At 54.2% G+C, this 239,559-nt stretch overlaps 8 protein-coding genes across 10 annotated transcripts; 4 read left to right on the top strand and 4 right to left on the bottom strand.

Moving 5' to 3' along the window:
* Positions 1–23,519: 23,519 nt before the first annotated feature.
* On the bottom strand, positions 23,520–73,877 carry SSH1 (slingshot protein phosphatase 1). The gene is made up of 15 exons (XM_054173121.1): positions 73,807–73,877; positions 67,372–67,412; positions 49,422–49,525; positions 46,581–46,645; positions 45,166–45,287; positions 41,534–41,602; positions 40,075–40,140; positions 37,020–37,214; positions 35,915–36,008; positions 32,934–33,062; positions 31,781–31,827; positions 29,535–29,681; positions 28,459–28,659; positions 25,854–26,487; positions 23,520–24,805 (listed from the first exon to the last, which is right to left on the bottom strand). Exons 1-15 carry the CDS (start codon positions 73,870–73,872, stop codon positions 23,525–23,527), a joined length of 3,261 nt encoding a protein of 1,086 aa, XP_054029096.1. The 5' UTR covers positions 73,873–73,877; the 3' UTR covers positions 23,520–23,524.
* A 3,384-nt stretch (positions 73,878–77,261) lies between these two features.
* DAO (D-amino acid oxidase) lies at positions 77,262–85,575 on the top strand. The gene is made up of 10 exons (XM_009909703.2): positions 77,262–77,458; positions 78,024–78,138; positions 79,291–79,367; positions 80,222–80,287; positions 80,973–81,027; positions 81,888–81,992; positions 82,545–82,627; positions 83,491–83,608; positions 84,074–84,172; positions 85,173–85,575. Exons 1-10 carry the CDS (start codon positions 77,265–77,267, stop codon positions 85,299–85,301), a joined length of 1,041 nt encoding a protein of 346 aa, XP_009908005.2. The 5' UTR covers positions 77,262–77,264; the 3' UTR covers positions 85,302–85,575.
* A 5,620-nt stretch (positions 85,576–91,195) lies between these two features.
* On the bottom strand, positions 91,196–124,003 carry SVOP (SV2 related protein). Its single transcript, XM_054173002.1, has 16 exons — positions 123,896–124,003; positions 117,891–118,051; positions 115,291–115,376; positions 112,062–112,160; positions 109,831–109,902; positions 108,465–108,589; positions 105,904–105,967; positions 103,537–103,662; positions 102,327–102,455; positions 100,209–100,282; positions 99,817–99,893; positions 97,427–97,534; positions 95,628–95,739; positions 93,997–94,078; positions 92,875–92,964; positions 91,196–91,750 (listed from the first exon to the last, which is right to left on the bottom strand). The coding sequence occupies exons 1-16, from the start codon at positions 123,928–123,930 to the stop codon at positions 91,541–91,543; spliced, it is 1,650 nt and encodes a 549-aa protein (XP_054028977.1). The 5' UTR covers positions 123,931–124,003; the 3' UTR covers positions 91,196–91,540.
* On the top strand, positions 123,875–143,706 carry USP30 (ubiquitin specific peptidase 30). Of its 3 annotated transcripts, none has more exons than XM_054173000.1 (13): positions 123,875–123,974; positions 128,836–128,945; positions 130,875–131,057; positions 131,718–131,821; positions 132,782–132,880; positions 133,610–133,652; positions 133,904–133,998; positions 136,576–136,635; positions 138,001–138,087; positions 139,358–139,438; positions 140,608–140,827; positions 142,512–142,620; positions 143,337–143,706. In XM_054173000.1, the coding sequence occupies exons 2-13, from the start codon at positions 128,846–128,848 to the stop codon at positions 143,587–143,589; spliced, it is 1,434 nt and encodes a 477-aa protein (XP_054028975.1). In that variant the 5' UTR covers positions 123,875–123,974; positions 128,836–128,845; the 3' UTR covers positions 143,590–143,706. The 3 variants fall into 3 exon arrangements, with proteins under 3 accessions (XP_054028975.1, XP_054028974.1, XP_054028976.1); XM_054172999.1 differs by lacking the exon at positions 123,875–123,974 and adding an exon at positions 128,493–128,571; XM_054173001.1 differs by lacking the exons at positions 123,875–123,974; positions 139,358–139,438 and adding an exon at positions 128,493–128,571.
* A 2,674-nt stretch (positions 143,707–146,380) lies between these two features.
* On the bottom strand, positions 146,381–153,108 carry ALKBH2 (alkB homolog 2, alpha-ketoglutarate dependent dioxygenase). Its single transcript, XM_009909706.2, has 3 exons — positions 152,892–153,108; positions 148,460–148,658; positions 146,381–146,987 (listed from the first exon to the last, which is right to left on the bottom strand). Exons 1-3 carry the CDS (start codon positions 153,106–153,108, stop codon positions 146,678–146,680), a joined length of 726 nt encoding a protein of 241 aa, XP_009908008.2. The 3' UTR covers positions 146,381–146,677.
* Positions 153,109–153,977: 869 nt separating this feature from the next.
* On the top strand, positions 153,978–158,748 carry UNG (uracil DNA glycosylase). The gene is made up of 6 exons (XM_009909707.2): positions 153,978–154,295; positions 154,962–155,057; positions 156,132–156,229; positions 156,684–156,772; positions 157,623–157,801; positions 158,437–158,748. The coding sequence occupies exons 1-6, from the start codon at positions 153,978–153,980 to the stop codon at positions 158,575–158,577; spliced, it is 921 nt and encodes a 306-aa protein (XP_009908009.2). The 3' UTR covers positions 158,578–158,748.
* Positions 158,749–160,202: 1,454 nt separating this feature from the next.
* On the top strand, positions 160,203–202,301 carry ACACB (acetyl-CoA carboxylase beta). Its single transcript, XM_054172880.1, has 53 exons — positions 160,203–160,282; positions 160,680–161,101; positions 166,162–166,294; positions 168,398–168,536; positions 169,830–169,939; positions 170,153–170,234; positions 170,790–170,888; positions 171,200–171,309; positions 171,560–171,670; positions 172,540–172,749; positions 174,071–174,241; positions 175,373–175,534; positions 175,761–175,924; positions 176,955–177,105; positions 177,188–177,291; positions 178,095–178,176; positions 178,652–178,797; positions 179,256–179,406; positions 179,547–179,681; positions 180,121–180,267; positions 180,385–180,573; positions 181,369–181,469; positions 181,556–181,644; positions 181,725–181,849; positions 182,892–183,005; positions 183,083–183,196; positions 184,091–184,180; positions 184,287–184,405; positions 185,306–185,443; positions 186,792–186,891; positions 186,984–187,091; positions 187,272–187,328; positions 188,104–188,145; positions 188,223–188,438; positions 188,544–188,699; positions 189,636–189,839; positions 190,714–190,869; positions 191,951–192,073; positions 192,282–192,551; positions 192,764–192,861; positions 193,265–193,385; positions 194,212–194,322; positions 195,304–195,447; positions 195,537–195,657; positions 196,816–196,912; positions 197,100–197,196; positions 197,695–197,830; positions 198,295–198,472; positions 198,884–198,996; positions 199,858–200,012; positions 200,858–201,028; positions 201,573–201,709; positions 201,839–202,301. The coding sequence occupies exons 2-53, from the start codon at positions 160,689–160,691 to the stop codon at positions 201,969–201,971; spliced, it is 7,143 nt and encodes a 2,380-aa protein (XP_054028855.1). The 5' UTR covers positions 160,203–160,282; positions 160,680–160,688; the 3' UTR covers positions 201,972–202,301.
* A 4,490-nt stretch (positions 202,302–206,791) lies between these two features.
* On the bottom strand, positions 206,792–229,753 carry FOXN4 (forkhead box N4). Its single transcript, XM_054173115.1, has 10 exons — positions 229,686–229,753; positions 229,023–229,108; positions 213,812–213,975; positions 213,178–213,293; positions 212,967–213,080; positions 212,134–212,261; positions 210,457–210,553; positions 210,156–210,363; positions 208,489–208,866; positions 206,792–207,368 (listed from the first exon to the last, which is right to left on the bottom strand). Exons 2-10 carry the CDS (start codon positions 229,103–229,105, stop codon positions 207,121–207,123), a joined length of 1,536 nt encoding a protein of 511 aa, XP_054029090.1. The 5' UTR covers positions 229,106–229,108; positions 229,686–229,753; the 3' UTR covers positions 206,792–207,120.
* Positions 229,754–239,559: the final 9,806 nt, after the last annotated feature.

Genomic DNA, 239,559 nt, shown 5'->3' with positions numbered 1-239,559 from the left:
GACTTGAGGAGAAGGACTTGGGGGTGCTGGTTGATGAAAAGCTCAAAGTGAGCTGGCAATGGGTGCTTGCAGCCCAGAAGGCAGCAGTGTGCCTGGCTGCAGCAAAAGCCCTGTGACCAGCAGGATGAGGGAGGGGATTCTCCCCATCTGCTCTGCTCTCATGAGACCCCACCTGGAGTGCTGCATCCAGTTCTGGTGCCCCAATCATCAGAAGGCCATCAGACAGTTGGAGAGGGGCCAGAGGAGGCCACAAAGATGATCAGGGGGCTGGAGCCCCTCCTCCATGGGGACAGGCTGCAAAAGCTGGGACCGCTCAGCCTGGAGAAGAAAAGGCTCCAGGGAGACCTTATAGTACCTGAAGGAGACTGCAGGAGAGCTGGGGAGGGACTTTTGACAAATGATTGGACAAAGGAGGTGGCTTTGAGCTGGAAGAGGGGAGATTTAGACTGGAGATTAGGAAGAAATTATTTAGAGTGAGGGCACTGAGAGTCTGGAACAGGTTGCCCAGGGAGGCTGTGGATGTCCCCTCCCTGGAGGTGTTCAGGGCCAGGTCGGATGGGGCCTTGAGCAACCTGGGCTAGTGGGAGGTATCCCTGGCCATGGCAGGGGGGGGGTTGGAGCTGTATGATCTTGAAGGTCCCTTCCAACCCAACCCATCCTCTGGTTCCATGATTCCTCCTCCCCCGTGAAACTGCGGCGGCACCGTGAGCTGCGCCCCGTTAGGGGAGAGCTGGCTGCTGAGGTGTGCAGAAAGCCTCCCAGGGATCCATTTGTCACCCCTGTGCTGGGGACTTCGCAGCTGGGGGAAGCACCAGACGCCACAGCAGCTACAGATGAACCAAACCAACCTTACCCAAGGCTTGTTAAGCTTTGACAGCGGTTGAACCACGCAGGCAGCAAAGCCTCTCTCCTGCGTGCTGAGCAGAGCCTTGCTAACAAAACCCTGCACCCAATGAGCAGAGCTGCAGTCCTCCATCCCCACCACCCACCAGGTCAATATTTCACTCCTGAAAGCCAGCCCAGCACACCTACTCCCTCAGACAGGCTCTTTAAAAGGCTACAGAGGAAGAAAATGGAAGCAGTTTGGGCAGGCTGAGAGGAGGCCTGCAGGTGCTCTGCACGCTGGTGGGTTTGTGATGGTGATTCATGGTTTCCACCTGGGTACATGCCTTGCTGAAGGTCACACAATGACTCAGGGAAAGAGCTGAGCTCCTTGACTGCCAGACCCATGGCCATTAATTTATTGAGAGTCTTGAATCTGGGTGTGTGGCTTAATATCAAGGGGAAAAAACCCAAACCCTAGCAATGCAAGCAGACAAAATGGTAGTTAAAAAATACAGGGACAGTTCCTTCTAGCTTAAAGCAGTGGGCGAGCCTGCAATGGTATTTAAGTCATGTACCAGGTGATGATTTACCCTGGAGTGAAAAACAAGGCTGAGGGCAGCAGTAGCCAACAGCTCAGACAAAAAAAAGCCCAAACAAACAAACAAGGAGGGTTTTCAGCACCCAAAGAAAAAGGGAGAGATGCACAAAGCACACAGTGTGAAACTGGTCCTGAGCAATCCAACTGAAACCTCAGTACCTGCACATCATGCTGGGTACCCTTGCAGCACAGATTGCTCAACATAGCATCACAGAAGGGTTTTGGTTGGAAGGGAGCTCAAAAATCTAGGTCCAACTGCCCTGCAGGGACACCTTCCACTAGACCAGGCTGCTCAAGGCCACATCCAACCTGGTCTTGAATACCTCCAGGGAAGTTTCATCCCTAACCTCCCTGTGCAACCTGTTCCAGTGTCCCACCACCCTCACTGGAAAGAATTGCTTCCTAATCTCCAGTCTAAATCTCCTCTCTTCCAGCTCAAAGCCATTGTCCCTCATCCTGTCACTACAAGGCCTTGTAAAAAGTCCCTCCCCAGCTCTCCTGCAGCCTCCTTCAGGTACTGGAATGCTGCTATAAGGTCTCCCTAGAGCCTTCTTTTCTCCAGGCTGAACAGCCCCAAGTCTCCCAGCCTGTCTCCATAGGAGAGGTGCCTCTGATCATCTTTCTGGCTCTCTCTGGACCTACTCCAACAGTTCCATTTTCTCCTTGTGTTGAGAGCACCAGAAATGGATATAGTGCTGGAAGAGTCACTCAGATGGACTGGGAACAAAACCATACCTCGATTTTTGCTACTGAAATACTTGAATTTTCTCTCATGCTTCCTTAACCTGTTGGTGGAAAAGCCCCAAGGATCACCTGGATCCTCACCTGGATGATGAAGCCATTTAGATCACAACACCTCATCATACAGCTGGATGATGACATGAATTTAGAGTCATAGGATCATAACATTGTCAGGGCTGGAAGGGGCCTCAAGGCTCAGCCAGTTCCAACCCCCCTGCCATGGGCAGGGACACCTCACACTACAGCAGGTTGCTCACAGCCACATCCAGCCTGGCCTTAAAACCCTTCAGGGTGGCCTCCACCACCTCCCTGGGCAACCTGTTCCAGTGTTTCACCACCCTCATAGGGAAGAACTTCTTCCTAACATCCAATCTGAATCCACCCATTTCTATTTTTGCTCCATTCCCCCCAGTCCTATCACTCCCTGCCACCCTCAAAAGTCCCTCACCAAATTTCAAGCTGAAGCCTTCCACAACTACCAGCTTTTTTTACACCAGCTTTTCAGCCCCACTGCAAACAGCAACCTTCATCACTTCAGCTGAACCTAATCATCTCAACAACCAGCCCTGAAATCACAGCTGGAGTGACACTAAACCCCAGCAGCTTGCCAAAATATGCCACCAATCCCCACTGGGATCAAGGAAAAGATCCTATTAGCATCATAGAATTGTTAGGCTTGGAAGGGACCTCAAGGATCAGCCAGTTCTAATCCCCCTGCCATGGGCAGGGACACCTCACACTACAGCAGGTTGCTCACAGCCACATCCAGCCTGGCTGCAAAAACCTCCAGGGTGGCCTCCACCACCTCCCTGGGCAACCTGTGCCAGTCTCTCACCACCCTCATGGGGAAGAACTTCTTCCTTACATCCAATGTGAATCTACCCATTGCTAGTTTTGTTCCATTCCCTACCTATCATCCAAATCATCCCAACAACCAGCCCTGAAATCACAGCAGGAGTGACACTAAACCCAGCAGCTTGCCAAAATATTCCACCAACCCCCACTGGGATCAAGGAAAATGTCCTATTACCACATCCTTCCAGCTAGGAGGACCCCCACAACAAACTCTCTGTCCTCTTTTAGCAATACCACCATGCCCAATCATTGCATTTGGCAGCCAGGACTCCCATTTGAGTCCAAACCACACCACACTGCTGTTACCTCACTCTTGCTGGGAAGAACTTCTTCCTAGCATCCAGCCTGAACCTCCCCTGGTGCAGCTTGAGACTGTGTCCTCTTGTTCTGGTGCTGGCTGCCTGGGAGAAGAGACCAACCCCCTCCTGGCTACAACCTCCCTTCAGGGAGTTGTACAGAGCAAGAAGGTCTCCCCTGAGCCTCCTCTTCTCCAGGCTAAGCAACCCCAGCTCCCTCAGCCTCTCCTCACAGGGCTGTGCTCCAGACCCCTCCCCAGCTTTGTTGCCCTTCTCTGGACACCTTCCAGCATCTCAACATCTTTCCTAAACTGAGGAGCCCAGAACTGGACACAGGACTCAAGGTGTGGCCTGACCAGTGCTGAGTACAGGGCAGAATGAGCTCCCTGCTCCTGCTGGCCACACTGTTCCTGATGCAGGCCAGGATGCCATTGGCCTTTTTGGCCACCTAGGCACACTGCTGGCTCATGTTCAACCTACTATCAACCACTATTCCCCAGGTCCCTTTCTGCCTGGCTGCTCTCAGCCACTCTGCCCCCAGCCTGTAGCACTGCCTGGGGTTGTTGTGGCCAATGTGTAGAACCTGGCACTTTGCTGTGTTCCATCTCATGATCTCAAAGGTCTTTTCCAACCTGGTTAATTCTATTCTATTCTATCCTACCCTATCCTATTCTATTCTATCCTATTCTATCCTATGCTATGCTATGCTATCCTATCCTATCCTTATTCCTATTCTATTCTATTCTATTCTATTCTATTCTATTCTATTCTATTCTATCCTACCCTATCCTATCCTACCCTATCCTATCCTATCCTTATTCCTATTCTATCCTATCCTATCCTATCCTATCCTATCCTATCCTATCCTATCCTATCCTATCCTATCCTATCCTTATTCCTATTCTATTCTATTCTATCCTACCCTATCCTATCCTACCCTATCCTTATTCCTATTCTATTCTATTCTATCCTACCCTATCCTATCCTTATTCCTATTCTATTCTATTCTATCCTACCCTACCCTATCCTATCCTATCCTACCCACCCCGCAGGTTTGAACCCTCTGCTACATCGCTGCCTGCTCACTGCAGACAGCCTCTCCCACAACAGCCTTTCTAGGGAAGCAGCACCCAGCCTGCAGGCTCCACCTCTGGAACTTATGTCAGCAGCTAAATTTAGCTTGCCTGCACATATGCATCGATTCCATCACTGCAATAAATCACCTGGCTGAAGCTCGCTGTGCCTTATAAGTAATACGTGAGCTTGCTGTGCCCCGCAGCCTTCCATGCCACTTAGAGAAGGGAAAGAAAGGACCAAACACCTGCAGCACCTCTCCCTAGGAGAAATTTTGGTGGCTTCTTCGGCCTCCAGGTGATTCTACAATCATAGAATCATTTTGGTTGGGAAAAAAAACCTCTAAGGTCATCAAGTCCAACCTCGAACCCAACGCCCCCACGGGCACTGAACCATGGCCCCAAATGCCATGCCCACATTTTACTTGAGCACCTCCAGGGATGCTGACTCCACCACCTCCAATCCCTGACCACTCTTGCAGCAAGGAATTTTATTCCTCCTCTCCAACCTCACCCTCCCCTGGCACAGTTTCAGGTCATTGCCTCTCCTTCTATCACCTGATGCTAGGGAGAAGAATCCAGCCCCCACCTCACTGCAACTTCCTTTCAGGGAGCTGTGGAGAGCAATGAGGTCTCCCCTCAGCCTTCTCTTCTCCTGATTAAACAACCCCAGTGCTCTCAGCTGATACTCACCAGAACTCTTCACCAGCTTTGTTACCTTCCTCTAGACCTGCTCCAGCCCCTCAATATCCTTCCTGGGGTGAGGGCCCCAAAACTGAAGGCAGTATTCAAGTTGTGGCCTCACCAGCACCAGTCCCCCAGTGCAGGGGGACAATCACTTCTCTGCTCCTACTGGCCACACCATTCCTGATCCAGCTCAGGATGCTGGTGGCCTTCTGGGCTCCCTGAGCACACTGCTGGCTCATCTTGAGCCGCTGTCAACCCGTGCTCCCAGGTCCTTTCCTGCTGGGCAGTTTCAAACCACTCTGCCCCAAACCTGGAGCATTCCTTGGGCTGTCAGGATCCAAGTGCGGGGCCTGGCTCTTGGCTTTGTTAAACCTCATCCCATCAACCTTGGCCCATGTATCCAGCCTGGCCAGACCCCTTTGCAGAGCCTTCCTGCCCTCCAGCAGGTCAACACTGCCACTCCTTTACACAACTCACCAGGGAGTCTCCGGGTGATCTCAGACGACGGCAACACAGTCATTCAGAGCCCTCGAGTCGCTTGAGGGATGAATTTGCCTCAAACATCTCCATTTGCCTAAATCCTCCTTGCTAAATATATGCTGAATGAAGGGAAAAAAGGGGCTTATGGAGGGCTTAGGGAGCTCAGCAACAGGAAGTCCTGTTATTGTGCAGCTTAACGGCTAAGTCACGCCAAATATGATGGACGTCGAGGCAGGGACCCAGGGAATGCTTCAGGGTGGAAGGGACTTTAAATGTCATCCAGTCGAAACACACACAGACACACAGACACCCCCCATCCTGCACTCAGCAGGGACATCTGCAACTAGAGCAGGTTGCTCAGAGCCCCAACAAACCTGACCTGCAATGGTTCTAAGGGTAGGGCATCAATCACCTCTCCAGTTCCATAGCGAAGACTTACAGCACAATGATCTAATGAACTTCCTTCTTCTCAACCCCTTGCTCCAAGTCTCCTTCCTGAGTGTAAAGCCCTGGCACAGCCCCACCAGCCCTGGATGTGCTTTCCTGTCCACTTGGGTACTTCCCAAGGGTGCCACCTGATAAAGGCTGAATCAGCTTTTCCTCCTGGTGAATCATCAGGGCTCAGAGAATCATGGCATGCTTTGGGTTGGAAGGCACCTTTAAAAGGCATTTATCCCAATCCCCCTGCAGTGAGCAGGGACATCTTCAACTAGAGCAGGTTGCCCAGAGCCCCAAATGACCTGACCTGCACTGGTTCTAGGGCATCTCCCACCTCTCTGGGCCACCTGGGACAAGATCTCACCACCCTCAGTGTAAAAATTCTTCCTTCTACTCTAAACCTCCCTCCTTTAGTTTCGTGTTTCAGGCCTGGAGTTTGCAGCTATCCAAGTTCCATAACTTCAGCAGGACATTTGCACCCTCTGCTTAGGCACCAGAACAAGAGGACACAGTCTCAAGCTGCAGCAGGGGAAGTTTAGGCTGGAGGAGAGGAGAAAGTTCTTCCCAGAAAGAGCAATTGGCCATTGGAATGTGCTGCCCAGGGAGGTGGTGGAGTCCCCATCCCTGGAGGTGTTCAAGAGGGGATTGGATGTGGCACTCGGTGCCATGGTTTAGTCATGAGGTGTTGGGTGCCAGGTTGGACTTCATGATCCCTGAGGCCTTTTCCAACCTTGTTGATTCTGTTTCTCTATTTCTTTCTTGAAGCCTTTTGATTTATTATGCTATTTTAAATAACCTTTACAGGAAGCATTAGTTCCTCCCCCCTGAAAGCTGCATATTTGAATGCATCTCCTTCCTCTCACGTGATTTAGGTGCAAGAACCTGGGGCCAGGTCGAGCTGCTCCCCCTGAGATCTCTGATGTGATCTTAGGTTTCACTTACCAACATTGGAATGTCACAAGGTGTTAATGGTGGGAAAGCCAAACTACTTGCTATTAAAAAGAGGGAAGGAGGGGAAGGAGGGGAAGGAGGGGAAGGAGGGGAAGGAGGGGAAGGAGGGGAAGGAGGGGAAGGAGGGGAAGGAGGGGAAGGAGGGGAAGGAGGGGAAGGAGGGGAAGGAGGGGAAGGAGGGGAAGGAGGGGAAGGAGGGGAAGGAGGGGAAGGAGGGGAAGGAGGGGAAGGAGGGGAAGGAGGGCCATTTTCTGTGCAGGGAAGATGATTAGATTTAGTCTTTCTGCCTCATTGTCTTGCTGTCTCTTGGCCACATACCACATGGTGAGGGCAGCTTTATTAGAGAGGAAATTTAGCCTGGAGATTAGGAAGAAATCCTTTAGAGTGAGAGTGGTGAGACACAGGAACAGGTTGCCCAGGCAGGTTGTGCATGCCTCCTCCCTCGAAGTGTTCAAAGCCAGGTTGGATGTGGCCTTGAGCAAGCTGATGGAAGGTGTCCCTGCTTTAGCATGGGGGTTGGAAACAGGTGGTCTTTAAGGTCCCTTCCAACCCAATCCATGATTAAACTGCTTCCAAACCTGTTTTTGAAGGGCAGTTTCTCTGAGCAGCAGTTGCCAGGACCAAACTGTCCCCCACAGCCACCACCTGACAGCTGATCACAGCTAATCAGTCCTGGCTCTTGGACAACATTATGTGTTCTACCCAGGGAAGCATTGCCCTGTGCTGCTCTGTTCCTCAGAGCCAGCAAAGTGTTTGTCTGGAGAGAAGGAGCAAGCAAAATCCCTTTGGTATGGCCTTATTCAATCCTTGACCAGAAAGGGGAGCTGTAGAATTATGGAACGCTGATAAAGAGAGCAACACCGTCCATCAGCTCCTGAGAACAGCAGCCAGGAGGGCAGCAGAGGGGCTCACAGAGCATGTGGGCAGGGAGGATGGAGGAAGATGTGGCTGAAAGCTTGGGGGTCAGGAGGCAGCACCCCCTTGGTTTTCCTCCCCCTTCTGCCCCATCTTGCTGTGTGACATTGAGAGGGTCCCTGCGCTGCTCCCAGCCCCACTCAGAGACTGGAGTCAGAGCACAACCTCCTTCCCCAAAGGGCAATGGCAACCCTGCTGCACTTGTGGTGACATCACTGGTGTGCTGCTGGGAGTGGGTGGAAGAGGCTGGAGATTGATGATAATGAACATTAGGTCGGGGTGGGTGTTAATTATTTATGCAATTGTAATTAATGATTTACAATACACTTCATCCAGCACACTCATTGCTGCACACACACACACACTTGGGCATCCTGGGGGCACCCAGACAGAGGTGGTATTCCTGCTAACATCCTTTCCCACCTCCTGGGCTGGCAGAGGGTAGAAGGAAAAAGGAAGAGGGGAAAAATAAAGGAAAAGGGGGGGGGGGAGGGGAGGGGAAGGAAGGAAAAGGAGGGGGGGAAAGGAAGGAAAAGGAGGGGGGGGGAAAGGAAGGAAAAGGAGGGGGGGGAAAGGAAGGAAAAGGAGGGGGGGGAAAGGAAGGAAAAGGAGGGGGGGGAAAGGAAGGAAAAGGGGGGGGGGGGAAGGAAGGAAATGAATAGGTGCTGCCCACAGCTGACACAGCCAAAGGCAATCTCTACACTAAATCCAAGCAAGTCTATTCCCTCAGGTGTTTCTCTTCTCCACCACTGTACAGGATAGGAACATATTGGGTTTTTTCCTTCCCCCTCTCCCCTCCCTTTTTTGTGATGCTGGGGAGGTGATCCCAGAGCCTCAGGAGAAGCTTGGGACCCCAAAGCAAACCGAAGCAATTCGCTGCAGCAGATGGGGTCGTCTCTGTTGCTACCTCCACTACGCCAGCTGATTGAGGAAGGAGAGGGAGACCAGAAAGTAGAACACCCCCCCAAAAAAAAAAAACAAAAAAAGAAAGGAAATCATGGGGAGGGGAAGCAAGCTGTATTTTATTTCCAACACAAATGTCCTGGGATGGACACTTCCTAGCCTTTGGCATTGCACAGCACCCCGGCAGGCAGCCTGCAAGGCGCTGGGAGCAGCAGCGCGGGGCTCGGCGCCGCGATTCCCGTCGCGCTCCACGTTACGCTCAGCCCCCAGCCTAGGGCTCCTCCTCATTAGCCAACCAGTTCTGAAGCCTTTTGCCATCTTGTTCTCTGTCTCTCCCTGCTGTCTAGGATCAAGGTTGGGCCAAAGGTGCTGAAAAAATCAGAGGTATAAGGAAGGAATCACACAGCGGTAAATGGAATCGTAGGAGTCACAGAATTGCTTGGGTTGGAAAAGACCTGGAGGAGGATGGAGTCCAGCCATCAACCTAAAGGCCACCATGGCCATCAAACCATGTCCCAGAGAGCCATGCCCACATGTTTCTTGGACTCCACCACTTCCCTGGGCAGCCTGTTCCAATCCCTGACCACTCTTCCAGCAAAGAAATTGTTCCTCATCTCCAGCCTAACCCTCCCCTGGCACGATTTCAGGCCATTTCCTCTCCTTCTGTCACCTGATGCTAGGGAGAAGAGACCAAGCCCCACCTGCCTCCAACCTCCTTTCAGGGAGTTGGAGAGAGCAATGAGGTCTCCCCTCAGCCTCCTCTTCATGGTTAGTGAGGCAGTGTGAGGTTTGGGAAGAGAGAGGTTCAGGAAGAGGTTAAACCCCTACAAGCAGACTGTGTCAGAGCAAGAATGAGTTCTTCACTGCAACATTTTCACTCTTCAGCACTAGAATAGATTGCCCTGAGCCTCCCTCCTTATTTCTCCCGAAGAACAGGTAGGGAAACATCAGTCAGGAGAGGTTTAACTGCAGCTGGTATTGCCTTAAGAGTGGAGCATGAGTTCTTGTAGTGCCTCCTCACCCCCATCCTCTGTAAGACCATCCATCTGCTCTTTATCTCCCCGCAGAGGATCCATGCCTCTGCTGCTGAGAGCATCCCTCTGGCTGATAAAAACATGTGTCAGCTGCACCATGGGGTCAGAGACATCCTGAGGAGGAGCAGCGAGGCTGTGGAGACCCAGATGCTCCGACAGCACCAGCAGTGGCACTGCTCCCTGCAGCCTGAGCCTGGCACAGAGGCTGCAGCGACAAGTCCTTCTCAGCCCTGTTTCCCTGCATGGTGAGAATGAGGAAGTGCCTTCCGAGAGAACCACAGCATTGTTTGGGTTGGAAAAGACCTTTAAGATCATCCACTCCAACCTTGATCTAAGTCTACAGCCTGTAGTCTGCTGTGGTCCCTCAGTACCACATCCCTGCCTCTCTGAAACACCTGCAGGGATGGGGATTCAACCACCTCCCTGGGCAGCCCGGGCCAGTGTTTGAGAGCCCTTTCACTGGAGTTTCTTCTAATGTCCAACCTAAACCCATCCTGGGGCAGCTTGAGGCTGTTTCATCCTGTCCTGTCACCTGTTCTTTGCGAGACGGGACTGACCCCCACCTGGCTCCAGCCTGCTTTCAGGGAGCTGTAGAGAGCAACGAGGTCTCCCCTCAGCCTCCTTTTCTCCAGGCTGAACAACCCCAATTGCCTCAGCTGCTGCCCCTCACCAGCCCTGCTCTCCAGACCCTTCATTGCCCTCCTCCGGACCCGCTCCAGCGCCTCAATGCCCTCCTCGGAGTGAGGGCATACCTCCTGAGAAGCGTTTAGATAACCCTCTGAGAGGAGCAGATCTCTTTTTGAGCACTGTAGGCTTTCTGTTGCTGCCGACACACGCACAATCTCCGCGGCAGCCTTCCTCTTCTGACTCCATCTGGTGACTTCTGCCACTGACAGGCAGCACGCCCCCAGCCTGGAGGGACAGTCACACCGGCTTGTAAGCAAGCACTCTCCTCGGTTCAAAGCTGGCACACATTTCCTCTGCCTTAACACATTTATTTTCCCTTATAAGGCAATCCACAATCACAGATTGCCAACAAACAGAGGATGCTGGGGCTGATACCTCCGTGCAGCATCCAACCTCTCAAACAAACTCTTTTTCCCCCCCTCCCTCTCTAACCTCTCCCTGTTTCTGCTGGTTTACCTAGCAAAACTGCAGCAAAATTGGGGTGTCTCTCTTGGTTTTTTAAGCTTCCAAAGTGATGTCCTTCTCCTGGAAGCTTCACTCAGTCAAGCAAGAAAAACACCTTAAGGGAAAGATTCTTTCTTCTTTTTACCTTTCTTTCTTTTTTTCCTCCCTTTCTATTTTCTTTCTTTATTTTCTTATCTTTCTTTCTTTTTTTATCTTTCTTTCCTTTTTTAACCTTTCTTTTTTTTAACTTCCTTTCTTCATTTCCCTTTTTTTTAAACGTTTTTCTTCCTTTTTAAACTCTTTTTAACCTTTTTTCCTTTCTTTTTTAAACTTTTTTCTTTTTTTTTAACCTTTCTTTCTTTTTTCACTTTTTCTTTCTTTTTTCTTTCTTTCTTTTTTCAAAACTCTTTTAAACCTTTCTTTTAAAAACTTTTTTCTTTCTTTTCTTATCTTTTTTTAACTTTTTTCTTTTTTATCTCTTTTTTAAACTTTCTTTTTTCTTTCTTTTTTTTAACTTCCATTTTTCTTTCTCTCTTTCATTCATTTTAACTCTTTTTTCTTTCTTTTTTTGAAAAACTTTTTTCTTTCTATCTTTCTTTTTTTTAACTGTTTTCTTTTTTTTTTAACTTCCATTTTTCTTTCTTTTTTTATCTTTAATTCTTTTCAACTCTTTTTAATTTCTTTTTTAAACTTTTTTCTTTCTTTTTTATCTTTCTTTCTTTTTTAACTCTGTTTTCTTTATTTAACTTCCATTTTTCTTTCTTTTGTCTTTTTTAACTTTCTTTTTTATTTCTTTTTAAACTCTTTTCTTTCTTTTTTTAACTCTATTTTTTCTTTCTTTCTTTTAAATCTTTTTTATTTCTTCTTTCTTTTTTAATATTTTTTTTTCTCTTTTTTTTTTAATCTTTCTTTTTCTTTCTTTTTTAAAACCCTTTTTTTCCCCCACTTTTTCTTTCTTTTTTCTTTCTTTCTTTTTTACATTTTTTTTTAATGCCATAACTAAAATAAAATGATCTTGGCTCACCCAGGGTTAGAAGACAGAGCCACATCATCCCACAGGGCAGTGGCAGAAGGCATCATATGGACACTTCTGCCCAGCATATAGAGGAGCTGGATATTGTGCTTGACAGAACCCCAGCATCGGGAGGCTTGGAAGGGACCACTGGAGATCATCAAGTCCAACCCCTCTACTTAAGCAGGGTCACATTGTGCTTATCTATGCCTTTTAAAAGGCAAGGAAAAGGTTTCTCACCAAAGAGTTGCACTGCACAAAGCAGTTCCAGCAGGTGGAACGTTCAACGTGAATCAGCTTCTGGTTGCCACCCCACACATGACACCACTAAACCTGCCCCGAGCACGTCCCACCTCTTCCTCAGCTCACACCAGCCAGGTATTCTCTGAAAAGCCTCACGACCACCACATTCCCACCTCCCTTCCCCACTCCTCCCTCAGCTGCAGGCTGCTCCAGATTCCCCCAGCCCCGCAGGGACAGCGCCAGAGGCTTCCCTGCTGCCCTCAGGTCCCAGCTCACCTTTCCTGGCCACGCCGGCCGATGCCGCTGCTGCTGCCGCCGCTGCCTTGCCCTCGGCAGCCTTGCTCTTCTCGAAGGTCTTCTTGGCGTCGGCAACTTTAAGCACTTTCTCATCCTCCTCCTGATTCTTCCTCCCCTTCCGCTCAGGCTCCTCCGAGCCCCCTCCTCCTGCAGTCCAGCCTCCAGCGAGCTGCTCCTCTCCTCCAGCTGCCCACTGCTCCTTGGCAGGCTTGGCCGCGCTGCTGTGGGGCTCCAGCAGCGCCTCTGTCATTGCCACCGTCTTGCTCATGCTCAAAGCCAGGCTCTCCTTGCTGTGGGACCGGACAGGAGGGGCTGGAGGGGTTTTCTTCGGGATGTATGAATCGAGCATCCCCACATCTGCTTCGCCTTCCAGCTGCTCCCTGCTCTCAAAGAGCTGGCTGCTGCTACTGCTCTGTCTCAAAAGCTTTTCCGTGTCCCTGGACGCGGGAGCATAATTTGCAGCCGCAGAGAACATCCTCTCGAGGCTCTTTGCTCCCTGCTTGCCTGGCTCCAGCTTCCTGGCCAGATCCTGCTCACTACCAGCCTGGCCATCCTGGCAGAGGTCCGGCACGCCGTCGGGCTGGGAGGCGAAGCTCAGCGCCTGTCTGAAGCTCTCAGCAGCCTTGCTGCTTTCCCTGGGGATGAAAGAAGCAGCTGCCGGTGCCTCCTGTTTGCACTGCAGGAGGTAATCCATGAGCAGTGCGTTCCGCTCGAAGCTGTCCGACCGGATGGGGACCTTGGGCTTGTGTCCCTCCGAGGGGCAGTTGAGGCTCAGCTTGGCCACTTGCCTGCTGTCTGCACTGCTTTCGGAGTCCGAGCGGCTCAGCTGCCTCCTCAGGACTCCTTGCAAGGAGTTGAGCCTGTGGAGGCTTGGGCTTGCCACCTGCCCATCCCCTGGGTAGTCTTCCTGGATCTCAGGTACCTTCTGCTCGGTCACTTCCCATTCCTCCTCCTCCTCCTCAGGTTCTGCTTCTGCCTCCTCCAGCAGGCGCCGGTACTCGCTCTCCTCCAGCCTGTACACCACGGGCTTCACCGTCCTGCCCGTGCCCGCTCGCCTGTGCCCCACCTCCAGCTCGTACACCTTTGGAGGGGCTTCTCCCTCCTCCCCTCTCCTGCACCCTCTTTTTGACACGGGGTGGTCTTCCAAGCACAGGTCCCCTGCCAGCCCTCTCTGCCTGCTGCCGCTCGTCTCTGACTTCTTGGCGGGAGCTTGCCCGTCGCTCCTGGGGTCGGCGAGGTCCCCCCTTCTCTCCAGCCTGCTCCCCAGGCCCTCCTGGGCACAATCCTCACAAGACCCTCCAGAGCCTCCTGGGGAAGAGGCACAGTCTCTGCCCCTCGCCTTCCTCGTGTCACCCCGTAAATATCCATAGTGCTGCCAGGCGGAGGCTTCCATGGCCGGCAGCTCGGTCACCCCAGTTCCTGGTCCAGAAGCTTCGGCAGTGGCCAGCCAAGATTTCTGCCCACCTTGGGTCTGGGCAGCCTTTCGGCACCGCCTTCTCCCTTCCTCGGCTACTGGGAGAGAGGGAGGCAGCCTGGAAGGCTGTGTGGCTGGGTCATGTGAACCGGCGCTGGGGAGCCTGGTGGCCAGCAGAGGTGAAGGTGCAGGCTGGCATGGTGGAGCCCATCCTCTGCGGCAGGGCAGGAGCCTCTCTCCCAGCACAGCAGCTGTCAGGCTCGGTGCTACGCTGCTTCCCTACCCAAATATATCCCACCTGAACAGCTCCCGAAGCACCTCCCAGCTTCTAATTTGCTGGCCCAGAGCTCTTCACGAGGCAGGACTTGCTGCCTGCCTCTTCAGGGGCTCTCCTCTTGTCCCCCCAGCTTGCTGCAGCAAGGACTCCCCGCGCTCCCCTGCCGCCGTCCTGCCTGGCTCCCCTCCGACCTCGCTGCTCCCAGAGGGGTTTACTGCCAGGTCATCATCTGCTGTGGCTGCTCAGGGCAGGATCGCCTCCCTCAGCTCCTCTGTGGGTTTCAGAGAGAGCTTGGAGAAGCCCCAGCCCCTGCCTCCCGCCCTGCCTCCCTGCCCTGCTCCCGACGGGCGCGGAGCGTCTGCCCCAAGCTCTCCTTCCTTGGAAGAGGCACTCGAGCCTTGGTCTGCGTCCCAGTGTTTCAGGGAGAGATGCTGGCTGCACACAGCAGAGATGGATGGGCTGGAATCAGCTGCAGGAACATGTTATTGCTAAGGGAGTTGCTGGGACAGAAGAAAAGACCATGGATAAACAGAGAAGCTCAACAGCAGCCTCAGAAAGAACTTTCCCTTTGGAGGCTCCAAACCATAGCTTAACAAAAATCCCTATTCATGCTCTGGGCATTTCTCTAAACAGCCCTTCTGAGCAGCAAGGTCCTCCCTTGGACAGCCCTCCTGCCAAACAGGCCCCTGTAAGCTCTCTGGAGGGAGCAGGCGAGCTGAGGGCTCTGATCCCTGTGTACACAGCCGAGATGCCTGGCATTGCAGGCAGCCACCACGGCTCCCACCCAGCAGCTCTTCCCCAGAGCTTTGCCTTTTATGGTGCAGGAGGTGATGGCTGCTCCAGCCCCAGCTGGGGAAGCACCCCGAGGAGGGATGCAGGAGAACACCTAGAAGGTGCCTAAAGGGACACCCTGATGGGGTTGAGTTACCCCAACATCATCCCTAAGAGCTTACAACCAGCCCCCTGTGACCTGCCCAGTGGTCCCATGCTCCAATGGGATGGGAAATCGTAGAATCATGGAGTTGTTAGGGTTGGAAAAGCCCTCTGAGATCATCCAGTCCAAGCATCAACCCAACCCCACCATGGCCATCAAACCATGCTCCAAAGGGCCATGCTCACATGTTTCTGGAACACCTCCAGGGCTGGGGACTCCACCACCTCCCTGGGCAGCCTGTTCCAATCCCTGACCACTCCTGCAGCAAAGAAACTTTTTCCTCATCTCCAACCTAACCCTCCCCTGGCACAATTTCAGGCCATTTCCTCTCCTTTTATCACCTGATACTAGGCAGAGGAGACCAACCTCCCATCTCCTCTCAGGAAGCTGTAGAGAGCAATGAGGTCTCCCTTCAGCCTCCTCTTCTCCACACTAAACCATCACAGCTCCCTCAGCTGCTCCTGGTGGAGCCTCATCCAGAGCCCCCAGAGACCCTGGCACAGCTGATGTGTTCACATGGGCTGCATGGATGATGTCTGGACCATGACACCACCACCTTATCCTTGTCCTCTGCTCTACAAGCTGGCTCAGGAGCGAGTTGCAGCTCCTATGCAGGGGAAGGAGCAAAGGACAAGGGTTAACCCAGTCCTTATCAGCCTGGGGGCCATCCAGGCCCCTTCACAGGGACAGTTTTTATCAGTGCAGGTTGCAGAGCTGCTCTGCAGAGAGACAAAACACTGTTTGGTGCCACTGGAAGGTTTAGATCCCTGCTGAGGCTGCCCAGAGCAGACACAACCTCTTCCAAGTGGGACAGGGACCGGGGTGACACCAGCAGCGGAGGGATCCCAAAGCACCCATCCCAATGGGCAGTGAGATGCTGCAGCAGGAGTCACTGAAACTTGTGGGAGTGATGAATGTTATGAGCCAGGTCACCTCAGACATGATACAGACAGCTTGGGGCTCTTCCCCTTGTGCCAGTCGTCCTTGGTCCCCTGTGCCAAAGCCAAGTTCTGGGTTTCATAGAGTCACAGAATGGTTTGGGCTGGAAGGGACCTTTCAAGCTCGTCCAGTCCAACCCCCTGCACTCAGCAGGGACATCTGCAACCACAGCAGGTTGCTCAGAGCCCCAGACAACCTGACCTGCAATGGTGCCAGGGATGGGGCATCAACCACCTCTCTGGGCACCCTGGGCCAGGCTTTCATCACCCTCAGCATGCAGAGAGACAAAATACTGTTTGGTGGCACTGGAAGGTTTAGATCCCTGCTGAGGCTGCCCCAGTGATCTGCTCTAAGATTCCTAGGTCTGCTCTAGGCCCCTGAGGAGACCTGCTCCTTCCTGACCACTGCTCAGTGCCACTGGCAGGATCCCCTACCAGGCAGATGAGACAAGGAGCTTGGCCAGACCTCATATCTTCCCACCACCCCAGGTGCCAACCAGGAGGGCACCCAGTGCCAGGCTCCCCCCACCCACAATCTGCCCACAGAGGCATCATGCTTAGGCTTCTCCTTTCACCAGTGAAGCTAAAAATAAACCCTCTTGATGGTCATCAGAGAGAACTTGTGTTGCTCCAGATGTTGCCTGGCTTTGCCATAGCAACATCACAACAGGATGTAACATTGGGCCACAACAAGAGCAGCTCCATGCAGAACCAACTTCCAATCATTACAGGAACACAAACCCTCCACCCTGAACTCACCAGCAGGCACTGGGCACCTCCTGCTCCTGCCTGCTGCTGCCTCTCTAAGGTGCAGCCTCTGGCAGCCACCTGAGGTGCAAACAGCTGTGGGGAGATCTCTGGGCAGCCAAGAGGAGCTTTGTCTTGTCAATCAAGCAAGGGAAGCACGAACTCAATGAACAGCAAACATCCAACCTCAAAAGGGTGTTGGCTGAGGGACCAGACTGTCCCAAGGACCTCAGAAGCTCCCTGGGACAGAGCTGTGGGGATCCCAGCTCAGGGCTGGGCAGAGTTAACCCTGGTGTATAAAAGCTGCACACACACCTCCATTCCTTCTTGACCATGTCTGAGTGACTCCTGGAAGGACCTGACACAAAGCCAGCCCCTCTGTGCTGGGGATCCTCAGCCCAGGGTCCCTCTTCTCGCTCAGGGCACTGGCAGATGCTGGTTCCACCTCCTGGTGCTGCAGCTCCCACAGCAGGCACCTGCCCCTGCAGCTCAGCAGCCTGCTCCTGCATCAGGGCAAGAGCCACGTTCCCCCCACAGATGCTCTCAGGCGTCAGAAGACCACCCGAAGCCTCACAAAGGCAGCCCGGGGCTGTGCCCTCCATCCTGCTGCAGGCTCTGGTTCCACCCGGTGGAGGCTGCCCCCGGGCAAAGCTCAGAGACCTGCTGGGGACACAAAGCAGCAGCCAGCGTGTGCCACATGGCTCCAGGGTGACCCCGGGCTGCAAAGTGCCAGGAAGATGTTCCTCAGCCCTTTGCTTTTCCGGGGCATAGTGCTGCCCCCTTCCCTCTCCAGAACCAAACCCAGCCTCTGCCGAGGCTGTGGGAGGATCGCAGTCACTTAACTCCCCGCTGTCAGCCTGCGGCTGGGGCTCTGTGACTGTGGGGAGCTGGCAGAACGCCACCGCCGAGCGCTGGCTCCCGCCCAGGCTGACCCAGCCAGGGGCTTGCAGCTCCTCGGGGCACCCAGGGCATCAGGACAGGCAGTAGGTCACCGCTTGCTGCGCTCCACTGACGGGTGGCAGCCGCCGGCCAAGTCAACCCCTCCAAAGAAAACCTTAAGCGGCAAAGATTTCTGGTGGGGGTTAAGGACTCCTGGAGGCCACCGAGCCGGCGTGCCACAGCCGGAGAGCATCCCCAGCCTGCTCTGTGCCGCCCTGCCAAGGTCAACACCAACATGTTCCCCGCCGGAGCAGCCCCGAGAGCAGGAACAATCCCAGGCAGCAGCAAGCAGGCTCCTCGCAGGGCAGGCACCCGGCACGGATGCTCTCTGTTTGCCTTTAAAGGCAAAGCTTGGTGAGTGCCCAGGCAGGGCCGGTCCCCACCTCGGCTGCGTGGTGGCAGGGCAGCAGGACCGGCTCCTGCAGCCCAGGATTGAGCTCCTCGTCATTCCCATCAGGAATGTGCTCTAGGGAGGAGGCTGTGGGGCGGGAATTCCCAAGCTCCCCCTCCAGCTGATCCCTTTCCGTGCTTTCACCTCCAGCTGCCAGCATCCGCCGGCTGCCGGGGAGCTGCAGCAGCGCCGGCAGCTTCTCCTTGAGCCTGGCCTGGGCTCTCCAAGCAGCAGCTCGGCAGAGAGGGACAGATTCCGCCTCCACTCCTGCCTCCAGGAACCCAGCACGTTCCTGTTTCATTGCCCTTTGCCCCCCAAAACCTCTAAGTGAGCCTGTGCCCCTCTCGGGGCTCTTCCTGCAGCATTCCCACCCAGCAAGGCAGCTGAACTACAGGATCAGAGTGAAAGGGGTTGGAAGGGACCTCTGGAGATCAGCCAGTCCAAGCCCTCTGCCAAGGCAGGGGCACCTGGAGATCACCACACAGGAACACATCCAGGTGGGTTTGGAATGTCTCCAGAGATGGAGGCTCCACCACCTCTCTGGGCAGCCTGCTCCAGGGCTCCCTCACCCTTAAATTCAAGAAGTTCCTCCTCCTGTTCAGATGGAACTTCTCATGTTCCACTTTGTGCCTGTCAGCCCTCGTCCTGGCCCTGGGCACCACAGATAAAAAGCCTGGTGCCATCCTCCTGCCACCCACCCTTGAAGTCTTGATCAGCACTGCTCAGATTCCCCCCCAGGCTGCTCCTCCCCAGCCTAGGAAGCCCCAAATCCCTCAAGCCTTTCCTCCTCAGAGAGATGCTCCAGTCCCCTCAGCATCTTTGCAGCCCAAGGCACAAAACCATCTCTGAGACCTGGCTTTCAGGGGTGGCAGAAAGCAGCCAGGACCCCACCCCCCCAAAAAAAAAAATCCAGAGGAGTAGAGCCAGGAGAAAAAGGAGCAGAAGACAGCAGGAGCCAGGTGACCACCACCAACCCCAACCAGGCTGATCCCTCCCCCTCTTCCAGAAAGCATTGCCAAGCTCATTTGTAAAAGGCAAAACCAAGCCCAAACTTTATTGTTCCTCTCACAAGAAGCACAGAAAATATACAGTACAGATTTTGTTCCACCTTTTCAACAGACCAAAGTAAAAACCAAACCAAACAAACAAAAAGAAAAGTGCTTGATGCATCCCCTCCCCTTCCCCCCCTCCCCCCCCAACTTGTGTACAGTACAAAAGGTCCTGGGGAGTCCAAAAGAAACCCAGAAGTAAGAACCACCACGAAACAGAGAAGGTTGGTAGCAAGGAGACAGCTCCACCTCACCCACCCCACCCTGCCTCCTCTCCAGCTCTCTGCTCACCAGGATGATCTTCACCCCTCCCCTCCCCAGGCTGGAAGCTCTTGGCAAGAGTGATGCCAGCACCAAGCCAAGCACAGAGGACAACCAGGAGGATGTGGCTATTGCTATCACACAGAGCAGCAGAGCCTGGGCTGGAAAGGAGGAGCCAGAGCTGTGCACTGGGGGCTCCCTGGCTGGAGGAGACGAGGCTTGGATGGACACCCAGCACGGCACAGCTGCAGGCTGTCTCCCCCAGCTGCACAGGTGAAGAGGGGGCACCAGGAGCTGCAGCTGGCATGGTGGAAACTCAACCCTTTGGTCTTGCCATGGAGAGAGCAGGGGGGAAGTGGTGAAGCGGTGCTGAGCTCAGCAGGGTGGTGTGCGGAGGTTTAACGGTCTCGCTGCCACCGGAAACACCAACAGCACCAAGAGAAGAGGAGAAGAGCCAAGAGGGGTGGGGGGTGGGGGTTGAACAGCCCAGCACAAGTAAAGGGTGTTTGTAAACTAGTAGTAAGGCACTGGGGTGTAAGGGAACAAGGACAGCACGCCGGGGGACAAGCATCTACCTGCTCATGCGACAGCGGAGCGGAGTCTGCCAGCGCCGGGGCTTTGGCTGCAGAACCCTTGGACATGGCACATGGCTGCTTCTGGCAGAACCTTGGCTTTGAGACCAACCCCCCTCTGAACCACACAGCAGGGCCCCAGGCTCCATGGGTGAGGGTTGGTCCAGAGAGAGCCGAGCCCAAGCGATGGAAGGGGAGGGCGGCCAGCGCCGCGATGCGCCCCAGGAGAGCAGGGGGTTGCGTGGCAGAGCTTGGCAGGCACCGAGGGAAGCAGGGAGGAAACATCTGGGTTGGCTTCTGCCAGCGAACAGAACCCTCCTGAAGCCGTCCAGATCCAGCCTGGGCTTCTTCCCCTGGCTGGGCAGCAAGGGGAAGAGTCTGCAGGGCTCAGGAAGGCGTCGGTGTAACGCAGAGCAGAGAGGAGTCCAACAAGGGGTCCTTGGGAGTGACCCTGATGGGTGGGCTGGGCTGGCATCAAGCCATGAGGTGGAGCTTTGCTGGGCAGGAGGCACTGAGGGGGTGCTCTGAGCCCTGTGGGCATCCATCCGCCCCAGGACCTCCTGTCTGCTCCCTCTCAATCAGAATTGGAGTGCAAGTGAGGACAGTAAAGGTGACACCACCACAGGGGCTTTATGGCAGTGGATGTGGCCACAGGTCACACTGAGGGTGGGGAGACACAGGCTGCCCAGAGGTGTGGTGGAGGCCCCATCCCTGCCCATTGGAAGTCAAAGCTGATGGGGCCCTGAGCAACCTGCTCCAGCTGGAGGTGTCCCTGTGCACTGCAAGGGGGGGTTGGACGAGATGACCTTGGAGGGTCCCTTCCAACCCAAGTGATGCTAGGATGAGGATTCTACACTGACATCAGGTCAGGGGTACTTCAGTCCCCCTCTGAACACAACCCAGCATGTTCTCAGCCCTACACAGCCAAGATCTGGACACATTTCCCATGTCTCCCCCATGCAGCAGCTTTTGCTCCAGTCCAGCTTTGGTGGGGAGCGTGCCTCTGAAGCTCAATACATCCAGCAAGTTGAAGACCTTAAGGAGGGACATCTAGCTCCTGTCTGCCAGTCCCTCCAGCTCCTCACACCTCACAGGAAGACTCCAGGGCTTATGCTTAAGGTTTAAAAAAAAAAAAGCCAAAAAAGGTAAATTCTGGATGTAGGACACCAAAACCCACAGCTCCCTTCCTCAGGGCAGTGCAGTTCTCATTACAGCCTCAGAGGAAGGTTTCTTGTGGCCCTGTTCTCCCACCCCCATCAGAAAGAGCTTCTAGGAATGGCTTTTGATGGAGATCCTCAACTACTGGAGAGCTCCAGCTCCCAGCCTGGCTGCTAAACCACCAAATCCACCCCCCTGCCATCACTGCCCCCTGGGGGCTGTTTGTTTTCCCCTCCAAGCCTGCTTCAAACTCTCACCCTGAAGGCAGGAGCAGCCAGATGAGACCTGGAGAGCACCAAGGTTTGGAGCATGTCCCTCTCAAGCCCTTCCCTCTGGACTCAGCCAAGCCTTGCACAGGTGCAGCTCTGTACCTGCTGGCTGCCCAGAAGGCTCTAAGAGAAGTTGTTTCCTACAGCACTGGTGAGCTGCTCCAGCACCTGCCCCAGCAGGAGGGCAAGAGGAGTGCACGGTGGCACAGGAAGGGACATAGCTCCTTGGCTGCACCCTGCTGAAGAGCACAGGCAGCCCTCAGCTTCCTCCCCGTGGGTCACAGCAGCTTTCCTCCACAAGATCTCACCCCCACCTTCAACACCCTTTGGATTGAGCCCATAACTCTCTCTGACTGCTCACCCCAAGCAGGATTTATGCCTCTGTCATGCTTGGCAGGAGGCTGGGGCAGCTCTACGAGAGCTGGGACACGTACACCCGGGCTCTCCTCGCTCTGGGGCCACCCAGCCTCCTGCCACCCACCATAAATAACCCCCTGGACTGTGCCAACAGCCTCCCAGGCTGCTGGCAACGGGAGGACACGAGAACCATTCTACCAAAACCAAGAGCAATGACCATTAGGGACACAGGTTCACCTAACACATGGGACACCAGGAGACCTGGCCCTCCTTGGCCTCCTCGGACCAGCAGCCCAACCAAGGTCTCCACCACAGGATCCACGACACCAACACAGCATCACACAAAGCTTCACTAGGGCCCACAGTCACTGGCCAGGCTCATCACAGAGCTGGGACATCACAAACCACAACAACAGCAGAAACACCCAAAGAACACCAAGGCCTCTCCACATGGCAGGGCCCGAGTGTCACTGCAGCACCGAAGCAGGGCTGTGACAATTCACCTGGCTCACACAACGAGGACAAACACCAGCAGGTCACAGAGCCAACACCGACACAGCTGGAGAGTAACCCCAAAGAAAGTGAGGCCTCTCCACATGAGAGGGCTTGGGTGCCACTCCAGCACCAGCATGGGATTGTGACAATTCACCTGGGTCACACAACGAGGACAAACCAGCAGGTCACAGAGCCAACACCGACACAGCTGGAGAGCCCCTCACTTCCCAGCAGACACCCAAAGAAAGCGAGGCCTCTCCACATGAGAGGGCTTGGGTGCCACTCCAGCACCAACATGGGACTGACACAATTCACCTGGGACACACAACGAGGACAAACACCAGCAGGTCACAGAGCCAACACCAAGACAGCTGAGACTCCTTCACCTGCCAGCTGGGTCACCTGGCATGGTACAGCCACTGAGTCTCCACAGGCCTTTACAGCTCAGGGAATACCTTCCCAAGTGGGCAGTGTTGGGGGAGAAAGCCTTTGGGCACCAACCAAGGAACCAAGATGGAAAGAGGAGCAGAGGTAGTGTTCATGTCACCACTGGAGCAGGCTGCCCAGAGCAGGTGTGGAGTCTCCTTCTCCAGAGAGCTTCCAAACCCAGCTGGCCATTGTGATGCTGGGCAAGCTGCTGTGGGTGCCCCTGCTTGAGCAGGAGGATTGGTCTGGATGGTCTCCAGAGCTCCCTTCCAACCCTCACCCCGTGCTGGGGTGGGACTGGAAGGATAATCCACAAGCACCCTGTTGGAAGCAGAGACTTGTGACTGGATCCTTGGGGTGCCTTCCCAGCTGGCATCCTGTTTGTTCTGTAACAGAAAGAGTCCTGCTGAAGGGTTTGGTTGAGTTTTGGGAAGAGCACATTTCAGCATCTGATGTCTGGACAGAGCAGCAGAGATCAACCTCTGCCCTGCTGTCACACACACACAGCCCCAGGTCACTGCTCCTTGGCAAAGCAGCATGGGAGAGAGCATCCTGCAGGACCACAGAGGCAAGTCACACCCAGGGACCTCTCCAAGCCGTGCAACACCTTTCTATTTGCCCTTGTGCCGGTCCCTGTGACCCACGAAGGGCTCATTTTTCCACCCCATTTGGAGTACAAGGAGGAGAAGAGGAGGTGGCACCAGAGGAGCTCCTGCAGCTCAGGTGAGGAAATGACAATGAAGAGACGCTGTAAAAAACAACCCCAACCAACCAACCCACCCCAAATCCAGCCCCTGCCCCCTCCCCCACAGAAGGCATCAACTTTTGCCCAGCCAAAGAGCATTCTTCCCGCTCCCCACAGCTGGCTTGGTGGTGGCCAGCTTGGGGCTGACCTCTGCGCTCCTCAGCAGGCTTTGTGGCTCACAGAGCATGGAAGACTCGCTGGACACGGCCTCCTTGGAGCCCGTGACGGTTGACACGTCCATGTCGCTGGACAGGTCCTCGGAGGACAAGTTTAGACAGCCCAGCTTGGCCAGGGAATTGGACCTCTTGAGAGGGGAGGACACAGTCAAGCCGGCCAGCCTCAACCTGGTCTCGATCTCCTGAGTCCTCTGCTTGACCAGGCCGGGCTTGCCCCGCACGCTGTGGATGCTGTCGCTGCTGGAGCTGCGCGTCAGGTTGGAGCTGCGGGAGGACGAGGGGGTGTAGCAGATGGTCTTCAGGAAGTCCTTGGTGAAGCTGCTGGTGTGCTCCAGGCGACAGCCGGCGGGGGTGGAGGTTTTGGGGGGGAGCCCCTCCAAGGCTCGTTTCGCCTCCAGCTTCTCCAGGTTGTTTTCCGCCCCCTCGGCCCTCGGCGGGGCCGGGCTCAGGAGAGGCACCAGGCCCGGGGGGCGCAGCAAGCCCGCGCTTTCCTCCGCGATGCTGGAGTCGACCCTGCCGAGGGGGCTGTCTCGGAGCAGCGGTGAGGCGTCCGAGGGCAGCCCCTTCAGCCTCTCCAGCTCTTTGGTGTGCTTGCGGACCAGGCCTGCCTTCTGCAGCTGCAGCAGGGACTCCTGGTGCTGCGTCAGGTAGCTGCTGGCGCTTGGCTTCTCCAGCTCCTTGAGGAACAGCAAGTGCTTCAGGTCCTTGGTGGCTTTGCTGTCTCTCCTAGCCAGGGACTCTTCTTTCACCGCCTCGGCGTGAAGGAGGCTCTTGTCACAGTGGGAGTTTCTCCTGGGCAGCAGAGCTCTGACCGGGCTTTGCGGTGCCTCTCTGCCCTTCTCCAGGAGGCTGCAGTGCTGATGAAGCGATTTGCAAGCCCCAGCCTCCAAAGCCCCAGGCCCTGCCGGCAGAGGAAGCGGAGCCTCGCTGGGTTTAGTCCTGATGGCCTCCTCGGGGTGTGCCTTGCTGGGCAGGTGGTCGGCCAGGCTGGAGCTGAGGTGGGAGAGGAGGGCTGGCTGAGTGCAGATGGTGGCGCTGCGCCGCCCGGCGCCGGGGTTCAGCTTCTCGCACTGCTCCCCAAAGGGGTCAGGGGACAAGCTGGCCGAGGAGTACATGCAGTCAGCACAGGACTGGTAGGGAGGTTTGACCTTGCTGAGGATCCCAAAGACGGCATCGTGCTGCAGAGAAGAAAACAGGCAGGGATAACTCGTGCGCACAACAGGCTGGCAGCCACAGCCTGGCCTGGGTGGGGAGGGACCTTTAAAGCTCATCTGGTCCAACCTCCCCTGCAGGGAGCGAGAGGCAGAGGCCACAAGACACTCTGCCAGCCGAGCAGGCCCAGCACAAGCATGGCTGGCAGATGGAGAGAAGCGATTCTGCCTGGCTGAGACCTCACCTCAGTACTGCATCCAGCTATGGGACCCCACACACAGGAGAAACATGGACCTGCTGGAGTGAGTCCAGAGAAGGCCATAAAGATGATCAGAGGGATGGAGCACCTCTGCTATGGGGACAGCCTGAGAGAGCTGGAGCTCTTCAGCCTGCAGAAGAGAAGGCTCCAGGGAGACCTTAGAGCTGCATTTCAGTATCTGAAGGGGACCTACAGGAAGGCTGGGGAAGGACTGTGGTAATGGGACAAGAAGCAATGGTTTGAAAACTGGAGTAGGGGAGATTTAGGTTGGACATTTGGAGGAAATTCTTCACGATGAGGATGCTGAAACACTGGAAGAGGTTGCCCAGGGACGTGGTTGAGGCCCCATCCCTGGAGACATTCAAGATTGGACTCGACGTAGCCCTGGGCAGCCTGCTCTACTTGGAGGTGTCCCTGCTGACCGCAGGGGGCTTGGAAAAGATAACCTTTTGAGGGTCCTTTCCAGCCCAATGCAACCTGTAACTCTGTGAAACAAAGCCCATTCCTACTGCTCTCCAGGCCCTGCAGCAGGAACCAAAGCCACAGGTGTTCTCAGAACCTTCCCTGAGGAATACCTACCGTGTCGAGCGATGGTCATGCAAGCAAGATGCCCCAAGCAGTTTAACAGGGCACTCACAGGGCTCTCCCTCTGGCAGCTAAATCCAAGCAAAGCCAGGCTCAGCACTTCGAAAAGGAAGCAGCTCATCATGGCTCTATCCAAGTCAAATGAAACTGTGCTACGAAGATGAGAAGAGCAGTTTCACTGGCAGCAGGCTCAGCCAGGCTAACCCCCTAGGCTCCGGCTCCATACGCACCTCGAAATCCTCCGGGCAGCTCCTCTTGCTGTTGTTGTTGTTGAGGTTCTCCCTGTTCAGCCTGCTCTCCTCCTTGTGCGCGGACAAGCGCCGCTTCCACTTCTCCGCCGGGTTCTCCTCCCTGCTGCTCTCCTCCCCTGCGTCCCTGGGGCCCAGCACCATCCTTCCCCTCCGGGGGCTGAAGTCCAGTTTCCTCTTCACCTCCTTCTCGGTGAAGCTGCCCAGCTCCACCAGCGGCTCCGCCGGCTCCAGGGCTCTGCCCACCTCCAGCAGCCTCCTCCCCTCGGGAGCTGCGGACGGAGCTTGCCCCACCAGCGAGGCGGCTCGCTCCGTCAGCGCGTCCCTCTCCAGCTCCTCCATGGGGAAGAAGCCCTCCCTGTCCCTGGGGACCTTGTTCTCCAGCAGGGTGTCCGAGAGGCGGCGGAAGCAGTACCCGAAGCCCCCCGGCCCCTCGGTGCCGGCGCGGTTGTCCAGGAACGCCGGCTGCGAGGGCGCGTCCAGCTCGGCCAGACGGTTCTCCAGGTCGATGTCCAAGCTCTCCAGCAAGAAGTCACCCGAGCCCGTGGGATCGTCTGTGGTTTGGGGTAGGTTGCTCTCTGCCTGCTGCTTCCACAGCTTGTTGTGGCGTTGCTTGCTGGGGAAAGGACAGAGACAAGGGAGAGCTGTGGAACTGCTGAACGTACTTGTGACAGGACGGGGGGGAAAGGATGAAGCTTGAGGAGGGCAGATTTAGACTGGAGATGAGGGAAAAAGTCTTTCCAGTGAGGGTGGGGAGACACTGGAACAGGTTGCCCAGACAGGCTGTGGATGCCCCTTCCCTGGAGGTGCTCAAGGACAGGTTGGACAGGGCCTTGAGCAGCCTGGGCTAGTGGAGGATGCCCCTGCCCACGGCAGGGGGGTTGGAACTAGATGATCTGTAAGGTCCTTTCTAACCCAAACCATTCATTGACTCTATGAACTGTAGGGTGCTTGGGCCCAGGAACATCCCTTCCTCCACCACCACTGGCTTAGGCCTCCCAGTCCCACCCAGACAAAACCAGATTTAACAACAGGATTTCTGAGCAGCCTCTGTCCCAGCAGACTCCCAGCAGTGTCCTGCACTGCAGCCGTCATGGGAAGAGCCCTCAGGAGGAGCCCATGAGGGCAGAAGGGCACAGAGGCCCCCAGCACAGCAAAACACAGACCCAACATCTCTGCAGGTTTCATGCAATCACAGAATCATTTTGCTTAGAGAAGACCTTCAAGATGGTCCAGTCCAAGCATTCTCAAGCTCTACCAAGTCTGCTGCTAAGCTGTGTCCCTCAGCACCACAGCTCTGCCTCTAACACACCTCCAGGGATGGAGGTTCAGCCACCTTTTGGGGGAGTCTGTCTTTGAGACTCCTGTCAGGAAGAAGTTTCTTCCAGTGTCCAACCTAATTAGGGATGGCACAGCTCCTGCAGAGCCAGAGTGAAAAGCTTCCCTCCTCTTCTCCTAGCAGAGCAGAGGCCAAGCAGAGCATACAGAAACCCTCATTAGCTACTACAGCCCTTGCAGAGACAAGGACTTGTGACTGGCATGGTCACCCCTACTGCAAAAGCTTGGCCCCCAATGCTGCCCAAGCTGGGTTCTGCCTCATAAAGCAGGAACAAAGCTCTGCTGCGCGGCGCTGGCCGGCTGCTGAGGAACGGGAACGTGCTTCCCAAGCATGAAGAAGTCCTAACTGAATTAAACCACAGCAGATTCCTCCAGAAGACAGCTAATTTCCATCTGGAGAGGCCTGGCACGGAAAAGCTTTGGAAAAACACACAATTAGCCCAGGCTCCTGTGTCTGCCTTCCTGAGGAGGAGCCTTCAGACCACGGCACCATGCGCGCTCCGACAGTGTCTGAGCACCACACGCCTGTGGTGCAGAACCACCTGCTCCTGACCCCAGGGAGACAGATCTTTCTGTGTCACAAAACCCATCAGTGCTTGCTTACAATCACAGAACTGTTTGGGTTGGAAAGCCCTTCAAGATCACCAAGTCCAACCATTCTCTAACTCTACCAAGCCTGGTGCTAAACCATAGAAACAGAGTTGTCAGGGTTGGAAGGGACCTCAAGGGTCAGCCAGTTCCAACCCCCCTGCCATGGCCAGGGACACCTCACACTAGAGCAGGTTGCTCACAGCCACATCCAGCCTGGCTGCAAAAACCTCCAGGGATGAGGCTTCCACCACCTCCCTGGGTGACCTGTGCCAGTGTCTCACCACAGCCACTCTGCCTCTTTGAAACCCCTCCAGGGGTGGGGATTCAACCACCTCCCCAGGGAGCCTGCTCCAGTCTTTGTGAACCCTTTGAGTGAAGAAGTCTCTTATATCCAACCTAAACCTGCCCTGCTGCATCTTGAGGACATTTCCTCTTACCATTTATTCCTTGGGAGAAGAGACCAACCCCCACCTGGCTCCAACCTCTTTTCAGGGACTTGCAGAGAGCCAGGAGGTCTCCCCTCAGCCTCCTCTTCCGCAGGCTGAACACCCCCAGCCGCTCCTCACCAGCCCTGTTCTCCAGACTCTCCACCAGCTTGGCCGCCTCTCTGTGAGCACCATCAGCTCCTGTCTTGGCTGCCAGTCACCCTTCCCCTCACCTGGCATCTAAAATGCCCTGGTACTCCAGCAGCTGCCTCATGAAGCCGGCGTTGGGCCGGGCGATGCTGCGCTTCTGCTTGACGTAGCTGTAGGCCTTCTCCAGGGACCAGCCGAACTCCTTCATGGCGTAGGCGATGACGGTGGAGGCCGAGCGGCTCACGCCCATCTTGCAGTGCACCAGGCACTTGGAGTGGTTCTTCCTGCAGAAGGACAGACAGGAGAAAGCCAGCTCATCTCTCTGGTGACGGTGCCTGCTGTCACCACGGGGCACAGCGGGAGGACGCTCGGTTCTCCTGACCGCCCTCGGGAGGCGAGCAACGGTTTGGGTTCGGTTGGCTGTGAGAAGAGTCTCTCTCCAGACAGCTTTGAGAGGTAGGGAAGCACAGCCTCAACCATGCTGCCACTTCAGAGGCCACCATGAAGCCACCTGCCTGTGGTTCCAGGAATAAGAGGAACAAGCTCAACACAACAGCCTAGCAGTGTCTGAGAGGCTTTGTCTCCATCTCCTCTCTGCAGAGACAGCTGGGGATGCTCCAGCACAGCTCTTTGTTGGACTGCTTCTAGACCTTCTTCAGAATCATAGAATCAATAAGGTTGGAAAAGACCTCAGAGATCATCCAGTCCAACCTGGCACCCAACACCTCCTGACTAACTAAACCATGGCACCAAGTGCCACATCCAATCCCCTCTTGAACACCTCCAGGGATGGGGACTCCAGCACCTCCCTGGGCAGCACATCCCAATGGCCAATCTCTCTTTGTGGGAAGAACTTTCTCCTCACCTCAAGCCTAAACCTCCCCTGGCACAGCTTGAGACTGCGTCCTCTTGTTCTGGTGCTGGGTGCCTGGGAGAAGAGACCAACCCCCACCCCACTGCAACCTCCTTTCAGGGAGCTGTAGAGAGCAATGAGGTCTGCCCTCAGCCTCCTCTTCTCCACACTAAACCACCCCAGCTCCCTCAGCTGCTCCTGCTAAGAGCTGCTCTGCAGAACACCCATGCTGGATGACATCCACAGGGGACAGTGTCAGCTGTGGTGTCTGCCCCCCCCCAGGCCATGTCTCCCAGCCCCACTCACTTGGCCTTGTTGATGAAGTGGTAGGCCTCGTTCCAGTGAGCCAGCAGGTCAGTTGTCTCCTCATCATACACTCGGATGTTGTGGTAGGCAAACAAGCCAGGGAAGAAATTGTCAATTTCCCTGGTGACATTCAGGATGTAGTCAATGCTGGGGAAGAGAAACAGAGCTCAAGTGCCTTGGTCATGAAAGAGACTCCAGTCTTGTTAAGAGATCTTACAGCAGCAGCTGTAAGATCTCATCAACAGCCCTAATCCCAACCCCCCTGGGGACACCCAGTGACACAGTTCACACCTGATCTCCATTCACCCATCTCTCACCACCAGCACATCCCATTCAAAGCCTCAAAAGGCCTTGGGCACAGGAAGGGGAAGTGGATTTTGCTCCACCTGCTGAGGCTTTGTAACCTCTCAGAAGCTCCTCCTGTGCTCCTCCCTCCAGTGTCCTCTCAGACACTGCTAGGCTGTTATGTTGAGCTTGTTCCTCTTACTCCTGGAACCACAGAGAGTTTTGCTTGGAAAAGACCTTACAGATCATCCAGGCCAACTGCTCTCTAACTCTACCAAGTCTGCTGCTAAACCATGTCCCTCAGCAACTAAACCATGCCCTTTCTAAACCTCTCCAGGGATGGGGTTTCAACCACCACTCTGGGCAGCCTGTTGCAGGTTGAGAACCCTTGCAGAGAAGTTGTTTCTCCTAATATCCAACCCAGAGGAGCAACTCAAAGCCATTTCCTCTCCACCTGATACTAGAGAGAAGGACCAACCCCCACTTGGCTCCAGCCTCCTTTCAGAGAGGTGCAGAGAGCCAGAAGGCCTCTCCTGAGTCTCCTTTTCTCCTCCCAGCTTCTGGGAGGCTGAGAGAAGAAAAGTCCATCAGCTGCCAGCAATGTTTGGGCAGGAGCTGGGGCCAGGAAACACAATTTTTCACCTGAAAGCTTCAGCTAAAGCCACTGCATTTCTCATTTCCAACCCAACAACATGACATGAGAAATGGTTATCTCCTGCTTCCTGCCAAGTGTTGCAGCAGGGATGACACTGCACCCGTGGAGAAGGAATGCCTGCACTGCTTTATTGCCTCCTGTCCCTCAGACAGGATCAAGGACAGGGGGATACTCATGTCAGAATTTGTCCACCTTGGGCTTGGAGATGCCTGCATGGCAAGATGCCTTCCCTGTAGACCTGCAGCATTACTGCTCTGCTTGAGCTCCCTGTTCAAAGATGTTCAGGCATCTGTTCCCAAGGACTCCAACTGAAACCCTTTTTCCTCACTCTGTTGAGCAACACTTTGCAGTTTCTCACACTGAGCTTGCTGTGTGCCTTGGACAAGCAGCAAATACTTACATGCCTCAGTCTTACTTGTCCAAAAAAAGTAGAAGCATGGAAGGAAATCAAACCAAGAAGTGGTGCAGTGATGAGAGCATGGTGAAAGGCAGCCCTGCAGCTGCCTGTGTGGGCAGGTGAGGTGGAGATGGCTCAACCCCAGGAAGTTCTGCTCCATTTAGACTCAAGGCCAAAGCTTAGGGCTGGAATATTTGCTCCTCTGCAGGCTGCACCTGACACAAGACCCATGGCCCTTTCATGCTCAGCTGCTACACACTGCAGGGGGTTTGGAGAACTTGGGTTGGAAAGGACCTTCCTGATGACCTAGTTCCAACCCTCCTGCTGTGGGCCACCTTCCACCAGACCAGCCTGCTCAAGGCCCCATCCAGCCTGGCCTTGAACACCTCCAGGGAACTTTCATCCATAACCTCCCTGAGCAACCTCTTCCAGTGTCTCCCCACCCTCAGTGGAAAGAATTTCTTCCTAAACTCCAGTCTCAATCTCTCCTCTTCCAGCTCAAAGCCATTGCCTCTCATCCTATCACTACAATCCCTTGTCAGAAGTCCCTCCCCAGCTCTCCTGTAGGTACTTCAGGTACTGGAAGGCTGCTCTAAGGTCTCCCAAGAGACTTCTCCAGGCTCAACAGCCCCAACTCTCTCAGCCTGTCCCCACAGGGGAGGTGCTCCAGCCCTCTGAACATCCTTCACAAACAGTAAGCTTTGTTACTTTCCCTTCTCATGTTATTGGCAGTAATGAGGTAAGAAAGATTTCTCCATCAGGAACCTGATGGTTAAGTTATCCACATGGCTGGGAATGGGCCCAAACTCAGTGTTACAGCCTGCAAACATCATACTAAGAGACCCAAATGTAAGTTGAAGGCAAGTAACTGGAGGCTTCACAGTCTAAGACTGAAGGTGCAGTACTCACCCCGAGCCCTGCAGCTCCTCAAGGTTGGAGGCATTCCACTCAGACCCCTGCAACAGCCACAAAACATTTCAGAGGAGCCCCAGAGCCTCCCCTTTTCCTGAGGCTCTGCAATCCTCCAGCCACAGCAAGCTCCTGAATCCTCAGGAGGATTCCTTAGCTGCCAACTGAAAGATTGGCAGCAGCCTCTGAAACAGGACTGTGGCCCCAGGGTAGCCAGGGCTGCAGCTCAGCACAGAGGTATCCTGCCATCAACAGGCAGGGGTCTCCTGAAGGAGAAGGAGGGGACAAGGACATCCTCACCTAAGGAGTTAGACCTAGGCCAGTGTGTGACTAAGCACATCCCAAATCACCACTCCTGGGCACTGTGGATTTTTAACCACAGTGATTGTGGTTAAAAATGGTCGTGGGGCATGGCTGGGATCAGAAGTGAGGCAGGTCCTGAAAGCTGTGGGGGTGGCCACATCTTGGACCACCCCAAGAGCTGCAAACCAGACTTTAAAAGGCTATAAAAAGCAGGTTTTGCCCTCAAAGATGAGCCCTTTCTCTAACTCTCTCCAGAAAGAGCCAAGCATAAAGGGGTACAAATGTGTTCATCTGAAGCAAGTCTTTGTTCCAGGTGGCAGTGCCTGGAGTACCATCTAGTGGCAAGAGATGAGACCAAGCACACCTCCTTCCTTGCTTCTGCACAAGCTGGAGCAGCCTGGCTCTTCACACAGCTCTGGCCATGCCTCCAGAACTTCTTGAGCTCCATGAGAAAAGGGCTGAGAGTGACCACAGCAATCAGAGTGGGAGAACAAAGGGCAGCAGCCACAGCCAGCCCCTTGGGTTGCCATAAATCTCCTCTGCTAGGAAGCGAGTGTGCAGAGAGAGCTTGGGCTGTGCCATGGCACGTCCTCAAACAGGAGCAACCTGCAAGGAAGGAGCCATTCAATGAAGTCCCAGAAACAAGGAGAGAGCTAGCAAATAAGAAGGGCTTCTCTAGTGAGGGCTTCTCCACCAACAAGCACCACAGGTCCTGGTACAACGTGGTTGTAGCTCCTGCTGCACCAGCCAGCCTGACACCAAACCCAGCCCCCTCCAAACCCCACTGACTTGTCAGGCCGAGCCCCTCTGAGCCTCCTGCTGCTGTGGAGCTCCTAAGGTGGCAGCTTACCAGATACAAATGATCAAAGATCAGAGAGGGTTTGTCCATCTGACCCAGGATGAGCAGCATCTCGTTGTCTATGAACTCCTTGAACTCCTTCAAGTTGCAGTTCATGTGTTTCTCCAGCTCGTTCCGGATCTGGGGAGCAGAAGCCAAAAGGGATGCCACCTAGAATGATGCCTGCTGGATGGAAACCCATCATTTCCTGGCACTCCTTTGCCACCACTCTGCTGCTGCACTTCATTAAAAACAGCAAGGGGAATTTGACCTTTTGGAGCCAAGGAACCTCATTCCCTGCCTGGCATTTCGCCAAGGGTCCCAGGCCCTCAAGCTGAGGAGCTGCAAACAAAGCTTCAGGCTTCTAGGTAGCCAAGTCCCAAGATACAAATCAAATCACATTATTTGGAGGCACCTGCTTCTTCAAAATAATCTGAGGGGGGGGAAAAGTAAGACCTGGAGAGGGGCCAGAAGGTCTTCCCTCAGCCTCCTGACTTGCTGGAGTGTGTCCAGAGAAGGGCAACAAAGTTGGTGAGGGGCTTGGAACACAAACCCTATGAGGAGAGGCTGAGGGAGCTGGCGTTGCTTAGCCTGGAGAAGAGGAGGCTCAGGGGAGACCTTCTTGCTCTCTACAACTACCTTAAGGGAGGTGGTAGCCAGGTGGGGGTTGGTCTCTTCTCCCAGGCAAGCAGCACCAGAACAAGAGGACACAGTCTCAGGCTGTGCCAGGGGAGGTTTAGGCTGGAGGTGAGGAGGAAGTTTTACACAGAGAGAGTGATTGCCCATTGGAATGTGCTGCCTGAGGAGGTGGTGGAGTCACCATCCCTGGAGGTGTTCAGGAGGAGACTTGATAGGCTGCTTGCTTGCATGGTTTAGTTGATTAGGTGGTGTTGGATGATAGGTTGGACACTATGATCTTGAAGGTCTCTTCCAACCTGGTCTGGTCTGGTCTATTCTATTCTCCTCCACTCCAAATCCCTGAAATGAGGTTGGAGCCAGGTGGGGTTGGTCTCTTCTAAGCAACAAGTGATAGGACAAGAAGAAACAGCCTGGAGTTCCCCCAGGGGAGGTTTAGGGTGGACATGAGGAACAATTTCTTCCCCAAAAAGGCAGGGGGGGGTGGGGAGTGAAAGGCATTAGAAGCAAACAGTGACTGATGGCAGCAGTGGTGGTGAACACAGATTTCCAGCACCCTCCCATTTTCAAACAGGAGACCTACAGCCCTCTCACTGCACCTCAGCTTCAGGAAGGTGCAAGACAAAGCAGCACAGCTCTGTTTAACCCAGCCTGGGAGATGGTTGCAGCAAGATCAAAGCACCTTGACTGCACCTGGAGTGCAGAACAAGCAGAGAGCCAGACTGAGCCCTCAGCTCACACCTACCACTTGAAACGCTGCTGTCACCTGAGAGTCTGCCTGCAGCCTCCAGGGCTCAGCTTGAGGAAGCAAAGCCCTGCATGGTAGCAGCCTCCCTTGAAACACAGACAACCCCCTCCAAAAGAACTATTTCTATCTGTTCTGAATTTTCCACCAGCCTGTGGGGTGGATCCAAACTTAGCTTCAGCCTTGACTTGTGATTTTCCATCCATAAGCTCACCAGTGAAATGTTCTTTGCAAGCCCCTCTGACATTTGCTGAGGAACACAGAAAACATAACCTTCAAATGCTGGTGCCTTTCTTCTTCAGCCTCTTAGCTCTGCACTGTCCATGAGCAAACAAAGATCAGGACACTCAACTAACACAGCCATGAGGCCTCAAAAGCCACCAAGCTGCAGAGCTTGTGAGTGCTGCTGCTTTGGCTTGTGCAGCTCACAGGCATGCAGTGAGAGGTTAAGTGGCTGCAAAGTCATTGTTTGGAGATGTCTACTTGTGCCCCAAACAAGGGTCATGCAGGCACCATCTCTGATGCCACTTGGCTGGCTAACAGCCAGGCACTAGCAGAGAAGACTTTGCTTGGAAGAGGACTTTCAGAACAAGGCCAACCCTTAACCCAGCACTGCCAGGGCACCACTAAACCATGGCCCTCAGCACCACAGAATCACCAAGGTTGGAAGAGACCTCAAAGATCAGCAAGTCCAACCTGGCACCACAGACCTCAGGGCTAAACCATGGCACCAAGTGCCACCTCAAATCCCCTCTTGAACACCTCCAGGGATGGGGACTCCGCCACCTCCCTGGGCAGCACTTTCCAATGGCTAACAACTCTCTCTGGGAAGAACTTTCTCCTCACCTCCAGCCTAAACTTCCCCTGGCACAGCTTGAGACTGTGTCCTCTTGTTCTGGTGCTGGGTGCCTGGGAGAAGAGACCAACCCCCTCCTGGCTACAACCTCCCTTCAGGTAGTTGTAGACAGCAATAAGGTCTTCCCTGAGCCTCCTCTTCTCCAGGCTAAACCATCCCAGCTCCCTCAGCCCCTTCTCACAGGGCTTGTGCTTGAGGCCTCTCACCAGCTTTGAAACCCCTCCAGGGATGGGGACTCCACCAGCACCCTGGGCAGCCTGGGACAGGCCTTGACAGCTTTCAAGGGGAAGAAATTATTCCTCATGTTCAATCTAAACCTCTCCTGGGGCAACTTGAGGACATCTCTTGTCCTATCACTCATTCCTTGTGAGAAGAGACTGACATCCACCTGGCTCCAGCCTCCTTTCAGGGAGCTGTAGGGAGCCAGGTCTCCCCTCAGCCTTTTTCTCCAGGCTGAACCACCCCAGTTCCCTCAGCTGCTTCTCACCAGCCCTGCTCTCCAGACCCATCTCCTATGCACTTGAAAATCAGATGCTCCTTCCTAAGCTCTTGAAGAACACACTCAGATGCTGGTACCAAGCCCAGTTTCCCCGCTGGGGAAAGCCAAGTTGCGAAGCCCTTATGGAACAAGCTGGAAATACACAGTCCAAACCCAGTGCCACCCAGTCATATGGTGCCTCTTCATCAGTGCAGCACCTTCTGGCAAGACAGCCTGGCAGGAAGGAGCAGCCAGCAGGGATTTTTTTCTATAGTTACCTCCTTAGAAGTCACATTTTCCAGGTCTTTGCTCATCATGATGCTCCGAAGCTTGGCTTTAATGAGCCTCTCCGTGCGCTCCCTTTCAGTTGGCCTGAGGAGAGGGAAGGAGAAGAGTCTCCAAGATGGCAAAAACTCACAGAGGAGAATAGAAACAACCAGGTTGGAAAAGACCTCAGAGATCATCAAGTGCAACCTATCACCCAACACCATCTCATCAACTAAGCCATGGCACCAAGCACCCCATCCAGGCTCTTCCTAAACACCTCCAGGGATGGGGACTCCACCACCTCCCTGGGCAGCACATCCCAATGGCCAATCTCTCTTTCTATGGAGAACTTCTTCCTGACATCCAGCCTGAACCTCCCCTGGTGCAGCTTGAGACTGTGTCCTCTTGTTCTGCTGCTGGGTGCCTGGGAGAAGAGACCAACCCCCACCTGGCTACAACCTCCCTTCAGGGAGTTGCAGACAGCAAGAAGGTCTCCCTTGAGCCTCCTCTTCTGCAGGCTAAGCAACCCCAGCTCCCTCAGCCTCTCCTCACAGGGCTGTGCTCCAGACCCCTCCCCAGCTTTGTTGCCCTTCTCTGGACACCTTCCAGCACCTCAACATCTTTCCTAAACTGAGGGGCCCAGAACTGGACACAGGACTCAAGGTGTGGCCTGACCAGTGCTGAGTACAGGGCAGAATGAGCTCCCTGCTCCTGCTGGCCACACTGTTCCTGATGCAGGCCAGGATGCCATTGGCCTTTTTGGCCACCTAGGCACACTGCTGGCTCATTTCAGCCTACTATCAACCACTACCCCCAGATCCCTTTCTGCCTGGCTGCTCTCCAGGCACTCTGCCCCCAGCCTGTAGCACTGCCTGGGGTTGTTGTGGCCAATGTGTAGAACCCAGCACTTAGATGTGTTGAATCTCAGGCCCTTGGAATAGAGAGGGGTGGTGGGAAAGACTTGGGACTTAAAAGCCATTCTGGGGAGATTAATGGGTGGCAAACATGGGAAGGCATTTATGGAAAGTAAAGAAAGGAAGCAGCAGAAGGAAGCAAAGGGAGAAGAGGGAATCCTGCTCAGGAGCCAACTTCTTCCCAAGCAAATTGAGAACCTACTTGTCAACAAAGAGGGCTGGAGAGTCGGGGCGGGTGGACTCCAGGTCCTGCATGGCATTCCACTCGTTGATGCAGCTCTGCTCAGAGCTGATGCAGCTTTCATAGTAGGTGGCCCAGACCAAAGCCATCCCCCCCGGGAAGTAGTTGTACCTCCTGGCCACTTCACAGGCTTTGTGGAGGATCTGCAGAGCAGACCTGGAACACAAAGTTGGGCAGATGTGAGCAGCAGGACCAGGGGAAAAAAAACCAACCAAACCCAAAGGGTTTCCCCCTTTGTTCAGGACCACAGAATATCCTCCTGGCCAACCATCAGCCCCAAGGCCACCACACCGTGTCCCACAGTGCCACGGCCACACCTTTCTTGCACACCTCCAGGGCTGGGGACTCCACCACCCCCCTGGGCAGCCTGCTCCAGTGCCTGACCACTCTTGCAGCAAAGAAATTGCTCCTCATCTCCAACCTACCCCTCCCCTGGCACAATTTCAGGCCACTTCCTCCCCTTCTCTCACCCGAGACTAGGGAGAAGAGACCAACCCCCACCTCTCTGCAACCTCCTTTCAGGGAGCTGCAGAGAGCAGGAAGGTCTCCCTTCAGCCTCCTCTTCTCCAGACTTGCTTTAGTTTGCTGCTGCATGGTTTGGGATTCCATTTTTGTTTTGTACCAGAGTTCACCCAGGGCACAAACTGCAACTTGGAGGCCTCCTAAAGGGCCACTCCAAGGCAGGGGCTGAAATCTCCTCCTGAGGAACAGGCAAGCAGAAGGCAAGAGGCACTCTGGGATCTAATCATTAGCTAATGAGCAAAGCCAGACCAAAGGAAAACAAAGACCATGGACAGTTTTCAAACCACCTTCAAGCAAGGAGTCAAATGCATATTTAGCAACATTCTTGGCCCCTGACACAGCTCCAGGGACAAGGCCCAGATTGGGTCATTTGTTTGTGCAGATTCTAGCATGACTTTTTCTTTCCTTCCCTCCTCAGTTTTAGTTTCTTTCCCCCCCCCCTCCTTTCCCCTTTTTATTCTCTTTTTTTTCCCCTCATTTGAAGGCTCTGCTCTGCTGCTGTCACTGTACTGAAAGCATTCACCACATCTGAGGCTGCCAACAGCAGGGGCTGAGTTCCAAACTGACAGGAACAAGACTTTTTCCTTTCTTTCACCAGACCATTCTGTGATTCCCCACATCTGCTGGAGCAGGCCATGAAGATGATCAGAGGGCTGAAGTAGCTCCCCTGTGGGGATAGACTGGGGGAGCTGGAGAAAGGAAGGCTCCAAGGAGTCCTTAGAGCAGCCTTCCAGTACCTGGAGATCTGGGGAGGGACTTGTTACAAGGGCTTGCAGTGACAGGACAAGGGGGGGTGGCTTTAACCTACAGGAGGGGAGGATTTAGACTTGAGATTAGGAAGAAAATCCTGACAGTGGGGCTGGGGAGACACTGGAACAGGCTGCCCAGGGATTCCCCCTCCCTGGAAGTGCTCAAGGCCAGGCTGGATGAGGCCTTGAGCAACCTGGGCTAGTGGGAGGTCTCCCTGCCCATAGCAGGGGGTTGGGATGATATGATCTTGAAGGTCCCTTCCAACCCAAACCATGCTGTGATCCTATGATCTGTATCCTTTCCTAGCAGATGCTGCAGGGACAAGGATCTCTGAGGCCCCAGCAGCAGCCAGCACAGTGCCCAAGCCCAAAGAGATGCATTTGTTCTGTGTGGGGCTGGGTAGCAGCCTCTTCAGGGAGGAATTTGCTGGCATGGCCACTGCTGATTCAGCCACCTCTGCTTCAGTGTTTTGGAATCCCTGCAGAAGGGAGGGGTGACAGGAGCTGAAAGGTGAACAGGCACCCAGGGCAGCATGGAAAGTTTCTGTAAGGCAGGAAGCCCAGCCTGGCCCCAGGCATGAGGCAGAGGACAGGGAATGCCATGAGACTGGAAACAGGTCCTGAGACTCCTCCTGCAGCCAGGCAGAGAAACATGCAGAGAGGAGACTCTCAGGAATTCACAGAAAGGTTTGGCCTGGAAGGGACCTTTCCATGTCACTGAGTCCAACCCCCTGCAGCCAAGAGGGACACCTGCAACTACAGCAGGTTGCTCAGAGCCCCAGACAACCTGACCTGGAGTGGTTCCAGGGATGAGGCAGCTACCACCTCTCTGGGCAACCTGGGACAGGCTCTCCCCAGTCTCAGGGTGAAAAAAAAGGTCTTCCTTATCTCTAGTCTAAATCTCCCTCTTTTAGTTCCAACAGGCCCTGCTCAAAGGTCAGTCCCCAGCTTTCTGCTCAGCCCCTTTAAGCACTGAAAGGCCACCAGAAGGTGCCCCTGGAGCTTCTCTTCTCCAGGCTGAACAACCCCAACTCTCTCAGCCTGGCCTCACAGCAGAGGGCTTCCAGCCCTCCCATCATTGCTGTGGCCTCCTCTAGCCCCAACTCCTCTAGCCCCAACTCCTCTAGCCCCAGTCTCTCCTGTGCTGAGGACTCCAAAGCTGGCCCCAGACTGCAGATGGGGTTTGAGCAGAGGACAGCAGAGGGGCAGAATCTCTTCTCTCCACCTGCTGCCCACACTGCTGGAGAACAGGCCAGGCCAGGCCAGGGCTGGGAGCACACAGTGCCAAGCTCATGTCCAGCTCTTCATCCCCAAGTCCTTCTCCACAGGGCTGCTCTCCAGCCCTTCATCCTCAGCCTGGATGGATACTGAGGATTGCCCTGACCCAGGCTGCAGGACCTTGCATTTGGCATTGCTGAACCTGATGAGGTTCACACAGACCCACTTCTCCAGGTGTCCAGGTCAAGCTGAAGCTTTGTTTTTCCTTTCATATTTATTCATCTCACTGCTGCCACTTGCCATACCCTGAAGAGCACATCTCTGCTCCAACCAGCAGCAGAAGACCCTGGGTTTGGATCAGTGTTCTCTCAATCCCTTTACAGCACAGCCACCTGCTGACCCAAGGAAGCAGCAGCTGATGAAACACCAATGATGGCAAAAGCTGGAGCACAGGCTGTGTGTCTGGGCTGGATTTAGTCCCAGAAATGCCAGCCTCTTTGCCAACTAAGCCAAGTAAGCACACATACCACATGGCTTGCACCGACACCGGCTTGAAGATGTGCATCCTCCCTGCCGTGCTCACGCTGAAGCCACTAAGAGAGAAGAGAAAAACCCAGTCAGAAAGGAATCAAAGAGCAGTTGAGGTTAGAAGAGACCTTTCCTAGATTCACAGCGTGGTTTGGGCTGGAAGAGACCTGAAAGAATATCTAGTTCCAACCCCCTCCAGCACTGGCAGGGACACTTCCCACTAGACCAGGTTGAGATCGTCGAGTCCAGCTTCTCACCTCGAGCTCACCACCCCACCACTACTGCTAAGCCACTACCACCAAACCATGTCCCTCAGCACCACATCCATGCATCAAACAGCTCCAGTGAGGGTGACCCCACCACCTCCCTGGGCAGCCTGTTCCACTCCCTTCTGGGAAGGCTCTTCCCCTGCATCGCCCCAAGCTGCGCTGCACACACGCCTGCTGCCAGGCAGCTGCAGGGGCACTGACAGACAGGAAGAACCAGGCCTGAGAATTGCTGCCACAAGTTTTCCAACATGCTCCCAAAAAAAGAATGGCAAGTGGGCAACCTTCCCAGCACAGGCTGCCAGGAAGGGGAGCTCCTCCACTGGGATTTCAGGGAACATGCAGTGGGTGTCACAGCTTCTGCCCAAGCAGTTTGAGGGCAGCAAGACAAAACTGCCACTGGCTGAATCAGCAGCCATGAATCCAAAAGTGGAGTTCCACTGGCAAGGCAAGGGACAAAAAGCATTCCTAGAGCAGCCCCCAAGCAGGCAAGGATAGAATAGAATAGAATTAAGCAGGTTGGAAGAGACCTTCAAGATCATTGAGTCCAACCTATCACCCAGCACCATCTAAGCAACTAAACCATGGCACCAAGTGCCTCATCCAGGCACTTCCTAAACACCACCAGGGATGGGGACTCCACCACCTCCCTGGGCAGCACATTCCAATGGCCAATCTCTCTCTCTGGGAAGAATTTCTTCCTAACATCCAGCCTGAACTTCCCCTGGCACAGCTTGAGACTGTGTCCTCTTGTTCTGGTGCTGGCTGCCTGGGAGAAGAGACCAACCCCCACCTGGCTACAACCTCCCTTCAGGGAGTTGCAGAGAGCAAGAAGGTCTCCCCTGAGCCTCCTCTTCTCCAGGCTAAGCAACCCCAGCTCCCTCAGCCTCTCCTCACAGGGCTGTGCTCCAGACCCCTCCCCAGCTTTGTTGCCCTTCTCTGGACACCTTCCAGCACCTCAACATCTTTCCTAAACTGAGGAGCCCAGAACTGGACACAGGACTCAAGGTGTGGCCTGACCAGTGCTGAGCACAGGGCAGAATGAGCTCCCTGCTCCTGCTGGCCACACTGTTCCTGCTGCAGGCCAGGATGCCATTGGCCTCCTTGGCCACCTGGGCACCCTGCTGGCTCATGTTCAGCCCACTATCAACCACTGCCCCCAGGCACCCAGCTTTTCCATGTGATTCCTTACCCATCACCATCCAGATGGATCTTGGTATCGCTCCACAGCCGAAGAACCATTCCTATGGTGCAGCTTTTACTGGAAGAGAGATTGTCAGACAGGATGTTAAATATAGGCCACAACCTGGTCCTGCCAACACCCTGAATTATTAATCCTCTTGAATTTTTCAAGGCCTCAAGTCCTGCTCTAGCAATTCCTACTCATATCTGAGGCCACAGCCATAACAGACAGGCAGGCTGGCAGCTGCAGCCTATGGGTCTGCTCTGATATTAGCACACTGATTGCTCCAGAGGGCTGGAGAAACATCACAGAAGCAAGAATTAAGTTCACCAGCTCTTCTCTCCCCCTCCAGAGCCTGCTAGAAAGCACTGGGGCACTCAGCCCATCATCTTTCCTGCTGTCTCACCCTCATCAGCTCAGCACGAGGCAGCTCCCAAGCAGGACACACAATCATAGAAGCATTCAGGTGGAAAAGACCTCTAGGATCATTGCAGCCAACCATGGACTGGTTTGGGCTGGAAGGGACCTTAAAGATCAGCCAGTTCCAACCCCCTGCCATGGGTAGGAACACCTCCTGCTAGACCAGGTTGCTCAAGCCCTCATCCAGTCTGCTTTTCAACACTTCCAGGCATGGAGCCTCCACAGCTTCTGAGCAACCTGTTCCAGTGACCCCACTACACCAAAGCAGATGCCAGCAATGTGGCTGCAGAGATCCAGCTCACTAAAGCAGGGCAGAACATGACCCTTGGTAGGTGGCAGAGCAGCCACTCACCCTTTCCAAAGAGGACCTGGTGGGGGGCCTTTCAAAGGACTCTCTTTAATTGTCACTTCATCCCTCTGACTGGTAGGAAGACAAAACCAGATTTAATGAGTTTACCTAACCCAAAAGAACATTTTCATTGCAGTCTGGCAAGAAAACTGTTCTGTAATGGGGCCAGAAACTCTCAACCAGTAAATAATTAAGCCACTGAGACAGTAAAGGGGATTGGGATGTGCCCAGCAACAGCCAGTTAGCAAAGATCTCAGGGTTTGGGCTGCTCCCTTTCAAGCCTTCAGCCACTTCTCTCTGTAAAGAACTTTCTCCCCACCTCCAGCCTAAACCTCCCCTGGCACAGCTTGAGACTGTGTCCTCTTGTTCTGGTGCTGGGTGCCTGGGAGAAGAGACCAACCCCCTCCTAGCTACAACCTCCCTGCAGGGAGTTGGAGAGAGCAAGAAGGTCTCCCCTGAGCCTCCTCTTCTCCAGGCTAAGCAACCCCAGCTCCCTCAGCCTCTCCTCACAGGGCTGTGCTCCAGACCCCTCCCCAGCTTTGTTGCCCTTCTCTGGACACCTTCCAGCACCTCAACATCTTTCCTACACTGAGGGCCCCAGAACTGGACACAGGACTCAAGGTGTGGCCTGAGCAGTGCTGAGCACAGGGCAGAATGAGCTCCCTGCTCCTGCTGGCCACACTGTTCCTGATGCAGGCCAGGATGCCCTTGGCCTTGGCCACCTGGGCACACTGCTGACTCATGTTCAGCCCACTATCAACCACTCCCCCCTCAGCCTCTCCCCACAGGGCTGTGCTCCAGACCTTTCCCCAGCCTCATTGTCCTTCTCTGGACACATTCAAGAGTCTCAAAGTCCTTCTCAAATTGAGGGGCCCAGAACTGGACACAGGACTGAAGGTGTGGCAGAGGTTCAAAGGATGTGGCAGGCCAGCCTGAACACACATGTGGGCACCATGGCCTTGAAGGCTTTGTGAGGAAAAAGGGCTTCCATTAAACACATGTGAAAGGAACCAAACCCTCAGAAGTGTCTGACCAGCCAAACTGTCAGCAGTCAGAACACTTCCAGCTCAGCAGTGCCATGTCAGCCCCATGGACTCACCCAAGGAAGCTGCTGATGCCAACTGCCTTCTTTATGCATGAGATTTATCCTTAATTAACAGCAAAAGTGGCTTTCAGGGGAGACAGGAGCAGAAGTGGCAGTTACAGTGAGGATGGATTTGTCCTAACTTTTCCATCTCTCCTCCTGTCTCACATCAAATAATCACCAGAAGCAAAGCAGTGGAATCATAAAATGGTTTGGATGGGAAGGGACTTCTGAAGGGAATGGAACAAACAATAGAAATGGATAGATTCAGATTGGATGTTAGGAGGAAGTTCTTGCCCATGAGGGTGGTGAGAGCCTGGCACAGGTTGCCCAGGGAGGTGGTGGAAGCCTCATCCCTGGAGGTGTTTGCAGCCAGGCTGGATGTGGCTGTGAGCAACCTGCTGTAGTGTGAGGTGTCCCTGCCCATGGCAGGGGGGTTGGAACTGGCTGATCCCTGAGGTCCCTTCCAACTGTAACCATTCTATAACTCTATTCCAACCCTTCTGCAGTCAGTGGAGGCCCCATCCAGAGAGACATTCAAGGTAAGGCTTCATGGAGCTCTGAGCAACCTGATCTAGTTAGGGATGACCCTGCTTATTGCGGGGGGGTTGGACTAGATGAACTCCAGAGGTCCCTTCCAATGCAGTGCATTCTGTGATTCCATCTTCAACTAGATCAGGTTGCTCAGGGCCCCAAACAACCTGGCCTGGAATAGTTCCAGGGAAGGTGGTCTCACATCTGTCTCAGCTTTTCATAGTATCAGTCAGGGTTGGAAGGGACCACGAGGATCATCTAGTTCCAACCCCCCTGCCATGGGCAGGGACACCCCACACTAGAGCAGGCTGGCCAGAGCCTCATCCAGCCTGGGCTTAAACACCTCCAGGGACCGGGCCTCAACCACCTCCCTGGACAACCCATTCCAGGGCTTCCCCACTTCTCATGGTGAAGAACTTCCTCCTCCCCTCCAGCCTGAATCTCCCCACCTCCAGCTTCATTCCATTCCCCCTAGGCCTATCACTACCCGAGATCCTGCAGTGCACAAGCTCCCCACTTCCACTTAGAACAGGAGAGTTGTCCAAAAAGAAACCAGAAAGTCCCAGTGGCTGTACCAGCACAACATGGCAGGCTGCTATCAGGGAGCAGAAACAGCCAGCTGGAAGCCTGACTCCAGCCCTGCCAAAGCAGCCCTGCCTCTCCAAGCCAAGAGCTTTTCTGCCTCGGTTTCCTCCCCTCGAGCTGGACTAACGTGAGAGGGGCTGTGATAACACAACATTTTATTTGCCTCCCCAGATACTATGTGCTCTTATCAGTCAGACAAAAGCCAACAGCTCATTCCTGACACATTTGTTTGTTGGTTTTGGAGGTGCTTTTGCAGCATTGTGTTGGGATGCTATCTGGCAGCCAAGCTCCCCTCCCTCACACCGGCTCCATTGCATCATACCAGCAACAAGCGTCAAGTCTGGTGGACAGACTAAGCTCCAGTTTTGCAGCTGTGTCTGCAGGAGCAGGTTGTAGGGAGCAGACAACAAGCTGCCCCAGATGAGGGAGATGCCACAGCCCTACAGCTGGCTCCCATGTGATGCCACTCCACTGACTGAAAGCTGCCTGGGAGCAGAGATCCTCCTCTCGCCCTCCTAGCCGAGGAGACTGCTCGAGCCGCGTCCTTCCTCTCGCTAGCATCCACAGCCAGATGGAAACCCAACTGCCTGAGGACAGCTTGGTGTTGAGAGGCTTTCCAAGAGAACCCTGTCTGCCTGGCTTCCAAGCCCAGCCTTGCCTTGGCCATACCTCTCCTTGCTGGAGAAATCCACCCCCAGCAGAATGTTCTCCTCGGTGTCCTGCCGCCCGCTGCTGTAGACCACCACCATGTAGCGCACTCGGTCCGTCCACACGCTCTCCAAACGGACAGCCTGGGGCAAAAGCAAAGGCATCAAAGCTCTGCAAGCCACCTTTGGGATCATCCTTCCCTTCCCCTGCTCTCTGAGGTTGAAGGGGTAATTGTGCCCAAGAGTTTTGTTCAGCTGCAGTGACACGGGGAGAGGAGGTCTGCCCTGCAGCGAGGCTCCTGACCAGGCAGGGAGATTAAGCCCAAGTTACCTGCCCCACTTCAGGGAGCTACTCCCAAATGCCAGCTGCAGGTCCTGTCCTGAAGAGGGTCAGCTAGACAGTTGGTAAAAGCCTTGGCCATGGGCTACCCTGAGGGGAGAGGAAGGCTCAGAGGATTCTTCACTCCCAGGCCTCCACTGAATTATGGTAGTGATGCTGGGGGGAATAACTGACTTCTCTGCATCGACTTTTAGAGCTGCTGCAGATGTCTTTAGAAGGATCCTAGAAGGGGTTGGGTTGCAAGGGACCTCAGAGGACATCTAGTTCCAACCCCTCTGCCATGGACAGGGACATGCCCAGTTCTGGGCCCCTCAATTTAAGGAGGGCATTGAGACTCTTGAAGGTGTCCAGAGAAGGGCAACAAAGCTGGGGAGGGGTTTGGAGCACAGCCCTGGGAGGAGAGGCTGAGGGAGCTGGGGTTGCTTAGCCTGGAGAAGAGGAGGCTCAGGGGAGACCACCTTGCTCTCTCCAACTCCCTGAAGGGAGGTTGTAGCCAGGTGGGGGTTGGTCTCTTCTCCCAGGCACCCAGCACCAGAACAAGAGGACACAGTCTCAAGCTGTGCCAGGGGAGGTTTAGGCTGGAGGCTAGGAAGAAATTCTTTCCAGCAAGAGAGACTGGCCATTGGGAGGTGCTGCCCAGGGAGGTGGTGGAGTCACCATCCCTGGAGGTGTTTAAGAAGAGCCTGGATGAGGTACTTGGTGCCATGGTTTAGTTGCTTAGCTGGTGTTGGGTGATAGGCTGGACTTGATGCTCTCAAAGGTCCTTTCCAACCTGGTTAAATTCTAATCTATTCAATTTCAAGACTGACTTCAGAGTGTCCCTTAGCACCAGCAAGCTCCTCTCTCTTCCCCTGTGCTGGTGTCTGCCAGCTGACTGGGAAATGAAGCGCAACAAAACCAACCCACTGCAGACAGAGCAATCTCCTGAACAAGGGCAAAAGGAGTGGACAGGAAACCACAGAAGAACTGGCAGCTGGCAAAGTTTAGCTGACTCTAAGGACCTAGGATTTGCCTGTGCTTCTCCTGAACCTCTACAGGCCTGGTTCAAACCCCTCCAACAGAAAGAGAGAGAGCCCCAGGCTGCATCTTTCCCCTACCAGCTTGATCCTGTCCTCGCAGCGAAGGAGGTTGATCATCACCTGGAGGTGCTGGGGCAAATCACCTGCAGAGAAAGCAAAAGAAATCATCAGCAAGGGTCTCCTGCTGCACTAAGAAAGGGCAGGGCTGTGACCCTTAGTGAAATGGGATGTTTCTCAGTTATCAAAATCATCATAAAGTCATCTAAAGCAGGCCAAATAACTTTGCTGTCCTGGAGGACACTAACAGAAGTGAGCTGCTTGGATGAGAGTCAGCTGGCTGTGAGACCTCAAGCACAGGGCATTTGGAAGCTACCAAATACACTGAGCCCACCCATGACTGGCAGAGGGGATGACACTCCTGTCAGAGCATCTCAGAGGAGGCAGAAAGATAACAGGCACTGAGGGCAGGCAGGCAGGGGGAGGGAGGGAGGGAGAGGCACTGAAGGGAGGGAGGGAGGGAGAGGCACTGAAGGGAGGGAGGGAGGGAGAGGCACTGAAGGGAGGGAGGGAGGGAGAGGCACTGAGGGGAGGGAGGGAGGGAGAGGCACTGAGGGGAGGGAGGGAGGGAGAGGCACTGAGGGGAGGGAGGGAGGGAGAGGCACTGAGGGGAGGGAGGGAGGGAGAGGCACTGAGGGGAGGGAGGGAGGGAGAGGCACTGAGGGGAGGGAGGGAGGGGAGGGAGGGAGGGAGGGAGAGGCACTGAAGGGAGGGAGGGAGGGAGAGGCACTGAAGGGAGGGAGGGAGGGAGGGAGAGGCACTGAAGGGAGGGAGGGAGGGAGAGGCACTGAGGGGAGGCACGGAGGGGAGGGAGGGAGAGACACTGAGGGGAGGCACTGAGGGGAGGAAGGAGAGGCACCGAGGGCTGGCAGGCAGGGAGGGAGGGAAGGAAGGAAGGAAGGAGAGGCACTGAGGGCCAGCAGGCAGGGAGGGAGGAAGGGAGAGGGAGAGGCACTGAGGGCCAACTGATTAAACAAAGGGGAAAGGAACAAAGGAGAGGCAAAAACCTTTGACTTGTGATAAAGGCAGACAAACCCCACAGACTGTGGAGGCTATGTCTGAGGGTGCATCCTCCTGAGGAGAAAGGGGGCTGCAGGAGGGACTGTTTTGGTGATGGATCCCTTCCACCCCAAAGTGCTGCTCTGCAACAGGTCCCTTAGGCTCCAGAGCAGGGAGCACATTTCTGCTCAGGGGAAGCAAGTGAAAGGAAGAAGGAATCTACAAGGAAATAAAGCCAGCTGCCATCTCATAGCTCAGTAATGTGCTCATAACTTTCCAAGGCAGATAACATTCCTTCTGTAGGCTGTCTGCTGGGTATATGAAATTGCTGACAATGACAGAAAGCCAAAGCCAAGCTTGGCATTCAAACACCCCCTTTGTGCTTGGGGTGTTTACTAAGCAGCAGACACACAGTACCACACTGTGCCTTTCCCACGTGCTCCTGCTCCCAATGATCTGACTTCTTCTTTCCCAGGAAGGGCTTATCCCAAACTGGCAAAGGCAGAAGGCACAAAAATCACTGGGGAGGTAGAATCTGCTTCCTTGAAGGCCCTTATCTGCTATCAGCCCTTCTGTATGTTCACTGTGCCCAGTTCTGGGCCCCTCAGTTTAAGAAGGACATTGAGACACTTGAAGGTGTCCAGAGAAGGACAACAGAGCTGGGGAGGGGTCTGGAGCACAGCCCTATGAGGAGGGGCTGAGGGAGCTGGGGTTGCTTAGCCTGGAGAAGAGGAGGCTCAGGGGAGACCTTCTTGCTCTCTACAACTCCCTAAGGGGAGGTTGTAGCCAGGTGGGGGTTGGTCTCTTCTCCCAGGCAAACAGCACCAGAACAAGAGGACACAGTCTCAAGCTGTGCCAGGGGAGGTTTCTGCTGGAGGTGAGGAGAGAGTTCTTCCCAGAAAGAGCTACTGACCATTGGGATGTGCTGCCCAGGGAGGTGGTGGAGTCCCCATCACTGGAGGTGTTTAGGGAGAGCCTGGATGAGGCACTTGGTGCCATGGTTTAGTTAGTCATGAGATGTTGGGTGATAGGTTGGACTGGATGATCTCTGAGGTCTTTTCCAACCTTACTGATTTTATGATTCAGTGATTCACCACAGGACTCTTCTCCACTTCTTCCCACCAGTTTGGCACACTGGAGGGGGCTGGAGGAAGGAGGAGAGTCTGTTCTTAAACCATGATCAACTTTCACAGGGCCAATTGCTAGGAGTTAACTGACAAGAGGGTTTTCCTGAAAGCAGGAGAGGGGACAGAAGGAGAACAGCCAAATCCTCACTTTTGTGTCCCTCATTAAACAAAACCAGCACCAGGTAGTGTCAAAAGACCCCATGCTGTCAGCTGGTACCAAGAGTCCCAAGCTTCAGGTTATGGGAACTGGGAGAGCAGCTGGAGAAGTGTCCCTGAGGTGCTACATCAGGATCTTGATAAGCACAGGTGAGGTGCTGGAGCCCTGTGACTCAGCACATCCCCTTTTCCTCCCCATAGGCCAAAGGGAAAGGCAGAGATCAAATCAGTGAAGCCCAAGTGCCATTTCTTCTGCTGCTGCTGCAGGAAACAGGGTCAGACACTCAGCACAGCCCTTCTGGCTCGGCAGGCTGCCCTGCCTGAAGGATGCCACCATGCCTGCAGAGAAGAAATCCCTGCTCCAGTAACAGCTGGGAGATAATGACCAAAAAAATTAACCCCTAATGAGCTGCCCCCATCCCAATCAAGGGGGCTGAGAACCTGCTTGTGTTCAGGCTGTGCCAAGCCCACAGGGACAATCAGAGGAGTCAGCCACCCACAGGTGCTGTCACCTTGTCTGCGTGCACAGGGCAAGCAGCAAAGCAAGAGAGGGATTTCAGGAGGGGATTTCAGCCACTACCTGCATGTTTGTGAGGATGCTGGAGACTTCTCTGGCCCTGGGAGCTGTTTCCTTGCTGCAAGAAGAGGGCTGCACCTTTCACCATGAAAAAGCTCTCGCTGAGGCTGGAAAACAAAGGAAAAGAAGAGGAAGTCAGCTGAAAGGAAACCTCAAAGCACGTGCTCAGGGCTGTGGGGCTGGAGAAGGAAGGGCTTCCCCTCACTGCAACACAGCAGGATTCTGCCATCAGGAGCTCTTTCCCCCAGCCTGATCCTGCCACTCACACAGCATGACTCCAGGCTTATTCACTGATTATTCCTGTGGCATTTTCCACCACCATCCCACGGCTTAGCCACTGCAGGAGGTAGTTGCCTGAGTTGTCACGGGCTGGAAATGACTTCTGTCATTTGCTGATCAATTAAGACCAGTGGAAGGTAGGACTTCTCACAGGCTTAGACCTGTGACATGGCTGAAGGTCAGCTTCTGAGTCAATCAGTTTCTACCCAGCTCTTGAGATGCCCTTGGAATGCAAAACCAAGAACACACAGCCCATAAACTGTCAGGAGCTGCAGAGGAAGGGGAGGGCAGATGAAGCCTGCACATCACAGGAGAAAAGGAAACCACACTGAAACCTCAGGGGAGCAAACAAGCAGCACAATAGCAAAGAGCTTTTGCTTGGCTCTGGCTGGATAGAGCCATCCTGGAAAACACTACAGATGAGAGGGCAGGTGGTGAGCTGAGCCAGACACACAAGGATATTTCCAGAGTCAAATGACACCACAGGCCCCAGCACACAACTAACAGAGGAGAACCAAACCAGCAGTTAGAGCAAGCACCAGCACAAACCTAATTACAAGGTACCAAAAAGCACTGGGATGAGAGGGGAGAAGTTAGCATTTCCCACCAGGCTGACAATCAGCAGCAGCTCAGCTACCTTTCAGTTGCCACAGCAACTGCTTACACTGCATTTCCCACTGCTCAGCCCATCACAAGAGACAGTCCCTGCTTCCAAAACCCCCTTGGCTGCCACCCCACACCTCCAAACACAGAGCCTCATGAATTACTCTCTGCCATCTACTACATACAAATGCTCCACGATGGGAGTGAGCTACACAGGAGTTAACTCATGCTGCAGCAAGTGATCCCACAGCAGTGAGGACCCCCAGCACTCACCTACCCTGTGCTTCAGAGTCATGGGATGGGTTGGGAAAGCCCCCTAAGATCATCCAGACCAACCATCAACCAACACCACCATGGCCATCAAACCATGGCCCACAGTGCCGTGCCCACACTTCTCCTGGAACACCTCCAGGGCTGGGGACTCCACCACCTCCCTGGGCAGCCTCTTCCCATCCCTGACCACTCCTGCAGCAAAGAAATTTCTCCTCATCTCCAACCCAAACCTCCCCTGGCACAACTTCAGGCCATTTCCTCTCCTTCCATCATCTGATAAGAGAGAGAAGAGAAGGCTGAGGTCTTTCCCTTTGGTAGATGTGAGCACTAATGCTCCATTGACCTTAGTGCTCTGGTGAGGACAGACTTGCATTTCAGAGAACCATTAGGTTTGGAAAGACCTCTGAGATCAAGCCCAGCTGTTAACTCAGCACTGCCAAGCCCACCATGTCCCTCAACACCACACACAGCTTTGAAACCCCTGCAGAGATGGGGACTCCACCACTTCCCTCCCTTCTCCGAGAGCACAGCCGAGGTTCCCGTGGCAAAGCTTCCTCAACTTTGCAACTGAAACTTCCAGGTGCAAAACTGCCAGGGAAAAAAAAAACCACCCCACACCAATAAACATCCTGATCAGGCTGAAATTTGAGAGTTTTCTTTTCTTTCAGCTGCTTTTAAAAGGTGAACTAAATGTTTTTTCCCCCCCCTGCATTCCAGGCTCCACAACAAGCTTTTAGTCCTTCCTCCCCCAGCGCTCCGGCACTCACCACGCACTCCACGAGCAAGCTGGGTCTGAGCAGGAGCCAGGCAGAGTTTGCTTCTGAGCCCCAAACACCAGCTCTGCCTGGTCACACAGGCAAAGATTCCTGCAAATGGGAAGCTGGTTCCCTCCATAAGGGAGCCAGGAAGAGCCTTGTTTCCTTTGCACACCAGGCAAGCGGAAAAAAAGGGGCCAGGAGTTACACAAAGCAGTGACACAAAGACAACCTATAGGATATTCAGCTGGACACCAGCTTCACTCACACACACACACACTCAGCTGCTTTTCCCCAGCAGGAGGAAGGGAATGGGGAGATAACACCCAAGGAGATAATTCCCAACTCCTCCTGGCCCAGGAAGCTGAGGAAAAAGACACAGAGCTGGTTTTTCCCCAGCAGGAGGAAGGGAATGGGGAAATAACACCCAAGGAGATAATTTCCAACCCCTCCTGGCCCAGGAAGCTGAGGAACAGTATTTTCTTTGGGAAAATAATCTCTAAGGAAGAGCTCTCTAAGGACATTCTGCTATCCCATAATAGAAAAGACTGGCTGGGGTGGCTACAGCTGGGGAAAAACCCCAACCTGGGAGAGAGACACAGCTGCTTCCCAAGGATCAGAAACTCACAGACTGCTTTGGGTGGGAAGAGACCTTTAAGATCATCAACTGTCAACCCAGCCCAGCCAGGTCACCACCAAACCAGGTCCCTCAGGCACCACATCTCCACAGCTTGTGACTCAGTCCCCAGGCCACATCTATGGAGGTGAAGGAAAGGGTTTGATCAGCCTCAGCCTCCCACCCAGTGAGCAGCACCTCAGTGACACAGGAGGGCAGAACATCCTCTGCTCTTCCACCCAAAGCCTCCACTTGACTGCTTCAGAGTTGGAGTTTGGTGGCTCCTCACCCTCATTAGCCCATTCACACTGTGACCATACTCACTGCTCTGAGGCTTCACCTTGCCTGATGTTGTTAAAGATCTCCTGACTGCAGGAGGGGAGAAGAAAGCAGAATGTTCCCCGCGGCAGGCAAGGGGAAAAGCAGCCCTGCAGGAGCGGAAAGCGATCGCAGAAGGACAGCCCGGGGAGTAAATGGTTTCTCATCTGACTGGAAATGAATCATGGAATCCAAGTGGTAGGGGTTGGAAGGGACCTCTGGAGATCAGCCAGTCCAACCTCCCCTTGCCAAGGCAGGGTCACCCAGAGAAGGTCACACAGGAACACACCCAGGTGGGTTTGGAATGTCTCCAGAGATGGAGACTCCGCCACCTCTCTGGGCAGCCTGCTCCAGGGCTCCAGCACCCTTACATTCAAGACATTCCTCCTCATGTTGGGATGGAACTTCTGATGTTCTAGTGTGTGCCCACCACCCCTTGTCCTGTCACTGGGCACCACTGAAAGAAGCCTGGTCCTGTCCTCCTGACACCCACCCTTGGAGTATTGCTCAGATCCCCCCTCAGGCAGCTCTTCTGCACCCTCTAAAGCACCAATTCTCTCAGCCTTTCCTCATCAGACAGATGTTCCAGTCCCCTCAGCAGCCCTGAGCCAGCAAGCAAAGCCAAGCAACCTGTTGAGAGCAGGATTTCCCTTCTCCTTTAATCGTTTGCTTCCTAACCTCCAGCCCCAACCTTCCAAAGCACAGCTTGTGGTGACCCCAACTGCTCCCACCCTCCCAGCCCCCATTTCTGCACAGAACCAGTGGGGTGCCATGCAGAGATCATAGAATCAATAAGGTTGGAAAAGACCTCAGAGATCATCCAGTCCAACCTGGCACCCAACACCTCCTGACTAACAACAACGGGGGCAGAGAAGGAAGGGGGCAGAGAAGGAAGGGGGCAGAGAAGGAAGGGGGCAGAGAAGGAAGGGGGCAGAGAAGGAAGGGGGCAGAGAAGGAAGGGGGCAGAGAAGGAAGGGGGCAGAGAAGGAAGGGGGCAGAGAAGGAAGGGGGCAGAGAAGGAAGGGGGCAGAGAAGGAAGGGGGAAGAGGCAAGGCACAAAATCCCAACTGCTTCTTTCAATCCTGCAGCTCCAGCCACCAACTGAGCTTCCAGCCTTCAAAGAACAGTAAAAAGGCATAAACAGATATAAAGCCTATCATTGCACAACAGCCCCCCCCCACTCTTGACCCTCAGCAGCAGTGCTGAACGCCCTAGCAAGCAGCATTTGTCAGCAGCAGGAGGAAAAGCAGGACCCAAGTGGCTCATACATACTAATCTGGACTGGGCTCCTTTGAACAGCAGCAGCACTGCGCCGGCCCGAGAGCCAGGCAGAAGTCGGTCAGTTCAAAAAGATTCATAACTGAGCAGCAAAGAGTCACAGAGGGGAAAACAAACAAACAAATCAATCACATCTTTCTCCCTTTTGTTCCTTTTTGGTTTCCCCTTGGTGTGTTTGGTTTGCTCCTGCCCCCAGCACAGCAGAGGAAGCTGCGGAGCGAGCGCGGCTGTCGATGCGACCCGGCACCCGGATGGCTTTCCAGAGCACTCTGTCTTCTCCTGAGATCCTGGCTTGCAAACCCACTTGTGCCTAACATATCCTGATGAAAGAGGGCCATTCAGGAGGAAGGGGGGGTGAGGGGGAGGGAAAATAAACCCCCAACCAGCTGAGGCTCGTCTAATCATCTCCCTCCTCCAGACTTTGTTTGTTTGCTTCCTTCTCGCATGCTCCGAAGGGACCTCAGCTCCGGTCAGCGGCTGCGGCTCCTGCTGGCTGGGACAGGAGCAGAGAGCAACCAGCACAGCACTGGCTGGTGGCTTCTTCACCACCAAAACGTGGCATGCCCTCACTGGGGTGGGTGTGACAGGCATGATGGCAGATGGAAGCCAGAGACTCACAGAACTGTTTGGCTTGGAAGAGATCTTTGAGATCCAGTCCGACCCTTAACCCAGCACTAAACCATGGCCCTCAGCACCACAGCTTTGAAACCCCCTCCTGGGATGGGGACTCCACCACTGCCCTGGGCAGCCTGGGACAGGCCTTGGCAACCCTTGTGGAGGAAGAAATTGTTCTTCATGACCAACCTAAACTTCCCTGAGGGCAACCTGAGGCCGTTTCCTCTGGCCTTATCACTTGTTCCATGGGAGAAGAGACCAACCCCCACCTGGCTCCAACCTCCTTTCAGGGGCTTGTGGAGAGCCAGGAGGTCTCCCTTTATCCTCCTTTTCTCCCAGGTCCCTCAGCTGCTCCTCATCACACCTGTTCCCCAGACTGGTTCTCCAGACTCTCCACCAGCTCTACTGCCCTCTGGACCCACTCCAGCCCCTCAATGTCCTTCTTGGAGGCAGGCTGCAGCTACCATGGTTTGATTTTCAGAGTTAGTGAGCTACTGCTGAACAGGGAAGTCTTTGAGGCAGGCTCTTCACTGGAGCCTTCTTACAGCCCCCTTGCTGAATTCTTTCTCCAGGCACAACCCATAATGACAGGCTGACCTCCCACCAGCATCACCAACCCAGCCAGGAGAAGCAGCAGCCTTCTGTTCACTCTTCACCTGGCATGCACCACAGAACCCACCCACTCCCTGGGTGTCTTTCCAGGAATCCTGACCACCACAGATCCTCTACAGGAGTCACTTCAAGCTCTCAAAGGCAGAGCCCACAAGTTTTGGGGGACCCTGCTCCTCCAGCAGAGCTGGAGACCAGTCCTGCTTCCACTCCACAACCTCAGCTTACCAAACTACTGCAACTAAGGCCCTAAAGGGAGGTAAAAACTGCTGCTTATGAGCTTCTGGCCAATGTCAGGGGGTGTGAGAAGGAAGGTACAGCCAGCTGTGGTACTAGGACATTAAGCAACATTAGGACATTAGCTGAGAGGTATTCTCTAGGGTAGTCCTGGAGCCCTGTTCTGGGCTCCCCACTTCAAGAGAGACAGGGACCTACTGGAAAGAGTCCAGTGGAGGCTCCAACATTAGGACATTAGCTGAGAGGTGTCCCTGGCCATGGCAGGGAGGTTGGAGAAGCTGATCTCTAAGGTCCCTTCCAACCTAAGCCATTCTGTGATTGACTTTCTGCACCCAAGGGCTGGCAAGGACAAGGTGCTCAATGGCCACCACGCTGCTGAGAGTGGGCTCCAATGTCTCTTGCTTCCCTTGCTCCATCCTGGAACTGGGGTTGTTCAGCCTGGAGAAGAAGAGGCTGAGAGGAGACCCCATTGCTCTCAAACTCCCTGACAGGAGGTTGCAGTGAGGTGGGGGTTGGTCTCTTCTCCCCAGTTATCTGGTGATAGAATGAGAGGAAATGGCCTGAAATTGTGCCAGGGGAGGGTTAGGTTGCAGTTGGGGAAGAATTTCTCTGCCTCAAGAGTGGTCAGGGATTGGAACAGGCTGCCTAGGGAGGTGATGGAGTCCCCACCCCTGGAGGTGCTCAAGAAATGCATGGCCACAGCACTTTGGGACGTGGTTCGATGGCCATGGTGGTGCTGGGTTGACATTTGGACTGGATGATCTTAGAGGTCTCTTCCAACAGAAACAATTCCATGATCTCTTGGCTCTGTGCTGCTGAACTCTCAAAGGAAGTCTCTCTTCCCCTTTGGGAAGGCTCCAGAAGAACGTGGCTGCAGCACACATCCATCACATCTCAAGCTGCCGAGGCAGACAATAGGCAGAGCTTTTCCAGTCGTTACAAAATGCCACCTCCTGGGCCCACAAATGCCAGCAAGTTAAAAATACTGCAGGCTTGGAAGAGGAGGCAGAGCTGCTGCTGTTGCTGGACAGCCAGAGCCAGCTGGAGGGCAGCTGCCACTTGCAGAATGATTTTTGTCCCCCCTCAGCTGCTCGCTCTGCCACTGCGGTGACTCAGGCTGCGGGGTGTCCCAGGAAGGAACCTTCGATGCCTCCAAGCCTCCTGGTTCCCAGCTGAATGGGAAATCTCACATAACACATCATCATCCTGTGAGACATCAGAAAACACTCTATAAATACATCTTATGGCTGCAGAACTCATCCCAAAATAAACAGCCATGCACAGAAGTTGGTAGAGAGAAACCACTTTCCCTGGGCGGACACAGCCAAGCCTGAGGTTGATCCAACAGCCTCCTGCTGGACCAAGAAAGAAATAACTAATAGCATCTAGCTGAAAGAGGCACAAAACAATCAGTGTTTGGTCTGGTTGGGTATCCCTGGAGTCCTGGAACTACTGGAGAGAGCCCAGTGGAGGCTCCAAAGATGCTGGGGGGGGCCTGGAGCATCTGTCAGGAGGAAAGGCTGAGAGCCCTGGGGCTGTGGAGCCTGGAGAACAGCAGCCCCAGAGGGGAGCTGATCAGTGCTCAGCAAGAGCTAAAGGGTGGGATAGATACTTAGGTATCAACAGGGACTGAAAGGATTCCTTGAGGTTTGTGACATCTGCTGCTGAAAACCAGACTGATGAGGTGCAGAACCACAGAATCACCAAGGCTGGAAGAGACCTCAAAGGTCATCGAGTCCAACCTGGCACCACAGACCTTGGGACGAAACCATGGCACCAAGTCCAATCCCCCCTTGAACACCTCCAGGAAGAAACAGGCCTCCCAAGCTCCACAAAATGAAACACTTCTTCCTTATCAGAGGGGCTGTGGAAGAGTGAAGAGAACTTATTTCCCCCCCTCCTCAGCCTTCTCAAGGGATTGAAGCAGGAACACAGCCCTGGAGAAGGGCCTGGTGCACCTCTCCGCCATGGTGCCACAGCAAGGGGACCCAGACAGTTCCCTTGGATGCTCCACAGCCCAGTAGCCCTTGGATGGACTTTAAGAGGCAGAGGGCTGTCAGAGAGCCACACTGAAACAGCAACACAAACTGAACTGGAAACATCAAATAAAAAGGAAGATGTGGGGAGGGAAAGAGCAGGAAGAGCAGGCAGCAGCTGCAGACTGACTGCTTGCTTTGGCTGGAGAGGAGGCACATCAGATAACACTTCCTGACCAAGAGAGAGGCCTCCAGAAGGGGTCTGAGTGACACAAAACAGAGCCAGGGGAAAAAAAAGGGACTTCAAAGCTACTTGCTTACATAGAATAATAGAATGTTTGGGGTTGGAAGAGACCTTTAAAGGTCATGCAGTCCCTGGGCATGCTACTGTACAACCTGAGAAGAAATGGGAGCTTCAGCATGCCTTAAATGAAAGGCCTTTGAGTCATAGACTGGTTTGGGTTGGAAGGGACCTTAAAGATCATCCAGTTCCAACTCCTGGCCATGGGCAGAGATACCTCCTACTAGAGCAGGTTGTTCAAGGCCCCATCCAACCTTGCTTTGAACACCTCCAGGGAGGGGGCATCCACATCCTCCCTGGGCAACCTGTTCCAGGGTCTCACTCACCTTGTAAGCAGTGAACCACAGCAAGGTCTGATGATCCTTCAGACCCCCTTGCTCAAGCAGCCACCACCATACCACGGCAAAGGAGTTGCTCGTGAGGGGGTCAGGCAGCAGCCCCTGCTGAAGGATGGGTCTTGCAATGCCTCACCAAGGGGACAAACGTGTCCCCACCTATTTCAGAGCTAAGCAAGATGCCCAGGCAGGCAGGAAGAGCCAGCAGGCTTTGCTCTCCTTGTTTCAGCAGCTCAGCAACAAAAGAGGAGTCAGAGCTCGCATTGTTCTGCTGAGAGGCGTGGGCCACATCCACAGCCCAGGAATGCTGAGAAGGGGTTGAGACACTGCAGGCCATTCACAGCAGCAGCAGATACAACTGCTGCTGCTGCAGCAGCACAAAGAGGAAAAAAGACAGAGCTGAAATCAATCATGAAGCCCACAAAAGCTAATTTCCCAACAGCAATAGACTGCTGATGATGTGCCTCCAGCTGCTCCTGCGCAGCGGCGACGCCATCGAGCAGCCGCTGGCTCCACTTTTGGGCAGTCACTCCAAGGAGGACATTGAGGGGCTGGAGAGGGTCCAGAGAAGGGCAAACAAAGGTGGGGAAGGGTCTGGAGAACAGGGCTGGGGAGGAGCAGCTGAAGGAAGTGGGAAGGAGGCTGAGGGGAGACCTCATCGCTCCCTTACAACTCCTGGCAAGGAGCTTGGAGCCAGGTGGAGGTTGCTGGGCTGCAGCAAGGGAAGTGTGGCCAGCAGGGCCAGGGAGGGGATTCTCCCCCTTTGCTCAGCTCTGCTGAGACCCCACCTGCAGTACTGCCTCCAGTTCTGGAGCCCCTAGTACAAGAGGGATCTGGAGGTGCTGGAAGGTGTCCAGAGAAGGGCCAGGAAGATGAGCAGAGGGCTGGAGCTGCTCTCCTGTGAGGACAGACTGAAGGAGTTGGGGCTGTTCAGTCTGGAGAAGAGAAGGCTCCCAGGTGACCTCATGGTGGCCTTCCAGTATCTGAAGGGGGCTACAAGAAGGCTGGGGAGGGACTGCTCAGGGAGTTAGAGGACTAGGGGGAATGGAATGAAGCTGGAGGTGGGGAGATTCAGGCTAGAGGTGAGGAGGAAGTTCTTCCCCATGAGAGTGGTGAAGCCCTGGAATGGGTTGTCCAGGGAGGTGGTTGAGGCCCCAGCCCTGGAGGTGTTTAAGCCCAGGCTGGATGAGGCTCTGGCCAGCCTGCTCTAGTGTGGGGTGTCCCTGCCCATGGCAGGGGGGTTGGAACTAGCTGATCCTTGTGGTCCCTTCCAACCCTGACTGATTCTATGATACTACTATGCTCTCCCAGGGAAGAAGTAATAGGATGAGAGGAAACAGCTTCAGGTTTAGGTAGGTTCTTCAGAGAAAAAAACTTCTTCCCTGAAAGGATTCTCAGACACTGGAACAGGGTCCCCAGGGAGGTGGTTGAATCCCCATGGCTGGAAGCATTTCAAAGAGGCAGAGGTGTGGTGCTGAGGGCCGTGGGTTAGCAGCAGCCTTGGGAGTGTTAGAGAGTGGCTGAATTGGATGACCTTGAAGGTCTTCTCCAACCAAAATGGTTCTGTGATTTCCCCAGCTCTACAAAGGGGTCAGCCATGAGTATTCCAACAGTTCTGAGGGCAGGGCATGACCCTTGGAGAAGCCACCCAAGAGAAAGGGCAGGGGGAGGGCAGCAAAGGAGCAGGCTCACTCCCCGCTCCAGCGGGCTGGTACAAAATCACTCGGCAGAACGGCTCCCAAACAGCCAGGGGAGAAACTGCCAGGAATCCCCAGCACTGGGATGGTGAAAAGCCAAATCAAATAAGAGATTGTTTCACAAGGAAGAAGAAATCCTTCCTGCTCATCCCATTAATGGCAGAGTTCAAAAAGGCAGGAGGCTGAGCACGGCATCGCCCAGCTCGGCGATGAGCTCCGCTGGAGTGCACACAGCAGCGCTGAGGTTCCCCCTGCAGCATGGTGTCAGCTGGGGGAGAGCTGCTGTCCCAGGCCACATCTCCCCTCAGCCTGCACCACTGCCTGTCCAGCTGCTATAAAGGAACCTTTCTGTCCCTCTTGGAGACAGGCAGTGTGCCCAGGTGGCCAAGGAGGCCCAGCCTGGCCCCACGGCAGAGGGCTTCCAGCCCTCTCAGCATTGCTGTGGCCTCCTCTGGCCCCACACCAAGAGGTCTGTGTGTCTCCTGTGCTGAGGACTCCAGAGCTGGGCCCAGCGCTGCAGGTGGGGTCTCAGCAGAGCAGAGGGGCAGAATGCCCTCCCTGCACCTGCTGCCCACACTTGCTGGGGATCAGCAACAACCACCTGGCCTTCCAGCCTCATGCACCCTATGCCCTGCAGCACCCTGGTTGGCCAAGGGAAGCCAGTGACTCCCAAATCACCAGATCCCTTTTGCCCCTGCACTAAAGCACCCTAGGTAACCCCTGCTCTTCCCAACAAGTCACTGTTTCCAGATGCTGTGGCTGCCAGAGCTGCTCTGTGACCACAGGTGGGGAGGAGGATAAGTCTGGGAGTGCTGGGGAGGTGTCCTGAAGCTGTGACCCAAACTAAAGGAGAGGAAGGATGATGCTGGCCCCCAGGCTTCTGCTTGGAGGGCACAAGGGAGGTGATTCTCCCCCTCTACTCTGCTCTGGAGAGACCCCACCTGGAGTACTGAATCCTGTTCTGGAGCCCCTATTACAAGAGGGATCTGGAGGTGCTGGAAGGTGTCCAGAGAAGGGCCATGAGGATGAGCAGAGGGCTGGAGCACCTCTCCTGTGAGGACAGACTGAGGGAGTTGGGGCTGTTCAGTCTGGAGAGGATAAGGCTCCAAGAAGACCTAATTGTAGCTTTGCAGTATCTGAAGGGGGCTACAAGAAAGCTGGGGAGGGACTTTTGAGGGTGTCAGGGAGGGATAGGACTGGGGGGAATGGAACAAAACTAGCAATGGGTAGATTCAGATTGGATGTCAGGAAGAAGTTCTTCCCCATGAGGGTGGTGAGAGCCTGGCACAGGTTGCCCAGGGAGGTGGTGGAAGCCTCATGCCTGGAGGTGTTTGCAGCCAGGCTGGATGTGGCTGTGAGCAACCTGCTGTAGTGTGAGGTGTCCCTGCCCATGGCAGGGGGGTTGGAACTGGCTGATCCCTGAGGTCCCTTCCAACCCTAACAGTTCTATGACCCTATGATCAAAGGCAGAGCCCCTTGCCTGCACTTGCAGGCACGAGCTGATCCTGCTCCCATCCTCCTCCCCAGCCGAGCTGCTGGCACATGGGGCTGATCCTCCTGCATTCCTCCTGTCAAGTCTTTGGTCTAATCCTTCCAACTATTTAATGAAGTCACCTCACTTCTCCCACTCAGAGGGGTCTCCAAGAGACAGCCCTGAGAAATGAGTGGAAGCGCTCCAAGGGTGCCGCTGGAATAGGAAGGTGAACAATAGTTGCAAGGATTAAGCAAGCAGCTTCCAAGGTCAGCCAGGACACAGACAACAGCAGAAGCAGCAGGACTGAGAGCTGGATGGGCACAGTGGTGGCACAGCAACCCAAAGCACAGCTCAGCTGCTGGGTTTCAGAGCCAGTCCATAAAAGGCAGCAGAGACCAGGGAGGCCTTGACACGTGAGTAACACGTGAAAATAAAGAGACATCCATCCAGATGAAACATGTCAGGCAAAAAGCAGAGAGAGAAAAAGGTCCAGCTCAGCCTCAACACCCCCTCCAGTGCTTGGTTACACAGCAGCCAGCCTTCCAGCTCCTCCAGGGTAGGAAGCCAGCACCCCACAGTGCACCTCAGCAACCAGGAGGCTGCCAGCCAGGGATAAAAGCTATGTTGGGAAAAACCTCAAGATCATCCTCCTTTTTCTCCCTCCTCTACTCCAAACCCATCTTTTACAAGCAGAATTGGGGTTGCAGAGGGAGGCAGACACCTGTAGTCCAAGATCTCCTGGGAGGGAGATGGCCACACATGAGCAGCTCCACAGGCAGTGGTCTCCGGAGGACTGACTGCCAGTGTTGGATGTGACCATCTGGATGGCAGACAGGGCAAACAAGCAACCTGGCAGCTCCCCAGAAGAATCTGACAGGGACATTTGTCCCATTCCCTGCATTTCTGGATGCCTTGGTCCCCCACACTAAGCCCCAGAGGTTTTCTGCCCAGCAGTGAGCAGCTCATTGCTGCAGATCCACCAGCAGCTGCCTTCACTTGCAGCAAGGATTCCTTCAAGAGCCAGGTGAGCTGGGGGGCTTGCTCCCTCTGCATTAATGTCCATGGGAGATTCTCCCAGACTTTGGTGAGCTCTGGATCATAATTCAGGCATCACTGTCTCTAAATCCAAGACCCAGAGTATGATCATCACAGAGTCCCAGCATGGTGGGGTTGGAAGGGACCTCTGCAGGTCACGACCAGTCCAATCCCCCTGCTCAAGCAGGAGCACCCACAGCAGCTTGCCCAGGAGCACAATGGCCAGCTGGGTTTGGAAGCTCTGCAGAGAAGGAAGACTCCACCACCTCTCTGGGCAGCCTGCCCCAGGGCTCCTGCAGCACCCTCACACCAAAGAGGTTTCTCCACATGTTTAGGTGGAACATTTACCTTAAGACCTGTCTGGATGGCAACTCAAACTTCCAGAGGGGAGAGGCAAGCTCTGCAGAGAAGAACCCTTCTGATCCTAGATAAACCTAAGCAGCAGATGCAGTGTGCATCCTAACCCATGCAAGGCTGGGCTTATTTTGCCTTTTGTGAGGTGCAGCAATGTGCTTCTGCATCAGAGATCCAGCTGCCCCAGAGCAATGAGCAAAGGTTTGGGAATAAAAACCTCACCACTGCCTTCCTCACGAGAGGAAGCCATGGCTTTGAAGGTGTCCTGACCAGTCCAGCATCTCCAGAACCCTCCTCAGAGCACTTGTCAAGGCTGACCACAGCTCTGATTTGTATGAGAAATCCCTGACTCACAGATCTTGGCAACTCATTATCAGAGATTAAGGTATTTATAAAATCAAGAGGCATTTGGAACCAAAACATTCCTCTGACCCAGCTCTACCACCTAAACAAACAGTAACCACATTGGCCCTCTGGAGGCAAAAAAAAGAATGAATTGGACCAGTACCTTTGATAACAGGGCCAGCTGGTCTGGCTTTAGCTTGTCATGCTGGTTTGGCTTTGGCTTTTAGCTTTTCATGGCAAGGAGGGGAAAAGGCGGGGGGGGGGGGCGGGCAGAGAGGAAAACCAGAAAGGAGGGAAAAGGAGGGGGAAAGGGGGGGGGGGGGAGAGGAAAACCAGAAAGGAGGGAAAAGGAGGGGAAAAGGGGGGGGGGAGAAGAAAACCAGAAAGGAGGGGAAAAGGGGGAGGGAGGGAGGAGAGGAAAACCAGAAAGGAGGGAAAAGGGGGGGGGGGAGGAGAGGAAAACCAGAAAGGAGGGAAAGGTGGGAGAAAAAAGGAGGAGGTTTCTGTGTAACTTCCAAAAGGATCTGATCACATCTTCAACCTGGCAGCTCTCCTGCTGCTGGCTCTGCCTCCAGCCAAGCCAGGCCCCGGTGCTGCTCAGCTCCTGGTGCTGCTCAGCTCCAGGCCAGCAGCAGTTTCCTGGAGAGGCCAGGTCTTCGCTCGGCGCAGGCTGCCTGGGCTCCCTGGCCTTTGAACGGCCCCACACAGCCCACCAGCAAACCTGGGAGGCCCTAATTAGATCTGCAGCAGCTTCCACTGCCACACCTACCGAGCCAGAAAGCTCCTGAGGGTCAGGAGCCTGTGAAATTTGCCTCCCCATTGTATGCAGCACGCTAGGGCAGGATGCTGCAGCCTTGCCAGGATGTGATTCAACGTCCTGTTTTGAAAGGTTCATCGAGTCGGCAGCTTCTGCCCCAAGATCTCCCACCGAAGAGCTGGGAGGCAATCAGCTCTGCACCCAGGAGGGCTTGTCAGGTGTGTGATGAGCTGCTGTCCTCACAAAGAAATGCTCAAGAAGGCTGTCCTGGTGTGCCCCCACCCCCTGCACTGAGCCAGTGCCGCAAAGCTGGGTGCAGGCCATGCACTCAGCGCCGCCTGCGGCACAACAGGTTGATTAAACCCCTACCAAATTAAAGATCAAGGTGTCAGTAAACAACCCTGGGTGCATTCAGATAGAATCATGGAATGGTGGGGAACTGATTGGAAAGGTTAATTTGCCACTAACAAACCTTCCCAGGTTAATGCAGGGAGGGGTGAAGGTTTTCCACCAGAAGGCTGAGTGCTTCCAGGAGGTGAGTTTGGATGGTGAGCTGGGGCAGGGTGGGCACAGCCCCTTCCCAGCCTGCAGGAGCAGCATCCAGCAGGCACTTGCTGCTCCAGGAGCACAGAATCCCAACTTGGAGGGGGTTGGAAGGGACCTCTGGAGATCAGCCAGTCCAACCCCCCAGCCAAGGCAGGGGCACCTAGAGAAGGTCACACAGGAACAGGTCCAGGGGGGTTTGGAATGACTCCAGAGATGGCGACTCCACCACCTCTCTGGGCAGCCTGCTCCAGACCTCCAGCACCCTTAAATTGAAGAAGTTCCTCCTCATGTTGGGATGGAACTTCTGATGTTCCAGTGTGTGTCTGTTAGCCCTCATGCTGTCACTGGGCACCACTGATAAAAGCCTGGTGCCATCCTCCTGACACCCACCCCTGAAGTATTGATCAGATTCCACCCCCCAGCCTGCTCTTCCCCAGCCTAGAAAGCCCAATTAGAATAGAATACAATCAACAAGGTTGGAAAAGACCTCAAAGATAATCAAGTCCAACCTGTCACCCAAGACCTCAATTCCCTCAGCCTTTCCTCATCAGAGAGATGTTCCAGTCCCCTCAGCATCCTTGCAGCCTTGTAACCTGCTCCTCCAAGAGAACAAGCAGACAGCTCACTGACCAGATCCCAGCACACAGTCTCCAATGGAAATCCAGGCATTTGGGGGAATGGATGACAATAATCTGCTCAGGATATGGCAGTTCTGCCATCAATGTGTAGCAGCACATCCATCCTGTCCAGATGAACAGTTTGAGCTGGCAGCTCAAGGTGAGGTCTGCTTCCAACATCCCTTCCTTCTAAGCACCAGGAGCTCGGAGGGCTGCAAAGGCAGGCTGGGGGCTGCTGACCCCAGCCCCCAGGGCATGTGTGACAAAGCACAGCTGTCCCCTCAGCTGCCCAGCAAGGCTAGAGCAGGATGGAAAGACCACAGACATCAGCACAGCCCGTGGGGTTTCTTTCAGGGAACTCAGCTCGCTGGAGAAGCAGCACCGAGGAGCTCAGCAATGAACTGAACAATTCTGCCACCCCATGGGCACTGGGTAAAGTCTCTGTGAAGGGACTGGGAGCAGCTGCCAGCCCTAAGGGCACAGGATCTGGGACAGGACCTACCCTGCTCCCCTGAGAGGAGCTTCATTTATCATCTCTGCTGTGTCCACAACATTTCCTTCAGTCCTTTCCCTTCAGCATCTCCCCGCCCTGAGCACAGCCAAGGCTCTGCACAGGAGCCACCCTCCTCTTGAGGTCTATCAAGTGATTTAATGGCCAGATTCTTATCCTGGAAGTCATCCATGCAAGAGCAGCCCCAAGAGACTGAAGGCCAGAGGAAGCTCTTGGGATCTCAGTATCTACAACCAGCACTGAAGCATTTTTCCAAGGCCAGTAGAAAATCATCACCCTTGAAGGCCACTTTCACCACATCCAGCCCCACAGCTGCTCTGGCCCAAGGTGGGATGCACCCCACAGACCCTCCTTATTCTTCCAGCATCTCAAAGCTAAACTGGTAAGGGTTTGCAGAAAGGCCAGACAGACCCAAGGGGGCCACAAACCAAACAACCTCCACCTCACCCCTCTGTACACTGTCAATGAGCTGACATGCAGTGAAAAGGGATGAAGCTCCAGAACCACAGCCCCAACAGCAGCAGCCCCAGCTCCTCTACTGCCTGGCCAGGTGGTGCAGAAAGCACCACAATTAAGGATGTGTTGGTCTCCAGGACTTCAGCAGCTCCTGCTTGAGCCCTGAGCTGTACAACAAACCCACAAGGAAGCTGGGAGCACAACCAGAACCCTGAGGTCTCCTTTAACCAGCACAAAAAAGCATTTTCCAGCAAACAAGCTCAGGACAGCTGTTACAGACTGCCAGCGAATGTCTGTTCACAGGAGACCACACAGCCACCAAACATGCAACATTTCTGGCCCTCTGCTTGCCACCCAGCTTCTCAGATGGGCTGCAGCAATGACATGCCTCCCCAGGACACAAAGCACAGAGTCACAGACTGCACCAGGTTGGAAGGGACCATCAAAGGTCATCTTCTCCAAATCCCCTGCAGTCAGCAGGGACATCTCCAACTAGAGCAGGCTGGCTCAGGGCCACTTCAAGTCTGATCTTGAATGTCTCCAGAGATGGAGCCTCAGCCACACTCCTGGGCAACCTGTTCCAGTGTTTCACCACTCTCATTGTGAAGAGCTTCCTCCTAGTCTCCAACCTAAATCTCTCCTGCTTGAGTCTCAAACCATTGTCCCTTGTCCTATCCCCACAGGCCCTTCTGAGCAGGCCCTCCCCAGCCTTCCTGTAGGTCCCCTTCAGATACTGAAATGCTGCTCTAAGGTCTCCCTGGAGCCTTCTCTTCTCCAGACTGAACACCTCCAACTCCCTCAGCCTGTCCCCATGGCAAATGCTCTCCAGCCCTCTTGATCACCTTCATGGCCTCCTCTGAACCTGCTCCCACAGTTCCAAGTTATCCTTGTGGTGAGGGCTCCACAGCTGGACAGAATACTGCAGGTGAGGTCTCACCAAAGCAGGGCAGAGAGGCAGAATCACTCTGCTCTGCCCTGCTGTGAACTGGCAAAGGCTGATGCTTTCCTGCTCTGTAAAGAAGCAACTTTGGTTTTCTGCTCTCTGATCTCACTCTCAGGGTAAAGATGGTTAATACTCTAGATGGTTCTGCTGCTTCTCAAACCACAGACTTCCAATCAGCTCCCCTCTGGCCTAGCCTCTGTCCATCAGACTGTGACAGCAAAGCCAGTAGGTCTCAAAGCATAGGTCAGCAAAGCCCCCAACCAAACTCCAAGCAACAGCATGAGCAGCTCTGCTTTTACCTGAACCCAGGGTAGTTAAAGTAGGGGGTAGTGACAAGGAGAAAGACTCAGGCTGCTGAGCCACACTTCATCTCACAGGCTCTGGTGCACAGGGTTAGAGGGCAGGAGCTGCCTGCAGCAGCTGGGTTTAGAGAGAACAATCCACATGATTCCTCAGAGCCCCAGCAGGCCAGGGTCCCACCAAACCAGCTTTAGCAGGCCTGCCTCTGATACCTGCACAAGAGCAGCCAAGAGAAGCCTTTCTCTTCTCCAGCAGGATCTCTCAGCCCTTTCCTCCCCTGTGCATGAAGAGCAGCTCTGCATCACCCAGATATCAAAGGAGTCAAATTCCTGATGGTTCATACCCAGGACTGAGCAGAGCTCTCCCCTCCTCACCCCAGGAGGGCGCCACTCTTCCCAGCCCAGAGCCCCAACCTCAGTGAGCAGCAGAGCTGGGACAACACTTCAGGGCTGTGGCCAGAGCTGAGCAGCAATTTTCCAGCTTCTCCCCAGCAGGAAAAGAAAAACCAGCACAACCCCCCTTTGGTTTTCCAGTTCATTACACCCTCGTCTCAAAGCTGAACTGATAAGGGAGAGCATGCCCAGCACTTAGCACTCTGCAGACCACACAGTCCCCTCCCAGGCAAGCTCAAGGCTGGAGCTGTGTGTGGGAACAGGGCTCAGGGCTGTGGCAGACAGTTAACAACAGTGGAAATGATGTCTGGAGCCAAACTGCTCTGCTTACCTCACGTTTAATTTACGTTCTTCATCGCTGCCAACCTCCAGCTGAGGGGAGAAAAGGACAGAGAGAGAAGTTACACTCTGGTTGTACCACCACTACCAGTTAAAAGCAATCCCCAGGCCTTCTCATAGCATCACATGGCTTTGAAGATCATCAAGCCTCTGCCAAAGCAGGCTCCCCCAGGGCAGCTCACACAGGAACACATCCGGATGGGTCTTGAAAGTCTCCAAAGGCGAAGACTCCACAACCTCTCTGGGCAGCCTGCTCCAGGGCTCCAGCACCCTCACTCCAAAGGTGGTTTTCCTCATGTTGAGGTACACCTTCCTGTGCTCCAGTTTGTATCCATTGTCCCTTGTCCTGTCTCAGTACATCACTGAAAAGAGCCTGGCTCCTTCCTCTTGCCCCCACCCTTCAGATTATCTGTAAGCACTGATCAGATCCCCTCTCAGGCTGCTCTTCTCCAGGCTAAACAGCCCCAGGTCTCTCAGCCTTTCCTCAGACAGATGTTCCAGTCCCTTCATCAGCCTCAAGGCCTCTGTTGGACTCTCTCTAGCATGTCCCTGTCCCTCTTGAACAGGAGAACCCAGAACTGGACCCAATACTGCAGATGTGGTCTCACTAGGGCAAAACAGAGGAGGAGAACCTCCCTTGACCTGCTAGCCACATTCTTCTTCATGCATCCCATCCCGGCAGTAACAAGGTTCAGGTGGCTGTTTTCCCCAGGGTTTCTCTTTCCAGTGCCAGGGATAAGTGACACTGCCCAGCCATGGATGCCATCAGCACCTGGTGCTGGGTGACAAAGGGGCTCAGGGGGGATTTGAAAGCTCTTAGGTCCTAATCCTGCAAGCTGGCCCCGGAGCGCAGGGCAGTTTGAAATCACCCAGAGGCACACACACACACACACACACATCACTCCCACCCTGCACACACCTGAGAGCAGGACCTGGCCTGCCCCTGATGGCTGCTAACTAAGAGCTGGCCACTCATTAATGCTGTGAAGCACCCACACACCAAAACTGCCCACCTGGGATTGTCTCAGCATCCAGCACCCAAAGCCCTGCCTGGCACTGCACACACTGGTACAACCCTCTCAGAGCTGCCAGCTCACCAAGGAGGCCACCTCCACCTGGATGCTGGCAGAAGAATCACAGAAGCACAGAATGGTTGGGGTTGGAAGGGAGCTCTGAACATCAGCAAGGCCAACCTCCTGCCAGAGCAGGGTCACCTGAAGCAGATCATGTAGGCACACCTAGAATCATAGAATTGTCAGGGCTGGAAGGGACCTCAAGGATCAGCCAGTTCCAAGCCCCTGCCATGGGCAGGGACACCTCACACTAGAGCAGGTTGCTCAGAGCCATATCCAGAGGGGTTTAGAAAGTCCCCATGCTCCAAAGCAAGGATGATGCCCAGGTGGTTGCCCAGCCATCAACAAGCCCTATGCCTGCTTCCTTGCTGATAAAACACACTGCTTGGAGGGCAGATGTGTGTTCAGCTGGCCACTTTGCCACCAGGCACTGGTGGAAAGGGTAGAGGAGATGAGGAACCTCCCTTTGCCCTGCTGGAGCACTTCATACACAGGTGGAAAGTCCCCCCCTGGAAGCAAATCTCTCCAGCAAAGTTCTCCCTTCCAGCCAACTCTCTTCAACTTCCCCATCACATCTGGATAAACTTCCACATTAAAATAAACCAGCCCAAAGCTGGGGCTAATTGCATCCAAAGTTGACCAAAGCCTCAAAGACAATTTTCTTCCTTTGGCCCTGCAGAAGCAGAGAGAAGATAAAGCTCTGGAGCATCCTCCCAGAGGACAAAGCTGGGGAGATGGTTTGGACCCGAGAAGTGAAGTGAGGACCTTTGAGATCACCCTGCAACAGGAAAGCCTTCAAGCTTCAACACACCAGAGCCTCACAAAGCCTTTAGGGAATGGTGCTCCAAAAGCTTTACTAGAAGATTGCTTCACATCCAGCCAGGTGACATCACCTGGAGCACTGTGTCCAGCTCTGGAGCTCCCAACACAGCTGTCAGAATGGGTCCAGACAGGGTCACAAACAGGAGAAGTGCAGCACCCCTCTGGTCATATCAAGACAGAATGAGAGTTGGGGTTCTTCAGCCCCCTGGAGAAAAGGCTTCAGGGAGACCCCAGAGCAGCCTTCCAGTGTTTGAAGAGGGCTGCTGGAGAGGGACCTTTATACCAAGATAGGGAGTGAGAGGGACAGGGTTCATGGCTTCAAACTGGAAGAAGCTCAATTTAGATTAGGAAGATCTTCCCTATGGTGATGTTGAAGTTGTGGAACAGGTTGCCCAGAGGAGCTGTGAAGGCTCCAAGCCTGGTAAGTGTTCAAAGCCAGGTTGGATGGGGCCTTGAGCAACCTGGTCTAGTATGAGGTGCCCATGCCCATGGCAGAGGGTTGGAACTAGATGATCTTTAAGGCCTCTTCTAACCCAAACCATTCTATGATTCCATGAAGTAAGGGCCACCATAAGGGTTCTCTGTTTCCAGGTGGCCTTGTAGGAGTTAAGAACCAGCAAACAGTTGCACATAAAACTTGAAGTTTTGTGCTTGAGTGGGACCTGGGTTGCTCCTTACATCCTCAAGTTCAGATTCAGGAGGCCAGAGGACACAGGACCTGCTCTGTTCACAACCTGAGAGAAGCAATGCCAGGAAAGAAAAACCCAACCAAACACAACAGGAGGGGCCAGATACCAGGAATCTCATCATTTGGAGGGGGAAGAGAGGCAGAAAGCCCATCCCAGAGGACTGCAGCTGATGGCCACGAACATACCACTGCTATTTTTAGTCTGTTTACACTGTGCAGCGGCTGCACAGAGCCAGCCTGGTCAAGGCAGCAGGCAGAGCTTCAGGAACACCCTGAGCCCCTCAAGCAGCAGATCCCCCCCAGCTCTGGGAAGGTCTGGCAGGTTTGGAAGGTCACCCTCGTGTTTGTTTGGGTCTGTCACGTAGCAACAAGGAGGAGAAAAACTTTCTTTCCCCTCTTTCCTCTTTAAACAAACATGAAAAGAGTCCTGAACGTTGTCAGCTGAGGCTGAGCCCTGCTGCAGGCTCATCTGCAGGGGCTGCCTGGGCTTTCAAGGTTGACTCTCCCTGCTATTTGGTGTTAAAAAGCTGCAGCAAAGCCAAAACAAGGCAGAAGCACTCGGGGTGGAAGACAGCAACAAGGTGGGAAGCCCTCCTGGAAGCAAACATGGCTATTGAGGTGACACAATCATGGAGTCACAGAACCATGAAGGTTGGAAGAGAACCTTGAGATCATCAAGTCCAGCTGTTAGCCCAGCACTGCCAGGGCACCACCAAACCATGCTCCTCAGCACCACAGCTCTGAAACCCCTCCAGGCATGGGGACTCCACCACTGCCCTGGGCAGCCTGGGCCAGGCCTTGACAACCCTCAAGGGGAACTAATTGTTCCTCATGGCCAACCTAAACCTCCCCTGGGGCAACTTGAAGCCATTTCCTCTGGTGTTATCACTTGTTCCTTGGGAGAAGAGACCAAGCCCCACCTGGCTCCAGCCTCCTTTCAGGGAGCTGGAGAGCACCAGAAGGTCTCCCCTCAGCCTCCTTTTCTCCAGGCTGAACCACCCCAGCTCCCTCATCAGCTGCCCCTTGTGAGACTTGTGCTCTAGATCCTTCAAAAGCTGGCCCTTAAATTTGAGGCACTCTCCTTCAAACAGAAGCTTGCTACCTGACTTCACCCTCCTTTCCAAGAGGAACATCTTCACACAGCCACACTTCCCTGACACCCTCTCTCCAGCTTCACTTCTGGACAAAATCCCAGCATTAAAGGAACTTAACTCCCTCAAGGTTGTCACCTGCCACGCTGACTGCTTCTGCTTTGCTTTGGTCTGAGCATCTTCTCCAAGCTGGCAGGTTTGAAGCTGCAACCACACACAGGGTGCCATGGACCTGCAGCTGCTCACCAGTACCATGGATCCCACCACAGCACAGACATCAGCACCAGGGCCAGGCTTTCACCAGCCACAGCCCAGGGACCGTGCTGAGTGTGGCTGAGCTGAAGAACCTGAGAGTGGAAGGGAGATGGCAGTGGAGCGAAGAAGTGCATGGAAGTTAGCAAGCCTCCTCCTAAGGACTGATGGCCTCTTGTAGGCAGCTGCATCCATGTTATGGATTCCTTTGGGCTCAGGAGTTCAGAGAGGCTGCAGCAGAGACCTCACAGTTAACAAGGACATATGGTCCTCATTTTCCAGCAAACAGACAAACCTTCTAATCACTATTCACTGAAGCTAAAAGCCCTGATTTCCCCTGCAAGAAGGAACCAGGAGCAAGCTGGCCCTTTCTGATGGGATCCTTCTGTGACATCAGCTCTGCAAAGATGAATTTGGACAAGGATGGTTGATGGTTTCATGGTGCTTCATCCCAGAAGGAACCACTCAAAACAAAAGGGGAGCTGGCATCCTCCTCTGGGAGCCCCAGGAGGTGGTGGCAGAAGGGCCCTGCCGTGGACAGCATCGTGGGACAAGCTGAGAGCAGCATTTCTGAGAGGAAAAGCAGAACTGTATGGTCACCCCCACTTCAGTAACCAACACACAGCTCCTACACAGCTGAACACAGGGAAGGGAGAGTCTTCCACCTGCACCAGTTAAATCCAGTCTAATTCCACTGCCTTCAACAGGGCTACCACTCACTTGCACCTCTGTGGATCAGGAGGCCACCAGACTCTGTCTAAACCAGAAGCCAACAAAATTTCCTTCTGAAAAACCCAACTCCTGCCCCCAAGTTCCTCACTGAGTCCCTGCAGCCTCAGGAGCCCAAACCACACAGCACAGCTCTAGAAGGGCCAGGGGAAGCCCCTGGGAGCCTCACAGCACTGTCCCCCCTCCTGCTTACCCCCCCTCAGACCAGCTAATCGGGGGAGTCACAGGGACCTGACAGGTGACAAATAGGATTGTTTACCTGGCAGGAGCGGGGACAGAGCGGAGCCAAGGGCAGCCAGCACCAAAGGGAAGAGGTGGGGAGGGCAAGGGGATGCAGAGGAACACCAGGCATGGCTTTGAGAGTCACAAAAGAGATGGGCTGGGGGGGAGGAAAGTGATACTCAGGGAGGAAGGAAAAGAAACTGGAAGGTGCAGCTGTGTTTGGATGGTGTGTGGGAGCTGTAGTGAGGGAAGACGGAAGCCCAAGGCCAGGTAGAGGCAGGAGAAGGGGCTGGGACACACCCGATGCCTGTCCTGCACATCCCTGGGAGGGCAGGGACGTGTGGAGCAGAGCACTGGGAAGGCAGTGGGGTCTGTGGCGTGGAGCAGCAGAGCTGGGAGAGGAGGTGAGGGCAGCAGCATGGTGCAGGCTGTGCTGCAATGAGGAGTGGCCACGGGCAGCACGGCACGGGGACATTGCATGGGGACATGGCACAGGAGTGGAGTGGGACGGGAGCTGGTCTGGTGGCTGCCTCAGGCAAGGGCTGGAACAAGCTCCCCGTGCGGCAGAAGCTGCAGCAGGCATGGGGAAAGGCAGTGCCACTGCAGCACAGGGACAGAGGGGTAGTGCAGGGGGACGAGCAGAGTATCCCTGGGGCACCAGGAAGGAGAACGTGGAGCGCAAGGGGCCAGCAGGCTCAGCTGCTCCACATAGACAGGCTCAGCTTGGTGCCAGGGGATTTCCCTGGCAGGGAAGAGGGGAGTGGGCTGCCCTGGGGTTCAGCTACCCCAAACTAACCCAGGTGTGGGCCAGAGTTGGGCACAGCCATAGGGAAGACAGGGCTGGGAGGAGGGGATGGTCGTCGGGGCAGAGTGGGCACATGGCTGGACGTCCTGGGCCTGACTCAGCTGGCAGCAGCACACAGCTGGGAGCTGAGGAAGAGTAGGGATGGGCTGCAAGGGGAAGGGGATGGGATGGCCAGGGGTGCTGTGAGACGTGGAGCTGGGGACAGGAAGGGTTGTCGTGGGTCAGGGGGCTGCAAAGAGACGGAGCCAGAGGATGGGTAGGTAATACGGGGGAGGTCAGGAGGGAGCGAGGGGATGAAGGCAGAGGGCAAATGGCTATGATGGGCCAAGGAACCACAAGGCTGGGGACTGTGAGGGGATGGAGCCAAGGCCTGGGATACAGGGGGTCCATGGGGGGCTGTGAAGGGATGAAGGCAGGGGGCGAGAAGCGATGGGACTGAGGACCGCCAGGGGCTGGGAGACGGCGTGGGGCGAGGAGGGCGGTGAGGAGCCAGGGGCTGGAGGCGGGTGAGGGAATGAAGGCAGGGGGCAAGCAGCTATGGGGCGCCAGGGAACCGCAGACCGCGGGGGGCCAGGGACCGCGGGGGGCTGCAGCAGGACGTGGCCCGAGGGAGCTGCCAGCAGCCGGGGCCGCGGCGCCGGGCAGGGCTCTCCGCGAAGCTCTGCGGGGCCTCATCCTGCCCCCTTCCCGTCCCCCTCCCCGCCAGCGGGGCCTGCTCTGCCCCCGCCATCCCGGCCCGGCTCACCTCGCTGGTGCTGGCCGAGGAGGCTGCGCTGGGGGTCGGCGACCGCTGCAGCGTGACCAGCGCCATGGTGGCGGCGGGGCCCGGTTACGGCGGCGGCTGCGGGCAGGGGCGGCCGCGGGAAGCCAAGCACCGGCCGCCGGCTCCGCCCCGCCTGCTGCGCAGCCGTCCCGGCCACGGGGAGGAGCGAGGAGGCGGCGGCGGCGGCCCCGGGGCGGTGCTTCCCCCGGGGAGCGCTGGGCGAGGCGAGGCGGAGAGCCTGCCCCACCGGCGATCCATCCCCGTGGCACGGAGGGGATCGCGATCTCCATCGTTCCCCCGCCGCCCTCCAAGCGTCAGTAGGCTGTGAGCATCCCCGCTGAAATGGCTTTGGGGTGCAGCAGGTGGGAGCATCCCTCAAAGCAGCCCGAAGAAAGTGCCAGGGGTCGGCGGGGCCAACAGCAGGAGGCAGAGGAGTAATGGGGTAATTGGCGTAAGAGGCTTTGCTGAGGGTATGCGAAGCCGGTAATAATTCAGGAGGTGGGTGGCTGCCTTTCCCCCCTGTCCCTGCCAAGGGGAGCTGTGCCCGAGGGGTGCGAGAGGGGCTTGGGTCACCCCTGCCCCAGGAGTTCCTCCTGGTCGTGTTCCTGGCAGGATGCCACCATGGGGCAGCACATGGGTGACCCTCGTCCTGCAGAGCATCCAAAGCGGGATCCTGATCGTCTCTTCCCTGAGGGTGGTGAGAGCCCAGCCCAGGTTGTGCAGAGAAGATGCCCCATTCCTGGACTGATCCCAGGGCAGGGCAGGTGGGGTTCTGAGCAACCTGCTCCAGCTGCAGATTATCAGAGAATCATGGAATCAATAAGGTTGGAAAAGACCTTCGAGATCATCCAGTCCAACCTGTCACCCAGCACCTCCTGACTACCAAACCACGGCACCAAGTGCCACATCCAATCCCCTCTTGAACACCTCCAGGGACAGTGACTCCACCATCTCCCTGGGCAGCACATCCCAATGGCTAACAACTCTCTCTGGGAAGAACTTTCTCCTCACCTCCAGCCTGAACTTCCCCTGGCACAGCTTGAGACTGTGTCCTCTTGTTCTGGTGCTGGGTGCCTGGGAGAAGAGACCAACCCCCACCTGGCTACAACCTCCCTTCAGGGAGTTGTAGACAGCAAGAAGGTCTCCCCTGAGCCTCCTCTTCTCCAGGCTAAGCAACCCCAGCTCCCTCAGCCTTTCCTCCCAGGGCTGTGCTCCAGACCCCTCCCCAGCCTCACTGCCCTTCTCTGGACACCTTCTCAATGAGGGGCCCAGAACTGGAGTTGGACTAAATGAGCAATAAAGTTCCTTTCCCACAGTCTGTGATTCTATGATGTTATGAACAATGCTTCAGCCCTGTGACACCCAGAGTCAACCCTCCCACGCCATCGCTGATGACCTCTCAGGGCACAGCACCCTTCCGCCCCGGGCACCATACCCCTGCCTGTGCCGCTCCACTGCCTTCCGTGGGACCCAATTCCCACTGCCTGTGCTGGGGAGCACTGTGTGGCTGAAACCCTGGGCTCAGCACTCAAAAGACATGCATGCAACCCACTTTTCCCAGATCCCACAGGAATCCAGTGCCTGGGGAGTCCCATCCCTGCGTCCCCACGTGCCAGGAGCCACCAGAACAGCCAGCAGTGACCATGGTGTCCTGCCAGTGATGGCATTTTGCCATGGACTGTGGTGACCCCGTTTGGTTTATTTTCCAGAGGAGTGATTCTGTGGCTGGCTGCCAGCAAGGACACAGGGTCTGGTACAGGGGACTCCACCTCCTTGGGTCCGGAGCAAAGACTTTGTCCCCGTTGGCTGGGGGGGGTGGACTGTGATCCCACTGCGCTTGGCACTTAGGCCTTGGACTGCTGGGCTGTAAACAAGCTTCCACGGGAGGGTGGCTCCTTTGAAGGCTCTGGAAAGCTGAGCAGCTGCTCCAGGGACCACATATTCTGCAGGTAAGCTGGTGAAAATCCTGTCTTTCTGTTACTTGTGGATCAGAGGGGTGGATACCCACCCGGGGGCAGCCCAAGGTGAGTCCCCGTGGCAGCAGGTGGAGGAGGTGGCCGTGGTTCTTGCCAGCCATGGCTTATACAACCTAAGCAGATGGGAAGCAGCATGGCTTTCCTGCTGCCATCAGGGCTTTGCCATCCCACTGATTCATTCCTCCATCCCAGCAAATGTCAGTCCCACCGTGGGCTTCCTTTCCAGCAGAGATGCTGAGCTTCACCTCGCACAAGTGAAAGTATGGGCTGGAATTTACTCATGCTGCCCAGAGCCAGTGCTACTGGCAGCTGAGCACCCAAGGATGTGACCCAGCCTGAGGTGTTCCACACCATTGTACCTCCAGCCCTTCCTCAAATCAGACCTTAGCTGCTCTCTGCCCAGACCACAGAGCTTTCTCCAGGCTACAAGGCAGGAAAGGGAAGAGCCAGGAGACCTAGGGGGGCTGCAGACCCTCTTTGCAAATAGTGGTTCCCCCGCTTGGTACTGGGAAGGCTTTGATGTGGTGGCACAGCCACCTTCATGTGCAGGCAGCCCCAAAGGCAAGAGCAGCGTGAGGAGCAATCCTTGAGGAGCCATCCTTGCCTTTATGGCACTTGACATTGATCCATCAGTTCCCACTGCTGGTTTTCACTCCCACCCCTTTGGTCTCCAGCCTGTGCCAGGGGCTGGAGAGAATTAGGAACGCCCCAGGGCAGGGCTGGACTGCTGGGCAGTGAGATGGTGGGAGATGGAGTGCATGGGTGATGGGTGAGTGCAACCACTTCTCACCAGCTGTTCCTCCTTGCCACACTGGGAAAGGAGAGGAGGATGCCAGTGGCTGTGCCACTCCACCATGCTCTGCACAGGGCACAGAGCAACCACAGCTCATTCTGCCAGGCAGAGGAGCACAGCCATGGGCAGCTGAGCTGCAGCTTTGCTGTTTGCCAGAGGTCACACCATGCCTACAGGGAGAGCCAGAGATGCTACCCCAAGCACAAGGGCTGAGAGCAATGAAGAGCCTGCCACCATGCTGAGCCACACATTCTCCACCCATGACTGCAGCACAGGGGTTGGAGAGGACTTGGGCAGCACACAAATGCACCAAGAGCAGCTCAGGCCCTTCCCTGCAGCCCAGCTCTGCTCCAGCAGGTTGGATACTGCAAGTGCTGATCATAGCCTAGAATCAGAGCATGGTGTGGGTTGGAAGGGGCCTTTAAAATCATCCAGTTCCACCCCCCTGCCACGGGCAGGGACACCTCCTACCAGCCCAGCTCGCTCAAAGCCTCATCCAACCTGGCTTTGAACAATGCCAGGCTTGGAGCCTCCACAACTGCTCTGTTCCAAGCGCCTCACCACCCTGACAATGAAAATCTTCCTTGCATCTAAAGCTCTGTGTCCCAGGGAGCCCTGGCTCGGCCCCCGCAGTGCCCCCTGCGCGTTCGTGCCCCGCAGGAGCCGGAGCCATGCGCGTGGCGGTGATCGGCGCCGGGGTGATCGGGCTCTCCACCGCCCTGTGCATCCACCAGCGCTGCCACAGCCTGCTGCCCTCCCTGCAGCTGGAGGTCTATGCAGATTGCTACACACCCAACACCACCAGCGATGGGGCAGCTGGCCTCTGGCAGCCCTACCTGAGTGACCAGGGCAACCTGCAGGAGACGTAAGTGAGGAGAGGGAAGCTGAGGCCACGGCCCCCTGGGAGTCCAGCCCTTAACCCAGCGCTGCCAGGGCACCACCAAACCATGGCCCTCAGCACCACAGCTCCACAGCTCTGAAACCCCACCACCACTGCCCTGGCCAGCCTGTTTTGTTCCCTCAAGGGGAACAAATTGTTCCTCGTGGCCAACCTAAACCTCCCCTGGGGCAACTTGAAGCCATTTCCTCTTGTCCTACCACTTGTTCCTTGGGAGAAGAAACCAAGCCCCACCTGGCTCCAACCTCCTTTCAGGGAGTTGTGGAGAGCCAGAAGGTCTCCCCTCAGCCTCCTTTTCTCCAGGCTGAACAACCCCAGCTCCCTCATCAGCTCCTCCTCCCCAGCCCTGTTCTCCAGCCCCTTCCCCAGCTTCATTGTCCTTGTCTGGACCTTCTCCAGCCCCTCTATGCCCTTCTTGGGGTGAGGTCCCCAAAACTGAACCCAGGATTCGAGGTGTGGCCTCACCCATGCTGGGTACAGGGGGACAATCCCTGCCCCGGTCCTGCTGACCACAGTGTTTCTCTCACTGCAGGCTGTGGAACAAGGAGACCTTTGACCACCTCCTGGGGCACCTGGGCTCCCCAGCAGCGAAGGACATGGGACTGTTCCTCATTTCTGGCTACAACCTGTTCACACAGCCAGTGCCGGTGAGGAGCAAGGGACAGGCAGGGCTGGGAAGGGCTCTGGCTCAGGGGCTGCCCAGGGGGTGAGCAGGGTTGTGCCTTTTTCCCCAGGAGATAATCCAAATGCTTCCAGTCCTTCCAAATTTGTCTTCACAGAATCACAGAAACATTCAGGTTGGAACAGACCCTCAGGAGCACCAAGCCCAACCATTAACCCTACTCTACAAGGCTCACCCCTAAACCGTAGCCCCAAGCACCACATCCAAACCACCTTTAAACACAGCCAGGCTTGGTGACTCCACCACCTCCCTGGGCAGCACATTCCAGGGCCTGACCACTCTTGCAGTCTAAGCCTGCCCAGTGGCAGCTTGAGGCCATTGCCTCTTGTTCCATCACTGATTAGCTGTGAGAAGAGACCAGCACCAGCCTCTCTACAGTGCCCTTTCGGGTAGTTGTAGAGAGCAAGGAGGTCTCTCCTCAGCCTCCTCTTCTCCAAACTAACCATCCCCAGCTCCTTCAGTCACTCTTCATCAGATTCATTCTCCAGGCCCTTCCCCAGCTTCCTTGCCCTCCTCTGCCCTGGCTCCAGCACCTCTCTTGTGAAGGTTTGCCTGGGACATGGTGTTTGGGTTTTCAATATTGGCACGAAATCAGGACTGAGCCCTCTGAGGGTGGGAGCTGGCAGTGCCAAGCCATCCATGGTGTGTGGGGTCTGTCCTTCTCCACAGCTTCTGGCCCACCATGGGGGGTTGCTTAGCCTGGAGAAGAGGAGGCTCAGGGGAGACCTTCTTGCTCTCTACAAGTACCAGAAGGGAGGTTGTAGCCAGGTAGGGGTTGGTCTCTTCTCCCCCACAAGCAGCACCAGAACAAGAGGACACAGTCTCAAGCTGTGCCAGGGGAGGTTCAGGCTGGATGTTAGGAAGAAGTTCTTCATAGAAAGAGAGATTGGCCATTGGAATGTGCTGCCCAGGGAGGTGGTGGAGTCACCATCACTGGAGGTGTTTAGGAAGAGGCTGGATGGGGTGCTTGGTGCCATGGTTTAGTTGATTAGATGGTGTTGGGTGAGAGGTTGGACTGGATGATCTCTGAGGTCTTTTCCAACCTGGTTAATTCTATTCCATTCCATTCCATTCCACTCCACTCCGGTTCATTAATGAGCTCAGATCTTTTTCCCAGGACCCATCTTGGAAGAACATTGTCCTGGGATTCAGGAACTTGACACCAAAAGAGCTTGAGCTCTTCCCTGGTTACAGGTATGCTGCACTCAGGGATATGTGTTCCCCCAGGCAGGATGGGTAATGCTGGGTGGTCCCAGACAGGTGGTCCCTGCTGAGGGGCAGTGAGGGTGAGAAACTGGGTGCAGAAGTGGCCTTGTTTTGTTACAGCCACCTGCCTTAAATTAAGGAGGAATCATCTCAAACAAGCCAAAAAAGCAGCAGCCCAGGGTATCTGAGGAGCCCAGAGCACAGGTCTGGGGAGGGAGAGCTGAAGGAGCTGGGGTTGCTCAGCCTGGAGGAAGGAAAACTAAAGGGAGACCTTCTGGCTCTCTACAACTCCCAGAAGGAGACTGGAGCCAGGTGGGGCTTGGTCTCTTCTCCCAAGGAAAGAGTGATAAGATCAGAGGAAATGGTCTCATGTTGCCCCAGGGGAGGTTTAGGTTTGCCATAAGGAATAATTTCTTCCCTCTTAGGGATGTCAAGGCCTGTCCCTGGCTGCCCAGGGCAGTGGTGGTGGAGTCCCCATCCCTGGAGGGGTTTCAAAGCTGTGGAGCTGAGGGCCATGGTTTGGTGGTGCCCTGGCAGTGCTGGGTTCATGGTTAGATTCCATGATCTTAAAGTCTCCTCCAACCACAGTGATTCTGTGATTGGAGACCATTCCAGCCCCTCTCTCACTTCACCAGACATTGTCCAGCTGGGGGAAGGAGACCAGCAGAAGATGCTTTATGTTGTAAACAGGGTGGTGGTGGAGGGGGGGACCCATGCAGTTGTGCAAGGGGGAACTGGGGTCTTGGAGCTGCAGTGGCCCTTGGAAGCTCCAGGGGAGGAGGAGGCTGCTTGTGTAAAGCTGCTGCAGGTCCTTATGGCTTTTTCTCCTCCTCTGCTTTCAGCTATGGATGGTTCAACACAGCCCTGATGCTGGAGGGCAGGAGCTATCTGCCATGGCTCACCAACAAGTGAGTGTGGAAGCTGCCAAGAGGCTGGGGCTGTGCTGGGGCAGGAGGGCTGCTGCTCCCTCTGACTTCTGTGGCCAGCAGGGCACGGGAGGCAGGGGTGGATTTTGATCCTGGACCCTTCTCTCCTGCCAGCCTGGTGGCTGAGATTAGGCAGCACTGTTTGATTCTAGACAGCCCACCCCACCTCCTCCTGCTTGGAAACACAACAGCCAAGGATGAGCTGAAGGAGAAGGGGAGGCAGGGATTGCATCCCTGGCACACAGGGAGAAGGGTCTGGAATTCCAGCACATTGCCCCAGTGGGGTAGCAACCTCCCTGCTGGGAGGCCCCTCAAAACCAGCTCCATTTTGCAGGATAAAAACTAAAGCAGGGGGATGCTGAGAGCTGAGCACTTGGTGGCTTTTAGCTGGGGGAGCATTTGGGGCTTGGTTTTGTTCTTAGCACTTCCAACATGGAGTGGGAGCCCTGTGCACAGCAGAAGACCTGGGATCTGATGCAGGACTGATGGCTTTCAGTAGCTCTGGGTCGTTAGGGATAGGAGTTAATGAGTGGAGACCAGGAGGAAGCCCTGGGAAGAGCAGGGTTGTTTATCAGGAGGAGCAGCAAGCCACACCTGCTCTGGGGCTCCATTACAGGCACTGATTGGAAAGGTTAATTTGCTTCTAATTTGAGCTCCTTCTTGCCAGGTTAATGCAGGGAGGGGTGAAGTTTTTCCACAAGAAGGTTGAGTCCTTCCAGGAGGTGAGTTTGGATGGTGAGCTGGGGCAGGGTGGGCACAGCCCCTTCCCAGCCTGCAGGAGCAGCATCCAGCAGGCACTTGCTGCTCCAGGAGCACAGAATCCCAACTTGGAGGGGGTTGGAAGGGACCTCTGGAGATCAGCTGGTCCAACCCCCCTGCCAAGGCAGGGGCACCTAGAGATGGTCACACAGGAACAGGTCCAGGGGGGTTTGGAATGTCTCCAGAGATGGAGGCTCCACCACCTCTCTGAGCAGCCTGCTCCAGAGCTCCAGCACCCTTAAATTGAAGAAGTTCCTCCTCATGTTGGGATGGAACTTCTGATGTTCCACTTTGTGCCTGTTACTCCTTGCTCTCCCCCTGGGCACCCACAGCAGCTTGCCCAGCATCACAGTGTCCAGCTGGGTTTGGAAGCTCTCCAGAGGAGACTCCACAACCTCTCTGGGCAGCCTGCTCCAGGCCTCCAGCACCCTCACAGCGAAGAATTATCTCCTCCTGTTCAGATGGAACCTCCTGGCTTCCAGTTTGTGTCTGATGGCCCTTGTCCTGTCCCAAGCACCACTGACAAGAGCCTGGCCCCATCCTCTTGCCCCCCACAGGTCCCTTAGCTCTTGCTGAGCATTGATCAGATCCCCTCTGGGGCTGCTCTTCTCCAGGCTCAACAGCCCCAGGGCTCTCAGCCTTTCCTCCTCACAGAGGTGCTCCAGGCCCCTCAGATCCAATGGAGGCTACAAAGATGCTGTCTCTGATGGATTATTCCCTACCAGGCTGTTGGAGCAGGTCCTTGGCTCTGATTCAGGGTTTTCATGCCCCCCTGGGCACGTTGCTGTGTGTGCTGCTCACCCCCATGTCTGTCCCTCATCAGATGTTTGCCCAGGGGGTGGATGTTGTGATAAACTGCACTGGGATGCGTGCTGGGCAGCTGCAGCCTGACCCAGAGCTCCAGCCTGGCCGTGGACAGATCATAAAGGTGAGGTGGGTGCAGGGCTTGTGACCTCCCTCTGCCTTCTGGAGGAGCCATCCATTAGCCACCTCATGAGAGAGGCCCTCTGGGCAAATCAGGGGCTTGTGAGCTGGATCCACACTGGGATCAGGTCCTTACTCCCAGGAAATGGTGCTCCTGTAAAACCCTTGTGTGGGACCAGAGCAGAGAACCTGGATCTGCTCCCTGGTTCAGCCATGGGGCTGCTCCAGGTCTCCAGCCCATTTCTTGGTTGAGTGAAGGAGGCCAGGGCCACAATGCTGACAGCAAAAGGACATCATATCCTTGGGAGAGGAGGAGGGGGAGGGTTTGGGGAGACAGGTTCATGCCAGGTAGGAGCTGCTCTGGTTGCCTTTCTGCCCTCACCTCTCCATCTTCCCATGGTGGCACCAGGGGGAAGGCAGCCCCGTGGTGCACCTAGAGCCTGAGCAGCAGGCAGGGCACCATGTGCAGACCCCACTCACCAACTGCTCATGTCCCTCCCCAAGCTGGGGACACTGCCCTCCAGCTCTCCCTCACCCTCCCCCCTTCATCTCCCAGGTCCTGGCCCCGTGGGTGAAGCATTTCATCATCACTCACAGCACACAGAGTGGCATCTACAACTCCCCATACATCATTCCAGGGTAGGTGGCAGTGGGTGGCACAGGGTCTGGTGGGTCTCAGTGGGGCTCTTCTCTTGGTGCTCCTCAAGTAGCAGCTCAGACATGATTCCTGCTGCCATCTGCCCTGATGCAGCAGCTCAGCCCTGAGTTTGTACCAAGCCTCCTGCACACCCTGGCATTCAACCCTTTGCTCTCTGTGCTTCTCAGGGAACAAGTGAGGGTTGGGCTTGGGGTTTTTTTTGCCCAGGCCATGAGGAACAATTAGTTCCCCTTGAGGGTTGTCAAGGCCTGGCCCAGGCTGCCCAGGGCAGTGGTGGATTCCCCATCCCTGGAGGGGTTTTGCAGCTGTGGTGCTGAGGGCCATGGTTTAGTGGCAGCCTGGCAGTGCTGGGTTCACAGCTGGACTCCAGATGATCTCAAAGGCCTTTCCTACCCAGTGGTTCTGTGATTCTATGACTTAAAAGGCTCCAGCAGGAACAACCACCCCCAGCTCCCCCCAACCTTAGCTTGTCTCATCCTCTGTCAACCCACAGGAGCTTGGGGCAGCAGCAGCACTCTGTTCCTCTGTGTTTCCCACTGCAGGCATCTTGTTGCTTCCAGTTCTTCCCCAGGCAGGCAGGAGCAGACCTGCTGGATGGAAGATGACCTTAGCTGCTGGGTTTGCCCAGACAAAGAACCTTTCCACGCTGAGGGTGTGCAGTGAAGGAGCTGCTCCTGAGCAGAGGTGCAGGCACTGCTCGTGGTGTGGGAGTTTCTCCAGCAGGGAGGTGTGACAGGCTCAGGATGCAGCAGGATCCTCACACATGTAGAGTCCTTCCAGTGGTGGCCCAGCAAGGCACAGCTGGGGACACTCACCACCATTTATCTCCTGGCTTCTGGTGCAGGAGTGAGTTCACAGTCTTGGGAGGGATCAATCAGCGTGGCAACTGGAGTGAAGAGAACACTGCCCAGGATCACAAAACCATCTGGGAGAGCTGCTGCAGGCTGCTGCCTGCTCTCCAGGTGGGTGACCCCAACCCAACCCCCACCCCTGAGAGGTGGAGAGGGAGGGACAGGCATGGAGAGCCCAGGTGCTTGGGCAGAGCTGAGGCCATGGGGCCAGGCACTGAGGGCAAATCACAACATCTGCATCTTTCACACAATCCCAGCATGGGGGGGTGGGAAGGGACCTCTGCAGATCATCCAGTCCAACCCCCTGCTCAAGCAGGGGCACCCACAGCAGCTTGCCCAGGAGCACAATGGCCAGGTGGGTTTGGAAGCTGTGCAGAGAAGGAGACTCCACAACCTCTCTGGGCAGCCTGCCCCAGTGCCCTGGCACCCTGAAACTGTCTTGCAGCCTCCTGGGAGGTGGGGCAGCAGCAGGGCTGGGGCAGCTTCTGTCTCCACCAGCCCTCACCTCATGGGTCCCTTGGGGCTGGGATGTTTTGGAGCAGCACCCTGCAAGTGCTGATCTGCTTCTCCTTTCAGGGAGCAAAGGTGGTGCAGGAGTGGAGTGGCTTGAGGCCAACACGGCCCCGGGTTCGCCTGGAGCGGGAGACCATCAGCCACGGGCATCTCCAGGCAGAGGTACCAGCTGACTGAGCTGCCAGCTCCTCTGCCCCAAGCTTGGAGAGTTCAGGGGCTCGTTGTGACCCTACACATGGCCTTCTGGAACCTGATCCCATTGACCCAGCCTGCCCAGATCATTCTGTAGGGCCTCCCTACCCTCCAGAAGCTCCCACCCAGGCTGGGTGGCCAGCGTCACGTTTCCCCTGGGCAGTGAGGGTTGAATTCCTCTTGCACTGCTAAGGATCATCTCAGAGAAAGGAGATCAGGACTGGCACCAGTTCCAGTGTGCCATCTGCTCTTGGACCCTCAGCACAGCACCTTTTCAGGTAGAACAGAACAGGACAGAATTAATCAGGTTGGAAAAGACCTTTGAGATCATCAAGTCCAACCTATCACCCAGCACCTCATGACAACTAAACCATGGCACCAAGCACCCCATCCAGGCTCTTCCTAAACACCTCCAGGGATGGGGACTCCACCACCTCCCTGGGCAGCACATTCCAATGGCCAATCTCTCTTTCTGGGAAGAACTTTGTCCTAACATCCAGTCTAAACCTCCCCTGGTGCAGCTTGAGACTGTGTCCTCTTGTTCTGGTGCTGGGTGCCTGGGAGAAGAGACCAACCCCCACCTGGCTACAACCTCCCTTCAGGGAGTTGCAGAGAGCAAGAAGGTCTCCCCTGAGCCTCCTCTTCTCCAGGCTAAGCAACCCCAGCTCCCTCAGCCTCTCCTCACAGGGCTGTGCTCCAGACCCCTCCCCAGCTTTGTTGCCCTTCTCTGGACACCTTCCAGCACCTCAACATCTTTCCTACACTGAGGGCCCCAGAGCTGGACACAGGACTCAAGGTGTGGCCTGAGCAGTGCTGAGCACAGGGCAGAATGAGCTCCCTGCTCCTGCTGGCCACACTGTTCCTGCTGCAGGCCAGGATGCCATTGGCCCTCTTGGCCACCTGGGCACCCTGCTGGCTCATGTTCAGCCTACTTTTGACATCAACCTTAATCCCTTCTCTTCCCCCACAGGTGATACACAACTATGGGCATGGAGGGTTTGGGATCACCATCCACTGGGGCTGTGCCATGGCAGCAGCCAGGCTCTTTGAGAGCATCCTGCAAGAGAAGCTGGCCAGGCCACACCAGTCCCACCTGTGAGCTGCCTGCTCAGCTGGCACCATTGGGACAGCAGCAGCTTAGAGACCCCAGCAGAAGGATGGGCAGAGCACAGTGCCACACCTGGGCCCTCCAACCCTCCCACCAGCTCCTGCACCGCCTCACAGACCTGCTGCAGTGGCTCCACAGGAGGATCAGAGGGCTGCAGCACCTCTGCTGGGTGCACAGGTTGGGAGAGTTGGGGTTAGTCAGCCTTGTGGAGGCTCCAGGGAGACCTCAGAGCAGCATTTCAGGGGGTACAGGATGGCTGGGGAGGGGCTGTTTAGGAGGGCCTGTGGGGATGGGACAAGGGGCAGTGGTTTGCAACTGAAGCAGAGGAGGTTTAGGTTGGACGCTGGGAGGAAGCTCTTCACAAGGAGAGTGGTGAAACTCTGGAACAGTTTGCCCAGGGATGTGGTGGAGGCCCCAGCCCTGGAGACATTCAAGACCAGACCTGAAGTGGCCCTGGGCAGCCTTGATCAAGTCGGAGGTGTCCCTGCTGACTGCAGGGGGCTTGGAGAATCACCAAGGTTGGAAGAGGCCTCAAAGCTCATCCAGGCCAACCTGTCACCACAGACCCCAGGACTAAACCATGGCTCCAAGTGCCACCTCCAATCCCCTCCTGAACACCTCCAGGGATGGGGACTCCACCACCTCCCTGGGCAGCCCTTTGAGGTCCCTTCCAGCCCAAAGCAAGCTGTGGCTCTGTGATCTGTGCCTCGTCTTGGGGTCGCTGCCTGTCCTGTGGCTGCCAGATGGAGGCTGCCTCTCCACCCTCACCTTGCACAACCTCCCTGAAGGAAGTGCTTGAAAATAAATCATTCTGCCCTGTGCTCAGCACTGCTTCAGCCTCACCTTGAGTCCTGTGTCCAGTTCTGGGGGCCCTCAGTGTAGGGAAGATGTTGAGCTGCTGGAAGGTGTCCAGAGAAGGGCAACAAAGCTGGGGAGGGGTCTGGAGCACAGCCCTGGGAGGAGAGGCTGAGGGAGCTGGGGTTGCTTAGCCTGGAGAAGAGGAGGCTCAGGGGAGACCTCATTGCCCTCTCCAACTCCCTGAAGGGAGGTTGTAGCCAGGTGGGGGTTGGTCTCTTCTCCCAGGCACCCAGCACCAGAACAAGAGGACACAGTCTCAAGCTGTGCCAGGGGAAGTTTAGGCTGGAGGTGAGAAGAAAGTTCTTCCCACGAAGAGTAATTGGCCACTGGAATGTGCTGCCCAGGGAGGTGGTGGAGTCCCCATCCCTGGAGGTGTTTAGGAAGAGCCTGGATGAGGCACTTGGTGCCATGGTTTAGTTGTCATGAGGTGCTGGGTGAGAGGTTGGACTTGAGGGTCTTTTCCAACCTGGTTAATTCTAATTCTTATTCTATCCTATTCTAGCCTAGCCTATTCTATTCCATTCTATTCTATTCCATTCTATTCTATTCCATTCTATTCTATTCTATTCCATTCTATTCTATCCTACTCTACTCTACTCTGCCTGCTCATCTGTGCCAAAGTGCACTTGTGGCTCAGGGCTCAGCCTGCAAAGGGCAGGCATTGCTCAGCTGCAATCTGGGCAGCCCTGCACTTCCTCTGTGCCTCGGGGCAGGATCTGAAACCCAGCCGGTGCCACCTGAGCTGGTCCCTGCCTGCTCCCACACCCAGCAGTGTAATTAGATTTGCAAGCCCCCCCCCCGTGCCAGGGAGGCCAAAGCTCCTTAGTAGGAAGCAGCTCTGCAGCTCCCAGGGAAGCTCTGGAAGCCTCAGGTCCACCAGCTTCTCCTCCCTGTCCTGCCAGGCCCCAGCAGGGCTCCACAGCACCTGCTTAGTGTATCTGGCCCCAGCCAGCTGCCTAAAATGGGCTTCCCAAAGGATGTTTTTAGCAACAAAAGCAACATGGCCCAGCCCTGTGTGTTTGCCAGGCTCTATATATAGCAGGCAGCATACACAGAATAGCTCTTCTCAGCCCTACAACTCCCCTGGGCCTCTCTCTTTCTCATGTCCTCCAGCCCCCAGGTCTGGCCTGAGCAGCAGCCAGGTTGTGACCCCCCCTAAGGAGTCTGGGGACAGTTCCCAAGGAAGGCAGGACTTTTGTGGGGTGTGCAGGGGTGCTTTGGGGCATCCAGTGCACTGTTCCAAGATGGAATTTGGTGGATTTTCCCATGCCATGGGTCCCTCCTGCTCTCAAACCCATCCCAGGCAGGGTCCTGAATCACAGAAGGGAAGGGGTTGGAAGGGTCCTCTGCAGATCGCCTCCAACCCCCCCTAGCAGAGCAGGAGCACCTGAAGCAGACCCCACAGAAGCATGTCCAGGTGGGCCTCGAAAGCCTCAAGAGATGGAGACTCCACCACCTCTCTGGGCAGCCTGCTCCAATGCTCTGCCACCCTCAAAGCAAAGAAGTTCCTTGCCATGTGGAAGCGTTGGAGAGCCTCCAGCCCAAGGGCAGGGGTTGTCCCCAGCCCAGCAGACAGTGCCTGGCTCCCTGTCCTCCCCAGCTGAGCCAACTGTGTCCTACTCATCTGTGCTGCAGCTTCTCCCTCCCTCTGACTCCATGGGCCAGAAATAGCTCCTGCAGCTGGGCTGGTGATGCACCAGGCAGCTGACCTAGCAAAGGGGAGAGGCTGGGGTGCTGCTGCTGCTGCTGAGCTTCTTGCCTCCTGAGCCCCTGGATTCAAAGCAGCCCCATGGCAAGTGTGCATTTCCTGGCCTCAGCCTGGCACCAGAGCCACTGCCTGGCCATGGACCCATCTCCTGGCACACTGCTCCAGTTTCACCAAGGCAAAGGGAAGCTGCTCTGTAGGAGGTGCTGGGCACAGTGCTGCTGGAAGGTGGCCTCTGCACAGGGCATCTGCTGCCCTGTGGGCACACAGGAGGCTGGGCTGACTTTCAGCAGTGCTGTGGAGGTTACTGTGGCAGCACAGCCCTGGCAGACCTTCCAGTGACCTCATTTTCCACTGCATGCTGTGTGAGTCTTGTGTTCTCCTTCCTGAGCAGACAGAAAGCTTTGCTGGGTGCACCTGCCAAGAGTCTGCCCTCTGCCCACAGCAGAGATGGCCTCTCTCACCAGAATTTCTCAGCAGCTACTGCCCTGTCCCCCTCCCTTCCTCTCCTCCTCTTGTGAAGGTGCAAGGGGGTTGTTTGCCTCCCCTGTGATGCCTGCAGTGCTGGCAGGGACACTGCATGGGCATCACAGGATCCCAGCATAGTGGGGGGCTGGAAGGGACCTCTGGAGATCATCCAGTCCAACCCCCCTGCTCAAGCAGGGCACCCACAGCAGCTTGCCCAGGAGCACAATGCCCAGGGAGGGTTGGAGGCTCTGCAGAGAAGGAGACTCCACAACCTCTCTGGGCAGCCTGCCCCAGGGCTCCAGCAGCCTCACACCAAAGTTGTTCTTCACAGAACCACCAAGGTTGGAAGAGACCTCAAAGCTCATCGAGTCCAACCTGGCACCACAGACCCCATGACTAAACCATGGCACCCAGTGCCACATCCAATCCCCTCTGGAACACCTCCAGGGATGGGGACTCCACCACCTCCCTGGGCAGCACATCCCCAGGGCCAACAACTCTCTCTGGGAAGAACTTTCTCCTCACCTCCAGCCTAAACCTCCCCTGGCACAGCTTGAGACTGTGTCCTCTTGTTCAGGTGCTGGGTGCCTGGGAGAAGAGACCAACCCCCTCCTGGCTACAACCTTCCTTCAGGGAGTTGTAGAGAGCAAGAAGGTCTCCCCTGAGCCTCCTCTTCTCCAGGCTAAAGACTTCCTAAAGAATTCTCCTGCCTATGGCTCCTGAGGCCAAGACAACAACTTGCTGAAGGCACCAGGAGCAGGGGCTGGTCTCTCTGGCTGTGATCCTGGGTGGCTCCAGTGTCTCAGTGCCCTCACTGTGAAGAATTTCTTCCTAATCTCCAGTCTCAATTGCCTCTCTGCCAGCTCAAAGCCATTGTCCCTCACCCTGTGACTCCAAGCCCTTGGGAAAAGTCCCCCTCTTGCCTTCCTGTAGCCCCCTTCAGGTACTGGAAGGCCTCAAATAGGAGAGGTCCTCTCTCCTTTACACTGCTGGAAATCCTACCCCACCTAACCAGTTTCAAAGGAGCTCACAGGAGGTTGATTGCTCTGATCTTGGAGCCTGCAGGAGCAGCTCTGCTCTGCCCTGCCACAGCCTCTCAGGACACAAACAGAAATGCTCCAATCTGTGACCTCCTTTGTGCTCTAATTGTGCTGATTTTCCTGAAGGCCACAGTTTGTGTGCCCAATAAAGCTAACCTTCAAATCCCTGGGGTGTGATGTTTCTTCTTTTCCTTTAGCTCTTGCTGAGCATTGATCAGGTCTCCTCTCAGGCTGCTCCTCTCCAGGCTCAACAGCCCCAGGGCTCTCAGCCTTTCCTCCTCACAGAGATGCTCCAGGCCCCTCAGCATCTTTGCAGCCTCCACTGGACTCTCTCCAGTAGTTTGCTGTCTCTCTTGAACCAGGGAGCCCAGAACTGGACCCAGGACTCCAGATGTGGCCTCAAGGGGGAAAGGTAGAGGCAGAGGAGAACCTCCAACTGTCCCAACTCCAGTTGTCCCAACTGAATGAAATGCAAAGAGCAATTAAAGCTCTTAGGAGGATGCAAAAACTCTTTAGCTGTTGGTATCTGAGGCTACTGATGATGTGAACATGAATTCTGTGACTTCCCTTGGTGCCCAAATGCACCAAACACACACACACAGAGCACAGCTTCATGGGCAGCTTTGGGTTGGATCATCCAGTTCCACCCCCCTGCCATGGGCAGGGACACCTTCCACTAGCCCAGCTTGCTCCAGGCCTCATCCAACCTGGCCTTGAACACCTCCCAAAAGCTGAACCCCAGCTGTGCTCACCTGCACTGCTCTCCAAGAGGGGCTCAGTGACCCACAGAGGAGAGGCCTGGCTCCCACAACACCTCCAGTGCTCCACTGTGCAAGGATCTACCCCTGTGCACGTGAGCCAGGTGACCCCACAGCCCACACATGCATTGCTCCACAGCCCAGGGAGGAGTCTCCAGTCCACTGCACCCACATGTGCTGCTGTGCTCCACAGCCTGGACTCCTGGAAAGCAGCTGAGACATGGGTGATACAGCTCCCAGCTGCCTGCTGCCTTTCCTGGCTGCACCTCCCTAGAGTCACTTGTGCAGAGGGACAGATTCCTGCCAAGGATGACAGACTCATCCTCACCTGAACTCTGCTACAGTCTCTGACAAGAGCAGGACCAGCACCCTGCAGGAGCAACATCTGAAGGAGTGAAGTTTCTCCTCTAAGGATGACTTTGGCTCTTCTTTGCCCATTCCTTGAGGTGCCAGCCTGTGTACAATCAGCAGCTGACTCCAGGAGGCCAGCCACAAGCTGCTCTTGCTGGGAGACACTTGAAAGCTGCTCCATCCAAACTGCTTCACACAGCTCTTCAGCCTGAGGCATTTTCCTCACAGCTTCTGGGCTACACCACCACGAAAACACTCAGCAAAATGAGCAGAAGCACCCCTGGACCCATGCAGCAAGCCACAGCGTGCACCTCCACACACAATGAGACACCAGGAGGGCTGAGGGAGTCCACACCAACCACTGACAGAAGAGAGAAGTCAATCCTGCTCCAAACCATCAGGGTTTACATTTCTTGGGTAAGGCTCCATCTCTCCTCCCTGACTCAAACCACCTGCCCTGGATGGGAGAATCACTCAGACAATCATTTCCAAGCAATCAGTGCCTGGTAAGTCTGAAGGAACAGAGCCCAGAAGCAGGTGGGCCTAGAGGAGCATGGGCTTGCTTTGCCATCACCACATCTTCTTGCTGCTGCTGGCTGGCTGGCTAAAAAGTGCAAGGCAGGCATCACCTAAGTGAGCAAAGCTAGCCTGGGGGGGTGTGGGATCCACCAAGTGCTATGCCAGGCACACAAATACACAGGAATGGCTGGGACCTGAGGCATCAGGAGAACACTGTTTTAATGAGAGCATTCAGTGAGCTTATTGGCTTGGCACGGGACACTGTAAGCTGAAGAGCTGACCATGCAAGCACGACAGGCTGAAGAGAAACCCTTCCTGCTGGGCTTCAGAATGCCCCCTGGATCAAATGCCCCTCAACACAGAAGTCACAAGTCTGGATGAGTGTGAGCAAAGAGCAGCAGAGACACCATTTGCTTAGGCTCAGCCCCAGAGCTCCTGCAGGGCGCCAGGGGATGCTGGCGGGGAGGCTACGGTCAGCTTCCTGGGCTTCGGGGCTGGAGGTGTGCTGAGGGACCTTGCTTGGAGCAGCCTTCATTCCTGTGAGCCAGAGTTTGACCTGGTGACCCCTGGGGGGGAATGAGATCCTCTCCCAACCATCTCCTGTCCCCATTCCTTGTGGCTGGATTCCTGCAGGCCACGACCTTTCGTTTCGATGGGCAAGAAGCAGGAAGCCACAGCAGCCAGCAGGCAGCAGCTGCTGTAAACCACCAGGGTCAGATAGACTGAGGATTCCAACATCACCTGCAGAGACAAGGCAGGAAACAACTCAGTGGCACCTCTGCTGTAAAAAAAAACACCTGATCCAGGGGCAGAAACTGAAGCAGCAGGACTGGGAAGCCTGTTAATGCTCCTCAGTGATGCCACAGGGAGCAAAACCTCACCAGAGCCTGGATTTCAGGGGCCACGAGGTGCTGCTGCCCTTTGGGATCAGACAGAAGCAAAGCCCAAAGTTTTCTACCCACTGCAGAGCCACCACAGCTTCTGACAGGCTCCTAAGTCCTGTCCACAGAGAGCCTGGCTCCCCCAAGCCTCCCTGGCTGCTTCTTTCCACATGTCCTGAGGGTTCGTAGCCCCTAGGAGCTCAGCCTGGGATCTCCAGGGAGCGGTGGCACTGCACCATGCACAGCAGCTCCCTGCCTCTCTCAGATCCCAGCTCCAGGTGTCCTTAGAATCATAGAATGTCTTAGGTGGGAAGGGAACTTTCAAGCTCATCCAGTCCAACCCCCTGCAGTCAGCAGGGATATCTGCAGCTAGAGCAGGTTGCTCACAGCCCCAAACAACCTGACCTGCAGTGGTGCCAGGGATGAGGCCTCTCCCACCTCTCTGGGTAACCTGGGCCAGGCTCTCACCACCCTCAGTGTCAAACATTTCTCCCTTCTCTCCACTCTGAATCTCCCTCTTTTAGTTTCAAACCATCCCCCCTTGCCCTGTCACACCAGCCCCTGCTCAAAAGCCTGTCCCCAGCTTATTCTGCTCAGCCCCTTTAAGCACTGAAAGGCCACCAGAAGGTCTCCCTGGAGCCTTCTCTTCTCCAGGCTGAACAACCCCAACTCTCTCAGCCAGGGCTCACAGCAGAGGGCTTCCAGCCCTCCCATCATTGCTGTGGCCTCCTCTGCCTCCACTCCAAGAGGTGCTGTCCTTACATCCAGCCAGCAGCCTGCTTCTTGGTTATTCACCTCCCACCATCTGGAGCAAGAGGTAAATTCAGAGACCAACCTGAACTCTCCTCAAGCAACAGGCAACAAACCCCTGCTGCCACACACTGTGGGCAGACTGCCCTTGGTTTGGCCTTTGCAGCAGAAAAAGCAGGCTCTGCCATCACCTTCCTGAGCCTTCAGCCTCAGGAGGAGGAGGAGGTTTCTTACCTGTGCAATGAAGGGGGTGATGAGGGCTCCCACTCTGGCCATTCCACTGCACGTTCCCAGCCCCAGAGCACGTGTGGCTGTGGGATACACCTGTGGACAAAGCATCAGCTCATTAACCCCCACTGGGAAGCTCTCTCTCCTCTCCAGTCTCCTAAAAAGGGCAGGGTCCTGCAGCTGGGTGGAGGCAACCCCAGGCACAAATGCAGGCTGGGCAGGGACTGGCTGGAAAGCAGCCCTGAGGAGAGAGACTTGGGGGTGCTGGGGGAGGAGAAGCTCAACAGGAGCTCTCAGTGTGCACTTGCAGCCCAGAAAGCCAATCAGAGCCTGGGCTGCAGCAAGGGAAGTGTGGCCAGCAGGGCCAGGGAGGGGATTCTCCCCCTCTGCTCAGCTCTGCTGAGACCCCACCTGGAGTGCTGCCTCCAGTTCTGGAGCCCCTATTACAAGAGGGATCTGGAGGTTCTTGGAGGTGTCCAGAGAAGGGCCAGGAGGATGAGCAGAGGGCTGGAGCTGCTCTGCTGTGAGGACAGACTGAAGGAGTTGGGGCTGTTCAGTCTGGAGAAGAGAAGGCTCCCAGGTGACCTCATTGTGGCCTTCCAGTATCTGAAGGGGGCTACAAGAAGGCTGGGGAGGGACTGCTCAGGATCTCAGGGAGTGATAGGACTGGGGGGAATGGAATGAAGCTGGAGGTGGGGAGATTCAGGCTGGAGGTGAGGAGGAAGTTCTTCCCCATGAGAGTGGTGAAGCCCTGGAATGGGTTGTCCAGGGAGGTGGTTGAGGCCCCGTCCCTGGAGGTGTTTAAGCCCAGGCTGGCTGAGGCTCTGCCAGCCTGATCTAGTGTGGGGTGTCCCTGCCCATGGCAGGGGGGTTGGAACCAGATGATCCTTGTGGTCCCTTCCAAGCCTGACTGATTCTATGATACTAAAAAAACCCATAAAACCCCATGGGAATTAACTTGTGGCACTACAGCCAAGTTCTGTCAGGGGATGACAATGAGATCAGCAGCTCCTGTCTGGGGTAAGGTCCCTTGTGAGGAGGTCATGAAAAACAACCCCACACAGTGACTTTCCCACCCTGTGCTCACTCCCCTTTAAAACACCCTCATGACAAAAGCAACCTCCTTACCTCTGGGGTGTAAACATAGGCAGCCTGAAATCCTCCTGAAATAAAAGCTCTTGCAATGAAGAGCAGCACAGTAAGAACATTCCTGTGAGGACAGAAAGGAGAGCAGTGGTGGGGATTAGTGCTCTGTACAATCTGCTTGCTTAACTTGGAGGCAAGGGCAATAAAGAGTGCTCAGTAGCTTAGAACCATTGCTTTGGTGCTGTTTCCTTCTGGGTGCTGTTGGCTTTTTGGTTGGTGTTCTGTTGGGTTTTGTTTAATGAACCCTTGGTATTTCTCCCCACCTGGCCTTTTCCTCTAACAAACAGAGCTGCAGTCCCCAAATCCCAGCAGTCTGCTAAGTGGATTCAGTCTGACTGGCCTGATGGAACAAGCAGAGAATGTCTAAGGTGCTCTAAGTGATAAAAGCTCCAGGTTATGAATGGTGCTGACCAAAAAAGACCCAACCATGGCAGAGGAGGAGGGAAGGAGAGGGCTGCTCTCCTGTGTCAAAGGCACAACCCCCCACCCAGCACCTGGAGCTTGGCAGCTTTGTGAGGCTCCTCCTTACAAAGTTCCTGTACCAGAAGGTTCTGTACCTAAAAAAGGTAGAAAAGGTTTGGATTCAGAGTCCTCCCCTGCCTCTTAGGTCACCTCTTTGTTCATCAGCCTCAAGGCTGGAGGTGAGGTGAAAGCTCTTCCCAGAAAGAGGAGTTGGCCATTGGGATGTGCTGCCCAGGGAGGTGGTGGAGTCCCCATCCCTGGAGGTGTTCAAGAGGGGACTGGATGTGGCACTTGGTGCCATGGTTTAGTTAGTCAGGAGGTGCTGGGTGCCAGGTTGGACTGGATGATCTCTGAGGTCTCTTCCAACCTTACTGATTCTATGATCTGTACATCTGTGTGGCCAGACACAGGCAGACTCTCAGAGCTCAGCTGGAGCTTTGGATTCCAGGGGAGGGCTGCCAGTTGAGATGTTCTTGGGGCAGTCTGCATGAAGGACAGAGACTGAACAATCCCAGAATGTGAACCCAGGTTCTTCTGCAAGCCAGCTGTGTGCAGCCTGGAGCTTGTCCCAGTCTGTGTCTACTGCTTCTGATGTAACTGTGCCATGGTCAAAGAATTAGCAGCTGTGGCACTTTGGGAGGTGGTCAAGGAGGTGTGGGGTACAAGGTTGGACTTGATGATCTTAGAGGGCTTGGCCAACCTTAATGATTCTATGATTAGAGCACCAAGAGCCCCTAGACCACTGAAGCAGCAGAATGGGAGGTAGAGCCTGGGCCTGGCTGTGGAGCACAGCCCTGGTAGAGTCAGCCAGGGGAAGTGGAGCTGATGACTGGCAGAGCAGCACGTGAACCAGCTCCCCAAGCTCAGGACATCAGATCTGACTTCCAAACTGCCCAGTGGTTACCTCCCACTCAGACATAAGCTCTTTCCCTTTTGCATTGCTCTGTCTGCAGGATTCTAGTGAAGGATTTCTCCCCTCAAGCCTCCTCTGGTTTCCTTCCCAACTGGTAGGCAAACCTCACACCATCCCTAACGCTTTCCCCACGACCGTCTCGCGGCTTTCCACCCCACCAGCTGCAGCTCTCCTGCCATACCCAGGAGAGGACTGGGGCTGCAGCAGCCACACCAGCTGCTCCCCACCTCTTCCTTACCTTCCAACGCAGAGAAAGAGCAGGAGACTGCAGAAGGAGAAGACAAGGAAGGAGAGGGCCATGGTTTTCTTGCGGCCTATCCGGTCAATAACCCACAGCGTCACTAACACACCTGCAGGGGGAGAGGAGTTGACTGCTGGGCTGAGGGGGAGGCTGCAGCAGCCAGCTTGCAGCACCAGGCTGGCTCCTCTGGAAGTGAAAGGTTGTTCTCTCACATCTCTGGCAGAGACATCAGGCAGGGGTTTGCCCTAGCCAGCGGTGCCAGATGAAAACAGAAGTTCTGTGTCCCGGCTGGGGAGGCTGAAGAGAAGCCAGCAGTGTGCTCGGGGGGCCAAGAAGGCCAGCAGCAGCCTGGCTTGGAGCAGCAATGGTGTGGCCAGCAGGACCAGAGCAAGGATTGTCCCCCTGCACTCAGCACTGGGGAGGCCACACCTTGAACCCTCAGTTCAGTTTTGGGGCCCTCACTCCAAGAAGGACACTGAGGGGCTGGAGCAGGTCCAGAGAAGGGCAACACAGCTGGGGAAGGGTCTGGAGAACAGGGCTGGGGAGGAGCAGCTGAGGGAGCTGGGGCTGTGCAGCCTGGAGAAGAGGAGGCTGAGGGGAGAGCTCATTGCTCTCTGCAACTCCCTGACAGGAGGTTGCAGTGAGGTGGGGGCTGGTCTCTTCTCCCTAGCATCAGGTGGTAGAAGGAGAGGAAATGGCCTGAAACTGTGCCAGGGGAGGGTGAGGTTGGAGATGAGGAGAAATGGCTTTGCTGCAGGAGTGGTCAGGGACTGGAACAGGCTGCCCAGGGAGGTGGTGGAGTCCCCAGCCCTGGAGGTGTTCAAGAACTGTGTGGCCATGGCACTGTGGGACATGGTTTAGTGGCCATGGTGGTGGTGGGTTGAAGGTTGGACTGGATGATCTTAGAGGGCTTTTCCAACCCAATTCTGTGGCAAGCAAGCTGGCCACAGTATCATTTCAGACAGATGAATGCTGAGAGATCATCTACACCTGCAGAAGCAATGGCTGCTTCACACCATGGTGCTTGCCCTGTGTCAGACTGATCATGGAAACCTGACTGGGGCTGGACACAGCTTCAGGAAGCAACTCCTCCACTGATTTGCTGGGCTCAGGATGCTTTACAAACAGTTCTGGAAAGTAATGTGTGCTTAAAAGTGACTCTGCCTCTGTGATTTAATTGGCTGCTCCTCCTCTGAATGCCTAATACAGTGCTTGGAAGGGATCCATGCTCAGATGGACTGTTACAGCTCCACAGAGCAATTACTGCAGATTTTAGCTGTGGTGCTGGTGATGCAGACACTCAGGAGAGCTACAGCTCCTGGGGGTGCTGCACATGGCAAGCAGTCCCAGAAAGGAGCTCCAGTGCTGCAGGAAACCCACTGGCACTGGGCCAGAGGGAAGAGCCCCTTTCATAGAATCTGTAAGGTTGGAAAAGGCCTTTAAGCTCATTGAGTCCAACCATAATTTCCTTGTGCCAGAGTCTGTTGCAACCACACCAAGCCCCTGGCAGTGAGGAACCAGTGACAGGATGAGGGGCAATGGCTTTGAGCTGGAAGAGGGGAGACTGGAGGTTAGGAAGAAATTCCTTCCAGTGAGGGTGGGGAGACACTGGAACAGGTTGCTCAGGGAGGTTGTGGCTGCCCCCTCCCTGGAGGTGTTCAAGGCCAGGTTGGATGAGGCCCTGAGCAACCTGGGCTGGTGGGAGGTGGCCCTGCCCACGGCAGGGGGGTTGGAACTGGATGATCTTGAAGGTCCCTTCCAACCCAGCCCATTCTGTGATTCTTACTGCCACTTACCAGGGAATTCTGACAGGGTTGTCCAGAGCAGATCAGTGTAGTCCTCCTCTGTCAGATACTCACAGGTCAGGCTGCATTTTGCTATGACTTCTTTCCTCCTACTGGATACTGTGGGGAGAAAGAGAGAGCAAAACCAACCACCCCACCCCAAGCATTTCATATCTTCTGAGCAATCTCTGCTCACCTTCCTTTACTCCTGCTCCACCTTTATCACTCTTACTGATGCAACTGATGGAAGGGAGGCACTGAAAAGACCCTGCCACACAGCAAATGTGTTCCACCTGCAAGACCCAGCTGCAACTGCACCCTTTCTCATCTTGTTTGTGGCAGGGGGACTGTGAGCCTGTGACTTATCTCTGGGACTTTCCTTCTCCCTATCAGAATGAAATCCCACCCTGCCTCATCAGCTCTGCAGGCTGAAGTTATTGCTCAGGCCAGGGATCAAGAAGAGAATGAACATCAATAATTCAGCTTCTCCCTCCCTCCCTAAGCTGGGATGCAAACACTTCAGCTGTACTTGGAGATGACTCAGTAATACCAGACCTTGGTAGAAGCAAACCTTTCTGAAGGGTGCATGCTCCTTGTTAGAGGCTAATTGGAATGACAGCCCTCAAACAGCAAACCCCCTGTGGGACCAGCTTGAGATCTGTCTTCTCCCAGTGCTACCCACCCTGATTCAATTATTCCCCAGCTGTCAGGCAGTGGTCACTAATGCCAAGTGTTGTGAATACAGCCATGCCTCCCCTGGGCAATCAATCATAGAATCAATAAGGTTGGAAAAGACCTCAGAGATCATCAAGTCCAACCTGGCACCCAACACCTCATGACTAACTAAACCATGGCACCAAGTGCCACATCCAATCCCCTCCTGAACACCTCCAGGGATGGGGACTCCACCACCTCCCTGGACAGCACATTCCAATGGCTAACAACTCTTTCTGGGAAGAACTTTCTCCTCACCTCCAGCCTAAACTTCCCCTGGCACAGCTTGAGACTGTGTCCTCTTGTTCTGGTGCTGGGTGCCTGGGAGAAGAGACCAACCCCCACCTGGCTACAACCTCCCTTCAGGGAGCTGTAGACAGCAAGAAGGTCTCCCCTGAGCCTCCTCTTCTCCAGGCTAAGCAACCCCAGCTCCCTCAGTCTCTCCTCACAGGGCCGTGCCCCAGACCTCTTCCCAGCCTCATTGCCCTTCTCTGGACATGGTCAAGTTTCTCAGTGTCCTTCTTAATTTAAGGGGCCCAGAACTGGACACAGGACTCAAGGTGTGGCCTAACCAGTGCTGAGCACAGGGCAGAATGAGCTCCCTGCTCCTGCTGGCCACACTGTTCCTGATCCAGGCCAGGATGCCATTGGCCTTCTTGGCCACCTGGGCACACTGCTGCCTCATGTTCAGCCTACTATCAACCAGCACCCCCAGGTCCCTTTCTGCCTGGCTGCTCTCAGCCACTCTGTCCCCAGCCTGTAGCTCTGCATGGGGTTGTTGTGGCCAAAGTGCAGCACCTGGCACTTGGACTTGTTGAATGCCATCCTGTTGGCCTCTGCCCATCTGTCCAGCCTGGCAAGGTCCCTCTGCAGAGCTCTCCTACCCTCTAACAGATCAACTCCTGCCCCCAGCTTGGTGTCACCTGCAAATTTACTGATGCTGGACTCAATCCCCTCCTCCAGATCATCAATAAAGATATTGGACAGGAAACTCTTCAAGCCTCTTCTTTTAGTGATCAAAGCCCTTTTGTTGGGGGTTTTTATTATACACAGATCTCCACCCAAAAGGGTGATGCTTTCCCACCATTATCTTTTTTTCCTCAGCAGGTCCTCACACCTTACACTGAGGGTGGTGAGAGCAGGTTGTCCAGAGAGGTGATGGGATGCCCCCATCCTTGGAACCATTCCAGGTCAGGTTGCTGGGGGCTCTGAGCAACCTGCTGCAGATGAAGCTGTCCCTGCTGCCTGCAGGGGGTTGGACTGGATGAGCTGCAAAAGTTCCTTCCCATCTAAAGCATCCTCTGATCTTGAGGAGCTGGGAGCTCCACAGCAGCAGTTCTCTCTGTCTCTGAGCTAATTGGGCCTGGAAGCTTCAATTTATTCCATCTTGCCCCCCACCCCCAGTAAGAACAGATACTTTTCCTAACAGGTCTCCCTTGAAGATTGTCTTGATGGTTTACACTTTGGGCTCAGAGACACTTGCAGGCTCTCTTTGCTTTGTGCAGGAGATGAGGAACACACCTGCACAGCTGGCAGAAAGGTTTCTAACCAGCAAGCCTCAACGTTCAAGCTGTCAGACTCAGCCCTTCCCCAAACCAAGAGCAGAAAGTGATTTCATAGAAGACATTCCACTACTTTAAAGCTATCCCAGCACTGATTTGGAAAGAAAAGATGGGAGTCATACTCACTGCTGCAGACATCTCCTGCTTGAAAGAATTCTGTAGTTAATAAAACTAACCCATAGTATGAAAAAGCATTGGAAAACCTGCAAGGAAGCAAATGAGAGAGGAAGCCTCAGCTGGTCAAAGCTATAGTAAACAACATGAATCAAACTGGAGCCTGCTGTGTGAAGACTCCCACTAAGTGCTGCCTCAAAGCTATTTCCTATCAGCACTCAGAAAATGAAGGGGCAATTAGATGCAGAGCGGCAGCAATCGGGTGGGTTAATAAATGTCAGGTCAATACAAGTCAGGGCTCTTCTGAGGGGGGAAAGCTGCTGTGTTTTAGTGATGCTGTCAAATGCCTCCATTAAAAACCATTTAGAAGCCTGCTGCCACTGAGCATTGATGTTTCCTCTTACCATATAAACCAGAGTAACAAGGTGGTCCATCTAAAATGGGGGGTAAAAAGGTCCCGCAGCTTGCCTCGGTCTGCCTGTGGAAAGCAAGAGGAATCAGATGGTCACAGCTCCTGGCCTGGAGGACACAGGCTGGCCAGGGTTCACAGACCCAATACGGTTGGGAAAGACCTCACAGATCATCAAGTCCAACCTGGCACCCCACACCTCATGACTAACTAAACCATGGCACCAAGTGCCACGTCCAATCCCCTCTTGAACACCTCCAGGGATGGGGACTCCACCACCTCCCTGGGCAGCACATTCCAAGGGCTAACAACTCTCTCTGGGAAGAACTTCCTCCTCACCTCCAGCCTAAATCTCCCCTGGCACAGCTTGAGCCTGTGTCCTCTTGTTCTGGTGCTGCTTGCCTGGGAGAAGAGATCAACCCCCACCTGGCTACAACCTCCCTTCAGGGAGTTGGAGAGAGCAAGAAGGTCTCCCCTGAGCCTCCTCTTCTCCAGGCTGAGCAACCCCAGCTCCCTCAGCCTCTCCTCACAGGGCTGTGCTCCAGACCCCTCCCCAGCCTCATTGCCCTTCTCTGGACACCTTCAAGAGTCTCAATGTCCTTCTTAAATTGAGTGGCCCAGAACTGGACAGAGGACTCAAGGTGTGGACTTGATGATCTTTGAGGTCTCTTCCAACCTTGGTGATTCTGTGTGGCTTAACCAGTGCTGAGCACAGGACAGAATGACTTCCCTGCTCCTGCTGGCCACACTGTTCCTGATGCAGGCCAGGATGCCATTGGGCAGGTGGGCACACTACTGGCTCATGCTCAGGGCTGTCAACCAGTACCCCCAGGTCCCTTTCTGCCTGGCTGCTCTCCAGCCACTAGTTAACACAACACACAGGACCAGCTGCTATAGCTCAGGTTTCAGATCTTCTACTTGTAGGAGCCACACTGGAGCTGGGATCCAAGTAAAGAACTCTCTAGGAGCACAATGACAACACAAGCAGTTCATGCATGGGGCACACTCCTCCTCCACAGGAAAGGTGAGGATCTGCCAGATCAAGGTGGGGCTGGAAAGAGGTAGAGCAGAACTTTGCCAGCTCACAGGTGGCACAGAAGTTGTGTGGCCCAAAGCCAGCTCCTGTACATGAGAGCAGCCCCTCAGGGCTTCTGATCTCAGGCACTGAGGAGCCAGAAGCAGCCCTCTTGCAAGCAGCCCCCTTTTAAACTGTGTGGTTCTCAGAGACAGAGGAGGGCTCAGCCCAAAGTCTTGTGGTTAAGGGAAAATACTTTCCCACCCCACCCTGAAAACAGAACCATCCCAAACTGGGACAGCCTTCCTGCACAGCCCAGCAAAGCTACTGCAGCTCAGCAGAAGGAGCTCAAGGCTGGAGCAGATGATAAAGGCTGCACCAGCTGATCCTTGGGGTCCCTTCCAGCCTGGGAAATCCTCACTGATGCAGGCCTTAGAAAATCAAAGCTCCAGCTCTGATTAGTCAGAGGCTGTCATTGCCAGCAGGCTCCTGCCTAGCTTTACCATCTTGCCCTTAGTCAAACCCCACAGGCCTCCCTCTGCTGGCCTTCCTTGCTGGCTAACTTTGTAACTTCCTTTCTCACCAAAGGCTGCCCTGTAAAGGCAGAGCTGCTTTAGGGGTTGACAGAGGTGCTGCAAAGCTGGTCAGACAAAGCTGACATGAGAAGAAATCCAATGCAATTCACATGGCAACGTGCAGCTCAGAACTGACAGCCTGAATGTCTCCCTGCACCCGGACGGAAGAGGAGCCTGCAGGTTTCCCACTCCGGAATAACTCAGGATTAGATTAAAGCTTCAGAACAGCTCCAGAGCCAAATTCCACCTTGTCTCACAAGATCTGGGAGATCTGAGCTCTTCAGTAGCCCCAAGGGTTGATTTAGGCTTAACAAAAGAGTCTCAGAGTGAGGTTAAGGAACATCAGTGCCCACTTGAAAGCTCCTTTTCACAGGCACCAAACTCTTCCCACCCGGGCTCACCTCCCCTTTGTTCAGGACTGGCTGGGGCATTCAACTCCAACTTGCCATTGATGATTGGCTTAGGAATGCAGCCCGGTTTCAGTGTATCCCACGTTATTAAGGTGCCTGCAACCTGCACCTACCTGTCTGGAAGTAATTAATTTCCCCAGAGGCATCGGGGCTCCGTTTTCCGTCGCTATCCTCTTTAAAGTGGCGATTGCCTTCTCCTGATTCCCAGATAACACATCATACCTGGCACTCTCTGGCAGCCACTGAGGGAGAAAAAGCAGATCACACACACCCCCAGGTCAAAACCACAGCAATAACCAAACTGGGGAGCTTCTCGGGGTGAGGGGGGCTTTGCAGTGGGGAGTCTCGGTGACTGCAGCAGACCACTCACACGGAGGGGCTCACAGGACGGTGTCAGACTCCTCACCAGGCTGTGAGGAACTGCAAAACCCCACCTGCACCACTGAATTCCAGTTTAAGCTCTTCCCCTTCTGTTACTTTGGGCATAGCCTTGAGAAATGGCAGGATTTCTGCAGGTTCTCTACATTAGATCCTCTCCAGAGGAGAGGCAAAGCACCCGAGGGAGATGACCAGATGCTCTCAGCAGGAGGGGATCTTCTCAGTGCTCAGCAACATCTACGGGGGGAGGGGGGGGAGAAGGGGCAAGAAGGGCCAAATTCTTTCCAGTGGTGCCCAGTGACAGGGCAAGTGGCAATGGGCACAAACTCTGGGACCCAGAAAGTTCAACCTGAACAGGAAGAGAAACTTCTTTGGTGTGAGGCTGCTGGAGCCCTGGAGCAGGCTGCCCAGAGAGGTTGTGGAGTCTCCTTCCCTGCAGAGATTCCAAACCTGTGTGGACATCGTGATGCTGGGCAAGCTGCTGTGGGTGCCCCTGCTTGGGCAGGGTGGGGGCTGGACTGGATGACCTCCAGAGCTCCCTTCCTACCCGCTACCAGCCTGGGATTCCGTGACAAAACGATTTCAAACCCTACAGAGCAGCCGGGGAAACAGCAGCAGCTTTTAATTAAACATTGATTCCACTGAGCTTAGCTGAAACAAAGTCATTAAACTGAGAGAGCTTTCCAGGCCTGATTTGGCTTCACAAAATTCCAGCCCACCATTGTCCTCCAGCAATTACAGTCACATAAACCCAGCTCTCACTGGAACCTTTCTCCCAGCACCCTGTTGAAACGACAGCGTTTGTGTCGCCGGGGGCAGATGCTTTAAAGGAGACAGCAACAGAGGGCTGAACGCTGTCACCCCTTTCCTCCAAGCAGGCTTCAGAATGAGGGAGGGGAGTGGCAGGTGGGTGGGACACAGGTTTGGCTTTGAAAGAATACCTACAAAGCACAGGACAGCGAAGAGCAAGAGCGGGAGGGCAGAAAGAATGAGCAGCCACCGCCAGCCGAGAGTGGGCATCACCACCACCGCCAGCAGGACTTCAAACACAGTCCCAATGGCCCAAAAGACCTGCCAAAGGGAAAAGAAAGAGTCACCAAAGGAGGCTGAAGGGTGCTCTTAAGGTCTTCTTGCTGCTCACATTCCCAGCTGTGCTCTCCAGGGGTGGCTGGAGAGAGACATTTCAGGTCTGCACCGCTGGATGGGCGCAGCCCAGGAGTCCGAAGGGGTTTGAAGGGTGGCAGCAGCTGACAGGTTCCTTGCTGCAATCCTAGCACTGACCCTAGGCACTTGTGTTCAACTGCAGGCAGCTCCTCATAGGGAACAGACTCATCACATGGTGTTTAAGCAAAATGGTAGAATCATAGAATCAACAAGGCTGGAAAAGACCTCAGAGATCATCCAGTCCAACCTGGCACCCAACACCTCATGGCTACTAAACCATGGCTCCAAGTGCCACATCCAATCCCCTCTTGAACACCTCCAGGGATGGGGGCTCCACCACCTCCCTGGGCAGCACATTCCAATGGCTAACAACTCTGAGAAGAACTTTCTCCTCACCTCCAGCCTAAACCTCCCCTGGCACAGCTTGACACTGTGTCCTCTTGTTCTGGTGCTGGGTGCCTGGCAGAAGAGACCAACCCCCACCTGGCTAAACCTCCCTTCAGGGAGTTGTAGAGAGCAAGAAGGTCTGCCCTGAGCCTCCTCTTCTCCAGGCTAAGCAACCCCAGCTCCCTCAGCCTCTCCTCACAGGGCTGTGCTCCAGACCCCTCCCCAGCCTTGTTGCCCTTCTCTGGACATCTTCAAGTCTCTCAATGTCCTTCTTAAACTGAGGAGCCCAGAGCTGGACACAGGACTCCAGGTGTGGCCTAACCAGTGCTGAGCACAGGGCAGAATAACTTCCCTGCTCCTGCTGGCCACACCATTGCTGATCCAGGCCAGGATGCCATTGGCCTTCTTGGCCACCTGGGCACACTGTCCTGCCTGGATGTGGTCCTGTGTGACCTTCTCTAGGTTTCCCTGCCTTGGCAGGGGGGTTGGACTGGGTAATGTCCAGAGGTCCCTTTCAACCCCTACCATTCTGTGAGTCTGTGATTTATCTGTCTGTGAGTGTTATCCCCAGCTACCACTGTGAGATTTGTGCTCTTTGTTTTCCTTTCCAAGCTACCAAAGCCCCAGGATTTGGCCTGCAGGTGAAGGAAGCCACTGATAGCTTTTCAGGAAATCATGGAGCTGGCCTCCTCATGCACCTCCTACCCACACAGGATGATTCTCCTTTAGATTATCTAGGCTTGAGGAGGGCAGATTTAGACTGGATATTAGCAAGAAGTTCTTTACATGAGGGTGCTGAGACACTGGAACAGGCTGCCCAGGGAGGCTGTGGATGCCTCCTCCCTGGAGGTGTTCAAGGCCAGGTTGGATGAGGCCTTGAGCAACCTGGGCTAGTGGAAGGTGTCCCTGCCCATGGCAGTGGGGGCTGGAACTAGATGAGCTTCCAACTAGGTCCCTTCCAACCCAAACCATTCTATCAATCTATGATTCTGCCCCCACTTGGCTGATGATTTAACACTCAGAAGGTATTTCTGACCCAGGGGTGCTCAGAGGCAGCCAAACTGAGGCAGAACCAAAGTGCTACAGAAAGGAGTAATTCATCTACTGACCTCTGTTTCTGAAGGACTCATCAGGTGGCTGCAGGTCTATCTCAGGAGACTGTTTCTGCACTGAGAAGCTGTTTCAGGTCAGTATAATCTTCAAGGTCCCTTCCAACCCAAACCATTCTATCAATCTATGAGGTTTTTGCACAGGGATGTTCCTTCCAAACTGACTGAGGGAGCCAGTTCTGCTCTTCTCTGACCCTTCAACCATCCATTAAAGGGCTGTGAACATTGCCTCCAAGTATTTAGAGGGCAAACTGCTGCTCTCTGTGATTTTGTTATGTTTGGCTTGAACAGAGGGAGCTGGATTTAGCCCTGCCTTTACTGAGCAGGCAGCTCTCCATCAGCCATGACTGAGCTGTAGATGACTTTCACCATGAAATGAGGAGACACCCAAGTGTCCTCCCTCCTCCTGCTAACAGCAGGAACTTATGGGTGCAAGTTCATTTCCAGGCTCAACACCAGGAGTGGAGCATTACAAGGATGCTTCATGCTGCTCTGGGACCTGAGCTAGTACCAGTGTGTGGGGGCAGCCTCAGCTCCACACTGACTTTGACTGTGTCTGCATGTGAGATTTCCAGCCAGGAGGATGGAAAGGATGGATCCAAGAGCAGAATCTGTCCCTCTAGGGACCAGCACATGCAGTTATGCCACTCACCTCTATTAATAAGATGCATTTTGCTCTGGCTTTCATTGGAAGGAATTCAGCATATAAGGTTACCCTGTGAAGAGTGGACAATGAGAGAGCTGAAATGTCAGCACCCTGAGGCACACTCCCCACCAGCACAACAAGAGAGCTTCCAATAGCTTTGACTGCAGGGTGCCCCCTTCCCTGGAGGTGCTCAAGGCCAGCAAACCAGCACTCCACATTGCTGGGTAAAGTGCTTCTTCAGAGCTTTACAGCTGGCTCAGAGAACTCCACATCACTCTACTCTCTGATGGGTGAACTGAAACTCAGCAGGTTTGGATTCACCCCTTGGATTTACCTCCAAGAGGTGACTACTCTCAAGGTCTGCTCCTGTTTCTGGTGTAAAATAATTTGGATCCTTTTAGTTGGGCAAATCAGAAAGAAACCAGGCTGGGAAAGGCCTTTCAGATTGTTGAGTCCAACCACTCTCTAGTTCTTGCCAGGGGAGGTTTAGGCTGGATGGTAGGAAGAAGTTAGAGACTGGCCATTGGAATGTGCTGCCCAGGGAGGTGGTGGAGTCACCATCACTGGAGGTGTTTAGGAAGAGACTGGCTGGGGTGCTTGGTGCCATGGTTTAGTTGATTAGATGGTGTTGGGTGAGAGGTTGGACTCAATGATCTCAAAGGTCTCTTCCAACCTGGTTAGTTCTATTCCATTCCATTCCATTCCACCAAGCCTGGTGCCAAACATGTCCCTCAGCACCACATCTCTGCCTCCTTTACACCCTTCCAGAGATGGAGATTCAACCTGGGGAGCCTGCTCCAGGCCTTGCCAAGGCTGTGGATTATCCACTAGCTGGGCTACAGTCATCTCACATGGGGCCCTGGTGAGCAGCATTAACACTTCTGCAGCGCAGAGCACTATGAAGCCTGAATCTTGGTCTTTGCTCTTCTCCTGCCTCACTGCAGTTGTGCTCAGCTGGAGCTGCCTGGCAGGAGCTGCCTCACTGCTGGTCAACACACAGCAGGCTGAGGACTCTCCTGTTTCACACACACTGCTGTGCAGCTTCTGAAGGTGGGCAGGGGAGCAGCAGCAGCAGCAAATTAATAACATTCTGATGTTCCCTCTCAGCTCTGAACCTTTGATCTGGGAATGGCAAGAGGAAAGACAGGCTATTGATTGGCCTGGTGAAGCAGCCCAGGAGCCATCAATCAGAGGTAGGCTCTGACTGCTCTGAAGCAGCACCTCCATGGGGCAAAAGGCAAAAACTGAATCAATTATTAACAAAGATAAAAGACTGCACAGAGAGAGAAGGGCTCTGCTCTTCTCTTTCCATTTAGAATTAAAAGCCTACAGCAGAGTTATTTATTCCAGGTGGAAAATTTAGTGGTCCTCCTCTTCAGGGAGTGGAGGGACAGAGTAATGGAGAACTGTCTTGGCACTGCCTCCTGCTAAATGTGTCTGAGCCATCCAGGAGTCTTCAGTGCTCCAGGTTGGTGTGGTTATGGAATGCCAGCTCAGGTTCAGAGGTGAACCTTCAGGCTCTGACTGAACCATAACCTGCAGTTTGGCAATCAAGAGGCAGGGCTCAGCTCTGCCTCTAAATGCAAGTGTTTAGGCCATGTTTTTGGCACCTCACTCCAAGGAGGACACTGAGGTGCTGGAACACATCCAGAGAAGGGCAACAAAGGTGGCAAAGGGTCTGGAGAACAGGGCTGGTGAGGAGCAGCTGAGGGACCTGGGGTTGTTCAGCCTGGAGAAGAGGAGGCTGAGGGGAAACCTCATTGCTTTCTGCAATCCCTGAAAGAGGTTGGAGTGAGGTGGGGGTTGGTCTCTTCCCCCAAGGAACAAGTGATAAGACAAGAGAAAATTTCCTCAACATGCCCCAGGGGAGGTTTAGGTTGGCCATGAGGAACAATTTCTTCCCCTTGAGGATTGTCAAGGCCTGGCCCAGGCTGCCCAGGGCAGTGGTGGAGTCCCCATCCCTGGAAGGATTCCGAAGCTCTGTAGATGTGGTGCTGAGGGCCATGGTTTAGTGGTGGCCTGGCAGTGCTGGGTCAATGATTTCACCTGATCCTAAATGACTTTTGTAGCCTAAAGGATTCATTGGGGCTGGACTTGATGTCCAGAAGTTCTTTCCAACCCCTACCTCCCTGTGATTCAGTGTGACTCTCTGGTTCTGTGACCCATCTTCACAACTAGACCTCATCATGCCTTATGGACAGTCCAGCCACACAGTGCTCAGGACAGCTCCAAAATGCTGCCTGCTGTGTTTTATCCACTTCCAGGTGGGCTCTTTGGGCCTCTCACTTTCACTGTGGTTTACCTGAGGGAATGAGAGAAGCTTAGAAGGCCTTAAGGCACATAATCCACTGAGGAACCCAGCTTGTGCAGACAGAAGCCACTGCCAATCACCTCAGGGATGCACTGGCTGCCTCCAAAGCCTGCTCAGAGCTCAACATCTGGGCTCCAAAGCATTTGAAATGAAAGGGGTTGGGGACAAGTGGACAGAGGAAGGGCTTTGATTTGAGATAAGCACTTGAGATAAGCAAGAGAAAAGAGGAAGTTTGGACTTGTGACTCTTTACTTACGACTGAGGCACTCCTCCAATGCCAAAGCCCACCAGGCCCCTCAGCACCAAGATCCAGCTGTACACAGGTGCAAACCCACTCAGGATCCCATAGTAAAGTGTCCACAGCACGCTGATCTTCAGGCCCTGGGTGAACAAACAAGCAGGAGGGAAAGAGAGCCTCTGCTGTAACACAACCAGAATGTACAGCAGAGCTTCAAGCTCCTGTTAGGTTATGGGAGGTCACTTCTGGCTCTGCTGAACCACACACAATCCCAGCATGGTGGGGGGTGGGAGGGACCTCTGCAGATCATCCAGTCCAGCCCCACCTGCTCAAGCAGGGGCACCCACAGCAGCTTGCCCAGGATCACAATGGCCAGGGAGGTTTGGAAGCTCCCCAGAGAAGGAGACTCCACAACCTCTCTGGGCAGCCTGCTCCAGGCCTCCAACACCCTCACACCAAGTAAGTTTCTCCTCCTGTTCAGGTGGAACCTCTGAGGCTCCACTTTGTGCCCATTGCCCCTTGTCCTGTCTCTGGGCACCACTGAGAAGTGTCTGGCCCCATTCTCTTGCCTCTCACAGCTCCTTTAGCTCTTGCTGAGCATTAAGCAGATCCCCTCTGGGGCTGCTCTTCTCGAGGCTCAACAGCCCCAGGGCTCTCAGCCTTTCCTCCTGACAGAGATGCTCCAGGCCCCTCAGCATCTTTGGCAGCTTCCACTGGACTCCCTCCAGTAGTTCCCTGTCTATCTTGACCTGAGGAGCCCAGAAAATGACACAATACACCAGAAATGGCCTCACTAGGGCAGAGCACAGTGGGAGGAGAACCTCCCTTAACCTGCTGGCCACACTCTTCTTCACACCCACCAGGAGACCATTGGCTTTCATAGCTATGAGGGCACATTGCTGGCTCTTGGGCAATTTGTTGTCCACCAGCACTCCACAGAGCTGCTTTCCAGCAGGTCAGGCCCTCACCTATACTGGTGCAGGGGGGTTAGAATAGAACAGAATTAACCAGGTTGGAAGAGACCCTTGAGATCATCCAGCCCAACCCATCACCCAACACCATCTACTCAACTAAACCATGGCACCAAGTGCCTCATCCAGGCTCTTCCTAAACACCTCCAGTGATGGTGACTCCACCACCTCCCTGGGCAGCACTTTCCAATGGCCAATCTCTCTTTCTATGAAGAACTTCTTCCTACCATCCAGCCTAAGCCATGGGTTCTTCCTCCCCAGGGGCAGGACCCCCACACTTGCCTGCTGAACCTCCTGAGCTTCCATTAATTGTGCTTCACACATGTGGGCTGTGACACCTGTGAACCTCATGCACTGAAGCATGCAGATGGCAGACACATCAGAGCACATTCCAGCAGGAGCTGCAGACTTACTGTTTTCCTCCCATACTGGTCTGAAATGTTTCCCCAGAGGGTGGAGCTGGACATCATCCCCACAAACACCACCTGCCAAACACCAGAAGAACATCTTCCTCTTAACAAGAAGGGAAGTGACCATTTCCATGTGACAGCAAAAAGAACACAACAGTGCCAGCAGAAAATGCCAGCTCTAACACCAGAGTAAAACGGCCAGGGGGGTCTGGGTGCAGTTCCTTTGCAGCAGAGGCCATTAAAGACAATTCCCCACAGAGTGAGAGTGTTCAGAAGTCACTTTGCTCTTGCCCAGGAAGGGAGAGGAGTGTCAGCAGACTGCTTAACCCAAAGTCTCTCAGCTTCTTCCAGTGGTGGGCCCATTTCCCCTTCCTTTTGTTCAACTCAGGGATCTAAACACAGCACAACCCCCTCCCCAAATCTCTGCCAGGCTACCTGTCAGCACCTCAGCTGCTCATCTGTGAGCTGCTGAATCAGAGCAGTGCTGAAGAGTTTTGAGCTTTTGATAAGTGTAAGAACTTGGTGGAACACCCAGGGTGGGGTGGTGGAGTCACCATCCCTGGAGATGATCAAGAAACCTGTGGCCATGGCACTTTGGGACATGGTTTGAGGGCCATGGTGATCTTAATTTGACAGTTGGAGCTGATGACCTCTTCCAGCTGACACAGCTCTATGAATTCCATGAATTCTAAGAAGTGACTGGAGAACACAGCTTGCAGCTAAATGGGAATCATTGTCTTGTTTAGGGCTTTTTGGGGTTTGCTGAAGGGTTTCCACAACCCACAAAGTTATCCTCTCAGCAAGGATTCACTGGGAGTTTTCCACCACTGGTTAGGGGTCAGGCAAGTGGACACAGGAGCAAGTGCCTGTGTTGGAGGGGAGAAGCAAAGAGGTAGCCCTAAGTCAGCTTTGCAATTGAAAGACCCATCCAGTGGCAAACCAGAATGTGCACTTTGGTATCACACACTGGCAGCCCAGCCCTGGAAGATGCTGAGATCCCCAGTTCCATCAAACAGATCCATGAACAAAAGCTGATCAGTGTAGCTTGAGGTGAGACAGAGCTGCTTGAGGAGCCCAGTGCTGCTCAGCCTGCTCACCTCCAGCTCCTGCTGCCATTCTCAGCAGGTTGTCTCCAATTCAAATGGGGATAAAATTAGATCTTACAGCTTTAGGAAAGCCTGGAAAAAGAGATGGAGGTGTCAGAGAAAATATATTGTAGCCTCTTCTGAGGTGACACCAAAAGCAGAGGCAATTCTGTGCATGCAGAGAGAAACTCAACCCTGCTGGTGGCAAAACCCAAGAGCATCTCCCCCACCAGCACATAAACCCACAGGGATTCTGCCTGAGCAAGGAGCTCCCAGACAAGCAGGAAGCAGGGTAAGAAGCAGTTCTGTTTGTCAGAGCTTCTGCTTCATGTCCACTGTCCCCTTCTCCTTCTGATTTTCCTCACCAAGAAGAGAATTGTACTGGGCTGAGAGAGGGAATGAGACCCTCCTTCAAATGGGGGGGGGGGGGGGGGAGGGAAGGATCTGATCTGAACTGATTGAAATCCACTGAGCCCTTTGCCCAAGTTACAAACCACCAATGGCATCAAGAGCTAAAAAGGAGAAAGAAATGTAAGGCCAGCCAGCAGATGCCACACAGCAGTGACAGAGACAGGGAGGGAAGGGCTGCGAAATGAGTTTCCTTATCCCCACAGGCACTGCACGTTTCCAGCATCAAAGAACCACATTAAGAGGTACTTGGCTTGCAAAGATCTCTGAGTGATGCACCTCAAACATCAACTGCCTGCTGCTTCTCACCCCTCCCAGTCTCTGGGCAAGAGATCCTCAGTAGGGTGAGAAAGATTTGGGAGAGAGATAGTCAGCATTCAACCATCTTAGTCAGAATTCAACCACCTTTTTTTGGTGGTTTGGGTTGTGTTTTTTTCACCCCTCTTAACCAAATGGTTTGACTCTTAGGAGGAGTCTGAGTCAACTGCTGTATATTCCTGGCAGTTCCACGAAGCACTGAACAGGGAACTTGCAAAACGTCCTCGGCGCTCCCTGGATTTCATTCCTTCACGCTCTGCCTCTTGCAGCTCTCACCTGCCTATTCTCCTGAGTCCAAAGCACTCTGGCAGAGGCCAGGAGCAGCTTTCCCCCCCACCCTGGGACAGAAAGCCTGGTGTGTGAATCCCAAGGAGTGGAAAAAAACCCTTACAGAACACAGGAGCTGTCAGTTAGTTTTCCTACCGATGTGAGCAACGCAACCTGCCAGCTCGGTAATCGCCACTCACAATGAAGCTGAGGAGCTAGGATACTTAAAATCATCATTTCCATAGCATCTGCCATCTAGAAGGGTGGGGGGAAAAAAAACAACAAACAAGAAAGAAAGAAACAAAAACATCAATCAGTCACTGCCTGAAAATGAGGATTCATACAGCAGCCAATAAACCTTCTCGGGATTCAATTGGTCTCTGCTCTGTGGCGCTCTGGAAGCGAAACGAACACATCCGAGTGCCAGGTGCTGCACCTCAGCAACCACAGGCAGGGCTACAGGCTGGGGGCAGAGGGGCTGGAGAGCAGCCAGGCAGAGGGGGACCTGGGGGTGCTGGTTGATGGTAGGCTGAACATGAGCCTGCAGTGTGCCCAGGCGGCCAAGAGGGCCAATGGCATCCTGGCCTGCAGCAGGAACAGTGTGGCCAGCAGGAGCAGGGAGGTCATTCTGCCCTGTGCTCAGCACTGGTTAGGCCACACCTTGAGTCCTGTGTCCAGTTCTGGGCCCCAATTTAAGAAGGACACTGAGACTCTTGAATGTGTCCAGAGAAGGGCAACAAAGCTGGGGAGAGGTCTGGAGCACAGCCCTGTGAGGAGAGGCTGAGGGAGCTGGGGTTGCTTGGCCTGGAGAAGAGGAGGCTCAGGGGAGACCTTCTTGCTCTCTACAATTCCTTGAAGGGAGGTTGTAGACAGGCAGAAGTTGGTCTCTTCTCCCAGGCACCCAGCTCCAGAACAAGAGGACACAGTCTCAAGCTGTGCCAGGGGAGGTTTAGGCTGGAGGTGAGGAGGAAGTTTTACACAGAGAGAGTGATTGCCCATTGGAATGGGCTGCCCAGGGAGGTGGTGGAGTCACCATCATTGGAGGTGTTCAGGAGGAGACTTGATAGGGTGCTTGGTGCCATGGGTTAGTTGATTCTATTCCACTCTATTCCATTCTATTCCATTCAGTTTGCAAGGAGCGGTGGAGGTACACAGTGTGCAGAATCATAGAAGCACAGAATCACCTGGGTTAGAAGGGACCTCTAAAGGTCTGGTCCAGCCCCTCTGCAGTCAGCAGGGACACCCTCAACTAGATCAGGTCACCCAGAGCCCCATCAAGCCTCACCGTGAACACCCCCAGGGATGGGGACTCCACCACCTCCCTGGGCAGCCTGTGCCAATCCCTGACCACTCTGGCAGCAAAGACATTTTTCCTCATCTCCAACCTCACCCTCCCCTGGCACAATTTCCACTCCTTCTATCATCTGATACTAAGAAGAAGAGACCAATCCTCACCTCACTGCCACCTCCTGTCAGGGAGTCACAGAGAGCAATGAGGTCTCCCCTCAGCCTCCTCTTCTCCAGGCTAAACAAGCCCAGTTCCCTCAGCTGCTCCTCCCCAGCCCTGCTCTGCAGACCCTTCACCAGCATTGTTGCTCTTTTCTGGACCCACTCCAACCCTTCAGTGCCCTTTTTGGAGTGAGGAGCCCAGAACTGAACCCAAGACTGGAGCTGTGGCCTCACCAGTGTCCAGTACAGGGGCCCAATCACTTCTCAGCTCCTACTGGCCACACTATTCCTGATCCAAACCAGGCTACTGTTGGACACAGCACTCTGGGAAATGGTTTAGTGGCCATGGTAGTCTTAGGTTGACAGCTGGACTTGATGATCTTACAGGGCTTTTCCAACCCAAACCATCCTATGACTCTATTGACAGATCAGCAGTAGATCTAAATTCCCTGTCACTGATCAGGAGATTGTACCCTGGCAAATGCAGGCTCCAGAGATCATAGTATCATAGTATCACTCAGGGTTGGAAGGGACCACAAGGATCAGCTAGTTCCAACCCCCCTGCCATGGGCAGGGACACCCCACACTAGATCAGGCTGGCCAGAGCCTCATCCAGCCTGGGCTTAAACACCTCCAGGGATGGGGCCTCAACCACCTCCCTGGACAACCCATTCCAGGGCTTCACCACTCTCATGGGGAAGAACTTCCTCCTCACCTCCAGCCTGAATCTCCCCACCTCCAGCTTCATTCCATTCCCCCTAGTCCTATCACTCCCTGAGATCCTGAGCAGTCCCTCCCCAGCCTTCTTGTAGCCCCCTTCAGATACTGGAAGGCCACCATGAGGTCACCTGGGAGCCTTCTCTTCTCCAGACTGAACAGCCCCAACTCCTTCAGTCTGTCCTCACAGCAGAGCAGCTCCAGCCCTCTGCTCATTCTCCTGGCCCTTCTCTGGACACCTCCAGATCCCTCTTGTAATAGGGGCTCCAGCACTGGAGGCAGTACTCCAGGTGGGGTCTCCCCAGAGCTGAGCAGAGGGGGAGAATCCCCTCCCTGGCCCTGCTGGCCACACTTCCCTTGCTGATTGGCTTTCTGGGCTGCAAGTGCACACTGAGAGCTCCTGTTGAGCTTCTCCTCCCCCAGCACCCCCAAGTCTCTCTCCTCAGGGCTGCTTTCCAGCCAGTCACTGCCCAGCCTGCATTTGTGCCTGAGGTTGCCTCCACCCAGCTGCAGGACCCTGCCCTTGGTCTTGTTGAACCTCCTGAGGTTGGCTTGTGCCCACCTCTCCAGCCTGTCCAGGTCCCTCTGGCTGGCATCCCTTCCCTCCAGCCTGTCTGCTGCACCACACAGCTTGGTGCCATCAGCAAACCTGCTGAGGGTGCACTCAATGCCACTGCCCATGGCACCCACAAAGATGTTGAACAAGCCTGGTCATCATCACCCCAAAATGTACTCAGTGGATCAGAGAGAGCAGCAGAGTGAAAGCAAAGCCTGTCTTTCTCTGCACTGGAAGTACCCAGCTGCCATTCACCTGAAGCTGAGGCTGCAATAATATTGATTAATCCAGAAACCAGAGATTATGGGATGGATGTTGCAAAATCACCTCATGAACAACTAAGCTCTGCCTCTGGAGGAGCAGTGCCCTTTCTATTCCAAACAAGCATTTGAGGCAGGGAAGCAGAATGATTTTGCAAGCCCTGATTTGTGAGAAGCTCAAAGCCAGGGGAACCAATTCATTACCCACCCCCCAGACCCCCTTCCCCCCCCCCCAACAACTATGAGTCCAGCTGTCAGTTTAGAATTCCAAGTGAAATTCCTTCTTTACTGGCCAATTCTCTGTTTGGAGACTTGGTTTTGGGGAGAGAATGGCTCCACTCTCTGAAACCACTCAGCTTCTCTACCTGGTGATCATGCAGGTGACCCTGATACAATTACTTGCCCAGGCCAATCCAGTAATAATGGAGAGCTTCCACTGGAACTTTCCAAAGCCAATGGCTTCCACTGCATCTTCCACCATGAAAGTATCTAGAAAAGAAAGGAATTCCAGTCCAGAAGTTTGCTCTTTTCTGGTAAGATCCATCCCTTGAGACAGCATTTTCTGGGAGTGCAAGCACTTAGTAACTGAGCTCTGATATAATCCAACAGAGAGCTGCTCTGCTTTCACACAGCCCCTGCTCAGGGAAATCTCTGTGTCCTTTGGGAGCTGTGCTAAAGCCATAACAATCCTAAATACTCCTCAAGTGTTTCATTCACAGATCACAGAACCACAGCATGGCAGGGGCTGGAAGGGACCCCTGGAGATCAGCCAGTCCCAGCCCCCCTGCCAAGGCAGGGGCACCTAAAGAAGGTCACACAGGACTGTGTCCAGGTAGGTTTGGAATGTCTCCAGAGATGGAGGCTCCACCAGCTCTCTGGGCAGCCTGCTCCAGGGCTCCAGCACCCTTACATTTAAGGAGTTCCTCCTCGTGTTGGGATGGAACTTCTGATGTTCCACTTTGTGCCTGTTAGCCTTTGTCCTGTCACTGGGCACCACTGTAAAAAGCCTGGTGCCATCCTCCTGGCACCCACCCTTGAAGTATTGATTAGCATTGATCAGATCCCCCCTCAGGATACTCCTTTCCAGCCTAAAAAGCCCCAATTCTCTCAGTCTCTCCTCCTCACAGAGGTGTTTCAGTGCCCTCAGCATCTCTGCAGCCCTTGGTTGTACCCTCTCCAGCAAGTCCCTGACCTTCTTGAACCAGGAAGCCCAGAGCTGGACCCACTACTGCAGATGTGGCCTCACCAGAGAAAAGTAAAGGATGAGGAGGACCTCACTTGACATGCTGGCCACACTCTTCTGGATGCACCCCAGGATGCCAATGGCCTTTTTGGCCACAAGGGCACGCTGCTGGCTCGTGGCCATCCTGCTGTCCACCAGAACTTCCAGGCTCTTACACCCAGAGCTGCTCCCCAACAGATTCACACAGTACCAGTGACTCCAGCACATGTTCAGCCTCTTACTACTGGGAGTGACTCCACCAGCCTCTGAACTGCAGCTTCCTCTGGGGAGAGGTGCATGAGCTGTTCACCGCAGCAGCCCTGTGCAAGTGTTGGGAGCTGCAGAAGAACCTTCTGCTGCACAGAGTCAAACTGTAATTACTGGAATCAAGAATCTGTTCCAAGACACACACATATCTTCAAACATGCTCTTGTTGAAACTGCTGATGGTTCCTGTTTTCCCACACACTGCCATGACCTCATTACTTCGCTCTGTCTGAAGACAGCTCAGATTCCTCTGCTCCAGAGCAAAATGGGATAGGCAGCACACACAAGAAAAATGCATTTGGATATTCAAACTGTTGAAATCAATTTTAAGCCTCCAAGTTTTAACACTTCCAGCAGTGTTTAAGAGTAGATTGGCCCCAACAAAGCTTCATCCAGCTAAGAGCTGGCCAAGAGTGAGGTGGGAGGTGGTAACACGCAATAGGACAAGAGGGAATGGCCTCGAGGTGCCCCAGGGGAGGTTTAGGTTGGACATCAGAAGACAATTCCTCACTGAAAGGGCTCTCAAAGGCTGGGACAGGCTGCCCAGGGAGGTGGTTGAACCCCCATCCCTAGAAGGCTTTCAAAGAGGCAGAGATGTGGTGCTGAGGGCCATGGTTTAGCACCAGCCTCGGCAGAGCTAGAGAATGGTTGGGCTGGATGAGCCTCAAGGGCTTTTCCCAATCAAAATGATCCTCTGATGCCTCACAAAGCAAAAGGCAAAACCACAAATCAAAAGGAAGTCAAACAAAATCTGACACAAGGAAGCAGAGATGCCACAAGAGCTCAGTTGGTGACTTCAGCCCAGATGCCTGAAGTGCTGGCACCAAAGCTCAGCACTTTGGGCTGTGGCATCACCTGGAATTCTTTGGGTGATGTGCCAACGGAAATTCCACAGATCTCTGAGGGTCTGACCCTCACTGGTGTGCTTTGAGGAAAGCAGTGAGCTCACTCCATGCTCTTCTGGCTTCCTGCTGCAGCACTATGATAATAAATCATTCCCTAGGAAAATAGTTATCCTGGAAGAGGATGTGCTAAGGCAACAACCAACAACTTCTCAGTGGGGTTACCTTCAGGGCAGCCAGCACCTCCCTGCCAGGGAATGGAATGGAATGGGATAGACATTCAGCCTGTAGCTCTTGTCTGGTAGGCAAGGAGAAGACTGGAACACTGCCAAAGCTTCATGCTGAGCCCTGAAGCTGAGCCACTGAGCTCCTGTAAACTTGGTGAGGCTTTAGGAGTTGTAAAGGGAACTAACTCAAACCTCCTGTAAGAGAGAGGTGGTGACAACTGGACACACAGCTCCTTAACAAGAGCTGCTGCTGGTATAAAAACAACCACACAAAACATCCCTCAGAGGCAGCAAACCCTTGATCTTCAGGTGGAGCAATCTGCCTGTGTTATGGTGTTATGGTCTCCTCCTTTGCTCTCTAACTCGCACTCAGCTCGGTTGCAGCGTGACTGCCACGGAGAGGCCACACCGCTCTGCTCACAGGCAAAACCAAGAAGCCTACTCACCATCAGTTGGGTTGGCAAATTCTTTTGGCACTGGAGCTCCATCCTCGAGCTCCACAGGCTCTAGCCCTGTCTGAACACCCTCAATCTGGATCTCGTGCTCTCCTGAGATGCCATCCTCGTCCGACCTCGCGCTCTCCCCGGTGCGGCGAAACTTGACCACCCTGAGGAGACAAGAGACAAGACTGAAGACTTTGGAGGGCCCTCTCCAGGTTGAAGCTGGGTTTGCTTGGCCTTGAAGCCCTCTTTGGTCAAACAACAGACAGATTTCTTCCCATCCTTCTGTCTCCAGCTCACACCCACAGGGAATGCTGTGGCTTTTGTTTGTGTCTGCTTTTAGATGTGGTTCATGAAATCACAGAATGCCTTAGGTTGGAAGGGGCCTCAGAGATCACCTACTCTAACCTCCTAGCCATGGGCAGGGACACCTTTCAGCTAGACTTGGCTGCTCAAGGCCTCATCCAACCTGGCCTTGAACACCCACAGGGAGAAGGCATTCACCACCTCCCTGGGCAGCTTATTCCAGAGTCTCACAACCCTTGTACTGAAGAACAACTTCCTAAGCTCCAGTCTAACCCTTCTCTCCCTCAGCTTCAAACCATTCCCTCTTGTCCTGTCTCTAGACACCCTCATGAAAAGTCCCTCTCCAGCCTTCTGGTAGGATCCCTTCAGCTGTTGGAAGGCAGCTCTAAGCTCCCTCTCCAGCCTGAACAACCCCTGCTCTGTCAGCCTCATAGCAGAGGAGCTCCAGCCCTTGGAACTGTGCTTGCAGCTGGCTTTCAAATAGCTCCAGGGTGCCTTGGTACGAAAAAAGGATGCCAGTGGGGTAACTTAAAACATGCAGGTTACAAAAAAATGTGGTAAAATGATTGATATTTAATGGCAACCATGTTTGGAGAGTGAATTGAACCTAGTCATGCCACTGAATTTCAGGTGCTCTGCCCTTGGAGGGAGAGCCCCACCTCATTTGTCCACCTCTCTTCCACGTGGGTGATCGGTGTCCTGCGTCCCAGGAGAAGTGGAAGCCCTGCAATCTGTCAGGTTTTCAAACATCAGTTAAAAGGATTCACAGAACAACACAATGAATTGACTGATCCATCATGAGGATGATTCATAAATTCATTGCTAGGGTTGGAAGGGACCTCAAGGATCATCTAGTTCCAACCCCCTTGCCATGGGCAGGGCCACCTCCCACTAGATCAGGCTGCTCAGAGCCACATCCAGCCTGGCCTTAAGAACCTGTGGCTATGATTGCTTTCATCTCTTGTCTTCAGCTGAAGTCTTTAATATCCTCTAATTAATGAATTAATTACCTGTATTTCAAGAAACTGATGTCCAATACTTGCTTCACCTGTGCAGCTTTGCAGCCTCTTAGATGAGGAGGTGGGAAGAATAAGGGAGTGAATCAAAAGATACTTCTTTATTCCTTAAACCCAAGTCAAGGTGAAGAGTGCAGCTGCCTGCCAGTACAGCCCTGGCATAGGAGATGAGGAGTGTCACATGAGAGTCATGCTCCTGGCTGCTGGTATTAAGAAGAGTGTTGGGGTGCACTCAGAACAGTGTGACCAGCAGGTCAAAGGAGGTTCTCCCCCCAGCTGCTCTGCCCTGGTGAAGTCATACCTGGAGTACTGGGTCCAGTTCTGAGTATCCCAGTTCCAGAGGGACAGCACACTGCTGGAGAGAGCCCAGTGGAGGCTCCATAAATGCTGAGGGGCCTGGAGCATCTCTGTGTGCAGGAAAGGCTGAGAGCCCTGGGGCTGTTGAGCCTGGAGAAGAGCAGCCCCAGAGGGGATCTGATCAATGCTCAGCAAGAGCTAAAGGACCTGTGAGAGGCAAGAGGATGAGGCCAGACTCTTGTCAGTGGTGCCCAGTGACAGGACAAGGGGCAAAACTGGAACCCAGGAGGTTCCATTTGAACAGGAGAAGAAACTTACTTGGTGTGAGGGTGCTGAAGCCCTGGAGTAGGCTGCCCAGAGAGGTTGTGGAGTCTCCTCTGGAGAGATTCCAAACCCACCTGGCCATTGTGCTCCTGGGCAAGCTGCTGTGGGTGCCCCTGCTTGAGCAGGGGGGTTGGACTGGATGATCTCCAGAGGTCCCTTCCAGCCTCCACCATGCTGGGATTCAGTGAATGCAAGAGATTCCTCAAGCTTCCTTCACTTGCCCTGCAACATCACTGCCACTTTTGTACCTTGGCAACTGACAATTCCTTGGACTTCAGAGAAACATTATTAGTTTTTCACTACATCCAGTTAGTCCTGCTCCTGCCTCTTCTGACTTCCAAAACTGGGAACATTTTAATTCTACACCAAAGTGCAGCAGAGAACCACTTGAGCTCCAGTGCAACCCTTCAGTTTAAGGGTCAGCAAACTCAAGCCTCAGCATCCTGGGCAACTGCAGCTGCCATGCATGTGAGACATTCCAAAAGGAGACCTGAAAGACTCCTCCTCTTTGGCAAGACCTCAGCTCCTGTTTTCTCTTACAAGTGCTGATGACACAAGCAATACTTAAGAGAAAGGTGAAGGATAAATCTCCTGTAAATGGATTTTGGTCCAGTGGGGGACAGGAGGATGGAGGAACAGACATCTTGGTCACCCATGGGGTTTGTTACAAAGACAGAACAGCCAGACCACAATCTGCCAGTCAGTCCAGCTCAGGATTTCACTGTGCTGGAAACAGAAAGCAGAGGGATGCAGAACAGGAGCATTTTCCCCTCACAGTCCTGCCACATATATTATTTCCCTGAGCACATCCCAGCTGGAGAATTTCACACAGTCACTGCTGATGTTCTGCCAGTGACCTGGAGAGAGAGAGAGAGAGAGAAGTGCAGTGACCACCCTGTGAGGTTATCACTCATCTGTAGGACAGCAGCTCTGGAGGCTGCTCAGATGGTTTGGGGTGATTTTTTTTTCAGGTAAATGGGGCATTCCAGTATCTCTCTGGGGCAAATATTCTTTGCCCTGCTGTACAGAATCATAGAATCAGCCAGGCTGGAAAAGACCTCAGAGACCATCAAGTCCAACCTATAACCTAACACCTCATGACTAACTGAACCATGGCTTCAAGTGCTACGTCCAATCCCCTCTTGAACACCTCCAGGGATGGTGACTCCACCACCTCCCTGGGTAGCACATTCCAGTGGCCAATTACTCTTCCTGTGAAGAAAGATCATCCACTTCAACCTCCCTGCCATGAGCAGTGACACCTCTCAACTAGACTCAGTTGCTCAAGGCCTCATCCAACCTTGTCTTCAACCCCCCTGGGGAGAAGGCATCCACAACCTCCCTGGGCAGCCTATTCCAGAGTCTCACCACCCTCATACTCTCCCTCAGCTTAAAACCATTCCCCCTTGTCCTGTCCCTGGACACCCTTATGGAAAGTCCCTTTCCCACCTGCCTATAGAATCCTTCAGGTCTTGGAAGGCAGCTGTAAGGCCTTATCTTCTCCAGGCTGAACACCCCAGCTCTCACCTGAGGCAGGAAAGGCAAAGCTTTCTCTGGCCTTTATGTCTTGGCAGACAAGCAAGAGGACCACAAGTTATGTTTTCTAAGACAGCACTGGAAGATCTTGAGACACAAACCTTCAGACTTCTTTGAAATGAGCAAGGACATTATACTGAGTGCAGTGAAAACTGGAGCTTCTCTCCCACCCTCCTCTGGGGTATGCTGAGGATCTTGCACTCAGGTGTAAGAGAAGAGAAACAAACCAGTGCAACTTCAGTCTGAAGTCAGGTGGAGATTCAGTTCCACTGAGAAACTCAACTTGAAATTAGGATTATTATTAATTCTCAAGACAACCATCCTGGTCTGAATTCTCTCTTCCTGACCCTATAGGACAAACAGAATGAATTATTAGCCAGGGGTTCATATAGTCACTGAAGACCTAACCCTCACACCACTTGCAAGACACAGACTGTCAGCACAGAATCACCAAGGTTGGAAGAGACCTCAGAGATCACCAAGTCCAACCTGTCACCACAGACCTCATGACTGAGCCATGGCACCAAGTGCCACATCCAATCCCCTCTTGAACACCCCCAGGGATGGTGACTCCACCACCTCCCTGGGCAGCACAATGGCTAACAACCCTCTCTGGGAAGAACTTTCTCCTCACCTCCAGCCTAAACCTCCCCTGGCACAGCTTGAGACTGTGTCCTCTTGTTCTGCTGCTGGGTGCCTGGGAGAAGAGACCAACCCCCACCTGGCTACAACCTCCCTTCAGGGAGTTGGAGAGAGCAAGAAGGTCTCCCCTGAGCCTCCTCTTCTCCAGGCTAAGCAACCCCAGCTCCCTCAGCCTCTCCTCACAGGGCTGTGCCCCAGACCCCTCCCCAGCTTTGTTGCCCTTCTCTGGACACCTTCCAGCAACTCAACATCCTTCTTAAACTGAGGGGCCAAACAGGAAACACAAGTGCATGTTTCTCACTTAGGAACCTATGAAGCAAATTGGCACCAATGAAGAAAAAAAACCACAAAGTGATCTTTACTGCTCCACACCTGCAAAATCCTTTCCTGGCTGAGATGTTCTCAGGGAGCTGCATTTGCTTGCCAGGTCTCCCAGCAGTGAGTAAATCTAATTCCACCTGCACTGAGGGCTACTTGAGCCCATTCCTCTGGGCTTGGGTTGAAAGCAAACCAACAAAGAGACTGGGAGAAATGGCCCTAATGAAAGTCAAGCCTGATGTGTTTTACTGCCAAGCTGAACTGCAGCCCAGCTATGTGTTTGAAACACAACTGGAGTTCATCTCCATTCCCCCAACTTCTTAGGAGTGTTATGGGACAGTTTGCTCTTTGACATCAGCTCATTCATACTTAAACCCAGCTTTAAGCATCTGCCTTGCAGACTCTGCCTTAAGACTCTGCCTTGCAGAGTCAATGATGTATGAGTGGGAATATGTTTTGAAGCAGCTGACAGTGGAGCAGGAGGAGACATGCACTTGTTCTGCAAGGAAACCTTTGGCCACCAGGAAAAGGAAAGGAAATCTGGGTGTTATAAAGCACTTTTTCACCCAGACCCCAATGACCACAGCCCAAGAGCAGGGAGTCCCTCAGAACCAGCAGCATTTTCCCTGTGCAAGCAACGCTTGCTTCTCCACACCGTGCAGGCAGCACACAGCAGTGACCCTGCCTGCAAACACACCTCTGCTAGAAAAGGTTCTGAGCTGCAGTGAGTTGGTGCCATGGAGGAGGAAAATGCTGAGGAAGATAATGAAGAAGGTGCTGAGGATGATGATGGAGAAAACACTGAGGAAGATGACAAGGAAGACACTGAGGAATATGCTGAGGAACATGCTGAAGAATACACTGAGGAAGGTGCTAAGGAAGGTAATGTGGAAGAAGCTGCTGAGGAATACACTGAGGAAGGTGCTAAGGAAGGTAATGTGGAAGAAGCTGCTGAGGAATACACTGAGGAAGGTGCTAAGGAAGGTAATGTGGAAGAAGCTGCTGAGGAATACACTGGAGGAAGGTGCTGAGGAAGATAATGTGGAAGAAGCTGCTGAGGAATACACTGAGGAAGGTGCTGAGGAAGATAATGTGGAAGAAGCTGCTGAGGAATACACTGGAGGAAGGTGCTGAGGAAGATAATGTGGAAGAAGCTGCTGAGGCACGCAGTGAGGAAGATGCTGAGGAAGACACCGATGAAGGCACGGAGGAAGGTGCTTCCTTCCCCAGCACAGCATTATTTACCAACGTGATCCACCGTGCCAACACCACAGCAATAGTTTCCTCTCCAAAACCACCTCTGGGCACTCTGGGCAGGGTTTCATTTCACATCCCCCTCCGCTCCTGCCACCGCCAAGTTCACGCAGCGAGATAAGCACCGGGGTGAATTTATGTAACGAGTGGCCGCCTGCATGCCCCCGGGATGCCGAAGCAGGCAAGGAAAATGGCCTGCCTGCTTCCCGGGGCCTACGGCACTTCCCACCGACAATCCCCTCACCCAACCGCCGCGGCGGCCGGCACCTGCCCGCGGCGGCGGCGGCGGCAGCCCCGCTCCCTGCCCGCGCTACTCACGGCAGCTGTCTGAGCTGGAATAAATCATCCTCCATTGCCGGGCTGCGTCCGCAGGAGCTGCGCTCATCGCTCTCGCATGGTGAGGACGGCGGAGGGGCTGCGGGCGGGCGGCTGGACAGCTCCGGCGGCGGGCAGCGCTCCGCACGGCTCCGCTCCGCTCGGATGCGCTCGGCAGTAATCGGCTCGGCTCGGTTCGGTTCGGCTCTCCTGGGTTCCAGCTGGCTTGGCTGGGCTCGACTCAGATTGGCTGGGCTCGGCTCAGTTTGGTTGGCTGGACGTGGCTCGGCACAGCTTGGCAGCTTGGCTCGGCTCAGATGGGTTCAGCTGTGCTCAGCTCTGATCATCTTAGCTAGGCTGGGCTCAGCTCGGTTCAGTTTGGTTTGACTCTGCTCAGCTCGACTGGGCTGGACTCAGCTATACTCAGCTCAGTTTGGCCCAGCTTAGCTCATGTGGACTCAGCTTGGCTGGGCTCTGCTCAGCTGAGCACCCTCAGCTTGGTAGCTTGGTTAAGTTTGGCTCAGCTTGGCCTGGCACAGCTCACCTATGCTAGGCATGGCTCAGCTTGGCTCCACTCAGCTCAGTTCAGACACAGCTTGATTCAGTTAGGCTCATTTCATCTCAGTTCAGTTAGCCTTGGCTTGGCACAGCACAGCTCAGCTTAGTTTGGCTTGCTTTAGATCAGTTAGGCTCAGCTTGGCACTGAGAGGCTGAGCTCCACAGTTTTGAAACCCCTCCAGGGATGGGGTTGCCTCCACTGCCCTGGGCAGCCTGGGCCAGGCCTTGACAACCCTCAAGGGGAAGCACTTGTTCCTCATGTCCAATCTAAACCTCCCCTAGGGCAACTTGAGGCTGTTTCTCCTTGTCCTGTGTCTCGTGCCCTGGGAGAAGACCAGTCCTCACCTGCCCCCAACCCAGCTGTAGAGAGCAATGAGGTTCCCCCTCAGTCTCCTTTTCTCCAGGCTGAACACCCCCAGTTCTCTCAAGCAACTGAGTACTACCCTAAAAGTGTGATAAAAACCAATCACAGGTGAAGATCACAGATCCAGGAAGTCTGCTCTGTTTCAGTGAGTAAAATGCTGTGGATAAAATCAGTGCAACAGGAGGAATCACTGCATTGAGGCTTCCAGAGGAGGCAGTCACTGTGGGCCTGCATCACTCTCAGCAGAGAAGCCTGATGGAATCACAGAGTCATACAACTCTTTTGGTTGAAAAAGACCTCTAAGAGCATCTAAGTCCAACTGTCCAACCTGGAATGGAGCTTCAGGGCACAAAACATCGAGTTCACAGAGATCCTGGGTGGCTTCTCCCAACCTTTTGCTAGAAAATAGCACTTTCCAAGCAGAGTTTTGCACAATCAACATCTTTCGTTTCAGAACACAGCAGGTTTGGTTTGGTTTGGTTTGGTTTTTGTTTACTAAGTAAGCTCCAACTTCCCAGTAAGTTAATGGTGTGAGATGGGGTCCTCCAAGCACACTGGTGGCCTTGTTTCCTGTTTGTAGTGTGCAGGGGACAGCCATGAGAATGGGATGCTGCTCATGTAGACTGCAGCTGGCAGGACAACTACAGGCTGGGGGCAGAGTGGCTGGAGAACAGCCAGACTGAAAGGGACCTGGGGGTGCTGGTGGACAGCAGCTGAACACCAGCCAGCAGTGTGCCCAGGTGGCCAAGAAGGCCAGTGGCATCCTGGCCTGTATAAGGACTAGTGTGGCCAGCAGGAGCAGGGAAGTCATTGTGCCCTGTACTCAGCACTGCTCAGGCCACACCTTGAGTCCTGTGCCCAGTTCTGGGCCCCTCAGTTTAAGAAGGACATTGAGACTCTTGAAGGTATCCAGAAAAAGGGCAATGAGGCTGGGGAGGGATCTGGAGCACAGCCCTGTGAGGAGAGGCTGAGGGAGCTGGGGTTGCTTAGCCTGGAGAAGAGGAGGCTCAGGGGAGACCTTCTTGCTCTGTACAACTCCCTGAAGGGAGGTTGTAGCCAGGTGGGGGTTGGTCTCTTCTCCCAGGCACCCAGCACCAGAACAAGAGGACACAGTGTCAAGCTGTGCCAGGGGAGGTTCAGGCTGGATGTTAGGAAGAAGTTCTTCATAGAAAAAGACTGGCAATTGGAATGTGCTGCCCAGGGAGGTGGTGGAGTCACCATCACTGGAGATGTTCAAGAGGGGACTGGATGTGGCACTTGAAGCCATGGTTTAGTTAGCCATGAGGTGTTGGGTGCCAGGTTGGACTGGATGATCTCTGAGGTCTTTTCCAACCTTACTGATTCTATGATTTCTTCACAGCCTTCTCCTCTTCTGCCACTCTCCTGGTTTCTCTCAGCATCTTGCTGTCTACTCCCCAGACAGGCTCCTCTGACCAGCAGCCTCCTGGCACATGTGGAGCAATGCCAGGTGCCCCAGGCCTGCACCAGACACTTTGCTAACAAAGCTCATTAGAACTAATCAAGGGAGCTCTGAAGCCTGTTACCTGCCAGCCCCACAGACACGACCAGCAGCTGCCATCTCCAGGTGCTCTCCTAAGCTGTATGTGTCAGTCAGTCTGCTCCCAGGTGCCTCCTCTTCCAGCAAAGGCATGAGATGTCTAAAAAAATCCCCCAAAGGGCAAGGGTTATAACAAAAGGCTAATAAAAATAGATGGAGAGCAAAGAGAGTCAGGCTTCCAAATACTGGGCATGGAAGGAGAAGGGTGACAATGGAGTCCAAAGGAGAGCTACCAGGATGATGAAGGGACTGGAGCACTGCCCTAGGAGGAGAGGCTGAGAGCCCTGGGGCTTTTTAGTCTGGAGAAGACTGAGAGGGGTTTTAACAATGTTTATAGATACCTGAGGGCTGAGAGTCAAGAGGAAGGGGACAGGCTCTTCCCCAGTGCACCCTGGGATAGGCCAAGGGGTAATGGGTAGAAACTCCAGCACAGGAGGTTCCACCTCAACATGAGGAGGAACTTCTTCACTGGGAGGGTCACAGAGCGCTGCCCAGGGAGGTTGTGGAGTCTCCTTCTCCCAAGACTTTCAAGCCCCATCTGGATGTGTTCCTGTGTGGCCTGTGGTAGGTTCTATGGTCATGCTCTGGCAGGGGGATTGGACTTGATGAACTTTGAAGGTCCCTTCCAACCCCTAACATCCTGTGATCCTACAACAAGGCAGCAGGGAGGAGCCTCAGGGCTGGTGTGTGCTGTGTGACAATGAAGGCTGTTCTAGCTCTGTGGGGTTTGGTTGGCTTCATAGAATCAGAGAATTATTTTGGCTGGAAAAGATCTTTTAGATCAAACCCAATCCTTAACCCAGTACTGCCAGGCCATCATTAAACCATGACACAAAATGCAGGTCTTATGTTCTATGATTCTGCCTCCAGGGATGGCGACTCTGAGAATCCCAGCATGACTGGGGCTGGAGAGGACCTCTGGAGATCATCCAGTCCAACCCCACCCTGCTCAAGCAGGGGCACCCACAGCAGCTTGCCCAGGAGCACAATGCCCAGGGGAGTTTGGAAGCTCCCCAGAGAAGGAGACTCCACAACCTCTCTGGGCAGCCTGCTCCAGGCCTCCATCACCTTCACACCAAGCAAGGTTCTCCTCCTGTTCAGATGGAACCTCCTGGGTTCCAGTTTGTGCCCACTGCCCCTTGTCCTGTGCTAGGCACCACTGGAAGGAGTCTGGCCCCATCCTCTTGGTCCCCACCCTTTAGCTCTTGCTCAGTATTGACTCTACCACTCTCAACCTGTTCTGGGGCTTGACCACACTGTCAGCAAAGAAATTTACCCTAATGTCCAACCCTGGTGCCACATAGAATAGCATAGCATAGCATAGAATAGAATAGACCAGGTTGGAAGAGACCTCAGAGATCATCACATCCAACCTATCATCCAACACCATCTAATCAACTAAACCATGGCACCAAGCACTCCATCCAGTCTCCTCCTAAACACCTTCAGTGATGGTGACTCCACTACCTCCCTGGGCAGCACATTCCCATGGCCAATCTCTCTATGAAGAACTTCTTCCTAACATCCAGCCTGAACCTCCCCTGGCACAGCTTGAGACTGTGTCCTCTTGTTCTGGTGCTGGGTGCCTGGGAGAAGAGACCAACCCCCACCTGGCTACAACCTCCCTTCAGGGAGTTGGAGAGAGCAAGAAGGTCTCCCCTGAGCCTCCTCTTCTCCAGGCTCACTTGTGCCGTTTGAGCGTCCCTCCTCCTGCCCACAGCCCTGAGCCAGCACCCACAGCTCTGAGCCAGGGCCCACAGCCCTGAGCCAGCGCCCACAGCCGCCACCCCTCCGGAGAGCCGGGAGAGCGGCAGGAGGCGAGCGGCAGGAGGTCAGTGCCTGCGCACGCCGCTCGCACGGCTCCGGGGCCGGCCCGGCAGAGGCCGCCGCGCGCCCGCCCCGCCCCCGCCGCGGCCCGCCCCGCCCCCGCCGCGGCCCGCCCCGCCCCCGCCCCGCCCCCGCCGCGCGCCCGCCCCGCCCCCGCCGCGCGCCCGCCCCGCCCCCGCCGCGGCCTCGGCGGCCGTTGCCAGGCGCGGTCCGTTCGCTAACCGCTCCCCCCGGCGCCACTTCCGTTCCCCCCGGCGCTCTCCCGCTCCGCCGCGCCGCCTGCCCGCGGGGCCCTGGTTCCGGCGCCGGGGCCGGGGAGATGTTGCCCAGCGGCGCGGTGCGGCGGTTCCTGCGGGCCGGAGCGGCGGCCAGGTCAGCGGGGACGGGAAGGGGACGGGGTGGTAGGAGACGGCTCGGGCTGAGGCCGGGATCGGCACCGCAGCCAGGCGGCGTGGAGGGTCCGGCGGCCGGCTCCGAACGCCGGGAGTGGGAGCGGGAGGAGGAGGCTCAGGCGTGCGGGAGCAGTGCGAGCACCCCGGGCGTCCTGCCTGCCCTGCCTTCCCCGGTGCCCACGCGGCCTCTGCAGGCGGAGGAAACGACCCCCGGTCGTTTGTTTGTTTGTTTTCCCCGTTCCAGGTCTAAAGTCATGAAGAACTGGGGCGTCATCGGGGGGGTGGCCGCTGCGGTGGCCGCGGGGATGTACGTGCTGTGGGGTCCCATCACCGAGAGGAAGAAGCGCAGGAGAGGTACGAGGAGCGAGGGGTCAGGAGCTGGCAGCCCGGCCCCTGGCACCGAAAACACGGGGAAATGGCCCAAAAGTGCGTTCCGGGGGCCTTCGGGCTTCCCCTGGGCAGTCGCCGAGCTGCGAGACAGGCACCCAGTTCTGCCCGTTATTAGCAGCTTCTGCTGATTGTTTTGTGACAGTTCTGGTCACTGCCCTGTCGAGAAGTGTAAACAATTAAAGCATATCTATTAACCAAAGGGTTTTAGTTCCTTAGGTAGCGTTTTAATTGTACCCGTTGGCGTTGTTAAAAATTAGTGACTCGTTAGCCACGATTCTGTGTCCTGTGCTAAGTTACTTAGTGACCTGCTGCAGGTAGCACACTTCATTTTGCACTTTGGAATGCAAACTTGGTATTCTGTTACGTTTCAGGATGCCAAAGTATTACACTTCACTTTATTTTGCATTTTGGGCTGCAAAATATTACCATATCTCATTTGATTTTGCACTTTGGGGTGCAAAACCTGGTTCTGTTTTCCTTTATCTGGCATTTTGGGGTGCAAAGCTTGGTTCTGTTTCCCTTTATCTGGCATTTTGGGGTGCAAAGCTTGGTTCTGTTTCCCTTTATCTGGCATTTTGGGGTGCAAAACTTGGTTCTGTTTCCCTTTATCTGGCATTTTGGGGTGAAAAACCTGGTTCTGTTTCCCTTTATCTGGCATTTTGGGGTGCAAAACCTGGTTCTGTTTATCTGGCATTTTGGGGTGCAAAACCTGGTTCTGTTTCCCTTTATCTGGCATTTGGGGGTGCAAAACCTGGTTCTATTTCCCTGTATCTGGCATTTTGGGGTCCAAAGCTTGGTTCTGTTTCCCTTTATCTGGCATTTTGGGGTGCAAAACTTGGTTCTGTTTCCCTTTATCTGGCATTTTGGGGTGAAAAACCTGGTTCTGTTTCCCTTTATCTGGCATTTTGGGGTGCAAAACCTGGTTCTGTTTATCTGGCATTTTGGGGTGCAAAACCTGGTTCTGTTTCCCTTTATCTGGCATTTTGGGGTGCAAAACCTGGTTCTATTTCCCTGTATCTGGCATTTTGGGGTCCAAAGCTTGGTTCTGTTTCCCTTTATCTGGCATTTGGGGGTGCAAAACCTGGTTCTGTTTCCCTTTATCTGGCATTTTGGGGTGCAAAACTGGGGTGCAAAGATCTTCCATTGATGTGAATCTGAGACCACCAAGTCTGTAAGCCCTTGACAGGAGGTAGAGCCCAGGGTCTTCTGGTTTTCATGGGGTGCAAGTACCAAGTACACTGAAATTGTTAAGTTTTGATGTCAAGACCTAGCACTTGAAAGTAGAATCTGAAAGTAGCCTCTCTGCTTTAGTGAGGTCCCATCTGGAGTCCTGGCTCCAGTTCTGGGCTCCTCAGTTCAAGACAGGGAACTACTGGAGAAGGTCCAGAAGAGGCTCCAAAGTTGCTGAGGGGCCTGGAGCATCTCTCTGAGGAGGAAAGGCTGAGAGCCTTGGGGCTGTTGAGCCTGGAGAAGAGCAGCCTGAGAGGGGGTCTGATCAATGCTCATCAAGAGCTAAAGGGTGGGGGGCAAGAGGATGGGGCCAGACTCCTTCCAGTGGTGCCCAGCACAGGACAAGGGGCAGTGGGCACAAACTGGAACCCAGGAGGTTCCATCTGAAGAGGAGGAGAACCTTGCTTGGTGTGAAGGTGATGGAGGCCTGGAGCAGGCTGCCCAGAGAGGTTGTGGAGTCTCCTTCTCTGGGGAGCTTCCAAACCCCCCTGGGCATTGTGCTCCTGGGCAAGCTGCTGTGGGTGCCCCTGCTTGAGCAGGGTGGGGTTGGACTGGATGATCTCCAGAGGTCCTTTCCAACCCCCACCCTGCTGGGATTCTGTCTATAAAATACTGAGGTTTTCCTAGGCTTTGTGGAGCAATCTCTTGCACTTCTATTTGCAGGGCTTGTACCTGGCCTTCTGAACTTGGGAAACACCTGCTTCATGAACTCCTTGCTGCAGGGCTTATCTTCTTGCCCATCTTTCATCAAGTGGCTGGAGGAATTCACAACACAGTACAAGACAGAGCAGAGCTCACCCGCTGAGCATCGATACCTGTCAGTCACTTTGCTGCACCTCCTGAAAGGTACTTGGGCATTATTGTGTTCTGATAAACTAAGAAGACAATATTTAGCCAGCCTGAAGATGAGCTAGTGTGTACCCAGGTGGCCTGAAAGGCCAACAGCACCCTGGCTTGGATCAGCAACAGTGTGGCCAGCAGGACCCAGGGCAGGGATTGTCCCCTTGTACTGGGTGAGGCCACACTTGGAGTGCTGGGTTCAGTGGTGAGCCCTTCACTCCAAGGACATTGAGGGGCTGGAGCAGGTCCAGAAAAGGGCAACAAAGCTGGTGGAGGGGCAGGAGAACAGGTCTGGGGATGATAAGCTGAGGGACCTGAGGTTGTTTAGTCTGGAGAAGAGGAGGCTGAGAGGAGACCTCATTGCTCTCTACAAGTCCCTGAAAGGATGTTGGAGTGAGGTGGGGGTTGGTCTCTTGGCCTGAAGTTGCTCCAGGGAAGGTTTGGGTTGGACACAAGAATTTCTTCAACAAAAGACTTGTCAAGGCCTGCCCCAGGCTGCCCAGGGCAGTGGTGGAGTCCCCATCCCTGGAGGGGTTTCAAAGCTGGGGAGATGTGGTGCTGAGGGCCATGGTTTAGTGGTGACCTGGCAGTGCTGGGTGAACAGTTGGACTCCACCAAAACTATTGCATCATGTTGTGGTTCTGTTCTAACATGCAATGTCCCCAGCTTTGTCCTGCCAGGAGGTGACAGAAGATGATGTCCTGGATGCCAGCTGCCTGTTGGAAGTTCTACGGATGTACAGGTGGCAGATCTCCTCCTTTGAAGAGCAGGTGATTACAGAACCCAGACTGCCTGACACACCCCTCAGAACCTTGATCTAGGGCAACACAGAATGGAAGCTACTTACAGCCCTCATTGTCACAGAATCACAGAATGGTTTGGGTTGGAAGGGACCTTCAAGATCATCTAGTTCCAGCCCCCCTGCCATGGGCAGGGACACCTCCCACCAGATCATGTTGCTCAGGGTCTCATCCAACCTGGCCTTAAGTCACATCTGGGTCTTTGCTGGTTGCAGTGTTTTCAGCCCCTCAGTGCAGCTGGTTGATGAACCTGACCAATTATCTCACTCATAAAATAAGTTTCTGTATTCTTGGATTCAGTGGATTGAAGCTTGAGGAGGGGAGACTTAGGCTGGAGAGGAGGAAGAAATTCTTTCCAGTGAGGGTGGTGAGACACTGGAACAGGTTGTCCAGGGAGGTTGTGGATACCCCTTCCCTGGAGATGCTTAAGGCCAGGTTGGATGAGACCCTGAGCAACCTGATCTAGTGGGAGGTGTCCCTGCCCATGGCAGGGGGTTGGAACTAGATGATCTTGAAGGTCCCTTCCAACCCAAACCATTCTGTGATGCTCTGACTCTGAATCTTTCATAGTTCAGAGCTGAAGTGAACAGCAGAGCTTCCAGTTACACTTTTCCTGCCATCAAGGGAAGCAGGCTTGGTGCATTCAGATATATTTTTTCCTCTAAGTGTTTTAAGACCTCTTGAGTTGATGTGGCCCAAGCTATTTGCTATGATTTGTGTGCTGCCACCAAGCTCAGCTTCAGAGAAAAAGCTGCTGGGCAGAACTGCAGGAGAAGCACAAATCATTGCTACAGACACAAAAGGTGGGCTCTGAGCAGTAACTTTCCCTTTCATTTCCTTCCACAGTGACACAGTTCCATGTCTGTCTCGTGGTCTGGGTGTTGATGCCTTTTTGTCTTCACTCCTACAGCTTCTGCTTCTATTTAACAGGATGCCCATGAGCTGTTTCATGTCCTTACCTCTTCCTTAGAGGATGAACGGGATCGGCAGCCTCGTGTGACACATCTCTTCGATGTGCTGGCTCTGGAGGTGACTTCCTAACTCCTCTTCCTTCACTGTCAGGAGGAATTCCCGTGCTCTGCCTAGACTCCTAAGTGTGTCAAGTACAAAGTGCCTGGTTAGAACCTGAAGCTGTTCTCCTTATGGCTACAAAGCTGTTCTTGAAAGTGAAAGGAAGCAATCAGCCCACAATCTAATAAGGAAAGGAAGGGGTGGGGGGAGGTTAAAGTCAGTGTTTGAGCTGAGAGTGATCCCACTTCCATCAGGGCTTTTGCATTCCTAAATCCATGGAATGCAGGGAATGAACCACAAGCACAGAGCACTAACAGCCCACTTAAGCAGCCACTTTTGCCTCTTGAAGGCTTGACACAAGAGATCTGAGAGCTGCAAAGTGGCCATTTATGGAACAGTCTTATGTGGAGGTGAAATTTATCCACCAATTCCTTCCTGCAGACAGGAAGCTTCTTACCTCTTTTTGCCCCACGTGTACAAACCATGTGTAGAACCTGTGAACACTTTTAGTGCTCTGAGGCAGAGAATTCTGCAGATTAACTGCTGATTTCACCAGCAGAAGTGTTCTCTGCTGTCCATTATGACTTCACTGCCTACCAGGCTTTGTTAGCCTTCCTCAAACATAAAGAGACACTGAACCTCCCCTGATTGTTTTTCATGCCAGCAAAAGCTTATTGGGGATGAAGTTAGAAGAGATGAAATGGTTTCTGAGGTAGGGTTAATGAAATCTCTTCTTTTTCTCTGTAGCAGCCAGAGATGACCCCAAAGCAAGTAAGCTGTAGGACAAGAGGTATGCCTTTTCCACTCTGAAATATGACTGTCCATAGTGTAGTTGCTTTCTTCATCAAGGGGATAATATTCATTGACTTGCTGGACTGAAATGCATCTCTTCACCTGTAAAAAGCTCACTCATTATTTGCCAGTGGGACAGAATGCATGTTAGAGCAGTTACTTTTGTTGCTGTGGGCCAAGAATGTGGCAGTGCAGTGGTGAACAGGGATCTGTGGCAAAGGAAAGACCAATTTCAACTTTGTGTTCCAGGGCCCCTTCCCCCTGTGTCAAACCACTGGAAGGCACAGCACCCTTTCCATGGAAGGCTGACCAGCAACATGGTTTGCAAGCACTGTGAGCACCAGGTACAAGAACCTCTGGCTGGCCCTTGCCATATTTATACATGGAGATAATGAAATGGGATCTAGCTTGTGGGGATAGCTGCTGTATTTGAGACAGAGCAACAGCAGTCCTGGCATGGTTAGTACTCAGAACCACAGACTTGAAAATCCACTCACATGGTGGTGGTTTAGGATGAACTACTGAGGACTCTTCATACCCTTCACTCCAAGGAGGATAGTGAGGTGCTGGAGTGTGTCCAGAGAAGGGTCTGGAGAACAGGGCTGGTGAGGAGCAGCTAAGGGAACTGAGGATGTTCAGCCTGGAGAAAAGGAGGCTGAGGGGAGAACTCATTACAACTCTCTGCAAGCAGGTTGGAGCCAGGTGGGAGCTGCTCTGTTCTTACAAGAAACAAGCAGCAGGACAAGAGGGAGCAGCCTCAGGCTGCCCAAGGAGAGGTTTTGGGTTGCACATGAGGAACAATTTCCCCTTGAGGGTTGTCAAGGCCTGGCCCAGGCTGCCCAGGTAGTGCTGGAGTCCCCATCCCTGAAGGGACTGAAAAGCTGTGTAGCTCTTGTGCTGAAGTACATGGTTTAGTGATGATCTGGCAGTGCTGGTTGAACAGTTGGACTCAAAGGTCTTTTCCAGCCTAAAGAGTTCTGTGATTCTATTTGAGATTGCAGGGGGAAGGCCAAATTCAGTTGCAGCCCAGTTACCCAGAGCAGGGAGCTGAAAGTAACCTGGCTTAAAGAACAAATACAGGAAGTAATTCTAAGCTGTAGATCAAACTCAGAGTATGTTTAGGGCTTCTGCTTTTCAACACCTTGCAGACAAAGTGAGCAGGGGCAGCTTGAGAAGAAAGAGGCTAAAGCAGCACTTTGAGTACCCTGTTCCCAGGCAGGGCTCTTGGTGGTTCTGACCCTGTTTGATGGAACCAGAGGCTGGAAAAGACCTCATCACTTCCAACCATATCCAGCTGGCAGCCAGGCACCAGTGGTGTCCCCAGGGGTCAGTGCTGGGCCCCATCCTGTTCAGTATCTTTATTGATGATCTGGATGAGGGGATTGAGTCCAGCATCAGTAAGTCTGCAGATGACAGCAAGCTGGGGGCAGGAGTTGATCTGTTAGAGGGTAGGAGAGCTCTGCAGAGGGACCCTGACAGGCTGGGCAGATGGGCAGAGTCCAAGGGCAGGAGATTTAATGCATTTAAGTGCCAGGTTCTGCACATTGGCCACAACAACCCCAGGCAGTGCTACAGGCTGGGGTCAGAGTGGCTGGAGAACAGCCAGGCAGAAAGGGACCTGGGGGTAGTGGTTGATAGTAGGCTGAACATGAGCCAGCAGTGTGCCCAGGTGGCCAAGAAGGCCAATGGCATCCTGGCCTGCAGCAGGAACAGTGTGGCCAGCAGGAGCAGGGAGCTCATTCTGCCCTGTGCTCAGCACTCCTCAGGCCACACTTTGAGTCCTGTGTCCAGTTCTGGGCTCCTCAGTTTAGGAAAGATGTTGAGGTGCTGGAAGGTGTCCAGAGAAGGGCAACAAAGCTGGGGAGGGGTCTGGAGCACAGCCCTGTGAGGAGAGGCTGAGGGAGCTGGGGTTGCTTAGCCTGGAGAAGAGGAGGCTCAGGGGAGACCTTCTTGCTCTCTCCAACTCCCTGAAGGGAGGTTGTAGCCAGGTGGGGGTTGGTCTCTTCTCCCAGGCAAGCAGCACCAGAACAAGAGGACACAGTCTCAAGCTGTGCCAGGGGAGGTTTAGGCTGGATGTTAGGAAGAAATTCTTCCCAGCAAGAGAGATTGGCCATGGGAATGTGCTGCCCAGGGAGGTGGTGGAGTCCCCATCCCTGGAGGTGTTTAGGAAGAGCCTGGATGAGGCACTTGGTGCCATGGTTTAGTTGATTAGATGGTGTTGGGTGACAGGTTGGACTGGATGATCTCTGAGGTCTTTTCCAACCTGGTTAATTCTAATTCTATTCCTATTCCTGTTCCTCTTCTATTCCTCTTCTTTTCTATTCCTCTTCTATTCCTATTCCTCTTCTATTCCTATTCCTCTTCTATTCCTATTCCTCTTCTATTCCTATTCCTCTTCTATTCCTATTCCTCTTCTATTCCTATTCCTCTTCTATTCCTATTCCTCTTCTATTCCTATTCCTCTTCTTTTCTATTCCTCTTCTTTTCTATTCCTCTTCTTTTCTATTCCTCTTCTTTTCTATTCCTCTTCTTTTCTATTCCTCTTCTTTTCTATTCCTCTTCTTTTCTATTCCTCTTCTTTTCTATTCCTCTTCTTTTCTATTCCTCTTCTTTTCTATTCCTCTTCTTTTCTATTCCTCTTCTTTTCTATTCCTCTTCTTTTCTATTCCTCTTCTTTTCTATTCCTCTTCTAATTCTATTCTGTTCTGTTCTGTTCTGTTCTGTTCTGTTCTTCTGTATTTCACCAGCTACCCGTGGACAGCAGAGGGCACACACTCATCTCGTGTGAAGTTGGGTTGGGTTTGTGTTTTTTTCAGACTCATGTGAGGTTGGGCTGGTTAAGTTGTTTGGGTTTGGGTTTTTTTTTCCTGGGGCCTGTTCCCAGTTTCAGCTGACTGGAGCTGTGCAGTGCTTTCTTGCAGAGCCCTGTGAGGTACGACACCTTCGACAGCCTCTCGCTGAGCATCCCTGCAGCCGTGTGGGTAGGTTGCCCTCTCCCTGCTCCACTCTGCCTGGGGGTGGGGGGTGGGGGCCTTGTGTCATGGCTCTGTCTTTCCCCAGTGCCTTCTGGAGGTGCTGCTGCCCAAGTGTAACTGAGCAGCTGCAGTTTGTTTTCTGTGCCTTCTCACAGTGACCCTGTTTGTGTAACCCCATACCTTATCCCTATTGTCTTGCTGCAAATGGCCAATTAGCCCAACAAGCAGCACTTTGCTGACAGCAGCAGAGGTTTCTGTTTCTCCCCAGGGGGGGTTTGGTCCTTTCTGGGTAATTTGAACAGATCAGATCATATCCCAAGGGCTGTCACTTGAAAATAAAGTGACCTTGGGCTGCTCTGTCCCCGTGCCTACAGGACACAAGTTACCCAGTACAGGCTTTGGGATCAGGTCCCAGCTGGAAATGGTTTTGGTTTCATTTTGGCCCTCTGAAAATCCCTCAGTGACAAAGCACTAGGTTTTGGGGGGGGGGGAGCAAAATGTGCAGGGTATTTTTGAACTACAGCTGTCTTACTTAATGTCTGCTAGAAATCATAGAATGGAATGGGTTGGGTTGGATGGGATCTTAAGGACCATCTGGTTTCACCCTCCCTGCCGTGGGCAGGGACAACTTCCACCAGCCCAGGTTGCTCAGGGCCTCATCCAACCTGGCCTTGAACACCTCCAGGGAGGAGGCATCCACCACCTCCCTGGGCAACCTGTTCCAGTGTCTCTCCACCCTCACTGGAAAGAATTTCTCTCTAATCTCCAGTCTGAATCTCCTCTCTCCCAGCTCAAAGCCATTGCCCCTCATCCTGTCACTGCAATCCCTTGTCAGCAGTCCCTTCCCAGCTCTCCTGTATCATAGTATCATAGAATCAGTCAGGGCTGGAAGGGACCACAAGGATCATCTAGCTCCAACCCCCCTGCCATGGGCAGGGACACCCAACACTAGATCAGGCTGGCCTGAGCCTCATCCAGCCTGGGCTTAAACACCTCCAGGGATGGGGCCTCAACCACCTCCCTGGACAACCCATTCCAGGGCTTCACCACTCTCATGGTGAAGAACTTCCTCCTCACCTCCAGCTTCATTCCATTCCCCCTAGTCCTATCACTACCTTCCCCTCCCCTCCCCTCCCCATGATTCTATTGCTCTTTATGTGCAAGCTCCAATGTTTTCATTGCCACAGCTCCATCATCACCAGTGCTGTGGACTCAAAGCCTTTAGTGCCTTCTCCAGTAATAAATCTGAAATTCTCTGATTTCTCTGGGAGAAATAAGGGCAAAAAAAAATAATCCTTTTCTAAGACTGAGGTGGTTTGCACCCTAAAAGGACAGCAAATAATGTTGCTTTTTTTCCCCTCCCATACTCAGGGTCGTCCTCTAACACTGGACCACTGCCTCCATCACTTCATCTCCTCTGAATCTGTGAAGGATGTGGTGTGTGACAACTGCACTAAGGTGTGTCATTTGGATTTATACTCTGGCTGAGATTCAACACATCCAAGTGCCAGGTTCTACACATGGGCCACAACCACCCCAGGCAGTGCTACAGGCAGGGGCCAGAGTGGCTGAGAGCAGCCAGGCAGAAAGGGGCCTGGGGGGACTGGTTGATGGTAGGCTGAACAGGAGCCAGAAGGGTGCCCAGCTGGCCAAGAAGGCCAATGGCATCCTGGCCTGCATCAGGAACAGTGTGGCCAGCAAGAGCAGGGAGGTCATTCACCCATGTTCTCAGCACTGGTTAGGTCACACCTTGAGTCCTGTGTCCAGGTTAGGAAAGATGTTGAGTTGCTGGAAGGTGTCCAGAGAAGGGCAACAAAGCTGGGGAGGGGTCTGGAGCACAGCCCTGGGAGGAGAGGCTGAGGGAGCTGGGGTTGCTTAGCCTGGAGAAGAGGAGGCTCAGGGGAGACCTTCTTGCTGTCTACAGCTCCCTGAAGGGAGGTTGGAGCCAGGTGGGGGTTGGTCTCCTCTCCCAGGCAAGCAGCACCAGAACAAGAGGACACAGTCTCAAGCTGTGCCAGGGGAGGTTTAGGCTGAATGTTAGGAAGAAGTTCTTCCCAGCAAGAGAGATTGGCCATTGGGATGTGCTGCCCAGGGAGGTGGTGGAGTCCCCTTCCCTGGAGGTGTTTAGGAAGAGCCTGGATGAGGCACTTGGTGCCATGGTTTAGTTGATCAGATGGTGCTGGGTGACAGGTTGGACTTGATGATCTCAAAGGTCTTTTCCAACCTGGTTAATTCTATTCTATTCTAATTCTATTCATTCCATGCCTGCTGACAGAATGATGGCTTCAGTTTTCTCCTCAGGACTTCAGGAAAGGCACTAGCCTGAGGGACTACTTCTGTTTCAAATGGAGTTCCTATCTCCCAGAGTATTTTGAGGGAGGATTTGGTCATGGTGAGGAGGGAAGATCTGGCCAAGACAAAGATGATTTTGGTCACAGTAGGGGAGGATTAGACATGGTGAACCTAAGTGGCTTGTTTGACAACCAACTGAAATGGCTATACCTAAACCTGGAGCCTGGGCTTGTTCTGGTTTCTGCTTCATTTTGATTGAGACCTTCTGATCCATTAGGATCAAAACTTCTTCAGGAAGTTCCTGGAAAGCTGTTGATGTAATTAAAGCACTGAGAGCAGTTCTGTCTAGACAATTGCTTTGCCTGCACTGTGCAGACCTGCACTGGTATGTGTCATCAAATGCCTTCATCTTTCCCCCCCTCCCTTCTGATTTCAGATTCAGGCAGAAGGGACCCTGAATGGCCAAAGCATAGAAAACCAGAGAACAACATTTGTGAAGCAATTGAAGTTAGGAAAGGTGAGGCCAGCTAACCCTCTAAATCTTGGTTTTCAGTCACTTCTTTCTTTGTTCTCTAATATTAGACTATTTTCATGGTTCACTTCAAAAACTCAGCTCATTTGTCACACACTGGCAAGCATTGAGGCCTCAATTCAGCAAAACAGCAAACTCTGTGGCTTCCAGGATGTGAGCATTTCACTGTTGCTCAGCAAAACACTTACACCATAGGAGTTTGGCTCCAGGGCAGCTCCTATGGTGGTGAGACCCTGGCACCGGTTGCCCAGAGAGGTGGTGGATGCCCCATCCCTGGAACCATTCCAGCTCAGGTTGTCTGGGGCTCTGAGCAACCTGCTCTGGCTGCATGGGGGTGGATTAGGTGACATTTAAAGATCCCTTCCCACCCTAAATCAGTCTGGGATTCAATGTGCTGCATGAATTCTTGGCTTCTTTGCTAGGTGAAGTGATTGACCTCCACAGTGTGTGCAGCATCTTTAACAGCTGCAATCAAATGGAGATGTTCTAAGCCCCTCTGGTTCAGAGAAGTGGCTTTGGTGCTAAACATCAGGTGTAGTTTGTATGCCTTAGCTCTTACCAGTTTTGCTCTGTAATTAAGAGCCTCACCTGCCAGTAATAGCAATAATAACTGACAGAGGTTAAGCCTTGCAGGACTTGAAGTGTCAGGTATTTAGCACCACTACAGCTTTTTCCCCTGGTCCTCTCACTCTGCAGAGCCATTACCAACTGAACATTAGCACATGCCTTGCAACAGCTCCCTCTTAACAAGCCCCAGCCCTTGTTTCTACCCCACAGATGCAGCAAGATGAGATGGACAGGTGAGTTTTTAAGGATGGTCTTTGAGGTCTCTGCCAACCTTAGTGATACTGTGATATTTTGATGGGGTTTTCTTCCATTTGGAGAAAAATGACTTAACATTTTCTGCCCTGCAGCCCAGAGAGCAGTGGCATGGTCAGAAACCTCAAGAGAGCTGTGAGTTTGAGTCATGTCCTAGGGACACTACTGCCAGTAAGCTTACACAGAGATAGCAGCACATAAGGGCACAGCTCAGTGATGCATTTCCTTACTCACCAGGCTGAGCAGTTCCATTTGGAGGCTTGTCACTTTGGAACAGCTCTTCCTTTTCACTCAAAATGTCTTTCCCTCTCCTTGTCCATGGGCTGTTGCTGAAGCTGCCTCAGTGTTTGTGCATCCACCTGCAAAGGCTGAGCTGGTCAAACCAAGGCACCCCTCTGAAGCGCCACGAGCACGTGCAGTTCAACGAGTTCCTCATCATGGACATCTACAAATACCACATCCCTGTGCACAAGGCAAGCCACAGCGAGCTGCAGCAGAGCAGAACTGAGGAGGCAGTGCCTGGGACAAAAGATGGCACAGCAGGAAAACCTTCAGGTACTTCAGCAGCTTGGTTTGGAGTGGAGTGGAGTGGAGTGGAATGGAATAGACTAGAATAGAATTAACCAGGTTGGAAGAGACCTTTGAGATCACCCAGTCCAACCTATCACCCAGCACCATCTAATCAACTAAACCATGGCACCAAGCACCCCATCCAGGCTCTTCCTAAACACCTCCAGGGATGGGGACTCCACCACCTCCCTGGGCAGCACATTCCCATGGCCAATCTCTCTTGATGGGAAGAACTTCTTCCTAACATCCAGCCTGAACCTCCCCTGGCACAGCTTGAGACTGTGTCCTCTTGTTCTGGTGCTGCTTGCCTGGGAGAAGAGACCAACCCCCACCTGGCTACAACCTCCCTTCAGGGAGTTGGAGAGAGCAAGAAGGTCTCCCCTGAGCCTCCTCTTCTCCAGGCTAAGCAACCCCAGCTCCCTCAGCCTCTCCTCACAGGGCTGTGCCCCAGACCCCTCCCCAGCATTGTTGCCCTTCTCTGGACACCTTCCAGCATCTCAGCATCTTTCCTAACCTGGACACAGGACTCAAGGTGTGGCCTGAGCAGTGCTGAGCACAGGGCAGAATGAACTCCCTGCTCCTGCTGGCCACACTGTTCCTGCTGCAGGCCAGGATGCCATTGGCCTTCTTGGCCACCTGGGCACACTGCTGGCTCATGCTCAGCCTACTATCAACCACTACCCCCAGGTCCCTTCCTGTTTAGCAGGAGGTGCCCCTTCTCAGGGCTGTGGGTTTGGAAAGTGATGTTCTTTGAGGTCCCCTCCAACTCAACCCATGCCATGGTTCTGTGATACTTACAGCAACAAGCTCTTTACCATGAGGCTGGTGGAACACTGGAACAGGTTGCCCAGGGTGGTGTCTGGGGCCCCATCCCTGGAGAGGCTGGGGACAGAGTGGCTGGAGAGCAGCCAAATGGAAAGGGAGCTGGGGGTACTGATTGACAGCTGACTGAACATGAGCCAGCAGTGTGCCCAGGTGGCCAAAAGGGCCAGTGGCATCCTGGCCTGCGTCAGGAACAGTGTGGCCAGCAGGAGCAGGGAGTTCATTCTGCCCTGTACTTTTAGGACACTGGTTAGGCCACACCTTGAGTCCTGTGTCCAGTTCTGGGCCCCTCAGTTTAAGAAGGACACTGAGACACTTGAAGGTGTCCAGAGAAGGGCAACAGAGCTGGGGAGGGGTCTGGAGCACAGCCCTGTGAGGAGAGGCTGAGGGAGCTGGGGTTGCTTAGCCTGGAGAGGAGGAGGCTCAGGGGAGACCTTCTTGCTGTCTGCAGCTCCCTGAAGGGAGGTTGTAGCCAGGAGGGGGTTGGTCTCTTCTCCCAGGCACCCAGCACCAGAACAAGAGGACACAGTCTCAAGCTGTGCCAGGGGAGGTTTAGGCTGGAGGTGAGGAGAAAGTTCTTCCCAGAGAGAGTTGTTGGCTGTTGGAATGTGCTGCCCAGGGAGGTGGTGGAGTCTCCTTCTCTGGAGAGCTTCCAAACCCACCTGGCCATTGTAATCCTGGGTTGGACATGGTGATCTTGGTCTCTTCCAACCCAAACAATTCTATGACTGGATCAGTGCAGATCAGTAAAATACCTGTTGTGTGGTGAAAAGTGCTGCAGGAACAGGAGCACAGCTGCTAGCAGTACTGATGGCAGTGTTGATGTACTGTCTCCTTTCTCTGGCAGATGCAGAACAGCCACCTGGAACTAAACCACTCTTCATGAATGGTGCCTGCTCCTCTTCCTTTTTAATGTCCTCTGGAACCTTTCCACTTGCTGCATTCCCTGAGTGCAGGTGAGTTAGAGGTTTGTACCCTATCTTGGCATTTCAGTCACTTCAAATCATCTTTTGTTTTTCTCTTGGCTGATTTGGAGTCTTTGGCTCCATTTCTCTCTCTAGAAAAGGGAGTAAAACATACCACAGGCAGATCTTTAAACCTCCTTTCTCTGGTTCATGGTGCAGGAAATCATCCTGAACAGCCATCATCATCTTCTTGCTGTTTTCCTCTCCCCCCTCCTTTCATTTTCCCCCTCCTACTCTGATTTGAACCTCCTTTAAACCTCCTGATTTAAACCTCCCCTGGCACAGCTTGAGACTGTGTCCTCTTGTTCTGCTGCTGGGTGCCTGGAAGAAGAGACCAACCCCCACCTGGCTACAACCTCCCTTCAGGGAGTTGGAGAGAGCAAGAAGGTCTCCCCTGAGCCTCCTCTTCTCCAGGCTAAGCAACCCCAGCTCCCTCCCAGGGCTGTGCTCCAGACCCCTCCCCAGCTTTGTTGCCCTTCTCTGGACACCTTCCAGCAGCTCAACATCTTTCCTAAACTGAGGGGCCCAGAGCTGGACACAGGACTCAAGGTGTGGGCTAACCAGTGCTGAGCACAGGGCAGAATGAGCTCCTTGCTCCTGACACAGGCCAGGAAAAGGCAACTAAAAGGCAGTTCAAGTGGAGCTGCTCCTTGGACTGCCTGTGACCCACAGGGCTGCTGACCTCTCCTTTCTCCTGTGCCCTTCAGCTCCCCTGCCTACCTGTACCGCCTGATGGCCGTGGTGGTGCACCACGGGGACATGCACTCGGGACACTTTGTGACTTACCGCCGCTCGCCGCCGCCCGCCCGGAGCCCCCTGCCGGTCAGCAGCCAGTGGCTGTGGGTTTCCGACGACAGCGTCCGCAGAGCCAGCCTGCAGGAAGTCCTCTCCTCCAGCGCTTACTTGCTGTTCTACGAGCGTGTTCACTCCAGGCTACAGCACCAGAGGGCTGAGGAGTGACTGAAGAGAGCAGAAGGACACAAAGTGAGAGGATTCCTCTGAGCAGATCTTCCTTGCACCTCCTGTTATGCAAATAACCCACCACAGGCCCTTTAAATTTCCCCCTCCCTCCCTCCCTGGCTGGGAGTTGTGTTTGGTACCGAAATGCTGCTGCCCACAGAGGTGCAGCCCAAAGCAGCAGAGAAGCATTTCTTGTGTTCCAAAGTGGTTCTGTCAACATCTCAGCTCTTGAAGCAGCCCTTTCCAACAGGCTGTGCCAGGCCCTGCAGGCTCCACCTTCTGACACCTGGCTGAGATGGCCAGAGGGAGCTGCTTCCACCTCCTACATCTCGCTGCAGGCGTTTTGGGAGCTGCTGTCAGCAAAGGCAACGACTGAAGAAACAAAAGTGCCTTGAGCTTATTTGAACAGCATCCCCTTGCCATCATCTGAGCCCCACTGCTGTGTTCTGAGCAACCTCTCAAGATGCTGGGATGAACTCCTAGTGGAACCAGACCCCCCCTTGGTGTCCCAGCTGATGATCTCTGCAGAACACCTATGATGCAAAAAGCCCTTCCCCTCCTCGTGCCATTTGCCTCCATCACAGAAGGACTTCTCCTGCTTCAAGATTCTCCTTCTGCCAGGAGACAGTTTTTAATCTGTGAAGAGCCAAGCCCCTGATTTACTGCTCTGTGTCTTTGGAGTAGAACTGAAATGAAGAGGCAGAGGTGTTGGCATCCTCATTTCCTCCAGCACTACAGAACTGCTGCCTACCAATGGCTTGTGGCACTGCCTACAACTTTCAATGCTGTGATTTCAAGGCTACTGTAATTGCTGACCCAGACTTGCCCTGCCTGCTGGAATGCTGAAAACTGCCATTTCTCATCAGCCAGCCAGATAGGTGCTGTCTGCCTTGCAGCTGAGCTTCAGAGCTTGGACCACTTGTGACTGTGAGCTGTGTTAGCAAGCCAAGCCTCCTTGGTAGGTTCAAATGCACACAAAGGAATCAGGACTGGAGGGCACTGAGTTGTCTTGTGAAGTTGTAGAGCAGCCCAGAAGGGTTGGTGCCCCTGCATTAGGTACAGAGACTGCCATGTAAATAAAAGCAAGGTGTACCTTTTGCTGCTCTGGATTGGTTGATGTGTCAAAAAAAAACCCCCCACCAACCCAAGCAATGCAGAGAGAGGGAAAAAGCAGCAAAAATTCCCCTCCTGACTGCTTTAAGTTACCAACAGTAAAGTCTGTAGGCTATTTTTAACCTCTTTTCTGTCCTTGTAAGCTTGGAGGAGAGAAAGATTCATTGCTCAGACAAGCTTTCAGTCAGTGCAAGACTGAAGTTTCCACACTTTCAAGTTTCCAGACCTCTTTAGGGCAGTTTTTGTACCTCATAGATCTTGCTGCCCTGAGCTCCTAGGCATAGGGAAACCCTTAATGGGAGGGCTCCAAGCCAGCCAGAATTGGAGTGGTAATAGATGTGGATGCAAAAACTTTTAGACAACTTACCATTGCAGAGCAGGGATCACAATTCCTGCTCCAGGTCATGCTCACAGGACAGAACAGTTATGAAGCCACTGATGTGCATGTTCCTGAGAAGCCTCCCTCTCTGGGCTAGGCTTGGTTTTAACCTTTTACTTTGAACCCATTGAAGAAAAAAACCAACCAACCCAACAAGGAAAATACAGCCCAGAAGGATGGAAAATGCCAAAGCTGCCCTGGCCACTGAACTAAGACTTAACTGAGCTGCAGAAAGGCAGCAGGGGTGTGCAGAAGGAGCTCAGTGAAGCAATGCTGGGTGCTACTGAAGGAAAAAAAGCATCATGCAAAGCATCTATTTCCTAGCATCTGTACCTCAGAAGTTCCAAGCATTTCCACTGCCAGCAGTGTGTATTCTTCATTACCTGTTCTCAGCAGGGCCTCTTCAGAGTTTTTAACTGATTTTTTTTTTGGGGGGGGGGGAAGTTCAACTGAAAGGCCACTTTGGGAAGCAGTCCTGCTGGAGGTGGGGTCAGAACATGCACACAAGAAGGGTCTAAGTCTGAAATCTATCAGCCTGTGACAGGGCCACAAAGCCACATTTCACTGCAAGCTTCTGTGTTCAGTATGTTTTCCTTCTGCATACAGCTGCTTTCCAACAGAGCCAGTCTGAGGAGGAGAACACTGACAAACTGCTCAGTTTCACTCAGCTGCAGGTTTGCTCTGAAAGCTTCCTCAAGGGCTAGAAAGATGAGGGCTGGCTAGTCAGCACTTGTTCTAGCTTTCCCTGCCAGGCAGGAGATGGTCTTGGCTTAGCCCTGGGTGTGAAGAAGAGAACAAGAAGCAGTACCTTGATCCAGCTCCTGAGCTGTGCTAGATACTCCCAGCTCGTGTGAGCATCAAGCTCTGCAGATGTTTGCCACCCATCCTGCACCTTCTGACAGCACTGGGCTCTGTGCAGGCATCTGAGGCTTAGCAAACACTGGTACTTGTGCCTCACAAGCTTCCAGGGTGGAGAAGGTGTTAAAGCAAAGCTAAAACCCCTGAGATTTGCCCTCCAAGATGACATCTTTGTGTTTAATTCTTGTGTTCTGTTGTGCTTTGTTTAAACAATGTGTGATACTCTAGTCAAAGCACTGCACTGCTCTCTGAGGTTGTGTTTTCACTTCAGGGTATTTTTGTAACTGTACAGTAGCAATCAAAACAAAACAAAACCAAACCTGGGAGAAAAGGTAGCTGTTGATGTGTGGTAATGGCCTGAAACACAGACATGTACATGTCCTACATGGCCTGAAACAGAGACAGGTACACGTGCTAGGAGCAGCACTTCCCAATCTCTGCATAAGCAGCATTCATGCAGGAGCTCTTCACTCATACAGCACTTGTGGGCAGGGGCAGAGGGTTTGAAGCAGCAACTCCAAATTGTCTGTCCATGGAGAACAAAGTATGCTGGGCACTGCAGCTCAGCAGTCACAGCCTCTCTTAGCATGTCGCCAAGCATCTCCACTCCTGGCTTACATTGTGCATCCAGTACCTTAGATCATCAGAGAGAGTGTTTGAAGCATACAGTGACAGCTGTCAGGGAAGAAAGTTTCTGTCTTCAGTCAGAAAAGCCCTGGTGCCTGACTGGGGAACGTTTCACTTCTTGGCTAGAGCCCTCACGTTCCGGAAGGTGAGGTTGATCCTGGGGGCGAGCACTCCCTTGCGGGTGGGCAGGCTGTGGTACCAGTACACGTTGGTGGGGTACTTCATCAGCAGCAGGCTGCCATGGGCTAGCTGCAGCTTGATGGGTTGGATGTGGCGTGTTGCCTTCTTCCCTCTGGCATCACAGTGCCTGAAAACAAAGTCCCTGCAGGCTCCAAAGGAGACAGAGGCAATAGGGCTGCGGGGAACCAGTTCCCTCTCGTCGTCGCGATGCTCACCGATGTGGTCCTCACCATCTTTGTACCTGCAGAGAGCACAGATGAAATTCATGCACTCACAGAATGCTTTGGATTGCAAGGCAGCTTCAAGTCTGTCAGCTAGTTCCAAACCTCCTCACAGAATCACCAAGGTTGGAAGAGACCTCAAAGCTCATCAAGTCCAACCTGTCACCACAGACCTCATGACTAAACCATGGCACCGAGTGCCACCTCCAATCCCCTCCTGAACACCTCCAGGGATGGGGACTCCACCACCTCCCTGGGCAGCACATTCCAAGAGCTAACAACTCTCTCTGGGAAGAACTTTCTCCTCACCTCCAGCCTAAACGTCTCTTGGCACAGCTTGAGACTGTGTCCTCTTGTTCTGGTGCTGGTTGCCTGGGAGAAGAGACCAACCCCCTCCTGGCTACAACCTCCCTTCAGGTATGTAGACAGCAAGAAGGTCTCCCCTCAGCCTCCTCCAGGCACCCCCTCCCACAGGCAGGGAGACCTCCTGCTAGACCAGGTTGCTCAAGGCCCTGTCCAACCTGGTTTTGAACACTTCCAAGCTTGGAGCCTCCACAGCTTCTCTGGGCAACCTATTCAAGTGCCTGACCATAGAATCATATATTGGGTTGAGTTGGAAGTGACCTTAAAGATCATCTAGTTCAAATCCCCTGCCATGGGGAAAGAATTTCTTCCTAATCTAAACCCAGCATCTTCCAGTTTGAAGCCACTACCCTTGTCCTGTCACTCCGTGCCTTTGGAGCTCTCCTGTAGCCCCCTTAAAACACTGGAAGACTGCTGCAAGGTCTCCCCAGAGCCTTCTCCCAAGCTCAACAACCCCAACTCTCCCAGCCTGTCCTCACAGCAGAGGTGCTCCAGCCCCCTGATCACATTTGTGGTCCTCCTCTAGACCAGCTCTCCCAGCTCCATGCCCTACCCACGGAGACTCTTGAACACGTCCAGAGAAGGGCAACGAGGCTGGGGAGAGGCCTTGAACATAAGCCCTATGAGGAGAGGCTGAGGGAGCTGGGGTTGCTCAGCCTGCAGAAGAGGAGGCTCAGGGGAGACCTTCTTGCTCTCTCCAACTCCCTGAAGGGAGGTTGTAGCCAGGTGGGGGTTGGTCTCTTCTCCCAGGCAACCAGCACCAGAACAAGAGGACACAGTCTCAAGCTGCACCAAGGGAAGTTTAGGCTGGAGGTGAGGAGAAAGTTCTTCCCAGAGAGAGTTGTTGGCCATGGGAATGTGCTGCCCAGGGAGGTGGTGGAGTCCCCATCCCTGGAAGTGTTCAAGAGGGGACTGGAGGTGGCACTTGGTGCCATGGTTTAGCAGTCACGAGGTGTTGGGTGACAGGTTGGACTTGATGATCTCTGAGGTCTCTTCCAACCTTACTGATTCTCTGATTCCATGATGACACAATCCATGGAAAACAACCTCTCAACCACCTGTCAACAGTTTCCCACAAGCAATCTGTGCCTTGACCAAGTTGCTTGGTGCAGCTGGGAAGCAGACACACCTGTTAATTAGCACGAAGTTAAAAGTGTGTCCTGTGTCCAGAGCGAGGCGGTCTCGGATGCGCTTCAGAACGGGGATCCACGGCTTAGGAGAGAAGGTAACGCCTGAGTAGGTGTAGGTCAACTCAGGGTCTCCATAAGTGACCTGCTGCCTTGGAATGTTGTGCCATTTGCCAAAGACATGCAGTTTTGTCATGTCACCTGTTTAAAGAAGAAATGAGAAGGCTCAACACCACCTCCCGACGACCTCCGAACTTCAGTGTCCTTTCAGAGAGTTGTAGAGAGCCAGGAGGTCCTAGGAGGTCCTACATCATCCTCAGTGAGAATAGAATAGGGATAGGATAGGATAGGATGGGATAGGATGGGATAGGATGGGATAGGATGGGATAGGATGGGATAGGATAGGATAGAATAGGACCAGACCAGGTTGGAAAAGACCTCAGAGATCATCAAGTCCAACCTATCACCCAACACCATCTAACCAACTAAACCATGGCACCAAGCTCCCCATCCAGTCTCTTCCTAAACACCTCCATGGATGGGGACTCCACCACCTCCCTGGGCAGCACATTCCAATGACCAATCTCTCTTGCTGGGAAGACCTTCTTCCTAACATTAGGCCTAAACCTCCCCTGGCACAGCTTGAGACTGTGTCCTCTTGTTCTGGTGCCCGTTGCCTGGGAGAAGAGACCAACCCCCACCTGGCTCCAACCTCCCTTCAGGGAGTTGGAGAGAGCAAGAAGGTCTCCCCTGAGCCTCCTCTTCTGCAGGCTAAGCAACTCCAGCTCCCTCATGATGTGTTTTCAAGTGCTGCTCTTCCAACAAAACACTGAACTCTCAAGCTTGACACTGCTTTACTGTTGCCCTTGAATAGGAGCACCCCCAGCATACTGCTGGTGAGTTATGTGACTGGGCATATCTCATACACTCCATGAGCCAGCAATGTGCTCTTGTGGCCAAGGCTCTCCTGGGGTGTGCAGGAGCTACGCAAAGGCCTACGTAAAGTGCGCAGGCGCTACGCAAAGTGCGCAAACCCTACGTAAGCTGCGCAACCGCTACGCAAAGTGCGCAGCTTATGCAGGAGCTACGCAAAGGGTTACGTAAAATGCGCAGGCGCTATGCAAAGTGCGGAGGTTACGCAAAAGGTTACCTAAAGGGCGCGGGGGCTACATAAAGGCTACATAAAGGGCGCAGGAGCTACGTAAAGGGCTCTCAGTCCCTCCCAATTGGCTCCCACCGAGGAGGATGACAACACAGAATGGAATGGAATGAGAACAGAATTAGAATGGAATAGCCTGCTCCAATGCCTGACCACTCTTGCAGCAAAGAAATCCTTCTACGTGTCTAACCTAACCCTCCCCTGGTGCAACCTGAGCCCATTTCCGCTTGTCCCATCCTTCAATACTAGAAGAGACCGACCCCTGCCTCACTCCAACCTCCTTTCAGAGAGTTGTAGAGAGCCAGGAGGTCCTAGGAGGTCCTACATCATCCTCAGTGAGAATAGAATAGGATAGGAATAGGATAGGATAGGAATAGGATAGGATAGGATAGGATAGGATAGGGATAGGATAGGATAGGATAGGATAGGATAGGATAGGATAGGATAGGATAGGATAGGATAGGATAGGATAGGATAGGATAGGATAGGATAGGATAGGATAGGATAGGACCAGGTTGGAAAAGACCTCAGAGATCATCAAGTCCAACCTATCACCCAGCACCATCTAACCAACTAAGCCATGGCACCAAGCTCCCCATCCAGTCTCTTCCTAAACACCTCCAGGGATGGGGGCTCCACCACCTCTCTGGGCAGCACATTCCAATGACCAATCTCTCTTGCTGGGAAGACCTTCTTCCTAACATTAGGCCTAAACCTCCCCTGGCACAGCTTGAGACTGTGTCCTCTTGTTCTGGTGCTGCTTGCCTGGGAGAAGAGACCAACCCCCACCTGGCTCCAACCTCCCTTCAGGGAGCTGCAGACAGCAAGAAGGTCTCCCCTGAGCCTCCTCTTCTGCAGGCTAAGCAACTCCAGCTCCCTCATGATGTGTTTTCAAGTGCTGCTCTTCCAACAAAACACTGAACTCTCAAGCTTGACACTGCTTTACTGTTGCCCTTGAATAGGAGCACCCCCAGCATACTGCTGGTGAGTTATGTGACTGGGCATATCTCATACACTCCATGAGCCAGCAATGTGCTCTTGTGGCCAAGGCGCTCCTCGGGTGTGCAGGAGCTACGCAAAGGCCTACGTAAAGTGCGCAACCGCTACGCAAAGTGCGCAGGCGCTACGTATGCTGCGCAACCGCTACGCAAAGTGCGCAGCTTATGCAGGAGCTACGCAAAGGGTTACGTAAAATGCGCAGGCGCTATGCAAAGTGCGGAGGTTACGCAAAGGGTTACCTAAAGGGCGCGGGGGCTACATAAAGGCTACATAAAGGGCGCAGGAGCTACGTAAAGGGCTCTCAGTCCCTCCCAATTGGCTCCCACCGAGGAGGATGACAACACAGGAGAATGGAATGGAATGAGAACAGAATTAGAATGGAATAGCCTGCTCCAATGCCTGACCACTCTTGCAGCAAAGAAATCCTTCTATGTGTCTAACCTAACCCTCCCCTGGTGCAACCTGAGCCCATTTCCGCTTGTCCCATCCTTCAATACTAGAAGAGACCGACCCCTGCCTCACTCCAACCTCCTTTCAGAGAGTTGTAGAGAGCCAGGAGGTCCTAGGAGGTCCTACATCATCCTCAGTGAGAATAGAATAGGATAGGAATAGGATAGGATAGGAATAGGATAGGATAGGATAGGATGGATAGGAATAGGATAGGATAGGATAGGATAGGATAGGATAGGATAGGATAGGATAGGATAGGACCAGGTTGGAAAAGACCTCAGAGATCATCAAGTCCAACCTATCACCCAGCACCATCTAACCAACTAAGCCATGGCACCAAGCTCCCCATCCAGTCTCATCCTTAAACACCTCCAGGGATGGGGACTCCACCACCTCTCTGGGCAGCACATTCCAATGACCAATCTCTCTTGCTGGGAAGACCTTCTTCCTAACATTAGGCCTAAACCTCCCCTGGCACAGCTTGAGACTGTGTCCTCTTGTTCTGGTGCTGCTTGCCTGGGAGAAGAGACCAACCCCCACCTGGCTCCAACCTCCCTTCAGGGAGTTGCAGAGAGCAAGAAGATCTCCCCTGAGCCTCCTCTTCTCCAGGCTAAGCAACTCCAGCTCCCTCATGATGTGTTTCCAAGTGCTGCTCTTCCAACAAAACACTGAACTCTCAAGCTTGACACTGCTTTACTGTTGCCCTTGAATAGGAGCACCCCCAGCATACTGCTGGTGAGCTATGTGACTGGGCATATCTCATACACTCCATGAGCCAGCAATGTGCTCTTGTGGCCAAGGCTCTCCTGGGGTGTGCACGGAGATAAGCATGGCCAGCAGGTTGACAGAGTTTCTCCTTCCCTTCTACTCTGCCCCAGGGAGACTACAGCTGGAGAAGCGGGTCGAGTTCTGAGCTCCCCAGCTCAAAAGAGACAGGGAACTACTGGAATGAGTCCAAAGAAGGCTCCAAAGATGCTGAGGGGCTTGGAGCATCTCTGTGAGGAGGAAAGGCTGAGACATGGGACTGTGGAGCCTGGAGAAGAGCAGCCTGACAGGGGAGCTGATCAATGCTCAGTGAGAGCTAAAGGACCTGTGGGGGGCAAGAGGATGGGGCCAGACTCTTGTCACGGGTGTGCAATGACAGGACAAAGGGCAGTGGGCACAAACTGGAATCCAGGAGGTTCCATCTGAACAGGAGGAGAAACTTCTTTGGTGTGAAGGTACTGGAGCCCTGGAGCAGGCTGCTCAAGGAGGGAGTTGTGGCATCTCCTTCTCTGGAGAGCTTCCAAACCCACCTGAATGTTGTGATCCTGGGCAAGCTGCTGTGTGTGACTCTGCTTTAGCAGTGGGTTTGGACTGGGTGATCTCCAGAGGTCTCTTCCAACCCCCAGCATGCTGTGATACATGCACAACAAACTTGTGCCACCCTTCCTGGAGTACCCCACTTCTCTTCAAATGGGAATGACACCACTTGAAGCTCACTTCCAGCCAGCTAGAATTAACCCTGCACCGTGCAGCTGTTGGAGTCAGCAGCCCTGGAGGTGTTCAAGGCGGGACTGGACGTGGCACTTGGTGCCATGGTTTACCATGAGGTGTTGGGTGACAGGTTGGACTGGATGATCTCTGAGGTCTCTTCCAACCTTATTGCTTCTATGATCCCTCTGTTTGTTCTTTACTTCTCAGGCCCAAGCTTCGGCACCACCAGGCGCCTGCAGAGACCTCTCCACCTCCCAACAGCTCTGCCCAGGCCACGGCAGCCCAGGGCAGGGAAACCCTTCAGCAGGCCGAGCCTGGGGGCTGCAAGCTGCATTGCCGAGGGCCATTACCTTCGAAGTACTCCACCTCCTCTTCCAGCTGCTGGAAAATCTCGTCAGCCTCAGCCTTACCGAAGAGGAGCCGGTAATCGCAGTCCAGCCCCTCAGCGCGGATCTCCCGCCAGAGGGGCTGCGCCGAGGCGGGCCCCGGCTCCGCGGGACGCGGCCTTTTCCCACCGCCACCGCTCCCCACCTCCCGGCGGGGACGTTTGACCACGTACTTGTCCATCAACACCGGTGCAGAGGCACTGATAGCGGCAGAAACAGGCTGCGGGAAGCAGGCGGGGCCGCGCACGACGCTCGGAGCGGGGAGCGGGGGCGGGAACGGGCGGTCGCCCGGGGATGGCGAAGAAGCCACCGCGCATGCGCGGATCCGGCCCAGAGGCCTCAGACCACGGCCCCCTATCCGTAAGGCGCCGCCCCCGCGCACGCGCGCGGTTTTGGCGCCAAATCTCCCTCCCGCCTATCCCCCGCTAAAACGAGCCGCTGCTGCTGCCGCCCCTCGCCCGCTCTGCCGCCGCCTCCGCCATGATCGGGCAGAAGACGCTGCACTCCTTCTTCAGCGCCGCGCCTGCCAAGAAGCGCAGCCGCTCCCCGCAGCCCGGCGGCGATGCTGAGGTAGAGAGCGGGGGAGCTGGTTGCGGGAGCGGGGAGGGGCGGCCGGCGGTCGAGACTGTGGGGTGGGGACAGGCTGCGGGACGCAGTTGTGAGGTCGAGAGAGGTGGCGGGAGGCGGCGGAGTCGGGGGACGGCGGCCGTTGGGTTTGTATGGAGACCGAGCGGCCCCTTCCAAACTCCCGCGCTCTCTCCACGCCTGGCTGAGCTGCCAGTCGAGGCCACGCTCCTCCGCCGTTGCCCAATGGGCGCTGAGAGCTTGCCTCTGCGTCAGAGGGTGCTGGGCTGAGAGGTTCTTCGCATTCTCTGTCAAGCCAATAGGGAGCAGTTTACGCTTTGCCGCTGGCCAATAGAGAGAGGGCTATCGCCTGTGGGCGGGGACCTGTGATGAGCTGCGGCCAATAGCGCTGGTTCTGGGGTTGTTTTGCCGCGAAATAGCCGCGTGTGTTGCGGCCGCCCCCGGAGGGTGGGGCGAGGTTGGGGTATGGCGGCCACTGGTGTCCTGCTGCCGTGCGGTCTGCGGCCGTGCGTCCTCCGCCCTCGGCTGGGCCTTGCTGCCCCTTGGTCGTTTTGCAGCCGCCTTTTCATCCGCCGTTTCCAGGTCAGCGCTGTCAAGAAGGCGAAAGTGGCGGGGGATGAGGCAGGCCCCGCCGTGCAGCTGAGCTCGGAGCAGCAGGAGCGGATCCGCAGGAACAAGGAGGCGGCGAGACAGCGTCTGGCCGAACGGAACGTGCCGCCGGGCTTTGGGGAGAGCTGGCGGAGGCAGCTTGCCGGGGAGTTCTCCAAGCCCTACTTCGTAGAGGTGAGCAGGGAGGGTTGGCTCTGGGCTGAATCCTCACCTTGTACTTTCCTTCGGGGGAGGAACAACCCCCTGCACCAGTACAGGTGAAAGGGTGATCTGCTGGAAAGCAGCTTTGCAGAGAAGGACCTGGGAGTGCAGGTGAACAAACAGTTGCCCGTGAGCCAGCAGTGTGCCCACGTGGCAAAGGCACAGAACAGAGTGGCACTACAACCTCCCTCAGCCTGCTAGCCATACTCTCCTTCATGCCCCCTAAGAGGCCAGCAGAAGCAGTAAAGGTGCTGTGGGGCCTGAAGCATCTATGTGAGGAGGAAAGGCTGAGAAACCTGGGGCTGTTTAGCCTGGAGAAGAGCAGCCCCAGAGGGGATCTGCTCAGCACTCAGCAAGAGCTGAAGGACCTGTGAGGGGCAAGAGGATGGGGCTTGACTCTTGTCAGTGGTGCGCAGTGACAGTACAAAGGGCAGTGGGCACAAACTGGAACCCAGGAGGTTCCACCTGAACTGGAAGAGAAACTCGTTTGATGTGAGGGTGCTGGAGGCCTGGAGCAGGCTGCCCAGAGAGGTTGTGGAGTCTTTTGTGAAACCTGATCTGGGTGAATCTGTGTTAGGAGGGGGGTTGGACTGGATGATCTCCAGAGGTCCCTTCCAACCCCCCTGTTCTGTGATTCAGCTGATGAAGTTTGTGGCAGAGGAGAGGATGCGCCACACGGTTTATCCGCCCCCCGAGCAGGTCTTCACCTGGACGCAGATGTGTGACATCAGAGATGTGAGTAGAGATGCTGGGGAAGGATGGCTGGCAATGGTCAGGGCTGGGCTGGACACAGAGGAGTGACAGATGCTGCAGTCACAGCACCACTGATGGTGGGGAAGGCCCAGGCTGGAGTCAGCAGCAGATGGGAGCTAAGTTCAGAAGCTGGATTCTGGACATGGGTTCAGGAATTGGGATTGAAGGCAGAACGGAGAGAGGCCTTCTTGGACACTGGCCATTGAAGAGGAGGCTTGACCCTGGGGATCCCTTAGCTTTCTCCTAAAGATGCTGTTCATAAGATGGAATCCCTTGTTGGTCAGTTTAGGGTCTTGTCCAGTCTTCCCCACAGGTGCCACCTCTGACTTCCTGCCCCTTAGGTGGGACATGAAATGTGACAGTGCCCTTGGTGTGCCCAGGAGTGAGTCTCAGCCAGAGCCTTTCTGCTCTCCCCATCAGCTTCTCGTTGCTAGACACAGCTCCTGGCTGTGCAACCCTGCCCTGAACTGCAGAAATTGCCTCACTGAGCAGGGACTGAGCTGGGAAGTCACAGCACTGATCAGAAGTACTCCTTTTGTAGCTCAGATCAGGATATCTGGGGGAGATCTCTGCAGCTGTTGGTGCATTTAGATCAGGTTGGATGCACAAACATGTTTATTTGACATTCAGCCTTGTGAGCATCAGTCCTGTGGGGTGTGGGAGCCATTGTTTCTCTCAAGTAACTCCTAAACCCCAGCTTCCCTTTCATCTCTGATAAGGAAGCAGGGATTTATTGCTTTATTGCCCTCACTGGATACAGAATTTCCTTTTAAACCTCACCTGGACTTTTGATCTCGTTTCCAGGGTAACAGAGTGCTGGAATTTTGGATCTCACACATCTCTTGGTTGCTTTGTTTAGGGATGGTTTTTTTATGTTGAATTGATTTGTAATGAACCATAATACAAACCAAAACAGTGGTTGATGTGATCCCATTGCTAATTTGGCCCATGGTTTAATGCCTCAGGTTGATGGTTTGACTTGATGATGATAGAGGTCTTTTCTCTCTTCTGAGTAATACTGATTAAAACTGAGTGCTAACAGAGGTCTGCTTGCAGGTAAAGGTTGTCATTTTGGGACAAGATCCATATCATGGACCTAATCAAGCTCATGGGCTCTGTTTCAGTGTTCAGAAGCCTGTTCCACCTCCTCCCAGGTATGACATCACTCAGCTGGCAAAGCCTCTTTTGTTTACAAATGGTTTAGGGCAGGAGGAAGTGGCCTCAAGTTACACCAGGAGAGGTTTAGGTTGGGCACAAGGAACAATTTCTTCCCCTTGAGGGTTGTCAAGGCCTGGCCCAGGCTGCCCAGGGCAGTGGTGGAGTCCCCATCCCTGGAGGGGTTTTAAAGCCATGGAGATGTTGTGCTGAGGGCCATGGTTTGGTGATGACCTCACAGGTTAACAGTTGGATTTGATGATCTCAAAGATCTTTTCCAACCTGAATGATTCTGTGATTCCAACCAGAAACACAAAGGTAGGTCCTTGTTACCCTGTTTCTTAAAAGATAAGAGCAAGATCAATGCTCTCCTTGTCTGGGGTAGGAGCCACAGTTGTTTGCTCTTACCTTTCATTGTGTTTATTTCAAATCTTCTGATGTTTTTGTTTGCAGTTTAGAAAACATCTACAAAGAGCTGTCCACAGATATCGAGGGCTTCACCCACCCTGGTCATGGTGATCTGACTGGCTGGGCCAAGCAAGGTGGGTTAATAGATGCTCCAGTAACATGTCATAGAATCATAGACTTGTCAGGGTTGGAAGGGACCTCAAGGATCATCCAGTTCCACCCCCCCTGCCATGGGCAGGGACACCTCACACTACAGCAGGTTGCTCACAGCCACATCCAGCCTGGCCTTAAACACCTCCAGGGATGAGGCTTCCACCACCTCCCTGGGGATCCTGTGCCAGTCTCTCACCACCCTCATGGGGAAGAACTTCTTCCTGACATTCAATCTGAATCTACCCATTTCTAGTTTTGCTCCATCCCCCCCAATTCTGTCCCTCCCTGACACCCTGAGAAGTCCCTCCCCAGCTTTCTTGTAGCCCCCTTCAGATACTGGAAGGCCACAATTAGGTCTCCTTGGAGCCTTCTCTTCTCCAGACTGAATAGTCCCAACTCCCTCAGCCTGTCCTCATAGCAGAGCAGCTCCAGCCCTCTGCTCCTCCTCATGGCCCTTCTCTGGACGTGTTCCAGCACCTCCTGTATGTCATTCAAAAGCCCATCTAGAAAGCAGACCCATGCTTGGAAAGAGTCCATCTGTGAAGGAGAGAATCAGTTGTGAGTGCCTGATAACCTTAGGGCTGGACTCCAGTTTTCCCAGGGGGAGCAGGATTCATAGCATGGGTTGGGTTGGAAAGGGCCTTAGAGATCATCTACTTCTACCCACCCTGCTGTGGGCAGAGACACCTTCCACTAGCCCAGGTTGCTCAAGGCCCCATCCAGCCTGGCCTTAAACACCTCTAGGACATCCCCAACCTCCCTGGACAGCCTGTTCCAGTGTCTCAGCCCCGAGTCTGGTTCCATGCTCCGTGTTGCTGCTCTGTTTGCCAGGAGTGCTGCTGCTCAACGCCGTCCTCACGGTGCGAGCTCACCAGGCCACCTCCCACAAGGAGAGAGGCTGGGAGCAGTTCACTGACGTGGTGGTGTCCTGGCTCAACAAGAACTTGCACGGCGTGGTCTTCATGCTGTGGGGAGCCTATGCCCAGAAGAAAGGCAGCTCCATAGACCGGGTATGGGTCGCTCCTCCTCCTCCTCCTCTCTTCTCTCTCGCTCCTATTTTTCGCCGGTTGGGTTGGACACTAGAGGGCACTTCCCAGGCAGGATTGGGCTTTTCTCCCTGCTTGAGCTCTGTGGGCAAGTTTGTGTTGTGTTCCAGCTTAGCCTTTGGCACAATTAGGCAACCAAAGTGGACCAAGTGTAGCCTTCTGCTGTGGGAAGTGTCCGGATGAGGACAGAACTGCCTTTTCTTCCAGGAAACGCATCATGAATAAGCATAAAACTGGCTGCTGGGATTCCAGCAGTTGAAAGAGGGCCAGGCTGCTACTGCTGATTCATGTGGTCCACCCACCTCTCCTCACTGGGATAAAAGTCTGGGTCCTCAGGGCCGGTTCTTTGGGTCCTCAGGCTTGTGGCTGGAGAGAGGAGACCACAGCTGCATGGTGAGGCAGAGCAGCCAGCCATGCCCATAGGGCTGAAAGGATGCAAATCCCAGACTCCTGGCTTGGGTGGGAAAAGCCTTTTAAGATCCTCAGGTCCAGCCATCAACCTAAGACCACTGTGGCCATTAAACCATGTCCCCAGATTGCCATGTCCAGACATTTCTTGAGCAGCTAAGTCTAACGTGGTTTCCTCTCCTGCTTCCCAGAAACGCCACCACGTCCTGCAGACGGTCCATCCCTCACCCCTCTCTGTCAACAGAGGCTTCTTTGGCTGTAGGCACTTCTCAAAGACAAATGAGCTGCTGAAGAAGGCTGGGAAGAAGCCCATTGACTGGAGAGCCCTCTGAACTTCCCCTGCAGGACCTGCTTGGTGGGGGCTCATGGTTGAAACCAGCCCCTGGTTTTGGGGGGGTTGTCTCGGTTCTGAACAAGTTTTGCTGACCTGAGGGTTGCTCCTGGGATGTGGATCAAGGAAGAAGCCACCAGACTTTCAGAGATCTTCTCTTTTATTAACTGTTTTTGTGGGGTTTGTTTTTTAAGAGCAGGTTAAGAGTGTGGGGATCTTCTCTGCTCTTTGAACAGGTCTCAGCTTAGTTGGAAGCCAAGAAAGAAGAGCTGTATGTTGTGTTTGTTGCTGTACTGGGAATATCTTTCCAGGCTCTCACAGAGGGATGGCAGTTCTAAGAGCTGGGATTTTGTCCAGATCCTGCTGAGCCTCCTCCCTCTTTACCTCCTTTGCAAATCCAGATCTCACATTTATGGCTCTGGAGCTGATTTTGCAGGAGAAAAGGGAGTTGCTTTTGGGTTTTAGCTTGGATTTGTCCTGCTGTGGCCTCTTGGGACCATACACTGCCAGAAGTGGCCCTTGGGGTGTCCATACCCTCACCATTTCAGGGTAAGTGGTACCTGGGGTCTCCATCCCCTCATCATTTCAGGCTAAATCTCACCCTCCCCACCAAGAGTGGACAGTGACCAAAGCTCTGGTCATGCTCTGAGGTTTTTGTTGGCATTTTAGACAGGAAAACCCAAAAGCTCTTTAGAGTCTTAGTGGCTGTGTTAATCCCTTGGTTGACAGCTGAGGTGGGATGCCCAGGAGCTTCATGGTACCTTGCTGATGGCAGCAGTGAAGCTTTGTTCACCAAGGTCAACCAGCTGATGGGTCAATGGTTGCAAATTATTGAAGCTCTTAAAATAAAGAGGAGAAGCTTTGTGCTTTGCCTTCCTAGGAGCAAACCAAGGCCTCTGGGCCACTGTGGTAAGGAACCTTTGGTGCTTCCAGGTTGGACTTGACACCTGTGGGGATTCCAGCCCCATTTTTGACTTGGTAATTCCTGCCATGGAACTCAAGTGCCTTCTTTGTTTGGAAACTACATCAGGCTGTGTAGAATGACCCCTGTAAAGCTTTCCCTGGAGTTGGCTGCGTGGGTGACACTAGCACAAGGGACACTTGCTGTGTCTGGGGTGGGTTGGTTGGTTGGTTTGTTTTCTCTCTCCCTACTTCGTGGTTTTTTAAATAAAATGGACTTTGTTTGCCTTGTGCTGTCCTCTTCCTGCCCTAGGAACAGCCCAGGGGCTGACACCCTGGCTGCTGGCGGGGGTGGGAGGTCCCTGCTCTCTTCCCCCCGGGGGTTCCCCCTAGGGGAGGCACAGCCGCAGGAGCTTGTCCCTCTCTTGGTCCCCGTGACCAGGCATGCAGCCAGGGCACCTTTGTCCCCCAAGGATCGGGTGTCTTGGCTGCCCATGCTGAACCCTTGCCTCCAGCAGAGGCTTGCCAAGCATGTTAGGAGGGAAAGGTTTCTGCTTGACGTCACCATCACGTGTGAGGATGCAACCCTGAGGCAGCCACCAGAGAGGGGGCACTGGGACATGTGCTCCCCCCACCATGTGGTCATCACCCCGGCCTCTGGCACCGTGCTGGGGGGGATGGAGTGACTGAGAGCAGCGTGACAGCTCCTGGACTGGGCAGGCACAGCTGGGACAGAGAAGGGGGGGACCCACAGGGCTCTGCACTCATGGTGAGTGGCCAGGGCTAAAGGAGCATGGGAGGCTGTGGTGAGTTCCCTTCAGGACCATCCCCAGCTTTAACTGCTTGTAGAGGTTTTGGGGGGTGGTTTTTGAGGTACCCCACTTTGTGAGGGGGCTCAGGAGGTGGCTTTGCTGCCATGGTTGGGATGCTGTGAGCAGCTGGGGAGGTGCTCTGTGTGTGTGTGCTGTGTTGGTCTGCATGAAGGCAGAGTGAAACCATAGTTCCTTCTGCCAGAGCTGCTCCTGTTTTGAGGAGTAAAAATAGGCTTGGCTGAGCCTGGAGTCGAATCTGGGAGGGCCTGGCTTGGTGTGGGGGGAGACACACACCAGTAGAGAAAGGCTCTTGGGGTTTAGGGGTGCTGCTCCTGTGCTGCCAGCTGATTCTGGGTCCTCCCTGACCAAGCATCTCCCCACCTCTCCCCAGGGCAGGTGAATGCTGCTGGCCATCCTGCTCCTGCTGCTCCTGCTGCTGCTGGTCTGTGCCAAAATGTCCAACCCTCAGCCTAAAAAGGAGGCGAAGCTGGAGCAGCCCCCAGGGGAGCAGCCAGCAGCTGACGTTGTAACCAAGACCCCGGCCTGTCCAAAGCCCCTAGCCCCCACCAGCCCACCCCGGGCTGGCAGGTCCGTGGAGCAGGAGCTGATCGCTGTCTACAACCCTGCCGCCCTCCGGCGGCCGTCGCTGGCCAAGTTCGTGCTGGGCTCCTTTGAGGACAACAACTCCGACGATGAGCTGGTGGCCACAGCCTTCAGGGTGGGCAGCAGGCGCAGCAGCCTGGCCGGGGCAGGGGGCACCAGCACCGAGCCCCCTACCACGACTGCCCAGTCGGAGCCCCCCACTGGCATGAGGTAGGGGCTGTGGGGTTGGGTGGTGCAAGCATTGCCCTGGTTTGGGTGGGCAGATGTTCTACATGGGTGCACTCCTCAGGGACCTTGCTGCTAAAAATTGGGGTGCATCTGTGGGTGCTTCTTGGAGCAGCAAAATGTCCTCATCTTGCCCTCTTTGTGTCGGGAAGGGGCCTTTAAAGATCATCCTGGGACCTTTAAAGATCATCCTGTCCAACTTTCTGTGCAGCTGCGTGAAACCCCCTGACAACAGGCTCGGTGACAGCCCCCCAGCAGGAGGTGTATCTGAGCACTTGGTGTGACAGCAGCAAGAGCTGGGGCAGGAGATGCCCCATCAGAGCGATTTTTGGCTTGCTGAAGAATGGGGTGGGAAGTGCTTGGGCTATTCAGAATGTTCCTTCCAACACAAACCTCCCTCTGCAGCCAGACTGGCCAGGTGCTCACATTGCCTCCTGGCTGCTGCTGCTCTCGTTTGGCTGCTTCTCCTCTGTCCCTGCACCATCACCTGGTCACAGCTGTGGTTGGCACAGCACAGGGATGCAGCATGGAGCATGGATTGTCTTGCATGGCAAGACAACAGTGTGGTTGGGTTGGGTGAGGTGGTGAGCATGGGGCTAGTGTTCTCCAGACACTCCCCATCCCTCTGGGTGCCTAGGTTGGGTGTGAACACTGTTGGAGGCACTTCATGGGGTAGGTGGAAACCTCCAAGCTGAGCCTTCTGAGAGGGTTCCTGCACATCCATGTGCATTTGGGTGTGCAAGTGTTGTCCTGGCTGCCCAGGCAAGTGGGGGAGTCCCCATCCCTGGAGGTGTTCAAGAAACCTGTGGCCATGGCACTTTGGGATATGCTTTAATGGCCATGGTGGTGTTGGGTTGATGATTGGACTGGATGATCTTAGAGGACATTTCCTCAATGTTTCTCTGGATGCCAGTGTGCTCCTGGATCCCATGTGGAGATGCACAGCATCCCTGGAAGAATGGGACAGGTGGGGTGCCCCTGTGCTGCTCCTGCCTTCCCTCTGCCTGTGCAGATAAAGGATTCCAGCCAGAAGAGTGTCTCTGTGGTGGCTTTGTGAGGGGTTGTTCAAAACTGGTTTAAAAAACTGGGTTAGGAACTGGCTGGAGGCTGAGCCCAGAGAGTGGAGGTGAATGGTGCCACAGCCAGCTGGCAGCCAGGCACCAGTGGCATCCCCCAGGGATCAGTGCTGGGCCCCATCATGTTCAATATCTTTATTGATGATCTGGATGAGGGGACTGAGTCCAGCATCAGTAAGTCTGCAGATGACACCAAGCTGGGGGTAGGAGTTGATCTGTTAGAGGGTGGGAGAGCTCTGTGGAGGGACCTTGCCAGGCTGGGCAGAGGCCAAGGGCAGGAGATTGAACACATCCAAGTGCCAGGTTCTGCACATTGGCCACAGCAACCCCAGGCAGTGCTACAGGCTGGGGGCAGAGTGGCTGAGAGCAGCCAGGCAGAGAGGGACCTGGGGGGACTGGTTGATAGTAGGCTGAACATGAGCCTGCAGTGTGCCCAGGTGGCCAAGAAGGCCAATGGCATCCTGGCCTGGATCAGGAACAGTGTGGCCAGCAGGAGCAGGGAGCTCATTCTGCCCTGTGCTCAGCACTGCTCAGGCCACACCTTGAGTCCTGTGTCCAGTTCTGGGCTCCTCAGTTTAGGAAAGATGCTGAGCTGCTGGAAGGTGTCCAGAGAAGAGCAACAAAGCTGGGGAGGGGTCTGGAGCACAGCCCTGTGAGGAGAGGCTGAGGGAGCTGGGGTTGCTTAGCCTGGAGAAGAGGAGGCTCAGGGGAGACCTTCTTGCTCTCTCCAACTCCCTGAAGGGAGGTTGTAGCCAGGTGGGGGTTGGTCTCTTCTCCCAGGCAAGCAGCACCAGAACAAGAGGACACAGTCTCAAGCTGTGCCAGGGGAGGTTTAGGCTGGAGGTGAGGAAGAAGTTCTTCCCAGAAAGAGAGATTGGCCATTGGAATGTGCTGCCCAGGGAGGTGGTGGAGTCCCCATCCCTGGAGGTGTTTAGGAAGAGACTGGATGAGGCTCTTGGTGCCATGGTTTAGTTGATGAGATGGTGCTGGGTGATAGGTTGGACTGGATGATCTCAAAGGTCTTTTCCAACCTGGTAAATTCCATTCCATAAGCAGATGAGCTCTGCTCCACAGTGGGTTTTGCTCACTGCTGGTGGGGCCCTTGGGCAGCTCACTTCAGAGCAGCTTCCCATATGGCCATGGCTGATGGGCATAAAAGTAACTGGAAACCAAGTGCTGCTGCCCAGCAACTTCTGACTGCTCCTCTCCCAGTTAAAAATAGAAGACCTTTGGCTGTGGGAAGGTGTCAGACAGATCCACAGCTGCCCAAGGGTGTCCTCTTGCCCAGCTGAGGCAAGAGGGTGGTTTCATGAATTGCTGCTGCTCCTCTCTGCTTTAATGTGGGAGGAATTTCCTGGCACCAGGTTGTAGGTGTGGTTGGTGCCAGCGTGCAGGGTGGGATGGCTGTGCTGGGCCAAGGCTTTGGGGCTGTGGGAGGGAATGGGCAGCATGGCCAGCCCCAGCAGAGCTGCTGGCTGGCATGGGGGATGCACCAGAGTGAGATAAACCCAGCACTGCATGGTTCCAACCACTTAGCCTGGAGAGGCTGGGACATCTCCCAACATCCCAGAAGGTTCTGGTAGTTTGTAGAATCACAGATTGGGTTGGGTTGGAATGGACCTTAACAACCATTGACTCCAACTCACAAGCTACCAGCACCAGAACAAGAGGACACAGTCTCAAGCTGTGCCAGGGGAAGTTTAGGCTCAAGGTGAGGAGAAAGTTCTTCCCAGAAAGAGAGATTGGCCATTGGAATGTGCTGCCCAGGGAGGTGGTGGAGTCCCCATCCCTGGAGGTGTTCAAGAGGGGATTGGATGTGGCACTTGAAGATGTGGTTTAGTAGTCATGAGGTGTTGGGTGACAGGTTGGACTTGATGATCTCTGAGGTCTTTTCCAACCTTATTGATTCTATGATCCATTGAGTCCAACCCCCTGCAGCCAGCAGGGACATCTGCAACTGGAGCAGGTTGCTCAGAGTTCCGAACAGCCTGACCTGGAATGGCTCCAGGGATGGGGCAGCTCCCACCTCTCTGGGCTACCTGGCACAGGGCCCCACCACCCTCGTGGTGAAGATTTGCTTCCTTTCTCTTGGGTCTAAATTTCCCTCTTTCAGTCTAAACCCATCACCCCTTGTCCTGTCACTGCACTCCCTGATGAAGTGCCCCCCACAGCGTTCCTGTGGCCTCCTTTGTGTACTGGAAGGCCACCAGAAGGTCTCCACATAAACAAGGCAAGTGCTAGCAGGGTGCCATCTGCTCAGCCTGGGGGAGGTTGGTCCTTTCTCCCTGGCTCCTTTGACACCTTATCTGTGGAATAACAATCATCAGCTCCAAACTTTGGCTGGGTTAAGGAGGGAGGAATGTGAACCTGCTAATTAAAATAGAAAGTTGATTAAAGGTCTCGGGCAGAGCCCTGGGAAGGCACATGGCTGGCTGCTGGGGAGGTCTACCAGTGGTGCCAGGCTTTCCTGTGCCTGTCACAGCTGTGCCAAGGGGTGGGAGGCACAAGGGCTGCCCTATAGGACTGCTGGGCTTGGAGTTTGTCCTTCTGTCCATCCACCAGCGCAGCCCAGTCCGGGGATGCAGGATGGGCTGTGAGACGTGGAGTAGACTCCAGAGGGCATGGAGATGTCTTCAGTGGAAAATCATGGGAGGGGTGAGTCTGGCCAGCAGCTTGGGGTGCTTGGGGAGGACTTTGGAGGTCGTGGAAGTGGCAGAGTGGGGTGGGATGGACTCTGATCCAGCATGGAGCTGTGGCTGTGCAAGAGCACAATTCCCATGGGAGCTGGTGAGAGCTGTGCATCCCACTCTTGGTAAGGCTTCTCCCCTTTGGTGACCTCACTCATGTTTATAACTATGTGAAGGGTGAGGAAGTGAATCCCTGTGGAGATCCTGAAGTGCCACAGGGAGCTGGTAGCCAGGGAAGAGAATCCCTGTGGAGATCTTGGTGTGCCACAGGGAGCTGGTAGGCAGGGAAGGGAATCCCTGTGGAGATCCTGAAGTGCCACAGGGAGCTGGTAGCCAGGGAAGAGCATCGCTGTGGAGATCCTGGAGTGCCACAGGGAGCTGGTAGCCAGGGAAGGGAATCCCTGTGGAGATCTTGGTGTGCCACAAGGAGCTGGTAGGCAGGGAAGGGAATCCCTGTGGAGATCCTGGAGTGCCTCAGGGAGCTGGTAGCCAGGAAAGAGAATCCCTGTGGAGATCTTGGTGTGCCACAGGGAGCTGGTAGGCAGGGAAGAGCATCGCTGTGGAGATCCTGGAGTGCCATAGGGAGCTGGTAGGCAGGGAAGGGAATCCCTGTGGAGATCTTGGTGTGCCACAAGGAGCTGGTAGCCAGGAAAGAGAATCCCTGTGGAGATCCTGGAGTGCCACAGGGAGCTGGTAGGCAGGGAAGGGAATCCCTGTGGAGATCTTGGTGTGCCACAAGGAGCTGGTAGCCAGGAAAGAGAATCCCTGTGGAGATCCTGGAGTGCCACAGGGAGCTGGTAGGCAGGGAAGGGAATCCCTGTGGAGATCTTGGTGTGCCACAAGGAGCTGGTAGCCAGGAAAGAGAATCCCTGTGGAGATCCTGGAGTGCCACAGGGAGCTGGTAGCCAGGAAAGAGAATCCCTGTGGAGATCTTGGTGTGCCACAAGGAGCTGGTAGGCAGGGAAGGGAATCCCTGTGGAGATCTTGGTGTGCCACAAGGAGCTGGTAGGCAGGGAAGGGAATCCCTGTGGAGATCTTGGTGTGCCACAAGGAGCTGGTAGCCAGGGAAGTGAGTCTTGGTGCCCCCTGTGGGCGTCAGCAGGGCGAAGAGTTTATTGCTCTCCTCAGAAGCAGCTGTGGAAGGGGCAAAGTCTGGCGTGTGCCGCTGCCAGGCCTCGCAGCCCGGCCCGGCAGGGGAAGCCCTGGCTGGCAGCAGCGGGCGGGTCGCCGTGGCGAGGGTTTGCCGGCCACCGCGGGACCGCTGACAGCGCACACCCCCCAGGCCCAGCATGTCCGGGCTGCACCTGCTGAAGCGTGGCCGTGAGCACCGGAAGATGGACCTGCAGCGGGACTTCACCGTCGCCTCGCCCGCAGAGTTCGTCACCCGCTTCGGGGGCAACCGCCTCATCGAGAAGGTCTCTGCCGGTGTGCTCCTGCCTCTGCCTGCCGTGTCCTTGCTGCTCGTGGTGCCATCCTCGAGCCCTGCCCGAGTCGTCCATGCCCACCAGGCCTGGCCTGATGACAGGCTGGGGCAGCCCACAGCTTTTCATCCCCGAGCTTCGCCCACCCTCGTGCGGTGGGAGAAAGGAAACCCTCCTGGGGCGGGCTGACATTCCACCCCCCTTAACATTCAACCTGAAACTAGCACAGCTCCCAGCGCTGCCCTGGCACAGTGGCTGCCTGCAGCAGCTTTGCTCGGCTGGCACCAACCGAAGTCCACAGTGCCAGGCATCAACGCTGCTGTTAAGGAGCCTCCTGCTCCGCCAGCACATCCAACCATGCCAGCACAGCCGCTCTGCTTCGCTCCCCGCCTCCCTCCAGCCTGCCTCCTCTCAGGGCCTCTGTGGTAGTTGTAGGCTGTACCTTGAAAATCACCCTCAGATCTTGAACAGGAGCATGTAAACAAACCACTGTTGGATGTAGAAAGGAAAATAAAGATGAGCTCTGAACAATCCCATTGGACAGATGAAAAACATAAAAGCCAGTTGTGTGTGCCAACTTTCTCTCTCTTTTCAGCTTCCTCACTCTGGCAGATGCTAGCTCTGGCTTCTGCTGGCTTTGCTGACCTTGGCTGCATTGCTTTGCTGTGGCTGAGTATTAACAGACAACTCTCTGCTCTTTCTCTTGCCCTGTGTGTACCAGGGGGGTAGGGAAGGGAGCAGGGAAGTAGAAGCTGTTAGTAGCCCCCCTAGTTGGTCCAGGGGTGAGGTTCTTGTGTTGTTTACAAGTGCTACATGTAAATATTGTATGTTTTGCACATGCCCATGGCATTGCATTTCTAGCTTGTAGTTTCTTTGCTTGGAAATGCAGCTGAAAATTCCTCCCCCCCCCGACGTTAAATTGCCAGCCCAGCCCAGCTGGAAGCAAGTGAAAGCTGTGTTTACAAGCAAAACTGCAACCCACAACGAAATGCAACGGATGTGTACAAAATACACACTATTTACAAGATTTGCAGGTATGTACAGTTTATAAACAGCACAAGAACCACCCCCAGCCACAGAAATAAAACACCAGGGGAGCTAACAGCTTCTCCTTCCCTGCTCCCCTCCTTACCCCCCAGGACACAAAGGGACAAGGGAACCAGGGGAGCTAATAGCTTCCCCTTCCCTGCTCCCCTACTTACTCCCCTGGACACAAAGGGACAAGGGAACCAGGGGAGCTAATAGCTTCCCCTTCCCTGCTCCCCTACTTACCCCCCAGGACACAAAGGGACAAGGGAACCAGGGGAGCTAATAGCTTCCCCTTCCCTGCTCCCCTCCTTACCCCCCTGGACACAAAGGGACAAGGGAACCAGGGGAGCTAACAGCTTCCCCTTCCCCGCTCCCCTCCTTACCTCTGTGGACACAAAGGGACAAGAGAATCAGGGGAGCTAATAGCTTCCCCTTCCCTGCTCCCCTCCTTACTCCCCTGGACACAAAGGGACAAGGGAACTAGGGGAGCTGATAGCTTCCCCTTCCCCGCTCCCCTTCTTACCTCCCTGGACACAAAGGGACAATGGAACCAGGGGAGCTAATAGCTTCCCCTTCCCTGCTCCCCTCTTTGCCCCCCTGGACACAAAGGGACAAGAGAAAGAGCAGAGAGTTGTTCTGTTAGGATACTCAGGCACCACAAAGAACACAGCCAAGGCCAGCAAAGCCAAGCAGAAGGCACAAGATAGTGTGTCCCAGAGCAAGGAAGCCGAAAGGAGGGAGTGAGCCTCCATGACCAGCTTATGTTTGTAATCTGCCCAATGGGACTGTTTAGAACTTATCATTATTTGCCTTTTTAAAGGTAATATTATTTCCATTCTACCACTTCCTGTCAAAGACCTGTGGAAAATCTTTCTAGGTATAGCCTGAAACTACCACGAGCTTCATTTGCTTTCCAACCGAGCTGGTCTGGCAATTTTATGTCGGGGTGCGTGTGCCTGCGTGCGTGTGTACTTTTCAACCCACCACAGCCACACAGCCAGCCCTGTCCCCACCCTGGGGAGAGCAGAGGCTTCAGCTTGAGCCCTAAGCCCGTCCCCGTCCCGGCAGGTGCTCATTGCCAACAACGGCATCGCGGCGGTCAAGTGCATGCGCTCCATCCGCCGCTGGGCCTACGAGATGTTCCGCAACGAGCGCGCCGTCCGCTTCGTCGTCATGGTCACCCCCGAGGACCTCAAGGCTAACGCAGGTAACTCCTCAGAGCAGACCACCTTGCTGTCTACAGCTACCTGAAGGGAGGCTGTAGCCAGGTGGGGTGGGTTGGTCTCTTCTCCCAGGTACCCAGCAGCAGAACAAGAGGACACAGTCTCAAGCTGTGCCAGGGGAGGTTCAGGCTGGATGTTAGGAAGAAATTCTTCCCAGCAAGAGAGATTGGCCATTGGGATGTGCTGCCCAGGGAGGTGGTGGAATCACCATCACTGGAGGTGTTTAGGAACAGACAGGATGAGACACTTGGTTCCATGGTTTAGTTGATTAGATGGTGCTGGGTGATAGGCTGGTCTTGATTTCTGAGGTCTTTTCCAACCTGGTCTGGTTTATTCTACTCTACTCCTATTCTATTCTATTCTATTCTATTCTATTCTATTCTATTCTATTCTATTCTATTCTATTCTATTCTATTCTATTCTATTCTATTCTATTCTATTCTATTCTATTCTATTCTATTCTATTCTACTCCTATTGTATTCTATTCTTCTTCTCTTCTCTTCTCTTCTCTTCTCTTCTCTTCTCTTCTCTTCTCTTCTCTTCTCTTCTCTTCTCTTCTCTTCTCTTCTCTTCTCTTCTCTTCTCTTCTCTTCTCTTCTCTTCTCTTCTCTTCTCTTCTCTTCTCTTCTCTTCTCTTCTCTTCTCTTCTCTTCTCTTCTCTTCTCTTCTCTTCTCTTCTCTTCTCTTCTCTTCTCTTCTCTTCTCTTCTCACTGAGGATGATGTAGGACCTCCTGGCTCTCTACAACTCCCTGAAAGGAGGTTGGAGTGAGGCAGGGGTTGGTCTCTTCTAGTATTGAGGGATAGGACAAGAGGAAATGGGCTCAGATTGCACCAGGGGAGGGTTAGGTTGGACACAAAGAAGGATTTCTTTGCTGCAAGAGTGGTCAGGCGCTGGAACAGGCTGCCCAGGGAGGTGCTGGAGTCACCACCCCTGGAGGTGTTCAAGAACTGTGTGGCCATGGCACTGTGGGACATGGTTTGATGGCCATGGTGGTGTTGGGTTGATGGTTGGACTTGATGATCTCAGAGGGCTTCTCCAACCAAAATGATTCTATGAGGGCTGTCCTCCACCCTTTCCTTCTCCCCGTGTTCCTGCCTGGGACCTGGGGGGCTCTGCACATCCTCCTGTGCAGCCAGGTGCAGGGGTAAATCATTCCCCCCCTTCCTCCAGCCTTCCCGAGATGGAGGATTTGGGGAGGGGGTGCAAAGGGCACCATGTGAATGGGGCAGAGCTTGGAGGACTGTCTCCTGCCACCATCACTTGCTGCCTTTCAGAGTACATCAAGATGGCAGATCACTACGTGCCCGTCCCCGGTGGGGCCAACAACAACAACTACGCCAACGTGGAGCTGATCGTGGACATATCCAAACGCATCCCAGTCCAGGTAGCTCATGGGGCTTCCACCTCTGTGCTGAGGGAAGTGCACTGAGAGGAACTGCAGAAATCAGGGGCATGGGAGGGTCCTCTGGAGATTACGTGGTCCAAAAAAGCCCCAGGAAATGGGGAGATGTGCCTCCGTGTGGAGGACCTGGGTGTGACGCTGTGGGTGCTGCTGTGCGAAGATAAGAGCTCGTGGTGCTCCTTCTCTTGTGCCCAGGCGGTGTGGGCTGGCTGGGGACATGCCTCAGAGAACCCCAAGCTGCCAGAGCTGCTGCAGAAGAATGGGATAGCATTCCTGGGTAAGAAGCTGGAGGGAGCAGTGGGCATCAGGCTGGGCCTGTTGGCACAGGGCAAGGGGTGAGGGTTTAAACTAAAAGAGGGAGACTCAGGCTGGAAAAAAGGAAGAAATGTTTGACACTGAGGGTGGTGAGAGCCTGGTCCAGGGTGCCCAGAGAGGTGGGAGATGCCCCATCCCTGGCACCATTGCAGGTCAGGTTGGTTGGGGCTGTGAGCAACCTGCTCTAGTTGCAGATGACACTGTTGACTGCAGGGGGTTTGGACCTGGATGACCTTGACAGGTCCCTTCCAACCCAACCCAGTCTTTGATTCCCTGTAATGTTTATTGTGAGCATTGGGCTTCCCAGGCAGGGAACACTCCAGGCTACCCCTTGGTGAAGAGTCAAGCTCCATCCTGGGCTGGACAGTGGGTTTGGGGCATTTCCCATCACCACACTCTTCACCGAAGGGCTGATGGTGCCAGCTGAGTGGGGACCAGCTTTCTGTGGCATCTGAGGGGTGGGGACATGCTGAGTGGCCAGGGTGGCTCATCTCACCCCTGCTCTTGCTATTCAAAGGTCCCCCCAGTGATGCCATGTGGGCTCTGGGGGACAAAGTGGCCTCCACCATCGTGGCTCAGACAGTTGAGATCCCCACGCTGCCATGGAGCGGGAGCGGTAAGTGTCTCCTCCCCACCTGGGGAGGACTTCATGGTCTCAAAGGTCTCTTCCAACCTCAACAGTTCTAGGATTCTAATCCCACACACCCTCTGCTCCCCCATTTCTCTCCATCTTCTCCAAAACAAGCACTAGGGCTGGGATCCCTGGTGCAGCTGACCTCAGGTGTTGGTTATCTCACTGCAGGCAAGGGGCTTCAGAGAGGCTTTGGGAGATGATGTGCATGGGAACAAAGGGTGTGGAATGTGCCAGCTTATGGCATAGCTAATGTGCCATCCTGGTGGTGACCATATTCCTGACCATGCCTGCAGGTCTGGTTGCCCAGTGGTGTGAAGAGGACCAGAAGCATCAGCAGATGATCAGCATCCCCCTCGAGACATACGCAAAAGGCTGCGTGAAGGATGTGGAGGAAGGCTTGGAGGTGAAGCTGAGCCCAGCTGAGCCCAGCTGCTTATCTCTTGCCCACCATCATTTCTCCTTGGAGCCTCCCACATGCTCTGGCCCTTTTGGCTTCCCAGCATGTGACATGTGAGGCCACTCCAGCAGCAGTCCATCCTTCTTCATGGACAATCCTGCCTGGGGGCTGCATGGGGTTGGGGAAGGGTGGGCTGTTGGGGCAGTGGGTTGGGGTCCAAAGCACTTCAGTCATGCCCATGCTTGACCCGCCTCAGGTGGCCCAGAAGATTGGCTACCCACTGATGATCAAGGCAGCAGAAGGTGGTGGGGGCAAAGGCATCCGAAAAGTGGAGGCAGCAGAAGAATTTGGCACCTGCTTCCGACAGGTGAGAGGTGCCTGGACCCCCCCCAGTCCCTGTCCCATCCTGAGGCATGCCTCATGCTTCCTGCTTGGACTCACCATAGGACCTGCCTCCATCCTGGGGTGATGTCTGGGGCCGTGGCTGGAAGCTGTTGGCATTGGGCTTGAAAAGGTCCAAGGGCCATGTGGTTCTGGAAGTTTTGAGGGGTGATGCTGCCCACAGTGTCCTGGGGTGACTCCCTTTGTCTAGTGGAGGGCTCTGGTAGTTACACTCAGAAGCACCAGACTGAAGTCTCAGAGTGCTGTGGGTTTGGAGCACAAGCCCTATGAGGAGCAGCTGAGGAAGCTGGGGGTGTTTGGCCTGGAGAAGAGGAGGCTCAGGGGAGACCTTCTTGCTCTCTACAACTACCAGAAGGGAGGCTGTAGCCAGGTGGGGGTTGGTCTCTTCTCCCAGGCACCCAGCACCAGAACAAGAGGACACAGTCTCAAGCTGTGCCAGGGGAGGTTCAGGCTGGATGTTAGGAAGAAATTCTTCCCAGCAAGAGAGATTGGCCATTGGAATGTGCTGCCCAGGGAGGTGGTGGAGTCCCCATCCCTGGAGGTGTTTAGGAAGAGCCTGGATGAGGCACTTGGTGCCATGGTTTAGTTGATGGGTTGGTGCTGGGTGATAGGTTGGACTGGATGATCTCAAAGGTCTCTTCCAACCTGGTCAACTGTATTCTGTTTCCTGGAGGGGTAGAGGGAGCTGATGAGCTCCGCTGCTCGGGCTCGGTTGCCCCGAGGGGGTGGAGACGTGCCGGCTGAACAGACGCAGGGGGAGGCCGAGATTGCGCTGGGAAGTCACCGAGCGTTGGGGTGTGTGAGGCCAGAGCAGCAGCTTCTGCCTCCCCACAGGTGCAGGCGGAGGCGCCGGGGTCCCCTCTCTTCCTGATGAAGCTGGCGGAGCACGCCCGGCACCTGGAGGTGCAGGTGCTGGCCGACGAGTACGGCAGCGCCATCTCCCTCTTCGGCCGCGACTGCTCCGTCCAGCGCCGCCACCAGAAGATCATCGAGGAGGCGCCCACCGCCATCGCGCCCCCCGCCGTCATCGAGCGGATGGAGCAGGTGGGTCACGGGACCACGCAAACGCTGGGCTTGGCAAGAGACCCTCGGGAGCACCAAGCCCAACCCAGAGCCCTGCTCTGCGAGGGTTCAACCCTAAACTGTAGCCCCAAGCATCACCTCCAAACCGCCTTTAAACACACCCAGGCTTGGGGGCTCAACCCCCTCCCTGGGCAGCCCATTCCAGTGCCCCACACCCTGCTTTGGGTGAGCAGCTGCTCATGGCTGGGTTGAGACCCCTGAGGCTCCTCAGGAAGGGAAGGGACACCCTGAGCCAAGCAGGAAGCCCCAGCCCTCCTTGGATCCATGCAAGGACTCTGGTGGTAGGACACCACCAGTGTGGACACCCCAGCTCTGCTGCAGTGAGCAGGAGGTCTTTGCCCACCATGGTGGGACACCTCAGCTCTGCTGCAGTGGACAGGTCTTTGCCCACCATGGTGGGACACCCCAGCTCTGCTGCAGTGAGCAGGAGGTCTTTGCCCACTATGGTGGGACACCCCAGCTCTGCTGCAGTGAGCAGGAGGTCTTTGCCCACCATGGTGGGACACCCCAGCTCTGCTGCAGTGAGCAGGAGGTCTTTGCCCACTATGGTGGGACACCCCAGCTCTGCTGCAGTGAGCAGGAGGTCTTTGCCCACCATGGTGGGACACCCCAGCTCTGCTGCAGTGAGCAGGAGGTCTTTGCCCACCATGGTGGGACACCCCAGCTCTGCTGCAGTGAGCAGGAGGTCTTTGCCCACTATGGTGGGACACCCCAGCTCTGCTGCAGTGAGCAGGAGGTCTTTGCCCACCATGGTGGGACACCCCAGCTCTGCTGCAGTGAGCAGGAGGTCTTTGCCCACTATGGTGGGACACCCCAGCTCTGCTGCAGTGAGCAGGAGGTCTTTGCCCACCATGGTGGGACACCCCAGCTCTGCTGCAGTGAGCAGGAGGTCTTTGCCCACCATGGTGGGACACCCCAGCTCTGCTGCAGTGAGCAGGAGGTCTTTGCCCACTATGGTGGGACACCCCAGCTCTGCTGCAGTGAGCAGGAGGTCTTTGCCCACCATGGTGGGACACCCCAGCTCTGCTGCAGTGAGCAGGAGGTCTTTGCCCACTATGGTGGGACACCCCAGCTCTGCTGCAGTGAGCAGGAGGTCTTTGCCCACCATGGTGGGACACCCCAGCTCTGCTGCAGTGAGCAGGAGGTCTTTGCCCACCATGGTGGGACACCTCAGCTCTGCTGCAGTGAGCAGGAGGTCTTTGCCCACCAGTGTGGGACCCCCCAGCTCTGCTGCAGTGAGCAGGAGGTCTTTGCCCACCACAGTGGCCTCACCCTCCCGCAGTGTGCAGTCCACCTGGCCCAGATGGTTGGCTACGTGAGCACAGGCACCGTTGAGTACCTCTACAGCAAGGATGGGAACTTCCACTTCCTGGAGCTGAACCCACGCCTGCAGGTGGAACACCCTTGCACAGAGATGATTGCAGATGTGAACCTCCCTGCTGCCCAGCTCCAGGTATCTCAGCAGGCTTGGGTGACTCCATCAGGTGGGAGATTTTGGGTGACTCCATTGGGTGGACATTTTGTGATCCAGAGAGAAGTGTTGAAGCCTGGCAGAGGGAAGCTCTCCCATGTGCCATTGGAGAACTGCCTGGTTGGAGAAGAACTTAAGGTGATGGAGTAAAACCATAACCTAAGATCTCTCTGTACACGACTCTTAGACCATGCCATAGAATGGCAGACTCACAGAATGGTTTGGGTTGGAAAAGCCCTCTAAGATCATCCAGTCCAACCACCAAGCCAACGCCACCATGGCCATCAAACCATGTCCCAGAGTGCCATGGCCACACATTTCTTGAACACCTCCAGGGCTGGGGACTCCACCACCTCCCTGGGCAGCCTGTTCCAATCCCTGACCACTCTGGCAGCAAAGACATTTTTCCTAATCTCCCATCCAATGTCCCTAAGCTCTTCATCCAAACACCAAGCAGGCTGCAGATGGAAGCAGTGTTGCATTCCTCCATCTTCTCTGGCTCCTTTAGATAGAATAGAATAGAATTAACCAGGTTGGAAAAGACCTTTGAGATCATCCAGTCCAACCTATCACCCAGCACCATCTGATCAACTAAACCATGGCTCCAAGTGCCCTATCCAGGCTCTTCCTAAACTCAGCACCAGGGATGGGGACTCCACCACCTCCCTGGGCAGCACATTCCAATGGCCAATCTCTCTTGCTGGGAAGAACTTCTTCCTAACATCCAGCCTGAACCTCCCCTGGTGCAGCTTGAGACTGTGTCCTCTTGTTCTGGTGCTGGGTGCCTGGGAGAAGAGACCAACCCCCACCTGGCTACAACCTTCCTTCAGGTAGCTGTAGAGAGCAAGAAGGTCTCCCCTGAGCCTCCTCTTCTGCAGGCTAAGCAACCCCAGCTCCCTCAGCCTTTCCTCCCAGGGCTGTGCTCCAGACCCCTCCCCAGCTTTGTTGCCCTTCTCTGGACACCTTCCAGCACCTCAACCTCTTTCCTATACTGAGGGGCCCAGCACCAGTGGTGGTGCCTCTTCTCACTCTTCATTCAGACCATCGGTGGAGGTCTCCCAGCGCTGAAGCCTTGTCCTGGCAGGTGAAGTCCTCCTTGTGTCTCTCCCACAGATTGCCATGGGCATCCCCTTGCACAGGATCAAGGACATCCGGGTGCTGTACGGGGAGAGCCCCTGGGGGGACACCCCCATCTGCTTCCACAGCCCTGCCAACCCCCCCGTGCCCAGGGGCCACGTCATCGCTGCCCGCATCACCAGCGAGAACCCCGAGGAGGTGAGCGGGGAGGCCGTGCTCTCATCTGCTGGCCCCACACACGGGCACAGGGTTGAGCTGGGCCAAGGTCCTCTCCACCCGGACACTGCCTCCTGGGCGCCGAACCCATGGGACCGGCCAGACCCACGTGCAGAGCGAGAAACGGCGAGGAGATTCCCCTGCCCCGCTCACAGCCCACGAGCCCCCAGCCTGGTTTCCCCATGTCTTCTGCTCTGCCTTCACTCAGGGTTTCAAGCCCAGCTCGGGGACGGTGCAGGAGCTGAACTTCCGCAGCAGCAAGAACGTCTGGGGGTACTTCAGCGTGGCAGCTGCCGGGGGGCTGCACGAGTTCGCCGACTCCCAGTTCGGGCACTGCTTCTCCTGGGGAGAGAACCGGGAGGAGGCCATCTCGTGAGTGTGGTGGGCCTGGGGGGAGGGCAGGTGTGTCTTCAGGAAGGCACAAAATTGGAGCATGAGCTGGGAAGAGTGGCTTTTTGTCTGAGAGGAGCAGAACGGGGCTGCCGGGCTGAGCAGCCAGGTTGTGCTGCGGATGCGGTGTGAGCAGTGCCCAGGGTCCCAGGCTGGGCTGGAGGCGCAGCTCCACTTCATCAACCTGAGCCTGAACAAGAGTGTGGCCAGCAGGACCAGGGCAGGGATTGCACTCAGCACCAGGGGAGGCCACGCCTCAAATTGTGGGTGCAGTTTTGGGCCCCTCACTCCAAGAAGGACACTGAGGTGCTGGAGCTGCTCCAGAGAAGGGTAATGAAGCTGGTGAAGGGCCTGGAAAAGAGGTGTAGTGAGGATCAGCTGTGGGACCTGGGGTTGTTCAGCCTGGAGAAGAGGAGGCTGAGGGGAGTCCTCATTGCTCTCTACAACTCCCTGAAAGGAGGTTGGAGCCAGGTGGGGGTTGGCCTCTTCTCCCAAGGAGCGAGTGATAAGAAGAGAGGAAACAGCTTCCAAGTTGCCCCTGGGGAGGTTTAGGTTGGACATGAAGAACTTCTTCACTGAAAGAGTGGTGAAGCCCAGGGCAGTGGTGGAGTCCCCATTCCTAGAAGGGTTTCAAAGCCATGGAGATGTGGTGCTGAGGACTGTAGTTTGGTGGTGCCCTGGCAGTGCTGGGTTCGTGGTTGGACTGGATGATCTGAAAGGTCTCCTCCAACCCAAACGATTCAGTGATTCCATGACATGTTTTGGTGCTCTCCTGAGGACATGCCCGGCAGAGTGAGCAGAGATTCAGTAACTGAGCAACATGTAACAAGCCTGCCTTGGGTCATCAAGTGTTTCATTAAGTCCCTGCTGACCACCTGAGGCCACCTCCTGCAGCCACGAGGGTGCCCGGGGCTTGGGAACTCATCCCCCAGTCCCAGCAGGTCCTTGGCTTCCTTCGCTGAGCGCCTGGTGCTGCCTCATCCCACTAAGGGAGGCTTTTGCTGCCTCCCAGGAACATGGTGGTGGCCCTGAAGGAGCTGTCTATCCGTGGGGACTTCCGCACCACCGTGGAGTATCTGATCAAGCTGCTGGAGACAGAGAGCTTCCAGAACAACGAGACAGACACGGGGTGGTTGGACCACCTGATCGCCGAGAAAGTGCAGGTGGGAGGCACCGACCACCCCGGGGCTGCCCTTTCCCTTTGGGTGCCAGAGCCAAGCCCTGACCTTTGTGTCCCCACCCCAGGCAGAGAAGCCAGACACGATGCTGGGTGTCGTCTGTGGTGCCCTCAGCGTCGCAGATGCTGCCTTCAGGACCTGCATGACCGAGTTCCTGCACTCGCTGGAGAGGTGTGGAGAGGGAGCTGCTTGGCCCTGCCACGGGCACAGCGTCACAGGGTTGGCCTGTTCCACCTGAATGCTCCCATGAGGGTGCTGGAGCCCTGCAGCAGGCTGTCCAGAGAGGTGGTTCCAAACCCTCCTGGACATTGTGATCCTGGGCAAGCTGCTGTGGGTGGCCCTGCTTTTGAGCAGAGGGGTTGGACTGGGTGATCCCCCCCGTGCTGGGGTTTGGAGGTTGTGCCCTACAGGGCTGCTTCCAGCAGCCTGTGCTGCTCCTGCAAGCCTGGAATCCTGAGCTTCCCTCTCCCTGGCCCATCTTCCTCCTTTTGCTACAAAAGCTTTGCACATCTGGAGGCAGTGCCCATGGCACGGCTCTGGGCCGACAGGAGGATCTGCTGGGCCCCTCAGCTCCTGCTTTTCTGCTGTCATTCCACCTGGAGGGGGGGAAAGAGTTTCACACGGCTGGGAAAACAACTTTCAAGGGAAAGTGGCTGAATGCAGCTTGGGTTTGGTTTTGCACAAGAGCAACAAGGTCATTCCTCCAGCCTTGGAGGGTGCCTGGAGCTCTCCCCCACAGCCTTATCTCAGCATGCTCTGCTGATGTCTGGCCTGTCTCTGGCTGCGTTTTCCACCCAGCACTCACGTGGGTCACTTAGAGCAGATGCCTGTCCCCTCCAGTCACCTTTGTGCCCTCCTGTAGTCAGCTCAGAGCCCGATGCCAGCAGCACCACTGACATCTCACACACTTTGCTCCTCACTGGTGCATGAGGCAAGCGACACTCCTGGGGCCTGCCCCATCTGCTGTGTTTCAGGGGGCAGGTGCAGCCAGCAGACTCCTTGCTGAACATTGTTGACGTGGAGCTCATCTATGAGGGTGTGAAGTACATTCTCCAGGTGAGGGTTGGACCGTGGTCCTGCTGTCCTGAAGGAGAAAGAGGCAATAAATATGAGGTGGTCCTTTAAAAATACCCAACAGAAGAATGAGGTGAGTCACCTCACTGCGGCCAGACAGGCATTTTCACACCTCCTGTTGCCCTGGGTTTCGTGAAGGACCTTCTCTTCTTGCTTTTCAACCCAAGCACTTGAACCTCATGCAATAACTCCTTACTCCTCATGAAAGCAGCAGATGAACCATGAGTGAAGCCAACCTCGAGCTGCCAGCTTGAACCAGCTCTTTGGTGCAGCTTGAGGCTGCTTCCTCCTGCCCTCCCTAGCACAGCCCTGTGCCGTTGCAGCTCTTGCACTGAGCGTGGGAAGATGTTCTTCAGCAGCCCCCCCCCCCCCCCCCCCCCATTCCCACCAGCCCCTGGAAAGGCTGTTGCAGAGGGGGTTGCACTGAAGGCTGTGCCCCCCTGGTTGCTGCCCACAGGTTGCCCGCCAGTCCCCGACGACGTACGTGGTGATCATGAACCGCACGCACATCGAGATAGACGTGCACCGGCTCAACGATGGGGGGCTGCTGCTCTCCTACGGGGGCAACAGCCACACCACCTACATGAAGGAGGAGATTGACAGGTACCTCCTCACCGGGGTCCCACCAGACCCTCCTCACTAGGGTCCCCACCGGACCCTCTTCACTGGGGCCCCACCAGACCCTCCTCACCGGGACCCTACCAGACCCTCCTCACCGGGACCCTACCAGACCCTCCTCACTGCAGTCCCACCAGACCTTCTTCACCGGGACCCTACCAGACCCTTCTCACCGGGGCCCCACCAGACCCTCCTCACTGGGACCCTACCAGCCCCTCCTCACTGCAGTCCCACCAGACCCCCTTCTCACTGAGACCCTGCCAGACCTTCCTCACTGGAATCCCACCGTATCTCCTCACGGGGACCTTACCAGAACTCCTTACTGGGACCTCACCAGACCCTTGTCCCTGAGATCCCCTCAGTCCTCCCCCCCCCCCCCCCCCCCCCCCCCCCCAGCCCTGCCCCCCGAGCAGCAGCCGGTGATCTCTTTCCCTCTCCCTGAGGTACCGGCTCACGATTGGCAACAAGACGTGTGACTTTGAGAAGGAGAAGGACCCCACGGTGCTGCGCTCGCCCTCGGCGGGGAAGCTGCTGCAGTACACGGTGGAGGACGGCGGCCACCTGGCCGAGGGCAAGGTCTTTGCGGAGATCGAGGTGGGTCTGGCAGAGGGGAGCTCTGCTCCTGCCGTCGCTGGCGGACGGCAAAGATGAAACCCCCCGCGGTGCCGCCCCTGGGAGCCCTGCAGCCAGCAGGGGCTGCTAGCCGGGTGCCCATCTCGGCCCTCTGGGTGCAGGTGATGAAGATCGTCATGACGCTGCCGGTGGCGGAGGCGGGCAGGGTGCACTACATCAAGCGGCCGGGGGCGCTGCTGGAGCCTGGCTGTGTCATCGCCCGCCTGGAGCTGGATGACCCCACCAAAGTCAAGCCTGTGAGTCTGCGGGGGGATGACCACGCTGCTGGCGGCTGAAAAAGCTGCTGGCCTCTTCTGTCCGCTCCCGAGCACCCTCCCACGGGGCACCGGGGGCGCTTGCTGGGGGATGAAATGGAAGAGATGCTCTGCCCGAAGGCCAGCAGCATCCTGACCTGGATCAGCAATAGCGTGGCCAGCAGGACCAGGGCAGGGATTGTCCCCTTGTACTGGGTGAGGCCACACCTTGAGTGCTGGGTCTGGTTTTGAGCCCTTCACTCCAAGAAGGACACTGAGGGGCTGGAGTGGGTCTGGAGAAGGGCATTGAAGCTGATGAGGGGCCTGGAGAACAGGGCTGGTGAGGAGCAGCCTGGAGAAAAGGAGGCTGAGGGGAGACCTTCTCACTTCATCCCACATCAGCAAGGACCTGGGCCATCCCAGCTCTCTCTGCTCTCTCCAGGCACAGCCATTCCTGGGAGGGCTCCCAGCTGGGCAGACCCTCCCCATCACCGGGGAGAAGCAGCACCAAGTCCTCCGCAACGTGCTGGACAACCTCACCAACGTCATGAGCGGCTACTGCCTGCCCGAGCCCTACTTCAGCACCAAGGTGGGTGCTGGGGGCAGAGGGGGTCCAGATGCCCTGCTCCGTGGCTTCGTGGCTGCCATGATGAGAAGAGCTGCAGCACTGCTGGGTGTGGGCAGCTGCAGCTTCTGCTCCCTGCAGGTGAAGGAGTGGGTGGCACAGCTGATGGAGACCCTGCGGGACCCCTCCTTGCCCCTCCTGGAGCTGCAGGAGATCATGACGAGCATCTCGGGGAGGATCCCTCTCCCCGTGGAGAAGTCAATCAGGAAGGTGATGGCCCAGTATGCCAGCAACATCACCTCGGTCCTCTGCTGCTTCCCCAGCCAGCAGGTGAGAAAAGAGATTGAACAAGGGAAGGAGGAGATGGTTTGGGGTTGGATTGGTGCTTTTAGATTCATTTGGTGCTTTGCCTCTTTCACCTGGGGTAGAAAAAGCCCCAAATGGAAGAGTACAGCAGAACCACCCCCAGGTCCTGCACCAGACCCTGGCTGTTCAGCCTGGAGAAAAGGAGGCTGAGGGGAGACCTCATTGCTCTTTACAACTCCCTCAAATGAGGGTGGAATGAGGTGGGGGTTGGTCTCTTCTCCCAAGGAACAAGGGACAGGGCAAAGAGGAAATGGCCTCAAGTTGCCCCAGGGGAGGTTTAGGTTGGACATGAGGATCAATTCTTTCCTCAGAAGGGTTGTCAAGGCCTGTCCCAGGCTGCCCAGGGCAGTGGTGGAGTTCCCATCCCTGGAGGGGTTTCAGAGCTGTGTAGATGTGGTGCTGAGGGCCATGGTTTCATGAGGGGAGACCTCAGTGCTCTCTACAACTGTCTGAAAGGAGGTTGGAGCCAGGTGGGGGTTGGCCTCTTCTCCCAAGGAAGGAGTGCTAAGAGGAGAGGAAACAGCTTCCAAGTTGCCCCTGGGGAGGTTTAGGTTGGACACGAAGAACAATTTCTTCACTGAAAGAGTGGTGAAGCGCAGGGCAGTGGTGGAGTCCCCATTCCTGGAAGGGTTTCAAAGCCATGGAGATGTGGTGCTGAGGACTGTAGTTTGGTGGTGCCCTGGTCAGTGGCTGGAGTGGATGATCTGCAAGGTCTCCACAACCCAAAGGATTCCATGACCCTGTGCCCTCTCCCTCCAGATCGCCAACGTGCTGGACACCCACGCGGCCACGCTGCAGAGGAAGGCTGAGCGGGAGGTCTTCTTCATGAACACCCAGAGCCTGGTGCAGCTGGTGCAGAGGTGAGCCCCATGCTGTCCATGACCCCCGTGGTGTGTCCCCCACCGCTGCCACCTCCCGGCAGCACGCTGAGCTCTCTCTTCCCCAGGTACCGCAGTGGCATCCGGGGCTACATGAAGGCCGTGGTGCTGGACCTGCTGAGACGCTACCTGCAAGTGGAGACACAGTTCCAGCATGGTGAGGCCTTGGGGGCTCTCTGGAGGACCCTGCAGGGCTCTGATGAGGGTCTGCAGGGCTGACCATGCTTTGCCCCACAGCTCACTATGACAAGTGTGTCATCAGCCTGCGGGAGAAGTGCAGACCCGACATGACCCCCGTGCTGGAGAGCATCTTCTCACATGCCCAGGTGGCAAAGAAGAACCTTCTGGTGATCATGTTAATTGTGAGTACAGCCCATGCCCTGCAACACCAGAGGTAAGGGCTGATGGCAGGGAAAGGCCACCCATAAGCCAAGGCAAGCTCTGAATCACTGTGGGATGGGACATGGCTGCTGGTGGCTGTCACAGCCCTGTGCTCTCTCCTCAGAAGTTCAAGTATCTAACATCTCTCTGCTCTTCCACTCATCCCTTTGGGTCCAAGGGGGTAGGGATGGGGCAGGGCAGAGAGGGAGAAGCTATTAGCTCCCCTGGTTTTTGGCCAGGGGGCTTCTTGTGCTGTTTATAAATTGTCAACACTTGTACACATCCTGTGTCCAGTTCTGGGCCCCTCAATTTAAGATGGATATTGAGACACTTGAAGGTGTCCAGAGAAGGGCAATGAGGCTGGGGAGGGGTCTGGAGCACAGCCCTGGGAGGAGAGGCTGAGGGAGCTGGGGTTGCTTAGCCTGGAGAAGAGGAGGCTCAGGGGAGACCTTCTTGCTCTCTCCAACTCCCTGAAGGGAGGCTGTAGTCAGGTGGGAGTTGGTCTCTTCTCCCAGGCAATCAGCACCAGAACAAGAGGACACAGTCTCAAGCTGTGCCAGGGGAGGTTCAGGCTGGATGTTAGGAAGAAATTCTTCCCAGCAAGAGAGATTGGCCATTGGGATGTGCTGCCCAGGGAGGTGGTGGAGTCCCCATCCCTGGAGGTGTTCAAGAGGGGATTGGATGTGGCACTGGGTGCCATGGTCTAGTAGCCATGAGGTGTTGGGTGCCAGGTTGGACTGGATGATCTCTGAGGTCTTTTCCAGCCTTGTTGATTCTATGATTGTGTCTGTCAGTAGTGTCTATTTTGTACACATTCCATTGTGGGTTGGAGTTTTGCTTGTAAATACAGCTTGCATTTGCTTCCAGCCGGGCTGGGCTGGGCTGGGCTGGTAAATTTAAGGTCGGGGGGTGGGGAGTGGTGTGCATTTTCAACCCACCGCAGTGAGGCAGCAGGGGCGTGTGCTGCAGCCGCCTGGCGGCCCCAGGGCTTGAGCAGCGCCGTGGCGGTGTGTGTGGTTGCAGGAGCAGCTCTGCGGCTGTGAGCCCACGCTGACCGAGGAGCTGACGGCCATCCTGCAGGAGCTGACGCAGCTCAGCAAGACCGAGCACTCCAAGGTGGCGCTGCGAGCCCGGCAGGTCAGCGAGCACCACACCACCCCTCCCCTGGCCTCATCCCTTCTCCCCACCGTCCCAAGCCGTCTCTCCCCTTGTAGGTGCTCATTGCTTCCCACCTGCCCTCCTACGAGCTGCGCTACAACCAGGTGGAGTCCATCTTCCTCTCCGCCATCGACATGTACGGACACGAGTACTGCCCCGACAACCTCAAGGTGGGCAATCCACAGGGGCAAGCTGGCTTTTGGGTGGCTTTGGTGGTATGGTGTCATGAGGTCTTGGGTGACAGGTTGGACTTGATGATCTTTGAGGTCTCTTCCAACCGTACTGATTCTATGATTCTATGGTGGCTTTGGCCTTAAAAACAGCCCCCCCCCCCAAAGCAACCAAAGCTTTGTGACCCTTCACCAGCTTCATTCCTCCTCTCTGGACCTGCTCCAGTCCCTCAAATGGCCCTCTTGGAGTAAGGGGCCCAAACCTGAACCTAGTACTCAAGGTGTGAGCTCACCAGTGCTGAGTGCCAGGGGACAATCCCTGCTTTGGTCCTGCTGGTCACGCTGTTTCTGATCCAAGCCAGGATGCTGGTGGAGTTTTTGGCCACCTGGGCACATGCTGGCTCATATTTAGTCAGTTATTGACCAAGCCCCCCAGGTCCTTTCCCACTGGGCAGTTTCCAGCCACTCTTCCTGCACAGCTGCTCCATATAAGGAACCCCTTTGGAATGTGCTTCCCTCCCCTGCAACAGGGCAAGGAGATCCCACTCCATCTTTACCTTAAATGCTACTTTCTACCCCCAGAAACTGATCCTCTCAGAAACCACCATCTTTGTCCTTCCCTCTCCAGCAATAGGGCAAGGAGATCCCACTCCATCTTTACCTTAAATGCTACTTTCTACCCCCAGAAACTGATCCTCTCAGAAACCACCATCTTTGTCCTTCCCTCCCCTGCAACAGGGCAAGGAGATCCCACTCCATCTTTACCTTAAATGCTACTTTCTACCCCCAGAAACTGATCCTCTCAGAAACCACCATCTTTGTCCTTCCCTCCCCTGCAACAGGGCAAGGAGATCCCACTCCATCTTTACCTTAAATGCTACTTTCTACCCCCAGAAACTGATCCTCTCGGAGACCACCATCTTTGACGTGCTTCCTGTCTTCTTCTACCACACCAACCAGGTGGTGCGCATGGCAGCGCTGGAGGTGAGGGCTGGGGTGCCACGGGGGCACACTGAGCTGGGGGTGGGGGGGCTTGGGTGAGTGTGGTGGGGGCAGGGGCATGGTGGTACCCCCTGCCCCCTCCTCCCAGGTGTACGTGCGGCGCGGGTACCTCGCCTACGAGCTGAACAGCCTGAAGCACCGGCAGCTCTCCGATGGCACCTGCCTGGTGGAGTTCCAGTTCATACTGCCCTCCTCCCACCCAAACAGGTATCACAGAGTGTCAGGGGCTGGAAGGGACCTTGAGAGACCATCCAGTCCAATGCCCCTGCCACAGCAGGGGCACCTAGAGCAGGTCACCCAGGAACACATCCAGGCGGGTCTTGAATATCTCATAGAATGATAGAATCAATAAGGCTGGAAAAGACCTCAAGGATCATCCAGTCCAACCTGTCACCCAACACCTCATGACTGCTAAACCATGGCACCCTGTGCCACATCCAATCCCCTCCTGAACACCTCCAGGGATGGGGACTCCACCACCTCCCTGGGCAGCACATTCCAATGGCTAATGACTCTCTCTGGGAAGAACTTTCTCCTCACCTCCAGCCTAAACCTACAGAATCATAATCTCCAGAGAGGGAGACTCTACAAGCCCCCTGGGCAGCCTCTTCCAGTGCTCCACCACCCTCACAGGGAAATAATTCCTTCTCCTGTTTCCATGGAACTTCTGTGCCTCAACTTCCACCATTGCCCCTTGTGCTGTCATTGGGCATCGCCAAGCAGAGCCTGGCTCCATCCTCTTGGCACTCACCCTTCACACCTTTATAAAGATGAATGAGGTCACCCCTCAGTCTCCTCTTCTCCAAGCTGAAGAGCCCCAGCTCCCTCAGTCTCTCCTCACAAGGAAGATGTGGCACTCCCTTAATCACTGGCATGGGAGCTCCCCTGGGCATGGCCCTTTGTGCAAAGCTCTTTGGTTTCAATCATCTCCTCCGTGCAAGGCACGAGGAGCCTCAGAGGGAGCCATCCACAACATTCTGCCTTTGCCAGTGGGGCAGGATGAGCCCTCTCTGGGTCAAGCTCCCATGTGGGACCTCCATGGTCCTTGTTGGACCAAGGAGCAGTGCCTCCACCCATGGCTGATGGCTGCCTTGCTCCCCTGTGCAGGATGTCTGCACCCATCAGCGTCTCCAACCCCGACCTGGCCCGGCACAGCACCGAGCTCTTCATGGACAGTGGCTTCTCTCCCCTGAGCCAGCGGATGGGAGCCATGGTGGCCTTCAACAGATTCGAGGACTTCACCAGGTGAGGGTGCAGGCACCTGCCTGGCCAGCCATGCATGTGCTTTTTTGGGTGCTGCTGCAGATGTCAGAGAGCAAAAGTGGGTGGAAGAGTCCAAGCTGCTCAGCTGCTCAGCTCAGGGCAGCTCCTGTTCCTCCTGCAGCTGGATGTCAGGGTTGAGTGGTATGGCCAGCAAAGTAGCTACTTGGGGGGCCATGCCATGTCTTCTGGGCACTTGTGGAGCTAGTGGGGAGCCTACCTGGCATGAGTTAAACACTGAAGCCATGCCTTGAACGCTGTTTTGGGCCACTCACTCCAAGAAGCACATTGAGGGGCTGGAGCAGGTCCAGAGAAGGGGAACAAAGCTGGTGGAGGGTCTGGAGAAGAGGTCTGATGAGGAGCAGCTGAGGGACCAGGGGTTGTTCACCTTGGAGAAGAGGAGGCTGAGGGCAGACCTTCTGGCTCTTTCCTGGAAGCAGGTCAGAGCCAAGTAGGAGTTGGTCCCTTCTCCCAAGGAACAAGGGACAGGATGAGAAGAATGGCTTAAAGCTGCACCAGGGGAGGTTTAGACTGGACATGAGGAACAATTTCTTCCTCAAAAGGGTTGTCAAGGCTCCATCTTCAGGCTGCCCAGGGCAGTGGTGGGTTAAGGGTTGGACTGGATGAGCTGAAAGGTCTCTTCCAACCAAAGCAATTCTGTGATCTCCACCACACTATCACAGTAGCTCTCAGAGCTGCATTTCATGAGCTGTGCCTTTGCCCTGGGCTGGTGGAGCTTGTCACATGTCATAGAACCATAGAATCAATACAGTTGGAAGAGACCTCAAGGATCATCCAGTCCAACCTGTCACCCTACACCTCATGACTAAACCATTGCACCAAGTGCCACATCCAATCCCCTCTTGAACACCTCCAGGGATGGGGACTCCACCACCTCCCTGGGCAGCACATTCCAATGGCTAACAACTCTCTCTGGGAAGAACTTTCTCCTCACCTCAAGGCTAAACTTCCCCTGGTGCAGCTTGAGACTGTGTCCTCTTGTTCTGGTGCTGGTTGCCTGGGAGAAGAGACCAACCCCCACCTGGCTACAAGCACCCTTCAGGTAGTTGTAGAGAGCAATGAGGTCTCCCCTGAGTCTCCTCTTCTCCAGGCTAAGCAACCCCAGCTCCCTCAGCCTCTCCTCGTAGGGCTTATGTTCAAGGCCTCTCCCCAGCCTCGTTGCCCTTTTCTGGACATGTTCACGAGTCTCAATGTCCTTCTTAAATTGAGGGGCCCAGAGGAGGACACAGGACTCAAGGTGTTAGCCTGTCTCCTCAGGCAGGGCTCTGGCACAGTATCCTGACTTGTCTCCTCATCCCCACTGCTTGGACAGGAACTTTGATGAGGTGATCTCCTGTTTCGCCGACCCACCTTCAGAGGGCACGCTCTTCAGCGAGGCACGAGCCACTGTCTACGAGGAGGAGGACACCAAGGTGGGCATGGTGCCATTGCTATTCCCTCCCTGGTGGAGTGGGGATGGCAGTGGTGCTGCTGGCCAGGGCTGACTGGGGGCCTGTGTTGCCAGAACGTCCGTGAGGAGCCAATCCACATCCTCAACATTGCGCTGCGCTGGGCTGACCACGCAGAGGATGAGAAGCTGGTGCCCATCTTCAGAGCCTTTGCCCAGTCCAAGGTCTGTTGCTGGGGCTGGACCCCTTTTTTTTGGCAGATCCTGCAAGATTGGGGCACCATATCTCCACATGTTGCTCCACAAAATGCTGAGAGCCCCATGGCAACCACTTGGGTTCTGTTTGCTCCCTTGGTGGAGACGTTTAAGCTCTTATCACTGGCGGAGTCTTCTTCTTCCATGCAGAAGAACATCCTTGTTGACTGCGGTCTCCGGAGGATCACCTTTCTCATTGCTCAGCAGGTGAGTGCTGCCTGAGCTGCCAAGAGGCAGAGTGACTTTAGAGGCTTCATGCTTCCACCTCCCTAAAACTGCTAGAAGCATCCATCCATCCCTTCCAGACACAGTGTGGGGTGATGGCTGTGTCTGCTCTGCATCAGGAGCTGGGAGCTACTTAATGAGGGACTGGCTGAGGGGTTGATAGAATCATGGAGTCATTTGGCTAGCAAAGCTCTTTAAGATCATCCAGTCCAACCCTTAACCCAGCACTGCCAGGGCACCACTAAACCACGTTGCTCAGCACCACATCTACACAGCTCTGAAACCTCTCCAGGGATGGGGGCTCCACCACTGCCCTGGGCAGCCTGGGACGGGCCTTAACAACCCTTTTGAGGAAGGAATTGTTCCTCATGTCCTGCTTAAACCTCTCATGGGGCAATTTGGAAGCTGTGTCCTCTCCTATCACTTGTTCCTTGGGAGAAGAGACTGACCCCCACCTGGCTCTAGCCTCCTTTCAGGGACTTGTAGGGAGCCAGAGGGTCTCCCAAAGAGGGAGGAAAGATTCCCACTATCTCCTCTCTTATCCTTTATGCTGCTAATGTCTCCAGTGACACATGGCCCCTACATGGCCACTCCAGAGCTGTGAGAAGGCATCCCCTGCCCCCAGCTCTTCCCCCACTTTGGGAAGGAAGCAGCCTACAAGGTTTTCTCTTGTTGGTGGGTTGGGTGAAGACCAGAGCAGCCCTCTGCCTGCCCAGACTGCTCACGCTGTCCTCTCTCGCTCTCCTCTTTGCTCTAGAGAGAGTTCCCAAAGTTTTTCACCTTCAGAGCCAGGGATGAGGTAAGAGCCCTGGTTGGAGCAGAGCCCCTCAGCTGCCGGCTGGCCGTGCCCTCGCTCACGCCTCCGCTCCACCCCAGTTTGCAGAGGACCGCATCTACCGGCACCTGGAGCCGGCCCTGGCCTTCCAGCTGGAGCTGAGCCGCATGTGCAACTTCGACCTGACGGCCATCCCCTGTGCCAACCACAAGATGCACCTCTACCTGGGGGCTGCCAAGGTGCAGGCGGGCACCGAGGCCACCGACTACCGCTTCTTCATCCGCGCCATCGTGCGCCACTCGGACCTCGTCACCAAGGCAAGCTGCCACCGGGCCCCCTGGGCCCGCGGGCACGGAGCTGGGGGTGCTTTGGGTGGACAGGTTGCTCTGCTTGTCCCTGAGCCCCCCCTGGTGAACCTGCAGGAGGCTTCCTTCGAGTACCTGCAGAACGAGGGGGAGCGGCTGCTCCTGGAGGCGATGGATGAGCTGGAGGTGGCCTTCAACAACACCACTGTCCGCACGGACTGCAACCACATCTTCCTCAACTTCGTCCCCACGGTCGTCATGGATCCCTCCAAGGTGTGTTCCTCAGGGACCAGTTCTCCCCACAGAGAGTTGTTAGCCATTGGAATGTCTGCCCAGGGAGGTGGTGGAGTCACCATCCCTGGAGGTGTTCAAGAGGGGATTGGAGGTGGCACTTGGCGCCATGGTTTAGTCATGAGGTGCTGGGTGACAGGTTGGACTGGATGATCTTTGAGGTCTTTCCCAACCTTATTGATTCTATGATTCTACCTGCTTCCTGCTGTCAGTGCAGTGGTGATCTAAGGGTGGAGACCACATCGTTCTTCATGCTCTATGAAGTCATGTGGATGGGCTGGTACCAGACCTGGTGCCATCCAGTGCCCACCTGCCCCTGGGTGAGCCATGGATTTGGCAGCTCCAGAGACTCCTGCAGCTTCATTTCTCTGCCAGTCCTTCTCTGTGGTTTCTTTCATAGAAGCATAGAATGGTTTGGGTTGGAAGGGACCTTAAAGATCACTGAATCATAGAACAGTTTGGGTTGAAAGGGACCTTGAAAATCATTGAATCATAGAATGGTTTGGGTTGGAAGGGACCTTAAAGATCACTGAATCATAGAATGGTTTGGGTTGAAAGGGACCTTTAAAGGTCCATTGAGTTTGCTGAGAAGGTGCTGAGGTTTCACACTTTGCAATGGTCAGGACTTTCTGTACAGACTTGGACACCCAGTTTGCTGGAGGGTATGAGGCTGGGCAGCAGGCTCTTCCCCTGGGCAGTGTGTGGTCTGAAGGATTGGGACCGTGTCTGTGGGGCACCATCTTTCCCTCTTCCCTGCGGAGAGGCTGGGTGGCAGCGCCAGCCCCCGGGGATGATGAGAGGGAAAGGGCTTGCCCGAAGCAAACGCATCTCGTTGGGGATGGAGCTGCCCCGGGGCTGCTGCAGGCAGCGTGTGGCACACAGCAGCACCGCCCCCGGGCCCGTCTGTGCCGTGCCCAGATCGAGGAGTCGGTGCGCTCCATGGTGATGCGGTACGGCAGCCGCCTCTGGAAGCTGCGGGTCCTGCAGGCAGAGGTGAAGATCAACATCCGCCTGACCCCCACCTCCACCGCCGTCCCCATCCGCCTCTTCCTCACCAACGAGTCCGGCTACTACCTGGACATCAGCCTCTACAAGGAAGTGAGGGACCCCAGCAGCAGCAACGTGAGTAACCCAACCACAGCCGCTCCGGCTCGGCTGCGCCGCAGCTCTGGGGTGGTTTCTGCAGACCCCCTCGGGCACCTGCAGCGCTGGTGTGCCACCAGGACTGACCCAGCTGCCCTCCCCTCTCTGCTTCACCCAGCTGGAGATCTTGGGATGATGCTTTGCTCCAAAATGGTGCTCAGCCCCAGGGGTTTCGCTGTGTGCAGCTGGGCAGTGTTTGGCCTGGGAGGTGAATCCCAGCACGGTGGGGGTTGGAAGGGACTTCTGGAGAGCATTTAATCCAACCCCACTGCTGAAGCAGGATCATCTAGGGCAGGTTGCAGGTGAAGGTCAGTGCTAGGGTGTTGCTGGTACTTGCAGCACAGTGGTGTTGCACTGTCCCCTCAACAGCAGAGAGTGGGGTGGAAAAATCTTGTGTGGTCAAGTAGAGCCACAGGCATGAGCATCTTGCTCTGTACAGCTCCCTCAAAGGAGGTTGCAGTGAGGTGGGGGTTGGTCTCTTCTCCCTAGTGTCAGGTGATGGAACAAGAGGAAATGGCCTGAAATTGTGCCAGGGAAAGGTTAGGTTGGAGGTGAGGAAAAATTTCTGTGCTGCAGGAGCAGTCAGGGATTGGCACAGGCTGCCCAGGGAGGTGGTGGAGTCCCCATCCCTGGAGGTGTTCAAGAAACCTGTGGGCCATGGTTTGCTGGCCACGGTGGGGTTGGGTTGATGGTTGGACCCAATGAACTCACAGGGCTGTTCCAACCGAAATGATTCTGTGCTTCTCTGATCCTGTCCTGACAAAGCTCAGCAGCGCTCCAGCCCTGTGGAGCTCCTGCACGTTAGTGTGGAGCTGCCGAGGGAAGGCAGCCAACTCTCTGCCCTTCTCCCCAGATCATGTTTCAGTCCTATGGTGACAAACAAGGGCCACAGCACGGGATGCTCATCAACACCCCCTACGTCACCAAGGACCTGCTCCAGGCCAAGCGCTTCCAGGCACAGTCCTTGGGCACCACCTACGTGTACGACTTCCCGGAGATGTTCAGGCAGGTGAGGATGGCTGAGCAGAAAGAGGCTCCAAATCACTGCCTTTGCTTTTCCTCTCCACCCTGGCATTCCCACCTGGAGGAAAGACTGCTCTTGTCCAAGCTGGCAAAGCAGGTCCAGGGCTGGCCACAGCAACGATGCAAGGACTGGAACTTCTCTGCCCTGAGGCTGGGCTCAGAGAGTTGGGGGTGTTCAGCCTGGGAGAAGAGAAGGCTCCAGGGAGACCTTCTGGTGGCCTTTCAGTACATAGTTGAAAGCTGGAAACAGACTTCAGAGCAGGGCCTGTTGTGACAGGACATGGGGGATGGTCTGAGCTAAAACTGGGAGATTCAGACTGGAGAGAAGGAAGAAATGTTTGACACTGAGGGTGCTGAGAGCCTGGTCCAGGTTGCCCAGAGAGGTGGGAGATGTCCCATCCCTGGAGCCATTCCAGGTCAGGTTGTTTGGTGTTGTGAGCAAGCTGCTTTAGTTGCAGATGTCCCTGCTGACTGCAGGGGGTTGGACTGGGTGACTTTTATAGGTCTCTTCCAATCCAAACCCCTTGATGACTCTGTGACAGAGAGTTTATAGCATTTCTGGTTGTGTGAAGCATTTCCAAACCAGTCCTAGCTCTCTAGTTGCACCCATGAGGGACATGAATGAGGAAGCCTCATGCAAGGAGATCTGCAGCAGGGTGAGGGCTCTGACACAAGCTTCTACTCACCCAAATCCCCAACCTGTCTCAGGAGTGTGTGTCTGCTTGGTGATAGCTCCAGAGCTCCCCAGCACCACGTCTTCAGCTTGTCCTGTGCCTTCAGAACAAGAGGACACAGTCTCAAGCTGCACCAGGGGAGGTTTAAGCTGGATGTTAGGAAGAAGTTCTTCATAGAAAGAGAGATTGGCCATTGGAATGTGCTGCCCAGGGAGGTGGTGGAGTCACCATCACTGGAAGTGTTTAGGAGGAGACTGGATGGGGTGGTTGGTGCCATGGTTTAATTGATTAGATGGTGTTGGATGATAGTTTGGACTTGATGATCTCAAAGGTCTTTCCCAACCTTGTCTATTCTATTGTATTCTATTTTGTTCTATTCTGGTGTCTCTGCAGGCTCTCTTCAAGCTGTGGGGCTCCTCAGAGCTGTACCCCAAGGACATCCTGACGTACACTGAGCTGGTGCTGGACTCTCAGGACAACCTGGTGCAGATGAACAGAGTCCCTGGAGGGAATGAGGTAGCAGGGGGTGGCTTGGGAACAGAGTGAGAGAGCGGAGCAGGGCAACACTGCACTGTGGTGGGTGGGAACAGCTGCTGGATTCCCTGGTCTGGTGTCCTGGAAGCCCAGGAGGTGCTCCTCAAGCAAGGGTCTCCTCTGCCCACTTCACCTCTGAGCCGCTCTCTCTGCGGAGTCTTGCCCTGTGACCTTGTGTCTTTTGGAGCAGGTGGGGATGGTTGCTTTCAAAATGAAGCTGAAGACCCCCGAGTATCCCAAGGGCCGGGCCATTGTGCTCATCTGCAATGACATCACTCACAAGATAGGCTCCTTTGGGCCAGAGGAGGACCTGGTCTTCCTGCGGGCCTCAGAGCTGGCCCGGGCTGAGGGCATCCCCCGCGTCTACATCTCTGCCAACAGCGGTGCCCGCATCGGCTTCGCCGAGGAGATCAAGAACATGTTCCACGTGGCCTGGGTGGACCCTGAGGACCCCTACAAGGTGTGTGGCCACCTCCCCTCCCGCCCTCACAGCGAAGGGCAGAGGACTTATTTGGGGAAGGAAGGACCAAAGGACAGAAAGCTGTGGGAGCGAAGCCACTCCTGACGCCGGTGGCCAGCTGCCGTGGTGGGTGGGATGGGGTTGGGTTGGGCTTGGAGAAGGGCCATGCCCTACAGGAGACTCCAAAACATCTCCTCCACTTTTACTTCCAGGGGTTCAAGTACCTGTACCTGACTCCCCAGGACTACACAAGGATCAGTGCCTTGAATTCGGTGCACTGTGAGCATGTGGAGGAAGGGGGCGAGTCCAGGTGAGACCCTCTGTCCCATGAGCCAGGGGAGGTTTAGGCTGGAGGTGAGGAGAAAGCTCTTCCCAGAGAGAGTTGTGAGCCATTGGGATGTGCTGCCCAGGGAGGTGGTGGAGACACCCTCCCTGGAGGGGATCAAGAGGGGATTGGATGTGGCACTTGGAGCCATGGTTTAGTCAGGAGGTGTTGGGTGACAGGTTGCACTTGATGATCTTTGAGGTCTTTTCCAACCTTGTTGATTGATTCTATGATTGTATGGGATGCACAGAGCAATCTCAAGCCCTGCCCTACATCCCCAGCAGGATGCAGCTCCCATGTCCTGGCTCAGCATCCTGCCAGACACCTCGCACAAGGGAGTGCTTCCCCCTGCCCCACCCCTGCCACCATGGCTCTCCTTTCCCCACAGGTACATCCTCCTGGACATCATTGGGAAGGACAATGGATTTGGGGTGGAAAACCTGAGAGCTGCTGGGAGCATTGCTGGGGAGTCTTCTCGGGCTTACGAAGAGATAGTGACCATCAGCATGGTACAGCCACGGAACCTTCCCCTGCCCCAGTCCTTCCCCTTCTCCTACTTGCCTTTAAGGTCACCTTGAGAGGAATGACCTGGTGCAACCCAAGTGTGCAGACCCCTGCAGGGCATCATCATCCATGGGTCAGCAATGTGCCCTTGTGGCCAAGAAGGCCAATGGGATCCTGGGGTGCATTAGGAGGAGCGTGCCCAGCAGATCAAGGGAGGTGCTACTCCCCCTCTAGTCTGCCCTGGTGAGACCTCACCTGCAATATTGCATCCAGGGCTGGGCTCCTCAGTTCAAGAGGGTCAGGGGTCTGCTGGAGAGAGTCCAACAGGGAGCTACCAGGATGATGAAGGGACTGCAGCACTGCCCTGTGAGGAGAGGCTGAAAGCCCTGGGGCTTTTTAGTCTGCAGAAGACTGAGAGGGGATTTAACAATGTTTATAAGTATCTGAAGGCTGTGTCAAGAGGGGAGGGGACAGGCTCTGCTCAGCTGCATCCTGTGATAGGACAAGGGATAATGGATACAAACTCCAGCACAGGAGGCTGCACCTCAACATGAGGAGGAACTTCTTCACTGGGAGGGTCACAGAGCGCTGGAGCAGGCTGCCCAGGGGGGTTGTGGAGTCTCCTTCTCTGGAGACTTTCAAGCCCCACCTGGATGTGTTCCTGTGTGACCTGTGCTGGATTCTATGGTCCTGCTCTGGCGGGGGGGGGGGTTGGACTTGATGAGCTTCAAAGGTCCCTTCCAACCCCTAACATCCTGTGATCCTGGTGGCTGTGGGGGGGACTCTCCTTGAGCCCTTTCTCGCTGGTAACCCCCCCGTGTGCGTGCCCAGGTGACCTGCCGTGCCATCGGGATCGGGGCGTACCTGGTGAGGCTGGGCCAGCGAGTCATCCAGGTGGAGAACTCCCACATCATCCTCACTGGTGTCACAGCTCTCAATAAGGTACCATCCTCTGCCTGGTGGCCTCCAAAGGTGGTGGCCTCCAAAGGTGGTGGCCTCCAAAGGTGGTAGCCTCCGAGGCTGGTGTCCCCATGCTGCTACAAGCGTGGGGCTCCTTCCCTGTCCCTTGGGAAGAGGTGGCAGTTCCCCACGTGTCACCTCATGGGACCCCTTCCCTGTCCCTTGGGAAGAGGTGGCAGTTCCCCATGTGTCACCTCATGGGACCCCTTCCCTGTCCCTTGGGAAGAGGTGGCAGTTCCCCACGTGTCACCTCATGGGACCCCTTCCCTGTCCCTTGGGAAGAGGTGGCAGTTCCCCACGTGTCACCTCATGGGACCTGCCTGAAGAATCATAGAATCAATAAGGTTGGAAAAGACCTCAGAGATCATCCAGTCCAACCTGGCACCCAGCACCTCCTGACTAACTAAACCATGGCACCAAGTGCCACATCCAATCCCCTCTTGAACACCTCCAGGGATGGTGGCTCCACCACCTCCCCGGGCAGCACATTCCAGTGGCCAACAAAGAATCATAGAATCAATAAGGTTGGAAAAGACCTCAGAGGTCAGCCATTCCAACCTGTCACCCAGCAGCTCATGACGATGCAACCAAGCTGATCCCACTGGGAGCTGAGGGGATGCCACCACACAATTCCCTGGCATTGCCTTAGGGGCCAGCTCGTGGTGCAGGGTGGGATGGCAGAGCTGCCATGGAGGCTGGCTCTGGTCCCAGGGGCAGAACCCATCTCTGGGCGCTGGTTTGAGACGATTTGGAGCCTGCCCAGCTGGTCCTGTAGGTCCCTTTAGGTGTCTAAGGCAGAGCCCTTTCTTCTCCAGCACCACCCTGGAGGGCAGAGGTGGAATTCAGCCTCAAAGCCGAGCGGGTGTGCCCCTTCAGGGGGTGCCCCTTCTGAAAGGGAGCAGGGAGGAGCAGCTCCTGCGTGAGCAGAGCCCCACCTGTGCTGCTCTCCCTGCTTGTGTGCAGGTGCTGGGGCGGGAGGTGTACACCTCCAACAGCCAGCTGGGAGGGGTGCAGATCATGCACAACAACGGCGTGTCCCACGTCACCGTCCCCGACGACTTCGAGGGCGTCTACACCATCCTGCAGTGGCTCTCGTACATCCCCAAGGTAGGAGCCTGCTGCAGAGGGCTGCTCTGGCACCTTTCTCCATCCATACCTGGCCAGGTGACCTGGCCCTCTTGGCTCTTCCCTTGCAGGATAACTGCAGCCCGGTGCCCATCATCCCTATCCGTGACCCCGTCGACAGAGACATCGGCTTTGTCCCGTCCAAAGTCCCCTATGACCCCAGGTGGATGCTGGCAGGGAGACCACATCCAAGTAAGTGAGGCAGAGGGACCTCGACCGACTGGACAGATGGGCAGAGTCCAATGGGATGGCATTTAACAAGTCCAAGTGCTGGGTGCTGCACTTTGGCCACAGCAACCCCATGCAGAGCTACAGGCTGGGGTCAGAGTGGCTGAGAGCTGCCAAACAGAGAGGGACCTGGGGGTGCTGATTGACAGCCGCCTAAACATGAGCCAGCAGTGTGCCCAGGTGGCCAAGAGAGCCAATGGCATCCTGGCCTGCATCAGGAATAGTGTGGCCAGCAGGAGCAGGGAGGTCATTGTGCCACTGTACTCTGCATTGGTTGGGCCACAGCTTGAGTCCTGTGTCCAGTTCTGGGCCCCTCAGTTTAAGAAGGACATGGAGACACTTGAAGGTGTCCAGAGAAGGGCAACAAGGCTGGGGAGGGGTCTGGAGCACAGCCCTGTGAGGAGAGGCTGAGGGAGCTGGGGTTGCTTAGCCTGGAGAAGAGGAGGCTCAGGGGAGACCTCATTGCCCTCTACAACTACCTGAAAGGTGGTTGTAGCCAGGAAGGGGTTGGTCTCTTCTCCCAGGCAAGCAGCACCAGAACAAGAGGACACAGTCTCAAGCTGTGCCAGGGGAGGTTTAGACTCGAAGTGAGGAGAAAGTTCTTCACCGAGCGAGTCGTTCGTCATTGGGATGTGCTGCCCAGGGAGGTGGTGGAGTCCCCATCCCTGGAGGTGTTCAAGAGGGGATTGGATGTGGCACTTGGTGCCATGGTCTAGTCATGAGGTCTGTGGAGACAGGTTGGACTTGATGATCCTTAGGGTCTCTTCCAACCTTAGTGATACTGTGATGCTGTGATACCCAAGGCCTCTTCAGCCGTGCTTCCAGAAGGGTCTTGTGGCTGTACAGCCTCCCTGGTGCAGAAGGAGCTTTTTGCTGTGGGGTTGGTGCACAAGGAGCTCTTCAGTCCTCAGCATCCTACTGGTGTGTTCCCAGGAGAGAGTCAGAATGATGCTTAGCATTCAGGGCTAGCACTTCTCCTGGCAGGACCTGCAACCATTCCTAAGCAGCTTGAAGCAGATAATTTTCTGGGCCCAATAGACACAAAGCAAAGCACTGTGGGGGTAAAAGCTAAAGGAAACAGCCTAGCCCCAAACTAGCTCCACTTTTTCCTGTGCTCTGCAGCTCTCAAGGGGACCTGGCAGAGTGGCTTCTTTGACCAGGGCAGCTTCCTGGAGATCATGAAGCCCTGGGCTCCAACAGTTGTGGTGGGCAGAGCAAGGTACTGGTGGGAGCAGGGGAGGGAACTGCAGGGTGAAGAGCAATGTGGGGAAGTTGGGCACACGGTCAAGCGTTCTTAAGCCCTGGCCCTGACACTGCTTCTGGGGTGGTGATGGGAAGAACCTCTCTGGTGGGGCTGGAGTGCAGTGTGGAGTGGCCTCTGCTGAGCCCAGCCTGCCTCCCTGCAGGCTGGGAGGTCTCCCAGTGGGTGTGATCGCTGTTGAGACCCGGCCCGTGGAGGTGACGATACCTGCGGACCCTGCCAACCCCGAGTCGGAGGCGAAGGTGAGTGAGGAGACCTTGCTCTGGCCAAGCAGCAGAGGCAAGGAGGCTGGAGGGAGGAGCTGTAAAAGCTCTGCCTGATCTCTCAGTGGGTCTTGCTTTCCCTTACCGACTGGTGAAGCCAAGGGTGCTTGGTGCTGCTTCTCCCAGCTCTAGCCCACCACGTGCCACCAGCCTGCCGGTGTGGTGTGCCAAGGAAGCACCAGCACTGGTCACAGAATCATAGAACCAGTCAGGGTTGGAAGGGACCACAAGGATCATCTAGTTCCAACCCCCCTGCCATGGGCAGGGACACCCCACACTAGATCAGGCTGGCCAGAGCCTCATCCAGCCTGGCCTTAAACACCCCCAGGGACGAGGCCTCAACCACCTGCCTGGACAACCCATTCCAGGGCTTCACCACTCTCACAGTGAAGAACTTCTTCCTCACATCCAGTCTGAATCTCCCCACCTCCAGCTTCATCCCATGGTCCCAGCAGCTGTCCTTGCCATCTTTTGCAGGTTCTCCAGCAAGCTGGGCAGGTCTGGTTTCCAGATTCTGCTTTTAAAACCTCCCAGGTGATTCGGGACTTCAACCGCGAGCATCTCCCACTGATGATCTTCGCCAACTGGAGAGGCTTCTCCAGTGGCATGAAAGGTACCCGGCTGTGAGGTGCCCAGATCCTGTGCACTGACATCCTGCTGGCTCTGCTGACACCCATGGGGTCCTAGGATGACCCAGCCTGACAGGACCCTGTCTGCACTGCTCTCAGATGTGGGGCTGGGCTGAGGAGGTGATGGAGCATCACCAGGACCCAGGTCCCAGTGGCTGGGCTGGGGAGGTGATGGAGCATCCCCAGGACCCAGGTCCCAGTGGCTGGGCTGGGGAGGTGATGGAGCATCCCCAGGACTCAGGTCCCAGTGGCTGGGCTGGGGAGGTGATGGAGCATCCCCAGGATCTGGGTCCCAGAGCTTGGTGGCTTTCTTTTGGAAGGGTTTTGGGGTGCTTGCTTGGTTTCTCCAATGGAGAAGGTGGGTTTGGTCTGCTAGGACAAGGCAAGAGAGGATGGCCTGGCCCACAGCAGCTGGGGCACCTGGCCACTGGGTCCCTTTGGCTTTCAGACATGTATGACCAGATGCTGAAGTTTGGGGCCTTCATCGTCGACAGCCTGCGGGACTTCAAGCAGCCTGTCCTGGTCTACATCCCACCGCACGCCGAGCTGCGCGGAGGCTCCTGGGTGGTCATCGACTCCACCATCAACCCCCTGCACGTGGAGCTCTATGCAGACAAGGAGAGCAGGTCAGCATCCCCCAACACTTGTGCATCCTCCACAGCCTATGTGCTTGGGGGCTGCAGAGTCCTGGTCCTGCTGGCAGAGACCTCTGCTCACCCGAACCATCGGGTAGATGCTCCAGGGCACGTACAGAGCAGTAGGTATCTCCTTGGGGATATCCTCTTGTGTCCAGTGAAGGCTGTGGGAGAGGAAAATCATGATTCTGAGGGTCAGGAGACCTTTTCTCTGACCTGAATTCATGCTGGAGCAAGCTGGAAGGAGTAGGAGACTAGAGAAGAATTCTAGACTGGAAACAACCACTTTAGGTTTCTTCTCTCCCTCGTTCTTATCAGAGAGAGTTGCCTGGCTGGACCTCTTGTCCAAGGATTTATTGTCCTGTGCAGACCTGGCCCTGTTTCACCAAACTTTCCTTCCAGGGGAGGCATTTTGGAACCTGGAGGAACAGTGGAGATCAAGTTCAGGAAGAAAGATCTGGTGAAGACCATGAGAAGGATCGACAAGACCTGTGCCAAGCTCGCTGAGCAGCTGGGTAAGGGAAGGGTGCTTGGGCTTGTGGGCATTGGTGGGGGTGACTTGAAACATGAGGTTCAGACACCATGCTGGCAACCACCAGGGTCTGTGCAGCTTTTCTGATGGTGGAGCCTCCCAAGGCCACATGGTGCTACTTCAATGCATCTTTATCTCCTGAGGGGGGGGTGTCCATAAATGGTGCTGGAGTTTTCTTCCCTGCTTTGAGGTGAAGAATTGCAGTGGCCCTGCTGAGTCAGTAGCTAATGAGATGGCACAAAGTCAGTACAGAACTGCACAGAGGTTGCTTTTGATGCACTGGGTCTCCTTTCACCCTGTGGTCAGCTCCTGCTGGGGCTGTGTTGGGAGGTCCTTGCCCCCATGCCCCTCCAGCCTGTGGTCCCACAAAGTCCTGGCAAATAGCACCTCTCTTGTGGCAGACATGATGAAGCCCCTTCCTGGCCATGGCCTTCTGTGGCTGGGCTCTGGGCAGGGTGTAAGTGTGTTGAAGCAAAGGGGCATAGCATCATGGTTGGAAAAGACCTCCAAGATCATCACATCCAACCAGTAACTCAGCACAGCCAGGTCACCACGAAGCCATGGCCCTCAGTGCCACCCCTCCAGGGATGGAGAATCCCCCATTGGCTTGGGCAGCCTGGGCCAGGCTTTGACAACCCTCTTAGGGAAGAAACTGTTCCTTATGTCCAATCTAAACCTCTCCTGGTGCAACAGGAGGCCACTTCCTCTTGTCCTATCGTGGGCACAACACTGGGACCCTTGTTTCTTGGTGGTGGCTGACGTAGGAGCACAGCGCCCAGCCCCCGTGGTGTGGACCTCATCACCGGGGCAGTGGATGGGCTGCTTAGCACCACGTGTCCCACAGGGAGCCCTGAGCTGCCTGTGGAGCAGCGTAAGGAGCTGGAGAAGCAGCTGAAGGCCCGGGAGGACCTCCTCCTGCCCATGTACTACCAGGTGGCCCTGCGCTTCGCCGACCTGCACGACACCCCGGGCCGCATGCAGGAGAAAGGAGTCATCGCGGTGAGCCAGGACACGGCGGGCAAGGGGCTTGCTGCAGGCCTTCCTCATGAGAAGCATGGCCAGCAGGGTGAGGGAGGGCATCCTCTCCCTCTGCTCCACTCTGCTCAGACCCCACCTGGAGTGCTGCGTCCAGGTCTGGAGCCTCTATGACAGGAAGGATCTGGAGGTGCTGGAAGGTGTCCAGAGAAGGGCCATGAGGATGAGCAGAGGGCTGGAGCTGCTCTGCTGTGAGGACAGGCTGAGGGAGTTGGGGCTGTTCAGTCTGGAGAGGAGAAGGCTCTGAGGAGACCTTATTGTGGCCTTCCAGTATCTGAAGGGGGCTACAGGAAAGCTGGGGAGGGGCTTTTGAAGGTGTCAGGGAGTGACAGGACTGGGGGGAATGGAGCAAAACTAGAAATGGGTAGATTGAGATTGGATGTGAGGAAGAAGTTCTTCCCCAGGAGGGTGGTGAGAGCCTGGCAGAGGTCACCCAGGGAGGTGATAGAAGCCTCATCCCTGGAGGTTTTTGCAGCCAGGCTGGATGTGGCTGTGAGCAACCTGCTGCAGTGTGAGGTGTCCCTGCCCATGGCAGGGAGGTTGGGACTGGCTGATCCCTGAGGTCCTTTCCAACCCTAACAATTGTGTGATTCTGCAGTGGTGGGATGAAGGTGAGGAGCAAAGTCCTCTTCTGGAAGTCTGGACTGCAGCTCAACAGGCTGCTCCTGCTCTCGGTACTGCTCTCTGCTCCAGCCCAGCAGAGCTGCCTTCAAGCCCACCACCCAGAGCCAGGAGCACGCAGTCCCCACACGTCAGCTCCTCTCCTCGCTGCGGTGGTGAAGCTCTGGGCCGTGTCCCCTTTCCTGCAGGACATCCTGGAGTGGCAGAACGCTCGCTCCTTCCTCTACTGGCGGCTGCGGCGGCTGCTGCTGGAGGAGATGGTGAAGGCAGAGGTCCTGAAGGCCAACAGCGAGCTGAGCCACATCCACATCCAGTCCATGCTGCGGCGCTGGTTCATGGAGACCGAAGGAGCCGAGAAGGTACCCCCGGCCCTGGCTTCCCCAGGCGTCCCACGGCCGCGCCTGCCCCGAGGGCTCTCACCATCCCATCGCCTGGGGGCTCCGTTGCTGCTTCCCTGAGGGTTTGAACCTGTGCTGGGAATAACCATCCTGCAGCCTCTGCCAGGGTGGGTGGCTGAGCAGCTCTCAGGCTGGGGCTGTCTCAAGTTGAGTGGCCTCAGCTGGATGCTGGTGCTCAGTGGCAGCAAGGTGGCCCCCAGATGAACATTTTCTACCATGAGATGGGGCTCTCTAGGTCAGAAGTGAGTCTTGAGGTCCTTGCTTTTGGGCTGCCCTCATGGGGAGGGAGGACACACAAAGGAAATGTGGTTTCCCTTAACTTCTGGCATCTCAAACACCTCATGGAAGGTCTCCTGAGTTTCAGTTTCCAGGCAGAACCTTTCCCCTGGTGGCTGAGGAGGACAATCCAATTGCCTGGTTTGGTTATGGGGTGGGGGGAAAACTTGAGGCCACAGCAGAAAAGGAAACCTGCAGAACCCTCTGCTCATGGTGCTTCTCTCCCCAGGGCTACCTCTGGGATAACAACCAGGTGGTGGTGGAGTGGCTGGAGAAGCACATGCAAGAGGAGGATGGCACCCAGTCGGCTATCCGGGAGAACATCAAGTACCTGAAGCGTGACTACCTGCTCAAGCACATCCGCAGGTGAGTGCCCGTGGGAGCTGGGATCCACAGGGTCCCACTCTCAACTGGTTTGGGGACAGTGGGTGGTGGAGATGAAGCAGTCCTCCCTTCAGCCTCCAAGTTGGCTGCCCTCTCCCATCTGCCTTGCAGCTTGCTCCAAGCCAACCCCGAGGTGGCTGTGGACTGCATCGTCCAGATGGCTCAGCACATCAGCGGCGCACAGAAGGCCCGGGTGGCACATCTCCTGACAACAGTGGATGAGGATGATGACGACCCTTCTTGAGCTGGTGGTGTGCAGAGTGATCACCATGGGGTAGGAGGGACACCAGGACATGCTGCAGCTCAGGGGCCAGGCCTCACCTCCTCACCTGGTTCCTCAGCCTTGGACCCTTACTCGTGTGCCTAAACCAAGGATGCCAGGGTCGGTAATTGAAGCCGTGAAGATGGCCTTGCCATCCTTCCAGAGTTCCCTCTGGTGCTGAAGGTATTCACCAGAAAATAAACCTGTCCCAAGCCAAGTCTGGAGCCTGGACCTGGTGCAGAAGTTGGTTTAAAAGAAGCATCTTTGACTCTGAGTTGCAATCTGTGGCCTTAGTCTTTACAACAGGCACCAGAGTCAAGCAGGTCTCCTGAGGCTGGACGGAGCTGGAAGTACAAACTGACTGGCCCAGGCACCACGGGGGAGCAGGATAAAGGAGGAGGTCTCCTGGCCATGTTGAGGCTGACCAGGCACAAGCAGGAGGAAATCTGAGCCCTGCTTAGCCTCAAACTGATGTTTTGTAATAAACTCAGGAGCTGTGAGGAGCAATTTGTCTCATCCTTCCTCTTGCTGGGCAGCAGGCAGGAGGTGTAGCCCAGAACAGGGATCAGCGAGCCATGCTGGGAGCTGTGGCATCAATGGATCCACCACGGGTTTGACTGACCCAGCTGTTCCTCTTGCTCATCTCCTGTCCTTCCTGGCTCCTGCCACAGCTCCTCTGGGTGTTTGCAGCCTGTGGCTCCTGTGAAGGACAGAGAGGAAGGGACACAGCTCCGGGAGCTCCTGCTCCAGTGACCTGCTTCCTCTGCTGAGGGACAGGAGCCAGGGTGAGCTCCCCATCTGCTTGGACCTGTATTTTGCTTCTGGATGGACATTAATCAGCTTGGTTCATGGAGGGGAGATTGGAGTGGGTGCCTTCCAGTGCTGCTGGCTGGGTCACTTTGCCACAGATGGTTTAGCTTTGGCTCCCAAAGGAGGGGACAGCATGGGGATGGAAGGTGGACACCTGCTTCATGTACAGTTCTGGTAGCATGGTGGTGAGAAGGTGTTGGACACCTTGGTCATGGCTGGCCTTGGGGGTCCCACCAGGGTCTGCAGGGAGGTCTCCCTGTCCTGGGGGTGGGGTGGGAAGGGCCTGCTGAGATGCTTGCTGGAGGTGTCAGGGAAGGGGCTGCTGATGCTCACCCCCCAGGAGCCAAATAAAGGCAGCGTGGTTCTCAAGGGAGCTTCCTTGCCTCTCCTCCTGTGTCCTTGCATGAATGTGGTGGATCTGAGCAGGGGTTGATGCCTCTGCTGCTGTCAAGACCCCTGCCTGCACGTGGACACTGCTTCAGGGCAGCCCCTGCCAACTGCTGGCCCTAAAGCAGAGCTCTGCCGTGCACTGAGCTACAGGAATAGGCTGAGTGGAGGCAGAGTTGCTACAGTAAATAGCTGTGGACTCCTCTTCTCCTGGAAGGTTTGAGGGAGAGACAGTGCCTCAGCTTGGACACAGACTATGCCCAATGAAGCCTGAGGAAAGCTGCTCAGTTAGAGGTAAGCCCTTGCTGCCATTTGGGTGCTACAAATGATTTGTGGATGGATGAGATGCTCTTGTCTTGGTGGGGACATGGCTAAGATTCAGGAGAAGAGCCTGCTCCTCAGTGTGCTTGGACACTGCAGCTGGAGTCAAAGACCACAGAATTCCAGCAGGGGGAGGTTGGAAAGGACCTCTGGAGATCATCCACTCCAGCCCCTTTGCTCAAGCAGGGGCACCCACAGCAGCTTGCCCAGGAGCACAATGTACCAGGAGGCTTTGGAAGCTCTGCAGAGAAGGAGACTCCACAACCTCTCTGGGCAGCCTGCTCCAGGGCTCCAGCAGCCTCCCAACAAAGACATTTCTCCTCCTGTTCAGATGTAGCCTGTCACTGGACACCACTGACAATTGTCAGACCCCATCCTCTTGCCTCCCACCCTTTAGCTCTTGCTGAGCATTGAGAAGATTCCCTCCCAGGCTGCCCTTCTTGAGGCTCAACAGCCCCAGGGCTCTCAGCCTTTCCTCCTCACAGAGATGCTCCAGGCCCCTCGGCAGCTTTGGCAGCTTCCACTGGATTCCCTCCAGTAGTTTCCTGTCTCTCTTGAACTGAGGAGCCCAGAACTGGACCCAATACTCCAACTGTGGCCTTTCTAGGGCAGAGTAGAGGGAGAGGAGAATCTCCCTTGCCCTGCTGGCCACACTCTTCTGAATGCTCCCCAGGAGCCCATTTGCCCTCTTGTGGCCAAGAGCACATTGTGTGAGCTTTGGCCATTTGTCACCATCCACAAGCTTCACAAGAGAGTTTCCTCACTGGGCTGGATCCTCCAGCAGATGATGCCTTGGGAATAGAGTTTAATCATAGAATCAGTCAGGGTTGGAAGGGACCACAAGGATCATCTGGTTCCAACCCCCCTGCCATGGGCAGGGACACCTCACACTAGATCAGGCTGGCCACAGCCTCATCCAGCCTGGGCTTAAACACCTCCAGGCATGGGGCCTCAACCACCTCCCTGGACAACCCATTCCAGGGCTTCACCACGCTCATGGTGAAGAACTTCCTCATGTCCAGCCTGAATCTCCCCACCTCCAGCTTCATTCCATTCCCCCCAGTCCTATCACTCCCTGAGATCCTGAGCAGTCCCTCCCCAGCCTTCTTGGAGCCCCCTTCAGTTACTGGAAGGCCACAATGAGGTCACCTCGGAGCCTTCTCTTCTCCAGACTGAACAGCCCTGGGCAGCAGAGCAGTCAGGACAGAGCAGTCAGGACAGAGCAGCACATCTGGGAGGAGCCAGGCTGAGTGCTAAGACATATTTATTTAGAAAAAGCTGAAGCCATCAGAGCTGACACCAGTGCCAGCACACCAGTGCCAGCACACCAGTGCCAGCACACCAGTGCCAGCACACCAGCATCAAGCACATTTGTTCTTGGACAATAAATTATGAGGTGGAGCCCCATGCCCTTGGGGAAGGGGTTCCTGTGGGGACACAAAGTGGGGAAGACACGGGCAGGGACAGTTTGTAGCCCCCCCACCTTCACAACAGTGATTTGCTTATTTGTTTGCTTGTAAGGCAGATGTCCCCACTGAGGTGGCTCTGGCACCCTCTGGGTTTGGAGGGTACAGACCAGCGTGGGAGAGAGGAGCCTGTGAGCACCTGGAGTGGGAAGTGCCAGACTGGGAGCTGTGCTTAATGCACAGGAACAGGGAAAACGTGAGAGAGAAACATTTTCACTTCATGGTCTCAGAGGTATAAGTGAACTAAGACTGAATTCCAATTGAGAGGTTGCTCCTTCAGTCTTGAGGTGCTTGCTCCTTCAGTCTTGAGGTGCTTGCTCCTTCAATCATCTTGAGGTGGTTGCTCTTTCAGTCTTGAGGTGTGGTTGCTCCCTCCCATCCTGAAGTGGTTGCTCCTTCCATCTCAAAGTGGTTGCTCCCTCCCATCCATCCTGAAGTGGTTGCTCCTTCCATCCTGAAGTGGTTGCTCCCTCCCATCTTCAGGTGCTTGCTCCCTAGCTCTACAGCTATTTCACCATTACCAAGTACAAAGCAGGGCTTGGGAATGCAAAGAGCCCTGTTGGAATCATCTTGACTTGGTTAATTAAGAAGGAAAGCTGATCATGACTCATTCTGCAACAGTCACACTAGTCAGTCTCTGCCTTATTTTTAACCCCCCCCCAAGGAGTTTCACAGTGTCAAAAGTGCTTCTTTGAGGGCAAAGGAGTGTCAGGTGGGTGATGCAGGTGGTGGCCTGGTGGCTGGTGAATAATTTAGTGTGTGTAAAGCAGGTTTCCTGCAGCACCTTCAGCTCAGGTTACAGAATTCCTCTCCCCAACAATAAATATAAATAAATTTACACACAGTAACACTGCCTCTAGCACACAGACAGACAGACAGACAGACAGGAGCACCAGACACAGGGCTAGAAACACCTCTAAGCTGCTTCAAAATCCTACAAAACAACAGGCAGAATTCCTAAACTCTTCTAGCCAGGGATCAGTTCAGTCAGTGGAACCACTTCCCCCACAGGGTCAGGACTTTGTTCTTAATCCTAGCTCTCTGCTCTGGGTTGGATTTTTCCTTTGCAGTGGTTTTTGTTGGGTTTTATTTCCCCCCCTCCCTCCCCCCCTCCTTTTTCTTACCTCAGAACAATAAATTAACAAGAGTTACATCAGGGTTAGTGGTGCCAGTGTCCCCAGAAACCACCCTCAGTGGCAGCACTTATTTGGCAACTGAAGAAAGGCAGACACAGAAGGTCCATGATCAACCATCTGGGGCTCCAGCTGGGCTGCTGAGCAGCCTTGTTGGGTGGTGTTGGCTTCTGTGTAGGTGGTGACCAAGCAGCATCCCCATGAAAGCCCAGATCACAGTGCTAAATATTTACCTAAACTGGATTATTTGTACCTCAGTTAACCTCTAGTGGAAGCTGCTGCTGAGTGAAGCCTTCCAGATCCTTCTCAGTTAAGCTCTAGTGGAAGTTGCTGCTGAGGGAAGCCTTCCAGATCCTTCTCAGTTAAGCTCTAGTGGAAGTTGCTGCTGAGGGAAGCCTTCCAGATCCTTCTCAGTTAAGCTCTAGTGGAAGTTGCTGCTGAGGGAAGCCTTCCAGATCCTTCTCAGTTAAGCTCTAGTGGAAGTTGCTGCTGAGGGAAGCCTTCCAGATCCTTCTCAGTTAAGCTCTAGTGGAAGTTGCTGCTGAGGGAAGCCTTCCAGATCCTTCTCAGTTAAGCTCTAGTGGAAGTTGCTGCTGAGTGAAGCCTTCCAGATCCTTCTCAGTTAAGCTCTAGTGGAAGTTCCTGCTGAATGAAGCCTTCCAGATCCTTCTCAGTTAAGCTCTAGTGGAAGTTGCTGCTGAGTGAAGCCTTCCAGATCCTTCTCAGTTAAGCTCTAGTGGAAGTTGCTGCTGAGGGAAGCCTTCCAGATCCTGCTCAGACCTCACCAGTCCTGCACACAAAGCATCCATGCCCCTTCCTCAGTCTTGCCATGGGTGAAAGTGGTTCTTCTCACCACAGTTTGATTTCTTTTTGGCATCAACGTGCTGTGTCCCAGGCAGCAGCCACCAGGTTCCAGGCATCTGCGGGAGGAGCTCTTTGCTTGCTTTCAGGCTGGACTTTAACTGCTGGGAGAACCTGGCCCTTGAGTCAGGGGTCCAGGGAAGGGTGCAAAGCTCAGAGCAGAGCAATGGGTTTGTTGCCTTGGTTCATGTACTGAGCTGCTGCCACGTTGTCCAGTGTTGTGTAGGTGGTGTACAGGCCGGTGACCTGCAAGTCTGAGAAGGAGTGGTCGCTGCCGCTGGAGACAGGCGTGAGGCCAGGGGTGCCCAGGTCACAGTCTGAGAGGTGGAGTGGGGAGTTGCTGAAGGCCCCCAGGGTGTCCAGGCTGAAGCTGTCATCTTTCATTTCCTCCCATATGTTACCTGTAAAAGATATAACTCTGGTCACAGCAGAATGTCCAACCCACCAAGGCATGGTGTGTGCGGGGCTCAGGCCAGCACTGAAGGGCTTAGGAGCAGGGCTCCTGGAGGGTGGGAAGAGGACACAGCCCCAGGCTGCACCAGGGGAGGTTTAGGCTGGATGTTAGGAAGAAGTTCTTCCCACAAAGAGAGATTGGCCATTGGGATGTGCTGCCCAGGGAGGTGGTGGAGTCTCCATCACTGGAGGTGTTTAGGAAGAGCCTGGTGAGGCACTTGGTGCCATGGTTTAGTTGATTAGATGGTGTTGGGTGATAGGTTGGACTGGATGATCTCAAAGGTCTCTTCCAACCTGATCTATTCCATTCCATTCCATTCCATTCCATTCCATTCCATTCCATTCCATTCCATTCCATTCCATTCCATTCCATTCCATTCCACTCTATCCTAATGCAAGAGTGTCTGTTCCCACCAGATTCTCTGTTCCAGTAGGAGCTCAGCCCTTTCTGGGCAGCAGAGAATCACAGAATGGTTTGGGTTGGGAGGGACCTTAAAGATTATCTAGTTCCAATTCCTCTGCCATGGGCAGGGACACCTTCCACTAGACCAGGTTGCTCGAGGCCTTGTCCAACCTGGCCTTGAACACCTCCAGGGAGGGGACATCCACAGCCTCCCTGGGCATCTATCTACCATGTGCTAACCAGGAACCCAGGGGACTGCACTAGGCACCACCATGAGCCAGGGAAGTTCTCCTTTTACAGAAGGCAGGAGTAGATCTGTGGTTTCCCATGGGCAGACAGATGTGGTGTCCCAGAGTCAGCTGGCTGGGCATCTCAGCCTGCATCTACTGCAGTGCCTGCACCATCATGGGATGGTTGATTTGTTGTCCCATCTGCCCTGCAGGGCAGAAATGCACCAAGGAAGAGCAGGGAATGGGTTTGGTTGGAAGAGACCTTTTAGGATCATCAAGGCCAACCATTAATGCAGAGGGCAGCACCCAACACAAGTGTTTCTCTCAGTTACATCCCAGCCCAGAGCATCCTGCTGAGCACCCTGGTTATGTACTCAGTGACTGCACCACCCCATCAGGCACGCCCTCCCCTCCCCCAGCTCCCTTCTCCTGTACCTTGCAATGCAAAATCCATAATGCTCGGGTCGAGGGCATCCACCTCTGCGTTGATGTCTGCTGTCACATTGAGGAACTCTGCACGGCCCAGGGGGTGGTGGGGCAGAGGGCTGTGGCTCATGTCAGGCAGGGTATGGAGAGGAGGAGTCTGTGCCGGCGCCGGTGAGTCCGGGGCGATGCGAGCCTGGGCCTGGAGCTGGTGGTGCAGGGGGAGGGGCTGCAGCGAGAGCGTCATGATGGGCTGGGGCTGCAGCTGCGACATGGAGATTCGGCCCTGGCCTCCGGCCAGGTGGCTCAGGGTGGGCACCTCGGGCTCTGCCTGCTTGCTGGGCCGCCTGCAGCTCTCGGGTCTGTCAGTGATCAGCTTGTCCAGCTCCTCTGCACCAGCCAGACCCGTTCCCAAGGGAGAAAAGAGAGAGTTGGACTCATTTGGGCCCTTGCAGGGCCCGGCCAAGGCATGTCACAAGGGAGGATGGCCGCGGGCTCTTGCCATAAAACTGAGCAGTGGCTGTCACCATACGAGGTGCAGACAGGAGGCAGAGAAGTGCCACCTGCTTCCCTGCCCTCAGCCCTTACCCTCCTCCCCTTCCATGGCTACCCCTGATGGAGCTAAAGAAATGATCACATAGAAACAGGGAACTGCTTAGTTTGGAAGAGACCTTTAAGACCATTCAGTCCAATCACTAACCCAGCACTGCCAGGTCACCACTCAACTTCAGCACCACATCTCCACAGCTTTCACAGAATCACAGAGTGGCAGGGGCTGGAAGGGACCTCGAGAGATCATCCAGTCCAAGCCCCCTGCCACAGCAGGAGCACCTAGAGCAGGTCACCCAGGAACATATCCAGGTGGGCCTTGAATATCTCCAGAGAGGGAGACTCCACAACCCCCCTGGGCAGCCTCTTCCAGTGCTCCACCACCCTCACAGAGTTATTGGCCATTGGAATGTGCTGCCTAGAGAGGTGGTGGAGTCCCCATCACTGGAGGTGTTTAAGAAGAACCTGGATGAGGCACTTGGTTTAGTTGATTAGATGGTGTTGGGTGATAGGTTGGACTTGATGATCGCAAAGGTCTTTTCCAACCTGGTCTATTCTATTTCATTTCTATTTCTATTTCTATTCTATTTCTATTCTATTCTATTCTATTCTATTCTATTCTATTCTATTCTATTCTATTCTATTCTATTCTATTCTATTCTATTCCATCCCATCCCATCCCATTCCATCCCATCCCATCCCATCCCATCCCATCCCATCCCATCCCATCCCATCCCATTCCATCCCATTCCATTCCATTCCATTCCATTCCATTCCATTCCATTTCCATTCCAGATGTGGCCTCACTAGGGCAGAGTAGAGGGGGAGGAGAACCTCCTCCAGCCTGGTGGCCACACTCTTTCTCATGCCCAGCGAGAGACCATTGACTTTCTTGGCCGTGAAAGCACATTGCTGGCTCATGGGCAGCGTCTCGTTCCTCAGCACTCCCAGGTCTTTCTCTGCAGAGCTGCTTCCTACCAGGTCAGCCCCTTGCCCATACAGGTGCAGAGGTTTCTTCCTCCCCAGGGGCAGGACCCCACTAATCAATGAAGGTCGATGCCATCCCCTCCAAACCCCCCCTTCCCACCCTCGCCTCTCTTGCACACACCAGAGCCCGATATAAGCCCTACCTGGGTTAGCCATGCTCCTGTGAATGGCAGCCAAGTCCTTCCTCTTCCACTTCTGCATCTCCTCCTCCATCTTCTCAATCTTGGCAGGGTTGAGGGCCCAGAGGCAGCCCTTGCGTGAGGTGCCGCTCAGCTTGTTCTCCACCTTCTCGAAGCACTTGTTCAGGGAGAGGTTGTGGCGCACGGAGTTCTTCCAGCCGTCAGGGGCTGTCTGGAAGGCGCAGAGGGATGAAAGGAGAGCGAAATGAGCCATGAAGAAAGTGGTTTGTGGTGTTCTGCTTGCACCTTTCGGGTGCTGGAGTACCTTGAAGTAGGGGAAGTGCTCCTTCATGAAGCTGTAGATCTCACTGACTGGGAGGCTGCCTGTTTTGCTGTTCTTCAGAGCCATGGCAATCAAACAGCTACAGGGCAGAGAAGGAGGAGAAATCACAACACACTGCACACATGTGGCCACCAGGCCTCCTTCTGCTCATCCCTGCTGCCCCTCAGGGGCAGCTTCCACAGAACTCAGGGTGGTCATTCTGCCCCTGTGCACAGCACTGGTTAGGCCACACCTGGAGTCCTGTGTCCAGTTCTGGGCCCCTCAGCTAAGGAAAGATGTTGAGCTGCTGGAAGGTGTCCAGAGAAGGGCAACAAAGCTGGGGAGGGGTCTGGAGCACAGCCCTGTGAGGAGAGGCTGAGGGAGCTGGGGTTGCTTAACCTGGAGAAGAGGAGGCTCAGAGGAGACCTTCTTGCTCTCTCCAACTCCTCGAAGGGAGGTTGTAGCCAGGTGGGGGTTGGTCTCTTCTCCCAGGCACCCAGCACCATAACAAGAGGACACAATCTCAAGCTGTGCCAGGGGAGGTTCAGGCTGGATGTTAGGAAGAAATTCTTCATAGAGGGAGTGATTGGCCATTGGAATGTGCTGCCCAGGGAGGTGGTGGAGTCACCATCACTGGAGGTGTTTAGGAGGAGCTTGGATGAGGCACTTGGTGCCATGGTTTAGTTGATTAGATGGTGTTGGGTGATAGGTTGGACTGGATGATCTCAAAGGTCTTTTCCAACCTGGTTTATTCTATTCTATTCTATTCTATTCTATTCTATTCCATTCCATTCCATTCCATTCCATTCCATTCCATTCCATTCTATTCTATTCTATTCTATTCTATTCTATTCTATTCTATTCTATTCCATTCCATTCCATTCCATTCCATTCCATTCCATTCCATTCCATTCTTTATGTTCCTTCAGAAGGAATCAACCACTCTTGTGCTATTCTCAGCACAAGGGCCTGGACCTGTTGGAGTGAGTTCAGAGGAGGCTCCAGCAATGATCACAGACTCATAGAATTGTTTGGGTTGGAAAAGCTCTCCGAGATCACCAAGTCCAACCACCAACCCAACACCACCCTGCTCACTGAAGCATGTCCCAAAGTGCCACTGCCACACATTTCTCAAACACCTCCAGGGATAGGGACTTCACCACCTCCCTGGGCAGCTTGTTCCAGTGCCAATGATCTGAGTGCTGGAAGCCCTCTGCTGTGAGGCCAGGCTGAGAGAGTTGGGGCTGTTCAGCCTGGAGAAGAGAAGGCTCCAGGGAGGCCTCTGGTGACCTTTCAGTACTTAAAGGGGCTGAGCAGAAAGCTGGGGCCAGGCTTTTGAGCAGGGCCTCTTGTGACAAGGCAAGGGGTGATGGTTTAAACTAAAAGAGGTAGATTCAGACTGGAGAGAAGGAAGAAATTTTTTATTCTGAGGCTGGTGAGACACTGGCCCAAGCTGCCCAGAAAGGTGGTGGATGATGCTCCATCCCTGGAACCACTCCAGGTCAGGTTGGTTGGGGGCTCAGAGCACCCTGCTCTAGTGGGGGGATGCTCCTGTTGACAGCAAAGGGGCTGAGATAGATGAAGTTCAAAGGTCTCTTCCCACCCAAAATCTTCTCTGGTTCTATGTTAGAGTCACCCAATGCAGGCTGTAGGCCACACACTGGTCCCCTCTCTGCTCACCTGTAGGAATAGATGGGTTTGGGGTAGTGCTTTGGATGCAGCTCTTGGGCAGAGTGAGGAGCCAGGCGTGGCTGGGAATAGTGAGGCTGAGTCCCATAGGATGGGTTGTAGATTGCTGCTGGGTTACACTGTGTGCAGAGGGGAGAGAAGGAGATGTCAGATGCAAAATGTCCACAGGTGTGTGGATTTAGGGGTGTTTTGTTGTTTTGTTTAAAAGGGTTCTAGAGATGACAATGGCAGGGACTGCAGGACAGGGTTCTGGGGATGATCATGGCAGGGACTGCAGGAGAGGGTTCTGGGGATGATCATGGCAGGGACTGCAGGAGAGGGTTCTGGGGATGATCATGGCAGGGACTGCAGGACAGGGTTCTGGGGATGATCATGGCAGGGACTGCAGGAGAGGGTTCTGGGGATGATCATGGCAGGGACTGCAGGAGAGGGCTCTGGGGATGATCATGGCAAGGACTGCAGGAGAGGGCTCTGGGGATGATCATGGCAAGGACTGCAGGACAGGGTTCTGGGGATGATCATGGCAGGGACTGCAAGAGAGGGCTCTGGGGATGATCATGGCAGGGACTGCAGGAGAGGGTTCTGGGGGTGATCATGGCAGGGACTGCAGGAGAGGGCTCTGGGGATGATCATGGCAGGGACTGCAGGAGAGGGTTCTGGGGGTGATCATGGCAGGGACTGCAGGAGAGGGCTCTGGGGATGATCATGGCAGGGACTGCAGGACAGGGTTCTGGGGTTGATCATGGCAGGGACTGCAAGACAGGGTTCTGGGGATGATCATGGCAAGGACTTGAAAACAGAGACTACAAGCAAATCAAAAGTACCTGTGGTGAGTTCTGTGCTAGAGCAAACACTTGCTGTGAGTGAGGAGGAGGAAAGAGCTGTTGCTGTGTTTGCAAACCAGGAGATGGCTGCCCACCCACAGCATACTGGCTCATCTGCTGAGATAAAGACAACAGACTTGTCAGTCTTGAAATCACCAACATCTTTTTCCTAAGAGGTGTTGCAATAGGCCACCAAGGTCCCTGCTCTTACATTTGATCCATGTGTTGAAAGAGAATTGAGTCCCAGGATTCCTTGTGGCAGGCTGGCCTGGACATGAATCATTGCTCCAGGTGCTCCTGTTGAGTGCATGTTGGTTGCCACAGGACCTGTGTTGGAGAAAGCAAAGGCAGTGAATGTTCACCCTTCAGAAAACAAGAGCAGACTTCTCTTCTCAGTCAATACAGTTGAACACAACTAAGCCCTGGAGTGGATAAGCCAGCAGTGTGCTCAGGTGGCCAAGAAGGCCAACAGCAGCCTATCCTATCCTATCCTATCCTATCCTATCCTATCCTATCCTATCCTATCCTATCCTATCCTATCCTATCCCACCCTACTCCATTCTATCCTATCCTATTCCATCCTGATCCATCCTACTCCATTCCATTCCATTCCATTCCAACTACACTGAGCAAAAAAGCCAGCTGGGTCCCACAGTCTGTGCTGACACTGCTGGGGACCTCTGCCTCTTGACACCAAGGGAATGGATTCAATAACAGAAGACAACAGGCCCCAGACCTTCTGAAAGGAAGCAAACTATGATGCAAAGGAGACCTCCTCATAGGAGAGCTAGTAGCCTGAGTAGGGTGTGTCAGTCAGAGCACTGCTGAAGATCCTAGCAGCTTACCTGTCTGCTGTAGCATGGCACTCTGGGCACCAAGGCTGAAGTCCATTCTTCCATTGGCCATCTGCTGTAGCCGAGGAACATCCACAGATGTCAGCCACGACAAGGACTGTAAGTCACTGGGGAGATCATCTTCACTCAGCTGGCAGGGGTCAGAAGCTAAGAGCCTGCAAAATAGCATGAGAGGTTAACAGAGAGCAGAGATGTTGCTACACTGGCTCTGGTAAGAGGGGAGGGGAATGGGATGCCAAAGCTCACGTTGGTCAGTGGGGGGAGGAACCCAGCAGGCTGGGATTCTGTCTGCAGAGCTCACCTGAGAGCTTTGGTTTCACAGCCAGCTGCTTCCTGCTGCCCTTTTCCTAACCACCTGTTCCTTCACAGGACTTGAAACACCTTGGTTAAGAGAACTTTTTGTGCACCATTTTTTTAGGGGATGAAGATACAAGAAGCCAGCAGAGAAGCTGCCTAGTACCCAAGCCAGAGCTGGCTCCTTGATCTCACCTGTGCCAGAAGTTTGCACTTGTTTGGCCTCAGTGCAGGAGCAACCTGCAGGACTTTTAACCTGACACTTTTGGATCAACCCTGACATGAGTGAGCAGCCAGCCCTGGGAGGAGCAACAGGTACAAACTGGAACCCAGGAGGTTCCACCTCAACATGAGGAAAGATTTCTTTGGTGTGAGAGTGCTGGAACCCTAGAGCAGGCTGCCCAGAGAGGTTGTGGAGGCTCATTCTCTGGAGACCCATCTGGATTTGTTCCTGTGTGACCTGCCCTAGGTGACCCTGCTTTGGCAGTGGGGTTGGACTTGATGATCTTCAGAAGTCCCTTCCAACCCCCATTATTCTATGACTCTGTGACTCTGTGATTCTGTGCCCAGCTCCTCAAAGACATGGCTGTGCTGCTGGCTTGAATCCCTGGAGAGGGCTTTTCCCAGCCACTACATCCTGCACAACAGGACAGGGGGCAATGGCTTGAAACTGGAGCAGGGGAGATTTTGGTTGGACAGTAGGAGCAAGCTCTTCCCAGTGAGGGTGGTGAGACACTGCAACAGGTTGTCCAGGGATGTGATTAAGACACACAGGAGGTGTTTAGGACGAGACTTGATGGGGTGTTTGGTGCCATGGTTTAGTTGATTAGATGGTGTTGGGTGATAGGTTGGACTGGATGATCTCAAAGGTCTCTTCCAACCTATTCTATTCTATTCTATTCTATTCTATTCCATTCCATTCCATTCCATTCCATTCCATTCCATTCCATTCCATTGGTGCCATGGGTTAGTTGTTTAGGTGGTGTTGGATTGGTTGATGGGTTGGACGCGATGATCTTGAAGGTCTCTTCCAACCTGGTCTATTCTATTCTATTCTATTCTATCCTATCCTATCCTATCCTATCCTATCCCATCCTATTCCATCAGATTTGCTATGGCCCTGGGCAGCCTCCTCTAGTTGGAGATGTCCCTGCAAGGGGGTTGGACAAGATGCTCTTTGAAGCTCCCTTCCAACCCAAAGCAATCTGTGAATCCCATCAGCGTGGATGGATAAGTACAGAGCTGCTGCTCAACCCAAACTTTACAGAGGGAACTCTTCCAGTCAGAGACAGGAAATGATTGAGACTTAACAAGGCACCAAGAAGCACAGGAGAGCATTTTGGAGGCAGCTGCTGACATACCAAAGGATCAGGATGAGAAGCTGGTGGCTGCACAGTAACAGCCAGCCTGCCTTTAGCAGCAAGCCCAGCAGGCACCCACGACAGGCTGCTTTTGGGTTAAAGCTCTGCTTCTGGCACATTCTCCATCCCATCTGTTTTGTTTCACTTCTGACAGAGGGTGTCATACAAAGCTGGGATACTGGAATGCAGTTACAGTGCTCAGAAAATCCTGTGTGATCAGAAGTCCCATTAAAGGCAAGGAAAGAGTTCTTGCAGAGGAAGGGCTAAACTGCTGTGACTTAAATGGCCTCAAGTTGCCCCAGGGGAGGTTTAGGCTGGACGTTAGAAGAAACTTCCTCACTGGAACAGGCTCCCCAGGGAGATGGTGGAACCCCCATCCCTGGAGGGCTTTCAAAGAGGCAGAGATGTGGTGCTGAGGGCCATGGTTTAGCACCAGCCTCGGCAGAGCTAGAGAATGGTTGGGCTGGATGAGCCTCAAGGGCTTGTCCCAATCAAAATGATCCTCTGATGCCTCACAAAGCAAAAGGCAAAACCACAAACCAAAAGGAAATCAAACAAAATGGGACACAAGGAAGCAGAGATGCCACAAGAGCTCAGTTGGTGACTTCAGCCCAGATACCTGAAGTGCTGGCACCAAAGCTCAGCACACTGGGCTGTGGCATCACCTGGACTTCTTTGGGTGATGTGCCAGCTCACATTCTGCAGACCTCTGCAGAACCTCACTGGTGTGCTGAGTCCTTTGAGCAGATCACTGAGTTCACTCCGTGCTCTTCTGGCTTTCTGTTTCAAAGACCCAGAGGTGTGGTGCTGAGGGGCATGGTTTGGCCCCAGCCTTGGCAGAGTCAGAGCATGGTTGGACTTGATGATCTTAAAGCTCTTTTCCAACCACAACACTTCTGTGATTCCATGTCAAACAGCAGTACAGAAGTGCTGGGGACCCCGAGGAGCAAAGCAGCAATTAGACCAGCTCAGGAAGCTCTCATTAGATACCCAGGATAAATCCAAAGGGATTCAGATCCAGGAAAACATCTTTCCCTTCCAGAATGACATAGTTTAGTTGGCTGTGGTTGATTTTGCTTTCAGAGCAAAGGCTTTAAGGAGCTCTCTTGGAGGTGTGTGAAAGGCAGCTGTGTGGCACTGGTGTGTGCTCGGTGCTGAATGAGGATGCAGGAGCCCATGAAACAAATCTGGGCTCTTGCTGCAGCATCTTTTCTGTTTTACAGGCTTCTAAATCAGCTTCAAAGGCTGAAGCAGAACTCTAGTGCCTGGCTGCTGTCAGCTCCTGCGCTCATGACTTCCAGAAACACGTCTCAAAGGCCCCTAAACTATTCTCTGGGAGCTCTTTAATGCAAAAGGCATATTGTTGATAAAAAGGCTTGGAAAGTAAGGAGAGGAGAGGGGAGAAGAGGGGAGAGGGGAGAAGAGGGGAGAGGGGAGAAGAGGGGAGAGGGGAGAAGAGGGGAGAGGGAAGAAGAGGGGAGAGGGAAGAAGAGGGGAGAGGGAAGAAGAGGGGAGAGGGAAGAAGAGGGGAGAGGAGGGGAGAAGAGGGGAGAGGAGGGGAGAAGAGGGGAGAAGTTTGGAAAGGAGAGGTTTGGAGGGGAAAGGAGAGGGAAGGGGAGGAGAGGGGGAAAAGGAGGGGAAAGAGGAGGGGAGAGGGCAGGGGAAAAGAAGAGGAGAGGGGAGAGGAGAAGAGTGGGAAGGGGAAGAGAAGAGGAGGGGGGAGAGGAGAGGAGAAGAGTGGGAAGAGGAAGAGAAGAGGAGAGGGGAGGGGAGAGGAGAGGAGAGGGGAGAGGAGAAGAGTGGGGAGGGGAAAAGGAGAGGGGGAAAGGAGAGGAGAGGGGGAAAGGAGAGGAGAGGGGGAAAGGAGAGGAGAGGGGGAAAGGAGAGGAGAGGGGGAAAGGAGAGGAGAGGGGGACAGGAGAAAGCCACTACACCTGAGCATGAGCCAAACCCTCAAATCCTAGCAAAAAGCCCCATCTTCCAACCCCTCTCCCAGCCTCCCCCCCAGGTTCCTTCCCTACTGTAGTTATAGGCCATAATTAGCATCACCATGGTTACCGCTCTTCAGTTATTTTGTCAAGCCTGCGACTTAAGGACAGAAAAAGCCTTATCAGGTGACGGCTCTCCCGGCCTGGAGATTGGCTGGATTGGAAGTAAACAGGAGCATTAAATGATTCGAAAACTGGGCAGGCTCATGTCAGTTTGCAACAGTTGGGTCCATTCGGGGGAAGCCGATAACTCATTGTGTGCCCAACGACCGCTGCCCGCTGGCACGTGGCCCCCATTGTTTTCCCCATTCTTGCTTAATTGTTGGGTTTTTCCCCTTCCCTTCCTCCCCCCACCCCCCACCCCCTTCCTCCTCTTTTTTTCCTTCTTCTATTTCCCGCCCCCCCCCCCCCCCCCCCCCCCCCGCCCCAAACTGCACATTAATCTGGCTGAATGACAGCCGACACACAACACGCATCCACATGCCATCTGGCACCCCCAGTCCCTGCCAGGCCGCCCAGACAAGTCAGCTTCCTTCAACAAACAACGGGGTCAGATGGGCGGCGAGGGTCAGCACCCACCGCACACGCCTCCTGTCAGCAGATGAATCCACCACATGCCCTCCCTGCTCCTCCCCACGGCAGAGCTGCTGGAGCCATCCGTGCTGCTGGGCTCAGCAGCCTGCCCCGGCCTTGGCTTCTCTTCTTTTCTTGTTTTTGCTCTCTACAACTCCCTGAAGGGAGGTTGGAGCCAGGGGGGGGTTGGGCTCTTCTCCCAGGCACCCAGCACCAGAACAAGAGGACACGGTCTCAAGCTGTGCCAGGGGAGGCTTAGGCTGGAGGTTAGGAAGAAGTTCTTCATAGAAAGAGAGATTGGCCATTGGAATGTGCTGCCCAGGGAGGTGGTGGGGTCACCATCACTGGAGGTGTGTAGGAAGAAACTGGATGGGGTGCTTGGTGCCATGGTTTAGTTGATTGGATGGTGTTGGGTGATAGGTTGCACTTGATGATCTCTGAGGTATTTTCCAACTTTGTCTATTCTATTCTATTTTATTCTATTCTATTCCATTCCATTCCATTCTATCCTATTCCATCCTACTCCATTCTATCCTATCCTAGCCTATTCCATCCTACTCCATTCTATCCTATCCTATCCTATTCCATCCTACTCCATTCTATTCTAGTCTATTCTATTCCATTCTATTCTAGTCCATTCCATTCTATCCTATCCTATCCTATCCTATCCTATCCTATCCTATCCTATCCCATCCTATCCCATCCTACTCCATTCTATCCTATCCTATCCTATCCTATCCCATCCTGATCCATCCTACTCCATTCTATTCTATTCTATTCCATTCCATTCCATTCCATTCCATTCCAGGTCTCTGCTTAGTGATCCCCCAAGACACGCTCCTTGAGGGGCTCTGGGAGTGGCTGGTGGTACCCTGGGCACAGCCGGCTGCCATCGGAAGCATGAGCTGCGAGTCACCTCCTTGCCCCTGCACCCTTCTCAGCACCCTTGTGGTGCAGGGCCATGAGGCTCCCTCCTTCTCACTGCAGATCCAAACGGGGCAAGGAATGGGGCTGAACTTTCAAGCTGATGGAACAGTCACAAAGGTCTGTTTTAAGCAGAGGAAAGGTGCAATAATCTTCAGCAACTCGACAGGTAGGTGAGCCAGCTCTTTCTCCATCAGGGTTCCTTCCCCAGCCCAGCATGGAAAGGCTGTTTGAGTCTGCAGTTCTTTTAAAACCACCTCTGGCTGTGCAGTTACACCTGGGTTTTGTCACAGAGTCACAGAATGGCTTGGTTGGGAATGGGCCTTAAAGATCATCCAGTTCAAATCCCCCTACGACATAGGCAGGGACACCTCCCCCTGGCCCAGGTTGCTCAAGGCTCCATCCAACCCGGCTCTGAACACTTCCAGGGTTGGAGCCTCCACACTAATAATGGTTTTGACAGTTGCCAGAATAACAGTGGGGGTGGGGGAAGGTGCATTATTTAATCAGAATGAAATCTTTCTCATTTAAGGCCTATTCTTCAGCTTGCCTTCAAAACCAACATGGCCATTTCATGTGCCTGCAGGATCGGTGAAACTGTTGCTGAACCTTAACAGCCAGAAATCAGAACCAGCAACTTACCAACCAGAACCAGGAACTTGAGAAGTGTCAGAAGTCAGAGACAAACTGAAACCTCAGTCTCAACCCCCCTTGAAAACTATGCCCATGAGATGTTTTAAATGCCCAGGTGGACTCTGCAGCACAACCCCCCAGCTTTTCTCACAGTGTGTCCTGCTTTAGGTGAAAACACCTTCCTCTAAGTGCCTCTGGAAAGAGCTCTCTGCACAGTAGCACCTAACACTTTCATCTCACAGGGTTCAAACTTCCAGACCTGAAAAGCTGCCTGTGCCCAGCCCACACCAGATACCTACAAATATCTGAGCACCTACTGCAATATGCTCTGGACTCTGATTCTCTTCCCCTCCCCCTCCCCTCCCTTCCTTTCATGTTTTTGGTCTCAGGTTTGAGGGTAAACCTCAGGAGTCAGCGATATTGTCTTTGGCTGAGTGTTCACAGCCCCTGGCACAATGGGGCCCTGTGGTAAAAGCAGCCATTTCCTTTCAGTGCATGTAAATGAGATAAATAGTGATAGGCTGTAATTAATGCAGGCCGCTGAAAATGTCCCCAGCTGCACGTTCCCCGAGGGCTGGCTGGTGCTCCAAACCCCCGGGAAGGGAAGGTTACACTCCCCCCCCCATCCCCCTCCCCAAACGTGTTGCAAACATGACATTATTCTTCAAGGTGTGGTGAAATGATGCAGCTGCCTTCTGACCCCTCTGCTGGCAAATCTCTGTAGGGCCAGCCTCCTGCTTCTCTCTGCTGCCAGCCTAGAGGGGCACCTGCAGCAGGAAGAGTCGCAGAATGGGCTGGCTTGGAAGGGACCTTCGAGATCAGCTGCTTCCAACCCACCTGCCTTGGGCAGGGACACCTTTCACCAGCCCAGGTTGCTCAAGGCCTCATCCATCCTGGCCTTGAACACCTCCAGGGAAGGGGCATCCACAATCCCCCTGGGCAACCTGTTCCAGTGTCTCCCCACCCTCACTGGAAGGAATTTTTTCCTGATCCCCAGTCTGAATCTCCCCTCTTCCAGCTCAAAGCCACCCCCCCTTGTCCTGTCAAAAGTCCCTCCCCAGCTCTTCTTCAGTCTCCTTCAGGTACTGGAAGGCTGCTCTAAGGTCTCCCTAGAGCCTTCTCCTCTCCAGGCTGAACAGCCCCAACTCTTGCAGCCTGTCTCCATAGGACACACAGTACTGAGGATTTAAGCCCCCTCTATGTACCAGAGGTTGTTGGACTCCTGGGAAAAGTGCCCTGAGAGCTGTCATAGGTGACACAGAAATGCCCAGTGGTCACATTAGTCTTTGCTATCTGCTCCAGCAGGTTGTGCCCAAAATATTTATCTAATCAGGGCAACAGATCTTGGCCACCAGCCAGTCAGTGCAAAGTTTACTTTTCCAGACTCAGGAAAGACACCCCCTGGAATGAAACCCCCCTTCCAGATCTCCCAGCACTGAGCTCCAGACCTTCCTGCCTGCAGCTATGGAGAAACTGGGCTCCTGCTCTGGTTGCAGGTCTGACTGAGCTCACTAGAGCTCAGCAGTGCAAAAGCATCCATTAGAATCACAGAAACATTCAGGTTGGGAAAGACCCTCAGGGTCACCAAGTCCTACTCTACAAGGTTTACCCTTAAACCATAGCCCCAAGCACCACATCCAAACGACCCTTAAACACATCCAGGGTTGTATGTACCTAAAGGTATCTTTACTTTCCCCCCCTGCCCCCTCTTAAGTACATCTTGTTGGCACAGGAATGAAATTCATTACTGGCATAACCTTGTGGGAATCCACAGCCAACATCAGAGCTGATTTGAATCTATATTCATAGATCTAGCTTCACCTTCTTCCCTCAACATGAGCTGTTGTAATGAGCTGGATCTTGAGCAGCTCAGAAACCACTCTCAGCCACTAGTTAGTGGATAGCTCTAATGCCTTCCTATGGTGAACTGCTCACTGGAGACTCTAGGAGCCATCTCTCCAACAACATCATAGTCTGCCAGACAAGTTTCTAAGGCTAAAGGAAAGCTCAGCATGCCTTAAAATACTTTCTCTCCAGACAGTTTAGGCAGCCACTGGGTGTTGCAGTTTATGGTAACATTTGCAGAGCTCCAGACTTCTCTGCACATTGCACCATTCACACCTCAGAGGACTCTGCTTGTTTGCTCTACACTCTGTCCCTACAAGACATAAAGCACTCAAACTGGCTGATGATGGAGAGTGAGTCCAGCCTTGGAAGTGTTCAAAGCCAGGCTGGATGGGGCTTGGAGCAACGTGACTACTAGAAGGTGTCCCTAGCCCATGGCAGGGGGGTTGGAACCAGATGATGATTAAGATCTCTTCCAGTCCATTCTATGAATCCAATGCTGCAGGTTCTCTGAAAGGGATTAGTGTGTGGTGGCAACTCCTTGTTACCTCTGTTCTAAACAGAACATTGTGGTTGCACTTGGCAGATTCAATTTCAACCACAGCCTTAAGAAGTCTCTCCCTCAATGGATGATTTCTATCTATACCATTGCCACCACTGGCATCTGAGCTTTTTGCCTGTGCTTAAGTCATGCAACTGCTCCATGAGCAATCTGGGCTGAGAGCTTCTTAATGAGCTGTTTGCAGTGGTTTAGCCAGTGGGGGTGACAACTGAACAGGAAGAGTCCCAAGAGAAACTCTTCTCGAGGGGGTGATGAGAAACTGTTTTCTTTTGTCTGGGATTGCATAAGGTCCTTGGAACAACTGTGGTGATTCCTCCTGTGTGAGGCAGCACAAGGAAAAGACTTCTGTGTTGTGACTCTTCAGCTGTCTCCATGAGGAGAGGGATTCTCTGCTATACTGAAGGAGTCACCTTCACCAGCTCTTTTTGTTCCTCCCTCCATCTGCACTGTTCCTTCCCTCTATGCACCTCTCTTTCCACCTCCTTCCCTTGCAGGTGCTTTCCCCTGCACTGGGTTCTGTTTTCCAGACTCACTTCTCCTCCTGGGTCCTGCACCAGCTCCTCTCCTGCTTTAGGCAGCAGCTCTCACTGCTTCAGGCAGCAGCTCTCACTGCTTCTAGGCAGTGATTCCTCTTTGCCTCTTGAAGACACACCACTAATCCAGCCCCTAGCCACCAGCCCACCTTTCTGCTCTGTGTCCTCAAGCTCTTTGAGTATTTGCTGGCCTTGCTGGAATTAAGAAGACACATTAGAGACAAGAGAAATTCCAGGGACAACCAGAAAAGTCCCTCCTCAGCCACAGCTCAAGAAACGATGGAAAAAGCAAACAACACAATTACCCTGTCAGGTGTTGCTGTTCTCCTCCCTTACATCCTGGCTCAGAAGAGATGATTGTCCAAACCCCTTCTGCAAGGTACTTAGAGCTAAACAGAACAGGCTGCAGATGTGCTCCTGGAGACTTTTATACATTTCAGCTCCAAGTTTCACAACCTCTCATTGCATCATTTTGGTAGGAGATGAAGGGGAACTGAATTACAGGTGACCTAGATGGTTTGCTTAAGCCCAAGAGGAAGTTAGCAGCAGTGTCAGCACCCGGCTCCCAGCTCCCTGCTCTGCTTAACCCACACGACCATCCCTGGGTTTGGGTCTTCCCAGTGCAGCCAGTACCAACTCTGACATCTGATTTATTCCCCAAAGAGCTCTGAGTAATGTCACAACAAGCTTCTACTTGATGCAAAAGCATCACACAGCATCACAGTGTACTAGAGGTTGGAAGGGATATCTTGTAATGTCTGGCACTGCAGGTATGAACACCAGGAGGGATGTCTACCTGGAAAGCTGTTTTGGCACTGTTTGTTAGCACTGGACAGATTCACCTGCCTGGACTTGCAGAGCTATTTACTCCAGGGTACAACTGTGCTGTACTTCCTGAAGGGAGGTTGTAGCCAGGTGGGGGTTGGGCTCTTCTCCCAGGCACCCAGCACCAGAACAAGAGGACACAGTCTCAAGCTGTGCCAGGGGAGGTTTAGGCTGGATGTCAGGAAGAAGTTCTTCCCACAAAGAGAGACTGGCCATTGGAATGTGCTGCCCAGGGAGGTGGTGGAGTCACCACCCCTGGAGGTGTTTAAGAAAAGCCTGGATGAGGCAGTTGGTGCCAGGGTTTAGTTGATTGGATGGTGTTGGGTGATAGGTTGGACTTGATGATCTCAAAGGTCTTTTCCAACCTGGTCTATTCTATTCTATTCTATTCTATTCTATTCTATTCTATTCTATTCTATTCTATTCTATTCTATTCCATTCCATTCCATTCCATTCCATTCCATTCCAACTGGGAATAGAAAACAGACTACTTTGGGGGGTGCACTGTTGTAGGGACCCATCCTACTTGCACCAGCTGCTGCAACCTTGCAGCGATTCTGCTTTCCACACAGATTTAAATGGGTTAAATAAGAGCAGTGTGACACAAGGGAGATCTCCTAGGGGGGCTGAAAAGGTCCAAATTCCTTGCTTTCACCTGGAGGTCAAGCACCATTTCTGAGGTAAAGCCTGCTCTAGGTGACCCTGCTTTGGCAGGGGGGGGCTGGACTCAATCATCTCCAGAGGTCCCTTCCAACCCCTCCCATTCTATGATTGGCTTCAGGCCAACAAGCCTGGGAAGCCTGCAAGGTACTGCCTTGGTACAAAGCAGCCCTTCCCATCTCTGCCTGTAACTGCAGGACAGTTTGAGGAGCAAGGGCCACAATTTTTTATTAATAGTGATTAGCACATTTCAGTTGAGCTAATCCACTTAAATCAATCCACAGTGACCTGAGTTTGGCTGATTTCCTAGGAGGTTTCTCACATTTCCCCCCACACACACACTTTGGTGAAGGAATGAAGCCACTACTGTGAGGAAATTCCTCCCACATATCAAGCTCTTCTCTCACTCCCTGTCAGACACATCTGGTGTCAAGGGAATGGACACACTGATGTTTTCTTCAGGCACAATTCTGCTTTCCTAAGTTATACATTTGTGCAGAAATGTCCTACCTGCAAGCTTCCAGGCTCCATCCAGCTGCATTTGTGCAGCTCCTGCAACCTCCCAGCCCCCATCCAGCCCTCTCTAGTGGTGACAGGCAGGAGCCATGAGCTGCAGCTTGCTCTCCAGAAAGCAAAAGTCCAAACCAGGTATGAGACCATCACTTAGGAGAGCTCCAGTGTTGTGGTTGCCATAGAGAGGCTGTTTAGTCTGGAGAGGAGAAGGCTGAGGGGGGGATTTGATAAATGTTCATAAATACCTGAGGGCTGGGGGTCAGGAAGGAAGGGACAGGGACAGCCTCTGCTCACTTGTGTCCTGGGATAGGACAAGGAACAGTGGATGGAAACTCCAGCACAGGAGGTTCCACCTCAACATGAGGAAGAACTTCTTCACTGTGATGGTTCCAGAGCCCTGGAGCAGGCTGCCCAGAGAGGTTGTGGAGTCTCCTCCTCTGGAGCCTTTCCATCCCTGTCTGGATGTGTTCCTGTGTGACCTGTGCTGGATTCTCTGGTCCTGCTCTGGCAGGGGGGTTGGACTTGATGACCTTCAGAGGTCCCTTCCAACCCCTAACATCCTCTGATCCTGTGATCCATGGCCATTTGCAAACTGGAATTAAGATAGGGATTTCCCACCTTTTCCACCACAGTCATGCAGGCACATCCTGAATGTGCTTTATGTGCCTGTGTATCCTAACATGATCTTACACTAAATTGTGCCAGCATGAAGTCCTTATTAAAGCTGCAACTCAATCATAAAGTCATTAGCTAAAATTTAGTCCATTTATTTGAGGTCTTGGGTGACAGCTTGGACTTGCTGATCTTTGAGGTCTTTGCCAACCTTGTTGCTTCTATGACATCAATTGATGCAGACCAACTTTTGTATCAGTCAGAATGGGGTGAAGGAGGATTTAGTCTACTAGTATCTTGGATAACTAATGATTAAGGGGCAACTCTGGATCAAAAAGATGCCTATTTAAAACTTAATTCCTCTTTAAGTGACTAGAAAATGCATTTCAAGGCCCTCAAAATCCTGCCTAAGGCTTCTATCCACTGGAAATACTCATATAAAAGAACAGAAGCATGGTCCTCAGGCAAAACAGGGAGCTGCAAAACAGGAAGGTGATCTTGGGCTAGCTTTCCCTCTTAAGCAGTGCTGTTTCTTCAGGTGGAATTATACATTTGAGTTATTTCTTTCCAAATGGAGCTGCCACACCATTAGCTGGAGGGTTGATTTGATTCCTTTAGTTTGGATTTGGTTTTCACAGATGCCAAATAATCCATAGCCAGTTGCTCTTTGCCTCCCTTCTAATGGCCTGGGTTTGGTGTCAGGATTTATTCTATTTAATAAATGCCATACAGCTGGATCTGGTTTAGGAACAGGACAGTCCCTGAGAGAAACAAGCCTGCTGCTGCATTTGAAAGCCAAGAACACTGCATTAGGATAATACTGAACCTTCTTTGGGAGAGAACTTTCACACCTGCAAGTGTTTCTGCAGGCCCACCCTGGCCTGGCATCTCCCTCCCTGGGCTTGCTCCTGCTCATGCCCCTGCATGTGAAATCCCACTCTGCACATGTGTCCATCACAGTAAATCCTCTGCACTGGCTTTGCCTGTTAAATCAAATTGTCCTGCAGGAGGACAGGTTGCAGATGTCAATTAACAAACAACCCAGAAAAACCACTTGAAGACCACAGCACTGAAGAACCTTGTTCCTCAGAGACCAGCTCCAAGCCCACTTAAGACCACGAGTGAGCAGCCTTTCAGTTGCCTCCTACAATTTACCATGGCTTACATAGCTTTGTGCTGAAATAACCACAAGCCCACCACTGCACAGCAAACTCAGAGCCTGCCTATTGCTTGGATTTCATCATTTGCACTGATTCTTCATTGTCATGAACAAGAATAAAGTGTTAAGGGCTTAAAAAAACCCCCCATCCCAGTCTGATACAGTTCTCTGCTCTCATTCCCTGAAAGGCACAATGATCTCATGAGAAACATTTGCTTCTACTAGAGTCAGGAATATAGTGAAGGTAGAGGAATATATTGAAGAGCAAGAGGAACCTGCTCACATCAAGGATGACTTTGCATTGGTAGCCAGGCAGTGACAGCACCATGAAAATACAGGCACTGGAGAGGATGTGATGGCTCTTAATCATTCCTGGCTAGCTTGATGGTTTAGAGCCCACAGCTGCATTGGTGGAAGAGATATTCCTGCCTCAAATCATTTCATCACAGTGCCAACGGTCCCTGGACTTTGCAGAGCTGCCTAATCCTCATCATGACTCTATTTGCTAAGTCAGATTTACTGTGGCTGCATTCAATCCAGAGAATTCCAAGGTCTGCTAACCCCAGGGATTTTTATCCAGTAAAAAAAAAAATAATCAGGAGGTAAAAGGGGGGGGGAGGAAAAAAAAATCCCATAAAAATTCAAACTGTCAGCATAAGCTGGATGAAAACTCCTGGGTATTTGCTGAGCTGATCCCCTGCTTACACAGCCACAGCTCCCTCCCCTCTCAGCATTCCCTCCTCACAGGAAAGCCCAGTCTCCTCCAAGTCCAACTGTCCCATTGAAAGATTCCAAGTGAGACAGAAGAGTATTCTCAGCACAGCCCCAGCCTCCCACTCACTAATTGGAGGCCATTCCCCATTTTGTGGAGCCTTGATGCTCCCCCATGGAGAACTCAGGACTGTGGGTTCCAGCCTTGGACTGTGGTGACAGCAGGAGAGTAAACAGAGCTGATAGAATTTGACAGGTCTATTCTTTTCTTAAAATCATTCAGTCCAAAAGATTTTCTTTTACATAATCCAAAGTGTTTTCTCATGAAGTGGGACAAATACTGCTCTGCATTTATGGTGCAGTTCAGACTTTATGCATTTTTATCAGAACTGGCCACTGTTAAAGGAGGTCAAATAATTCATTTTGAAGCTTAAGTCTTAAAGAAAATCACAAGTGGGTTAAAAAAAACCCAAACCCCAAACCAACTTTAAGAGCAGGGGGTGGGGGGGGGTGTGGGGTGTGTGGATCTCTGAGTTCAAAATGTTTAGCAGAGAGAGAATTGAAAGTAGTTTTTAAAAGCAGCTGACTTCAGAATAAAAGAAGAACTCCTTACAACTCCTTTGCTGGCAGTAAGAGAATTCTTATCTTTCTCCCCCCACACACAAAAAAAGAGTGAGGAGGTGGAGGGTTGGTTTTTTTTTTCCCAGCAGCTAAGAGCTGAAGAATAGTTCTCTCCAGTAAATAATGATGATAAAAAAAGGCTCTTTGTTAAGGTGGTTACATCCTTCAGGGCACTGAAGATACAGACTTTAAGCACCCAGAGTCTCACTCCCCTCCCTTCCCCCTCCCCCCCCCCCCTTTCCCCACCCTTCATTAAATACTGAAGGATTTCTTCCCAAATATTTACACAGGGCCACAAAACCGGCGAGAGCAAACAGGGCTTTCAGAGGCAGCAGAAACAAGAGTGCCACAAACCTTCTGCCGCAGCGCCTTCAGCCACTAGAACAAATCACTTGTTGAGCTGCGAGGGGCTGCGGGGCAGCCTTTGCATTTTGAACAGAGAGAGGCTTGCAGGCAGAATACCTGCAGCAGCAGCAGCAGCAGCAGCAGCAGCCTCCCCCCCCCCAGAAACGGGGCTGGGAGGGAGGCGAAGAGTCTCTCCCCTCCTCATTTTAAGCCCAGAAAAGAATGATTTAGATAGATATAGATATAGATATAGATATATAATTCCTCCCCCCCCCCCTGGCAGCACTGGATCCTGTCCTGCTCTCCTGTATTTCTTGGCACTTTTGCTTCGTGTTGACAAGATGTAACCTAATTTAACCCAGCAATCCATGCAGACCTTAGCCCGGGACTGCCAAGGACACTTTGAAAGTGATAAAGGGGTGCGTGGCGGGATAGGTAAAGCATCAAAGGCCCTGGACAAACCCAGGTTTGTTCCCACCACTATTAGGAGACCTTTGACATGGCAGTGCTTTGGAGTACGACAGAGGGACTTGTTCTAATGAAAAGCTCTTCTAGAGTCTATTGCACTTGGTTTAGTCTCTCCATGACTGCTCCGTAACAATGCAAAACGGGATCTGAAAGGGAACTTTTAAAGTAATTATTATTTAAGAGGGATAACCTTCTCTGGCAACACTCAGACAGCAGAAAGAGCTTCCTGGCAGGTCAACCCAAGGCTTTGAAGGGGGTATTATCCCTATTATCAAATAGTTTCATATCAAAATACTTTAAACAGGGCTGCTTCTAAGTAGAGTAATGCCTCCTAACACCGGCTGCCAGCTCGGACATCGAATTGGAAGAGGAGAAATAACGCAAATGAACTTTAAAAAGAAACTAAAAAGCAGTGGATTTCTACATTATAAAGTTTTGTGGTTTTTTTTTTTTCCCCCTCCTTTTTTCTTTTCTTTTCTTTTTTTTTTTTTTCTTTTCTTTCTTTTTTTAGGAAATAATGAAGGGAAAAAAACAACACCCCAGCAGTTCGGCTGTGAAATGGATAAACGCCTCACCTGTACTCCTGGGAAGGGTGGTGGTTTTGCCCTGAATTCCTAAGGATTCCTGACATTATGGACGGGATATCGTTTTCTATCATCTCCTTGGGGGAAAAAAAAAGCAAAGCAAGAGAAGAGCAGAGGGAGAAGCGGGTGAGCAGCAGTAGCTATCCAGCACTTCAGCAGCCCGCAGAACCCAACTAGAACCCAGGGCTAAAGGCAAGGGGAGCCCAGTTTATACCACCTCTCTCCCTCCAGCCGCACTGCTTTTACACGGGCCAGGCAACAGGGCAAAAGGTTTCACAGGAGCAGTAATAATAATAACAGCTCGAAATGGGAACCTTGCAGGGTCTCCGTGGAGCATCTCCCCCACGGTGGGGCAGTTTGGCTGTCGGGAGGCTTGTCGGTACTGGGAGAACTGGGGAACGCTCCGGTTTTGGAGCTCCTCTTAAACTCCCCCAAGAGCATCCGCGGAGCATCTGGGGACAAGTTGCTGCGGGGCAGCGCTCAAAGCGCCCTCAGAGGAAGGGGGGCAGCTCGGGGAGGACCCAGCCCCGCTGCCCGCGGAGCCGCTCCGGAGCCCCCCGCGGCAACCGGCCGGTAACGAAGGAGGATCCCCCGCATCCCACCGCCCCCCGACCTCCCGCACCCAGAGCTTCTTTCCTGGCTCCTTTCACAAACCTGGCGGGCCGGGGCCCGGGGGCCCGGCCGGAGCTCCGCGGCGGGGTGTCCCTCTGAGGGCAGGGAGAAAGGGAAGGGGTCGGAGCTGGCCCTGAGGGGAGGGGGACGGAGCCGGTGGCGGTGGCGGGTCGGCGGCGGTCTCCAGCCCGGTTTTAAATTTCCCTCTCAGGAGCTGTCCAGCCTGGAGCATGCGCGGCCGGGGGCCGCCCGCAGGGTCAGGGCCGGGGCAGGGCCGGGGGAAAGCGGCGTTTGCCGGTAGCCGCCGCCCCCTGCTCCCTACCGGGCCCGCCCCGTTATACAGCCCGGGGGACCTGGCCCCTGGGGAGGGCGAGCGGGTTCGGGTAGGGGAGTTACAAAACAAAGAAAAAACAAAACAAAACAAAACAAAACCAAACCCAAACCAACAAAAAGAGAGAGAAAAAACAATAAAATAAACCCCACCCCAACTTCTTGCAACTTTCTAGGGAGGGGAAAGAAAGGGGAGGGGGGATCCACCCTGCGCGCTCAAACGGGCACCGGCGGTTCGAGCGGGGAATAAATGAGGGGAGGACGGCTAGGGGCTGCCCCTCGGCCCGCCGCAGCTAGGGCAGCACCTCGGAAGGGAGCTTGAGCCGGTGCCCGCAGACCCCGCTGGGTCCGGCGGCTGGAAGGGGTGGGGGGAGAGAGAGAGCCTTGGGTCCGCCTCTCCCCGCCCGCCGCCGGCGCTCGCCTTCACCCGCCGCTGGGCCCGCCGAGCCCGCCGCCGGCCTCCACCCCCTGCCCCTCCGCGGGAAGGTGCCCGGGAGCGGCACACTCCTTCAGGCGGGACCGGCGGCGGGAGCCGGGGAAGCCCGGGGGGAGGCAGCGAGCCGCCCGTCCCGCCGGCGGGGGGCTGGGGTGTGGGGAAAGCGTCCCGGCGAGGAGCTGCCGGGGGGCACAAGATGGCGTCCCGGGAGGGGAGCGGGGGCCTGCCGCGGGGCGAAGGCAGCGGGCGGCGAGCCCCGGGAGCCCTCTTGGGCAGGGGTCGGCGAGCCCCGGGAGCCCTCTTGGGCAGGGGTCGGCGAGCCCCGGGAGCCCTCTTGGGCGGGGGTCGGCGAGCCCCAAGGTCCTTCCTCGCTGTGGGATGGGCAGAGGAGGAGGGAAGCGCCCCTCTGCCCGTGGGGAGGGAGGGTAGTGGGGCTGAGGGTGCCAGGATGGCCCTGCGTGGTCTGGAGACCAGGTCGCAAGGTACCTTGTAGGTGTGGGCACGTTAAGTTACTATAACACACATAACGAGGGAATAGACGAGTTTGCTCTGACAGTCCTCTTTTGCTTCCTTTTTCCACCCCAAGACAGTCGAGCGTGTGAGGTAGGGCAGCATTGCTTCCAAGTGCCAGAGGGATGGGAATAAAAACAGCTGAACCAAGGTCAAACCCTGTGCCAGCAGAGGTGAAGTCCCAGAAATTATTCGCCTGGACATGCCCAGCCTTGTCTTGAGGTCTTGTGGGGATTTTTCCCCCCCCAACCTTTCAAAGGAAACCTGAGTTTTCTTTGCCTTTCATCAAAACAGGTACCCACATTGCTTGTTAAATGTGGCCTTTGTTTAGAAGCAGTTTGGAATCGGTGATGAAGGTCATCTGGCCTCTGCATAGAGCAGAAATGTGCATGCTTTAACTGTACTTGTGGCAGGAAAATTTACAAGCTCTCGCTAGGAATTTGCTTGCCTGTACTCAGCAGTTCACAGTGCAGAGGGAAGGAAATGTGAACACCAGGGAGAGCTTTTCTTCTGCTCTCAATGAGAATCTGTTCACTTCGATGAGCATCAAATCCCGTCTCTCTTAATTACTGCCAATAGAAGTGGAGAGTAATCAATACTTCTCAGCATCGAGGCCTGTACCAGGCACATCTGGAGAACTGAAAAGCAGAATAAAAGGGGGAGAAGGGGGGGGGGGGGGGGGGATAATCACAGTACTGCTAGAGCCTAAGGCACAGGAGTTTGCACAGTTGCAAGTGTTCCCTTAATTACAGCGCTGTTTTGTAACTCCTACAAGGACATCTAGCAGTTATATCCTTGCCTTGTAACCTCAAAAATGCTTTTTTTCTTAAGGTGCATTCCTGGAGCTTAATATTTGCAGGAGGGGTAAGGATGAAACAGCCCATTGCTTTTGGACTTTCTTGGAATCTGCTCCAGCCATTGTGTGGAGCTTTTCGCTTGACTGCTTTCCTTGTAGCGATACACTGAGGGCAGAGATTCGTTTCTCTCCTTCAGGTGATTTGCATACCTCCTGCTTGGAAGGGCCAGATGATGACAGGTAAGGAGTACAAGGGTGGCTTATGCCCATCTTGCTCCCAAGGGGAGCTTAAACTGAAATGTGAGGGGATAAAGAGCTTAGTTCTGCAGGCACTTTGAGCAAGTTGCAACAAGGAAAGTTCTGGTTGAATATTACAAAGAGTGTTTTCACAATGAGGTTAGGATAGCATTGCAACAGGCAGGCTCTGCTCCTGGAGATACTCAGGATTTGACTGTTTCTCAGAGCAAATCAGTCTGCTTCTGCCCTGCTTTGGGCAGAGACCTTTGGAGGTTGGAGTAATTGGAGGCTCTTTCTCTGAGGAATTACTCTGAGACTCCGTAAGAGTGGCACGTAGTACTCCTTGGGAAACACACATTGAGTATTTTCAGGCTGAGATCTTCCTCTCTGAATGTTCAGCAGATCAGTAGGTGGAGCCTGCCAGTTGCCAGCTACCACACTGTTATCAAACATTTCAAAGCAGAGTTTCCTCGGTAAGCAGCTGGCCTCAGAACTTACCCTGCGTGTTTTTGCTGCTCCTTCCCTGTGGTGTTTCAGAAGTTCTTTGACTGTTCTGTGTTATGCCAGCTTGAAGTTTGAATGCAGGCAAAGTGCAACTTTGATGATTTGCTTTAGAGGGATAGACTGGAGCAGTTTTTCTCCTTCTTTTAGGTATTTTTCTCACTGGAGACATTTTGCTGTCTGAAAGGAAAGGAGTACTGGTGTGTATTTTCTTACATACATTAGCTGGGTTCCTTTACCTGCTTTAAAATGAGTGAATGCAAGACCTGGGCAATTGCTGGTTTAGCTTCTAGTCTTGTCTAAGTCAAAGTAAGCTCACCTGACACAACTGAAGTGGTTTTTTTTACAGTGCATATTAGCAGAGAAATGTTTATTAGGTGTTTCTGGCTAACCTATTTTGATGGCATTCAAAAATCACATGTAACATTTAAATGTTCAGCAGTCCAGTTCTTCCTTCCTTCAGAGTGACAGCTTTGTAGCAAGTAAATAACAGAGGCAAAAGAGGGATTTCCTTTGTAAAAGCACTGACTTTCTGGTGTGTGAATTTCTCCTCAAAGGAGTTTCTACAGACTGTAGAGGCTGTGATAGCTTCCTTTGGCTGCTGAACTGAATTCGTTCTGCTGTCAGCTGGGGTCATCATAGACCAAGTTTGATTATATTCTACACTCTCAAGTGTAATTTTGGAGACAAGTCAGGGAAAGAAAAGGCAAAGGAGAGCTGAAGAACCCTCAAAAGCAGAGATTCGTGAGAGCTTTGTGAAGACTTTGATAACCTCTGTGCTCCATCTAGTCAGCATGTCCTGAGCCTCCATCTCCATGTTCCTCACTTGGTGTGTTTTCTGATGGTTGTTTCCTTCCCCCTTTGGCTGAGTATCTAAAATATGTGGAGAAAATAATCACAGAATGGCTTTGGTTGGAAGAGACCTTAGAGATCATCTAGTCCAACCCCCCTGCCTTAGGCAGGGATGCCTCTCAGCTAGGCTCAAGGCCTCATCCAAACCGGCCTTGAACAGCCCCCAGGGAAGAGGGATCCACAGCCTCCCTGGGCAGCCTATTCTGGAGTCTCACCACCCTTGTACTGAAAAACTTCTTCCTAAGATCCAGTCTAACCCTACTCTCCTTCAGCTTCAAACCATTCCCCCTTGTTCTGTCTCTGGACACCCTCACGAAAAGTCCCCCTCCAGCCTTCCTGTAGGGTCGCTTCAGGTATTGGAAAGCAGTTCTAAGGTCCCCTGGAGCCTTCTCCTCTCCAGGCTTAACAACCCCAGCTCCCTCAACCTATCCTCACAGCAGAGGTGCTCCAGCCCTTGGATCATCTTTGTGGCCCTCCTCTGGGCTGGCTCCAACAGCTCTGTGCCCTCCTTGTGCTGGGGAGGCCGGAATAATGATGCCAGTTAGGATGGGTGCCCTCTGCTTAGCGAAATGGGGCGCTCCTGAAAGTGCTCAGTGCTTCTTCAATCGTTTCCTTGCACACTTCAAGCCAGCTTTGTTTTACATGAAAAGAGTGGATTCTTCAGCTCCTCCTTTATTTACCCAGTGCCTTTACAATCCATCCCTCCATTCCCCTCGCTGCTGCAGCAGCGAAATAACTCTGTTTACTTCTTAAACTGCAGATCCTTGCTCCCTGAACGAGGTGGGAAGGGCTTTTACCCTTCACCCCCCACTAAAGCAGGGGACAGAGCCTGTTGTTTGTGGCTTGCTCCCTCAGAAAGAGCAAGCAGCTATTTTAATTGCCCAGGGCTTCATTGCCCAATGCCTGAACGAAACTGGTGTGCAAGTGGATCCCTTGCAACCTGTTTTAAATACAGGAAAACTTCACCAGCTTCCTCCTTTTCTCACAAGGCAAAAGCCCTGACCGTTTGGGTGGGGGTGGGGGGAGGTTTTTCTTCCCCCCCCTCCCCTCCCCCCCCTCCATTTTTGAATACTGTATCGTAACAAATTATACTTAAAAATCATTTGGTGTGAAATTGCAGATTAGTCCCATAGGGCTGGGGGGTTTTTTGAGCACTCCTCTGGCCACTTGGGAGCCTGCAGATGGTGAATCTGAGCTGTACAAAAGGCACAATCGCTGATTACATGCATGGATGTAACGGACAAAAAGCCCTTCCTCAGGGCTAAGGTAAGGGAAAGCACGCTGGAGGTCCTAGTGCTTGGCTTCTGTGGAGTCAAGCTGCCTTTGAAAATGCCTTTACTGTTGAAAAGTTTCATGATAGGTATCATGAACAAAGAGAAACCTGCTTTTTTTAAATGCCCTTTAGGATTCCTTCCCCCTCCTCCCCCCTTTCTAAGCTGACTGCTACTTTTCCTACTCCTTTTTTACTGTATCTCTAGCCAAGCACAACCTGATTCTTTAGGAGGAGTTTGGCAGCTTCTAACCATCCCTGTCCTCATTTACTACAGCTAATGCCTGCTGCTTTCTATTCAGCAGGGTGAGAGTTGTCTTGCTCTGTGTGCAGTGCTGGGAGTCTGGCCTGTGAGAAATGAATCTTCATCCTCATGAAGATGATATTGCTGCCCTGGATAGCTCTGAAGTTAAAGCTGCCTCCCCTCGACCTACTCACTGATTTGAATGTAAAATGGTTACTTCTCAGGGGCTAAATCCTTCATACTGTGTGTGCCTGGCTTCATTAGGGTAAGGGCTGTCATCAGAAGGAGAAACTTCTTTGCTGCTACCCCCAGCTGAATTTTTCTGTGGAGCAAGGTGTGGTTTTCAGGATGCTGTGTCACTGAAGTGACTCTGCAGTGGAGGGAGAAAATTAGTTGGGGAGAGCTGCTCTGTTTTCACCTCTTCTCTTTATATGTGTCCTAGAACTACCCTGAAATACTAACCCAAGCACTGATAGGTAATTTCTTGTGAGCCTGGAACCATCTCTCTGCTCTGCATTTGCAAAGTGCCTGGGAAAAAAAAATGGGATGGGGCTTCTGAAATGCCCCTGTGAGACAAATAATGGAAAGCTGTCATGCTAGCTGCTTGAAGAGCTGGCAGAACCACAGGAACAGACCCACTAGGACACACAGAGAGTCTGACTGTTCACCATTTCTCCACTTAAACCTCAGTGTAGCTCAATTTTAGCTTTGTGAGTGGACTACAAGAACATTTAGCCTTGGTAGGTGTCTGTTCCGGGGGGGGGGGGGGGGGGGAGGGAAGCTGGTTTGTAGATAGTGTAATTGTGCAGAGCAATGGTTGTTCAGTACAATATCATGAAGGAAGTGGTGTGCCAAGAGAATTCTGGTTGGCTGCAGTGTTTTCCACCACATGTCCAACCTAATTGCTCTTCTCACAGGCTGTTAGCAGATTTGAACCCTCAGAATTGCATTCATGAGAAAGTGATCTCTGAGCAATGTAGTTGTAGTGTCTGTTCACTTGGCCTCCAGCTGAATGCTTACTTTCAGGGGTTCAGTGCCTGATACAATATGGTAGAAATGAGGAAAAATTGGGACTGAAGCTGAAATGGCTTTTATTGACCCCTTCTTTCTGCTGGTAATCATGCCATGTGTGATAATTAGGGTGCAGGAGGTCATTTACCAGGAGGGTGGTGGAACACTGGAACAGGTTTCCCAGGGAGGTGGTTGAGGCCCCATCCCTGGAGCTATTCAAGGTGAGGCTCACCAGGGCTGTGGGCAACCTGATCTAGTTGAGGATGTCCCTGCTGACTGCAGAGGGGGTTGGACTGGGTGACCTTTCAGAGGTGCCTTCCAACCCAGACCATTCTGTGGTTCTATGATCCCCTTCTTCAAAGGTGTAGGTCTAAAAGGTTGGAATGAAAGCTTAGAGTCACCTTGCTTTTTTTCCCATGTCCTGAATTTAGTCAGTGGAGTCAGAACTGCATTCTGTCAGCACAGTTTTGGTGCTTGGATTTTGCATTTTGGGAAGAAAAATCTATACTTTGAGTATTCAGTGCAAACAGAGAAGAAAATCAAGGTGCTGCTGGATATCATCCACAATCTCCTTTGCCATTTGACTTTTCAGTCTCAGACCATGCTGCAGGCAAAGATCCTCAGCTTTGATTGTTGCCTGTGGTTTATTTACAGCTGAAGAACACCACAGAACCATGGGCAGGCCTCACCTGGGTTTGGCCTGTAGCAATGAGCTGGTAGGGAAATAATATTCCTGGTTATTTGCCAATCTCCTGACAATCCCCACAAATCTTCATGGGTTATGCAGTGTAGATGATGACAGTGAATGCTTCTATCTCCCTGGTTTTTTTTTCTCTCTCTTAGGAAAGAACAAGAAAGGAAAGCCTTGCAGCTCCCTGCTTTCAGCTTTGGGGAAATACTCAACTGGTTTTTTGTGGCAGAATGGACACTGACTACAGAAGTGCCTTGGGCAATTCATCTCTGAGGGGCTATTTGTTGCCTCAGTTGGAGGCACAGCTGTGTCTTCAGCCCTTAAATGACTGAAAGAGTGGCTTCACACCACAGTGGATTGGTGTCAGTTTGGTTCACCTTGCTTCCCAGCAAGGCTGTTGTGGTGCCTAACCTGGACAGAGTGGAATTAGGTTTGCCCAGTGTGTTACTGGCTGAGCTGCTCAGAGAGACAGGCATCATCTGAGAGGCACAGGCTGGCCACATTCAAACTGGTGTTGCTTAGACAGAAATTCAGTGAGCAGACAACAGCTAGAGAAAGGCCAAAGGCTGGTTTGGGATTCCACATTCTGCAGACCTCAAGTCTTCTTGATCCTGTTAAGTTTATTAACCATGACTAGAAATATTCAGAGGATTCTGCAAGGGTTTTTCTGGAGGAAAAAAACAACAAACCCAACTTTAATAAATACACTTCCCCTCCCTCCCCTTGGTTTCTCTTTCTGCAGTATTTTCACCACAGATGGACACATCTTAGCCACAGGAGGATTGCAGGGCATCACTCTAAATGTGTAAAGCCCACACAGCATGAAAAAAACCCCCAGAACAATTTGCAGAATCCCAGAATGGTAGGGGTTGGAAGGGGCCTCTGGAGGTCATTGAGTCCAACCCCTCTGCCAAGGCAGGGTCACCTAGACAAGGTCACACAGGAACATGTCCAGGTGGGCTTTGACTCTGTCCAGAGATGGAGACTCTACCACCTCTCTGAGCAACCTACTCCAGGGCTCCAGCACCCAACAAAGTTGGTGAGGGGTTTGGAACACAAGCCCTATGAGGAGAGGCTGAGGGAGCTGGGGTTGCTTAGCCTGGAGAGGAGAAGACTCAGGGGTGACCTTCTTGCTCTCAACAACTACCTTAAGGGAGGTTGTAGACAGGCCTGACTCTTCTCCCAGGCAAGCAGCACCAGAACAAGAGGACGCAGTCTTGAGCTGTGCCAGGGGAGGTTCAGGCTGGAGGTGAGGAGAAAGTTCTTCCCAGAGAGAGTTGTTAGGCATTGGAATGTGCTGCCCAGGGAGGTGGTGGAGTCACCATGCCTGGAGGAGTTCAAAAAAGGATTGGATGTGGCACTTGAAGCCATGGTTTAGTTAGTCAGGAGGACTTGGGTGACAGGTTGGACTTTGTGATCTTTGAGGTCTTTTCCAACCTTATTGATTCTGTGATTCTATGGCCCATCAATTTCCAGTTTTTCCCCAGCTCCTGTAAACCTTAGGGACTAAGTAACCACTTTGACCCCTGCATCCCGCCTCGTAACAGCAAATCTTCCTGCCAGTCATTCCAGAGTGCTTTCTGGGATTCCTGGTGTGTGTTTCCATAACTAGCACTTTACAGGTGGCAGCACCCTGCAGAAACCAACCCTGTGAGAATTCCTGGGAAGCCAGTGAGCCTCTCCCCATGGGTGAAGAGAAGCCTGGAGGTGTTTTCCTAAGGATCTGAGACTGGCAAGTTCAGATCCTTTCCCTTACTAAGGCCATCATCAAGAAGCAGGCAGTGCTGTTCTGAACAGCTTTCTGGAGCAGGTATCCTGCTCCCTCAGCATCTCTGCTCTAAACATCACCAGTGAGAGGGTTGTTGTTTCATGCTTAGCACAAGAATCTGATTAAACCATTTCTGCACCTTTCCTGTCCCCTCTCCCCAAAAATGTCTTCATTTCAGTAATGAGAAGACACCAGAGTTACAGACCAGCTGCTTCATCAGAGTTGTTGGGTGGTGGGGTGGTTTTTTTTTTTAAGGCTCTGGGACTTAAAACTAACATTTTCAAAAGCATTTCATGGTTTGAAAGAATGGGCAATTAACCTTGGGTTTCCTGTGGGGAACCCTGCAAAGAACTGTCAACAGTTCAGTTGGGAGAGATTTGTCCAGTGACCTAGGAGGCCACGAAGTTCACCAATGCATGTACCAGTGTCATCATAGATTTGTTTCCTGGGTTACCATCACAAGGGGGGGGAAGAGAAATGAAATTGTGTGCCAGCTCCTACAGTGTGTAGGAGACCAACAGCAGGATGGGGAGTGCCCCAGTGCTGTGATGTGCTCCAGCAGAACCTGCTCAGAACCACCCAGCAGGGAAAAAAAGCCCATCCTCTGGTGGTGTCTTCAGGATGAATTGTGTGGCTCCTTCTCTTCCTTCCATAAGGAACAGGAGGTAGTTGTAGGGAGCAATGAGGTCTCCCCTGAGCCTCCTCTTCTGCAGGCTAAGCAACCCCAGCTCCTTCAGCCTCTCCTCACAGGGCTGTGCTCCAGACCCCTCCCCAGCCTCGCTGCCCTTCTCTGGACACCTGTAAGCGTCTCAATGGCCTTTCAGCAGAAGTCCCCGTGGGCAGATGTTGGAACCACTCAACTCTTGTCTCTTCCCTCTGAAAGGCAGAGCAGGGCCTCGCCGGCCTGGCCGTGCGCGGGGGGCAGGGAGGGGAGCAGCGGATGAGCCGCCCCGGGCGGTGCCTTGCGCCAGCCTCGTTAGGCATTGAGACAGATATCATTAGATGAAACAAGGGGCTCCAGAGAGACACAAAAGGGGCAGCCAAGGCACCAGTGCCCAACGCCAACCTCAGAGTCGCCGCTGCCGACAATGGATGCGCGGGCAAGCTTTGCCTGGGGAGAGCTTCCCCAGCCCGGGCAGGGGCCTGAGCGCTGCTGACAGGCACTGGGGCTGTCATCCTGGGCACCAGGGCTCCGCATCTCCCTCTGGGTTCAAGATTAATTACTCATCTCAAATGACAGCTCCTGTCTAGGGCCTGAAAGTCGTCAGGC

The sequence above is a fragment of the Dryobates pubescens genome, chromosome 25 (assembly GCF_014839835.1).
Source record: "Dryobates pubescens isolate bDryPub1 chromosome 25, bDryPub1.pri, whole genome shotgun sequence".
Taxonomy (NCBI): domain Eukaryota; kingdom Metazoa; phylum Chordata; class Aves; order Piciformes; family Picidae; genus Dryobates; species Dryobates pubescens.
This window is presented reverse-complemented; position numbering and strand designations above follow the sequence as displayed.

Coding starts and splice junctions, on each gene's coding strand:
- UNG (XM_009909707.2), top strand. CDS start 153,978: ATGGCGGCCACTGGTGTCCTGCTGCCGTGCGGTCTGCGGCCGTGCGTC. Junction 155,058..156,131: donor AGATGTGTGACATCAGAGAT/GTGAGTAGAGAT, acceptor GTCTGCTTGCAG/GTAAAGGTTGTCATTTTGGG. Junction 157,802..158,436: donor AAGGCAGCTCCATAGACCGG/GTATGGGTCGCT, acceptor CCTGCTTCCCAG/AAACGCCACCACGTCCTGCA.
- DAO (XM_009909703.2), top strand. CDS start 77,265: ATGCGCGTGGCGGTGATCGGCGCCGGGGTGATCGGGCTCTCCACCGCC. Junction 81,028..81,887: donor AGGTTGAGTCCTTCCAGGAG/GTGAGTTTGGAT, acceptor GTCCCTCATCAG/ATGTTTGCCCAGGGGGTGGA. Junction 81,993..82,544: donor GCCGTGGACAGATCATAAAG/GTGAGGTGGGTG, acceptor TTCATCTCCCAG/GTCCTGGCCCCGTGGGTGAA.
- SVOP (XM_054173002.1), bottom strand. CDS start 123,930: ATGGAGGATGATTTATTCCAGCTCAGACAGCTGCC. Junction 105,968..108,464: donor ATTGGAGGAGTGCCTCAGTC/GTAAGTAAAGAG, acceptor CACTCTTCACAG/GGTAACCTTATATGCTGAAT. Junction 92,965..93,996: donor CCTATGTTTACACCCCAGAG/GTAAGGAGGTTG, acceptor CTTTGTCCACAG/GTGTATCCCACAGCCACACG.
- SSH1 (XM_054173121.1), bottom strand. CDS start 73,872: ATGGCGCTGGTCACGCTGCAGCGGTCGCCGACCCCCAGCGCAGCCTCC. Junction 33,063..35,914: donor AAAATGTGACTTCTAAGGAG/GTAACTATAGAA, acceptor TCTGCTCCCCAG/ATCCGGAACGAGCTGGAGAA. Junction 24,806..25,853: donor GCTGCCCGGAGGATTTCGAG/GTGCGTATGGAG, acceptor TCTTCTCTGCAG/CACGATGCCGTCTTTGGGAT.
- USP30 (XM_054172999.1), top strand. CDS start 128,519: ATGTTGCCCAGCGGCGCGGTGCGGCGGTTCCTGCGGGCCGGAGCGGCG. Junction 131,058..131,717: donor TTTGCTGCACCTCCTGAAAG/GTACTTGGGCAT, acceptor CAATGTCCCCAG/CTTTGTCCTGCCAGGAGGTG. Junction 132,881..133,609: donor TCGATGTGCTGGCTCTGGAG/GTGACTTCCTAA, acceptor TTTTCTCTGTAG/CAGCCAGAGATGACCCCAAA.
- FOXN4 (XM_054173115.1), bottom strand. CDS start 229,105: ATGATAGAAAACGATATCCCGTCCATAATGTCAGGAATCCTTAGGAAT. Junction 213,081..213,177: donor TTTCAACACATGGATCAAAT/GTAAGAGCAGGG, acceptor TTATCTCAGCAG/ATGAGCCAGTATGCTGTGGG. Junction 210,364..210,456: donor AGCACTTCCCCTACTTCAAG/GTACTCCAGCAC, acceptor TGCGCCTTCCAG/ACAGCCCCTGACGGCTGGAA.
- ALKBH2 (XM_009909706.2), bottom strand. CDS start 153,108: ATGGACAAGTACGTGGTCAAACGTCCCCGCCGGGAGGTGGGGAGCGGT. Junction 148,659..152,891: donor GGAGGTGGAGTACTTCGAAG/GTAATGGCCCTC, acceptor TTCTTTAAACAG/GTGACATGACAAAACTGCAT. Junction 146,988..148,459: donor AACTTCGTGCTAATTAACAG/GTGTGTCTGCTT, acceptor TGCTCTCTGCAG/GTACAAAGATGGTGAGGACC.
- ACACB (XM_054172880.1), top strand. CDS start 160,689: ATGCTGCTGGCCATCCTGCTCCTGCTGCTCCTGCTGCTGCTGGTCTGT. Junction 178,798..179,255: donor ATGAAGGAGGAGATTGACAG/GTACCTCCTCAC, acceptor CCTCTCCCTGAG/GTACCGGCTCACGATTGGCA. Junction 184,181..184,286: donor TGCGCATGGCAGCGCTGGAG/GTGAGGGCTGGG, acceptor CCCTCCTCCCAG/GTGTACGTGCGGCGCGGGTA.